Source organism: Falco biarmicus, chromosome Z, assembly GCF_023638135.1.
Source record: "Falco biarmicus isolate bFalBia1 chromosome Z, bFalBia1.pri, whole genome shotgun sequence".
Taxonomy (NCBI): Eukaryota; Metazoa; Chordata; class Aves; order Falconiformes; family Falconidae; genus Falco; species Falco biarmicus.
Window position 1 is genome coordinate 37,159,385 of NC_079311.1, and position 288,358 is coordinate 37,447,742.

Genomic DNA, 288,358 nt, shown 5'->3' on the forward strand with positions numbered 1-288,358 from the left:
TGTATTCAGTCTGTGCCTAAGCACATAAAATACTAGCCACTTAATATATATTTTTATTTTATTTTCACATAGCAATTGCTAGGTTCATTGCTCTTGATCTTAAGGATCTTGTATTCTTACATAGACAGATAACTTACACTGGGGTGTTTAAGTAGAAAAAATGTCATGATGAAACCTTTTTGACAAAAGGTAAGAGTCCTTAGCTTATGTAGATCCCAATTCATCTATTCTTGTATCCACGTGACATATACAGACTGTGATTATTTAACCTTTTGCTCTGTCCCGGATATTTGGGTCATGAGGTCGTTCAGATTCTTTGACATTAGAAGAGCTCTTATATATGACAAAATCAGCTGTCACTGAAAATGCTTATTCAGCTTATCAGACTGTCTCAATTGCATCAGTTTATAGAGAGTAAAGAATGCAGAAAAATACAGTTAAGGTTAGAATGTGAAAGATATTCTAGTCTAATGAAATTGAATAGAAGATCAAAAAAGCCCCCAGTGTTTTCCCCACAGGGTGTGAAAATGAATGCGAGGCATTTCTTAGAAAGAATGAAATATATGCAGTAGAACTCTGCACGACACACAGTTAATCATAAAAGACTAAAAAGGAAAAGCAATAAAAAAAAACATTTTACATCATAAAGCTTAAAATTTATCTTCAGAGTGATTTGTGCATAAGCCATCATATTTCTCAAGCAGTAACTATGCAATTGATTTTCTTCAATAATGCTGCAGCTTTTAGCAGAAAGGTAAACAATACCTTAAACTTCACATATTATCTATAGTATACCCAGTGTAAGTTCAGTTATTGTGTTTAGACATAAACCACCTAAAAAAAATTTAAATAAATAAATAGAAATCAGCTGAACAGAAGGGAAATGTAATTATGCCCTTTAGAAATGTAACATACATCTTAACTCCTGCCTTGCTCATGAACAGTAATAAAGAATTACATCTGAAAAAAACAGTCTGAAGTGTTGTTGATTTTTCTATAACATTTTATAACTTGAGCATAAAAGATGAGGTTTCTTGTAGCTCCTAGTAGGGACCTGGATTTAATGACAAATGTATTGCCTTTAAACAGTGCAGAGTTTCTTAGTAAGTTCTTTCCACTAGAAATCACATACATCAGGACAGAACCAGTAAAACATTTTTCAGCTCCTGATTGTAATAATAACAGTAATTTTTATTTTGTTTCATTAAGAGTTCTACTGAAATGTCCTTTTACTACTTTAATTCAAAAACTTTTAAACAAAACATTCAGATGAATTGCCCCTTTATTTCATCAAATGCTAGTTTGGATGGAAACTCCATTCTCTGCATTTAGATACTGTCTTTATTAGCAATTCTTTGTTCTAAAATGCTTCCTTCTCTGCACTCCTACCTAGTTCTATTTCATTCTTCCCGATAGCATAGATTTGAGAGGATTGTTTTACTGCATCCTTAGCAGCAGCCCCAGATAGCTTTTTACCACATATAAAGGCACCTTGATAAAATTGGGAAATCCATTTTCTACTAGAATTTCTTATCAATTCTATTACATCAAATGCCAATTACGTCAGTAGCCTTCTACCTGGTTTCTGTGCTTCTTGAGCAGCTTTCACTGAAGCCCCTACACCATATGAGAGCTTGCCTTCTTAGTTGGCAAAGCAATGACCCTCTAAGACACTGTTAACGTGTCTGGCGTTTTTCAAAAGGATACAAAGATGGAAGGTATTGCTCTATACAGAGGCTTGCCTAGAAGGCTGACCATGAAGAAAATAATTTATTTTAACAATATTTATAAATAGTTGAATAGTGTACATTCACTGTAAGTAAAGTATTCAATGATGTTGCAGTTCGATTGCAGTTTGCCTGAATGCATAGTTATTTCACTGAGTCAGTGAATGTCTGTTCTGCTGAGCTACTTAAAAAACACAAGAAAGGTTTTTAATAAGGAGACGTATTAGCATTCAAAGACTTGGAGTTGTAAATAGATACAAATATCTTAGTTTTTAGGGATCTCCACTGTTGGTCAACTCTCTATTTCCACTATCTTTGCTTGTATGTAGCCTCGTCGAAATAAATGCCTTTATTTCATGCCTTTTTGAGATAAACTGTGTGCCCTGTCCCAAAAGAAAACATTCCAGATTTTCTTTACTAAATATCTTCCCAGGTTCTGTTGTAAAGTAGCTATGGCCCTCTTTAGGCTCTGATTCCAGTATTACATGGTTGCAGCTTTGTGGTAATTTACCCATGCATGAGGCCTTGCACAGCAGCATGGTTATGTTCCTGTAAATGTTTCAGCATTCTGCCTTGTTTGTGATCTGCAGAGAATAGGCAGACAATTTGGTTGTTTCTACCCTCCGTGTTTGGGAAGTAGGCTTTTAAGAAGTCCTTTGTGTAATTGGCTCACACATGCCAGGCACTTGTCCGCTAAATCAATCCAATGTATTTCTCTCCATTTTCAAGATGCAAGAGTATATATACAAATAAATGGGGTTAACATGAATGCAAAGACAAAATCTGTCCTGTGCTCTGAGGCGAGTGACACACAGATACATTTTTCAACAATACATGTTGGAAACAAGTAACAAGTGCCTTGCAAGCAGATCTGTAAGCATACCCAAGTAGACTGACTTTAGTAAGAAAAATTTCTAAAGAGAAAAAGTAAGCTGTAAAAACATCATCTAGCTTAGCATTATAATCCTAAAGCTGCACTGAGCAGAAAGAAAATAGACAACTTAAGGAAACAGCTGCCTGCAAAACATATTAAATAGGCATGCTGCCAGAACGGGAACATGCTGTTTATACTACGTGGTTCTTAATAATAACTAAGGGACTTTTCTTCAGCAGTATCAGTGTGAAAAGATAAAAAAAAGACTTTAAAAAAAGTTAACAATCAAGATTTGAAATGCACATGTGCTAACTGGATAGCATAATAATAAGTAAAATTCTGCCATTAATAAAAAGCAAGTATGTGAAAGTTAGAAGAGAGAAAAGCTCCTGGAGGGTGGTGTGAAATTGAAACAAACTTTATAAATTAACTTAGAGAACAGGTAGCTTGTGGATCTCACTCTCAAATATCAGCAGTCATTTTACAGAGACAATTAATTTCCAACTTGCAAGAAACACAAGTGATTCAGCTCCAAAAGCCAAAACTGTGTGTTCTATTTCTACCCTAAAATGTGTTCCCTTTTCACCTTAGTTTTACACTGCCACTGATACACTCATCCAGGGAAAATGAAACTATTTGTTACACTTCATCTACATGTACAACGTAAGAAAAAACAACTTAGAACTAGGTGAGATTCCTTCTTGTCCTTATTCCTGCTTCACTGTACGTACTATCTGCACTTTCTCATTGTTACCTGTAAAGTCGCATGTTAGCATAAACACACATGCAATTATAATCTCATTTCACATGTTTTATTAGTATTTTTAAAAATATTAGAAGCCGAATGGAACATCCACAAGTACTTCCACACTCCGTGGTTTTAGGTCCCTAGAGGCCACACTTCCCCATTATACTTAACTGTGAGATTGTTCCTCTAGAAAGGGAATCATAGAAGGTGCCCTGCACTGAAGCATGTTGAATAATGTCGGGAAGAAAATCCTCTTCACTAACCACAGAGGTGGTCTCCCAGTTCTGCACCTGCACACTGTGCTGCCTAAGTTGCAACAGTACTGCATTAAAAACACAGAAAAAGAAAGAAGACCCCTCCACCTCAAGCCCCAAATTCCCCTCCCTTCTGACTATATTTTCAAACAAAAGCCTTGAAATGCTAAGGAATGTGATGCACATTTCCTTTTTCAGTTACAGTCCTGTACACTGCAAGAACCTGCAGCCTGATGTGAACGGGCTTTCCAGGGTAATTCCAAATGTAAAATTAACTACAGTGAAGGACCTTCAAGTTTTTTTATTGGATTAGATTATGATTGAGTGACCATATTAAAAGTTACAGCTGAGTGCAGAGAATTGCTGAGCTATTCTCCATGTACACTCATTCTATCTTCATTCATGTTAACATTGCTTCTCTGGGCATAAGGAAGGCTGAGTCAAGATTTATACAGTTGTGCTAAATCAATTTATTTTACCTATCACCAAGTATCAATATCTGGATTTTTGTGTGCGACAGCAAGCACGTTACCAAATGATGTCATATGTTATTTAAGGAGTTACTTAACAGTTTTGCTCCAGTTCCTCCATTATTTTTTCTTATTATGGTATATGTTTAAATAATAATCTGCATGTCAATATACTTTCCCTCTGTAACTAAATACTTTGACTTTAAAGCTCTGTTGTTAGAAGTAAACCACAGTGAAAAACCACAGGGAACAAAAGAACACGGAAAACTGCTTTCATTCAAGAGTCCTGATTCATGCTTGAACGTCAGTACAATGGGAGGAACTGAATATACAGTACTACAAAATGCACTGTAGTATTAAATTACCAAAATAAACGACACTTTTTATGAGTATCAGTTTTAAGTAATAATGGAGAGAAACAGTTCAAAGAACAGAATAAGCCACTATAGCAGGCATCTTTATGTCTTGTTGCCAAAAATCTGAAATTTCATTTTTAAACAAAACATTTACTCTGTAGACTGCAAAAAATCTCAAGACCTTTAACTTCATTATGTTACAATGATAGCTATGTTACCGCTCCTCACAAGCACCGTTTTCAAAAAACACTGAAGGGGTCATTGGAAATAAAACTTTTTATCTAGGTATAAACATGCCTTAGAAATGTAGATGTGGGAAACCGCAGAAAAAGTGAATAGAAATTATGCTACGAAAGTAAAATCAAACAGTGACAGTGTAAAAGAAAATTGTACTCCTAAAATTGCTTCAGCTTTGACCATGATTGTGGGTATTTGAGGCTGTTGGGCTTGATTCCATATGCTGACCTCTGCTCAGGAAAGTGTTCTCTAATCCTTGAGTCTGGGAACCATCGCAAATGACTACACATCTGCCTCCAGCTTCAAGGCAACATGATGGTATTGTAGTGAACCTAGCTTCAAATGTCTTTTTACCTTATCCTGTGTCTTCTAGAATAGTGCTCTCTCGGTGTTTCTATTGACATGATGTTTCAGAATTTGTTCTCATAAAACAAAATGTTCTTCAACTGTGAACAAAATTTCCAGGACAGGCATTCTTTATTCCTTTCTGCTAGAAAAGTCTTTAGCATACTACAGGCACTACTGGAACAGGTTGTTAATCACAAGCTATAGTCCTGTTTAAATAGTAAAACATAATAAATGCAAGGTGATAGTCTGCCTGTTCCTCCCCCAACATTTGCCCTTCATGGTGCTCTACAAGAACAAATAGAACATTATTTTTAGACTTTCATTTCTCCAGAAGGAAGGCAGTGGAGGAGCTGCTGAGCAACTGCATGAGGGAGAGGAAATGCAGTAGCTAGTTTTCCCAAACGACAACCAAAATGGCTCCATCTGAGCCTCTGCTTAGAAGTGGTACAGCTTTATCCCTCTGATTAAGTAACACTGAGGTTTGAAAGTGACAGGGAGGTGGGCGGGGGGCTCAGAGGCATGTTTTCTGTCCTCAAGGCCTAATTCTCTGGAGTAAATAAATCTGAAGCAGCCAAACTTCACAGCTTTAGGTGACTCACTACTATCCTGGATTAACTGCAGCTACAGCAACCTTTCCCAAGTCCTGTGTAAGAAATCAACTTAGTTATTTATATCTAATACATATATATCTATATATACATATATAGAGATATACAGTCTGGCCCAACTAAATGTTATGGTCTTGACACATGGATCAGTGAAATTTGACTGTCCTTTCGAAACAGGTCATAGTTGTAGTGCAACATGAGTTTGCAACTGAAGGCGGTAACTATCTCCCACCTGCCTTGTCGCTTATATCTTTTGACTGGCTTCATGCCGGTATGCCCGTCAGCGTGCATGGTGGGCAAACAGGCACCACATCAGTGCTGCTTACACAACTAAACCCAGGTCTGAATACCAAGTTGTATTAATTTGATCCTTACTTTTGTGAAGCAACGGCAATTCTGTGTGCCCCCTAAAGAGGAGGATGGGGGCAGAGCAAGAGGGGAAACCAGCGCCAGCAGCCTTCAGCCTCGGTGTGTGGAACCAGGCGCTACCCATGTTGTGCCGATGCCACCACCCGTGCCAATGCCACCAGCAGCACCAGGCATGGTTGCGCTTGAAAAGAAGCAAGCGCCCAAGGCTTGCCGCATGTTCATCCCGGTGCTGCCTCACACTGCGCAGCAAGGCCCGAGCACGTTGCCTTTAACGCGGCCTCCTGGCAACTTCACCACAAACACATGCACAGCGTAACCTCCCGCCACCAGGAACTCCCAGCGAGGCCCAATGGCGATGTTCATCGATGAAGAACCGCTTCCCGGCAGCGCGGGATTTCGGGCTGTGCACCGACCACCTCAGGCCCCTTCGGCTAACAGGTCCCCCCCCACCGCCGGGGCCGGCCCGCCCCACGCGGCTGCCACAGCGCTGCGGCCGGCGGCGCCCCAAGGGCGGGCGGAACACTGAGCGCCAGCGCGCAGGGTCCTCGCGCCTCGGCGGCGGCGGCGGCGGCAGCGGCAGCGGGGGGGGGTGGGGGGGCGGCGGCGCCCCGTGCGTGCCGCAGCCGGTCACGTGGGCCGCGGGACCGGGGCCGGCGGTCGCGAGAGGCTGAGGCGGCGCTGGCGGCGCAGGCAGCAGCATGGCGGCGGCGCTGGGCGGCCTGGGCCTCCTGCAAGGCCGAGTCAGGCTGGCAGCCGCAGCCGCCGCGACCTCCTCCCTTGGCCGGCCCGGCCGCCGGGCCCCGGTGTGGGGAGGCGGCGCCGCCGCTCTCCTCTCGGCCGGGAGGAGCTACGGTTCCGAGGCGAAGGAAGAGGAGGAGCTGCGGGTCCGGTACCTGGACGACGAGCACAAAGGTAACGCGGGGAAGGCGGCGGCGGGGCGGCCCTGCCCCGCGGCCCCGACCCCGCCTGGGCCGGCGGGCCGCGCTGACCCCTGCGCGCCGCCGCGGCACTGTGGGGTGGCTCCCACGGCGGCCCAGGGCGGGAGGTCCCGGGGGAGCTGCCTGGCGGCCGGGGGCGGGAAGCGAGTGGCGGCTCCTCCTCCTTGGCACCTCGGCCGGTGGCTTCGTCGCAGCGTGGAGGGGGCCGCCGGTGTGGCGGTGCGGAGCGGGGCCGGCCTGGCCTCTCTCGGCTTCTCTTTCCCAGCGTGCAACGCTGTGCGTACCGCCTGTGCGAGGTGCACCTCTGCGGGCTGGCATCTGTTGGCCACTTCGGTGGGAGAGAATGAAGTGTAGTGGCAAACTACTGCAGGCTGCTGCTTCCCACAGCTGTTATGTGCTTGTGTGCTGAGGCAGGCAAGGACGCAGAACTCTTATCTCTGTTCTCTGTTCGGGAAAGTGTGGCTTCAGCACACTTGCTCATCTCATGCTGCTTTCCTAGTAACCATCTCACCCTCCTCCTTGCTTGTAGTGCAGCCAGCTGCTGCTGACCTTGTTCTGCTCAGCTATACCAAGCGTATTGTTTTAACCCACCTGGTTAAATGAAAGGAAATCTATGCTCCAGAGTGATCTGGAGCCAGTGCATCATAACACAGGCAGTTTGTACTTCCTCTTATGGGGTCGTGCTCACCAGATTTTGGAGGTGTTCTTGCTCTGGAGGTGCTTCACCTCCTTTTGTGTCTGTCACTTCCATCCCATTTGGGTGCAGCCAGGCTAGGAATGGTGGAGAAACAGTAAGGGCAAGCTCCTTTCCTGAGGAATTATTTTTAGAGCCATTATGTTATACATATTTTCATGGAGGAGGCCGTAGTGCAGAGTTCTATTCATCTGCAGTGCATGAATGTCTTTATGTGGATTGTGTGTCCTGGAATAACCATATGTTGAGATGCACAAGTCTGTTTACATCATTTAGCATGTTACCTCAGTTATTTCAGACTTGTTGCAAATTCAGGCAAACACCTGTGGGTTGGGTATGCATATATATAGATTTGTATGCATATATAGAGCGGTAATTTTATTGTGAGCCTTAGAAAATGATTCTTTTTCAAAGGATTAACTGAGGCTCTGCTTTCATCTGAGGGCAGGTTTTTTGTCACCGTTGAGTGTCAGTAAAGTTGGTGATCCTGAAATCCACTTCTGTCTTGGTGACTTGTCTGTTCCCAACCCTTTCCAGTTCCTTTAAGATGTACTTCTTTAGTCCTGTTTTCTCAACCAACTGTGGAACTCAGAAGTAGTTTTAAACATCCATTTTAGCTTTTTAAGGTTGTTTGAAATTGAGGAAGAGGTTAGACAAGAGCAAAGGAGAGTTTGAGTTGTTGGAGGAGAGCTTTTGCTTGTTTGTTTTGTGCTTTTCCAACAAATGATAGAAGATACCTGAGTACTACTTAGCAGATATAAAAATCATGATCTTATTACACAGCAAGCAGTAAGATTAAGCGTTGTGTTGCAGCTGTTGAATCAGCTAGGAGTCTTTGTTTTTGTAATGTTCCAAAGGTTTTTAATACTGTGTGTCTATCCCAAGTTCATTGCTGAATGTTTTTGGTGCAGATACTCTTTTAAGTTTGATTGTGCAGAGAATTGAAGGAGGTTGTTGAAGAAAAGGTGCAGAGACAGTGAAAGTTTTGCATTTCAACAGCCCACTTGTTTTTATTTTTTCTGTTGAAAAAAGTCTTCTTGAAGTTGACTTTTCTTTCCTTCTCAGAATATACGTCTTTGTTAAATGTGGCATTAAAAATGCCCCAGAACATGGAGATAGCTTTTGCGGTGTTAAATCAACTGTGGCTATCATAAGGAAGGATTCAATCAATGTGTTTTTAATTCATGAATTCTCTTCAGGAGAAGGGTTTTTCTTTGGGATTGCCTTTCAGAAGGACACAGAAACAAGTAGTGGTTAATAAGTATAAGAACAAGAGTCTAGAAATAAACCAGAAGGAGACCTAAGCTTCATATGCCTCCTTCAGCAGCACAAAGAGCAGACCACGTTTCTGTAAAAGAAACATTTCTGCTTCCTCCTTGTGCTGCCACTGCATATCTTTCTTCTCGCTTTGTGTATCAAGTTGATCAATCTTTATCTGCTTACAGCATGTAATACCCCTGCCGCATTATGACACTAACTCCATGTAAGTCCCTGTGGTCTTTATTGCTCTTCTTTAACCTACCATTCCTTTTTCCATCAGTTCATGGTGGGACCCTCCTCATGCTGTTTCCTCACCATATTCTTCCATTACATGCTTCTTGGCTACATGCAGGGACAGACCTTGTCCCTCTGACAAGCTTTTACAGCGCACACGTGCTGGTTTGTGGTGTGGTTATGCTCTTGTCCATGCCCAGTCTTTCTGTGCTCCTTAGAGAAGGACGTGTTGTCTGAAGGGCTTTTACAGCTGAGGATGCTGGGGAGGCAGGGGCGCAGACTTAACTGCCTCACATACAGGCAGATAGCTTGTAGCTCTAGATGAATCTTTCCTTGCAGACAAAGTAGCAAACCATCCTGCTTCGTAACACTTCCAGGTGATTTGTATAGCATCATTTTTGGGAAGCTGTTAGACAAACTGAAATGAGACTATATTTGAAAGGGGCAGTTGCTGAAATGTTAACTCCCAACTTTGAACTGAACTACAATAGAAAAGATGTGAGATTTCTGAAGAAAGTGATTTGTAAAATGCCCATGTATTCTGAGCATGTTGCAACTGGTGAAGCTTTTAGTGTCAGCTTTCTATGAGTATAGGTGAATGCCAGTGCATTAGTATGTTTTAATTAAATAGATGTCTTTTACTTTGTATGAGATTCTACTTAGTTATTACTAGGGTTGAAATGTATTACAACTGTTGAGATTTCAGAACTTTAAGCCAAGTTGCGTTAGTGATCCTATTACAAATTTTAATGAACTTATGGCTTTTGCTCTTAAAGTTATGGATGGAATTAGGAGAAATATGTCTGTAGTCTTGAATCAAGTGTTACAGTGTCACTTGCTGGAATGAGATATAAATATTTGTAAAGTTTAGATTTTTACACTAGAACAACTCTTTGTGCTTCTATTTTCCAGCTGGTTTTAGTTGAGTTTCAGTATGTAAGACAGCTTTTTGTCCTCATAAATTAGAATTTTAACGTACATGAAATGTGCAGAATAAATGTGGTCTTAAAATTGTTTGTTCAGAGGTTTAAAAGTGATAGCTAGCTGATGAATCGGAAGCGTTCTCCCTTCTTTTGCTTTGTTTAAATAAAGCCGGACTGAGCAGATGAGATGTATTAATCAAAGAAGTGAAGGAAAGATTTTAAAGTGGTGTTTAGAGATAAAAAGTGTGCGGATACGGAATTTTGAAAATGTTTTGGTGTTTTTAAAAAATACCGCCTAGTACACATCTGTATGGTTTTGCACTTGAATACTTCTTGATAAGGTGATCAATGGAAACCACCAGAATTATGCATGATATGCTCACCATAGGTTCTTGTTTTGCTTAAGAAACTACTCTAGAATAATAAACACCTTAGTCAACTTGTGTGCTTTGGTTTATCTGAGTAGTTAAGTGAGGCAAGCTTAAAAATAACTTAGCTGTCATTGATCCTTCCTCCATTTTTCAGTGCATAATTCAGATATTTTTTTTTAACTATTAAAAAGTACGTTTGATCATTTGTATGTGTATGCTAATACAAATAAATGTCTTTCTATAAGTACTTTTTATACATATGTAGTGAATCTTCCTAACTCAGATAAAATTACTAATATAAGTGTAAAGACAGGATTTATTTCTAAGCAACTGTTAAATCTGTTCCTGCCAAACATGGAGGATGAATATTTTTGAAAACTAAAAAGCACAAGATAAACAGACAAACATCATTATTTAAAGTAACATTTCCTGTGTGCTGATATAAACTGCAGTTAAACCATGACCCAATAATTTCACTTAAATTGATCAACCTGTTTTGTGCAGTATAGAAGGAAATATGATCTTCTCCCAGCAGTTTTAAATAACGATAGCATCGTATATTTTATATATGACTTTCATAGAGTTTTCTTTTAAACATGAAGAATTATATCACAGGCAGCTTTCTAATTTGACAAAGGTAACTTGTAAGTAGAGAACATATTGTACATCTGGATATGTTTTTCCTCTGATGGTTAGCTAGGCAAGCAGTACACAGCGATATGACTGCTTACATTAGACAGCATCAGGAGTCATCGTAGTCCATTGGAGAGCCTAGCTAACAGGGTAGAAGTTAGTTTTTATTATGTGGATATAATTTTTAATAGATGCATATTATTTGCTGCAGAACATTCTGAAATAATGTAGAGATGACTCCCAGGAAAACCTGTAGAATTAATATTGAGTTTAGCATTATGTGAATGTTTATTCCTTCTTAGTTTATCTGCTGCCACTTTGACACCATATAGATACTGGAATTTTATTACTTTTATTATTTCTACTCATATTTGTTGATGAATGTAATGATGACTTCCAAGTTATTTTTTTCTTTTATGAATAGATTTTCAAACAATTTTTAGAAAAAAAAATGTTTTGGAAAGCACACCTAGAGGGTAAGTATGACATTGTAACAGGTATTTAAAAATAATCAGAATTTCTGCATGACTGACGATATTTGTCAGGATGTTTACCTGCATGGCAGTATTGTCTGAACATTTTGCTTTTTTTCTTCTTCTTTATAATTGGGTTGGTGGGGCTTTGCAGTGTTATATGAGCCTGATTATTCCTTTTCACCCTGGTTAGGGAAATTTATCCTGTCTAAAATTGATGTACCCATGTGGCCAGGGTTTTAAATCTTGCTGAATGTGCAAAATGGGGAAGACTTGTCTTAAATAGTTTTTGCCAGGAGCTCCTTAAGGGGTGGACTAGGAAAGGGAGAAGGATCAAGTTCTGAGCTGTAAATCAGGAATTCTGTTTTTCAATTTCTGTTTTGTGACTTTGAGCAGGGACTTAATCTGCCTGTCGTTTGGTCACTGATTAATACATAGGGAAAACTTCCCAAATCTTACTGCAGTATTAAAAAGCCTAAGCATTTGTTTTATAGATGCCCAGGTACTATAGTAGTGGCATATTAGAACAAAACTCACTCAAATGAGAATTCAAGGGATGTCTTTCTGTATACACCACTGCAATATATAATTTTCTCTTGTAGGTCTTTCATGCTTTTCCTGCTGCAGTTCTTGCTTTGTTATTTTTTTTTCTTAATTAACAAATAGAACAGCATTGTGGCTGTGATCTGTATTTACCTCTTATTTTTCTGGAGAGGCTGGCAGAAGTGGTAGGTTTATGACTTGGTAGACCACTAAGAAGAACCAACCTGTGTGATTTGTCTTCAAGGATCATCCCTTCATAGGAAAAAGTATTAAAAGAGCTTTAATGCTAAATTAAACTTCCTTCTAAAGACACTAATATTGGTGGTGAAGCTGCAGTCTTTAGGCTCTAATGAAGAGAAGAAAAATAGAAGTGCAATTCAAAAGTGTCATTGCTGTTGACAAAAAAATGTTTCTGGAAAGGACTTTATTTCTTAACTGAAGAACAGTTTGGGGTGATAGCATCTCTATTTCAGTCAAACATCAGATTTGCAGTGTGCCTTAGAATTCAAAATCAAAGCCTGGTCAAGTGTCTCTTTGCTGCTTTAACATGTGGTGCTGCTTTTGCCTTATGCCAAATCTACTTGCATTGAACGTGAAATATTTGTATTTGGAGTAATCTACCTGAAGAATGAGTTGTGACTGTAGAAGAAGCAGTACTCCCGTTTGCTTAACAAAATATAAACAGATTCCCTTGTAAGTGCTGAATAAAGGTCCTTGCAGGAGGTCCTAGGTGAATACCTCCAACCATGGGGATGAAAAAGTGGGAATGTAGGCTTACAGAAGAAGGGTGTGAAGGTCATTTGGGCTAGCCAGGCTCCTACCCACTTTTAGGAGGTGTCTATACATAGAAATTTATTGTACAGTGGAAACAAGCAAGAATAATGTATTCTCTGTTACTTGTGTTTAACCATTCTTATTTGAATCTTGAGTGGTAGCTGGTGAGTGGAGGACTTTGCAAATTGGTAACTACAGAAGGAGCAGGAGCTGTCTTTAATGTTGTCTTGTGTAAAGACATACATGCAGGAGGAAGAAGGGGAAAGGGAGTGGGCTCAAGCACAAATGGGTCAGTCCTTTGGGAGGATGCGTTTCCCTGAAATAGAAGAAGTACTATGCACTGAGATGACAAGACCAGCACCCTGTGGAGGCTACAAGAGCCTTATGTATAGATAACTGAGAGGACATAGCGAGGTAGGTGTCAGTATCTTTCCGCAAGCAGCAAGCAATAGGACAAGAGGAAATGGCCTGAAGTTGCACCAGGGGAGGTTTAGATTGGGTATCATAGAAAATTTCTTCACTGAAAGGATTGTCAAGTATTGGAACAGCTTGCCCAGGGAAGTGGTGGAGTCACCATCCCTGGAGGCATTTAAAAGATGTGTAGATGTGGTGCTTAGGGGCATAGTTTAGTGGTGGACTCAGCAGAGCTAGGTTTTGATTGGATTTGATGATCTTAAAAGTTTTTTTTCTAACTTAAATGATTTTATGATTATACGTGCAAAGATGAGTGGTGAGGAAATATCTGAGAAAATGCTATTTCTGGAATGTCTTTGTTAATCTTGTAGATTAATGGCAATACTGTGGGCATTTTTGTTTGAGATAGAAAGCTCCCATTTTGTCTTTCGTTCCTGGTTCCTGTCCTAGTCCTTTACCTTTCTCCCCTTACTCCTGCATTCTTCAAATAACAACAACAACAAAAAATAATCTTGATTGATAAAAGCTTACCAGGGCTTGGTCGATTAAATAGGAGTGTGTGCTAGTATTTAGAATTCAGGGAGTTGTGGTGTGTTCAAGAAGTGATTGTCTAAAACATTGCTTGGTAAACATAGGCATCCCTTTTGCTAATCATACCTGGTAAATGAGGGGGGTTGAAATAAGGACAAACAAATGCTGTTGCTGTTGCAAAGTTCAAACCCATGAACATGTAATCAGTCAATGAGACAACTGATCTCTAACTGGACTAAGAAAGCTGTGAATGTGTGACTGGAGCTGTGTACCAAGCACTAAGCATAGTTTTTGTGGGAGAATTTTTCTATTATTTTTTTCCTTTTTGAACAAAAAGTTCAGGTTTCCTGTTGGTAGCATTCTTTCTGTGTTTGTGACTTCCTTTTATCTATATCAGAGTTGCTAGTTTTAGCTGTTGTAGCACTTGCTTTAAGAAGTTTCGAAAGGCAGGCTGTCTAAATATGGAAACGTGCTTTATAATTAAGTATCTTTACTGGTTGCATGGCGGCACTTCACACGCAAACATGAAATTTGTGCATACAATTGTGTAATTGTACATCAGCCTTTGTAAGCACTATTTCCGCATGAAGGTGTTAGGGCCATATTTTAATTCTTAAAATAAATGTAATTACTGTTGAACATTGAAATGTTTAACATGGGAAACGATAAGTCAATTTATTTTCTTTCAAAAACTCACCAGGTAAGTGATTACACTAGTAGATTTTTGCAGTTCTCAGTGATGCTTTTCCTGTAATTTCAAAATGATAATTCACATAGATAGTATGTATTTCACTATATTGTAACAATGATATAATTTTTCTCCCCCTCCAGGAATTGTGGTGCTTGGATTAAACAGATCGCATGCCAAGAATGCACTTAACAAAAATCTTCTAAAAATGGTAAGTGAAAAGGATAGTTTTTAGTGTAAAGGTGAAGTATTAGAATTAAGCACTTTAAAAAGTATGTGGTTATTCCCCTTCCTCCTTTTCTCTGTAGATGTCAAAAGCTGTGGATGCTTTGAAATCTGATAAGAAAGTACGAACTGTTATATTCCGGAGTGAAGTCCCAGGGATATTCTGTGCTGGTATGCAAACTTAATTTTCCTGAGAAGCTGGAAATCTCTATCTCATATTGCACAACAAAAGCCCAGATTCCAAGGAAACATGTCTTTTGTATATATTCATCTCAGTAGCAAACAAAACATTTTAAAAATTATTTTCCTTAATTGCTAACAAGAACTTAATATTGGTTTTATTCTTTCTGTGTCATAAAGTATTTAAAAATATGTAAGTTTATTCACGGTGATGGAAAATCATTTAATTGAGCTCCTGGAAAGTCTTGCATGTGCTTCAGAATGAGGACCACATAATGCTAGAGGCCATGTAAAACGTTGTGTAGAAATCTGTATCAAACCCATATTTTCCATACATTAAAATTAACTTTTATTTAAAGAATCAAACTTAAAATTCATTATGAATGTGACTGTTACTGCAGGCTGAGTGTATTTGCAAATAAAAAAACCCCAAACGAAATAAAAAGCACACCCTCCAACCCACTTACCAAGCAGCACATGTGTCTTGCAAAAGTGCTCAGGAAAATGAAAGCTCTCAACTACCAAACACTGAGAAACAGAATTTGTCAACATGTCAAAATCAATTGAAGCAACCGTGTATTTTGTGGATATCAAGTGAATAGTCTCCTTATTTTCCTATGTCCCGTCCAGTTCTTTGTGCAAAATTAATTTAAGAACATTTGAAACTGAAAACAGAAGTTGTTTTCTGCTTTCTAATATACAAATTGAACTGTCAGGAAAGAGGAGGAGATTAGTTCTAAAATCTTTTCTGATCATTTATGCAGTCATGAAGCTTGCTAGCCACACATAACATAATTAATTCAGTTTAAAATGGAAAACAGTTTTCCCAGTTTTTTTTACCTAAGTGCTATTAGTTGAGTTTAAAATTTTTATGTGCTTTTAATGTCTGTTTACATCCAGATACAGTTTGTCACTGTAAGACTTATGAAAAGAATTGTCTTAAAAAAGAAAGTAATCAATTCAGCATTTAGTAATATATATAAATAGGTTAAATATGTGTGCATTAATTAGCATATTTAATTTAAATGTTGTACCTTGTTTTAAAACAAATTTTAAAGATCAGTTACTAATCTTAGGGGAAAAGTTTAAAAGCTGTGGTTTTTAAACTGATGAATAATGCAGCATTACAGCAACACATGCAAATGGAGTTTCAAGTTAGGTGTTATGTACTTCATATAAAAAGGTGGCCATTAGTTGAGATTTGTTAACTCTTTTGAGGTTTTTCAACTAATTTTTTAATCTAATAGACATGAATTTTGTGGTAGTGTTATACAGGAAATATGAGAGCAGAAATACTGAGATCCTCTCCCTCAAAATTAGGTATGCTATTAATACTGTATTTATGAGCTCCAAGTAATTCTCTGGTATTCTTTGCTCATTGACTTTGCAGAGCTGTTTTGGTACTAAGATTTAGTGTAGTCATTGTTGCCTGTGAGTATGTATACACAGCTGACTGTAGACAAGGTACAAGGATGTTTGTGTGTGGACATCAGGAAGGGCAATTAGCCCTGAGAAGAGGAGTGTGAAAGACTAGGCCTGGATAGCTATATCCAGGTCTTGAAGCCGGGAGTTAGGGGTAGAGTGTGGACTAGGTGTATGTAATTTTTTTAAAAAAAGTGGCTGGTAATATGAGAGTCCTAGAAAAGGAAACTCCTGCAGCTGAACGAGTGAAATAAATAGTGTTCCAACAGTGGCAACTGAATTTCAGGATGAATGAGAAAATGTGAGACAGTTTGTCAATGAAAATAGGCGTAAAGAGCTCAGTGGCTGGATGGGTTGCTTTTATAGATGACTTTAAGGGGTGTCTGTAAAGAGAATGAAACTAGACAAAGCATAGTTGGGACATGGAGGAAACAGGTAACAAAGCATTTTCTGAAGGGGACTTAGGAAATTCAGTAGAACAGAAGAAAGCGTTTTCAAACTTAAATGTCAAAGGACAATGTGCTGTTTCAAGGACAATTTCCTTAAAAAAATGCAAGTATCATCTTGTGAAATGTCACATTTTCTTATGTGTTATAGTGTAATTCAACTAGGCTAAAATTTGAATATTTGTTTTAGTTTTTCTATTTCCTCAATTATATTTTCTTGCTTGCATGCATGGGAATGTATGTTTCTAAAAATACATTTTTTATGATGATTTTTTGGACCACCATCTGATGTTTTACAGACCGCAGATTGAGAAACTTTGTCCTAGAATGTAATTCCCTTTTATGTGTGGAATGAAATCCAAGGTCTTTAAATCTTGCCATTCCTCAGCTATCAACAAAAATCTGTGAAAGCCACAAGCCAAGTGTCTTGTTTCCTTCTAAGGGCTGGTCCACAAAACATGACATCCAATTGTTATTCCCAAAATGACAGTGTGGGTGATTAAAAGATTTAAACTTTGTTGATGACTGATGTGGATTTGAGTATGATTCCAAATCATGGAATTTTCACATGGTGAAATGGGAAGGGGAAAACAAAGTATTTCACCATGTGAAAATTCCATAAAATACAGAGATTGTGCCAGGCAGTCATATCTTTTCATTTCTGCACAGAGATTCGCTTTGAATCTTTTACTACTGTTTTCTTTGTATCTTCTTTCTTATGATCTATACATCCATTAGTGCAGGAAGTTCCTCATTAATATTCTAGCATTGATCAAAAGGAACACCTGGAAGTCAAAGAGCAGCTTGTCTGGGGTTAAGGGTGCATTATGTCTAGGAGGCTTCCTTGTGCTTCCATCAGAAGTGCTCTGTCTCAGAGTTAGTTCCTGGCCCCTTTCTCTGTCTAAAGCCAAATAAATAAAATATTGGCCTTTCTGGATAGAACACGTATGACCAGTTCTGGCCTATGTAAGTCTACACTGTGTGCCTGCCCAGTTCTGTGGCCAAGACAGGCGAGTGTGCAGGATTCTTTTTATTTGCTGGCGGCAGTGTTCCATCCTTGAGGAGGGCACAGCCTGCAAGGAAGGTGTCAAAAGTTTGTGATCAAGTAATTAAGAGCTGTGGTGTGTTCACACAAGGGACTGAATTACGTTGACATAGGCAGTTCAAATAGCTAAATTTTGCATTATTAATGTAATATTAACATATATATATATTAGTAATATTGCTAAGGTAGTTTTGTGAGCAGATTTTCAGGATTTTTCATCTTCATAAAACTTCTGGAAGTGTAACTCTGTGCACAGTGTGAGGAAGGGAAAAAGGACTGTCCACAGCTTGTTGCAAAACCTTAATTTGGAGTGGCAGTGTATTCTGGAGGCAATCTTACAGCTTCTTCTGATCTTAACTACATGAGATCTGAAAGAAGATACAAATAAAATACATGACCCAAGATCTACTTTTTTTGTTTTCAGATAGCGTTTGATAATGTTTGTGGTCTGAAGAGTTGAACAACCTAATGTTGCACCTTAAGCTTTTGTTGTTCCGTTTCCTCAGGCTTTGAATAAAAGCCAAAATAATATTTGTAGAACTTTCAGTTATTACAGAATTTTGCATTTGGAAGTGTTGTTTTGGCAGACTAAAGCCTGTTGTGTGATTCCAAGTCTTCTCTCTTCCTTTTTTTGTTTTTTTCCCCTCTCTCCCACTCTTGTCTATGTGTTAGGTGATGTGAAATGGGGATTATGTTACATTTTGCAATTACAAACTATGGATATTTGAGATCAGGTAATGTAATTCTCTTTGTAAGCAGTTTTATTTGTTGATGGTTACAATAGTTAAAGAAACAGACTCCTTTAATGCTGTTTTCTTTCCTCCTGTCCACCTGCTATTTCATGTACTATTGGTTCCCATAGGACTGTCCTGTTCCTCCAGGCCTCCTTTCATCTCCTGTCAAGAAGGCACTTAGGCATTTAAAAAAAATTATTCTTTATGTGTTTGTCTCAGGCAGTAGCTTACTGGCCCATAGTCCATTGGTTCAGTTTACAGCTCATACAAATAAACAAAATGCCATGCTGCTGTTTTACAGTTCAGAGTGGTTACTGTTTTGTTTTCCTTTCTCTGGTGCCTGGCCAGCCAGGACAGTTGCTTAACCCTGACTGGCCTAGTACAATCAGAGATTGTTTCTTTCGTGAAGGTCCACATGTGAGGAGTTGTCAGTTTCCCTGCATCCATTCACCCTCTGTCGGTACACAGCAAAATTCTGATATTTCATATGGGGGGATAATGAAATGCCATGATTCCCTAGAGGAACTGACCACTTCTGGATTTCTTTTTGCATGGGAGAGTTAGGAGAGCTTTCAGGGTCAAGAACCTCTAGCTTCTTGAGATTTTTTTGGTGAGTGTGTTTAGAGTATAACTGTTAAAGAACAGGCTCTTCAGCACTGCTTCTGTAAAGTGAACTGCAATAAATGAAATAGAGATTGTGAGATGGGTGTGTTCTTTGCCTTCTGTATGTGTACACACATAGAAGGTGAGCTTTGAGGCAATTTTTAGTGGACAGATTTGAGAAAAAATTGTTCTTTGGAGACCTTATTTCAGAAATCTTTGAGACATATCAGAATACAGTAGATAATTAACTTATTTTTTGTTGTAACTGGTTTTCAGGATAATTTGAAATATTTGAGTATTGGAGCTTTTCAAACCACTTTGCCCTAAAAGTCACTGCAGCTTGGCCAAAAAATCCCCTTCTTGGAAAAGGAGAAGTAATCTTTCTGCCAGCAAAAATTCATAGTTTGGGTCTGTGGTGTGAGTAAAGCCAGCACAAATGCTTTTCCTGTTGGCATAACTTGTCTACATCAGAATTTTGTTTCCAGCACAGCTGAGTTGGCTGTATGGTGTGTGGTTCCCGGCTGCCATTTCCAGCTGGTGTAGTTTTTCTGGCAGAAGTTTATGAAGCAGACAAGCCTGGTAGAGCAGATCTTTGAAGTCTTCATTTATGGGTTTTTGATCTGGAGGAGGAGAGGAGTTCCATAATAGCTCTCAAATACTTGACCTACTCTTATTTTTGTTGAACTAGCAAGAGTAGTAGGGGAGTATTACGTGGATGTAGTCTCCTTTTTCCCTCCAGTCTGTGTTAAGTAAGCAAGAACAGAGGTTATATTTTTCCAGGTCATAATTTGGTGTTCCAGATTGCACCTCCTGCACAGGAATCGAGGAAAGAGTTTGTTTGTTAATCCAGTGTTCCCTATTGAGGCTTCAGATCATGCACGAAAATATTTCAGTGTCTTTTGAATATTTTTGTTGCTGTACATACATTTCATTCCCCAAAATAAATGCCTTCAGAGGTAGACTGTAGCAAGGTTCTTTTTTTTTTTTTTTTTTTTTTTTTTTTAATTTATTGCAGACTTTCACCAAAGTTCAGATTCAGACTGATGCTAGCTGCTTGTAGGCTGCTAGGCTCAATGACAGTTGTTTCCCCTACAGCAACGTGAGTTATGCAAAATCTGGCAGGTTCGTCAGCCATATGACAGCTGTGTCTTGTGAGTATGTGCGGAGTTATCTGTTGAGTTTGGAGGCCACAGCTTGCATTTGCCCAACATTGGTGATTTAACTTCTTAATTTTATTTCTGCTGTTGTTTTTCTGAAGGAACTAATAGACGTCATGATTTTCTGGAGCAAATGCTGAACAACGGAGCCAATAAAGAGTGCAGTCAGGATTGTGGTTTAATCCCCTATTCTATACACAAACCCCCAAAACCCAATAAGAAAAACTGGTTTAAATGTCTTTCTTTTGGAAATATCTCAGCCAAATAACTCCAATTGCTCCTCTACCTGCTACCCTGAGGAGCCATACTGCATTTCAGAAGAAATTAGAATGACTGGATTTTTGAGAGCTAGAAAAGTTCATCTTAAACAAAAGTTTGTTCTTGGCATTAAGTATGGCAGAGCTGCCATGTTCCTAATCGATCACTTACATGATTCTAGTATTGGAACGTAGTTCAGGTAGGTTCAGCATGTTACTTGATGCATGTTATTCTGCCCATGTTTACCTTAACCTTGTGCTAATTGTAGAACAAGGGAAATTAGAAAACAAAAATTGCTTGTAGTTAATGCAGCACATAGTGGCACAGTAAATAGCTGCATGCGTAGTTTAGGCTGAAAAAATAGATAAATGTGCATCCACCTTTTAGCTGCATAAAAAATGCAAATGGAAGGTTTCCAGGAAGTCTTTCAGTAAGAGTATGAGAATATGACCGTGTTAATTTTCTGGAATCCAGAAGAGTGATCCATTCCTATGAGGGGGCAGGCACAACAAATGGGGTAGGAAGCTGGATGGGACTGTCAGCAACAGTGCAGTCAGTTCTACTTATCTGTGAAACTTTCAGCTAAGTATCACTTGGCTGCCTTCTCATTAGTGATTACAGCGCCTGATTTGAGAAAATTACAGGAAATTTTTTTGTTTGTTCCTACCCCCGTGCCCCCCAGTCGCTTTACTTAAAGTTATTCTGTAGCTGGGAACAGAGCTTTTAAACCAGTGTATTGGGTTTACCTGGTGGTAGTCCCTGTGAGAACAGAGCAGGAGCTGTCCCTGTATTGGACACAGTGGGATCCACCCAGCTCCAAAACAGACCCATGGCTGCCCAAAGCTGAGCCTGCCAGAGGTGCTGGTGGCACTTCTGTGATAGCATATTTAAGAAATGGTAAAAAAACATTCGCAGGAGCTGTGACAGAGAGGAGTGAGGAAAACATGAGAGAAACAGCCCTGCAGACACAAAGGTTAGTAAGAAGGAAGTGAAGGAGTTGCTCCAAGCGCCAGAGCAGGGATTCCCTTGCAGCAAAAGTTGTCTTTTTTTTTTTTTTTTCAAAAAAAAGCTTTGCAAGTTGTCTCCTTGCAGCTCATGGAGTACCACTGTGGAGCAGATATCCACAGTACGGCCCATGGAGAACACAACTCTGGGTGCCCTGAAGGAAGCTGCAGCCCGTGAAGAGCCCTATCAGGAGCAGGTTCCTGGCTAGCCTGTGCAGGAGCATATTTACTGGCAGGTGCAACTCATGGGGGACCTACACTGGAGAAGTGTTTCTGAAATACTGTACCCTGAGGAAAGGACCCATGCTGAAGCAATTCTTGAAGAACTCTGGTCCATGGGAAGGATCCATGGTAAAGCAGTTTGTGTGGGAGGGACCCTATGCTGGAGCAGGGGAAAAGTGTGAGGAGAAAGGAGTGGCAGAGATGAAGTCTTATAGTCTTACTGTAACCCTCATCCCCCGTGTGCTGCTCAGTGGGGAAAGAGGTAGAAGAGTTAGTAGTGAAGTTGAACTAGGAAAGAAGGAAGGATAGGGGAAGGTGTTTTTACTTTTGTTTCTGTTTCTCACTATCCAAGATCTTTTTATTCTTGAGGAACTGTGAAATTGAGTATGGACTGGTCATACAAAGTCTCAGAGGAACTTGTGTAAAAAATGGGTTAAATAAAAGTAGTTGGGAAGCTTTCTCTCCAGTTGAAGTAGTGACCAGTACTCGGTAATCGGTACTGCACAGAAGCTAAGTGGATTAACCTCAAAAGAAGGGACTAAACCTGTGGCTGCTTTGTTCTTTCTGCCATCCCTTACTTGAGATGCAAGATTCTTTTCATCAGGATTCAGCAGGACATCTGTTTAGATGTCTGTCTTCCTACATTGTGTACTCTTCTGTATAAAACTTCTGTATAAAATGTTTTGTGTCCCTTTCCTCTAGTTTTAAAGTTCTCTAATGATAACTTTAGTTAGTTACTTAGTGCCAGGAGTCTTGAGAAAGACTATGTTCTTCCACTGATTGAAGACTATTTGAAATGAAAGTACTTTCAACCACAGTGTATCCGTCTCCAATATCAAAAGTTTTTCATAGGCTTTAGTGGAAGCAGAAACAACTTTATTCATTTATTACCACAGCATAAAACTTTCAAAAAAAGTTTCTGGTAATTGGGTGTATTCAGCTGGGATGCTAGTTGTGGATATTTCCATGCAATTTTTCTTCCTTTTTTGGTCTTGAATGAGCTGTAGACTATAGCTCACTGTGATTTGTGAGTACAAAGCTGATGAATAACAAATTTAAGACCAGGCCATTAGTGAAGGATAAATTACAAGAGACACCATTTTAGCAGTATTTTCCCTTGATTGATGTAATTTTGAGATTTGCCTTTTCAAGCTGATGAAACAGACCATCTGACCATTCCTTCTTTTCTGTGGATTGTGATATCTGATTAAAAAATGGAAATGTAAAATGTTTGTTTATACCAGTAATATAAGCATTCTTCTTTCTCCTTTCCCATTAGAATTGAAGCTATCTTGAATCTGAGATTTATGCTATTACTTGAGACTTACCTAAGTAAACGAATCTGTCTGATTTGGTCCTCTAGTTATGTGGTGATTCTTGCCAAGCAGAATCATAATTTTTGTGGACAATGACTTAATAGGAATGATCAAGCTAGTAGTGCTTTACTAGTGTAAGACTTATCTAAGGCTGGACTCTCTAACACAGTCACATGGAACTACAAACCAACACCTACTTCAGTTATTTAAAGTGTGGGATTATTTTACGTGATAGATATCTGTCTTTAAAACTAATTTTGAGCAACAGTGGTCTATACTAGGTGTCATTCAGCTGGCTTATGTGTGCTGTAAAGTATAAAACTGTATATTTAACTGTTGTAGAACGTGGTGAGGTTGGGGTAAGTTTTAATTGCTAGTAATCTTGATTTTTTTAGTTTACTCTGTTTAATGAATTGTCTTAGGCTTTTAATCCATTAGAACAAATGTATGCAAATAATGTGATTTTTTTCTGGAAGAAATTTTCTAATGAAAACCATCTAAAACTACTACATTCTAGGTAAAGGAAATATTTCTGAGAGAGTGGAATTTGGTTAGTTCTTTAGTTTAACCAGAGAAGGGTAACAGGAAACAGGACTGACTTCCCCAAAATCCTTTAAAAATATATATAAAAGCATGGGAAAAATGTATCAAATTGTATGTCTAAAATTATTAAAATGTTCTGGAGAAGTAGTCACAAAGCATAAATATGCTGATGGAAAGAGAAATTTATTTGTTTGGATTCTGAGTATGGCAGTCAGAGTTGTTGAGGTTATCCTGTCTTTTGAGTAGCTGTACAGAAAGCCCAGGGAGACAGATGTCCGAAGGATACACTTGGCTGTTTTGAGTTCCCTTAGTTCATGTAGTTTATACTAAGTTGAGTGAAAAAAAATGAGTGCAGCTTGTTTTTTTAAAGGAAAATAAAAGGTTTGACCCTAACTTTAGAGCTAAGACTATTACAAGCAAATGGCTGAATGCTGTTTCATTAATGAGAGTAAGTATAACCATATAGCTTGTGAATAAGTAAGTTAAATAGGATCCTGAAGAGCTGGAGAACTTCTACAGTTTTGTGAGACGTTTGAAACTGACACAATGCTCAAGATGTTTGTGTTGGTTACAGAAATGATACAGAAGTCTTCTGAGTAGAAATTCCTGGTGGCTTGGTGTGCAGACTTGACACAAGCAGGAGCTATGGAGAAGCATCTTCAAGTATGTCCTAGAATTTAAATGAAAGTGACATCTTGTCAAGATGATTATGAAGCAGTGAAAGACACCTCACTTGAGTACCTAGAACAGTGAAATGTGTATGCAGAGCTTAGCTGAAGTGCTTTAATTAATTTTAAAATAATGAAGTCTTCTCTGGAGTGGATTTTACTAGAACAGACTAAATTAAAATGGAAAAGATACCAGATGGATGCAGAACATTTTATATTGGGAAAACAATGTTCTGCAATGGATGTCCTTAGGTAATCGGACAATGTGTTTTCCCAGTTCCTTTTGTAAAGAGACTCTGCTTTCTGGATATAAAATATATCGTGTTTTTTATTTCAGTATTTAGAGAATTACCAGAAATAGTTTTGGTCTGTATTTGTCAGCTTTTTAAAATATGCTTCTCTAAGGTTTGATCCACAGATGTCTTTGGTGAAGTAACCGGCTTATTGCAGCTTGTGTGAACTGGAAATGCATGTTCAATAGCTATATTATGTATCTGTTGTAACTGTAATGCATTTAATTTTGGTTTTTAAAATGTGTTCTTTAGTATTTCTATCAGGTTTATACAAATCCACCTTTTCTAGGTTTACATGTATAGATGACTTCCTACATTCCATGTGCTTGTTATGGTGGGATTTGACTTTTGAAATATAGTCCTAGTGGCACTGCTTAGGACTGCTTAGAACTTGTGTTGAACTTTGTGTACAGGTATTTGCTTAAACGCATCACACCTTCTTTTCCTTTTCTATCCCATATCACTGAAACTTGCAGTTAGATGACTGTCCGTGTCCGTGACACCATGTAAGAAATTTTTATAGTTACCTATATATGTAATATAGAGATGTGCAGGTAAAGTTGACAGTAGTAAAAAAGTTCTAGCTGAAAACTTGCATGTTAGGGTTGGCAAAAGCAGGTGACTTTGGATTTTCTACTAAAGATGGCTTTCTGCAAAGTGGAGATCAGATGAACTGCCTTCTTGAAGTGTATTTCTGTCTGTTGACTGTCTGGAGCCCTAGAGTGATTTACATAGTTTAGCAGTGGACATAATAGCAGTGCTAGGTTAATGGTTGGACTTGATGATCTCAAAAGTCTTTTCCAACCTAAATGATTCTACGATTCAATAACCATCAGCAAAGCAGTTCTGGTGTCTCTTGTGTGTGTATCAAAGCCCGAGGGCTGCGAGATTCAGCACTGCTGAAGTCTTCAATTTGGTAGATGAGTGAAGAGGGTACAGAACTGCCTTTATTTCTGTGGAAGTGAGCAAAGTCTTCTTGGTATGCTTGAGATTCTCCTGTTCAGAAAAATACTTAATATGGTGTAATTTTTCATCTTTAATCAAACTGTAGCCTGTGCAGATTTCCTGCAGATATATTAGAGCTCAGTAACTGTTGATTTAATATCTAAAGCTACAGGAATATCTATGCAGTCTTCACTGGTATCTTTAGGCTCTTTGAAGTCACAAGGTGGTTCAGGTGAGTCCTCTGGTACTCTTGTATGGATTGGTTTTCTGTAGGTCTCTGCAGGTGTTTTGAAGTATTTGTGTTTCATCTGTCGTTGACCTATATGCTAACAAATTCTTGTTTGAGTACTAGTGGTCTTATCTTAAAAACTTGTACAGGCATGGCTGGGATGGGGTTAATTTTCTTTATAGCAGCCTTATGGTGCTCTGTGTTAGATTGATGACCAAAACAATGTCAACTGAGTGTGATGAGGGTGTGCAAGTGGCAGGGAGGGGACACAGCAGGCACAGCTGGCTTGAATTGAGCAGGGGAATATTCCGTAATATATGATGTCATGCTTAGCAGTAAAACTGGGGAGTTGTTTTTCCAAAGCAGACCTTGCTCAGGACTCACAAGGCATCGGTTGCTGGTCGTAGAGGGTTGCTTTTGCATAATTTTTTTTCTTCTTCCCTCCGCCCCCCTGTACTTATTAAACTGCCTTAATCTCAGTCCACAAACTGGGTGGTAGTGGTGGCTGTTGTGTGTCCCCCTGCTTTTGTTGTTGCATTTTACTTCTCCATCCGGCTGCTGGGGAGTGAGCAAGTGACTGGGTGGAGGCTTATCTGCTAGCTGGAGTCAAACCTAGTATAAAACTGTAGTTCTGTGTGGCCACAACGACGAAATCTTAAGTCACTAGCTGGGGTAGCCCCAGAAATGCCCTGTATGGTAACGAATACTAACATTACTATAATGTTACTATATTCCTTTTTAACTTTGCTAGTGGGATGCTTGAAGTCACTTTAAGCCTGTTCTAACAGGTGTTGCGGCTCTAGAGGGTGGTTCTTTTTTACTATTCTGTTTTCATAGTGCAGTGTTGAACTCTTGAGAACTTAGTATTTACGGAGTTGCTCTTTAGCTGGTTTTAATCCAAAAGTATCTTTAGCACTCTTCAGGTAGAAACGCAGGTTTTGGAAAAAGATTCTTTCGGTACTTCTAGCCTGTCATGGTTGGCAGTTTGCACAAACTTTCAGAGGTGCCTTATTGGGATTGTTATTCTCACTACTTTGCCTGTGGACAGTTGCAGTCTGGAATTGGAGCACCTTAGAGTATCAGGTATTAGATAAACAGTTTGAGATATATTCCTAAATTACAAAATGTTGTTTGGCTGTCTGTATTTATAGGCCTGCATCAGCAATATGCTTTTGCTTTAAGTCTTTCATTTCAAATCTTGGGATAGAGAAAAAGTTCTCTGTATGTAAGAGTGAAGACATTTAATTTATTATTTTTTTTAAATCTTTTGAAAGCTGGGTAAGTATCCTATCCTGCATTAAGACAATTCAGGAACTTCATCTGTTTCCAAGCTGCTTGTACATCCCTGTAATGAATACATTGTAGATAACTAAGACAGCTTTGCCTAATTTTGAAATGCAATTTTATTTATTGCACAGGAAACAGAGGAGTTTATTAGACAGAATTCTGTCTTTCAGTAATCCCAATTTGTTCATGGTTCAGTGATGATAACAGGTCAGTAGGGGTGTTGAGCAATTTGGTTGACTCTATGATACCAGACCCATTTTAACATGATTATCATAGAGGGTAGCTATTTTAGTTCGTGTAATTCTCACTGTTTTCATCATCTTTAAATCATGATTAAAAGAAAGCAATCAAATCTGTATTATGTGTGAATTCCATGTCATTTCATAGACTCTCCTACATCTTCTCAAAAGCTGCAAGCTTAGTTTCAGATGTTGGCTAGAGCCTTTGCTACAGTTTCAGGGCATGCATATGGATGCTCCACACCTGAAGTTACACTCTCTTGTCTATGTTCCATATAGAATGGTTAAAAACTGTGTGATTTTGAAGTGGCTAAAACCAGATGAAGACCACTTTGACAGAAAGATACAGATATACAGATTATTAATTAGGGCTGTTAACTTATCCTTATTGAATTAGTATTTTGGCTAGGCCCCTGCTATGTAGCATACCACTTGTAAATGTGTTTGTGCTTAGATGAGGACCTTAATTCTTTTTTACTTGTATTTTGTACCTCTGAGCATTTGACTTTTCTCTGTGGTGTCTGAGGTCCAGATCTCTTCCATAACTATTAAGTCAAATTGAATAGTTGCCATCATTTGAAATACTCATGTCACATCTATGGGTGTTTGACATCTTGATTTGTGAAGAAAGGCTGCTGGTTTTCTTTCCTGTTCTCTGAGGTAGGTTGCCACAGCGCACTGTATGAGCTAACTAACTCTGTATGAGCTTTACCCTGGTGTACTAAGTGCCTATGGCACCTGATTTCTTTATTGCTGAGGGAACTGAGCCTGCTTTGCCATTTATATCCTTAGCTGAGAAAACCTGCTGGCAAAAATAATCTGATCTCATGTGTTTGGTGGTAATGTGTGCTGGAAATAGAATACATGTGCGCAATACGTGGCAAAAATAGATATTGCATGGTAAAGAATGATTTTCCAGTTGCTTTTGAAAAGAATAAAATGATCATGTAGCAGAGGTATGTAGACATATCTGAATCTGTGGCATTTTCATCTTAAAACAATTTACAACAGTTAGTTTCTTATCTGTTTCCTTCTATAAATGACATAGAATAACACACAATGCAATTATGTATACATAATTGACACAAATATGAACAAAACCTTCTAATAATTAACATTTTTTACTTTTCTGTTGTCTTTGCCTGCCGCATACATTGGTTTTCTTTAAGGGCACCTTTGTTATAGGTTTAGTACAGTAAAAGATTGTTTTTTTGCAGCATCTAGATTGAATGTGCAGCTCTTGAAAGCCAGAGGAGAAAAAAATAACAAGAATCCACATAAATGTAGTATGGAGTTGTTTATATATTCACAGTTATAATATGTTCATGCAGTGATGTAGAAAAAGGTGGAGACCTGGCCATAGCAAAAATAGTATGAATCTTGTATGCAGTTTTTTCATACGCAGGCAGGAGAGATTTGTTTTGCGTCTTTCAAAGTGTTTTCCTTTGTAAAATTAATACAAGTAATATGAAAATGAAGAAATTCTGAAGTGTCTCTTTAGATCATTTTCTCTTTATATAGATTTTTCTTTTTTCCTGTTTAAATGCTGATCCCGTATCTGTGCTTTAATAAATGGAAATACACATGTGCTTCTGTTTATATAGATCAGGCAACTCTTTTATTGTCTTACATCGAAAGAAATTTAAAAGGTAAGTAGAAGAAATGCTGTAATTCTTTGTGTCAGATCCTGCCTGTTTTAGGCAAAAAACAAAAGCTACTTAATGATAAAAACTTGCAGATTTGTAGTTGTCTACGATGCCTATCAGTGTTTTCCAGCTTAATGTCAGTAGTTCATGTTAGTAGTGCAACAGCAGTTTTTTGTAGAATATGAGGAATTTAGGTCTAGAATAGTCTCTTGTTCATATTTTAACATTTCTTTGTGGAGTTCCTGTCACCAGCTGGAACTTCCTGACTGCATGTGGATGGGCTCAGATACCACTAATCTGTATGATTTCTGAAGCCCCTCCAGATGGCAGGTAATATTCCGATGTCAGACCTCCTTTCTTTTTCTGAAGCAATTTGGTGACAAATCTATTGAATGGTCTGTTAAAAATAGAAGAGATCAAATATCTCAGAAGTATTTTAAAATAACAAATCCTTAGGAAATAGAAATGAGTTTGCAACATTGATGCTGAAACATGTTCAATAGTTGGGAAACTTCGCTATTTGCAAAGCATTTAATTTATTTTTCTAAGTCTGAAGCCTTTTGGAACACTGGGAATAAGGGAAAGTACTGCTTGTGAGCTACTTAACTTGGTGTTTATGAGAAACGGAATTGCAGTTGCTGTTTTCCTGTCTGACTTCTGTGTGAACAAAGCATTATTAAGAGATGTTCCTGCTCATGACTCAAATGCTTGTCCTTACTTTCACACAGCATTGTGTGGAACGTCAAGACCTTGGCCTTGAGTGCTGGCCCAGTATTAATATGAGCCAGAGATGTTTGTACAGGAATGCCAGTGAATTTAATGCTTTTTTTAAATTTATTTTTTTTTTAAGTTCAAGATTTGAGCTTTCTGAGTAGATTTAAGATGGCCAAAGCTGAGCTCATATCTTTTACTTTGAAGGCTTTTCTTCTCGTTTTTGAGTTTTCTTACAGAAGTCCTTGTTCTTCTCACCTGCTATAGCTTGAAAAGACTCTCAGTCAACCTCAGTAACCTCTTCTAATCTTTCTAAGGCCATTACTTCAGAATCTGTACTCAAGTTTGTCTGTAGTCTGCTGTATGCAGAGAGTGATCATCTTGTAATTGGGAGGCAACAAGTCATGATTATTGTTACAGATATTTTTCACAAGGTGTGTTTATTTTCATATGCTACATGGATTATTTACCGGCTTCTTTAGATGTTCCACTGAAAGTATCACTTCCTGCATAGCAGCACAGAGTCCACTGTCATTGAATCTTGCTGGAAGTTTCCCATGAATATATCGATATGACTAATACTGATCATTGAAGAAAAGGGAGCTAGAGATACTGGGTGGTGCCTTTCACGTTAAGGGATGGGATGGAGGGTAATGAAAAAGCAGAAGGGGCTTTCACTGATGCCTTCAACTACATTCAGGTGATACAAGAGTTCAAATTGTGGTTTTTCTTAGGAAAAACTCTCCTTTCTTTAATAGTATTTATGCCTGAATACTGACTTCACGACTTCTTTAGAAGAGATTGTGACTTTCTCTTTTTTACCACATAACACACTTCCTCCTTTTTTATTTACAGCTCATGAAACTGGGTGTACAGTTAGGTAACTATTTTTGTAATTATTACTAATCAAAATAGGTAACCCAGCACTTTCAATTCCTTTTAACATAAAAAGCCCCATATGTGCAGTGGTCAGATATATGGTATATGCAAAAGTTTTGAGTCAGTCATCTGTAAAAGTGCAATGAAAGATGTCCCTTTTTTTCTGATTACTTAATTTATTAGAAATCAAAGTGGAACAAACATCTGGTTGCTCAAAATTCTGTGTGTTTGTATTTCTTTGAGTTGAAAGGCTTAGTACTATTTATTGAGATTGTTCAGTCTGAGTGTCACTATTCATTTAAGATTGAAGAAGAAGGATGAAGAATCTCACCACTAGCAAGTTTTAGGAATGCCTGCTTATTAATCAAAAGATAGAATATTGTGTATTACTTGTCATCATAGGGATTAGGTATTTGCAACAGCAAAGCTGTTGCACCTGATACAAATGAAATGTGATGCTACATTAATGCTATTTTTTTTTGGTAGTAGTGGTGTTAAAATAGGCATATGTTCTATTCTGTTGAAGTTACTTTTAGTTCTTTGTTTAAAAACCAAGACTCTGGTGCTGATCTCTTCAGAGGATATTCTTAATGAAAGATTTATAATGCATAGAAATCACAATTAATGATTCCACCATTAGTTTGGAGGTAAATAGTAGGGTAAAAAATGCCGCTTTTATGCTTGTCTCATTTGACCTTTGTTGTTCTATATAAGAATTCAGTCATGTGTCATTACCAGAAAGTAAATGCACATCATGTTATAGGCATGATGAGAAGTTCTCTTAGTGAAGGTTGAATTTGAAAATGGAAAGTGGTTTGAGGAAGTTGGATGTTCAGACTAGCAGAATGACTGGATTAAAGAAGTACTTCTGTAATGCTTATTGTGGAAATAACATAGAAATACAAGTGGTATAGGAAGTAGCATTACCTTTTTTTTTTGTTAAAACACCCCTCTGTATTGAATAATAATTGAAACATACATTGCTTTTTATTAAACTACAGTATTTATCATTACCGTGATGTGAGATGTAAACTTACAGTCTTGCCATGTTTAAGTAGTTGTGCTGTTGTATGGGCGAGTGTTTGAAGATCAGCACAAACAGGTTTGTCGTGGTTTGATTGCTCGACAAGTCTGTATTTGTGGTTCCTAGCCACTTACCAGGTGGCCTTCACTGCTGCCACCACCGTCTTTTGGATCTTCTCCACTAACTCTGTATCTGTCTGAGAGACGGGGATAATGTCTTTATGACTGTGTCCTCTGCTAGTCCTGATTTGTTAGCCTGGCAGAAGTCACTAGAAGTGAAGCATAGCACAGAATCAAAGTTAATACTGTCTTAACTTACTCTTCAGAAACACGTAGCTGTCCTGTTCTTGTTCTTTCACCAGTACTGGTGTTCTTTCATGTGCCATGGAGGAAACTAAAGGAAGCCCTGTTGTGATAAGTTTCCCAATATTTTGGCTTTGTAAGAGGCTAGGGGGTGACTAAGGCAGTTGTTGGATGGTGGAAGTGTCACAAAGAAAATCAGCTAGTGTTCGGGAAAAAATTGGCTTTGTTTTTAAGAGGTGAGATTAGGATCCTTATAATGATTCTTCCCCTCCCCGCCCCCTTCCGCAAGTGAAGATGAATTCAGGAAAGGCATGTAAGGTATAAGCTACCTTTTTTTTTTTTTTTGTTGGTGCAGAAAAGGTTAACAGGCGGAATATTGTTGGGTGTTAGACAATATTGTTGGTGTAGAGTTAGACAGGATGGCGAAAGAGTCAGCTGACTAATTTCTATCTGGTCTGAATTTGCGTAGGCATTGAAAAGGGATTGTAGAACTTTATATAATAAAGTTAGGGTTGTTTATATTCCGGGTTCCTGGGTTTGAGGAGGAACCTGTCTGAATTAGCACCTTAGACTTTAAGGAAGGCTTGAAATTTAAAAGCATAAAAGAGAAAAAAAGTTTAAAAAAAGCCCCAAAAGTTGTATTTTCTGAAATATCCCATTTATGGGAACTGATTCAGCAGCTAGTGCTTTAAATGTGCTGATCTGGGTGTAAATTATTGCAAGATATGAGATAACCTTTAGCAGTGGATCTACAAGACTGCCATCATTCCAGAGGGCATGCTCAGGACTGGCATCCTGCCAAAGGCTCAGATATACAGGTATTGCAGACATTTTGTTTGTTCTTCACAGTTTGAGGATTCTCAGGAACTTTTCTGTTCAGAGGGGATATACGCAAAAAGTGCTGATATCCAAGTCACGCTAATAAATTATGACAGCAAATCTTATATGGAAGAATATCAATATCATTTTTGACTTAATATATCCATATTTAGAGAACTTCAGGAATATAAAGTCTTACATAGAAATTAAATGATTTTATTCATTTTATTTACTTCCTTGTGTAGGGAACATACGTATCATCCTTCATGCAAAATTGTTTTTCCCTTGACTAAGACGACTGCAGCCAACATCCTTCTCATTTTGTTTTGAAATTTAGAATACACCTTGCTTTTTACCAAAGTTACATGTAAATAAATTTTTCTTAGTTCAGTTGGTGTGTGCAGAAATTTGTGTCTATACGAGTGTGCAGTAGGATTCATGGTTGCTGTTCAGTAAAGCAAATGATTAATAGAGAAAGTAGGTGACAACCCCTAAGTTATGAAAGGTGAATTATGAAGTCTGATGCTTTAAAAACCATGTAATAACCATATGTTGCTAACTAGTTTCTTAGACAAAATGTTATTTAACAGGCAATTATGAAAAATCTATCGTAACCTCCTTAATGTGTGTGTTTAACAGTACCAAAAACTGAGACAACCCAATTAGATAGGCACAGGGCCATGATCTGTGGTTTTAGCCCATGGCTGTTTATAGCTCTTCGGGACTTCAGAACCACCTTTTAAGTATATTCATTCACTCTTAAGGCTGGGTCCTATGGTAATGTACTGGTTTTACTCTTCTGGTTCCTTATACTTTATATATTAAAATTCTTCCTAATGATCATGAGCATATGTACCATTACATTCATTTCAGTTCAGTCCGGATCTTTATAGTGTACTGACTTTCCAAGAACTTTGTGCATGTGAAAAACATGAGTTCTGAACACTTACATATAACTTTTGGAGTTCTCTATTCCCTTTTATAAAAGAAAATTTTCAGCACTTGCTGAAAATATATTTTGTTATATGTTACTGACTTTACTGTTGTGTTTTTTGTTTACTACCTAATTTGTTTAAATTGCTGAAGTGCCATTATCTTTTTAAAAATCCCAGTATGAAATGCACTAAAATGTAGAGATCCAAGTTATACTTGCCATGTAAAAGTGGTGAATATGTCTATTTAATTTCAAATAAAAAAAAAAATATGAAGAAAAATTTAAGCATAAGAAGATAAGAGAGTTTGGATAAAACTGTGTGGAAACTGAAGCTAAATGTCGTGGGATTCCTTCCTCATTGAAAAGTTTGGAGGTACTTGACACCACAGGCAAAGTTAATGTGAATCTCAGATTTTTATCTATCCTTAAGGAGTAAGAAACAAAACAAAAAAAAGACTTTTATGTGAAGCCGTATTTTGCCAGCGATACATTGTTCTCTTAGAGATTAATCTTTGGAGAAATGATCTTTTAATTTAAATTTTACCTGTTACATGCACATACTTGATTAAAAGTTTAAAATATGAAATCTCAGGGAACAGAAAAGGCAGAGAGTAAGCTGTACTGCTTTTTGAGTAAGACCTTTCTTTTCAGTGGTACTCCATAATAGAAGCCTATCCTCAGAAGCAATTGCTAGTTCCTTGTTTAGTAGGTAGTAATGTTTTTTTCCATTTCTTGGTCCTTAACTTTCAGATCTGTCATACCTCAAGAGTCAAAACTATGATTCTTAATGAAATGATGTTTCATTTCTTAATGTTCTCAATTAGTAACTGCCTTGTAAGTATTGATATAGTCAGAATATTAAATCTCGAAAATATTTAGGAATACACTGGAGCATATTCAGTACATTTTATTTTGTGTGCTCTGTAGCTCTTAAACATTTAGATTTGAACATTCCCTTTCTTAAAAAAAAAAAAAAAAAAAAGCAGCAGCTTCTTTCTGTCTTTTGATCTCTCAAATATCCATTAATGTATTTTTGGGGGAGTTTTTTATTCACCTTACCCTTGAAAAATGCGACAGACTCCCAAAAAGTAATACAAAAATATTGCTCAGGTATGTTTTGGATGGAAGAAGCTCAGCTGAAGCTCAAACTAGCAAAAGGCGTCAAGAATAACAAGGAAACACCCTGTTGATATGTTACTACCAAGTAACAGTTCAAGGAAAATGTAGGTCTGCTACTGCATGGTACTGACAGCTTAGTTACGAATGACACAGAAAAGGCAGAAGTGCTCCCATTTTCTCTTTGCCTTGGTCTGCATGGGGAAGGTTAGCTCCCAAGTCTCTGTGCCATGAAGCAACAACAAAGTAAACAGCAAACCACGGAGAGTAAAGGAGGACTGTGCTAAAGTCCTTCCATACTAGTTGGACATATACATCCCATCAGATCCTGTTCATGTGTATCTGAGTTGGTGCAATGGAAAGCCACCATCTATCATGTTTGCAAGGTCATTAAAGACCTAAGCAACTGGAGAAGGGCAAATATACCCGTTTGCAAAAAGGAAGATTTGGGAATCTACAGACCAATCCGTCTCACTTCAGTCTCCAGGGAAATTATGGAACAAGTGTTTGTGGAAGTTGTTTCCAGGCAAATGAAAGACAAAAAAGTATCTGGGAAAACTCAGCCAAGGGTAGATTGCGCTTCACCAGCCTGGTTGCCTTCTGTGATGAAACGGCTTGGTCAGTGGATGACAGATGAGATGGATGCTGGGTACCTTGATTTTAACAAGGAATCTAATGTGTTTTCCACTAGCATCCTGGTAGAGAAGTTGGTAAAATACCTGGGCATACAGACCGTGAAAAGTGGCTCACCTGCCAAGGTCAAAGGATGATGTAATGTTAATAGTTTAAGTCAAAACTGTCAGCTAGTCACAACTGGAGTTCCTTGAGGGTTGATGCTGGGTCTGGTAGTGCTATTCAATACCTTTTAAAATACTCTAAAGGTATGATTGAACCCTCACTGAGTTTGCAGATGACTTCAAAGTGGAAAGATAGATAGGTATGTGGGAAGGAGGAGCCACCATTCAGAGACCTTAACAAGCTGCAAAATCAGGCCTAGAAGAACTGCATGAAGTTTAACAAAGATAAATATGAAGTCCTGGACCTGGAATGGTATAACTGAAGTGGCAGAACAGGCTGAGGACAGACTGGCAGGGGTATAGTTCTGCTGCAAAGGACCTGGGGGTTCTAGGGGACAGGAAGTTTAACATGAGCTAGCATTGTACTGAGGCAGTAAAGCAGGCAGACTGTGTCCTGCACTGCACCAGGAAGAGAACCATCAGTAGATCGAGATCGAGGCATGTGTTTATTCTACTCAGCACTTAGTACACCAGCAGAAGGTGATTAGAGGGTTGGACACTGCTGAACGGGGAGAGGTGACTGCCCTTCATGTGCCTGGTGGATACAGGAGAGATGTACTCATATTTGCAATGAGGTATATGGTGACAAAAGAAGAGGCAGTGGATGCAAGTTGCTTTAGGAGAATTCCATACAGATAAGATAAATAAGTTCTTCATTGTGTGAAGATTAATTAAGAATGAAACACAGGAGTGGTTTTCCTTGCCAGTAGTATTAAAAGGACCCTGGATAACTTAATCTAGGGACGTGCATTTGACAGAAGGTTAGACTGGGTGATCTCCAGAGATTTCTTCCAGTCCAGACTTTTCTATTATTTTTCTATTATTCTGACAGATATATAGTAATGATTTTTTTTTTTGCTTTATTAAAGGTGGTCCAGAATAGTTAATATTTATGAAGCATTCTGTCTGTTATTAATAGATCAGACTGGACACGTTTTTATTCAAGAATACAATCAGTAGTAGCTGTGATGAGTAGAGATTGATGATCTGGGTAGCCTGGGTCTAGCTCGGCTGGGAGGTGCAATGGGATTGTTACTGGAATGCCTGTGTATTTTGTCTGCAAAGCATAAAATATTTTTTCTTTCACACAACCAAGAGATTCAGTAGTGGTTGACTTTGTTTTGTACTGTGATTTTTCAAGCGTATGGCTTTAGACACAGAAAAATAGTAGTTGAAAGCAAAATAAAAATAATTAATCTATATCATGACATTATTATAATCAACTTTACATTATGCTTTTATGGTTTTTTAAGGATTTTTAAGGTTATGGAGATATATATGTGCTGGCAGAGTAATGTAACTTATTTATTACTGGGGTATATATATTTAGCAAACTCTAATTCTATTTCAAGAAAGTTTTGCTCACGTTAGACTTGTCACTATCTCTAAATAAATATAGTTGTTTCATGAGGTATGGCAGTTTCTGTTCAAGATTGGAAATTAAGTTGTCCTGAATAGACTTCAGGATGTAAAACCTTTGTTTCTGAAATTATTGGAGATTTGGAGAAAAAAAGTTAGTTGGCTGTAGTGTTGTCCACAAATATGTATGTACAGCTCCCTTTTGGGGTGTTCCTGGCTTCATAAAAGTTGATTGGGGTACTGCTAATGATTTCTGCTAAAATGGCTTTTCTTACAGTGGCTTCTCTAGGAGATCCACACATCTGCCTTTGAGGAAAGATATTTACATGTACCCTAATGGATGTTTTTTTTTTGTAGTAGTAGTTATAAATTAATCTGTAACATATGTTAAAATTGACCATTTGCCTCAGTATTGTAGTTCAGTATCTTAAGTGTCTTATTTTTGTGCATGAAGGAGGGATATTAATCCACAGTCTGCTTAATTACTTTCTGTGGGAATAAGTTATGGGTACATGGTAGTTCTTAACTTTTTAATTGGTGAGGTAGTGCATATTTTGTACTCCTAGTTGAAAGCCTTGTAAGTTTCCTTCATAAATTCCTTAACCTAATTCCTTGGGTTATTAAACATATTATAAGTGGTGCCTCTGTGCTTTGCAGTTCTCAGCGTTTCTAGTTCTTGCCAACAAGATACAGAGGAATTGAACAGAGCATGCAAAAGAGTGTCTTCTGAAACTCTCAGATGTCACTTCCTTACTAAAATTTTGGTGTGCTGACACAATTGGTCAACCTGTGCTCAGCAAGATCAAAGGGCAAGCTCAAAATAACATTGCTACTGTAAGAATGTAATGCTTTATTCTGCCTCAAATGCCTGTGCATGTGTCACTTCCTTTCCTCCTCAGAGAAAAGGCGCTTTGGGCACCTTTTGGCACTTGGTAAAATAACTTCACTGTTTAATTTTAGTGTGTCAGATTTTTAAAAGACTTATTTTTCAATAAAATTATTTATTGAGTAAAGTTAAAATTTTAAGTATAATGTATAAACCATTAAATTTTCTGCCTTTTTAGTTTACAGCTTTTGTGGTGTGTTTTTTAAGAATGTGTTAAAAGCATAGTATAGAACGGTACTGTACAAGAAAATTTCTAGGCATTTATGGTATTTGGAAAGTGAGGCTTAAATAAAGATATTGAAACAAATTTCTCAAATGCAACACTTAACTTTTCAATGATATATAAATCCTGTTTAGAAAGTGTGTGAAAATACCCAAATAGGGGAGGAGGCATGGAGTCAGAGTAATCACAGTAAAACTAGATTTGTTTTGGTGTGCTTTCTAAGATAAATAGCCATCCTTGTCGTATGGACATGTAGGTGGTAAAATTCTGGTGAATAACAGCAATACGCCTATCTTGTTAGACTGTCCTTGGCTTTCTCAAATAAACATTTTCTCTGGCATCATTGTGAAATGCTAGTTGGGCACATACGGCAAAAAACTCTCCAGACGGCTGACAGGATACAGTGGCTAAATGTTGAAAAAACATGCAAAGACAGTTAATTGGTTACATCAGAGTTTTTATGCCTATGGAAAGCAGTGTAAAAAATTTAACTAACTTTTCTGTATTCTTCTAGTATTGGAGGGGGGAAGTCAGAAAGTGATGGATCAGAATCAAAGAGGGATTTTCTTTTGGATTAACAAACCTCAGTAGAAGTGTAGGCAGTATTTAAAACAGCATGAATCTTCTTCAGGGTAGTTTCAAGGGTTGGTTTGTGAATACCGGTTTATGTACTTGCTGCTCAGCAGACCTCCAAAAGACCGCTGTTCGTACTGATACTTTGCAAATAGCACTGTTCATCGGAAGTGTACAGGGAAGTTCTTTCCTACCAGTTTGCTTTGTAACTTTGGAAATGATGCTTCTGTGAATTAAGTTGATTCAAGAAGAGTTTACGCACGGGTGGGGAGTACATGCCTTGATCCCAACGTAGCTATAGGAGGAAGTGGCCAATGCACTGGCAATGTAGTCTTCCATTGTTGCACCTCTCTTTTTGTCCTGTACCAACAGCTATTACTTTGAAAGTGGGACTCTGTGGTCTTTAAAAGGGAGTTCATAAAGTGCCAGGAGCAGAATTGGGTGAGAACTGGGGACCATGACCCCTGGAACCACAGTTAGTTTTGACTGGATTTTGCTATGTTTCTGAGTGGGTGAGAATCAATTAGCAGGACAAAGCACTGAGAAACCAGGCAGTGTAATATGGACAAAACAATGATTCATGCTTCAGTACAAACCAGATGGATGTGGGGACATAATTACAGTGTACAGTCAGATCTGCAGCAGTTAGTTTGCCTCAGCTCAGTATTAGCTCAGGTTCCCCCTTTCTCACACCCTGGGGTGGAAGGGCTTGGAGCGCCCCACATCCACTGTGGTGCGGGGTCACAGACCCGTCGTGCAGCCCCTGGGGCCAGCTGGATCTGGATGTGGGGAAGCAGAGAGGCCAAACCCGTCTGCAGATTTCAGCTGTGGCCCATGGGAAAGTTGCAGAGGGTCATTCTGTGAGAGGTTTTGTAGTTTGAAAAGCTTAACTACTGTGTTGCTCTCGGCAGTTGAGCAAATACTATTTTCAGATACTTTAAAGTAGGAAACTTAGGATGAGAGGAGGGATCTTTGATTTCAGTAGCTGAGAGAGCAGAAGTCTCTGGTTGAACCTGCAGTCCCCTTCATGGCTGTCTTCAGAAACTTAACCTTTCCTACTTTTGACTTGAGAACAGATTTTGAAGAAATGTGAATAGTTCTCTGCTATATGGGCCAAAGAATTCTTTGATCAGTGGTTGAATCTTATAACAGGAACAAAAGCACTAAGCTGGTGGCGGTTCCATCTCCTGTGAACCAGAGGATGCCAAGGTGCATGTTCTGTTAGGAGCACAGCGAATGGTTTCTGCCTAAAAGTCTTCTCTCTGAAGAAGTTTTCAGTTACTGTGATTATGCTTTGTAGGGCTAAAGTAGTAAAGGATTAGGAAAAGGAATTTTTTCATTTCCTTGACAGTTATGAGGGAGAAATGGTTTAAAAGGGAAATGTAAGATTACAGAAGTTGGTTAAGGAACCAAGATCAGCTATTGTACTAGAATTTTTTTACAGTACTAAGATAATTAATTTTAAATTGGCAGCTATCTTTTAATCCATTATTACAAAAGTTTTTCTTGAAAATTTAATAGGTTTCTCTAAGTATCTTTAAGGAAATGTATATTCTAAATGAAGGAAGAAGTCTGCAGTTTGTGTATTTTTGTTTTAGAAGGGTTGGGTTCTGTTGTGGTTTTTCTTTGTCGAGTTCATTTTTTAATGAGTTTGAATAAAATCAAAATCTAAAAATTGCTTTAGTGTTATCTTGACAGTAGATTTTCTTAGCAGTACTAGAGGTATTTTTTTAAGTTCAGTGTCTGTCTTTTGGAGTTTTCTCTGTATACTCTTCAAGGATATGCCCAGTGAGCAGGATTTCAGTGTGTGGAAGTTTTGACTCGGATTGCACAGCCACACAGTCTTCTTGTTCGTAAAGCACACCGTTTCTTCTTTTATTATATAGGCAATGACTTGGACAGAGTTGTAGAAGTTACACTTGGACATTAACTGGTATCAGAGAACTGATAGTTTTTAATTTGCACACCTGGAGATACAGCTTTTAAAGCAGGTTTTGTCTTTAAGTTTTATAAAGCTCACTTCAGCTACAGAAACCTATACATAAATGCATTTTGAAAGTTGCTTGCTGTTTTGTATAATTTAGAGTTCTGTCCAGATTTACAGATGCCAATTTTGTTTTCTTTTCAGGTTCCTGGCAAGGTTTCTGTGTGTATTGATTGTGAATTAGTAAGGCAGCAATGGCACTTTTGCTGCAGTGCAGCATTTAGTTACTGACCACAGTGACTCCTGTTTTGTACTGCCTGCTCAACTGCCCTGTCATACTCTCTTCAGTTAGGCATATCCTAGAAGGTTGTTTGGAAGCTTTTGGCAAGGTGTCTGATAGCGTAAATTAAACTTTACATTATTTAGTGGGAATCATGCAAATGCAATCAGAACTGATGCCTCATTGTTTTTATGTTTACATGCATAGAAGGAGAACAAAAGTCTTAGTAAAATGAGGAGTTTTGCTATGATGGAAGTAGGAGGAGAGATGTAGAGCGGCTTTATTGGGCGTGTTACCTTAAAACAGCAGCTGGATGTCTATCAGAAAATAGCACGTTGAGATACTGGTTTTCACAGATCTAGAGTTGTGAGTTTCAGCTAATGCCTTCAACAAAAGTATATCTAAAACTATGTTTGATGAGGAGGGACAAGAGGGTCTGTCGTGAATTAAGTCTAGAAAGGTAAAAGGGGGAGCCTATAATTGCCTATTTTAAAATTCAGAGTTACAATCTTAGCTTAACCCAAGTCCAATGCATTTTCCTGAACGCATAGTATTTATAAAACTTTTTTTTGCATTGATTATATACCTTATTTAGGCTTTTCAGACATATGCCAAGAGACTAACATAATAGGTTCATGTTTAGCAAATGGAAAAAAATACCCACGAAGTTGCAGTGGAAATGTTGCACTTTGGAGAATAAATGTGTATGTGCAGATTTTGTCGTCTTAATGTCTTTTTTATTTTAAGAATTACGGACTTTCTGTCTTACTCTGTACCTGGCTATTATTATTATTACTACTACTACTGCTGCTGCTATCTGTTTCTATTTTTCTTTACACATGAGAGAAAAATGTTGGTTTTGCATATCAGTGAATTTTTAAAAACACATTTTTGTAAGCATCTCTAGTTAGTGTGCTTTTGAAACGTAATTATTCTCGAGTATGCATGAAGAAATAGAATAAAATTGTTCTCCCCAAAAATGCTAAAATTTGACAAAAAATACGGTATGTAACATACTTAAAAATACATTTCAGTAAAGTGAGTAGAAAAATGGTACTAGGTCTACTGTAGAATTTTTTATTTAGATAACTATAGTTTGTTAATGAAAAAACATGCACTGTAGGTATTTTATGGTCTACCAATAAAAGAATAATAAGGGCACAATATGGAAAAAAACATATTTATCAGACTTTGTGACACAGTATCTGATGAAATAATAGCATAAATGTTATTGTTCATAAACTATTTTAATATGAGAAGAAGAAATGTCACTGGGAAGAATATATTTAGTGAAAATCTGGTGGTGGGTAATTTGATTTTTTGGTGTTGTTCATTTGGGTTTTTTTGTTTTAGTTTTTCCTTGATAAACAGTCCATGTTTTCCTTGAAATCTGTGGAAAATGAATATGACTAATTTGAACTGTCCTTGTCTCAAAGTAGACTTAATTTTTTTTTTGGAATGCAGGAATATTTTAGTTTTGAAAATGTATTTACAGTACTGTATACAGCTTGCTAACATGTGTGAAATGTGACTTACAGGTGCTGACCTTAAAGAAAGAGCAAAAATGCACTCAAGTGAAGTTAGTTCTTTTGTCTCAAAAGCAAGAGCAACTATTAATGAAATGGGTATGTAACCTCTCCTCTGGACAATGTTATTTTAACTGTAACCTGAGAAGGCTTAGATCAGAGGAATGACAATAAACATGTAGGGTTAATTCTTGACAGGTAGTAGGATATCTGTGATTTCTATTGATAAATATGAATCATGGTGCATTACTTCTTGTAAAATGTTCCTAATTGAGTTGGACTTTTTTTTTTAGAATGCTAGAAAAGGCTGAGTCTTAACTGAAATAAGAGATGATATGCCCAGCTGTTTTCATAAAGGATGGCTTGTTCAGTGACACCCAAGTACTTTAGAATTAAATTTTTAATTTTGCATTCCTGTGGTTCATATAATCAATGCAGTCTTTACTACATTTTGTAAACATGTTAAACATCGGCTGTTGATAGAAAGGTAGCTGCTAAGGCCTTCTGAAATTTTGTTTAGTATTGCACTTGTTCCGAAGTAGTAAAACCTGTTACTAGTTTGGGATTTTAATTGACTTATACCAGTTTTTAAGTATAGTTATTTCTCTAGAAATTTTACATTACGAGTTCATCATCAAATCATTATGTTTCTACATTCTGCTGATAAGTTTTAATGAAATTGGTTTTCAACAGGGTATTGCTGATACGTTTTGTCAGAAAGAGAAGTCAAGTGTGCCAAGTTTGAAGCAATTAACTTCATACATTTAATTTTATACGCAACATATTTTATCACTTGAAATTTTGTCACAAAACTTTGAAGAATAATTTTTTAGAGAATGTTTTTAGATGCATTTTCTTAAAAATACATTGGGTCAGATCTTGGTTTGGGCAGAATGTTGAGTGGAAACCAGTATGTTTTTGGACATAAATGACAGACTACTGAAGGATGGGTCTTTGATTAGGTACTTCATGGAGATGCCTGTGTCCTTGAATTAATGCCTTGTCTTTGAAGCGAAGCAGAGACTCAAGGCTCTTCAAGTGGATAAAATCAGGAACATACCTAGAAGTGCATAGATACTGAATTTCCTGCAGCTGATCCTGTTGTTCATGCTGGTGTTTGTCCTTCTATTGGAATGCCAAGCAAGAGGCAACAAGTTGTTTCAATTAGTTCATAAGCTTTTTGAGAGGCTTCCTTACCTCTAAGAGAAAATTTTTCAGCCTTAGACTGAAGTTACTGAAAATGCTTTCTGAGCTGCTTTTAACTTTTAAATAGGAGCAACTGGTTTTAAGATCTTCCTATGATCAGGAGATCTTTGTTTTTTTCAATTTTATTATTTTTATTTTTTTTAAGTGAAAAAATTCCTGAAGTAAAAAAAAAATATTTGAATTCAGCAGTCTGTACAGAATAGCTGGAAAATATACACAGTGGTTTGATGCTTTGGAAAATATACACAGTGGTTTGATGCTTTGATTTCCTTCAGAGTTGAAAAGAGTTTAAGACAAATGTTTGATTGTCTTGAACTTCATTAAGGCTCCTGTGAGAGTATTTAACTACTGAATATGTAAGCAAATTTTAAGTATTATCTGAAAGGTTTATAGTGGATCATTATGCTAATAGTGAATTACTTGCAGGTTAGGAAGCCAGTGTGAGTGCTTTCCTTCATTGATCTCTAGTCTCTTTCTTAAGAAAGAAGCATGAAATTGTGAGTAAGTGGAATTAATATTGGAGAATCTAGGTCACTGTCATGGTTTAACCCCAGCTGGCAACTGAGCACCACACAGCTGCTTGCTTACTCCCCCCACAGTGGGATAGAGGAGAGAATCAATCGGAAGGGTAAAAGTGAGAAAACTCAGGGGTTGGGATAAAGACAGTTTAATAGGTAAAGTAAAAGCTGCACACGCAAGCAAAGCAGAACAAGGAATTCATTCACCACTTCCCATGGGCAGGCAGGTGCTCAGCCATCCCCAGGAGAGCGGGGCTCCACCACACATAACGGTTACTTGGGAAGGCAAACACTATAATGCTGAATGTCCCCACCTTCCCTCTTCCTCCTCCAGTTTATGTACTCAGCGTAACACCCCATGGTATGGAATTTGGCTAGTTCGGGTCAGCTGTCCTGGCTGTGTCCCCTCCCAATGTCCTGTGCCCCTCCAGCCCTCTCGCTGGCACGGCCTGAGAAACTGAAAAGTCCTTGTCTCAGTATAAATATTACTTAGCCATAACTAAAAGCATCAGTATGTTATCAGCATTATTCTCAAACCAAATCCAAAACACGGCACTGTACCAGCTCCTAAGAGGAAAATTAACTCTGTTTTAGCTGAAACCAGAACAGTCACTGAAGTACCTTGATAGGAACGTTTGTCAGGGGATGCAATAATAGCAATTAAACATGCTGCAGGTTGGAAAAGAGAAAGAATTTGAATGTATGTAACCCTTACCCGATACTGTAACAAAACTTTTGCTTAGGTGGAATGAGTGTCTCTCTCCCCTCCCCCTTCTTTCTCTTTCTCTCCCCCTTCTCCCTCCTTCCTTACTCCCTCCCTGTCCCCATTTTGCCATTTCTGCTTTAAAACACTAAACAAAACAGTCACTAGAAGGTTCTTTAATGGTTACCTGATACTTGACCATCTCTCAGTTTAAAGGCTTTTTTTTTTTTTACAGGATTAGAGAATAATATTGAGATACCACTTCTAATATTATTGGTCAGTTTTCATATTGTGTATGTTTGGACATTTGAGATACTGGTTTTGAACACATTATGCTAACAGTACATGTATTTATAGGATGGATGTAACATTTTTCTGAAGGGTCTTTGCAGAGCAATCTAAAAGGTGGTTCCCTAAATCAGGAATCAGTAGAGAATATAAAACAGTGGATTTTATAAATGAGATTAGATTATATGGGTGAACATGATGTCATGTTGTGTGATACCTTATGAATAGAAGTGAACATTAATTTTGCAGCATCAGAAATTCTCAGTTCTTCTTTTTTTGTTCTGAAGAAATTATCTGGCATTCCAGAATGTAATTTTGTAGAACTTGTGGGACATTGTATTTGCATTTGATTATTGCAATGATTCTGTGTGTTGAAAATAATAATGATGTATTTCCTACCCAGCACAACCAGAATAGAATGTTCTGAGATCGTTAAAGAGAGGAAACAATTTTCAAATTATTATTTGCCACTGTAGAATGCTATATAGCCAGGGAACAACATTTCCAATCTTCCACTTTGTTTTTTCTTTTTTGTATCCAAGTTTAATGCTGTAATCTCATTTAAAATGTGTTCTACTTTTTGCTTTTCAGAAATAGGTCATGTTTTGATAATTGCGTTTGTGTTTGGGTGTGTGACCTAGTAAGGAGATGCTTCTTTTAAGCAATATTTTCAGAAAGAAGACCCATTAAATTATCTTTGTAGATAAAATACAAAAAAGGTTAATTAAATCTTGAACAACTGCATAAACTTATCTTTTTAGAATTGACATACTTCGGTTTTCTTTATTTCCTGTCAATTTCATTACATTTAAAACCCTTACACTAGTGGTTTGTGTAAAAAGCTGTAGTATCATTTTGGAATATGGCTACAGAAGAGAAATTTCTGGAAATTGAAAGCATACTGCATTTGTTTTTAAGAGATTAATTTACAACTTCTTGCTAAATTTGGGTGAAGTATTAAGACTGCAGTAAATACCACTTGGTATAAAAAGAAGGATTTAAAAAAGCTGAAAATTTGTACTGAGCCATTCGTTGCAATGCTTTGAGTTGGGGGGGCAGGGGATCAGAACAGTCTCTATTTTTAGCAGTGGTTGCTTCTTCTAAAATTACACCAGAAATGTGGGGGTTTGTTTACTTTTTTTTTGTTGGTTTTGTTGTTGTTTTGTGGTGTGGGGTTTTTTTGGTTTTTTTTTAGTAGTAAGAATTGTAAGACTGCCTGTCCATTACTGTGTTCTGCCTTGAGGCTTTTTGTTACTGATGTAAGGCTGGCTTTGTCCTCAAAAAAATAGGAGAGAAGGCATTAATAGATCTCTTGCAACCATGCAAAACAAAACAGGCCTGATGGAATGAAATCAAATGTTACTGACTCCCAGAAACCTTGTTTTTGATGCTTGGGGCAGGGGGGAAGCCATCATTGTGGGTCAGATCTTCAGCATGTATTTTATGATATGACTCCCATTAAGTCCATGTTGTTCTTTATACTGGCTGTGGGGTCTGGGCTGTGATATAATCATTGTACATAATCTGTGATTTCAGTTGCAAAACAAACTGAGGCTATATGTGGAGCTGAATGTAATAACCACTGCCCTCCAAAAAAACCACCTTGTTTAGCAGAAAGAGAAGGTGAAGCTGCAGCATTGGAACTGAGCAAATACCTGTAATTACTCAGTGATGTTTGGCCCCAACCCCTCATTAGTGAGAAACAAAATTGCAAAGCTTTTCCAAAGTATATATGTTTAAGTACCTAAAATCCACAATTGTGGAAAAAATATAATTTGGAGACTGGCTTTTTTGGTTACTTGTAAAAATCAAAATTAAGTGTAGTTAGGTTTGACTTTTATGTCACATTTGGAGACAAAACACCTTACTTGTGACCTGATGGAACCTAGTTCTCAACTAAGCTGAGGAAGAAATTCTTAATGAAATGCTAGTTGTACTTGTTTTCTAATGGGCATGTTCCATTATAACAAACCTTATAGTACTCTAAGACATCTGATTAGTTTCTGTGCATAAGTTTTGATATAACTTTAATAAGTAGTGATATTACTAAACCTTGTTTAGACATAATTTTCACAGATGTGATTAGTTTTGACATAGTCTGGTTTGAATGAGGTTATCCTGAATGAAAGCACCTTGCAGTCATTGCACTTTTTTTTTTTTATTGTGTGCTTTTTATTTTATTCAAAGCAGATACAACCATATATTTGAAGTTTTGGGTGTTTTCCTCCTTAGCAGTTTTCTGTCATTCTGGCTTGTCTCAGTCATCACCAAACATTTGATTTACCTAAAAGAGTGCTCTTGTTCATCCTTCAGGAGAAAAGTCTCTTCTCCCAAAAGTTCCTTTTTGACTATTTAAGGTCATACATCCTTGGGAACTCTTAGGTTGTGCTGCATTATACGCTACAGATTTATTTTGGATGCAAGCTGTCAAAACTTGATCACAGAGATCCCAAGAGTGGGATCAGGTTTATGTAAATTTTGCTTGATTTCTGGGCTGCTAACTGCCACCCCACCTTCCCATGGTGAAGTCTTAAAATAGCCAAAAATAGCCAAGAATGATCATTGATGAGGTCAGTACAGTGCTGTATTTTGCTGTTTGAGTTTCTGGTGCTTCTGTGGAGCTTTGTTTAACACTGTGGATTTCTCTCTTGGGGAAGAGCAGATACAGGCTATAACTTGAGAAAGCATTAACTGAGAAGCTGAATAAAATATTGCAGGTAGCTATCAAATTTGAAAAAGGACAAATGTATAGCTGGCAGTGCCACACTTAGCAGCCATCCTTAGGCATTGTGGTCTCTGTACATTGCTTACACTGTGAAAGGGAGATTTTGGCTTGCTGTGTTTTGTTGTTGCCTGTTAAGTGTAGAGCATAACCAATACAGTTCAGGACTGCTAGCATTCTGAATGTGTTGCTGAGCTCTTGGTTGTTTTCCAGTAATAGATTTACTGCTTCTCTTAACATTGAATTAATTTAAGATACCCTTTGACTAAGTATTGTCTGTTTCCTAAATAGACAGTACAGTCCTTGCAGAGCTGAAATTATGGCTTTGTAAAATTGCATTGGATTGTTTTTAATTAAAAAACACAATGCTAAACTCTGTACCATTATAGAGGCAATGAACGCAACATTAAACTTCTGTACCAAGATGCTTATTAACTATTTGTATGGCAGCATTGCTTCCATAATTGCTAATACACTTTTTCCCCCCATAATAATAACTCTCTAAAAACTCTTACAATAAAAGATGCAGAAGCAGAGGACTCAAATATTAGGATAAGGTGGTTGTAAGATCCGAAGATTAGGGAGGGAGGTGGGTTTGCATTGCTGATTCATTACTTTGATCTCTGGCACTGCTGTGCAGCCTTAACAAAAATTAACATAGCCTCAGCTGTAGTTCAGTTTTCCTTCTGTTAGTAATTCCAAATGCTGTTCTGTGAGGAAAAGTGCCTGTGCTCTGGCTGTGCCTCTTTAATTTTCCTCCCGCAGAAAGCCACTACCAAAACAAGCATGCTGCTTGCTCAAATAGTTTACTGAGATCAACATAGCCGGTTTGCACATTGACTGTTAATACAGGCCTGCAGTATGACTTGGTGTTGAAGGCTCCTGGAAGCCACATTGTGTATGTTTGATGCGTTGAGAAACTACCCTTTCCTCTTCCTGTTCAGGTTTGAAAATGCATGTTTCAATCCCTGAATGAGAAGGAATAGTTTGTTAGCTCTTTTGCTTTGCCTGTTTCAGTCTCTGGCTCTGTTCCTAGAACCAATTGGTATTCAAAGGGCAGCGATTCCTGGTATGGTACTGGAAGTATTATGTTGCTCTTCTATCGAAGAAATTGTAAGTGCACTGCTTGGGCCTAGTATTAGGCATTGACTTCAGAATATCATGTTCAAGTCTTGTATTGAACATGACTTTTGTGTAGGTATGTGGTGCTTTGAGGGTATTACTGAGCTAGTTTATATATATAAAAAAATATTTATGCATACTGTGAACATTAGAGTGTGTATCCTTTCTAGTGTTCAGTGAATAAGCTGACTGAAACTATTACTTAATATATTAAGCTAATTTAAAAATACAGATATTTTAGCACTAGAGTGGGGAATGTGGGTATACAGAATACTGCTGAAAATAGTACAGGAGAAGAATTATAGAAATGTTCATTTAAAATGGTCACAATCTGTAGGATTTTCTTTGTATCGTGCCAAACAAGAATGCTAGTGGACTAGAGTATATGTTGTCTTCATACTGTAAATCAAACAAGTAGACAATACAAAAAAATCTAGACTTGTCCCATTGGATTCTCTTAATTATTAGAGATTATAGTTGTGCAGCGGCTCAAGTTTTATTTTGTGTGCTAAGAAAGAAAAAAATGTACCTAGAATTAGAATGTAAAAATGTAACTGAAATCTTTTATCCTTAGCATTCTCCTTTTGTTTTGTAAAATCAGTGCTTGAATATGTGCTATGCTATTTGTGTAATAAGTTCTTAAATATACTTAGTAAGGATAAGAAATAATTTTCATTTTTCTTCTGCCCAAAACTTTTCTTCATTTGCACAGAAAGTAGATTCTGTCATCTGGGGTTTACTTCATTGTTATTTTGCTGAAGGCAGAATAAATCTACAAGAGGAAACAGTAAATATGAAGAAACTGAGGAATCTGTTTTTCAAACTGAAGTGCATCACTGAAGATGAATGACATATCCCAACTATTTTATGTAGTACAAAAAGAGAATCATGGGACAGTTGGCTGCAGAAGCCTTGTAGCTAAATGGTTTGATTGAAGTGCCTTGTCCTGGTGTCAGCTGGGATAAAGTTCCATTCTCATTAGTTTCCTAGCTTTTGCTCCTATTATAAAGAATAAGAAACCACACTGTCCCTATTAACTGTCCATAATAAAGTACCAAATAGAAGATTTTAAAATTAAGAACATAATATTCCTATATTAAGTAATTTTTTTGTCAATTCAAAAGTGGGTTTTTTTGTTCATTTATAAAAAAGAGCGATCACTGGAGGAAACTGGGAAATTAATGGGATTGGGGGAGATGCCTTAAGAAAACCCCTTAGCTACAGTCATAATAAAGGGAAGATAAACTTTACTAGTATTGTGTGCTTAATAAACGACTGTAAGTAATGTGCAGTGACCATTTTTATTAAAAAGCAAAATTTTTTTACAAGTACTGAGAAATAACTTTTTTCATGCAGCTCTGTCTTGCTGCAGATTGTCTGCCTGAAGTTTGAAGGTATTAAAGCAATGATAGTAATGTTCAAATAAAGCTTTCAACAGTAGCAGTCTATTAAGCTTCTTATCCAAAGCACAGGAATTAGAGGGTAGCTAAAAGCCTTTCACAGCTGTAGCTAGCATATGTGTGGACATGAATTGTGTGTATCCAAGTGCACATGTAGACTATTCAGACTAAGTGTGGTGATGTTTTTGCAGATGGAGATATTTTTAAAACATATGTAAATACGTAAGTTACTTTGAGTAACCACTTTTTCATTCTTTTTGCAATTATGACTGGTAAAGGCTTTGTAGCATTTAGATACTTGTCTTGCACAAAAATGATTTGACCAATCTTCTTTGCCTTCAAGTTCACACAGGAATATTTGACAGTCTCTCTTAGCCACTTTGTTGTGTTGCTACATACATTGGATGGTTTTCATAGTGTTATAGAATAGATGAACGTGCATGTTGAAATGTTTGGTTTCTGTTAGCTTTTTTCCTGTAGAAAGGCCTTTTTTTGATTGTAGTGCTTGCAATTGAAAATGCAAGCAAACTGCTGTAGTCGCTGATGTGATAGCAGATTTTACAACATGAGGTAAATGCCTGAAACACAAATGACAATGCAAAGCTCATATGCCATCTTAATGTTATTATTTTTCTTTAGGAAAAGATCCCAGTTGTTGAAATCAAGATACAGTACTGTGTTGCAATTATTTTTCTGATTTCCTGTGACAGAAATTAACCTACAGGAGAGTGTGATTTTGTGATTAAAATGTTCCAAATATTCTTTATATTAGGAACATTTTAATCACAATTGCCCATGGACTGCCTCTGCCTGCCACTCAGGATGCATAGTTTATGCCCTTTTATTTTTGAAGGGAAAAATCTTAACTTCATGCTCAAGAGCAGCATCACTGAGAGAGGTCAAAAATATGGGTAGTGAACAGGTGGAAGAGAAGTCTATTCTGAGTTACAAGATACAAATATTTAGGTATAAACTTAATTAAAACCAATTTTTAAAAATAAATTCCAAATTATTATAGCAAGCTAGTATGTAGTTTAAAATCATTACTAATGCTGATTCAAAATTCCTATTTACATCCGTGGCCTTTTGAAAATGCTGTCCTAACTTGTAACCAGAAAACCTGCAGATTTTGAATTATGAAAGAAATTCTGTAAACTAACAGGTCTTGAACCTTTCTTTCAACATTGTTGGTGTAGTAATTTGCCCATAGACTTCAAGTATTAAGTGGTTTTAAGCTATTGTTAGTTGTAATACTCATTGAAGATAAATAGGATGTAAATGAGCACTTTTTTCTGTAATAAAATATTTTCTTTATTTGACATTTTCACTCTATGATGTGACTTCTGTTGCTTTCCTAATGGCTGACCCATTAATTATGGAATCTACACATAAGTGTTTTGTTGTGTTTAGACATTTTTGGGGCATGTAACCATTCTTTTTATTAATTTGAAGGCTCCATTAATATTACTACTTCTAAATAAATGCACTAAGAAACAGAGAAAGAGCTTTCTTACCTGTAAATTGTAAAATTGTCCTTGGGAAGGTGCTGGAACAACTAATCCTGGAAACTACTTCTGGGCACATGAGGGACAAGAAAGTCATCAGTTGTAGTCAGCATGGTTTCACAAAAGGGAAGTTATGCTTCACCGGCCTTATAACTATGATGGAATGACTTGTTTGGTAAGTGAGGGAAGAGCAGTGGGTATTGTCCCTCTTGACTTCAGTAAGGTTTTTGACAAATGTCTCATATAAGATTCTCATAGAGTAACCGATGAGCATGGACTGGATTAACAGACATGGAATAGGATTGAAAATTGGCTGAATAGATGGCTTCAGAGGCTGGTCATCATCAGCATGAGGTCTACCTGGAGGCCTCTAGCCAGCAGTTTGTAGCCCAGGGGCCAATACTGGTTCAGTCTTATTCATTAACAATCTGGATGACGGGACAGAGTGTACCTTCAGCCATTTTGCTGATGATATAGAAGTAGAAGGAGTCGCTGATGCACCAGAGGGTTGTTCCGTCATTCAGAGGGAGCTCAGCAAGCTGGAGAAATAGGCTGACAGGAACCTCATTGTGTTCAACAAAGGAAAGTGCAAAATCCTGCACCTGGGTAGAAACAACCCCATGCAGCAGCATATGCTGGGGGCTGATCTGGAAAGCAGTTTTGCAGAAAAGGCCCTGCAGGTCCTGGTGGACACCAAGTTGAACATGAGACAGCACTGTGCCCTTGTGGCAAAGGAGGCTGATGGTAACCTGGTCTGCATTAGGAGAAGTGTTGTGAGTAGGTAGGGGGAGGTGATCCTTCCCCTCTCCTCAGCACTGGTGAGGCCACTGCTAGAGCACAGTTCTGGGCTCCCCAGTACGAGAAAGGTGGAGCTATTGGAAAGAGTCCAGCGAAGGGCCGTGAAGATGATGAATGGACTGGAGCATCTCTCCTATGAGGAAAGGTTGAGCAATCTAGGACTGTTTGGCCTGGAGAAGAGAAGGCTCAGGAGGTGACCTCATATCTATGTATCTATATATCTATATACCTGTCTATCTATATATAAACCAAAATATACCTATCTCTCTCTGAATGGGACGGTGTTAAGAAGATACAGCTAGGCTATCTCCAGTGGTGTCCAGTGACAGGACCAGAGACAATGGGCACAAAATGGAATATAAGAGGTTCCTCTTGAACATCAGGAAACACTTAATCTACTGTGAGGGTGATAGAACAGACACAGGTTACCCAAGGAGGTTGTGGAGTCTCCCTCCTTGGCGATCTTCGAGAGCCATGTGGATATGAGCTTGAGCAGCCTGTTCTAGGTGACACTGTTTGAGCAAAGGGTTTGGACAAAGTAACCTTCAGATGTCTTTTCCAGCCTCGACCGTTCTGTGATTTAAAGGTTTCTCATGTGCTGTAGGCATATGTAGGCAGATATTTGCCATGCTTTCTTAACCTGCTTGAGTTAGATAATGAATTGTGGAACTTTTTATATATCCCTCAATTTATAGCATACTTTCATTCAGTAATCCATATAATACAGTATGCAGGATTTTTTGAACAATTCAATCTCCTTGCTTCATGTTTTATGAAATCCATCATTGAAAAGCAAAAAAATGAGCTGCTGGAAATGCCCCCTGAAGTTGCTTGTCCTAGTAAGCTGTGCACTAACCAGCCTTATTTGTCAAATAATCAGAAATGCACATGTAGAATAAATAGGTTGGACTATCTATTTCTCCATTTTGTGGGAATTCAGTTGTGATGTCATGTAAATCTGAATTATCTTCCTCCTTCTGTCTTAGTTGGAGACCCACATTTTTTGAAGGAAGCAAGAGTACTCTCAGTACTTTCTTCTTAGTCAGTAGTGGGAAACAAGAATGCTTCTTAAACCATCGGCTGTCTGTTGATAGTTGAAGACAAGTCAGGCTTATGAATCTGGTTCAGTACATACTAGCGGTAGTGACTAGTTTCTGATTTACATCTGAGTAACTGTTCTTTCTGAAGATTGATTGCCAGAGGTCACTGAAGTAATAAGAGAGATGAACAATAAGGACTTTTTTTGACATTGTCCAGGTATAGGAGCACAACAGAGGAATAGCGGGGGAGTGAAGGTGACTGTCTTTCATTTTACTGTTTCTTATCAAATGCTTGAAAAAGCACACTTTAAAGTGGGGCTCTATTTGAATCTTCCTAAATACCAAGCTGACCGCCGTGGTTTGTTGAATTGAAAATACTTGTCCTAAGCTGTAAAAGAGTACATCAGAAATAGAAGCTAAGTACATCTAAGGATTTTATATATATATATCTATAAAATATATAATTTTGCCTTGTTAAGGACTTAATGGGCTTCCATGGTGTTTTCTGATTCATGGGAGTTGTGAACTACAACTGCTGCTGCAGTATCAGTGCAGACTTTTTACCTTAAAGTAAAAGAAACTGAAATCTAACTTTGTTGGACTAATTCTTTAATAATGACTCCTATATCCTAGCTATAGGAAGGAATATTGCAGGTGTTCTTCAGGGTTGATTGAACTGCTGTCAGGCAAATACATAGTTCTCATAGAAAGCTTGTTGACATGTGAACAGCCTAGATCTCAAAATTTTGTGCCTAGCTTGAAAATGTTTTTTCTTTTTCTGTATGTTGTACAGTTGCTAACAGAAAATACTACAGGTATAAATTTACTTAGCAAGCAAGGAAGCCACTCTTAGGAGGTCGGTCTTTTTGGTTTGATATGTTCTAAATCACTAACTTTTTTTTCTCTCTGAGTGTCATGTATTTTAAGTTAATCAATCTGGACAAGTTGATGTAGGTTGACCAGGAACACAAATCACAAAATCTGGAATTCTGGATGACTGTGTTATTCTTCCTCAGCCCATTTATTTCAGGAACTCTCAGTAAGGGACTAGTAATAGTGATAGGTCTTTTGACCCCTTGGACACTGTCTAAAGAATATGTTTATTGCCTGTTATGTAAAATCTACTGTATGTAATGTTTCATAAAGGCAAGGCTACTTCCATGTATAAATTGTTGCCATTTTGTTTTTACTGTATTTCTTTATTTGTTCTTCATACTTTTTCCTTCCTTTTTTCTCAATATCTATGGAAAGTAGATTTTTCCTAGTTGATCAGACCATTTCATTGTGAGTAGTGAGAAAGTGAGGTTTTGCAGGAATGGAAAAAGGCTGCTGCTTGGTAGTTACTAAGAAAATCTCAAGTGTAATTCAGTTTCCTGTCAGATGATATCTTACATTTCTGTAATTTTATAAGAACTTTTAAATTAGTCAGAGGACTAAATAGTCACACACAATTCAGGTTAATATAATCCAGGCAACTTTGACTTTCTATTTGGGGAATGTTGGTGTCCGCAGTATATGAATCAGCTGTGTGGACTTTGTGACACATCTGAGAAACTATTTTTGGTCATATCCTCCAGACCTGGTGCTTGTATTCTTACGCTGGTCTTTCATTCATCATATAATCATCTTTAAGCAGAAAGGAAATCCCTTGTTAGTCACTAGCTACTTTCATGTAGAAAGTCACTTAAAGATGAAATAACAATTACCAGCTTCAAAACAGTTCTGATTTTTTGAGATCACTTCCAACACATTACATGTGTTTTTATATGCTTAAATGCAATGTCCTCCTGTGACATTCTGTACTGATGACAAAATTGTGGGAGAGTTTAGCTTACTCTACTCTTCATGTCTTTAAGTAATGGAGAGTCACAGGTAAGCAGGAGTCATTCCAAGACTACAGAATGCATCCGATCAGCCTTTTCTAAAACTACATGTAACATATTTACCAGGAATGCACTTCTGAAGTTGAATTGAAGATCCACAGTTACGACAGAGTAGGAAACAAGCCCATTTCTTTATATTGTTGTATAACATATTTTCTAACTTTTGTTTGAGCTTTTTATGGGTTTATTTGACTTAATTAGCTGCATCGTGTTACTGTTTAGTTTCTCTTATTGAAGTTTTTGTATACCTTTATTTTCTTAGTTCTTCCATTTACCTGTTAGTCACTCCACCTGTATCATGTCTTGAATGGCCAATAAACATCCTTTTATACAGGTTGTTTTGCCTTCTGTTCCAGCAGGTTATTCCTCAAATAATACATACAAAATATTTTGATTTGCTTGTTCATGTTTTTTTGCTTCTTCAGCTAGTCCAAACTCTGTTTCTTCTGTGATCTCACATACAGAAATACATTTTTGTCTTGTATCTGGCTTTGTTGCTGATTTAGGACTAACATATGCTGAAATGGGCCCTTCTTTTTCTTTACTGTACTTGGAACCTTCCTGTTCTGTAATATCATTAAGCATTGATGCTATAGTAGGACATGAGTATTGACTTTTGCTTGGGACACTTGTTTTATATTCAGAATGGAAGTGTATCTACATGCTTTACTATAAAATAGATGTGTGAAGTAATTCTTTATGAATTCATTGCGTGAACTGGCTTATTATTTAGTGTCCTTCGTATTCCACACATTGATGTGCTACAAGAATTCAGTGCAGTTCTCTTGACTACAGTTCAATGCTGCTTATTACTTGGTCTTTCTTTAACTGCTTCTAACAACATGTATCTGTGTACATGGTCTACTCTTATCTGTATGTTGTACACTCTAGTTGAATTATTTTGTTTCTTATAGATCTATTTCCAGTTCTGTTTGGGGACTTCACTATGCAGCTCACAATTGCACATTGATAAACCCATACCAGATTTAGAATCTAGCACCAATGATTATTAGTACAATTGCTTGAAATTTATATCTTGTTATTTAGACCGTGACAAAAAATGTGAAATAGTAGAGAATAAAACCACTGGGCTTCTTGGCAAAGCTTTAAATGGTCCTTTTCTATCACTCACTGCAAATAAGCCTTGCCCTGTAGAATCATTGAGGAGGTTGACCTGTCAATTTACATAATTCATTGTTCCTAAAATCTGAGCGCATACAACTCAGTTAAGTTTACAGGGCGTAATTTGTCAAACATCATATCAGTTTTTGTTATGAGCTGAACAGTTTTGGAAGTTGTGTATTAGAACTATGCAGATAAACATGAACAAGTGTCTTTTGTACTACAAAACGTGAATATTCCAAGAAGTTTTACCCTTGGTAACAAGTTCTGGTAGCTTAGAAACTCAGCTTATGATCCAAAGCAATTGCCAGTTTATCTCTGTATTGCTTTTTCTGATGCTTCACAAGAACATATTAAAAGGATTAATTTCTTTAATTATTTTGATAGGTATGCACAGAGCTACTGTAAAGAATTTGTATTTTGCCTTTGATTCATTGTGAAGTTCCATGTCAAGTGATCCTTTAAAATTAATATCCTTTGGAAGTGATGATTCCTACACATGGTATCAAACTGCTTTTTCTCCCTTTGATTTTCAAAATTTAGTATTTCTTGATAGGAGTGCTGGCCGTAATTCTTGAAACCAAGCCATTTTGCAATACTCTCTCTGTAAGTTTTATTTCTGTGTGGAATAGTCTACTTGAATTGTACTATAGCTACATTTGGAAGTTACTTATCATAGGGAAAGTAGTCTGCCTTTGAGTACTGCAAAAGTTGTATAAGTAGTGCTCCAGATTCTGTTTGCTAACCTCTGAGAAATGGAACGTGCATGCAGGCAGTAACTGCTGGGAACTACAGCTGATAATGACCATGCCTTCATGTTCAGGCAAATTATTCTTCATTTTCCTATGTCAAAGTCACATTCTTTCAAGAGAAATGCTAGCTGTGTCAGCCTTGAACTTGGATTGCAAGACTGTTTGGCAAATTGATTATGGTGACAAGGTTATGAGTTTCGGTCAACAACCTGGCCCTGCTGGAAGTGAGAGTTGCCTTCCCTTCTTACCTTCCTATATAACTAAGAAAAAGTACATAGAGAAAGAGGATGCATTTTTCATCACACTTCTTTGAGTCTGTGGTGAAGGGGGAAGGAGAGAACATAAATTTGTTGGAGGTGAAGAGCAGTACTGTAAGCTGAATGTTTAAATCACTTCCCCATGTCAGAATGCTGATATTAAATTAAATACAAACCAGGCTACGGTCACACAGGGCTCTGACACTGCTACCTGTCATGTGTACTGGCAGCATGTGCATCTGTTTATCACACTGAAAACTTCCCCAGATTCCATGAAGCTGATAACTGCTGCTTTACAGGAGAAAAGGGGCGATAGTGGTGGCCACACGATGTCTGGGAATATTAAGACACAGCTTCCAGCTATGCTAGCATCACAGACGGTTATGATAAGACATCTGTATTTCAACTGGGGTTGTTTGTGTATGTGCCTTTTTTTAAGTATTCCTGGTTTATTCTTTACCTATCTCTGCTATGTATGTTTTTGGAGTTTACTATTCAGATTTTTGTCAGAAGTGAATGGAAGCTAGAGAAAAAGGCTTACAAACCTATTCAACCACAGTGTGATTAGAAGGAGGGTCAATGTTATTGTCAGTGTTGCTGAGCAACCAGTTTTTGTCCCAGCTTTGTTTTATGAAACTTGTTTCCCGTAGCATGATGGTACTTATAACAAAATGTAATGAAATGGTGTTTCAGAGGTGTTCTTTATGAGGCCAATATTAACTGGTACTTTCTTTTTCAGCAAATCTGCCTGTACCTACTATTGCTGCAATAGATGGAACTGCATTAGGTGGTGGCCTAGAACTTGCGTTAGCCTGTGATATAAGAGTGGCAGGTAGGTCTGAATCCTTTTTATAGAACATAGGATTATTAGTGTTGCAGATGGCTTGAATAATCCTTATGTTGGCAACAATCTTATACAACTTAATTTGTTTGACATTTTTATAACCAATTATTTTAAAGGGATTTAGCAGAAACCTGTCTAAGTACTTAATTTCAAACAACTTACCACTGATAGCTGGATTGTTTTTGTTACATGTTTTATATTCTTATGACCTTTGTTTTTATCAGTATTGTCAGAAGGGCCATCTGGTAGTTTGATATTTTATTTAGTAATAAAAGTATTCTCCTTATGTGTATTTGAAGTGTTCTAGATGGAGATCTGATTTTATTGAAACAGGTTGCAGGGAAAAAGCAAAAGTTGTTAGTGAGAGTATTATTACACAAGCAATTAAGCTGTTCTAAAAGAAAAGTGACAACAGCACTTGAAAAGAGGAACCTTGACCTATCCAGCTGTCAGAACTGTAAAGCCATTTGTTGGAAAGTAAGTGGAAACTTGGTCTTGAACAGTTGCCAGTAACTGAGGGTATATAAAGCTGTTTGACCCTTAGAGAATATTCTGTCATCTAAAGAATGCATAATAATCAGATACAGAATTCCACCCCATTTTAAAATGTTAAATAATAACAGTCTTTTAGTATTTTACGTTTTGCAGTTGAGTCTCTGTTACTCACTGTAATTGCTTGTTATGTGAAAATGAATAAGGTACAGGACTCGCTTTGATGGGAGTAGTTGAATCTTTTACTAAAGGCAGATCGGTTGAATCTAGATTTTCATAAACAGATGCTTTTTAAGAGATTTATTTATAAAGGAAATGTAATAAGTAAGCAATCTTGTAGGTCATAAGTACATATTTTGCAAAGTTTTTTTCCTATAGATTATAGCAAGAACTCATTTACATTCTGTTTTTTAGCTGCTTCTGCTAAAATGGGCCTAGTTGAAACAAAGTTGGCAATCATTCCAGGTGCAGGTATGAATGTTGTGCTTTCGTTACCATGGATAACTAAAAAAACCACATGCTCTTGGTGCTTGATTTTGGATTGTTGTTTATGAATTTCTGCTTATTTTTACATTTCAATTAAGAATTACAGCATGTTTTAAAGCTTATTGCTCATATTACTTACCAAAAATTAATAGAAAAGTAGATTTCTCATTTTTAGGCAGTGGCACTTGTATATGATGTTTTTAATCAAAGTCTTCACCAAGTCAGTATTGAGTGATTCTGTAAATGACATGTGATGTCTTGATCGGAAGACTGAATAATTTTGCAAAGGAACAGAGGTAGAGTGTTCTCTACTCTGGAAGTAGAGAAAGGAAAAAAGGTAGAGTGTACAAAAATGGTAATTTAAATAATGATCCACTTTTACATAATGTCTGGTACTTTAAGATTAAAATTCTGTTTTCATGCTGCCTGTAAATTGGTTGCAAAGAGTTTAAAAGCTGAAAGTGTAGCTGTGAATAGATCTTTTGTCTTACCAACAGATTTTGCAGGTTTTGGGGTCAAAAGCTTCTTTTCTGTTTGGAAGGCTAGTTGACTGGCTTTTTCTGGATTCAAGGTGAATGAAAGTTATATAATGAATAGCATTTAAGAAGACCTTTGTGTTATGAAACCTTTGTTTTTATTTTATGCATAAGTCATTGTTACCTGAATTAAGATGTCTGCCTTTCTGGGGAAAGGGCAGTAACTTGAAAACGAGTGCATCCCTGTGACCCCCACCTAGCTTTGACCTTCTTATCTGGAACTTCTGGGGAACTTTCTACCCTTTCTTTCCCCATATTTTATTTCTAATCGGTGGAACCTGTTTTGAAAGCACTGTATGCAGTTTTAGTGGGACACCATGGAAGCTTGTGTAGAGCGGATAGTAAAGATTACCATAATGGGAGCACTTGTATGAACTTTGTGTAAAGAAACTATCCGGTCTCATCACTAATCTATACAATTTCTGCACAGTTTCAAATGTTCTATTATTATGTTTATTGTTGAGTTGTGATTTCAGTCAATACTTTCTCCCAGTCTCTTTTTCTCTGTGGTTAGAGCTACATTTTACTTAAGGAAAACTGAGTTATGGTGACCGGTCTCTTTTTAGCAGTGGATAAAAATAACAATGTAGATGAATTTAAGGATATGTTTCCTTCTTGTGGTGTTGTAAATAATGACTTGACAATAAGTTCTAGTGAAGAAAAATACAGAAAATGATATTGTTTTTCTTGGCAATTTCCCCCCTTGATCTTCCCACTCCACCCTCTCCTAAGGAATTCTACAGGACAGTATGGGAGACATGATCTCCAGTTCAAGAAATTCAGGTCAAGTTCTCCATATGTTCTTAGTATTCAACTTGCTTAGGTTATCTCATGTCTGCTTGTCTTCATTTAATTATAGATGTTTCAAACTTCTAACACTTTCACCTTAAAATGCTAGGTGAATGATTCATTATGAGTTTAATTCAGAATATTTTATTCCTATTCAAAGACTGAGGTTTGAAAAATTTTTTTTTTTTTTTTTTTTTCCTGTCCTTAAACAACGATTTGGGTATATGTCTTCAGCTCCTTGAAAATACGACAGATTTCACCATCTTATAATGCCGTTTAAACTTAAAACATTTTGGTGTATGTTCAGTGATGAATTTTTTCCCTATTCTTACAGCCTTTCTGAGGACTCTTTGCTGAGTGTATTCAAGCTTATCACAACTTTTTCCTGATTAGCCTGTACTTGCACCAATCTGCTGAGCAATGATGTTTCAGCCCTTTTTGGCTCATAGTAACCGATCATGTGTTATGTCATCAGAGGGTGAAGAATGAGTGAAGAAATTTTGCATATGCCATTTAGACAGAGAAGCCAGATACGACTCCTGGAACCATAGGCTTCATGTGTTAATGGAGTATTTTCTTCTAGTGCTGACTTAAACCTGCTGTGAGCCAAAGCAGGACTGGGCAGTGGAGCTGAAAACAGCACTGTAGCCATCGAGAGGCTTCAATACGTTTCTGCGGCCATCTAATAAAACTGAAACACACTGACAAAATGTGTTGCTTCTTTGAAGGAAGTCCCTCCAGCATGGCAAGCTATTACTGTTTTTATTTCTGTTCCATCAGCTGCCACGAGTGTGTGGTAGATGTCCAGATCCTAACTTGGGTCATAATTAGCATGAGTGTTTGAGGCTGTATGAAAAACTATTTCCCGTTTTGCTTTTTTAACCCCCCAGGACGTTACTCTGAAGAGGTTATGTTAGAAGAATATTAGTAGAATTTAACAGTATTAAAATACAGATTCAGGGCAGATCAGCTATGAAATTTTGAACCTTGTTGTATGTTATGTTTTATTCCATCCTATTTTGAAATGTGGTCATCGAAAGACCCAGTCAGCTGCTGTCTAGTGACCAACGAGTTTTAAAATATATTTCCCAGGTGTGAGAAATTTTGCTTTTGAATATGCACATAAGTACTGTAACCTTCTAAAGGCTAAGGTCCAGCAGCAGTTAGTTGAATTCTGGTTAATAAACTAAAATCAATTGTTCCTTCTAAGCCTTTTGAGGGTCTCAGCCAAATAAGCATTTGGCTGTGTGCCTTAACTGTGAAAGCAGGGTGAGTATCCTCAGAAAATTCATCCATGGCAGACAGCAGAGCAAGACTAAGTGGGGTGACAACACTGCCTCCTTTTACACAATAGCTTTGTGCACAGACCAGCTGCTCAGGTTGTGAGGCAGAAGGATTGATTCTTCTGCCTTCAGAAATTTAAATCAAATTCTCTCTACTGTGAAAACAGCCTTAACTGGCAGACTGTGAGCTAGGGAAAGTAAAAAAATCTTTCCATTTTTCCTTTTCCAATACATCCCACTGTCTAGTAAAGAAATCAAGATTCAGAGAACTAAGGGAAATGTGTAACAGACAGAAAATGGCTTGGTAAAATCAGCGCTGGGAAAGTTACCTGAGGATTAATATTGACGATTTTTATTTTCTGAAGAAGGTCTGCCAATCCCTATTCATTGCACAAGTGCTCTTACGCCACCACAACAATCATTTATCATAGAATCATAAATTGTCTAGGTTGGAAAAGACCTTTAGGATTGTTGAATACAACTGTTAACCTAGCACTGCCAAGTCCACCACTTAAACCATGTCCTTAAAGCACCACACCTCCACATCTTTTAAATACCTCCAGGGATGGTGACTCCACTACCCTGGGCAGCATGTTCAATGCTTGACAAAACTTTTGGTGAAGAACTTTTTCCTAATATCCAATCTAAACCTCCCATGGTGCAACTTAAGGCTGTTGCCTGTTGTCCTATTGCTTCTTACTTGGGAGAAGAGACTGACAACCCTCCTTTCAGGTAGTTGTAGAAAGCAATAAGATCTCCACTGAGCCTCCTTTTCTCCAGACTGAACAATCCCAGTTTTCTCAGCCACTTCTCATAAGGCTTGTGCTCTAGACCCTTCACCAGGTTTTAGCCCTTCTCTGGACACGCTCCAGCACCTCAGTGTCTTGTAGTGAGTGGCCCAAAACTGAACACAGAATTTGAGGTGCAGCCTCACCAGTGCTGAGTATGGGAGGACCATCACTTCCCTAGTGATCTGCTGGCCACACTGTTTTGGATACAAGCCAGGATGCTACTGGCCACCTGGGCACACTGCTGGCTCACATTCATCTGGGTGTCAACCAACACCCCCAGGCCCTTTCCCACCAGGCAGCTTTCCAGCCACTCTGCCCCAGCCTGTAGCACTGTGTGGGGTTGCTGTGATCCAGGGGCAGGGCCTGGCACTTCATGTTGAACTTCATACTGTTGGCCTTGGCCCATCAGTCCACCCTGTCCAGACCCCTCTGCAGAGCCTGCCTGCCCTCAGGCAGATCAGCACTATGCCCCCACAACTTGGTGTCATCTGCAAACTTACCAAGGGTGCACTCGAACCCCTTGTCCAGGTCATTGATAAAGATGTTAAACAGGACAGACCTCGATACTGAGCCCTGGGGAACACCATTTGTGCCCGGCCACCAGCTGGGTGTAACTCCATTCACCACCACTCTTCAGGCTCAGCCCTCCAGCCAGCTTTTAACTCGGTGAAGGGTACACCCGTCCAAGCCATGAGCAGCCAGTTTCTCAGGAGAATGCTGTGGGAGATGATGTCAAAGGCTTTTGTCAAAGAAATCTAGGTAGACACCATCCATGGCCTTTCCCTCATCCCCTAACTGGGTCAGCTTGTCACAGAAGGAGATCATGTTAGTGAAGCAGGACCTGCCTTTCCTAAAACCGTGCTGGCTGGGCCTGATCACCTGGTTGTCCTGTATGTGCTGTGTGATGGCGCTCAGGATGATCTGCTCAATAACTTTCTGCAGCACTGAGGTCAAGGTGACAGGCCTGTAGTTCCCCAGATACTCCTTCTGTCCCTTCTTGTAGATGGGTTCCACTTTTGTTAACCTTTGGTTAACTGGGACCTCCCCAGTTAGCCAGGACTGCTGATAGATGATTAAAAGTGGCTGGATGAGCACTTCTGCCAGCTCCCTCAGTGCCCCTGGGAGGATACCATCCAGCTCCATAGACTTGCGTGTGTCTAAGTGCTGTAGCAGGTCACTGACTGTTTCCCCTTGGATTATGGGGATTTCATTCTGCTCCTTGTCCCTGTCTTCCAGCCTGGGGGCTGGCTACCAAGGACAGGTGGTCTTACTGTTAAAGACTGAGCTAAGGCAAAGAAGGCATGAAGTTCCTCATCCTTTGTCAGCATGTTTCCCCTTGCATCCAATAAAGGATGGATATTCTCCTTGGCCCTTCTTTTGTTGCTAATGTATTTATAGAAACGTTTTTTATTGTCTTTTATGGCAGTAGCCAGATTAAGTTCTAGCTGAGCTCTGGTACTTCTAATTTTCTTCCTGCATAACCTCACGACATCCTTGTAGTCCTTCTGAGTTGCCTGCCCCTTCTTCCAAAGGTCATAAACTCCCCTTTTTTTCCTGAGTTCCAGCCAAAGCGGTATGTTCAGCCAGGCTGATCTCCATCCCTGCTGGCTTGTCTTTTGGCACACAGGGACAGCCTGCTCCTGTGCCAGTAAGATTTCCTTCTTGAAGAACATTCAGCTTTTGTGGACACCTTTGCCCTTCAGGACTGCCTCCCATGGAAGTCTGTCAACCAGTCTCCTAAAGAGGCCCTCTGGAAGTCCCAAGTAGCAGTTCTGCTGACCCTTCTTAATTCTCCAAGAATCAAAACTCATTTAGTGATCACTATGCCCACAACAGCCTCCAACCGTCACGTCGCCCACATGTGCTTCTCTGTTCATAAACAGGTCCAGCAGGGTGCCTTCCCTAGCTGGGTCCCTCATCAGCTCGGTCAGGCAGTTATCTTCCACGCACTTCAGGAGCCTCCTAGGCTGGTTCCTCTCTGCTGTGTTGTATTTCAGCTCATTTGCTCATCCCCTCTCTCCCTCACTTTTTGTCCCCCTGTGAACCTGGGGTCTGTTGGCCAGTTGGGGTCTAGTTTGGCTACAGGGCAGTGGTTGCAAAAAAAAGACAGTCCTTAGAATTTTATTAGAATTAGGTGGCCAGATGAAGGGAAAATTTTATTGTCCTCAGATGAAAAGTTTCAGCACGAACTAACCTATTCTTGGACATGAAAGAATGGGCACAGGAGGGAGCTTTTGTGGATGTCTTAGTTTCGGTCTGTTTCAGTCAGGACATGCCTCTCACTGGACAGCAATGAGTTCATATGAGACAGGATTTCATGGGAAACCAGACTTGATTATCTCTCTAGTTTAATGAGATGCTCGTTATCAGCTACAGTTATTATAGTGGCTTTTCTCAAAGTTGTTCATTGCTAAAAGGAGTTGATTTTTCGGATCTCTTGGTCAAAAGGCTGTTTAAACAACTTATTTTCTGTGTCATCCTGTGTTCTGTACGGAACTCAGAATCATGTAGGAAGAGCCTTTTTACAGCAAAATCATGTTCCGTCTCTTTGTTGTTATTTCTGAAACTGAAGTAAAAGGAAAGCAAACCTCTCCAATTAATGTAGTTTTTGATGTCTCTGAACTTGCAAAGGAAGTGTTTCATAGTGACAAGTTTCTCCATTGCCGAAAATTGTCTTTTGGAGCATTTGTGTCTGAAGTCCTTTGTTTTTTTACTTTGTAACTTTTTAAAGCTATCGCTATGCATGTCTTCTGATGTTTATCTCTAGGTTTTCACAATGGATGTCATACTGGCCTGTAATTGATAGATGATGCCTTGCTGGCAGGTCTCCCTTTATTTGTTAGTACCTTATTTGTGTACTACTCAGTAGTAGATCTGTTACAAGATAAAAATTCTTGTAAACAACATACATAAGCTTTCTTATTCTTTAAGAGAAAGTTATAATTGGTTGGACAAGGGAAAATATTCTATGACAATAAGTAGGAAAGATGGGCACATATATAAAAAATAATTGAGTTTTCTTTATGCATTTTTTTCCATGGAAGTTTCATGTGTAAAGCTGAGATATTGGTATATATCAACAATTATGTTTCCACAAAAAAGGGAAAATAAAATAACAGAACATAACTGAAATTAATATACTAGTGTCAGCAGATAATTTGATCCAGCTAGATTAGAACTGTAGCTACTGGCATGCGTACTTACAGCTGTCCCTCCTTTTTTGTTTTTGTTTTGTTTATGGAGATATTTTAATTAGTAAGGCTTTATTCAACTAATTAAAATGAATGTTGCCTTTGTTCTTCCCTGCTCCTCCCCAAAATCACCATACTTCATTACAGATCTGTCTTCCACTGTTTAAAGGTAAAATAAAAACCCAGCACGTCATCCCTGGGATCACGCTATTCTTGACAGCATTCAGTTTAAAAGCATATTTTACCAAAAAGGCTTTAAAAAAAAAAAAGGAAGGATAAAAACTAAATCTCCATGAAATCTTTAAAAAAAGTCTTTGTAAATAAGCATATCTTCCTTCTGTATGTTAAAATTACTTTGAACATGTCTTTCCAAAGTGAAAGTTAAGCTTTGTTACATAGCAGGCTGGACTGCTCTGTCTTTAAAATATTATATAGCAAGAGAGCGCGGTAATGGCAGCATTTTTGTGTTTTCCTCTTTCCACTTTGGTAACAGTATTGTTTTGACTGTTTTTCTAAACTTTAAAATGTATTTGGGGAAGTTGTGGTACTTGTAGATTATAAGATTATAAAAGATGATGGAGGAACACACTGAAAAATTAGTTTTCTTGCATAGGAAGAAAACGAGCATAAACGTGAAAACTAGATTTAGGTAATTATTGTGTATTTTTGTTATCTTTTAAAGTATTTGTAATTCACTTTTGGAAACTACAGGATTTATTTTAAAGCTGAAAAACCCACACTGTTTTGGATGAGGAGTATGGGGAAAACTTGTACAGAATTTGGTCTTGCTAACAGCAATACTTACACAATTCCGCCAGGTGTGAAGGTTAAATAAAATGTCTGACATTTCAAGTTGAAATCTGATGCACCTTACATTATATTGTTAACATACTCTTTAAATTTCTATACATTAGTTTCAACAGTAATACGAATAACTGCATTTGACAGATAGTAAAGAAATTAAAGTGTCACCATTTGTGGTAGCATCTGAGGTAGGACTTAAAGAACTTAAAGTCTTCTGCATGTTTAGTGCAATTTTTCTGCATGTAGGTGCTACTTGATAGTTCATCATTACAGAAATATTTAGAAAGAAAAACCTGCTTATTTTGTGTAACTTTATACATCTTACTTGAGTAATTCTATACCTCTCTATTCCATCTTTATTCCTGCCCTCACTAGCCTACTCTTGTCTCCTACTCTTTTTCCATAAAGTCTCCCTAGTTCTTACATATACACTTTTTTCTCATTACGTAATGACAGCAACTGAGTGTTCTTAAATTTTTGAAGTTCAGTGCTTGGTCCTATGGCAGCTGACAGATTGGGAAAAAACCTCCAAGTGAAACAGATAGCTTTGAGCTGGTTTTTTTCCAGTTAGTCCATAAAATCTCTTGTGACTTCTCTTAATTCTTCTGTTTACTTATCCCAGTCTTGTGTCAGTTTTTTAATATTGTCAAGTTCCCAAATCAAACACTGGTAGAAGACAGTTTTAAATAAGCTCCTGAATCAGCATCTTCAGCATTTCATCAATATTGTATTTAAAAATTTATTTACTGTGGAAAAACCAAGATTAACTTCTTCCTCCATCCTCCCTCCTTCCCTCCCTCCTTCCCTCCCTCCCTCCCTCCTTCCCTCCCTCCCTCCCTCCTTCCCTCCCTCCCTCCCTCCTTTCCTCCCTCCCTCCTTTCCTCCCTCCCTCCTTCCCTCCCTCCCTCCTTCCCTCCCTCCTTCCTTCCCTCCCTCCTTCCTTAATTCTTTTTTTTTTTTAATGACATGACTGCTTGAGCATTTACAATCATTTACAATCCTATTATGATTTGGTACAGTAAAAACTCTAAATTAGTTACTATGAGAACATCTATCTACTTTTTCTTCAGTCATCTGAAGTCTAGATAGCTTTATTTGCATTTTAATATTTTGTAATGTTTACTTTATGTGTCGTGTTAAATAAATGGCCTGAAGTAAAAAATCACTAATAGTGTAGAAAACAGATGTTTGAACATCCACTCTTTTCTCAAAGTAATTAAACACAATATATAGATGTTACTAGAGGGGGCTAAATTGGTTCTGCTTCTGTAAGTTACGGAGAATTGTAGTTCTTACGTTTTCCTTCTCTTAAATAAAAATAAGCTGATTTTCATCAATTTTCTCTCTAGCTTTATGATCAGTTGTAATGGTGATGATGTTGAGGCAGACCTTCAACATGTCATGCAATAGTAACACCGCAAAAGCTCCATCCATAAAACTAATGTTTTGCAAACTTTATTTACAGTCTCTTATATAAATAGAATATTTTACAAGTAGTGGCAGTGTGCAGCAGAAGAGGACAGGAGAACTCCATGTCGTCAGAACTATCCCCTGTATCTACATGAAGCATACAGTACTTACCTTTGCAGACTGATGCACAGAATAACCTGTGCATTTCCCTTTACATGCCAGCCATAGAACACTTTCCAAAACACAGTTAGTACTTCCTACACAAAAAGGAGGAATCCAAAGTTATCATCACTGTCCCAAGTGACTGCAGTTTTATAGAATGTTGTTTTAAATGTCGAGTTCAGTGTAAGGGATACACCATTTCTGACATTCTAGTTGTTTCTGCTAGCACAGACTGCAGAACACTTCTTTCTGACCTAAATTTGAAGATGTCTTGTTTACAATTCAGGATTAACAATCATTTGAGAATTTTCTGTATCATAAGGAACAGCACTGCATTCCCAGCATATTGTGGCTAGTTAAAGTTAGTCCTTTGATACTGCGGAGGAAGGAGGAAATTAAGCTAGGACAAAAGAAAGCCCCAGAAGCCAAGTCAAGCATTAGAGGAAGTGTGAGAGAAAGGGAATTTTCTTGGTCTTGGAAAGCAAAGCATGAATGTTCTGAGATTGGTATAATATACCTATGGAGAAACCAAACCTTAGCAACAAACAATGATTAAATGGTCTTTAGACATTTGTCATGTCTTGGGTGTATAAAAACATTGTTCTTTATATCAAGATTGGATTTTGGAGTACTGTTTTTACTAGACTTCATTCTTACATCCTGAGCAATGTTATCAGTTCTTTTCCTCATTCGCATAGGTATATAAGTGTATTTGCTTTCATCAGTTTGAAAATTGTTTCATGAGATTGGTGGATTGCTCATTTTTGAATGACAGCCAGAAAAATGAAAAAATGTAACCAACGGTTTGTTTTCTTCCATACTCCTTAAATCATGTAGATTTAAGCTCTGTTCAGGTACTGTTTCAGTGAGCATGGGTTGTGCAATCACATTTGTGTCTTTTCCAGGCCATTTCTGTGCCATGGTAACTAAGGACTGAAGCTTTGAAAAGAAAGCAAACCTGAACTTTGCTTTTGCAACTTGGTTTTCTCACTGTAAATGGAATGGTATGACACTGAATAGAAACCACAGTTGAGCAGATTGTAACAATGTGAATGGAATTCACAGTAGATTTTATGTGTAGGTGCAAGGTAGGATATATTCACTTGGGTTTCTCAAGTGGAAAGGGCCTGGAGAGCATGAAGTAAATGGAGAAAAGAATGATCTAAAATGCTGCTAGGTAAAGAACCCTTTATTTTTTCAAAGTCAGTTAAAATTTAAAATTATCTGTATACATCCTTACAACTTATCAGGTAAATGAGTTTTGTATTCACTCCTGAGGACCCATCAGAGTTCATGAATGCCTTTGATGAAATTATTTTCCCCTTCATCAAAGTTTAGAATTAATGTTAAAAGTTATATGAAGTGTGATGTGTTTTGTGTAAGACCATTCTTTTTTACTTTGTAAAAGGACAGCCCTTTACATCCCCAAACATGTCCTGAAACCAGCACGTAGTGTCTATCTCAAGCTCTCTTGTCCACTCAAAATCATGATAAAAAACTTCCAACTGCACACTTTGGTGTAAAGTTTTTGTATTATTTTCTTTCACTTTCTCATTTTTAATCTTATGTGAAAACAAAAGGAAGACTAAGCAGTAAGAATCAATTTTTCTGAGGAAGAGTGGGGCATGAGGAAAATAAAACTCTTCTGGATATGGAAAATACAGTTGCATACAATTTTCTTTTAAAAATTGCCTTACTGAAGTTTGTTTTTTTTTTAATTAAAAAAATTACATTTTGGAAATAAGTATTAGACAAATTAAACTCAGTACCTACTGATTTGTCTTACCTTTTCTAGTGGACTAGAAGCTAAAACAAAAATCCTGAACTTCTATGTTTCAGCTTCTTCCACAGTCAGCACCTGAATTTTAAGGTTCTCTACCTTCTTGTCTGGTTACCTTTCCATGTTCCTCTATTGAGGAGACTCATTGCTACTTCAGCTCATTGTCAGAGATTAAGTATTGCCTCAGATAGTGCCCTTTCTTCCTGTAGCTTCACTTATGCTCTCTACTTGGCAAAATAATACAACTTTTTCTCTACTCTTCCTATCTCTATGGTAACACAAGTGGTAAGGAGAAAGAACTCCTTAGGGAGTGTTAGCAAAGGCAGAGAAAACAGGCAGGTGAAAGTAAGAGTCTAGTACAGAAAATTATTAAACTTAAAGAAACAGTGATAAATGAAGATGAAAATGCATGAGCCAGTCAATCTGGGTTGGGAATTTATTTTCTTATTTCTGGAGGTGGTGAGGGAAAAATCAAATTTTACCTTTTAGTGATAGAATCAAGCAGGAATGTATCATTACCAACCAGCAGTGTGTGTATGAAAAACATACTAGGGCAGTGTCAATGAAATAACAGGAATGAAGAAGATTATTCATACCATAAAGGCAATTTTGGAAGTCTTAGTTGCTGTGCGTCACTGCTGTCTCTTCAATGACAGCCCACGAAACATAAAATCCTTATTTTTGTTCTTGTTTTGTCCGTAAATAAGATGTGTGGAAAAGGTGGTGAAAATACTCCTTGTAGTGTTAAGAAGCTTGTTAATCTGCATAGTGATAGACACAATTTAATACAAGATGATGAAGCTGAGACATTGGACGCTGACATATGTAGCTGATCATATTACGTACCACTTGGTAGTTTTCAGTAGTTCTGTAGAGGTGGTAAGTGAATGTGGTTTTCAGTTGAGGAAGTTGAGATAAAAAGTATATGTAGAAGACCTGCATGATTCTCACAGTTGAGGAAAGCAACATTCATATATAGGAATCATACATCTCATAAACCACTTTGTAAGTGTTTTTAAGTGACTTAGCTTCTGTGGTGTATTCTCCCTCCCCACACCTGCCCTTTATTTTTTTTCAAGCCTACAGTTGACAGAACCTAGCTATCATACTGCTACTGTCTAGCCTGTACCTGTATTTGGGATGGAGTCTGCAAGAAACTGTAGTTCTCTACAGAGATTGCACAAAGAAGCAGAGACAAAAGGCACAAGAGAGAAAGATGAGAAAAGATATGCACACTGATAAGAGGTTACTGACAGAGGAACAAGACAGGTTGCAGGTACAAACCTGAGGATTTACTTTTAATAAATGAGGAAAAAGAAGTAAGATGCTGAAACTTTCCTGTTGATTCTCTTAAAGAAATAGTTTATTAAGAAAAAAGGAATCAGTATGAGTTTTAGAAACATATCCATTATCCTAGTTTTTTGTTCTGTTTGTTTTTTCCCAGATACTCCCACAGTATTTTTGAAACTTAATGATGGGTATGTCCTTCCAAAATTTAGTTACAAGTCTTTATGTCATTATTTGGTCAAAATTTCCATTTACATCAGTGTTTGTCAGAGTAAGACTACAAAAACCTATGATCATCTTTTAGGATTTGTTTCAGTAGTAATGAATCCTGAGGGAATCTGGAGGAAGAAAGAAAACCCAAAATTTTGAGGAGATTAAATGAGCAATATGTTTCAGTCTTGCAAATTCTGGACCTCTTGTCTAAGTCTGTGCAAGTGACCCTTACTGTGCATAGCACACAGAGCAGAGTTCCAGTTTAGTCATTGGCATGTGTTAGTAAGGACTTGTGTAAGCAGGGATTGCTGAGTGAAATTAATGAATTGCATTACTTATGTCATGTTCAAATCTGGTTTATGAAATAATGTTGTGGGATTTTTGGCAGTGCAAGAGTAGTTTTTGTACAGTATTTCAGTTTACCTTCTGCAGTTCACTTGATGAGCGCATGGAAAACAATTTACAGGAAGCAACAGGCTTTGGAAAGATGAGAAGAAGATGAAATATCTTGACTGTGTATTGTTATTAAGATTCCCCTCTTCAATATGTTTCCATCTTAATATAGATGTTACTGGGGGTGAAGAATTGGGAGTGGGGCTCTGGAGTACCAGCTGGAGTATATAAATGGGGGCTAGTATAGACGCAACAATGCTTGGTAAGTTCCTAAAAATTATGTTGACAGCTGTTGAGCTCATCCATACTCAGTGTGTTTTTGAAGAGAAGCCAAGGAATTTTTAATCAAGGAAGATTACTGAACAGATTACTGTGTGCTGAATATTTAAAAATAGACTTACTTTTATTAGTAAAAACTCTTTGTTTAAGCCTGAAGTGTTACATTTTTCACTGAAAATGCAAAAGCTGTTTTGATTTAAAACAGTATTAAATTATTATGAATGAGATAGAAAGAGATAATGAGATGGAAAGAAGATAACATTTATTCTGTTTAATCGGAATGTTCTATAGGAATCTCAGCATGAGTAATGTAAGAGCATTTTAACTTTAAACTTTAATGGATCTCAGACTGTGGCATTTTGGGGGGAGAGAGGGTTTTTAGAGACCAGTTAGACTGGAAAATGTATGATTTAAAGAAAATTTTCTACAGAATGTTTTGCGTGAAGTTATTTTGGTAATCTGCTCTCACAGGACCAGTTGCTAGTCTTTTCCCACCCTAATGAAACTAGGTCACTAGTTTTTGGCACCCATCCAAGTTGTGAGATTTATTTGGTGTTCAAGCATACTGTCTAGAAATAGTGATGCAATGTCAGCAAGGCCACTTTTCATTTCATGAACATAATTTCCACTGCCCTGGAATTAATTTAGTCACTGACCTGTTAATAACTGCAATCTGTCACTGGTTTACAGAGGCAGAGGAAGTTTCTGGAAATAGTCATGGTCACCCTACCAGGTGATTAGTTACAGGATTTCTGTTCAATGTAACATTTTTTGATTTTGATCATGCAGAAGAGTCAGGCTACTAATGAAAACAAATCAGCAACTTAATCAAAAGGAAAATACTTGCAATTAATGAATGTTTGAGAGAAAGAACTGATTTGAAGTGGTTGTTTTACACCACATTATACTGTAATATGTCTGAGAACCATTCTGGTTACCTTTGGAAAAGTATAGGTATTCATCTAGTGTAAATGGTATAAAATTATTTGAAAAAGCACATTCTAGTATTGCTGTTGTACTTGTTAAGTAAAAGGAATACAAGTAATTCAAATTTACTGGTGTTCCAGGTTTGTTATCACCCACACCCACACATACCCCTCCCTAAAAGCAGGATTGCCTTTTGGCACAGGCATGGCAAGCAGTCACTTGGGGCAGTAGATGGCTCTGGATAGCAAAATAACTATTAGCCCTTTTCTACTTTACACATGCCAGAGCCCTGGAGAGTCAGGCTTGCTGCTGCCATTGAGGAAGAAGAGTTCAGGGGTTAGGAAAGAGTTCTTACCGTGCAGTGTCACAGCTGGCTGCTCCTAGCAATGCTGCTGCTGTTGTTTTCAGTGTTTCTGTTTCTGCTGTAGAGAAGCAGAAGACTTAGCTCTAAAGGGATCCCTTCCCCTGTTCTGCATCCTAGCTCTGAGCCTTTTCCCTCACTTAAGATCTGAGTGGTTCTTCTTTTCCTCATTTACCATTCCCCATGGTACAAGCTGCACAGCATCCTGGCCCTTAATCCACTGTCTAGAAAAATTAAATTTTGCCCATAGCAGTAAGCTTTCTCTGATTAAAGTATCAGGCACCATCACTGCACGTAGTAAATCCTACTCTTGGGTATATCTGAGAAAAGGCTTTTTTAAGCTCATGCAGAACTGATGTTTGGGCACAGACTAAAGCTTAATAAGAAAAGTTTTCTTGGTCTGGTGGCTTTGGGTTTTTGGGCGATCTAATTTAATACACTTCAGGAGCTTCTGAGTTAGGATACTTCATGTAGTATTAGAGATACTAGAATTTCTGATGGAGCTTTCACCAGAGCTCAGTGCTAATCTACTATTTTTGCCATTGCAATCATGGAAAGAATTGCCACTTTTTTTGGTCTTGATCAGAAGCATTTTTCTTGAAGTTTTAGTTTCAGAAGGCAACATGTGGCCTGGATTTCCATGGCTGAGAAATGGTAGTTGAAAACATGTCCCTCCTTCATAATGGGTTCAGGTCAGTGTAAGTGAATGGCTGCCTCTGTTTCTAATGTGATTTTTTGGGAGTCTTGCTTAAATTTTTTCCAGTGTTTGAGGGTGGAAGAGCACTAGAAGCGTTTTTTAGCAGTAACTTGCTGATTGAAAGTGAATATTTTTGAAAATTCCAGCTTTATATAGTGTATCTGAACTCTTTAGAGGGGCCAAACACTATGTTGGGGTGAAGTTGTGATGTCCATAGCAGTATCATCCTGCACCTCTTCAGTGCTACAAGAGAATTTATGAAATTCAGTTCTAAGACTTGATGTTTTTTTGGTTTAAGATGTAATATGAAAAAAAGAATTTCTCAAAAAAAGGACAAAACAGGACAGAAAATAGCAACTTTCTCATTGACTCTTGCTAAAACCAGCATTTTCTAATGGAGGCTTCCGTAAAGGGCAGTAGCTATTGCATACTGCTCTGTTTAGTGATATTTATGTTATCAGACTGGTAGCTATATCATTTCCCTGTATGGAACAAGAAAATGGCTGGCTGTTTTGTACAATAGCCAGGCTTTCCAGCATATGGAATGCTAGCAAATTTTGATGACTTGGCCCATTGCATCTTCTGATGTCTCCTTTGTTTTCAAATTCTTTCAAGTGACACAGTAAATTAAGCTGTTCTCTGTTCACTGCATCTGCTGACTGTACCCCAAAGTCTTTGTAATAAAAAAGAGAATAAAATAAAGTAAATTCCTGGTGAGTCATTTTCTAATATGTGATAAAACAGAAAACTAAACCTGGGGATGAACAATTTAGAACAACATTCTGATCTAGCAAATTAATAGAAGCAGAACATACTTACTTTGGGTTTTGTGCCACGCAAACCAAATAAAAATTATTTGGATAAACCTTCCAGTGTTTCGGACATGAGTGGTTTTCTTTAAAACATACTATTGAAGTCTTTGTATTAATTTGTAAATTACTTATAAGGAAATCACATGAAAGTTTTACAGTGTTCTTATGTTATTCTGTTATCAGAAAGTAGTGTGATTATGATTCAGATGGTTGGTTTTGGGGAGATTTTTTTCTTCCCATTTGTATGTTTCAGCATGAAATAAAGAAACGTGTTAATGTTTGGTGGCTTTCTAAACTCATAGTTGCTTTGGGACATTTGAACTGACATGTTTGGAAAATCCCTCAGCCTGAATCACTAGTTCACCTATATTGTAGGAAGCATAAAACAGAGCAGTTTAATCATCTAAAAATGCATGTGAATGTTGTTCTTGAAAACTCCAGTGTTCTAGGGGTTCAATTTTTTTTGTTGTTATTGTGGCAGATTTTTTTTCATTTTGCTGAGCTTAACATCTGCTTTATTGACTGTTTCAAATGGATTTCTGTGACTTTTGCCAAAGGTTTGCACTTACCAAGAACATAAGCTAAGTGCAGTTTTCCTCTTCTGTTGTTAAGTCACTTTTTCCCCCTGTTTTTACTGGGGAAATTTCTTTGGAAAATATCTCTCTTGGCTCTGTGCTTTCTTGTAAAGGGTCAGCAGGTGATACTTCTCCCAGCAGAGCTGGAATGAAAGTAGGTCTTGTAGAAAGTAGATGAATGATGACCAATTAAAAATCTTCAAAGTGTTCATAGCTTTGAACATTTTATGTGTGGAATTTCCACTGTACACTATAGGACTTTGTAAGTCTAGCTTCCAAAATCAAGCCATTCTCAGTTGCCTTAATCTGAAAAACAGCGAAAAATTCAGTGGATTCATGTTTGCTGAACAGAAAAAAAAAATTAAACATCTGTCAATCCACTTGTTCTAGCATATATGAACACGTGAGGTGGCAGGTGGATATTAGCTGAGTCAGATGAAAAAATTTTGTGGTAAATTAATTTTAAAGTACAGACTTCCCCACCATTTTTCTGGTAGTGGAAGCCTCAGTGTAGCAATAAACATGGGAAAAGTTGTCCTTTTAGGAAATATCAGTGAAGGGTAGCTACTTTAATTAGAAAGCTGATACTTCTGTACATTTTCTACCACCCATTTTCTGGAAGAGTCTTAGAGTGCTGCCACACCTGGATTCAAACATAGGCAAGCTTAAATTCCAGTTTCTCTCCGTGTGCCCTGTGAACTGATGGGACAATTCTGAGTTCAAATATCCAGACACTAGGTATTCATCTTAATCATCAGAACAGAGGTGCACAGTAGCACAAGGACCCAAGTGTTTCTGAGTTGCCGTAACTTGAAGCAGGAGCCAGCCTTGCTCTTCCGACAGTTCCTAGAAGGCTGTTCTTGCAAGCAGAAGACAGCATATGGGATTCAGTTCCGTAGTCATGGTGGCCTGTGCCCTGCAGTGTCTGGCTGGGGCTCTGGTTACTTCTGTGCTCTCTTGTTCTCAGTGCAGTAGTTGTAGATACACTGTGACATACAAAATGCTTTTGATGCCTAGGTGAAGTGAGTTGAACGCCTTGCCTCATGTCAGTGTTGCCAGTTCAAGTGCAGGAGGTTTTACAGGCAGTTTTTTGTACTGTACAGAACATAAGAGCATAGTACAAGTAAGTTGCTGTTTTTATGTTCTTTCAGAGGGATCTGTCTGCGTTTTTTGTTTGGTTTTTTGTTTGGTTTGTTTGTTTGGTTTTTTTTGTTGTTTTGAACCAGAAGTTTTTTCTTCCTTTTTTTTTTTTTTTTACTTAGAAAGGGCAGACAATTTACAGTTATGTGTGTGTAATTTGTGCTGGTAACAAACTCATGCAGCTGTAACAACTGTGAACAAATAACAGCAAATGATTATGTGAACATTTGTGTAGGCAATATCAAAATTTCACAGACTGTCCTAACAGTAATGTGATAGAAATGTACAGAGGTACAACAGCTCTATACATAGACATCATAAATATGGCAAGGAAAATCTGAGAGAAAAAAGTGTTCTTCAGAAATAAAACTTAGTAAGTGTAAGTTGTATGGGCTTAGTCAGTAATTTCCATTGATTTTTGATATATAAAAGCTCACATGAAGGATTAGAACAACATTTTTGTAAAGTCGTAAATCATAAAATCAGAGTAGTTGGTCATTATTTTTTTTTTGTAGCATAAACTTCACTTTCCAGTTCAGTCTCCACTTTATACAAAATTTCAAAAAAGGTCAAAAGAAAAAAGTTGATGTAGAATTGACTGCTGTCAGTATGGAAGAGAAATATGATAATTTGAAGGCCAAATGCTCTTTGTTATAATAATTCTGCCTGAAAAGTAGCTGGTAGCTATTGATCTTTTATTGAAATTCCTACAGTTTGACACTAGATTCATGTACTAATTGCCCTGAGCTTTTGACACAGATGCATTGGACTGGACCCGTAGTAGTGAAAGGTTTCTCACTGCTTCACCAAGATTTGCTATTAGAGGCAGAAACAGAGTGACTGAATGTTGACGTTTTAGTTGTTCATGAGGATGTTATGCCTAGGCAGCTTTATAACTACTGCAGGTGATCAAAAGTCTTCATGCTGAGCACTTACTTAGAAGTTCCTGCTGTCTTTCTGGATATCATCTATTCAACAGACTAGGAGGTCACCCATAGCATAGCACTGTGACCATAAAAAACTTTACTTTCCTCAGTCTTCGAGTGAGAAATAGAGGGGAAGAAACTAACACTGGGAGTACACAAATAATAGTATGTGCAGCACAGGAAGCAACTGTTGTTGTCCTTGCTCATTGTTCCTGGAGAAACATAAGACCCTGAGAATTAAGAAGCACTTACTTTAGTCTTGGAAGTGTCAAAGATCCGAATAGTGGAAAAGGCAGACGCATTGTCTGTTCTGAGCTCAGCACACTTCTCCACTTTAAAATGAGTTAAACCCCAAGTAAATTCTTTCCCCTCTGTGTAAAAGATGTGTCCTAAATTAGAGTATGTAGTGCAACATTTTAACTACAGATTTTCTGATTCTCAATTCCCTGCAATAGGTATGTAATGCCTCTAAAACTGGTTGCTTTTGCTCCTGGTGAGACAACTCTTTATTATAACCTTTACTAGAAGTTCACATTTGCAATACCTTTCTTATTGGAAACCTAAATTTAGTTTGGTATGCTTCAGTGACTGTAAAGGCAACATTTTACATGTTTTCCTATTCCAAGAGAATAGATGATTATATATCATCTATTTAGGGAATAAACAATAGTCACAAAAACTCTCTATTTTTTTCCTTTTGGAGAAAAAACACTGCTATACCCCCCTAAAAAACCCCACCCAAACCCGAAAATATATTGCCGCAGGAAAATATATGTTTGTTTGAAAATAAGAAGAATGAAAGAAAAATCAGGTGAAGCTATGTTTTGCAGTTGAGGAGGCATTTCTCTTTCTGTTGGGCAGAATAAAGTAAATGTTAGACTTTTATCAATTTCACATTTGTCAGGTGACATACATTTTAGGAGGTGTGTGTAGATGTCCATTCACTCATCTTGTCATCTAGGAGCCAGCTACTGCATAAGAAAAAACTGGTCTTCAGAATTTCTTGATCTGGACTTGATCCTGGACAACCTTTTCTAGGTGACCCTCCTTGAGCAGGAATCGGACAAGATGATCTGCAGAGGTTACTTCCAACTCTTTTCATTCAGCAATTCTGTGATTTTGGCAGTGGATTGAAGTATCAAAACCCAGTGAAAACCGTGTTTTATTGTGTTGTGTTTTTTTTAATTCTCAGAATCAGGGTAAAGTGAGCCTGCACGTTGTAAGCACTAGTACTAGCACCACATAAAGAAACATGTTAAATGTGTGTGTGAGTCTAAATCTGGTTTGGTTTGTTTTTCCTTCTCCCCTGCTGCCTGCCTAGAAAAAGGAAGTAGTACTTTCAGAGTAGACCAACAAAACGACAGCTGGTGAAGTATGATCGGTCAATGGAAAAATTGTTGACTTTCCTGAAAACACTCTTTGTAGAACAAAATGTTATTGCAGTCTCATGCTATTTTTCTAATTTGTTATCTTTTCCAGTCTCGTTTCCCATGTTGTAGGACTTCAGATCATCACCTCTGACAAAACCTCTACTTCATAATTTTCATTATGTGTATGAGTTGTAGTTTAGTCTTTTAAAAAAGGGTGGTTTAGTCTTTTAAATACCGTTTTATGATTTCTGCTTTCTTCTTACTTTGTGTGGTGTGAATGGTAAATTTGCTTTCATGTTCTTTTATTGAAGGTGATAGGCTTCTTTCAGAACTTCAGTTGTATTCCTGCTTAACCAAGCATAAGGTATGCGAGATAAGTGTGGAGTTACAGGGTTGCTGCCAAGGGGAGGTTGCCTTAGGCTGCCACATAGGGAGCCAGCTTGACCAACAGAAAGTAGCATTATCCTTACAAGTAAGTGTAGAATAAATGATAGTACTGCTGTGGTTAAGATTGAGATGAATTTGCCTGTTCAGTTGCAGATTTTTCCCATGCTCCCATGCTCTAAATGCAAAATATGTTCTGAAATTATCTTGAAAGTGGCGGTTTCTTATTGAAAATGGGATTATTGTGAACTGCCACATTTAGAGAGCAAGAGAATCACAAGTTACAGTGATTCTTGGCTCAGAGGGTGGCAGGACAAGAGATACAAAAGGAATGAGGAGGCACTCTAGTACCATGTTCAGTTCTGATTTAGGGGTGTGTGAAGATTTAAGGTTTAAATTGTTCCAGTAGTTAATTTCAAAGTGTATCACCAAACTTTAGAGGGACTTCGGTAATGATAAGAACCATTCTGAGACTGATGGTGTATTTCTAAAGTCATAGCTTTTGCACGTGGCTGAGGAAGTGTGTGTCTGAGCTGAGCGTTAGTGTACACTTGCGTGTCTGACATCAGTGACTGGGTTGTATTGGGGTGTTTGTTCCAGGTTTTGCTGGGTCACATTGAGTTGTTTGTTTGAGGTTTTGTTCCTAAACAGGACTTAACACAGAGTAGGTATCTTGCTTTCAGTGTTCTTATGCATATGGCTAGTGCCTCTACAAATGCAAAAAATGTATGGGGTGATCCTGACTAAAAGGTTATCTTTTGAAAACAATATTGAAGAGTTTCTTTGGAGCTTAAGGGAAAAGTTTGGAGGCTTTTTTGGTTTTATTTGTTTGTTCTTATAGAGGGTGTAGTTTACTTGTTGCAGACTTTTCATCATTTTCTGAAGCGGCCATTGACAGAGGTAAAGTTCTGCATTGGCTGAACAATTATAACTGAAGTCCATGCAGAATGCCTAAGTAAACAGATATGAAAAAAACTCGTAACGCAAGTGTCACATTTTCTTTGATTAAAGGAATTGGGTTCTTTTATTTATATGCACATAGTCTAAATTTGTCAGGGACAGTGTTACCATTAGGGATTTTCATAAACACCTCAATAAGCATTTAGCTTAGGGGAGGTGCATTTGTGAAATCATAGATACGTAATTTCTGTGTTTGGTTATGTGGATTTTCCTTGCAGAGAGAAAGGAATGCTTATTATAATAAAGAATTCTAGTATCCCTATAACATCTTTATCAGATAACGTGTTTCTGAAGGGTAAATGTGGATAATACTTCACAAGGACTCTTTGGTGTACAGCTTAAGAAATTGTACAGTTTGACATCAAGGATACATTTTTAGTAGATTCAATATTAGAATTTTCAAGTATGGAGCAAGTGTAGAGTTTGGTTGGCTGACTCTACATGACCAAACATGACTTTTGACTTCTACTGAAAGAGGGGTCTGGCAGTTTCCTGGGCTGTACACACAGCACAGGGTCTTTCCTGTCCCTTTCATCTGCAAAATAGTGATGCCCACTAAAATTGAAGTGGTTTCTGTGTAAAAGTTGAGATGATGTTGATTTAACTTCCTGATACTTTCCTGATTTTTAGAGATTTGAGTAGGTGAGCATAGTATCTTTGAAGGATTTCAGCTGTGAGGTGTCAGCTTTAGCAAAGTATGGTGACATAGTTATTGTTTGAAATAATTATAGTTTACAATAAGTGTTTTATGTTGTTAAAGAATTTGAAAATTTGTTTCACATGGAAGATGTTACTGATTTATTTTCCATCTTCAGATAAACATGAAGTATGAGTAGGGATATTTTTGCCTATTTTGCAAATATAAAATAACTCCAGACTAATCTGCACTACTGCAGAAGTGGGGTATTGGGACATAAACTCTCTGCAGTGCAGCTCATTGATTTTTGAGTGTCTGATTAAAGTAAATTACATCAATCACTGGGGTGGCAGTGTAGAAATATGGAAGTGGTGTAATAGTAGTAATCATTTCCATAATGAAAAAGTCAGCTTTAAGAATGTGTGTAGGAGGAAAATGTTTTCCAAGAACTAAATACATTTGAATATCGTTTCATCTAAATAGAATACACCTCCATATGACTGATATTTTCATTCTTAGTAATCACTGACATTCTTTGTCAGAAGTTGGTTGTGATTCTGTCTTTTGAACATTGGCCTGCTTAGTTTTATTTCCATACACAAAAAAATAAAAATAATATGCTTTATTCTGCTTTTCATTTTATTCTATCATGAGTCCAATATTTTCAGAGCTTGTTTGTCACTTATTTTCATGGTCAGCCTGGCAATTATGTCTACATCATCTTTCACTGTGATTTACTAAGCTTTTTTAATGGTGAACAGGGCTGGTTTGCTTAATTCTTTTCCTCCCAATCAGTATGTGGCTGATAAATATAATAGTCAAAAGTAAAACCTTAAAATTTACTACATTTAAAGACAAATTAGAATTAAGCAAGGTACTAATTTCTTCAAAATAATTTTCTTGAGGTGTTAGGAAGATTATTTTTTTAATGACAAATTTATTGTATTAAAGACTTAGAGTAATTTGAAAAAGATACAAACCTCTCTACTTTAATAAGTCAGTCTTTTACAATGTGTGGTTAAGGAAAATCCAAATTGATTCAGTAACGCATCACGTTCTCTTCTGTGTATCTTTTGTGGGGAAATCAGGTGTTGAATATGAAACTAGTGGCATCTGGCTTGATACAGTTGGTAAACTTAATGTAGTGTTGTTGCAAAGGCTACTTTAGAATGCTCTACCATTGTACCTGTCAGTATAGAATCAGAAAGTAACCAGTGAAATAGTACATCAGTTTGAAAATCCTACGCCTTGGGGAAAATGCAGAAGCTTCTTAAAAGGCCTATGATTATTTGATTTTTTTGGCTCAAGTTCATGTTTACAAGAAATTAGGAATAGGTATCAGAAGTGTACTTTTAGTCTTCTACTTTCAGTCTTCTTAGTAAGCAGACATCTTAAGCCTTATTACAATTTGTCAATAGGACTTTGCAGGTAAGGTAATCAAGGATAAATACCCCTAATAGAAAGTCCATATTGTTTATCTGTGCTTGGTATCACTGATATTTTGATTGCTTAAACTTGCCCTGTGATAGTAGGCAAATATGAATGATTCCAAATAATTAGAAGGGAATTTCACACAACTAAAGACTCTACCATTTATCTGGAACTGAGATTTTAATGAGCTATGCAACTTAGGTTAAATTCGTAGAAGCTGATGGCATAGTTGTGAATATTATCCAACCAAATTTAGACTTAGGAGACAGCGTATGAAAGAAAACACATAATATAATAGTGAATCTAAATAATTTGATGGTTTGATACTTATGTCTACTATAACTTGAACTGTTCCCTAACGTAGGGTCATGCCCTAAGGTGCATGGCTTTTTCTGTTGACTGTTTCTTACTTTACTTGCTCTTTTGAATTCCTTTAAGTGGAGACAATGAACAGTAGTTCAGTTAATGCTTAGTGAAAGCATAAGAGAAATGTAATTACTTGACTGTATAAGGTTGTTTTGTGCAGGAAAGAAAATGTAATATATTGTGGTTTTGTTAGAGATAATATTCACTTTGAAGGAAGTGGAGTTTGTTGCAAAATCTTAGATAGTTTTCTTTGATATGGGAAAGTTTAAATTTATAATGCCTCTGGATAAAATTAGGTCTTGCTACTCCCTTGGACTTGGTATTCTGCAACAGGTCCTATAATGTTCTAAGTGTGAAAAAAGGATGGTGTTGAAAGGCTTGTTACTATACCCCAGACATTTTTATTAATCATAAGTGTAAGAATTAACACTTCACAGTAACTTATTTTCAGCTTGTGCAGAGTGTGGTATATATGTGCATGCGTGCATTCACTCATGTTTTTAGGTGAGTGATAATTCACTAGGTGCTTTAAAGAGATATTCTGTTTTTCTATCTTATCTTTTAACTTGCATTTTTCTGGGTGATATTGGCATAATTCTAACTTGAATTTTTTATTTTAGAAACAGTTTGTCAAACTGTGTTTTGAAAAGTCTATAAACATGGTGACACCAAAATTCTTATTAAGTATTTTGGAAAGCAGTAAATTAAATGAAGTATCAGGTTGCTAAGAAAGTAGAATTTATTGATCAAAGACCTGTAGCCACCAGGACCAGCTTCTATTTGACAATAAAGAATGTGAAATGATGATTTTTTTTTATTCTCAACAATTAAACATGCTAAAACACTAGAAAAGTGTCTATGTTTTGACTAGTGCGTTGTGATATATTTATTTTTTTAAACATTTACCTGTTAAAATTTCAAACAAAAATAGATGCAAAGGTGTTACTGATATTGGTTAAACATCCTTCTTTATCTTTCTACCTTTTCCTTTTTTTGGGACTACCAATTATAGTAAAAGTAATTGCTGTCATTGCATGCAGGATTTTAATAGCGGTATTTGCCACTGGTATAGCATATAGGTTGTTAGTTTTCGTTTGAACTGTAATAAATGCTCATGCTGCTGATCACTACTCTAAGCTGGTGATATTACTATTTCACACTAACTTCAGGATTGAGAAGTTTTATTCAATATTTGAGGATATAAGGGAGAAATGTTGACTGGTCCTAACAGATAGCACCACAGTTAGCTCACAACAGTTACCATGTTGAAAAGAAAATATGAATTTTTGAAGAGCATCAGTGAAGAAGCTCAAAAGGAATTATAGTCATGCCTGATAACAACAGAAAGTGTTTTCTCACATTCCAGAAGATCTAACAGGTGAAACCTTGTTTATTGAATTGGAGGAGCTGAAAAATTACTGTAAAGCTTCTGGAAAATGAAACATTGTCACTGTCGTGGACATCAGTGGAACATAGCCAATGCGATTGTGTAACCTGAATAGCTCTTACTTCAAACCCAGTTTCTTTTGATTTTCACATTCACTGTGGCAGAATGAGAAGTGAAAACACAGACTAGTTGGTAAGAAGAACTTCCTGTATGATAGCGAGATAGTTTCTAGCGTTGTATCTGCTGAAGCAATGTTAAGGTGTGATTAATTACCATGCTGGGACATCCTTCCAGGTACATTTGCTTTTGCATATATAGGCTTATTAAGCCAGAAGTAAAAAGCTGTAGGGAAGATCAAGGGAAAAAAAACACCATGGGCATGGATTGTGTTGAGTTGTTTGCAATTTTCAAACACTAGAAAATTAAGAAGGATTAACTGTTATTATAATATAAATAATTAAGAATTAGTATAAATCAGAGAGAAAAAATATATATTAAAATATTGCAAATGTTGTTTTCCATTCACTTATACACAACATTACTCAACCGTAGCCTGAGTTTTGTCTGCAGAAAAGGCCTGACTATATTATCAGAGGGCATGTGCACACAAATATGAAGAGATGAATGCAAAAGGAACCTTTCTTCTTTTGAGTTTGGTGTGTCCATGCAGGATCCAGCTGTTCTGGCAGTCTTTCATCCACAGGGGGGGTTACAGAAAGCAATGAGCAATTTTTAGGTTGTAATGGAATGACGTGTTAATTTTGAACATCTGACCCTGTTTAGGGTGACTAGAAGCTTTTAATGAAGGCTGGAATAGGGTAGAAATAACCAAATTGGTATTGTTTTGAACTGTGAAATGCAGAATTTAAAGAGAAACACAGAAGTGCACTGTGGCTGGAAAACAGCTGAATTAATAAATAAACTGTGAATTCAAAATTTATCATACCAATATAATTTCTCAAAATAGCACATCTTTTAGGAAACTTATTTCAGCACTTAAGTGTACAAATAAGGTGGTAACTTCAGAACTTCTGCTTAGATTTCTACTACCTTTTGTGTTAGAGCACTTTTTTGACCCTAACATGCCTCTGTATGTGAAACCTTCTGACTAGTTAAGGATTTGTATCATACTTTAATCCTTCCTTCATGGAGGAGTTCGTGTGGAATGTTTTCTCAGACGTTTAGAAAATGTCTATTACATGAATCACATTGTCTCAGTGGAATAAAAAGTGGTTGAACTGTGGTCTACATCAGCCTCTTGTTTTATAGTCATATGAATCAGTGTTAGGGTATTATATTATTCATACCGTGAAGCTGGTGCAGTCGAGTTAAGCTTTTATGTTACATATTGGAAAAAAAGTTACCTATTTGTACCTGGACAATTGATCTGCAATGTTGTAATGGAAGGCAGTCTGTAAGTTTGCCATTTACTTTAAAGTTCACTAACTTACTGCAGTTTTGAACTTGATTTAAAGGAAAAAAACACAACAAACCAAACCAAACCACCCCAAACCTAAAATATTTCTCTGTATGTATGGACAAAAAATATTAGTTCTTTATATCTGTGATATTTAAAGAAATTTCCAGTTGGTTTTGCATTTAAAAAAAAGACAGGCTTTCTTCTGATTCATAACTGCAAAGCTAACACACTAAGAATAGAACCAAACAATTGAGAGTATTTGCTAGAAGCCATAATAACCAGAATGTCATCTGTAAAGTATTTGGTATTATTCATTTCTACTATTGTAAACATAAATACTCTGGTTATTATGGACAAGAAACCTATTGTTTAGGCAAGGTGCCAATAGGAGCAAAGTGATTATCCCTGATGGAAAATACTTACAAATACAGGTATACGTATAAATGTAGAAGAGATGGAATATATGGTTTCAAAATACAAGGAAACCATGAGACCACATTATTTTGTGTGTTAGGTAATGGTTTTAGGTAAAGGCGTGGTGTCTTCAGTCTTTGTTGAGTGTCAGAATAAAAGAACATTCAAGGCTGGATTTGAAGAGGATAGTAAATGTCTGCAGAAGACTGCTTTCCAGTATGAGGTGTATCAGAAGAGGGTGCAAAGGTGCTTGTTCCAGAACACGACAAGTGTATGGTGGAGGCTGGCATTACTGCTGTAGTTCAAAGATCAGATTCAGTCTTTCAGTACTGAATGAGACTTCAGGGACAGGGTGAAACAAAAACCTGGTTTTGTTACATTACACTGTTCTGTTACATTACACTGGTATTCTTACTCAATAGAAGCAGACTAGAGTCAACGAAAGATGCAGAGAGGGATGGCAAGATCAGAAACAGGGTAGAGACACTGTCTTTGACAATTAGAGAATGAAGTCTTTGCTGAAGTTTCATCCTTATACTCTAATTGACAAAGGTGTGAAGGCTAATAGTATACACCATGATGTAAACCTGTTGTACCTTTTGGCAGGACTAACAAAGACTGCCATTGGCATTCTTAACATATTCTAGCAGCAGAAAAAATAACTTTATTCACTACTCTCACACCTTGCTTCTGATCTTTATGACAAACATTTGATTTGAAGAATGGTTGGTTGGTGCTGCATATGAAGCTGAATGGGGATACACTATGGAAATAAGATTCTGAACTGGCAAAGGATTGTAGGAAGCCCACAGACAAAATAAAAATACACTTGATAAAGTAAATGCATCTTGGATTGTGGATCTCTCATGCGTAGTTTCCACTGGTTGAGGTGACTGTACGAACCATTTCATGGCCTCCTTGTTTTTTCTGATTCCTTAATGATTCCCTTAAGCCACAGATGGAGGTATTATTAGAACTCTTCTGTTCCTGACACAGTCTTAGTTCACAATTTTATAGGATAGTCTTTTTTTCTCCATATTAAAACAAGAAAAAAAAATCACCAAAAATTTTAAAATGCATTGTTACTATCCATCTTCTGATGCTTACACAGTCTTAAAAATCCTCAGAAGTTGATTGGAACGCAGACAATTTTAAGGATTGATTGAAGTCTATAAGCTCAAATTTAAACCTTCTAGTACAAGAGTGAATAGAGACTGCAGTTTTCCACATACGATTCTCCAGCTTACAGATGGGGCTTACCTGAGCAAGTGAAACTTTAGAACCAAAGAGCTTGTATTGCCTACCCCAAAGGTCTGTCTATCCCTGTCTTGTCTCCCACAGGGCAAATGTATAAAACGATACCTTACCTTATTACTTTCCCAGTCTCTGGGCTTTTGATCAGGGATTTTCTGAGCTGGAGGTACTTTATATATTTTTAATAACTCCTGGTGGATTTTCCTGCCATGAATTTGTCTGGTCTTTCCTACCCTTAAGCCCCAGCATTGTTGCAAACTTTTTTCAGTACTTGTACCACTGAGTTATTTTGCACAGAGGGATCTGTAGATTCTCGTGTAACAGTGACCTGATAGTTAAGTGATGTTCACATGACCTAAGTACTGTTTTTGAAAAATGATCATTACAGCATTACCAATGTCTGCAACTGTGGATTCTCTGAGCAGTAAGGGAAGTGCTGAGAAAACTCAGGCATTTTCTTGATTTTCTGCTCCCTCAGACCTTTCTCCTTACCTCACACTAGCTAATTTCAGTCTCTGTGTTTCCTGACAAAGAACAGTCGCTTAGTTGAATGCAAGTTCTGGTGACCTAGTCATGATGCACTCTTTCCTGATGTGGTTGGTTAAACAATTTAAATAGTTACTTGGAAGGGTGTCAGCGTATTACAAGCAGCTGTGCTGAGAAGAGGTTACTGCTTACTAACCTACTCTCAGCTGCCTGTCTTGCCCTCCTGCCAGAAGTCATCACTCATTTAGATTTGCTTGTAGAACAGCTTGTGCAAACTCTTCTTTATTATAGTCAAAATAAAAGGACTAGCAAACCCCCACAATTTAAGCCATTCAGGATGCTTTTGACTAAAGGAAATCTGATTCTGAGTCCAGGGATCAGTTGGAGAAGCAATCTGAGTGGTGTTTAAAGAAGAGCAATAACCTTTTTTACTGGAACAGCTGGACCTGTCTGATTGACTAAAGCTAATGTCGTACAAGATGAACTTCTCTTGTGTGTTCGAGAATGTTATAGTAACTTAGGTTGGACAGGTGCTTTTGAGGTCATATGCTCCAGTCCCCTGCTGAAGTTAGATCAGATTGCTCAGGACCTTGTCCTGCCAAGTTTTGTGTATCTTCAAGGCTAGTTATTCCTCAGCCTGTCTGACCAACAGGGCCTATGTTTTGACCACCCTCTGTGGAAAGATTGCTTCCTTCTGTTTTATTAGGATTTCACAGGCTGCAACTTATGCCTTTTGCTTCCGAGTCTTTTGCTGTGCATCTCCAAGATGAGTTGATTGCCGTCGTTTCTATGTCCTTTAGCTAGTTGAAGATAACTACAAGCACACTGTGGTAGACTGTGAAGAACTTCCTAAATTTGTGATAATTTACAGTCTTTGCTCTTCCATCATCTCACCATCAGGTTGGTCATGCACTGCATCTCATGTGAATACAAATGACGGCCAGGAAGATTTGCACTGTAGTCTTAGCATAGGCTGGACGACTTGTAGTTTCCTGGATAGTCTTTCTTGAAGAGGGGTGTGACATTTGTCTTTTTCTAGTCTTCACATCAGGTACTTTACTTGATTGCTATGAGCTTCCAAAGAAGAGACTTGAATCACAGTGACATTAGCCAGCTTCCTTAGCACCTTCAGATGCCTATCATCTTGTCCCTTAAGACTTGGCAAGGTCCAGTTTGCCCATTTGGTCCCTGACCCAGTCATCCTCTACTGTGGGCAGCACTTCAGTCCTGCAGACACTACCATAAGGCTCAGGAACCCTGATGGGCCTGAGAGCAGACCTTGACGATAAAAAGCAAGGCAAAGATGGTATTGAATAATATTTTAGCCTTTCTATGTCCTTTGTCATACCTTTTCTGTGTTATTTGTCGCTTGGTCTCGTGCAGTATTGTCCAGGGACCCACATGCTTACCTTGGTTGATTTTTGGTGGTAACATACAGAAGCTCTTATTGTTCATCTCCACTTCCAGCTCCTACTTCCATTTGTGCTCAATTTTTTTTATTTGATGATGACTGCTGCTGGAATTTCATCTGCTTTCAGTAGGAGAAATCCTTGGCTTTAAGCAAATAGTTCAATAATCTGAAGTCTCTGCTGGTGAGTAATTTGACTGTTCCTAATTGCAGCCTCCTCTATGTCAAGCACGAATGCTGTACTAGAAATATGTTGTACCTGTTATATTATAAAATACTAGAGCTAGAGTACAGTCCAAAACTTTGTAATACTTATCTATATAGAAAAGTGTACAGTAAAATGAGATGAAGCTTTTTCTGATTTTATAATGATTCTTCCTGTTTGGTCTGTTCTTAAAATGCACAAAAGCAATTGTTAAGGCAAGTCTGAGCAGCATTCAAGTGTTTCAAGTGTGTATTTAAAGAGTTTTCCGTGTCTTTTCTTTTTTTCGTGATTTGAGACATTGCATTAAAAATAGGCAGTTCTGAATACCTGGTTTATAGCTAACTTTTCTTTTTTTTTATAATCAGTTACTCATTCTGTGACGAGTAAATTTATTTTTAACAGTAATTCAGAGAATATTTATAAAGGTTGCAGTTAATAACCTTGTTATAGTACCTTTATTAGCAAATGTGTATTTAATTTTATTTAATTGAAAGAAATTTATAAAATGTTGCAGTGTTCATGAAGAGTTATTTTATGGCAATAAAACCCAGAAAGCTTAATTACAGCAGCCTGTAGATGTAATGGATATGTGTTTAACACACTTCAGGCCTCACTAACCAGTTTAATGGGCTGATCAAAATTCTCTCATATGCAGCACTTATCATGTACAATAATTCTGTACTTTTCATTTCGTGTGGTGTATAGAAAAAGTACGGAGGTTTTTTTGCCAATGTCTTAAATTAGGCAACTCTAGTGGTTTTTAAATGACGAGTTTAACTGCATCCAAAGCCATTTAATCATACCCTTCCTAAAAAGAACTATTTTCCTAATATTGTCTTATGAGATGATGATTTGTCTGAAAAGGCAAATTGCTTTCTTGGTGTAAAGCAGTTTAGAAGGCACAGATATTAGCTTTCAAATGATTTTATATAATAGTTTACAGACATGTAGGATGTTCAGTGATAGTTTCAGGGTTTATGTGATGAAGTAAAATGAGCTTTAAACTGATGACTGTGTTGAACAAAGTGAAATTTTAGCTTTGATCTTCAGGGTAGAACTGAAGACGTGTATGATGATTCAGTTGTGGTTCAGGGTATGACGGTTTTAGTGACTTGTTGGATGGTGCTACGTGTTGAGAAGTCTGTAGGAATAAGTGAAACAACTTTTGTGTGGTAGCTGCAATTCAGGTAATTCATGTTTTAATTACTATCCTTACCTTTATAATCTGCCCAAATTGAGAAATATTGTATTTTTTATTAAAAGCAACATTATGTTTTGAGGCTTTTAAATTATGCATTCTTTCTGTAATCTAGTTAAAGCATATGTGTGTTAGACTAATTATTGAAATCCCTTCCCAGTGATCTTTAGGTAGTAAAGGAACAAAACATAGTCATGGTGTAATTATTGTAGCAAATTGTATTTGATGTGTGAGAAGAAAAAAAGAACAACCTCAGTACGCTGTTGTCATTCTGTGGCTTCTGGTTGAACCTAGAATGTATTTATTCATATTCCAGTCAAAATCCTCTTTTACTAGATTTTTTAAAGTACTGCAACAGTCTTTTTTTGGCAAGTTAACTTTAGAGATTAAATAGCAAGAGACTGGTGGCCAAAATTTTACTGTTCTGTTACCTGTCAGCGACTTTGGGATTAGGAGGTAAATGAATGATAAAATACTGACATGAACCTCTATGAAATTCCAATTTCAGCATTGGCAGTCCTGACACTTTTAAAAACCTATCCATTTTTAATACAGTTTCATCTGTGAGTTTTAAGAATAGTTTTAGAAATCACAGAGAGATCAAATATATTGCAGCAAGGATTGTAATGACCAGGAAAAAAATTTTGGACAGGTAGAGGATGCAAATAATATACAGCTATCTAAAACATCCTCTCAGTTGTTGATTTTCTGTAGAAACTACTTTTACGTATGTAATAGATGAATATATTCAGTATGTCTATTATAAATCTTAGAATTATGTGCAGTATCTCTGATGAAACTGATTCTGTTGGTATTTAAAAGATCTCATTGCAGTTATCTTGCAGAATATAAATTATTGGAAGTTCTTAAATGAGTTTGACATATTTTAATTAAAATTATTTAATTCAGTACACTGTGAGATAGCATTATCAAAAGCAGAAAGTGCTGTACTACCAGCCACTAAGAAAACTAATTTCATAAGTAGCACTAGTCAGAAGAGTATTTCTTCAGTGCAAGAATTTTGAAGTTGAATGGTTGTGGAGAGAGTCATGATGTTTCAGAATTAAAATTAGGATTTCACAAGTTATCTGTGGGAATGGAAAAACTGCAGCAAATTTAACAGAGAATTGAAAAATGGTACTGGATCAGATGCATCAAGCTTTTAGACTTCTCAATGCAACTCTTGAGTTCTGGGTCCTCAAGGCTGCTGCCCCACACATTGGCCCAGACGTTCTCAGGTGTGCAGCTTGAGCATCCTGAGCCACACTGTGCCTCGGAGGGGCTCCTTCCTGTGCAGCCAGCTCAGAGCTCTGAGACAAGCAATAATGTACCAGGCTGCTGTGAGTAAAGTAATGTGTTCCTGGCAGAATTGGACCGAAATGTAGCATACCATCAAAGGTGCTGGTCCATAGAGGGATTTTTTTGCTTTCTTTTTTTCTTCCCTTTTTTTTCTTCTTTTTTCTTGTTTCTCCCCGCGCCCCCCCCCCCCCCCCCCCCCCCCCCCCCCGAAAGCTGATACCCACCATTGTTTGTTTAGGTGCCCTAGCTGCTTGTGTAAAACTTTTCCTTCTAAAGACTACATGCTTCTTAAATTCATAGTAGAGCCTGTAAGATTTCTTAGCTCTGCAGCAGGGAGTTTGGATGAATTTGGCACCTTGGTCATGACAAACCTAAAAACGGTATGCCAAGGCTTTACAGAGGAATGGATTTTTGAGGCCTTATAATTCAGCCCAGTCATCAGTATATGACTTGATAGGAGACTAGGAAGGCTCCAGGATGCTTGCTGAATTGTCACTGGGGGCTTTTATGTTACTTGGGTGTACAAAACTAGACTTAGAACATGCAAGATAAACTTCATATCCAAAACCAAGAGAATTGTGAAAAGTGTTCCAGAGACTCTTTCAGAATGGATGTATTTCAAAACAAGAATTTTCAAAATGTTCTCTAATGAAGTGTCAACAGAAGCTAAAAATTTGAAGAGAAGGTGTTTGACGTGCAGGAGGGTATTGGAGCATTTAGAAGCATGCAGATGGATGACATTTTATGATCAAACTGTGTTACTGCAGATTGTACTGAATAGGAAAACGTACTTTGTATAACTTGTTCTGGAAGATATTTAGTATCTCCTGTTAACATGTGTCACTGCCTAAAGTTATCTTGAGCTTGCCCTTTTAAGTTTCCATTTCCATTCACTTCAATAATAAAATAACTGGAAAGCCCCCAGTGCCAACAAGTTCTATGACATATACAGAACTTAGGCATGAAAGGTCATCTTAACCAGCAGATACATCTTTTTAACATAAATACATGGCAAGATTGTACTAGTGGCTTGATATATTTAGGTGTGACGTTAACATATGTTATTTTTGTCTTGAATCAGAGTGCAAAGTCTTGGAGCATATCGTTACATCTCAGCTTCAGAAATGAAAGTGAAACACCTAGGTGGACACAAGTATATATATATTAAAGTGCAAACTTTTGTACATTAAGGTTTTTGAGGAAACTGTCTGAGGGACTGCTCTGCTCAGGAGAAGGGATTGCCTATTGTAGTCAGGATTTGCTGACATTTTTTCAGTTTTCCAGTTGGAATTTCCTTTTTTTTCATTTGACAACTTTTATGTTACTTGTGATCTGTAAAGCTTACATGTTGAAGCAGACTTATTCTCTGAACAAGACACATGGTGCTGTCAAGAAGAGGTCGTGACAAAAAGTTGGTCTTTATTGTTGTATTGTAACGCTTCAATTCAGCAAATTGCTAAGGCAAGTAACTGTTTTGAATGTAAAGTACCAACTGATTTCCTGGAGATGTAGATCCATACATCTGTTACATCTCATGTCATACACTGACGTACTTTGCAGATTCAAGGGATAATAGCCCTTAACAAGTACAAACATGATGTTACATTTCTCTGTGTAATATTCACTAATTTGCTTTAAACATAACCCACTGTTTGTGTATGAATAAGGACAGAAATTACAATTTCCTTTTGGCACAAAGATCTTCAGAAAGCCAGAAAGAGCTCTGTACAAACCTAATCATTAATGCTATCTTAAGGTTACTAAAATATGTGTATGTACATAATATGTGCATATATTCTATATTTGTTGCAGCTGTGGTTTTATAAGTTTGGAAATACAACGTCATATAGTTAGAAAACAAAGTTGATTTTGTAATGTTTAGATTCTGCTGGTGTTACAAAATATATTTTGAAAAGTACACTGCAAGTGAAATACTACTCTGTTTCACTTTTAATGAGTTAAAGAAATATTTATTATTCACTCTGTTTTAACTTTCTGTATCTGAAAGTATTAAAATGATAAAACAAAGTAATTCTAATTGAGTTGAGGTGTTTCACAGACTAGGCCATGACACTGGTTCTGCTTGCAGCGCTGTGTGTGATGAAGGGAGAATGGTGTGGTTCAGTTTCTCCACTGTGAAAAAGGAGGCAGGTTATTGCCAGAAGCAACAGTGTGTGTAGCAGTATGGTAGAGGACCACTATATAATGAGGGAAAAGCACAAAGTGCAGTTACAGTGGACTTTGTCTCACTCTGGATGCTGTGAGATACTCAGAGGAGGACAGGAGGTTCCTTGGGAAGCTTTGCACTTACTTATCTTCAATTACAAATTAATGCCATTCAAAGCCTTCTGTGTCACTTTCTATCCTCCAGAATTTTCCCATCCTGCAATTTCTTTTCTTAAAGGAGAAGAGGCCTTGGTTAGTTTCCCCCCCCAAAAAATCTTAAAAGTGATCAAACATGTTACAGACTGATTATATGTCAGATTTCAGTTTTTAGAAATAAGCTTGAATATCTTTTGTTCCAGTGTATATTGAGATCATTAGCTATATTAATAAAAAATATGCATTAGATGTAGAAATCAGTTTTCAGGTTTTACATAAAAAATGTAGTATAAGTAAATATTTACTGCTTATTTCCTATACCCTTGAAAGTACCAGATAGTAATGGAAATGCTGACAAAATTTCCTCCAGGTAATGAGGCTGATGTCACTGTAGAGGCTTTAAATCAGTGTAAGCCCATCTGCTGGGAATCAGTGCCATTCTTTTAAATATTTTATATAGCTTCCATTATGAACTAATTATTTGTATGTTAGTGTTTCTTCACATGCACCTTTTTTAGAACTAAAAATAAATACGAAATAATCTTATTGTAAATGTCTGATCAATACAAATAAAACTTAGCAGTTTAATTCAGAAGTTCCAAAAGAAAGCAGCAATCTGACAGTGGTTTTTGGGTAGTAAGCAAAAAAAAAGTCTTCAGGCAGGACTTGTTCAAAATTATATCCTGCTGCATTATAACATGCAGCAAATAAGAAGCTAAAGAAGATCACACAGAAAAAAAATTAAATAATAAAAAAAAGCAATAAGCAACAAACCAGTATAAAATGCTGAGAAGAATCACTAAGTTTCAGCAGAGCACTCTTAGTTAATAAGCCATCAATTAATTTCATCTAAATTTCATTCTTGTGGTTTCATTGACATAAAGTCTCTTTTGCTATCTGTCTTGAGATGCAAGACACAAGAGATGAGGGCATTGTTTTACTGGTTATTGTTTATAAAAGGTAATGTGATTACTATCTATTTATAAATAACAACATTTGGGAGCTATTCTGAGTTAGGAGGAAAAATATATGATAATATTTCACACACCATGTAATGTAAACTGTATTTCTTTTATGCAGCTTGGGGTTCTAACATTTCAAATAGATTTTAGTTAAGTAAAAATAAACAGCAGAAAATGTGGTTGTCAAGGTAAATTTGCATTGCAGTTCATACAAGGCAGTGATCAGTGATGTAAATGTAAAGATCTTCTATTTTAAAACCCCTCTATTGATTTTGTTTATGTCAGATTTCTTTTGTGTTGTGTTTTGTGTCTCTGTGGCCTTAAAGGTTAGCATGTGTAAGCTGATTTGAGGAAACAAAAGTTCAGGTGAGACAGCGGGATGTTAACAATACCGCTTTGACTAACAGGTATAGCAAAATTCAGCTGGAGCGAGCTTCATTTCAACACAATTGTGTGAGTGTTTTGGCATTCCTTGAAGCTCTGGAGTGGCTTTTGTTGTAGTACAGATAAGATTAACAGGTATTTTCTGTAGATAGTGTCGTGTATTGCAGGATATAGAGCCTGACCTCACAAAAAAGTGTACGGAGCATGGCTTTTCCTTTGTTTTTCTGGCATCTGAATAGTTTTCAGCGGTTTGATAACTCAGGATGTTCAACTTCTGGAGAAGTGGCTACTAAGTACATGTGACTAAATTGTACGTGAATGTTTGGTCCAGCACCAGCTGTGCTGCATTCATTCAGCATGGCCAGACTAACTCTACAGTGAAAGTGTACTGATTCTGAGGCACTGACTTTGCTGGACATGTGCAGAACTGTACATGTAAAATTCATCTGACCAGGTTTCTCATGGATTTCAGCATTTAAAATCAGCCAGGGCTGCATGTATCTGCGGCTTCATTTAATATGGTGCTTAACAATGGCTTAAGGGCTTAAGTGCAGTTTAATGGGAAAAGAATCTCTGCAGTGAGGTAGTTTTCATGCTGCCTACCAAAATGCTAGGGAACTGCTTTTTATACTTAACAGAAGATGTACTCCTAGATCTTTGTCTGTTTCTACCCTGTCTGTTAATCTTAGTTATACCTGTGTGCTGTGTTTAGAACATCTATTGAGTAGTATTAAGAGAAAAAAACTGTACCGAATTAGTCATCTTGTCTTCAATCACTGTAGCACTTTGAAACACATGAAGTGGTATTCCTAAGTAAGTGTATCTTGTGGAGGCTGTTATATGTTGAGGCCTGGAAGTATGTAAATAACATTATGGGAAAACTTGTGATAGTTAGTATTTCTATGAAGTAAGTGCAGAGATCCAGTGCTGTGAGTGTCTATAGATGTGTATACATCTCTATACGTACATGTATGTGCGTGTATATATGACTATTTCCATTCAGTGCATAGTGCCAGTATCTGCTTGTGAAAGCTCTTGCTTCTCTGAGGCTTCCCAAGAAGTTGGGCAAGGGTCCTCAAACTACGGCCGGCGGGCTGGATATGGCCCCCCAGGGTCCTCAATCCGGCCCCCGGTATTTACAGACCCCCCCGCCCCCCCCCCCCCGCCGGTGGTTGGGGGGGAAACCAAGCAGCCACAGATGGCTGCCTGCCACTGCATCCACGCCAGCCCCCTGGTTAAAAAAAGTTTGAGGACCCTTGGACAAGGGTTTCAGAATGGGTTTGTAGAAGTGACAAGTTCCAGTAAATTGGACTGAGATTTTTAATGCTAAGTGATTTTCTCAGGGTAATTTTAGTGGGAACTTAAATTACAATGTAGGCTATTAAAAAAACCAACCAAACAAAAACCAACCCCGAACAAAAATGACCCACCAGCTTTTTGGTCTGGGAAGGTTGCAGTACTTTACAGAGGGCCCTATATTTAAGGAGATACCTTTGGGTATCCAAAATTTGTCTAAGCATTGTCCTTGGAATCATAGAATAGTTCGTGTTGCAAGGGAGCTTTAAAGGTCATCTAGTCCAACTGCTCTGCAATAAGCAGGGACATCTTCAACTGGATCAGGTTGCTCAAAGCCCCGCCTAGTCTGACCTTGAACACTTCCAAAGACCAGGCATCAGCAACTTCACTGGGCAACCTGTTGCAGTGTCTCACCACCCTAATTGTAAATCTTTTTTTTCTTTCATGGAGTCCAAATCTACCCTCTTTTAGTTTAAAACCAATACCCTTTGTCCTGTCACAACAGATCCTGCTAAAAGTTTGTCCCCATCTTTCTCATGAGCCCCCTTTATATACTGAAAGGCTACAATAAAGTCTCCCCAGACCTTCTCTTCTCCAGGCTGAACAACCCCAACTCTCTCAGCCTTTCTTCATAGGAGAGGTGTTCCATCCGTCTGCTCATTTTTCCGGCCCTCCTCTGCACCCACTCCAACAGGTCCATGTCTTTCCTGTGCTGACTGCTCCAGAGCTGGGCACAGTACTCCAGGTGGGGTCTGACCGGACCAGAGTAGAGGGACAGAATCACCTCCCTTTACCTGCTGGCCACACTTCTTTTGATACAGCCCAGGCTGTGGATGGCTTTCTGGGCTGTGGGTGCACACTGTCGGCTCATGTCCAACTTTTCATCGAGCCCTACTCCCAAGTCCGTCTTGGCAGGGCTGCTCTCAGTCCCTTCATCTCCCAGCCTGTATTGATACCGGGGGTTGTGCTGACCCAGGTGCAGGACCTTGCACTTGGCCTTATTGAACCTCATGAGGTTCACATGGGCCCACTTCTCAGGTTTGTCCAGGTCCCTGTGGGTGGCATCCTATCCTTCAGGCATGGCAATTGCACCACTCAGCTTGGTGTCATCTGCAGACTTGCTGATGGTGCACTCAATCACACTGTCTGTGTCACTGATGATCTTACACAGTACTGGTCCTAGTATGGACCCCATGAGGGACACCATCTGTCACTGAAATCCATGTGGACATCGAGCCATTGTCCAGTACCCTCTGGATGTGACCATCCAGCCGATTCCTCATCTGCCAAACAGTTCATCCATCCAATCCATATCTCTCCAATTTAGAGAGAAGAATATCATTGGGGACCATGTCAAAGGCCTTACCAGAAGCCCAGGTAGATGACATCCGTAGCTCTTCCCTTGTCCACTGCTGGTAGTCATACCATCACAGAAGGCCAATAGGTTAGTCAGACAGGACTGTCCTCCATGTGCCTTGACATAGCTTCTAGGAGGATCTGCTCCATGATCTTCACAGGCAGAGAGATGAGGTCAGTAGTTCCCAGGATCCTCCTTTCTACCTTTTTTTTAAATGGGTGCAATGTTTCCTTATTTCCAGTCACTGGGGACTTCACCTGCCTGCCATGACTTTTCCAATACCATGGAGAGTGGCTTGGCAACTACATCAACCAGTTCCTTCAGGACTCTTGGATGCATCTCATAAGGTGCCATAGACTTTTGTGTGTTCAGGTTCCTCAGATCATCACAAATCTGATCTTTTCTTACAGTAGGAGGGACTTTGCTCCCCCAGTCCCTCTTACGGTCCATCCACTCAAGAGGTGTGAGAGGAGAGGTTGCCATTGAAGACTGAGGCAAAAAAGTTCTTGAGTCTTCCATGTACTGTGTGTAGATGTCTCTGGAGCTTCCTAATGACACTTACTTGTTTCAGGCCTAAGGAGTGTTTTCCTTGTATTGAGAGGCTGAAGTCAAGCTCCAGGGCAGAAATCTTAGGCTTTTTCCTCTGCTGTCAGCAACACTGCTGCAGTGCCCACCACATCACAGTGTGTCGACGGCTGTGGAGAACCCAAGCACCTAGTGGAGGTTCATGGCTCGTAGGGAGCATAAGGAAGGAAGACATAGCTCAGGACTTCTTCTGCAAGAAACTGGACTTCAGAAGGAAACAGAACTGGAGAGGAAATGGAGAATTGGAAGGAGTTGCATTAGTTTTTTAGGTGGAAAAAAATTGGTAGGTGATCCTGGAACTGAAAGAACAAGATGTAAAGTAACCAGTAGCTAACGAGGAAGTGAGGAAAGCCTGGTGAAGAGCCGTAATGCTGGGGAGAGGACCAGGGCTGACCAATCAACAAGCAAATGGGAACAAGGGCAGGGCACAGTGTGTATGTCCAGATGGAACATAAAAGATGATGTTTAGTTAGGGACATACCACAAATGACTGTGCCCACTAAAACACAGTCCCTTAGATCTGGGAATGGAGCCAATGTTTTTTAAAGGCTTATCTATGGTGGAAGACGGGGGTCATTTTAAAATTTGTTTACAGTGTTACTTAAGCTGTGTTAATTCCTGTGTAGATGCAAATAATTCTGAGTTGAAATGAAATTCACTTGATTTGTTATAATTCGTTTTGAAATTGAACTTTCCTACTTCAATATAAATCAGTCTAATATTTCAGAATGTTCCTGTACAGGCATCCTGCAAGTCACATTACTTTCCTGTCGTCAGCAGTCCCAACTGCAGCATGGTATTTGATGTTACCATAGGAAAATTTTACTGTTATATTTTAGCAGCAAAGAAACCCAGGACCTTGCAGCTGAAGTTAATATACCTTATATGGTTCCTCAAAAAGTATACTTTATGTGGCTCCTTATATGGATCCTCAAAAAAAAGAGCAGGGTCAACATCTAGGAGATTATACAGACATACGTAAAAAGTGTTTTGGAGGAACGTGACTGAGAACTAAAACACTGAAAAATTGGCTGTTATTGTATGGAGTGTGGCACAAAACTGCACAGTATAGCTTACAAAGTTTTAAGCCAGCTCTTTATGCATTATTCTGTATATTCTTTCATTTCATGGGCATGTATAGTAGTACTGTTTATATGAGTCTGCTTTAAAGACTGAAGCTTCCCCAAGTATACAAAACATTTTTCCATGGGAAGAGCAATCAAAAAACTTGAGTGATTATTCTCCCATATAAATAACACTTTATATTGGGAAATTTTATGTGATATTAATAAAGGTGGTACTACAAACACAGCCTGTAATTAGAAATATAAATGCATCACAGTGCTAAGATTTTTTAAATTAAGGATTAACTTTTAGATGGATTTTAACTTTTGTAGCCTTTGATTTACAAAAAAATAGGCCTGTGCCAATCCGCTTACCCTACTGTATCATACAAAGGAAATGAATAGAGATGTGAAATGAAAACTGAAAAAATGATTACACAGTAGTAAGTACAAGATTGTTAGATGATGCATAGAAAAATAAAAACTATAACACTATCATTCAGAGAAATGATGGAATGCCATGTTTGTTTTTGTATCCCTAATTTACAATAAAAAGATGACTTTGTACCTGAAGTAGCTAGATTAGATGGAACAGTCCATGTTACCTTCTTGACCAGAGGAGTCTGAGTGGTGAGGGTAACCTGATTTGGATGGGAGGAAGTGTGAAAACAAGGAAGACTATTAAGTATGATCCCAACATTAATAGTAGGTACTATGGTAATGTGAACAAGATACTATAATTTCTTGAAATTGAGGAGATGGGTGAAATACAGTCAGAGCTCCCTTTGGTATTCTCTTCACGCAGAAGCTTAGAAATATTTTATTAAATATTAATAACAACATAAAAGACCTTTGGTCTTATTTTCATTTTAATTAGGCAGGATATATATACCATTCACTTTGAAGCCAAATGCTCCTAACCTGCAGGGGGTACTCGAAAATTGAACCAAGTAGCATTTAGTGTTTCTCCTCCTGCCATGAGATAATTAACATCTATTCTTTTGTGGACTCTCTTAGCGTTACCTGATCGCCATATAGAGGTTTCATGTTGACTTCTAGAAGAGTTTGAGTGGTGTGGTGTGAAATGCTGCCTCAGCCTGTTTCTTACAAATCGCCAGAACTCAAGAAAATTATTAATCTTCAACTTAGACCTGCTGAACCTACAAGAGAAGCTTAATGCCATAATGAAGTCAGATTGGAGAGACAAAATGGACAATAATTTCAGGAGGGTAACAAAGCTATATATGGTATACCGAACCCATTTCTTTTTTGGTGAACAACAAAGGCAACTGAAAAAACTGAGAACTTAATGGTAGCTGGTATGGCTAAAAAGAATAGAAAGTTTTTTGACACATAAAGCTGAGGCAGGAATTAGTAAGAAACAAATGAAGACAAATTGAAAGAAATTGTATGAAGGCTGTGGGTTTCTAGACTTTTTGGCCAGATGTTTACCCAGCCTGCCTACTTCTTACGCAGGCTTCCCACTTCAGATCTAAAGCCTAAGAATCATCTTAAATGGGGCCTTGGAGCTTCTGATCTAGCAGCCAGGGATCCTGGGGCCTCTGTTAAGAGAACCTTGGAAGATCTGCCAGGCTCCTTGGCCAGCTTTTTCCTCTGGCTAATGGCCTTGGGCATCCACTTTGGCCAGAGCTTGGTATACTTTAGCCAACTGACCAGGTAGCCTGGTGTTTCGTTAAGTCTTAGACCTAATGTATTTCGCTTGGTCAGTCTATCACAGAGCTATAAGCTTGCCAGTCCTGCATCTGTGGGACTGGACACTCCTCATGGCTAAGCTTCCTTAAACTGAAGAGTCTGGTTGACTTAAATGAGTTATGCACACTTACCAACAGGAAACAGAGCTGCTTTCAGGGGAAACCCACCTGTGTTCACTCAGTGAAAACAAGTATTGTCATACTAAATACTTCACTTCGTGATGAATTCACATTTTTCATTGATTATCAGAAAAACTGTAACAAGTTTGACTGTCAGTGTGCCCCGTGACATGACTGTCTCCTCTCTACATATAAATTATGAAACATGATAAATTGCATTAAAACATTTTTTCATGGATACTCTCCTCCATGGAATAGATGGTTCTTCTTTAATTAGCTAGCACTCAACATTTTATATATTTAGATATATTTGTATATTCCTGTTGTGTTAAATTAACATAATTCCCTATGTCCTATACATTTTTTAGCCTTGCTATGGGGACATGATTATTCATTTTTCCATATAAGTGTATTTGAAGGTGATAACACTCCTGTAGGATGAAGCATTATGGAAATAAATTTCAGGAGTATTTATGAGACACCCATGGTGTGCTGATGTTAAAAAGCTGGGTTTTTTCCAAAACTGCTGTGAAGGGGTATAAAAAGCTTTGTTTAATCAATAAGGTAAAAATCCAGCGAACAACTTCCTTCATCTCCTGATTGTCCTTCATTTTTAGAGAAAATGTTAAGTGGTTAATCTCTGCCTTTCCCTTTTTTTCTTTTTTAAAGAAAATCACATATTCTGGTTGTGATATACTGAGATACTTTTCCTGTGTAGTTTGTAAATTGTAACAGGTGTAATCAGGTTTTAGTAAATTTAGAAACTTCCACTTTTGCTGTAGCACATTATCTTACCTTCCACCCTTCTGCTATTAGAAAAGCTAATTTAGCCTGTTACGTAGTGGTTACCAGGCTTGGGCTAGTAAGGACCACGGAAGTTACAAAACAGTTTCTACAGTATCTCACTTCCCTTGTTCTCAGATGTGCATATAATGAGTTAGAACTGACTGGAAATATTAAGCCTGTTTTGTACTGCTGGAGCAGTTGATCTGATGAGTTGGTGTGAATTTGAAAATGTTTATGTTCGATCAAAAGAAATCCCTGTCTTTGTACATGGGAAGCTGTAAAAGTATTAGCTGTTACTAAGCAGGAGGAAACAAGTAAAAGGAATGCTTTTGTTAGTGCATACAAGTTTTTGCCTTTTTTGTGTCAATAAATAAAACAGCAATCCCCACCAGCTACTCAGGTATGAATATTACAAGTGAACACTTTCTGTGTTTAAAAAGTTTTATTACTCAAAGGAGTTTTGAGGTATAAAAGATAAAAAATATTAGACTTAACTTGTGTTTCTGATAAATAAATGTAATTACTCAAGGGTTTTGAGGCATAGAAGATCAGAAATATTAGTCTTCTGTTTCTACTAAAAAGAATGAGCGAAGCCAATTGATTATGCCAATAAGATAATAAAACTCATTTCTTCCAGAGGTTCAGTAGCTGAATTTTGGATACTCATGTAAAATACAGTCATCGATCATTTATACTGTAATATATAAAAGACAAACTTCAATATTTGAATTATATTGTGTGGTTGCCATCATGGCACTATGGAACACTGATGGGTTTCTTGGAAAACACAACAAACTCAACTCCTGAATTCTGAATAAGGATAGTGTAAAGGATGAACAAAACATCAGAGACTTCTGTGAAACTGAAGCACAGCTTTATGATTTAATGTGGCCCCGTTTTTAGCTGCCACAGTGTTGAAGACCTTGAAGTAAGTAGGATCTAGGTATCAGGCCAAGGTATCCATATATCCATATATCCATGTATCAAATCCATTCTAAGTCATTAAAATTGAAGCAAAAGAACAATATATCCTTCATATGGGTATGAATAGTGTAACCCTGTTTTTAATTGCCTAGATTACCTGTTTTGAGATTCATCATTATTGAATTATAGTAGAGTCTGAATATTTCCATTTCATATATATTTATGACTGTATTATGTAAGAAAGAAAAATTGCTTCCAAACTCGTAATGAATTCACTGTACGTCTGGTATTTTTCTTCAGTTTCCAGAAAATTCAACAAATGAAATAGCAATTGTGTAGTCTGCCTTGAAAGAGCAGCTGCAGAAGTTAGTTCACCACATAATAAGTTGGACAAAATTATTTATGAAGTACTGTTTCCTTAATTATTTCACAGAACCTTTCTGGCTCTGGAGACTTATTTGAGCCAAGCATTACAAATCGCTGAATTTCAGAAATAGTAGATTCCTGTCCTTCCTCCTTTACCTCCATTTTTTAACATGTATTTTCAGTTTATGACCAAGAATGACTTTTTCCCCCTGATTCTCAGGCACAACTGAAAACAAGCCTGTAGGAAAAATTGCCCCCAAAACTACTAATCCTTTGTAGCTTCATACTAACGACTCTATATTATTGGTCTTTATATTTTAATACGAACTTGAGATCTAATAAACCAGTGTTAATCAGACGACTGAATTAATCTGAGTTTTCTCGTGACAGATAATTCTTACAGTAGAAGTTTTGCGAAATTTTAAAGAAAATAGGAACACAGGTGTGATGTACTTGACATAGACATGAGTATTTATAGCAAAAAAATACAGAATGCAGTCTCTCAGAGGCCTACCCAGATGCCTTTTCAAAATACTACTTTGCATCTGGGCATCAAGAAATATGAATGAATGTGCTGCAATTGAGATTACTAAAACTAAAAGAAGATGAAGTAAGTTAGTTTAATTTTGACCTTTTAGTTCAATATGCTAATATCATTAATACCTGCCAGAAGGAATGGCTATTTGTTATTTCATTATGAATACAGTGAAATTTTAGCTTGGGACTATGAGGTCCTCATAATAAGTTTCTTGCCTTTATTGATTATGCAGAATGATAAAACATATTTATTGGCCTGACAAAATTTGGATGGTCCTAAGAATTTTTTCTAGATGTTTCCAAAAAGAACCAAGCTAAAGGAAGCCTTCATTTGCCCTGTTGCTAGGAAATACAGTGATGATCTTGCCACAAAAGGAAGAAATTCAGGAGCTTTGTGCAGGGTCACTGGAAACACTGCTTCCAATTAGTCATCTGTTCCTGCTCCTTGCAACTGCAGGCTTACTCCCTACACTCAAGTTTCCCAGTGTTTTTTCCTTAAAAGATTTCGTTCTCCCCATACCCTGTCTTACTTTTTGTCTGCCTTCAGCATTAGCTATATGTAGTTTATACTTGCAGAAAATGTTTCTTTATTCTTTGGGGGAAAAGTAGTCGTCTCTGTCCCATCCAGCACGTTTGCATGAAACCACTATTGCTGTCATATTTAGGGAGCTAAAATGATCTAACACAGAATGTTGTGGGGAATCATGACTGTCTTTTGTCTAATAAGCAGGGGGAGGTTGTCTGTGGGATTTGAACCCACAGCTTGAGCTTGCAGGTGTGCACCTAGCCTTCTGTGCCGTTATGAACTAAGGAGAGGGTGTATGTATTGCTGGGGCTGGGGGATTATCAGTGCAAAACAGTTAAAGTTGCTGCTGCTGAAGAATACTCTGTGTGTACAGTGCAAGTAGCATATAAGCACTATCACATTAATGGTCACATTTTTATTGATTGTATTTTATTTTTATCAGTTGAAACAACCAGGGTTTTCTTTGCCACAAATTCTTAATGGTATGAAATAGTGTGTGGCTTGAGTATAAGCAGCAGACTGGAGAAGGAGGATAAATTATTTTCTTCAATAAGACATTTTTAGGTTGTAGGAAGGACTATTAAAAAAATTGAAGGTTCAGTGCAATGGCTGAACTAAATTATCAATCAAAATCAAGTGGTGAAACCAAAATGTTTTGTTTCATATTAAATACAGTACTTTGTTTCACCAGCAATTATACTTTAGACTCTTAAAAAACCACAAGGAAATAAGAGATGCATGAATAAGCAACCAAATGAGAGACACTGAGGCAGCAATGTAGGCTGTCTTAAATCATATTTAGGTTTTATAACTTAAAAAGCATAAGGGCCATGCTAACACATTGCAAGCTTATCCTGTTTTGGGTATTCCATTGGATGCATCCACAGAACACCCACAGCTTTGCTGTGGGGCCTGAAATTATACATGCATGCTAAGATATAGCCCTGTTTGGTTAGGGTTAACAACAGGGGTGTGATAAAGGCTCTAAATTTCTGAGTTGTTTCAGTGGTCCACTCACATGTAGAATAAATGTTACAACACAGGCTGGCTGGGAATGGGGCTGCCAGTTCTTAGGGTAAAACACATCTCAGGCTTAAAATGAAAAAGCGATGGGAATCCTGTTAAAAAATGCTATTTTTTTGTGAGAAAGGGAAAAGAGACTGGGACCAAAAGGTGATGCAGGTTTATGCCTGCTCATGAAATCCCTAGCCTTGCAGGCAAATGGAGTCTACAAAGGGTTTTGTTCAGCATGTCTATTCTTTTTCTAAAGATTCCATGATTCTCTTCAGATTTCAAGGGTAAAGTGTCCTTTATTAAAGAAATTAGTGTTTTTGGTTTCTTGCTTATATGCTGTGTATTCTGCCAGGACTTGTGCAAAAATAGGGCTTTTGAAGTCTCCAGGCTCCAGTAGAATGCTCCTAAACAGAGCTCTAGCACTGACTCTTTAATCAAGCAGGTAGGTTGCTGCCAGAGAAGGGTCAAAGGATCTGCATGTGGGAGTGCCTTGAGAGATCCAGGACTAGGACCAATCAGGCTGTAGCCGCACCTGGAAGCACAAAAGGTTCAGCAACCAGGTCTGCTCACATCAGAATGGTTCAGCTTGAAGAGCAGGATGAGGCCAGCTAGGGAGAAGTGAGTGGTGCACCCTCCCTTGTTGATCCTTAGCATTTTTTCTAAACTGTTCTTACGTAAATTAAAAGGTACTTTAAAAGTTTTTTAGTAAGTGCAGTGTTTCCAGTAACCTAGCTGTTCTACGGATAGAGATTACTTTCTTCATTACTTTCTGCATCTATAGCCCAAAATTTTCTCTTCCTGGAATTTGGATGTAGGATGTAAAGAAAATAAAATTAATATCTAATTTATTTGATCCTTAAAACTGTAAAGTTCTATGAAAGCCAATTTATATAGGTGGGATTAGGTGACAGAAGAATTTATTTAACACGAGATTCTCCATCTATGGGGAAGGACTTTCCATTGTATATAGCTATTTTGCATTGCATGCTATAAACAGTGACTCCTCTTCTGTATTGCTATGTCACAGCAGCACGTAAGAGGAATATGAAAGGTGTTTTTTTAATGTAGTTCCTTTCCTTAGTGTAGTAACATTCTGACAGCTACAACCTGAGAATAATCACTTATTTAATCTCTTTCTTTGTAGATATCCTGACAGTTATTTTGTGTTTTTTTTTTTTTTTTAAGAATTACAAATTGACTAGAAGGTGGTGGAAGAGCTGTAGTTTCCTGCTAAGGAAAACCACCTAAATAATCCCAAACGATATAATGTTAAAACCAGGTTGCGCTTACTGTAGATAGCTCCACTGTTGCACAGGAGCTGCCCTACTAGAAAATCTCTCTTACATGCATTTAAAGTTGTTATATATCTTTACACAAAATTATATGCATATTAAAGTGAAAATTTTAATGAGTTTGGACTGCAATGTCTTTTAAAACTCCGATTCTCAAAATGTTAGCAATGTGAATTAAACAAAATAGTATTTATCAGTGAGGGAAGAAGAGTCACCTTAAATGTACCATTTGTTGTCTGGCCTTCAAATAGCGCTAGTCCTACCTACCCTCTCTCAGTTGATCCCAAACAGCAATATATGGAACCAGGCAAGGGTCATTCGAAAGTAGTAAAGAGAGATGATTTCCTGTTAAGGACATAAACAAGCAAGCAGTTTGGATCTTCTTCTAATTGCTTTTGTTGATGTTGAATTTATAACCTTTCAGACTTTGAATACCCAATCTTTTGTATAGTGTGGAGGGTATTTCTGCTCTCAGTATAGCTGAATAGTGACTGATACATATTTCTGTACTGAATAGTTTTGTGTAGAGCCTGTAAAGGAGGATCCTGGCTTTGGAAAAGTAGCTTCTCTCCCAGCCCGTGTCATAGGCTTCTAACCTCATGTGTTCAGATCATTTAAGCTGCAGTTTCTTAAGTGTCAGTTCACTGGTTTTAGTGCTTTGATAGCCAGTCCAGAGGTGTTGAGCATGAGAACCTGAGGCTGAAGTCACTAATGCTGCCTGTGTCTCTGAAAAACCTGAGCATTTCATTGTTTCAAGCTAGGCATCCAGATATCCATGTGATGAAAATTAGCACATGGAGAATACCCTACAGAGTACCTACCATAGACAGAATGCATGTTTACATTTACACTTGTAATGAATTTATTTTAATTGTAAATTTCTAATATAAGTTTTAATTATTCTTGCAGATGGGTAATATACTTACAAGGAATAGTAAGTAATGTAACATTTAGAATATAAATGAATGTGTACAAATAAAAATAACATTTCAGTTATTCATGTGACAATTTTTAATAACAGCAATGATTATTTCTTCACATGTCAACTATTACTATAAAATAATAAATAGAAGGATCAGTCTGGGAGGTAAAAAAGAACAGAATGCCATTGTGGCACTGCTAGATAGGGCTACAAAATGTAACATCAAGCTGAAACTTTAGGAGTATTTCTGAGTATCAGACTTGGTATCTCAAAATAAAGTTCCTATTTACTGAAGAGTTTACTTTTTTGCATTGCAGATTGTTAAATTAATGTGTGGCAGCTCTGAATGATTTGGCCAGGTTTTTTGGTAAAGTCTGTGTTTTCAAAGCACTGTAAAATGTTACAGACATTTTGTTACAGCAGTGTCACTGTAGTGTGTGGCTGTCTTATCTGGGAGGACATCCTACTCAAGATGAAAAATATGCTTCCTATGTATGAGTTTGTTTTACATGTATTTATCAGTAGAGAGAGCGCTCTGGCTTCTTGGGATTTGACAGCTGAACCAGGCAAGGTTGTGTCCTTCTGCAGTCCCGTTGGCTCTGCTGTTTTCCCTGGGCTCCCATTCTGTTAGCCACTGATTCTCCTTTCTTTAGTGCTGCTCAGGTCAGAGAATTTCAGGGATGAATAATTTCAGAGATGAATTCTTAAAACTCCATTACTTTGGAACAGTTGAAAGCAGATTAATTTGATAGTAGTCGAGATGGGAGAAAGAACAGGGTTAGGAATAGGAATTGGTCTGGGGGGTTAGCAGAGTGATGGATTTCTTTGCTGTGTGGAGGAATAAAATGGTAGATTTCCACAAGGAGGGCACTGAAGTGAGGAAAACATTCGAGTCACTGCTCATAAGCAGTGAAGACTTCAGATTTAATAATCTGTTTTTTGCTTTGCTTGTTGTTTCTTTATTTCAGTTCTGTCCATTAAAAACTAAAGTAATTGTCCCAATTTGGGACTGTGATCTCATTCAAAATGTAAATAAAAATAGGATACTAGTATGGTAATTAATTTTTCTGTATTTCACTTGCTCTAAGTAATGATAGTAGTTTTCCTGATGTCTGGGCTTTTTTTGTCCTGATTTTCACATGAATTGAATTTTAGCTGTCATAGCCAATCCAAAACTGCAAGAACATGGACTATAAAATTATTTATTTAAAATAATAGGTAAATTAAATTTTTTACCTAATATTACTCATAAAGCCCACATCGTTTGTAGAGTATGATTATACAGAGCAGCACTGGTCTAAATCTCCTACCTGTTGTTACAGCTGAGTAATGACTTCATAAATGTGTGGGTGTAATTTTGTAACTGGAAAATGTCTTCTCTTAGGTCATTAATTTCTATCTTCAGCAATGAGTTATGTTTTAATGTGTATGTACTTTTGAATGTCATTTAAATTTATTTTCCAGCATTGCATTCTCAAACGACAATAAGACCAAGTTCCTATCTGGAGTAATAGGAAGGCATGTGGCCTTACCAAAATATCTATGTGCACTCATGCTTGTTGCATTAGTTTACATTTAAGTAAAACTTAATAAGTAGATTAATGGCCTTAGGCATTTCTTTTTTCTTCCTCAAATACTTCAATTTGAAAAAAAATAAGCCAGATTGTCAGTGTGTGCATTGCTGATGTCTTGGGAGTCCACAGGTGGTAATGCAGATCTGTGCTTGCCAGGCAGTGTTTAGTCTGACGGTGGAGTCCATGCAGTTGGTTGTACCATGCTTGTGATACCGAAAAACCAGCAGAAATATAACCCTCTAGAGTTCCTTTTGTTAGTTTAGAAGGCAGGCATTCTTCATTGCAGCACAGGGCGCACAGATTAGCATCTCAAATCATGGGTACCTATCTATCAGTGTTCCTCAATTTATTGCAACAAAACATACATATTCATCATACTTCCTTGAAGTTGAATACATATTATAACTACTTTCCCGAAATTATTTACATATGCATAAGGCACTTGTATATGCACACTTTAGTCCTGGGGATCTTTCTTGGGGTCTTTCGAGACCCCTGGTGGTTGACAAGTTGGGGAACTTCACCTGAACTTGGAGAACATATGCACTACTTGTTCTTGTGTAACTTGGTTTGTTCTCTGTGCTGCATGGTTTTGACTGCAGTGCTCCCTTACCCCACTTCTGTTGTCTATTGTTATATCCCAGCTGTCTCAGAAAGCTTGCTACATCTTAATGAGCGTATTTAATAGGTCGAGTTAACCACTGCTTTAGTTTCAGCCTGTTAGTGATTCTTTATACCTTAATTATATCACTTGTGAGAGAAATGTGGAGTAAGCTCCTTACACCGGATACAGAATCCCTTTTGAATTGGAGTTCATTTTATAAAAATCAGGTTCCCAATGCATTTTTTGGTTTCATTCATTTCATGTATGCAGCCGTCTGCTGGGAAACCATCTTCTGTCTTTCTCAGTCTACAAGAGGATTACTTATTTTGAAAATAAATTAGTTTTTCTAAATTACCAAAAGAGTTCATCTTTCTGTACAAAAGCTGTGATTATTTAACTGCTAGTGAATTCTGAAAGGGTATTTACACTTCCTGTCATGCATCTTAAGTGTTCATACATCTTCAGGCCAAGTACTACATTCTTCTCATTCAAGCTGCCACCTTCAAACTACCCACGCATGGTGGTTTGGTATATTCTTGGCGTTTTTCAAATAGGTTTTAAAATAAAGCAATCCACAGACACAGATGAGTGAAACTGAAAATTAAGGACTGATTTGCAAATTAAGTTGGCTGGGGTTTGCCACTGCCAGGCTGGCATAGGTAGCAGGTCACCCTGCCTCTGACCTTGGGCAGGGCTGTGTCTGATGTTCCTGCAGGGCGTTCTTCAGCTTGAATGGCAAGCCAAACTTCCATGAGGCCTTTTGGCAACTTGCTACTTGCTCAGACAGCTTACCCTCTCAGTCATCACAGACCCGGGGGCAACCTCTGAGTCAGCCTTAGGCCATTGTCTCAGGCTTTTCTTAGGTTTTTCTCAGGTCTCCAGTCTTCCTCCAAGCAACTACTTATATGGCCACACATGAGAATGGACTCGCCTACCACCTCCTATTTGTCATCTCAATGCTTTTTTCCCTTGTAGAGATAATGTTTTCTTTCATTTCTTCTCCATCCCATTTTCACCCCCTCACTTGCATCTTCATTAATATCTTGTCTGTTTTAAGCTGTTTTCCGTTGTTAGTCGATTGTCCAATTTGTGCTGGTGAAGGGCTCTTCCTGTTTTTCTCTCTGAAAGAATTTGGAATGTCTGAGCCCATAAAGGTTGGTACCTGAATTTAAGTCAGCTAAAACATGTACAACTTTGCAGGGTCAAGGGCTAATCTGGGAAATAATGTCTTGGAAACTTGGTGTTAAATGTTGTCTTGGTAGAGTGTTCAGTATTTTGAAAGATGCTTAACTTAGCGTTGGAAGGCAGGTACTTTAAAAGTGGAAAATACAGACTTTTGAAACATGACTTATGTGACTGAAAAGTATTACATTAAAATAATACCTTTATCCATGTTAGTTTATTTATGGGCTCATATTGTTAAGTGTTTGGTGTTACGAACAGCAGGTTTTTGCGTTCCGTATTTCTGTGAGTTTCAATGGCAAGGAGAAAATGTACTTCTTGTAGCTTTCTGCAAAGGCATCACAAGGATAAAGGATACATATGAGCCATTTCTTGACTGACTTGAGTCATTAGAAAGTTTGTGGCTGACAGGCTCTGATTTCACCATTGATTATTAATAAAACATTAGAAATGCACAGTAGTCTTTAAAAAAAGAAATCTAGAAACTTGTCAGTTAAATCAATCTAACGTGAATCAAACAAAACTCGTGATAGAAAGGGTAGGATAGAAGGGCTCATTTTTACTTGACTTGATAAACAGGATTATTACTGAATTAAAGTTTGGATTTTTTGTCAGAACAGGATTTTTTCCAGTATATTTTGACAGAGCCTTCAGCTATGAGAAACTACTGACTGTAGATATTCTCTGCCAGAATGATGAATCTATTTCCAGTAAGCTAGTTGCTTCATCTCGTTGGATATACTCTTGGGAATTTATCACGTAATTCCCTTAATCCAAACCAGTTGGGTACATATTTTGTAATTGATGAATTACTGACAGTAAGTGAATATTCATACAAAATCAACTAATTTTTAAATAAAAATAATGCTGTTTAACAGTTTTTGTACCAGGACTTAGCGGTCTTGTATTTACTCTTTTCACATGAACTAGTGTCATCTAAAACTGCTGTTCACAATTATTACAACATTGAATATGTGCCATCCCAGATAAGAACACATTTACATTGCAACTGTATGTCAAATACTTTTATCAACACAGTGAGTAATACCAGATCACTAGTCCTTGAAATAACATGTCATTAAATTTGCGGAGATGAAACAACTATTCTTCCATCAAATTCTGCTCTACATTTAGATGAAATGCCTTGGTTAAGTAATGTCTTTGAAGACTGGGTGTTACTTCCTTTAGCTCTGATTGTAGTTGGCAGGCATTATATGTTCTTTGTGTATTACCAAAACAGAACATCTATCTGCAGCATACTCTCTGTCTTTTCTTCATAAATGGATGTAACTTTGGTGCATTGGATGTATTTTAGTGTGTTGTTTGCATTTGATTAATTGAGTCTTACTGCTTTTCTGCGTGCATATATCTTATTCCTACTACTGAATATATGTGATTGATGCAGTGAACTGTTGGCTTCTGTTCTGTGAATATTAATCAAAGAATATGCTCCTCTGGTTAATGGCTTTGCAGTGTAGGAGGCAGCCAAACAACATAGACTATAGTCTGCTTTTTTTTTGCTCTTTAATCACTATTGTGTAAGACACTGGCAAGAACACTTTTTTCTCATCTATAAACACTGTTTCATGCTTAAACATATCCATTGTTTGGTCAAAGTTATGAAATATTGTTGCTCAATTAAATTTTGTTTTCAACATTTCCTGGTAAAAGCAGTAATGGAAGAGATAAAACAGTAAAGAGAGATAATTAAGAGGAAAAAAAAAAAATACTAGGCATAGCAAGGAAAGAAGAAGCAGATGATGTGGAGTCAGTAAATTCATCTTCATATGGTTTCAGGTCTTATGATTTGGATAAATAGTTTTCTTTAATCAGAAGCCAAACCTGATGCTTTCCTAGATTCCATTACTATGGTGAAAGGGATAATTTATGACTAAACTATTCTTAAAGAGATTCAGGGTACACATTGCTATATTCTGATGTACACTTAAAATGTGTATAAGGATAGATGTTGATTAGGGTGTGACACCTTCTTTGGGTGAGAAATTAAAAGACATGTTTAGTATTCAAAACAAAAAAGTCAGTAAATGTTTGTGCTGATGGCAGTACAGCTCAGTATCAGAAGCCACAAACTTCTTGAAAACACAGCTCACATTTTTATGACATGTATTTCTGATACGAAGGTTGATAGCTACAGCTTTGGTCATTCTCTGTGAATCTTACCAGTGAGGTAGTCAAGGCTAATAAGAAGACTTAGGCTTCAGGATTTCTAGTATTTTACAAAGGGTTTTCTTTTAATCTCCCCTCTCCCCGCCCCTTTCATGAAAATGCCCTAGAGTAGGGGCTTTCTTTAAATTTTTATCAAAATTTTCCTACTGTCACTGGCTTAGTTGTACAAGTAGCAGAACTGATTCAGCAGGAGTTCCTATTGCTGTTGCTTGTTGCCTTTGACCATTAGGACAGTGTTGCTAAAATCCTGTCAGAGTGGTTAGGACCGTAGACAATATCACATTATTTGTATGTACCAATGTTGTTCTACTGATTTTATTTTAACTGTTACAAGTGTAAGCATTTTTTTAATTCCTCCAGTTTCAGCCCAGAAAATGTATCTCGGCTTTGGTTATAGATCATGATTCTGTAATAGTCTAGAAAAGTGTAAGTCAGAAATCCCCTAAACCTTCTGCATTTTTGTATGATGTAATATGTTCAAAAGCAGGTTTTGGGGGGGAAAACAGTAGCACTGGAGATTGTGATTCATAAAAACCAATAGTTGAAAGCTGTATCATTGAATCATAAAATTTTAGTTCGTTTCCAGTGAGTTTATTTGTCTCAGAGATGTATTTAAAGTATCTTCAGGAAACATCGGTAAGAGAACTGAATGGTTTCAATGAAATACTGGCTTAGTATGCCATATCTAGTGGAAATTAATCTATTTCATATTGGTTAAAGACGTGTTTATCCAGTGTTGTACCACCTCCCTTTGAACACCTCCTATAAATATTCTTCTTGCTTATATACATATATTTGTATTCGAATTTATTATCATGCTCTTTCAGAAGCAGTAATTTGAAGGGGATTTTTACTTACAGATTGTCTATATAAATGAATGTCCTATATATAAATGAATGTCCTAAATGAATATTCGTTTCCTATCCATGTCAAAACGGTAGACCTTGTATATTTTCAAAGTCCTTTCTCCTGGATAAAGGCCATTTCCAGAGTTTTAATTCATAACAACATCTGCTTCTGTGATTTGAGTCTACTTCTTCAGTTTTGATAATGATTATTTCTACATTCTCGTCATTTGTCCGTTCTGGAAAGTTAATTGTTACTCCAACTAAGCATTTTTTTCATGCCTGGTTAACGTAGTTACTGCTTATTGACCTTCTGAAAGTGCTGATCTGCCAAAGAAATTTCTAACACAGTAAGACAAGCTACCTAAACTTAGGTGCCTTTCTCTGCTGATCCACACCTGCCATTGTCCTCTAGTTTTTGTAATCAAATTTTAAGATTTCAACAATAATATGGAAGTAAAAAAGGGCAAAGCCATGACTTTTTAAAGACGTCTTGTTTAGCTTACGTATAAATATTGTCCCTAATATATGCAAATTTTAGCAGGGATTACAGTCTTGTTAGAGCTGATTTTTGCTTTGTTATTTTTTTTGTAAAAAAAAAGTTCTTTAGAAGTGCTCATATTAAAGTGGTGATGAATATAATAAAAAAACCACTAATTTTTTTTAAAAAGAAGCTGAGTTTTTGAATATGGTAATTACTGGCAAGTGCCTTTCCTTCAGCTTTTAGCTGGTAGGAATAAGGCAACTTGTCTGTAATGGAAGAGAATATTAATATTGCTCTTTTCAGTTATTTACATGTCTTTCTAAAAAACAGCAATTTATTTGTTTAGTTTCAGAACTAAGGCAGGCATTTAGGAATGCCTTTGTATGATAGTTTAATTTCTGTATGTTCATACAATTGTTTATGGAATTAAAAATGAAAATATTTGAACTGAAGAGTGAAGGCAACTGCCTTTGTGATATAAATGGGTGGGAAACTAATACTTGCATTTTCTCCTTTTCCAAACTTTAGGGGGGACACAGAGATTACCTCGCACAATTGGAGTGTCTTTGGCAAAAGAACTCATTTTCTCTGCGCGTATTGTAGATGGTGAGGAGGCAAAATCAATAGGATTGATTAGTCATGTGGTAGAACAGAATGAAGCAGGGGATGCTGCATACAGAAGAGCATTAGCTCTGGCAAGAGAATTTTTACCTCAGGTAAAACAAATTATTTTATAGTTTTTTTCAAACATTAAAACTGAAAAAGAACCAGGTGTATCAAGAAAAACTGTCATTAAGTTATGTATTAAAAAGCCATTCTAGGTATGTGGAGAGCAATTAGAAGATTTCTCTGTCATGTATTGAGTGGTGTTATTTGGTAACTACTTCATAGTGAAGCAAAAAAATTCCTTCAGTCTTAGTATCATCATGATATGGTCTGTGTTTGTATTGCATATTATGGCTTTCAAGTTTTGAATGAAAAAACTGTGTATGTGGGTTTTTTTTAGTAAAGCAATTATCTCAATAGGTTATTCTGTTGCTGTTGAACACTTCAGAAGAGAGGCAAAAAGGTTCACATGAAAGCGGATGTATCTCAGTCTAACTCCTGTTTTGAAAACATAAAGCTAAATGTAACTTAAAGCAGAACCCATTTACTCATGGAAATTTTGCTTTGTGTCCTTTGTGTATAAGCTCGATGAAAGAATCATTCTCTTATTATCATTCATTCAAAGTGACATCCTCTCTCTGTCCTTTTTGAAAGAATTGAAATGGGATTTGCTGAATTCCTGTGCTTTAGAACATGAAAATTTTAGTAAGAAGTTTAAGTATGGCCCTTCCAGGAGTCTTTGTGTTAGCTGATTGCTGCCTGTTCCCCTGTTGTCGTAGGCTGCAAGCTGTTTATACAGAGTAGGAATGTGAATTTGGAGCTTTTGATAAACCTGCTTTTCAAGTGATTGATCCCAGATAGCAAATTCATAGGAGACAGAAGAAGAAAATAATTAATAAACCACTTTATTGGATCACACGTCTAACAGCTAGAATTTTTCATTGAAAATCAAAAATGCTACAGATTACATGTGGCATTTAACATTGGTTATTTGTGTCTAGAATACCCTTATAGAAAAGCAAGCATGAAAAATACAGTAAAAGATTTAGCATACAATGATTCTGGAAGGTTGATTTATAGTTAAAAATTTGCATTGAAACCAGCTCAGAAAGCATTCGGCTTTTCCCAGAGCAGCAAGCCACTTCCCTAAAGCAGTGTCTGAGCATTCGGAAGCTGATGCTGATGGATAAGCACAGAACTGAGACAGTTCTCAAAAACGTCTCACTGTTCTGCGACACATTGGAGGAGGAGGGTAGAAATCCCTCTTTTGGTTGGGTACCTCATCCCAACCAACAGAAGAGTGTCATCACTTGACCAGTGCAGGCTTTGCAGTACCATATTTTAGGTTTGAAGCTGCATCGGTTAGTTTTATTTCATTATCACATCTTTTGATGTGTCTCCATTGTGTGATAATAGGGACATAAGACCGACTTTGCAAAGGCCTATAATGATGTCTCTTAAGGTGGCTGTTCTGAGCCTGGTTTTGAAGTGAATTGAGCAAGCTTGACAAAAGTGGTCATGCTCAGCACCTTTGAAACATAAACCAAACACACTGCTTTAATTAGGTTCTTTTGAAAACAGTATACTTGCACTCAATATTGAAACTATTAGTTTGGAAGCAAATGTCTACTATAGGGATGTAATTTAGGATATTTGACCTGTTTACAATAAATTTAGTAAAATTTCAAAGTCTAGAGGATCCCAATACAAGAACATTGATGTGCAGGCTCTTCACTGCGTAGTTTGTAGATTTTGATTATATGTGAGCAAGCTTTTTCTTTCATTTTAGGGACCAGTAGCAATGAGAGTTGCAAAACTGGCCATCAATCAGGGAATGGAGGTAAGGATCTGTACTTCCTGTAAGAGTAAGCAGAAGTCTGGCTGGCAACAGGTCTACTGTTGTGATTTTTCTTCTTAGAACTGCTTTTAGTTTCTCATTATATAGTCTTTCAAAATCTATTTGGTCAAAACTTTCTAAAAGATGAAATGGAATTTTTTTTTATGCCTCAGACTCCTGAGACTAGTGTTGATGCTGATTTCTGTAACAAGGCTTAGTAACCTCATGTCTATCCAGGAGTAATGCACTCTGCTAATTATTAATACTAGAAAGTAAACATAAACTACTATGAACAAGTTGTATTTCAAATGCTGGGTGGAAAAAACCTTCAAAGTCATATTCTGTCAAGTCTGTCAGTGCTCTCAGTGTTTAGTAACTAATAAAGTTAAAGGCCAAAAGGCATGTAATTTATTTTTAATAGTTTAATAGAGGTGAGTGTTAAAATTATATCTGGAGTCTGATTTCATAGCTGATTCTGATTGCCACTCGTTGAACACTGTTGACCTAGCTCTGAAACCCTGAACACGTCTAGACACGTGTTATACTTGTGGCTTGTGAATTATCTTGCTGAGCTCAGCAGGACTATTTATATTTAAAGTTAAGCACATGCATAAGCTCTGCACCAGGACACCTTATAGCTCAACCTAGGAGAAGGCAAGGGGAGCACAGCACATGCAACATCTGAATCCAAGAAGGCAAATTTAAGAATGGTCCTTGTCTTCTTAAAGTCTCAGAAGCAACCACTGATATAACTTAGTTCAGCAAAGCATATGACCAGTAAATTTTGGCCTGAGAACCAAGCTCACATGCTGTTGTGCAAAGAGTGTATTTGTTAGGTTTCCACAGCAAGTAATGATGTAATTCAAGATCTCTTTTAGTGATACCCAAGGTTCAAAATGCTACAAACCACGTTATCTAGTGACCAGGTATAGTGGACTGAAAGTTTGAAATCACGATGTTTATAGAATTAGGGACAGTAGGATTAGAAAGCCTCTAAATGATCATGTCATTCAACCTTGAGGCCCCAAGGCAAGACCTACTGTATCAAAACTGATCAAGCAAAATGTTCATCTAAGCTGTTACAAACCTCCCGTGGCAGAGATTTCACAGCTTCCTTTGGTAATCTATCCTATAGCTTATCTCCCCTTGACAAATGACTTGTGGTGCATTGCCACAGTCCTTTCAGTGGCCATGTGGAGAGCTGTTAAGTTCAGTAGCAACTGATGCTCAAGACAGACAGAGTAGTAGTGAGTGGTACAATTCAGCCTTCTCAGCTGTTCCGACCAGCTCACAAAGGAAAAGCATGTTACTGAAATGAGGTAATGTTGCATGATGGCCATTGACTTCCTTTCTTCATTTTAAATCACTTTGAACTTGAATATATGTTTGTTTTACGGCATGGCATCGTGTTCTTATATGACATTTTGAAGATAACTTGTTTCAAAATGATTTTTAAATATCATGCAGTACATTAAATCTTTTCCCCAGTACTAAATGAAATTATTACAAATGTGCAAGTACCTAATGGGTTTTAGTCCAGATGATTTGTAGTGAAGAACATACATTGTTTTGACAGTGTATTACATACTAATTGTATTTCCAAATAAGGAAACTGTAACAGAAATACTAACCACTCTTACCCCATGGCAGTGTAACATTTCCCTGTTAAAGTAGTGTAGAAGAACTTTGCAAAAGTCTTTTAGTAGTGGTGTGTAGAAACACAGTATTTCAGTTGGCTCTCAGGAAATAATATATAATAAAGGTACAAAAATATGGTTTTAAGAAACACTGTATTCTTTTCCTCAGGTCGACTTGGTAACGGGTTTAGCAATTGAGGAAGCTTGTTACGCTCAGGTATGTAACTATGATTACAGCAAAAAACCCCAGAAAAGTTGGTGCCTGTTATGAAACATGCAGAAATTCAACTAGAAATTGCTCTGTGATTTAGACCTTCCTTCTACTTTTTCTGTTTTTGTAAGGAATTTAAGGAAGGTGGTGTAGTTTAGGACAAAAATATCTCCCTACCAAGACAGTTAGGATGAACATAGTGAAGCATCACCAGCCATACACTTAGCTGGTCATACGCTACCATGCATCTAATCCAAGAGCTACCTTGCTTTTGGTTTGTTTTGGTTTAATGTGAAATAATGTGAAGGGCACTTCACTAATGGCATATGTGCTAACCAACAGAAAACTGAGACAAACTCCTTTGCCAGAAAAACATGTGAATGATGTATTTGGATTTGTGTGTTCTTGGACTTTGAGACAAGTTTTTGATTGTGGAAGTAGAAGCATCAGCATTAGATGCTTATTTAAAATATGGTGATCTGATTAATAACCTACCTGTGCCACCCTCCTCCCCCCAAAAAAACCCCAAATCAACAAACAACCAAAACCCAAACAACCCAAAAAACTACAACCCAACCAAAAAAGACCACCCCACAAAACCCCAACACCAAAACCTCAGAAACAAACCCTAAAGACTTTCTTACAGTCATCTGCTTGGAGAAAAGATACTCCTTCTCCTGAATTGTTTCTCAACCTTACATTGTGCCATTGAAGTGTCTGGTACTTTCCTGTATCTGAGTAGGCATTTTAGTTTTCATTTCTCTGTTCTATTATATTTTGCATGTTGGATGCATTGAACAAATAGGGTTTGTGTGAAAATGTTTTTCTTGGTATTGTTTTTGGTATCAATAATGAATTGCTGCTCTGCTCATTGCAGACTATTCCAACAAAAGATAGAATTGAAGGTCTTCTTGCATTTAAGGAGAAGAGACCTCCTCGCTACAAGGGAGAATAAAAGAAGCTGATGCCTTTAAAATACAGGGGATAAAATTACTGCTGAGGACCATTAAGGTGCACTTTGCATCCGCACCTGGAGTATCACAACCACCAAAGTAAAAAGCAAATCATACTGATGTTACATCTTGAATGTGTCCACACTTGTACTGGGCCCCGATAGAAATATGTGACAACTCATGCTCATTACAGTTTCTGAAGGTTGATCTGTGTATTTGCAAGGTCATAGGTTCATGCAACATTTTAAAAATTTAATATGTATGAAACATAGCATTCCACAATTGAAAATGCTCTGTAAATTCTTTACATAGACAAAACCTGTATGTGATGTTAGGTATAAATCTGCTGTATCATTTTATCAAAACAAAAGCAGCTACTGAACACCAAAAATAGGAAGTTGTACCAAATATGCATTAAAATGGTTCTGTATATCAGTAAAGATTATATTTGAGTATTCTACCTGGATATGTACATTACTAATAAAGCTAAGGGAAATGAAAAGGATTATTGTTCGGAAAATGTTACGCTTTATTTATCTGACTTACACTATTCTAAGTAAAATGAAATGAACTTCAGTACATAATGGTGTCCTTTTGATGAAGTCATTGCCATTATATTCGTTTAATTGTTTTAAATGAAGATGTTTCCGAGGCCAGCCTTTCATTCTGCATTCTTGTATGTTACACCTGGCTTTGCCTAGCATTCTTCCAACATGTCATCTGATCAGCACTGTCTGATGAGAAGGAACTTTATTTCACTTGCCCCAGTTATTTTACATTTTTGATGATTGTATTAAAGATTGTTATGCAGGGGATGCAACTAATATGCTGTTAAAGAAACTAGAATTCTCTTAATCTCTAGAATATTCCTTTTGCAGGTCCTAATACTGTATATTTATATACAATGGGGATGATACTGAAATGTTCTTTAATTCTGTGGTGGCCTCAGGGTTCTTTTCATACATTGAAAGAAATATACAGTAAGTTATGAGGTGAGAAAGCTGTTGTGATTCCTACTGTACATTTGCTGTAGACATGGCATATTATAGCAAATGCCTGGAAATAACATCTTGGAAAGTATTTTTGTTAACTTGACTGGAAAATAAATGTGGCTTAGCAGTCAGAGGCTGTCTTTTTGTATGAAAACGAATTTCTTCGTGTTTGGTGCCCATTGGCTCACGAAACTTGTGCGTGCTCTGCTGTTTCTGCGACATTAGCTATGGTCACTGTCCATATCTATGATGATAAAGCAGCTGATCAACATGAAATGACAAGAACTCATTTAAATTCCTATTTAGACATATCATTACATGTAAATTGATTATAACTGGTAGAGCACACACTTTGTTGACTGGTAAACTTGCTGAGTCGATCATTTCATGCATGATAATTTGCAAATAAAGTACTGGTGCTTGTTTTGATAGTCATATAAAGCCTAGAGGGTCATTTTCTCATGTTTTTGAAATGCTAACATGTCATTTTCATTTTTACTGAGTAGGAAATAATTATGTTAATAGGAGAAAAAATATTGTTTATGCTGATGGGTTTCTGTTCCATAACTGATACACAGTCTGGTTATTGAGCTGTCTCTGTTTTTCAACAAGCACTGATTAAGTAGCTTCTGTGAATGTCTATTTAAAAAAATCTAATAACTTTAAATACTGTGGCATAACACTGTGTAGATTTGTGCCTTTAACTAGTAGTTTTGATCTCAGAATATAATTTTGCTGTCACAGTGGTCTCTCCATTCCTTTTCTCAGGAGAAGTTACTGTCATGTCATAGCAATTTGACTCCCTTTGAAGTCAACAATTTGAATATTATTACCAAGTGAGTACCAGTAGGACAATTTTTAAAGGTACTTTCTAGTGATGTTGAAGTAGTGCTAAAGGAACAATATTTTAGCAAAAGATCTGTCAGTCATGTACTGTCTTTGTTGTCAAGTGACATGTTACAGTGGCTGCAGTGCTTGTGATTAATAGCAATATTAGAATTCTGCTTCCACAAGAGGATGATTTGTAACAGAAATTGTCTTGTAAAGGCTGACTTTTCCTTACAAAAGTTATGATCTGGCAAATCCTCCTTCAAGTGCTTAGGCTCTGCTCTTTCAGTTCCTAGTAAAGCCATGCTTTTATTCACAGTACCTCATGGGTAGGTGAGCCCTGGTCCCTGCTGGTTTCCTGAAAGGTTATCTCATTGTCCCTAGGCATAAACAGTTTTTTCTCCTTCTCCTGCTGAGCTCAAGTGGATAGTGAGTTCTTCTGCACTCCTCCACTGAGTTGGATATTGAAAAGTTATACTACAGGTAGGTCCATTACCTTCAGCTGATTACCTCTCAACAATGTAAGTGCAAGTTTAAGTATACTAAATTGCCTAGAAATTCTCAGTTTCGTGCAGAAATTGAAGTGTGACCTTATATAACACGTAACATTTTAGCCTTTAATCTCTGAAAGCATTTCTGTTTTCTTTTCAGTATTATTGAAGTAACTCACGTTCTTACCAGTTTTACTCAAATTTCTGGATAAAGTTTTCAGAATTGTCTGAATGGCTTAAGTCAGTTCACTGCTTTTGAGTAGCTCACCTGCTATGAAGAAATACAGTGTTTTATGTAGTATAAGGTTGTGTAATGATACAGTTAAGAGCACTTGGAGGATGTTGTGCTGTGGAAGATTTTGATGTGATTTGCAGAGCCATTTGTGCCAAATTGTTGAAATGCTGTCAGTCTGTGCAATTACTCATAGTCCTACACCAGTGTTCATATCAATGCTCTTTTAGAACTGCTTTTAACCAGCTGCATTTAGAGTAAACATCAGGATGCATCAGTTGCATTGGTTTCATATTTTCCTCAGTCATTGCTCTTTGATGGATCTAACCATAATCAGATTTGTTGTACAGAACAAAAAACAACAGATCTCTGTAACACAGGAGAGGGCAGAATATCGTCCTACTTGGAATCTAGTTTTGGGAGACTTGGGGAGTAAAGTAAGGTGTTTGTTACTAGTGTCACTTCACATACCAAAATCAACCCATGGATGCAAAGTGAAGAGAATAATTGAAACCTACTAATTTGTCACCAACTTAGGTTTTGTATCGTTTTTTCATGCAAGCCAATCTCTGAAAAGTTGTCCACTGAGATTAGAGAATTTATTTACAATTAAAAAAAATGTAATTGAAAGCCACTGGTGTTTTGTGTGGTAGGCGTTGAACAAGATGTACTTTCATGTCTCATTTGTGTGATTTTAGCCTTCTTGCACCTAATGACACTGCTGAAAAGCCACAGAGCTTCTTTGTCTGGAGAGGCTGATATAGTCAGTGTACTCAAGGTGTGATAATGATCATGATGATGTGGTTATTTTAAGATGTTCTTTTTCTGCACACTTTTAGAAAGACAACCACCTCCAAAATGAGAAAAAGGAGCATAATTGCAAACAGATAAACCAAAAGGAGAGATGTGTTCAGCTAAAGGTAATGAAATTCCTCTTATGTATTTTGAGGGATTACAAAGAGTAGTTTTTCTGTTTGTGCCTTTTTTTCCTCTTGGTTTTTCTTTTCTCTGGGCCTGGAATTTGGACACCAGGGAAATGTAGGGAACATTTTTAAGAATTTGTACAAGTTGTTTTCACTTTAAGAAATTGATACTTTGTAAGCGAAGTTAGAAAAGTTTTTTAAAATTTGCTAAAAGGTTTTTGAAAGTTGTAATCAGAAATTATTGTGTTATCACCAAAGATTAAGTAGCATACCTTTTTTATTGTAGATTTAAATCATATTCAGTTTCAGCCTTGGAACAGAGTTAATAGAAGCTTCCTTAGTTATGCAGAATGTACTGCGTTTATCCAAATATTCATTATGCATTATAATATATATGTGTGTATACTGACATGTCATGTACATGCATATGTGTACATATAAATAAAATTCTTCATACTGTCAGGTGAGACCAAAACCCCTCAGGATGTGATAGTACTATTCTACTCCAGGAAGTTTTGCATTTGTTTGTGCAAGAGCACTTACAGGCAAAAATCTTGAACCTCACAGAGCATGTACCGTGACTGCTACAAGTGGCCATACTTAACCGTGTGGAAGAACACAGAAATTCTGCCACAGAAGCTTCAGTCAGGTAGTGAGGGTACACACGTATGTTATCATGTATCTGGTCAGGCACATCTGGTAGTTTGAGACTAGAATAAATGTAGCAGAAGTCAAAGTGAGTTCTAAGTTTCAACAGAGGTGTGGCATCCAGATAGCACATTCCTCCCAGTTCTATAGTCTTTTGCTTCTGCAGTTTGGACAGGCCTACAGCAATCATGAGCAGCTCATTAATCAACAACTGTTGTAGATCGTAAGATCAGTCTCCGCCCCCCTTAAATAAGTCTAGACTTAGGTTTCATCTTTACATTTTATCTAGTAGATAATTCTTCCAAGGACACTCATTCACATGGGAAGAAATATGCAAGTATGTCAAAAGAATTTATTACAGAGGGTGTGAATGTTCTGTGTCAAAGCTAAGTCCTAGTGCAGTACGTGAGTTCAAAATAGTACATTAACCCTCTAAGGCATAGTCTGTACGTGTGTGTGTAAACTTCAAAGTTCTGGCTAGTGGCTACTACTCTTTGATTCTAATTTCTGAAGCATATGCTCATAAAGCTTTTGTAACATTAAAGAGATGAGAATATGTTGCAGTTTTCTTGTTGCATAATATAACCACTTTCAGAAGAACATGAAAAGTTTGTTATTTTTTTAAGGAACTTACACATCAAATTGTTGCTTCTTTATTCTAGCAAGTGCTAATTGATTTAACATTTTCCCTTAAGCATAAGGAACTTTGTGATATCATCTTTGGCTCAATTCTTTTTAGCATGTTAAAAAATCTGATGCCAGTTGTACAAATTTTTAAAGAATGTGTCTTTTCCATGCAGCTTAGAAAAAGTTTGAAATTTAATTATAAGGATAGAGTTGTGGAAGTTGTATTTTCATTGCATATAAATGTTAATAATACATCTGCATGCTTGAAGCTGGTCTGTAACTGAACTATTTTTGTAAATATATCTAGGTATCCCCATTAGTGACCACTCAGGGTTCAATCTGTGGTTCATATTGTCCTGTAGTTGTCATCTCTTGGCCAGCCTCCTCTGCCAAGTAGTGGTGAAAGGAGGAGAGAGCCAGGGAACACACTTCTAAGAAGCAGTGGGTGTGGGAAGCATGGATAGGAGAGATGGTTTGTAAGTGTGTTTGGGCTGTGGGTTTTAAGTCACGGTCCACTTCAGCACGGTCATTTCTAATATCTTCACGAGCAGCTCCACAAAGTGGATTTTTCTGTATTGGTTGGTGACAGCAGCTGCGTTCTATACCGTAATAGAGTAGTAGAGATCATAACATCTGAACTTGATTCCTGGACTATCTGTGTAACATACAAAAGGAGGTAGGAGCCACAAAAATGGCATAATGAGAAGGGTTGCCAGTTCATAAATGAACACATCGACGTGTGGTTTTTTTTGACTTCGTGCAGAACGAATTTCCATTCTTCATTTTGGGTTCTTATGCTTTTTTACAAATCTTAGCTGAAATCAGTCCTCTTTTGAAAAAGTGAAGAGGATATGCTGCAGCCCCTCAACCTCTCTAATGCTCAGTAGTTGAAGGATTCATGAAATACCAGAGCAACTGAGTTTCTGCTCTGTCTTTTCACTTCATTGACCTCAACCAAACCCTCTTACCAGAGTGACCTGGTCACTGGACGCTCTCAGTCACTCCTGATGAAACTTTTCTACTTTCATTACTTATTCTGCAAGTTAATTTATTGAGATGGTGAGGTAGTGACTAATTGCCTGTTAGTTTAGAGAGAGAAGGCCTGTCTTGCAGTCCCTCACAGAGGAAGTATCACATTGTGGGTTTTTTAATAGATGCTGTAGCAAGGATGAGAATCCTGCTCACTCCTCTCATCCCCGGCTTCCTCTTTGTACTGTGTGGAGTCCTGTCGGCCAAGTGTGAAGATGCCTACTCAGACTCCTTAGGGTGTGGAAGGTTTAATTCATAAATCGGGAAAAGCCTTAGTTACAGCACTGTCTAATTGTCATTGCCTAATATCATCAGGACTGTGACTTCCTGCAGTAAAATCTCAACAGGAACATTGAGAATCTAAATTTTGGACTTGGGCACCAAAGTCCCTGCATCAATGTAGCCTGAGTTGTTTGCATTTGCGATTGTGCTTCTGTGCTGCTTTACTCTTGAGGTTTGTTACTTAAGCTTGAAAATACTTCCTTGAAGTAAGCAAGGGGTATCAAAAATCACTTTAGCCACCGGTGACGTATCATAGATCCCATGACAGAACTGAGTTGTTTTTAACAGGTGGTAATACTTAGAGAACCTGGCTGCCCCTCTCCGTACCAGCTCCCCGAAGTAGTCAGTCTGTCCTCAGTGAGGCAGAAGGAAACCCTAGCAAGCCAGGGAGGAGGTGATGTAAGAGCAGCAGTGGCAGAGCTATGCTGACAGGATGGTTGGCTGTGCTAAGGCACTTGTATGAATCTGGTTATTCCAGCTCTGCAGCCTGGTTCTGCCAACCGAGAAGCACAAAGTATCTGCATACGGGATGAAATTTTGACTACGCTTTGTGTGTGTATATGCATAATATATAAAATGTATGTCTATATGTCCACTCCACTTGCAGCACATAGTTTCAGGGTTGTTCATAGAAGCTTTTAAAGCATTGTTTCCATTTTTAAAATAGCTCATTAAAACCACATCTCCACAGGTGCGTGTGTTTAGAGTTACAAAAACATTTTGTCTTATACATGTTTTTATATTTCATATAATTACAGCATATTTATCTGAAGTGTTTCGCAAGTATACTTCTGTGTAATACTGGTAGGAGATTAAGTAATAGCTGCTTACTAGCACTATTGCACAAGAACTGCAAATGTTATTGTGATGTTCTGAGATTTGAGGTACCAAGCATGCTTTTGGCTGCTTTGTTCCTGTGACCTTTATGCTCTTCTGGATAATACAGCAGTCTGTAACGACGCACATGTTTTCCTTTACACAAATGCCAGTAACCACTTGAGCAGGGCACTTGATTCCAGTTTTGATGGGCGGTGCCTATAATGGACAACGGTAGTGTATCCAAGCCAAGTTGGCCATCTTTGTGCTTTACAGTGCCAGAAACTTCAAAGCTTCTTCCTTTTAGAACTCTAAAGCAATACAAGTTTGTGTTTCTTCATATCATCAAACTTAATTATTGGCAATAAGCAACTGCTGGCAGAAGTGGTGCATCACATGGCTCCATTTCTGCTTCAGAAAAGGTCAGCATATGGCATAAACACTTTGCTGTATTATGCAGCCTTGTACTCTGATCACATAACACATGCTTCAGAAAGCATTATGCAATGTTATACTCACTGATTAATGACTGCTTGCACAAGAAGTTTTTCATTACCCTGAACGCTAGCATCCTGGGAATGATTAACTTTGTGACATAACTCTCATCACATAAATATGGAAGATTCAAATATAGCCTCAAAATAACGTGTTTCAGAAATAACTGTACGCTTTCCTGCTTAGTACTGTGTACAGTACATGATTAACAACTGCTTTAAACCTTCAGAGTTGAATAGAAAAGCCTATTTGTGAGAACTGAAAACAAGGTTTATTTTTAGGGTTTAAAGTTTTACCCAAGCTGAATTTTTGCACACAGCAGCATCTCATTCGCTGTGTTTTTCCTCTGCTTGTGTAAGTTTGAATTTCCTGAGAAAAATCTGTGCCAACTATTTTCAGTGTTCAGCCAGTGAGTTAAACAGAACAAGTCAAATCTAGTCCTTTAGACCAGCAACTGCATGTGTGTAAAACGACTCAGTCCAGTGTGTTCATTGTTATAGTGCATATGGTTGTGAGCTTAAATCAGCATGGTTAGAGCAGAGTAAATTCCCAATAATTGCTGATTTTTCTGCAGGCAGAATAAGAAAGTGAAATGTGGTCCTGAATGAAGCGGCTTGCAAACTTACAATCTGAACGCTGCTACATATTCACATTTAACATTTTTGTATTTTATTGATTGATCATTCCATGTTCAAATTTTGCAGATTCTTATGCTAAAAAGTACGATAACAGTGCATCACAGATGTTATCATCTTAAGGATGTACGAAAGAGGAAAAACCCATAAATAGAAATGTTCTTCACCATATTCCTCCACATATGAAGATTCATCCTTGGTTTTGAAGTAATGTCAGTTGCTACAGTTATGTATGTTTCAGCAGCTTTGTTAAGGAGAAACTTGGTTTGCCTGTTTGGAAATTCAAGATCAGTTTTCACACGGAAATAACTGCCTTTAAATTACTAATTTGCCTTTAAATGTCAGACTAAAAAAAAAAAAAAAAAAAAAAAAAAAGACATCTGCTTTTTATGATTCTCTCTCTTCTGTAAGTAATCCTGCTCATGAACAGTCACATTAAATAAAGCTACTTAAAAGTCCTTGTAATAAGGGGGATGGTTTAGGATGTCACCACATTAATGCGTGTGTGCCATTTCTTCAGAATAACCTTCATTGAGAAAAACGAGAGGTGAACATTGACCTTCAGTATGTTCTCTTTAATTTTTGCCTTTTCCTGCATTCCAACTCCTACAAGCAGTAGCAAAGGCTAAAGGAAATGGCCTCTGACTAAGCATTAGCTACCAATGTGCTCTCATTATAGCTGAGGGCTCTTATTCTCACTTAGCCTACGTGCAGAGCCAGCTAGTCTTTCAGCTGTGATGATGAAATGCCATGCATTTCTTCCTGGAATAGTACACAGATAAGAGGCCACTTGTTATGCTGGGGTTTCAGATGAACTCCACTAAGGGTTTCAAAATGTTGTCAGAATTATATCAAGTTTCTTTAGCAACCAATTCATTTCAGACACACTTAATACAAAATGGGAAGAGATGTTAGTTTATTTTCCTGTGTTGTTTCACTTTTTAAATCTTTACAGGATATGACTGGATAGTTTATACATGGCCTGAACTTACTAATTTTAAATAAAACTAGCAGATCAAAAAAGATCTGTTCTTCTCTTGAAATTCACATTATTTATAGTATGTGTACCTATAACTTGAGAGAAGAAACAAAAATCTCATGTCTGTGACATGCTACTAGAAAAGTCCTGCTGTGCAAACTCAGTCACTGAGTGCCTTGAACTCATTCTGGGTCCAGCAAAAGCTGAGTTTTCAGAACCTTGTAGCACAAAAGGTTAATCCTTTATCCTGAGATTGAGTTCAGATGCTAGGACATACGTGCACAGTACGAGACCGGTTGACCTAAGTATTGCTTTGTGGTGGGAGAACCTGTTTGTGAGATCGTGTTGCAGATCTGAGGCTTGTTTAGGTGAATCTGTGCACTAACAAAAGCAACTTCAGTGGGATCAAACAAATCACAAAAGCATCCAGACTGTAAAAGAAAGAGGATTCTGTGGAGTGTTTGATTCAAACCAAGGAATAACCTTAGTAGCAGCAACAACCATACATTATTGTGAATAAAGAGATACATTGCCTGGAATAACCAACGGATCATGTGCAGGCTATATAGCTCTCTTTGCTCACCCTTAGTTACTAATTACACATTTAGAATCTGTGATATGCCCCATTTCTGTTCATTCATTAAGGATAACATCAAGTTAGTTGCAACTTGGCTTTCCCTTGGATCTGAATGCCACTTTAGACAGATGTAGTCAGTAGGATGGAGACGCTTATGACAATAAATCTGAGTAAATCACAGCCTAGGTAGGTATTTAATATGGGGGAAAGGACCCCAAACCACCCAACCCAAAGTGGCATCTGTCCTTGATCACTTCCCCTGCAATTCTCTTCATTTACTAGTATCTCATTAACTGGGAACTGAAAGTTAACTTCAGTTTTCTTTTAATATAGCAAAATTACTTTTTTTCGTTTACATAATGGAATTTGGATCTGGTCTTAAGTGTGTAACCTTATTCCTTTAATGCCATCCAAACAAAGGTGTAATTCCCAATGAGATCACTAGAAATCTTGGCTGTTCATAGTCTGTTCTTTCTTTATTTTCTGCAACTATTATGGAAGAGGGTTGTGAAGAGCACTTTCTTCGAAAAGGTTTGGAGAACACCAGAGTTGTCAAACCCACCATGTCCCTTAATTACTTCTCATTTTCCTTTCTTGAGCTAATTACTGACTACTGACTCAGAAAAAAAATGAGAACGTATTTCCCTTGTGAATAAATTATTTCGTAATTGTTCACTAGAGGTAGATAATTCTTGCATATTACTATGAAGAAGTCCTGTCCTTGCCAGAACAGGGTAGACCAACAAGCCTATGCTTCTCCATTATTTTTGTGCTCTCTTTTTGTCAAAATTTGAAAGTCAGCCTAAATACTGTTGCTTCAGTGGTCACTAGCAGGTATTTTAAATGTTAGACAATTAATTTTCACAAAAATTATGATCCACCAAGTATAAATATGAATTATGGGCATCTTCTTTTTTAAAATGCTGTTGTGAGCGTTCATTTTTATTAAATACCATGATGACAAGTTTGTTAGGAATGTAACTTGTTAGACACTACAGCTTTCAAAGCTGCTTTGTTTTGTAAACTTGGTTGTTTGTAAGCCATCTTACATGTTGTTTGAAGCATCTTGCCGTGTTTTATCTTACTTTTTGTCTTTAGAAAATTTGATCTTAATGTCTGAAAAATACATTGGTTTTCCATGGAGTATCATGGGGGAAAAAGTACTGCACAGTGCCCTTGTTGAAAATGATAACTGCTGTTCTGTGGTTCAAAACCTTGAAATGTTTGAAACTGAAATTACTACAATTCAAAATTTGTCATCTTTACTGGAATCACAGCACAAATGACCATAGTCCCAACCAGTGCTTGTGCTAGCAAACCCTGTTTTCTCCCCCTCTTTGGCCTTTGCCACCTTCTGCCCATCCTTCCATGCAACCCCTGCTCCTGCTGCCACCTGTTGAGAACAGGGCACATGTGACATCTAACTGTTCATGGATTCCAGCTGTTTGTCACTGGAGCCCTCAAAGAGAAAGCATGGTGACCATATTACGCAAGCATTCAAGTCCTGGGCTGTCTTGAATTGAATTTACGATTCATTATCAGTATCCACACTAGCTGGATGTGAACCAGCTCACATTTCTTTACATGCATTTTCAAAACTTAAGTGCAGAATAGCTGTAATGGATATTTTTAAATAAATAAATAAATAGATAAATAAATAAATAAATCCCTACAAGTCAGAATTCTTTCCCACCTTAACTAAATCCAGGTTAGTAAGGAAGAGGAGGAGTGTGCCTTGTACTCTTAATGTGAGCAGCTTTAGGCTATTCCAAATCAGAAAAGCAATAGTATAGTGATAGTACTTGCCAGTCAATTATTCTTAACTGAAATGTAAACAGTTTACGCTGGTAATTAACAACTGATAAATAGGTATATTGAACACTTACAGGGATTTTATGACCCTGCAGTGTTCACTATTGTTTTATGAAATATACAATGCTTAAAAGAAATACCTAACTGTGACTTTCAGTCTTGCTGTGGAGAATGTAAGAGTTGGCAGTGGGCTTTTTATGCCTATTATCTATTCTTCAGAGAATTATTTCATTGCTAGAAGCAGATGGTGATTTTTAAGCCCACTGCTATTTTGGTGTACTGTAAAAAAAAAAAAAAAAAAAGTCCTAAAAATAGACCCAAGTTACCATATCCAGCAAAAATATGTTGTCAGCTCTTTACTCCGCTGGGCTGAAAACAAATCTGTCAGCAATTTCTTTGGGTTAAAGTATCTGAACACTTGTGTGGGGGGTTTTTTGGTTGTGGGTTGTTTTTTTTTTCTGCTTGTTTTCTAAAGAAAGCATTTTAAGTGGTTTTGTAACAGAGTCCATTTAAAGCTTTAAGTATCAACAAATTACCATCTGTTGTTATAAAGACACTTTATCAAATTGATGAGACCTGCACTCTGGTTAATGTTGTGGATCAACTGCATGAATTAGACTTTAAAGTCTGAATGAGTCTGAAATCAACATCTTCAGCTCTGCTGGAACAGACGTTAAAAACCAGCCCATTTTCTGTAATTACGAAAACGAAAATGAGAGTGACAGTTATTCATGCAGGGAAAAAAGCACTGGTGATGCATCTTAGTCAAATAGGATTCTTATGTTTGCTTTAAAATAATTTCTTGGATTAGAAGTGTGGTTTGACAGAGTTACTGAATGAGAAAGGAAAAAGACTTTTGGATTCTCTATGTACCTACAAGTGATTGACATAAAAACAAACTGACGGTACAGTATTTTCAGAAGTATTTTCAGTATTAGATCATTTCGGCCTAACTGTTGGTATAAGGGTTCAGGTCAAAGAAAGTGGTTTTATCTATATAGTACATGGACATATCCTAGAATGATAAATGCAGAAAGCTGAAGAAGGAAAGGTCTCTAGGGCAGAGATTTCATTTTAATGATCTCAGTGCAGAATATGTTGTCTGGCAGCATTTGTGTATCTGAGGTACAGCTCCTTAGGGTCAAATCCTGTGAAGTATTAAGAATCCTCGTTGTTTGTTGGAGACTGTTGAGATCAATAATTCCCCAAATAAAGATGATTTTATTCATTAAACTGAGTGAATACTTACTTCCTATCTGGAGGTGCCCAGATAAGGGTGCTAAATCACGCTTGCTGGCAGCATCAGCCCCTTTCCATTGACTCTAGAGGTAACTTAGGCTCTGCAGTTTGGTCTTTCAATTTACACGTAAGTTACATGCTTACAGCGAGCAGCGTGGCACTTCTTCATCAGAGAGCTCAGCATATGCTCTGGAACAGACCTTTCTTCAAACCCCCTGAACTTAACTTGCAGTGCGCCATTGGAAAGGCTGTCTCTCTGTAAATACATTGTCAGTAGCATCGGCAGCCGTTGTGCTGCGAGGTAGAATCAGTTGGGCTTGAAACCAGATTGACTGAAGTGCGCCTGGAGATGAGCGCTAGAGCATATGAGCTGTCATGTCAGGGACAGGTGGGAGAGGAAACTGTCACATCTTCTGTTGTAGCATGCTGAAGAGTACACATGCCTCCTGTGCCAAAGACCCTGAACTCTGTGCTTAGACCTGCAACTTCAGCTGTCAGATCCAGCTCATGGTGACCAGCACTGAGCGTACAGTGTAGCGTGAGATCCTTCCCACAGGAGCCTGATGTCACTTGCTACAAGGGCAGGTAGGTTTTACCTGCATGATATGCGTAAATTGTGCCAGTCGTGGAAGCACTGCAGATTGCAGACCATTTCAAGGAATGGTCACTTTGGTGTGGTATACGTCTAGGTACTTCACTGGTGGTTTGTCGTTCCGTGTTTCAGATGTGTAACTATGTACTGACCAGTGCCAGCCACGTGTGTGTGTCCTTGCAGGAGAACCACACTGTGGCCTGTTCCAGGCCTGGCCCTGTGTAGTACCCCAGGACTGGGTGGGACAGGTTGTGAGTTGGAGGGAAAAAAGGAAACCACATGGAAACAATGTAATTCCTGTAACAATTTGGAGGTTTTAGAGTGGTGAACTAATGAAATTGTGTTTCAAGAAAACCCTTTTCCTCCTCTACCTTTTTGGCCTTGCATGGGCTTCACTTTGCTCGAGTACAATTCCCGTTATCCCAGCATTATCTTCTAAGTAAGACTGATGCTGAACCTTGTCATCTTCCTTATCCTCCAAACGCTGATCTTTCTGTTGTCTTTTCCCTTCAATAACAGATTAATTCCCCTCTCACACCAGCTTTATGGTGGGTATTAAAAGCATACCTTTCCTACATAGTTTTGCTATCCCAGAACCCTGAGATGAAATAATCTGTGGGATGATGGAAATTGTGAAAAAATGCCTACTTCTGCCAGGGCAGGCATGTGATTTACTGTGATGTTTGTGCTGAGGCCACCAGCAGTCTGATGTTTAACTCCACTGATGGTTAACTTCTCTAGGCACAACCACATGTCCACAGTGATTTTGAGATAAACTTTTGGTTACGCAAAGTCAGCCACTGTCTTTGTTGGAATTAAAGAAAGAGGAAGATGAAGTGAGAAACTGTTTTTCATGCGAATGTTATGTCATTCTCATCACCTTAACCCAATGATGACCTTACAGGAGAAGGAATAAAGTCACTAAGCAAATAAATTCTTATGTTCTTGGCAGTAGGATTTGCTTTGCAAACACAAATATTTGGCAAGTTTCTACATTTTCCTGATCAAAACTAAATTGAAAGCTGAGGAAAAAATAAAAATCAAAGTTGAGGATATTGAGTTGCAGTGACCCAAACACACACTAGCTGAAGTCAACAGGGTTTACATGGCTTAGCAGAAGCAAAGGCAGGAGATCAGATCTGCCTCTCTAAAAAGAGGCACAGTTTTCTTTTTTAAGGTTTACAAAGGGATCTTCATTTGAAGAGAACAGGAAATGAGCAGAAATTAAACTACAGAGACCTTATTGTACCTAGTATTTTCTTGTAAAAGGGTGTAGGTAGATGACAGGCACATTGTTTTATTTGTGTATTTATGCACATGTGTATATACATGCATACAGACATGCAAGTGCTTTTCCGCAGTAACAAGTTTCCAGCCTGTGTCAGTATCTCCAGGTGCACGTAAGCCGTCAGAACCCTAAAGCCTTAATTGCATAACACAGCCATATTACAAAATATTACCACACCAAGATCGTTTATATTATTTCATAACAAAAAGAAATACTCTTACAGAACATTTTTACCCTTAAGGGAAAATTACTAATTATTTAAAACATTGTCTCTGTGTGTGTTTGTATATGGTGTATAAGGGTATATGAACCTCATTACGGAAAAATGTAGGGGTGGATTAAAGCAGGATCTGTGGGATACAGCCCCAAGGTCAGAGGAGTTTCAACAGACAAGAATGTCAGAAGCTAAGCAGAAAATACCAGCATGGTTGATTATAATGAGCTTATTGGGGTGATGTGGTCCACTTAACTAGAGGGGAAAGTGGCTTTTTTGAAGGGGAAGCAGCTGTGTGGAAGACTGTCATAGGCCTGGTATAGGAGAGGTCACATCCAGAAGATGGCTTTGGGAGGCAATAGATGTTTGGGTCTCTGAGTGACATCCAGACACTGGTGTTAAAGTTCTGCATTCTTTAGACAGCAAGTGGATTACTGACTTCTGAGACAAATTAATTCAGTTATCTGTCTCCTCTGTTCAAATCCACATTTGTTTCTTGCTGCAAGGAAATAGTCCTATTACTGAGCTACTACCTATGCCCTTCTGCGGTAAGAATCTTTTTCAGTGTGTGAAGCTTTCTTTTGTTTTTTTGTGTTTTGTTTTTTGGGGTTTTTTTTCATGACTGGTAAGAAAAAAGACCTAGGTTTCACAGTCCTGCTCATACAATTGCTTCCGTACTTCATCTAGTGACCAAAATGGAGATCTCCCCACCCTCGGGTGGGTGCCTCAGTTTCCTGCCCACGGAGACTCACTGTTTTCTACATGTTTTTATGCATGCCCCATGTCCCTCTCAGTAATTTGCTGGTCAGTAGTTGAATTCCAGCAGTTTTGAAGATTTACCCCTCTAGGCTGAAGCACCCAGGATGCTTTCCTGTGACATGAAGAGTTACATCTCTTCAGGAAAAGAGGTGGTGACTTCTGATTGTCCCACATCCAGGGTAAAACTCGTATCAGCTCCAGCTATGCTGAAAAAGAAAGTGGTAGCTATTACTTTTTATATCAGCCAGACTCGGTGAGTGGAGTAGATGTACGCTGATGTACATGCATTACACATAGCTCCTCCAGGGGTAGGTGAGAGGAACACCTGGTTTCTATGTTTGAAGACTGGGGCCTGGGCCTGAATGAGGTGTCTAACCAGCTAGACCAAGAAAGTTTTATGTCATTCTGGAGTGCAACATTCAACACAATCCTGTAAGGGTTCAGGTGCCTTCACGGAAAGGCAAGGGCTGAGTGGGTTTTTGTTCTGAGGACCGTAATGTGGGTGCATATTTCTTCTTCTGTCTCCGAGAGTCAGAACTCGCTTGTGTTTAGGATTTGCAAAATGCTGGTTTTGATATATACTTAGTCCTAATTCTTTTCTAGAATAGGCCTTATTTCTCAGTATCCTAAAGGGTGGTGAAATGTGACACACAAAAGGCTGTCTGCAAAGTGCATGGAACACCGCTATGACAATGAAATCTGGTGTGACAGTGGGAGATGTAGCACCCTGTGGCAATGGCACCTCAAGACTTTTAAGTTAAAACATGCATCTGGTGTGAAATACAATTTCATGAAGTGCATTTTAGGGCTTTTTATTCATCTCCAGAATTCTAGATTAATACGGTGAAACTAAAAAAAAAAAAAAAAAAAAAATATCTCTACAGGCAGTGCCTGGGACCACAACACCTTCTCTCCCTCCCATGGAGCACTACCAGGAGGGAGTTCTCAGATGGCAAAGCAGGTTCTGGATGATGGACAAGCAGAAACTGTCTATAGCTCTTTCTCATGGTTCCACTGTCCTAAATTCTTGCCTGCTGACCTGGAACGAGGGTATTAGCTTGGTGGAGTGGAAACTTCAGTATTAGTTGGAGGAATTCCCCTCACACGTCAGGAAATCCCTTCTTGGGCAGGTGTAGTAAGGGGACTTGGGAGCAAATGTGTGCTCTGCTGCCATCTTTCTCCTCCAGCTGAACCATGTCTGTTGAGAAAGGGGTCTTTGTGATACGTCAGTGTGGCCTAGAGCTTAGCAAGTGACACTAGCAATCAGGGTACACAAGATGCTTCTGAGCTTGCTGTTGTATTGCATATGCAAAGAGGGCTAATACTTCACCCCAGAGGGATGACAGGACTTAATTTTTGTGTGTCATCTTGAGGCTTTCAAGCGCAAAGAAAAGCAGCAAATGCTGCTTTTGCAGGGCAGTGCTGGGAAATAGTCTGCGCTTGTGCTCATTCACCTGTTTCCTCATAACACAGGCTTCTTGTGAAATACATCAGAAGATACAAAGTGCACAACTGAAATTTGTCTGTGTTTTTGACAGATGCAACTTGTGTGGCAGCTAACACCATCCAAATATTTCCCATGTCTCTGATCCATATCCTGCAACCATTGCTAGCTAGTGAGTCCCCACGCTCCCTTTTTCTTCCTGCAGTCCCTTCCATGTGCCTCTCTGTCTCAGCTATCTGTAAGACAGTATATGACTGAACACTCAGAAGACAGGAGCTTACAGCGGTCTGACCATGCAGGACATATTTTCACTGGGCAGTGGTGGATCAAAACAGTAACTTGGTATATCATGCCTGGCCTGTTTGTTTTTCAGGCTTGGTGTACCACATCTTTCTTCTCTTCCCCTAAACACAAGCATACCTCTGCACATAGGAAAGAAGGCAGAGCTCCAAGGCTGGTCAGGCTACCCATAACTACTAGTAGAGAGTTTTTAATAAAGAACTTGCTTGCAATTGCAGCTGACAATCAGCTGAACTTAATTTGTGAGCGACTGAAGGGAGTTAAAGATGCAGCAGCTGAGAGAGGTCTTGCTTTTACAGCACATATGATGTGCTAGCATATCCCCCATTCATTACCATTTCCCTGAGTAGGCTTCTCTTACAGTGTTCTTTGAACTGACTTGTGGGGCTGCACTTGCCAATTATTTCAATAGTCAAATAGATGACACCTTCTGCTAACAACTATTTATATTATTAGGGTTTTCATCCTTGGAAATGAGAATAAAAGAGGTGTATATACTGAAAATTGTTACATAATTGCATATACCAGCTATCTGCAGAGGCAATGCACGCATGCTTATGTCTATTTAATAAGTATGTAAAATCAAAAATTGCGCTGACTGTTGATGTCCTCTTGTTCTCCAAGTCATTTTCTATTGGTAATATAATGAACTCACAGCTAAAGTTGCATCCAAAGATTACCAAATGGGTCAACATGTGCCAGGTTGTAGCTGTACGCTGCTAGATCGCTATTACCGGTTTAGGCTAGCACAGCAAAAAGTAGACCCATCTGTGCTCATGTTGTATGCTAAAATTAACAAATGCTCATTTTTGGGAGTCCAAGCAAAGCAAACACTGTTTCTTGGAAAAATTTTATTAAACTACAGATCGGTTCTCTGTTGTCATTGGTGCTCCGGTCAGCATGCAACCTCTCCCCACCAGAAGCAACTCCAGGTGGCATAGCATTGCTCAAGCTGATAGCAATACTCTGAAGAAGAGTATCCTGTGCAAAGCACTCATTTATACCTCTTCCCCATCAGACAAAAGGTCTGTTTGTACAGTAAATATTGTGTGTGACATAGTGTTTGGTAGTTTTAGCAGATGTTGCTGGCTTTAATGTCTGGAATGGCATAATTAACATTAAAAATGCAGTATACCTTAAATTTAGCACTAGTGTTTTCGAAGTAAATTTAGAAGAATTGGCAGAAGTACTTTTCAGGTGAGCAATAACTGTGTGTGTAGCTGAAGGGATGACTCCGGGGAGGAATGATGTGTAATTCTGAGAAGTATACATGAAAGTACTATATATATTTGTGTATCTTTAATATGTCTCTTATTAAATATAGACACAAATATATTCATAAATATTTAATTAATATATTCACATATATAGCAGTATGCCTATCATACCCTCATACATGAAGCATATTTTAAACACTCTTTATGAAAAGAAAACAGGCTTTGTATCTGGCTTTTCAGCAATCTCCTTGGGACCAGGAAGTGAATTTGGGCATCATGTGTGACTTGTCTGGTGCAGTCACTAAGCCTAGCATCTTCCATCAACACCAAGGCTGGCAGCACAGCAGTCATTCCAGCTTTCCTGAGCAGCTCTGCCAGTGTGGCACAGCCCTACCTCTGGGGCTGAAAGAATGGTTTAATGGCTGTTACTACTCTCTCAGGTTTGTCTGCTGGAGAAGGACACCCAGCAGTGATGGGTTTTGGTCAGGAACTGATTTGCCCTATCTGGCTGGACTAGAGCAGCACTGTGTCACGTATGGTCGGCACACATGTTCTTGGTCAAAAATCTTTATGTGCGTTACCGAGTTGCAGCTGTCTGGCTTCACTCAGTCCAACTGTCATTTTGCAGGGCTAGGGTATCTGTCTCCTGACTTTGGCCAACCAGTTAACATTTAGCACTTGTAACTACAATGTCAATCTATAAGTTACAGCCTCAGCAAAACCACAGCTCATAGTCTGGCAGCTGAACTATCATTTTCAGAGAAAGCACGCTTTTGTCCACTGTAAATACGTAAGACAAAATTTTGGGAGTCATTTCCAGTTTCCTTTTCAGTCAAGATTTCTTCTTTGCACTCACATAGTCTTGCAGTGTATAAAGTGATACTCTTGTTCTTTATCCTCCTGCTCAGAAGGAAGGAGGATCTGGAAGTTGTGGACAATTGGTGAAGAACACAGAGAAGAAACCCCTGCCTTCACCTTGAGTCAGTGGTGTAACTAGTCCATCTTGAATTAATAGATTCTTGCCTGCCCCTTAAAACAGAAACTGGGTGTGGTGGTGGTACTTTCTGAAAGTAGAGTCTGTACTTCCTAAAAATGAAGTTAATTTATCAGTGTAAGCACTATAGAGTACCAGCATGTAATCTTCTGCATCTCCAGTGGAATTCAGAGCTCCTTGTTGTTAGTCAGGATGAGGCCATGAAATCTGAGTAGGTATTTTTGACAGCTTTCAGTAAAACGGCTTCTTGTAAAACTGTATTTTGCCCTGCCTGAGAGGGCATATTGTCTTTGTCCCCTGTCATGTTGTTTGAAGGACAGAATGCAGGAAATAAACTGGTTTGTTAGCTTGGAGCTCTATTGAATGACAAAAGTTGAATGGAAATCCAGACTTAGTATAATAGTATTAATGGTATACGCAGAATATACTGGTTTGTATTAGTCATTCAAAACCATTCCTCCTCTGAAAAGGCAGACAAGGAAAAGTTTGCATTACATGCAGACTTACACATTATTGGACTTTAAGTAACTTGACTAACTGTGGAAATAACTACCCATATAAAACTTGGTAGGACTGGGACGTTTTTCTGCTTTATTTTATTCTTCAGGATAAAAAAGCATCTTCAGATCTTGAAGTTCGTTTATATGACTTCTAATGGGACAGAGTTTAAAGGTTAGATCTTAGATTTGTGTCTCATGGTTTCTTTCAGCTGCTCCTATGCCTTTCTCAACCACAGTATTGTTCATACTAGTCAAACTGAATTTATCTGCAATCAGGCACTTAAGTTTCATTAATGCACAGATGTTTTTCTGTGTTTTAGCTGACAAGGTTATATAATTTCCGGATGCTGTTTATGTGGCACAGTGCAGCACAAATAACCCACACAAAGCTCTGAGCTGTGGTGCTGGATGTTTCTGGTACCTGCAGCAATTTGCTTCTAAAGCGTGGTAAAGCAGTCAGCAGTGCGAACTGACCTTCACTGCGTTTCCTAGAATGGAACATTTTGCAGTGGTTTTTTGTTACGTGAAATTTCTGTTTCATCAGTATTTTACTGATAGAACTTTAGCAAAGACACTGTCTTTGTGTTGCTGCTGTCTAGCATGGTGACAGCTCAACCCTGTCTCCTGTACTGACTCAAAGTGTCCTGAAGTGGAGAGGAGATCCACGCAGCAGCTTGCTGTGTGTCACACCTGCAGGTCTTTTCTGAAACCAAACCTAGGCTAGTTTTCACTTTTGAAGGACTTTTTACCCTAATACCAGAAGCATTTTAGGAAAAGTGGAGGCTGTTGCTTGGAGTCTGTGAATGTAGCTTTGTTTAGGGTCATGAGTGCTAACTGAGATTAACTTGAAGGTGGTGGGACAGCTGCCTTGGGCTGTCTGCCAGAGCAGAACTGGTTCCTGAATGCTGTCCCCCTTGGTGTCTGAGGCAGGACTGTAGGCAGATTGCTGGGTTACCGGTGTGCACTAAACCTATATTTCAAAGCTGACATACTGTTGCGACGGAGGGAAGACACAGTCACTCAATAGAAGTGATCAGCAGACTTCGTTTATTGTCCCTTACAGTCACCTTTTATGCCTTGTTATAATTAGCTCATACATATTACAAAAGTTAAGCTCATTATTGGTTAGTTGCCTAAATACCAAGCCCGCCCCTTGTTTCTCTTCTGTAGTTACCTGTTCCCACCTGCAACATTCTTTTCCCACCGCGATCTTCCTGTTACTGTGTAACAAGGACAGCCAAAGACAGTGTATTTTGCTTTACTTCACATAAGCTGAGAGTGATGTGCATTTTTGTCCGGCCAGCTAGACTATGTGTATGTAAACTTTTTCAGCTAGCCAGTTATCCACAACATACTAACAACAGTTTAAAACTGAAGTCTTGGTTATCCATGAGCTTCCTGAAAATGAGTGCCACTTTGATTGGTCTTGTGACAGAGAGCAAGAATTTGTTTCCTATCACCTGCAGCACCAATTCTGTAGCTCAAAAACAATATTTTTATTTAAATAGAAAATGGTAATCTACGGCAACATAGAAAATTATATTTTTGTAAAGATAGCTTAGAGAACCATTGAGCTGCAGCTTGTGGCCTTACAGTCTAGGCTTTTATTTCCTCTAAATATACTCTATTCTGTTTTCTGTGTGTCTGTCATGTTGAATAAGCAACAGGCAGCGGGCACAGGACCAGGACCCTGTATCACATGAAACAAAACAGGCAGCTCTGAATTATGAAGCTAGAATGCCATCAGGGGCTGCTTTTGCAGTCACAAAGTCTTGGAATCCTGAGACAGAGTTGCAGCCTCTAACTCAAAATACGCTCAGGGTTTTCTTCTTGCATATAGTATGTGGCTTTCTAGTGCCTACTTGGTGACTTCTGTAAAACAGTCTCACCTTTCAAATTTCTTTTTGCCCTGCCTCAGGTTCCTTCTGAGCGATCCCCCAGAATCCTTCTGTTCACCTCTTTGCTGTCCTTTACCAGTGCAGCTTTCTCTGCTGTTCTGATGGCCATTCATCACAGCCAGAGTCCTCCTGGCTGCCTTGGCATTACTGCTCTGCTTGGCATCAGAGACACAGGCACTGGCAGCGATATACTCAGGTCTGCCACCTTTGCTCTCACTTCAGCATCAGAGCAGTCCCCAGCACTTGACATTCAGGCTCTCGCAGGATCCAATTGCTAATCAATCACATGCCATTTGTGTGCTGTGTGCTGTGAATGAGAGAGGGAGAATAGGATCCTGTGAGAGTAAGCAAGCTGACTCATATAATTTTCTGGCCTGATATTATCTCGTCAGCAGTAGATTTGAATAATTCACCGAAGTGATGCTACTACTGCAATTAAAAAAAAGGATTATTTGCAAACGCTCCCTTAAATTACTGTGTATCACACTTCTGAGAATACATTAGAAGGTTCATTTCGTGTTACACCTTCCTTAACTCAGGGCTTAATTTATCTAAATTCTGTGGCCTATCTGTTCAAAGGCATGGTTTGGCAGCTGTCAAGGTTGGTGTGCCAAATTGTTGATGTCTTTTCCAAATCCGAAGTCAAACAGATATTGCTGATGGGCTGATTGGTGATGGCTTGCGCCTGGGACAGATAACAGTTCGTGAGCCCACCAAACAGTGATGTATGGAGTTCCCCATCTGCTCGTGTCCCACCCATAGCATGCATGCTGTCAACTGCTGGCTCTGGCAGATACAAAAATACCCCTGCCCTTTAGCCAGAAAGATGGATTTTGTGTATGTCTAAAAAAACCAGCTGTATGATGTCATCTGCCAACAATTAATATGTCATGAATATAATTGCTAAGAAGAAATTCCACAAGATTTTTTAAAAAGGTTGAATTCTTTTCAGGTTGCATTGTCATAGTTACCTGCCAGTTGAACTGAAGATGTACAGGTGATTATTTTCTTCCTAGCCTGCCCTTGCTAAGTACTTAGAGGGTGCTGTTTCAGTGAGAATTAACCAAATTCTCTTTAAAACGTAGCTGTTGATCTCTCTGTTTTCAGTGTTATTTTGTCTGAAGTGAATTCCACTTCTCTGATGTTTTCTGTTTTGATTCTTAAATACTGTGATAAATGTTAGGGTCTATTAAGTTTCAACTTTCTATTTTTGTCCGTTAGTAAACACTACACCAGATGTGGGCATGAAGGTCCCTGAGAAGCTGAGGGAGTTCTGCTTTTATTCAACAATTTTAACTTTCATAACTGAGAATTTCAGCTCATTTTTTAGGGTAGTGTATGTGCTGTTTTGTTTTTTTTTTTAAGAGCTGAGCAGGCTTACGCAACTTAGTTTGCATAAGTGCAGTGAGTCATTCACATTTCTTTTTTGTGTGTGTCTCTGTATGTTGTATCACTTTATATAACCTTTTTTTTTTTTTTTTGAAAAAAGACTACTGTGAATGCTAAGAATATATTTTCCCTGTAAAACAAGAAAGAAGTGTGCCTATTAGGCAGATGGCTGCTTCTCCTGTGATGTCTCCTCATAGATGCTGTTTTCCAGGAAGGCATTTTGGTAATTCTTGTTAAGGCTCTGGTTCTTCAGTGGCAAAATTTATGCTGGTATGTGAAGGTGTAAGGGGAAGGCCAGGTAGCTCTGTCCTTTCCCCTTTGTGGGCAAAGCTGTGGATAACTCCACATGATAATACTGATTATGTATATGTACATATTTATATAGGGGTTTCAAATATGTAGTCCTTTCAGCATATTGTAGCTTCTGCTTTATCGCATTGCTTTCTACCGTCTAGGGAATCATGGTGCTTTTAGAACAGAGTACTTCTGGGCATTGTTGGAAGAAATTTGGGGCTTAAATCCTTCACATAGCTATCAGACACAGGTGGCAAGCATCCCCCTTAGGCACACTTTCAAAGAAGTCCTCTGGACTTTTTTGACACACTTCATAACTTTGTGATCAAATGTGCCATGAATGTCTGGCTGCTTGGAATTTATTGTTTTGAATACAATTACACGTATTAATTGCCAGTACAGTTAAAGTGCTAAAATTGCTGTGATGTTTTATATTTACATGTTTTGGGTGTGTTTTCCTTGACATGGTGCTATACAACTGTGGCAAGGAACTCACTGTTGATCTTCCCAGAAGGGGGGACTGTGGTTCCTGGTGCAGAGGTGTGTGCACAGGTCTCCTTGCCCCTGTGGCTGTTCTAGGGCTTACCACTTCATTTCTCTCCAGCTTTCTGCTGTACCATAATATTTTCTTATCTGATGTACATCCTCTCTGGCCATGCTACAAATCCTTCCCAGCATGTTCCCCACAACCGTTTCATACCAATTACTTCTGTTCACACTCAGAAATCCCTCCACTCTGCTCTACAGTTCTGTGTTTTACCAAATCAGATTCAGGGCCTCTTCCTTTCTATAACCCAATTTTTATTTCCTCTAAAATTCATTTTAGTTTTCATTTGATTTCAGTGGCATCCTACGTTTTATGCAAGAAACCATCCTCTTCCTTGTTCATTCTTGTGACAACATTTTGACAACTGTGGTAGTCACTAAAATAGAGATACTGTGTTTTCTATCTGATGCAGAGCAGATGTTTGCAGTTGCAAGATAAGGCAGTGTTCATCTATTGCCTAATTAGCAGATTAGCAGTATCTGGGGTCAGCAGAACTTCCATGAAATATTCAGGTACTGGATTTAATTATCTATGGTAGTGTCCTCAAATGGACATTAGACAGGAGTATAGGACTTTAATTCATCATTAAGAAATTGGATTCACATAGGGAATTGTAGTACCTGTCTAGCCTCAAAAACACGAGCAACTTTCGTGAATGTACTTACATGTGTAAAATGAGGCATAGACTTAAATTCCTTGCTGGATTGATGTTTGGAAGAGCAGCTTTACTGGTTTGGGCTCTAAATGCAATTAACATAGCCAGAGAAAAAAAATACTGAGTAGGAGTCACCTAGATGTAACTGTTTCTTCCAGCAGCTGTTGACCATAAGGCACCTCCTTGACTTAGCAGATAATAGTTGACATGACACCTGGAGATAAGAAAGATCCTGAACTTGTGGAACTCTGTACAAATAGGAAAATTTTCCTGCTCTCACACACAAAAACTACAATTGAGAATAACTCTTTATATCTAATTCCCTTAAAGAGACATTTTCCCATTGCACACAGTTGTGGTCAAGATCTGTATGGGCATAGTAGTTATTCTCACCAGCGTTTGATTGTGTCAAAGGACCCCTTTTGTGAGTGGGCAAATAACTAGGTTGCCTACTCTTTTATATTAATCATGACCCAAAATGTGGGATACGAGAAATGGGGGTCTCTTAACAATAAAATCATACAGCAAATTCTTTAACATTCACTCTCATGCTTTAAATACAATGAATAAATTTGCTGATTCTCAAAACAGCCCTTGAAACCCTCTGTTTCGAATCAGTCCTCTGTCCCTAAAGGGCATTCTCCTTGTGCTCATTTTTATGCCCATGCTGCATAAGGCTATTACATTACAGATGCCAATGATACAAGCCAGCCACTCAATGTACCACATATTGTAAGTGTATCAGGAATTAAAAAAGTCTCACTAGAAGGTGAATGTCCACTTGCATGAAAGGATGGCCCTTTAATGGTGCACTTCTGTGCACTCCAGACACAAAAATGGGTCTGAAGAAATGGGATGGACTGAGCACATAAGTGATTATATGGTTTATTCAGGGAAATACACCCTCTGTTCTTAAAAGTCATTGAAGCTTGAGTTGAAATGAAAGTTTCTCTTCCTGCTATTGCCATTTTGCAGATTTTTCACATAATTTAGTGCAGAATCAAAGCTTTTATTACTTACAGAAAGAAAGAAATAAGTAATTAACAGGCAGAGCATTAAAGGAAAGAACAAAAGCTTCACAAGTCTCAAATTAATCTTTCTCTGTTTTTCTGTTGCATTCTCATCTGACTGCTTGAGCACCACTCACTAGAGCTTTTCAATTTTTAACAACTGAGTTTTAGAAATTTCACAGGAGTTCAGCACAAAGCAAGTAACTTTCTATAACATGATAAAGTAGGAATAATTACACTTTAAGTGGCCCTTATGTTTCCAGCTGCCTGGAGTAGAAATCTGGGTCACTACTCCACTGAGCAATAATGTAAGACATCAGGGCACTGCTGTATTCCAGATAAATTGCCCTCTTCCTACTGAAGTCAAAGGAGTGATCCTTCTTATAGCCACAAGTTTGTTCTGAGCTTGTCTGAACTCTTATCAGTGGTATGTTTTTTATGCATAAACTAGAAGACTTGTTAAGATTTGCATTTTAATATGTTCTTTACTTACTGACTGGCCTTTGCCTCCTGTTCATTTTAATGGAACTTTTTTAAAGATTGCCTTCTATAAGGCAGGAAAACTGACTCAATCTATTTTGGGTATCAGTGACGTGAAATTTATATGAAAAACAGTATATCCTTCATCTTAACCTAGTAGCCTCACTGCTACTATTACTAAAAGCTTATGGCCAACAAGTTAACTCAGTAGCAGAATAGGTAACATGGTGGGTATCAGCTCCTTTCTAAAGTTTACTTATAAAGCTTCTGAAAAACTCCAGACTGCCATGGAGAATTTCCTCTCAGAAGGAACTGAGGAGTAGAGCATTGTTTTAGATATTCTTTGGGTTGATTCTTGGCACCAATTTAGCCTGGCATGTAGAAGTCACCCCATGCTAAGCTCCTGCAAGGGTATCATTTTACATTAACAACATATTGGGAAGCAAGTATTCAACATTACCAGCCCTGGTCTGGGTCACAGGCTTGAGATAATGCGTATGAAAACCCCTTTTTAGAGGTACATGGGAGGGGAAAAATAAACTTCAGCAACCTATTATTGGAGACTTTTTCTTGAACCATTTTTTATTTGTGAGCCAAATACTGCAGTAATTAAGCTGCAAAATTAAGGGAATGTGCTTTGCTTTTAGTGGAAATTAACATTGGTTTTCTCCAGGCATTCAATCACTTAACTCAGTTGTCTTTTTATATTATTCAAATGTGATACACATTAGTCAAACATAAGTGGTTGAAGAATCATGTTGCAGAATGCCTCTTGAGAGAGAAGTATGTTATAAACATTTCTACTAATGGAATATTTATGTTAATGTAAATTAACTCCATAAGGGTGGCAAATCCTTTGAAAGGTGATTGCAAAGTTCCTGCTGCCAAGTGGATGCTTTTATTATTTCGTTACTTGTACAGCACAAGGAATGGTGTACAGACTTCTTCTGTAGCCACCAAGGACTTTGCAAATGCAGTTTGGTGACCCTCAAGAATCAAGCCTGTCACACATTGAAAATACAATGCAGATTTATGTGACGCAGAAGACACAAAGGACATTTTGTGGAAAATATTGCAAGAACTGTGATCTAAGAAAAAATGCAAGATGAACTAAATCTGTAGGAGAGTAGAACAAAACAAAGTGCCATAGCTAGCAGGCAGCAGATACAATTATATTGCTAAGAGATAGTCATCATTTTGGAGTGGGTGATCAGTTGCCAAGAATATTGGGGATAAGGACCTAAAAATCAAAGGAAAGTCTACAGCTATTGTTGTTTCTGTTTCCTGTAATCCAGGCTGTGGACATTTGCTTAGAGGCATGAAATCTGACTAATGCTGGAGTGATGCAGGGGACTGGTGACAGACCTCGCCTGGAAAGCATTTTCATAGTTACAGTTGAATTCAAGGCCCAAGTGCTTTTCAGAGAGTGGTCTAATGCAAGCTTCACCACTGGAAGCAACTGCTTTGTAATCCCCTGCAGATAACCTGTCTGCAAACTCTGAACTTTTGTGTATGCACATGTACATATACATGTATGCGCATATATATATATATATGAAATATATATATAGTACACACTTGCATCCTGCCATGAGGAAGACGATCGGCACGACAGCTTCAGGGATGGCAAAATGAAAGACAGTTGCACCATCCTTGGGAAGACTGCAGCAGCTGACAGAGCCATTTCTGTTGTAATTGCTTCCAGCTCGCTCTCTGTGCTCTTGTGCATAAGGGGAAACAGAAGCCCTAGAGGTTAGGGACGGGCAAACACCAGTGAAGTTGTGTCCAGGGTTTCTAGGCAGGTGGGGATTTACCCAGCTGCCTGTTTTGAAGTCAGGGGTTTTGTTTGCTTGTTTGTTTTTGCAGCATGTAAATTTGTTATCAAAATTATTTATACTGCACAAAGCACTCTTTCAACTATGTTTTATTATTTCAGGAACAGCAATGATAAGATCTAGTTCTTTCCAAAGAATTTGGTATGCCACATCTCCCAGATGGGATCAGATTACAAAGACAATTCAACTCCCAGTTAGGCTTCTCAGTGAAGTGGTTAGGTTTTTGACAACACTCAGCATCCAGTGGGTCTGGTGTTCATTTTCAGGAATGGGAGCTGGTGAGCAATTCTGAAAATGTAACCTTTTGTTCTTAAATATTTGTGTGTCTTCTCCCAATCTCATTTTCCATGAAGTTATGTGATGTTTTTTCGGTTGTTATTTTCAGTTTGTTTCCTTCTTGATAAAAGAAAACTAAGAGTTCTGCAAGACTTCCACTGCATTTCTGTGCAGTGGGATTTTCATATTTTTGTGATTATTTTTTTCAGATTTTTTGTGATTTTCATTTTAAATGCAAGTGTTCATAAATACATGTGTACAAATCAAACTACAGATACCATGATGAGTTACACAGTAAAAAATACAAATACTAAATTTAAAATGTAAGTTTTTATTTGTATAGCCAATTAACATGAGTGTCTGATGAATCACAGTAAATCCACAAACACATGCTGAGCTGGGATTTTTGCACATGTAAATCCATTTGCCTTAGTGCCTTGTTTCTTGGATATATATGACAGCTTTTATGTGGCTTATATCTTTCCAAGAACTACAGGTGACTTTCTTCAAATGGAAATCAGTATCGTGGCCTAATGTGCCTTAAATATCCCTCTCTTACAGATTTTTCTTTAATTATAATTTTATCTCTTGGAAGATACTCCCATTTTCAAATGTTGTGGAAGTTGTTACGTTCTAATCTCCAATGGATATCTGTGAATACTTAAAAAAATACTCATCATCGAGACAGACTGGCATGCTGATGATGCCACATGATGAGTCCAAGACACCTCTAAATCATTGTGACCAATGTTAAATACAAACTTTTTTCCTTGCTAGCAACACCTTACTTATCAAATTATTTCTGTCACTGTCTTTCCCCAGAACTTATCTTCACCTGTCAGCTCTGCTTCCAATCTTCATGGTACACACCATGCCTTTGGCATTGACCCTGAGCATCTCTCCCAGCTTCTCTCTACATGGTGATGCCACTTGTGAGCTTCTCGTTCCAGTGCTTTGCAAAAACCTCCTTTCTTTACTGTGCCAAAAAGGCACTCATCTCTGCACGAAATGTCCTCAGCAAGAAAAGTCAGCTTTGGTCATGTTTTCTTTTGTCCCATTCTCCTTCCTCTCATCAGCTGTCTGATTCTTACCACATTACCTTTGTCCTCCCTCTCTTTGTCAAGTCGACCTCTGTAGTTTGGATGTGTTCCTGGACAGGCAGCAACTCCTTTTCATGCCACTGTAGCATGTCTGGCACATATCGGAGTATTAGCTCAGTGTATTAAGAAGTTTATTTTGATGCAGGCAGTGATTAATAGTCACAACAATTCATGAACTGTTACTGGTCTGTGTCAAATGTCTTGGTGTGGCCTCTTTCACCAAGAAGGCAGTAAGCATGGCTAACCTGCAAGTCAAAGCAAAGGCAAGCAAGGAGCTGTGACTTCTGCTTTTCACTAAATTTTCTTTAAGTGTTACCTCATCTTCCCATGCCACCCCCACACCCTTCATCTGTTCACATACTTGTTGCCTTCTTGGTCTGACTCTGAGCTCAGTGAGTCAGGGACTCTTCATGCTGGTGCTTATTGCTACACCACTTAGCACAGTGATCCGTATCTTGCCTCCTCCCAGAGTTCCTGAATGCCATGTTAATGCTTTGCTATTTAGGAGGTCATAACAGCAAAGGTGGTGAAGGTGGTGTAAGATGGAGAGGTATGGAGGCATTACGCTGATCTTTGTTCCCCAGAAGTGGTCTCTGGTGCAATGGATGAAAAAGGGTGGGTGGGATGGGAGTCTTCAGTTCCACACACACACACACACACACCGCCTCAGCTGAGCTCTGCCTGTTTTGCGGCCCTTCAAAGGGTTTCGTTCCTCAGAACAGACTGTCTGGCCCCTTTCACAAACACTCAGATCAGTTTCAGCACATGAAGAAAGAAAAGGTCTGGTTGCATGGTGCTGGAGGAGAGGTAGCATTGCATAGCTTCATCAGAAAGCTAACCTTTCCTTCCATGGTTCTGCTCTTTCCCCTCCTCCCACTGAGCCCTGCAAAGAGAGATTAGTGATCAAACTGTAAATCCCCCAAGTAAAGAAAGTAGTAAACCTCCCATCCCTTCCCCAAGAGGACGTGTATGCTGACAACAGCCTCATTCAATCTGACACCTGTTTCACTTTAAAACAGGCCCCTATAAATAGAGTGAATGTAACCCTAGGTGGCATTGCAAAATATTATGGAAAATGTGGCTTACAACCCTGTGAAGAAGGGGGAGTAGAGAGAGTGGGGGTGGGCAAAAAGACACTATCTACCATAAAAACCTGGCAGCTTCATGCAAGGGCTGTTGCTTTTAATTTAAATGCTCATTTCTTACTCTATTTTCAGATCCTCTCTGGGATTTTAGGAATGTTGAGACGTGCTGGTTATAAAGCCCTAAGTACAAAATGGTCACGGATGGCTGGAATGAGGCATGTTCTAATGGAAACAAATCACTTGTCAGTAAGCAGTCTTCAAACTTTTGAACAAAAGCTCAAAAGGGTCAGGGAAAAGACATGTTTGTTGACTTAAAATGGCTGGATGCAGGTCGTCAGGAAAGCACAGGCTTCTATATTGTTGAGGTAATTCTTTAGTTCTAAAACTGGGGTTTGAAATGAGGTTAAGTACTTTGATGGCAACCACAAATGAAAGGAACAACTCACATTAAACAGAAAGCTTACACATCTATAAACTGAAGTGTGCATGCTACCAAAATGTAAAGCATGTACACCACTGCAAAGCAGCCGCAGAGTGAAGCTCAGCTGTGGGAACTGCATTTAGGCGTACAGACATGAATGTTTGTGAGGAAGATGATGCTATATGTACTGAAATTTAGAATGATGACCAGTATTCCTGGACTAGTAATGTAAAAGTAGGTGTCTGTGATTGTGTAGCTTAGCTCTGTAGTGATTTGAGGATAAATACAAATCCTGAGTTGGTTTATTCAACTTTCTGTAGGTTTTAATGTTAAATGGAATTCTGCAATGCTATTGTTAATTTTTTTTCATTTGCTTGCAAGACCCATAAAATGAGGTTCATGACCCCTGGACCAACTATAATGAGGGATCAGCCTTTCTTTTTCCTGTGAAATATTTTGTGCTGCTGTGTGAAATGAATAAAGTTGCTCTATAGTAAGTTGTATAAGGTAGATGAATTATAATCTTTGTGGAACTTCGTGTTGAATCTCGTAATTCTATTGTAGGTTGGTTTCATAAGAAAATGAGGCTTATGCAATCTTTCTTTGTAATCAGTCTGTCTGTCTGCTAGTCCCCCTCATGAGCACTTCTGAGCTTCTTCAGTCCTGAGCTGGATTTGAAGAGGGTTTACAGATAACTACGTTTTGACTAGACTTACAAAAACTGTATTCTGACTAGAGGAAGAGAAGCAGAGACAGTGCCTCAGTGGAGGGGAAGGCAGGTAAAGCGCAGGGGTCAGCTAAACAGTCAGCACAGGGGTCCTTAGCCCAGCACACTGTTTTGTGCATACAAAACATGCACAAACCAGGGATACAGCAGGGACTGAAGAGTGGTTTAGGCAGAGTTGACTGGGGAAAGAAAGCTGATGGGACAAGGACTTGACCTCTGTAAGTAACCAGGTTTAATTTCAGTGTTCACGGAGTAATTTCTTTTTCATATGGAAAACAGCAGCAGAAGAAAAGGGAATGACTGTGTGTGGTAAAATGGTATGTGTGAGCTTCAAAGCACAGGGTAGGCATTTGGTGTTTCTGAGGTTTACTCCACAAAGTAAACATTATTGGGCTTTCAAAGGGAAGAAACCGAGACACTTTCTTCACAGAGATCTGACTTGCTCAAAGGCACCAAATGACTCAGCAGCAGCCAGGTACAGCATACAGATAGGTTTACGTAGCTTAGAATCATAGAATCATTTAAGAGGGAAAAGACCCATAAGATCATCAAGTCCCACTGTAAATCTAACACTATCAAGCCCACCACAAAACCATGTCCCTAAGGCGCCTCATCTTTTAAATACCTCCAGGGATGGTGACTCCACCACCTCCCTGGGCAGGCTGTTCCAATGCTTGATAACCTTTCAGTGAAGACATTCTTCTTAATATCCAGTATAAACCAGCCCTGGCGCAACTTGTGACCATCTCCTCTCATCGTATTGCTTGTTACTTGGGAAAAGAGTCTGACTTCCACCAGCCTACAGCCTCCTTTCAGGTACTTGTAGAGAGTGATAAGGTCCCCCCTGAGCCTCTTTCCTCAGGCTAAACCACTGCAGTTACCTCCGCTGCTCCTCACAGGACTTGTACTCCAGACCCTTCACCAGCTCCGTTGCCCTTCTTTAGACACACTCCAGCACCTCAGTGTCTTTCTTGTAGTGAGGGGCCCAAAACTGAACACAGAACTTGAGTTATGGTCTCACCGGTGCCGAGTACAAAGGGACAATCACGTGGTGGCTCCTGGCCAGCACCTTACACAGCTTCTCTCCGTGTAAACCTTCACCCACCACATGTCCTAGCCACCCCAAATATTCTCCTTCCTCAAGGCCTTGGGACTCAGCAGTGCTCCTCACTCCTGCCTTTTGGGTTGCTTTTTGGGTCCTTTACGTCTGCATCTGGTAGTACAGCAAGAGGAGAGCATTGCCTGTTTAAGCCCAGCAATTTCTTGACATCCACAAAGGCTGTTGTGTGTGTTGCCATGACAAGAAAAGCAGCTTCCCATTGCCACTGGTTGTTTTGCTTTTCTGCCAGAAACAAGGGGATGTTTCTGAAGGAGGATTGTGAAGTGGCAGAGTGGCCTGCAGAGAGCTCCAGGCAGCGTGGACAAAAGGGCTCTTGTTGGTACCTGAGTTGGCTAGTTTGACATTAACTTGGGTTTGTCCATAGTATCCTGCCCCACCCACCGGCCTTAGATTTGGCAGCTGATGGTCATTGCTGTTTCATACTGCTCTTCTTTCCTGACCTGTCTGTCACATGAAGGACACTTGGAGACTGTACAGAGGAGTAATCCTGAGAGGCACTCCATCTCTTCTCTTCAGATGCTACACTGCCTGGGAGAAAGCTTATTTAGTGGACTGAGCTTCTCAGCATTGGTGCAGATGGTTTAACAAACACATTGTATTTGCAGTAGGAATTGCATTGCCCTTATGGTACAGAGCATTGCTTCAGTCCTGCTGCACCCCTGAAGTGCTGTGCTGAGGCCAGGTGCTCCGTCATACACTAATCTGGGTGCTGGGGTAGAGGAGAGAGTAGGCAAGGAGTAAGGATTGCTTCCAGTACCACAGCTAGTTTGTATATAGAAGTGCAGCAGCACTAGGAAAGCAGTACAGGTTGCACGGAAGCATGGGGGGAGGTGAGGAGGGAGCAGGGAGCGGGGGACAAGCATACTACTGCAAATTGCTGCTTTTCTGCTGCATCTTCCAGTAAGACAAGCTGATTTCTCTTTGCCCAAATGAGCATCAGATGGGGAAAAACACTTTTAGAAAACTTAAGCCTTGATAGTACATTTATTTCTGGGACAGCGTTATGCCTGCTGCTCATGAGACTTGAATGTAATGTGCTTGCATGCGCACACACAGTTTTTGATTTTTATCACATGGCTGCCAAAAATAACATTGAAACATGTTAAGTTAAGCATGCCGTTATAACACAATAGCACTTCATTAGGGTTCAGGGCAGCTCAGGTTTCCTTCTGACCCTTTCACCAGCAGGAGAAGGACCCCACTCCTCTTGTGTGGGAGGAGTGCAGAGGGCAAGAGAAAGGAACAGTGCAGCCTCATGGCGTTTTATTCTAAATGTCAGCCATGGTCAGCGTCCCCTGGTGAGCTCCCCAGCATATGGATTTAGACATGTAATTGTCTCTCACAGTGCTGAATTTAACGTAAATATGGTAATAACAAATTGAATGCTTCTGATTTGTCTCTAATCACCTGAGTCTTTCCTCTGTAACTCTTATTCTAATCTTATTTTCATAACTTGCCACTTCTCTGACTTTCAGTTAACACTTCATTTACGTTCTTCACTTAGACTCAGTAGGTGTAGCCTTTTGAAATTCTTCCCTAATGTGATTTTAGTGCTGTCACTTCAGTTAGGGGCAAGGTAATGACTAATCTCTGTTCCCGTAGCTCTGTTGCAATGTTGCATAATGACTTTTCAAAAGTTCTAGATTAATGCAGGTCAGTTCATAATTTGGGGCCACATAGCAATACAATGCCTGGAAAAAATCCATTTCTAATCTGAAGGATCTTATGGGAGTGTTGCATAACTTGAGGAACATAGCTCATTAGCTAGAAGTCTGTAGAATGAGGATGGGCAAACAAAACCTGATTAGTATCACTGAGAAAAAAGAAAAAAAAAGTTTTGCTTCTTAAGTACCCTTCTCACAATACAACTTTGTAGTCACTCCAGGTAATGGTATATGTTGCAAGCAAACACTTCTGCTCTGGAGTCCTGTTTCTGGAGTCCTGTCATTTACCTAGACTCATCCTACATGTTGGTACAACACACCCTTTTCTTTGAATTTCCTTGCTAAATGTGCCAGGTATGGCACTGCCATAGGAAATCTTGCTGTGCCATTTGCTCCATTCTGGCCCGTCCTAGCCTGTCTGCCATCTGACAGCTGTCAACAGGCAAACAAAATAAACAGAAAGTGTAAATCCTGTGGTTTTCCTAGCACAGGATTTCCTAGGCTTTTTGATGAAGTTGATGGAGGAAAACACAGCAGCTAATATCTATAAATTGTGAGCACTCTTTCTGCTTAGAATATATTTGGTTTCACCCTGATGACAAGATAGGTTTTTTCTTCAGCTCATTATATAATGAGAATTCAAGATAAGATCTTGATAGCAAGACCCCAGCAGTTATCAGGGAGTCCCTGGCACGGTAGAGAGGGTTGTTATGAAATTGTTTTTAAAAATAATTCTGGAATCCTGCCCCTCTTTCTGCTTATTTTAAGGTTTGTATGCAATGTGTTGAATGTCTATGACCTGAATTATGTTGCTAGTGGATCCTCCCAGCTGGTCTGTCCAGTAACTGTTGACTAGTACGATCATGTTTCCGTGTTAAAAGTTCAAAAATAATTTAATGATAGCTATGTTTAGTGCCATCATTTTAGCACCCATATGACTTAACTCTCCCTTGCGCTTTGCCTAAGACTGTACAACAGCTGTGTTGTACCCATATATGTCCCATCACTTCAGGCACAGTCAAGTTTTTAGAAAGAGGGAATTACACTGTCACAGATCACTGCATCTTCCTCAGCTGTATAGGCTCTAGTTTCACTACAGAGATGTTTGTGCTTTCTTTAGTCTTCCTAAATCTTTGGGAGGGGAAAGTGAAAAGTTTCCTAAAGGAAAAGCTGTAGTGATTCTTTTTAATAACGTTATTCCTTTCAAGGTGAAAAACATTAATTTCAAGACAGAAGATTTCTTCTTAAAATGGTGTATTGCCTTTGTTATCACTTAAGTGATTCAGGGCAATATTGATCAGTTTATTCTAATAATAAAGAACAATGTTGTTGAATTAACAGTTGAAAGGCATACACCTTCCCATTAGAAAGCTTATGCACAGAGAACCTCAATTGTTCAGGGATAATTATTTCTGGAAAACCTCCTATCACCTGTCTTCCCTACCTAGCTGCTCTGCTATTTTAATGCAGCTGTGATTGGGTATCAGTTTGCATGTTAGCAGTTCTGTTTATAGTAATATAAAATGCACCATAGTTACTGGCCAAAGTTTGCTCTTAGCTACATTACTGACAATCAGGGTAAGTTGGCTAGTAACATCGACAGATGCAGAGCTGTGAATAGAATTTGTTTGCCTTTTTCTATCGGTCAGGTATCTCTTGTTCATTTAAGAATACATTCTTTTAATTTCCATACATAGTGAAATAGTGTTTCTTACGGCCAACATCAGAATATTTTTCCATCAAGTAAGAAATGCTCTTGATGCAGATGATGGTGTGATCTGCTGACATGAGTGGAAGGGCAGGCTGTAAAAGATGAGTATGGAGTGTGATGTCTCCTATGTGTCTCTAACTGGCATGTAATACAAAGCCCCCCCTGCTGTGCCTTGTGTTTGGATTTTACAGAACAGCTAGTTTAGGGGATTCTGTCAGACTCAATCTTTACCATGGGAGAGGCAGGAGAACCACTTTTCCCCACTCAAGTTCCAGTTCAGGTATAAAGCTGTCATATTTTAGCCTTCAAGTCTGTGTAGCAAAGATGTGTGAGTGAAGTCCACTCAGGGCCATGCATGGATTTAGCCATCCCTGGTGTCTCTGCTTTTGAAGTCCAGGCTGCAGACTGATCCTGTAGGTAAACCTGGCTGTGCTGACAATTTCACCTCAGAGAGGGTTATTTTTTTAACCTGACTCACATGACAGGCATGCTTCAAAACCCATCTTGAGGTGTGTAATCGATCATCTGCTCCTCAGAGCTGTGGTCTTCATCCTCAGAGGGAGGACCAGCCACTGGACTGCTAGGAAGGGTGTGTGGTCTGCCACAGCTGGCTGCTTGGCTACTGTTCCTGTCTAGTTATAAAATTCATTCTGGTTAATAATAAATTCAGTTAAAAACTAGCTAAATAAAACAGCCTGATGTGTCTTGTCAAACACAGTATTGTGTGGGGAAGCCAAAAGATGCTTTTGCTCCCAGTTTTCTCAGTCTTGTTTTGCAACACTAGGCAAACTGCCCCTGCCCCGGCTCAAAACAAATCCATTGTCAGTCCTGCTTGTTAGACAGACAGATTGCTTTGGGAAGAGCCTGTATTTCAGGATGTGCTTGTGTGGTGTCCAGACAGGCCTCAGCTGAGACAAGAACCTCTAATACTGTATGAGCATCTGTGCTAGGTGTCACCGTTACAGCATAAAATGAGCCAGTGTGTCCTTGGATGACGAGTACCCTGCTCGCTCTGTCTAACCTGCAGTAGGTTTGGAAGGCAGCATAGGAAAACTAGTTTTCGTAGAAGAAACCAGGTCTCCAGGGAAGAGATAATGAAATGAGAGGGGCAAGATGCTGTTGCCTTAGTTAAGAGGGTAAAATTCAGTAAGGCATTTGGGGTGTAGAGTAGAGCCTGGTTTGAGAGCCAAGGTGTGATGGTTGCAGCTGACACAATAGGAGACAGCAAATCAGTGAAGTGGCTCAAGTAAAGGTCCAGATTTTTCACCTGTCCTCTACAGCCATGGCAGGTCAAAACACAATTACCCAGGCTGAGCTTGCAGGGCTGAGGGGTCATCATCATGCTCAGGGCCTTTGCACTCTGCCCAAGCTATTACCGACCACAAATGCAGAAGTGATTTCCCCTCCTGCTGGAATTGAATGCTCCCTGCCTTGAGCTCAAGCCCCATGGGAAAAAATTGGAAATCAGATAATGAATCAGTTTATCTTCTTCTTTACTCAGTTGTAACTGTGAAGTAATTCAGCTGAAACTGGAGTTGGAAGATTGCAAAACATGTTAGTGTGAAGAAAATGAGGCCAATAACTTTTCGGTCTAAAAAAGAAGAAAAGCTGGGCAACTTTGTGAGGGCATTTGCTCAATCTATTGTAAAAATTTAAAGAAGAGTCAAGAGAAGAGTGCAGAAAATGTTTTAATAGTATTAACACTTTATTGTATTTCCTAGCTGCTTTGGTCTGTTCTTGGCCCTCCAAGTAAAACATTGGGAACTGACAGAGGGAACTGACAGAGTCCAGAAAGCAGCGCTGAAAATCATTAATGGGATGCTGTCATTTGCTTTACTGGGAAAGTGCTTGTGGCTAATAGAAGTGCTGTGAAAGGGCCAGTTAGCATTATGGATGGAAGTGAAATAGAGATTAAGATTATTTAATTGCCAGACAATACAAAAATTAGGCTATGCCACATAACAGAAGGTACAGTACAGAGGTAAAGACTGAGTTACATTTACTAATCTTTTCTCTAATACAAGCACTTAAGTACATACCATGAAATTTAAAGGCAATGTTTCTAAAATGGAGGAAAAAAAAATACAGTTTATACAGTACATAAAGATATAGGGCATCACAGTTAGCATACAGCACTTCAAAAAAAGGGTTAGACATGTGTCCAAACAAACTGAAGTAGGCACTTGAGTTCCATAAAGCAAATGGGCACTTGTGGGCATTTACCTGCATTTGTGATTTCCAGCCCCCTGAGGGCTGATGCTAAATGGGTGATTTCACCCAATAAGAAAAATCAGGTGCTGAAGTTATTCCACTTACTCATGTGGTTTGCCTGGGTGACTGTAGCTACATTGCCAGCTGGCTGAGCTGCAAATCTAGGTAGGGAACACTCAGAGCATTAACTCTTAAAAATGTAGCAGTGTGTGTAAAAATGAGTAAATGAAGGGGTAGAGCTGCTGTAGCTACACTAACCAAGCAAGCTTTCATACTTCTAGCTGTTCACCTCTGTCACATGTGAAGACAGATCACTTCATGAAATAGGATACTAGGGATTGCACATGTATCCAAAAGCAACATGAATCTATTACAGATTGGTTTTGCTTGCTGTTGTAGAAAGTATGGTCATGTACACAGTCTTGAAAGAAGGTAGGAGCGAAGCCAGCTTAGAATTAACCACACTGAATAACTTGCACATTTTCAATGAAGTCTTTCATGTATTCTCTGCTTTTCAAAAGTGAGCAGGGGCCAAAACCAGCCACATCACTTGTACTTACTATAATGAACTCCTGCTTCTCTGCAGTCTGAATCTGAGCCACTATCCTACACATACCACATCATAAGAAACCACTAAGCCTAACCATGACACCAGCACATTCATGTCTTTAGAATATGTTCATTACGCTCACATTAATAAATGAATATAGTGTTACAATGGCTGTGCCATTAAACAACACCTGTTTGATACAATGGAAACAAGGCACTCCATGATTAAATATATTATCTTCTTGACAAAGAACTGCACAACTGTTTGGCTAGAGCTCTGAAGCAAATGGTGTATTTACATAAGAAAAGGAATTTGTATACATTTGATGAATGACAGAATAATTGCTATATATGGCAAAGAAAAGGGATGTAAAATACTTCATATACTCATTCCTGCTACTACAAGTAAGTAGGAAGGGCCTTGACATAGTTGCAAAGGTACCTTTCTTAACTACTGCAGCTAGGCAAAGCATATACAGGCTGCTGGCAGCATTACAAGAGTAAATTTTAATCCTAGAAATTTTAGCTGGAAACGGTCTTGTACCATGTGTTCATATCACCCCCTGGGAGCACACACAAAATGAGTGTCTTGTCCCCTGGAGTTTCAAGGGTCTCAGATGTGGATCTTCTACCACTGCACTTGGTTGTTAGGTCCAGGTGTTAATAAATTCCTGACAGAGGTATCTTTTTTCCTCTTAATTCAGTGCACATTTTTCTTTTTTCTTGGTTTCATTCACATTAATCATTGTACCTTTCTAAACCACTCACAGATATGGGTCTCGGCCCTAGGTGGGCAACCCCAGCCCAAACCTCTGTGGAAGCAGTGGAGGAAAAGTTAGAGGCTGGAGCACACTGAGGTGGGCCCTGTACCTTCAGCAACAGGTTGCGGGACAGAAAAGAAGATGAGATCAGAGGGTTATAGACAAGATACCAGGTAAAGGCAAGGGGAAATGGTAATTTTCTACTTCAGTCACCACTGCTATACAGACATGCATGCACATACACAAACTGTGAGGGAGAGACTTTTCATTGCAAATTTCCCTGAAATTGCTTCCCTCAGCAGTTATCTGGAGCTGAAAACTAGACTCAAAAGTACATGCGCTGTCCCTCCCACAATCTGAATCTTGCTGCCCTGGTAGGAGGAGGGAGATGGCAGCTTTCGTGCGATACAGTCACTGAAAGGGTGAGAAATAGCAGGTGAAGAGAAGGATCCTGGATGGGTGGGGAAGCACAGCAGGTTCTTGATTTAGGAATATCCATGTTTAGAGGTGTTGATCTGATTTGCAGAAATACTAAACTCTCACAGCAGAAGCTGATGGCAGTGAGAACCATATTCAGCAAATACAGAGTGCTATCAAGTACTGAGAACTGTAGTTGGCATCTCAAACTTGCCCCCCAAATTAGCTTACAGTGTGGACAAATTTGACTTTATTCTCACTGAAACACAGCTTCTTGTGCATCTAAAAATGGTAATAATGACATCTCAGTTTTTGTAAATGTATTCAGGTTTATTGAAAGGAAAAAAACCAAACAGAAAACAATGTGAACATATTACAATGTAAAAGCCAGATAAAAGCCCAAGAAAAAGAAAATTATCTTTTGCTTGTAGGGTTGAAAGGCATGGAGCAAATGACACCTGAGATCCCGTGCTGAATGAGTCTGATAAACATAAGTGTCAGGTAACTAACTGCCCATTCACTGGAATAAGGCAAGGTTCCAGTAGAAGAATGTCTGACCATTTTTTAGATTATGTACCCGCCTGTGGGTATGAGATGTGTAACTGAACATGGCCACAGGAACCGAGCTTGGGGAGCATGGGAGAGGGGGGCTTAATTAAGAGGCAGTGGAAAACCTGAATCCTGCTGCTTAATTTGCTTATGTTCAAGGACTTCATTTTGTGAGTCTTGTTATTCTTTTCACACTTTTCTTCTCTGGTGCAGTTTATGGGTATGGAAAACAACAGCAGCACTTTCTGAAAGACAGCTGGCATGGCTGATTCTTCAGAGCACATGACCACAAACCAAAACTTGCACTGCCAGCCTACATTAATCTTCGCTATGTCTTGCATAGATCAGTGACCCATCAAAATGTGGCAGTGTAAAATGACTCTTCCTTCCATAAACACTTTCCCTCTCTTGTAGCTGATTTTTATATCTGGACAGTGTACTGCACTCTGCATTAGTAACAAGCTCCTCTTGGTTCATAAGCATGCCCAAGAAACAGTGATTGCCTGGTGAAGATTTTTCGGCTAGCAAGCAGGGATCTTAGTAATGAGATCTTGCACAACATTTGTTCACTGTTAGCAGATCAGAACATTCCTTCCCAAACCCTCAACCTTTAAGTGGAAAAAGGACACATCGCCCTTCCAAGAAGACACAGATAGAATGGTACAACTTTTCTGACGTAGACAAGGAGGCCTAAAAGAAGCAGGTCTTCTCATATACGAAGACAAGTAACCACAATTTTCCTCTTCTTAAAGACTTTTATCAGTAAGTTTGTGCATTTGTGTTTTGGAACATAATGCATAGCAACCATGTGTGGGCAAGCAAGATGATCTACAACTACTAGTGCTTTCATACCTGATGAATAGGACTAGAGCTCATAAAAATGTTATTTGATCTCATTTCAATTATTCCTAGCTTTATTTAGTAACTGAATATGATTTATCAAAATAACAATGATAACTACTATATTTACAAACACAGCATTTTATCAAAACTAGAAACTGTAGATATGCCAAACAAATATCCTAAATGTGGGGAGGGAAGGTTAAATGTTATTTCCATTCCCCCTTTTAATTACTAACTGGAATAAAAGGAGAAATGAGTGCACTTAATTATTTTTCTAATATGAATTTATTTCTTTTCAGTGTTTCATTTCTTTCCTCATTTAACTTTTCAAGGATATTGACATTGATAAAGCTGGTGGCAGCACAAAAGAGAAGGGCAGATATTGTTCCTTCTTTAGATTATCCTGAAATTCTGATCATCACACAATTTCTTGCATCAAATGACCGTAAGAAAACAGAGGGGGAGAGAAAGAAATTTCTGAAACTAAAAATTTTGAGAAAAAAAAATAAAAGTAGAAAAAAGTAATTCTTCAAATTGTCAAATGATAACAGCCAACTGGATTTTTTAAAAGTGCCTCAGATCTGTTCTTGAACAACTGAGGTTTAATTTATGGTCACACATTAAAGAATGTTGCATGCTGTTGAGTTTAGTATCAAACTCGGTATAATATGTATACTATTCTCCCAGTCTCATTTGTGAGCATTTGTCACTGCCAAGAATAAGCATATCTGTAAAAAAGGAAATATTCTGTAATAGTTTTAACTTGAAATCAGTGCCACTGCCAGGAAAAGTAACCAGGATAATAGAATTTTTCCTGCAAATGTTATTTTTCTGTTCTGGGTTCTAGTGAAAATATGTGGCTTCACTCCACTGAAAAGGTTTCAGGTATTTTGTTTAACAATAGAGGGCATTGTATTTATTTCAGTGATCGATGCAGAGATGAAATGTCAGAGTAAGCAAACTTGCTGTGCTCTGGTGTCTTTGGCCTGTTCTGCCTTGAGCACACAGTTGTTGGTAGATGAGGTAACTCTGTTAGTAAACAAATTAACAGAAAGAATGTTAATACTAAGATGAGCCAAGGAGGGCAACTAGAGGGCAGAAAAGGCACTTTTCTCCAATTTCTTGTTAGGCCAGTCAAAGCTGAAATCCCAAGGTTTGCATGATGTGATATCAGATATGCTCAGTGCATAGGAAAAAAGTGTGGTCATAGTACAGTAAGACAGCAGATGTTATGACAGACAGCCTTCAGCTGAGGTTGTCAGAAATTTATGTGGCATCAAAGCATTCCCATCTTACCAGATGTCCTACTCCATGAGCCAGATAGGCACCTACAAGCTGGCTCCCTGGCTGACTTTTTCTCTGAGGCCCTGAGCGAAAGAGAAAGCTGATTAGCTTGAGATCCAAGCAGACTGCAGTACTAAACACTACTGATAAATTAAACTAATTTGCATTCTGCTCATAAAGATTCTTTCTTGAAAAGAAAAAGTTTCAGATGTATTGTCTACTCCAGATATATTACATACTCTCCCCTGCCCCAGTTCAGGTTTTTAATTGAAAAAGAGTTACGTAGCTGGAAAAAGCTAGATCTGGACTTTAAACTACAGTGCATAATGCTGCTTTCTCAAGTAATAAAGACTGGGCACACCAAATTTGGAACAGAAACACAGAGAGTTTCCACCCCTTAGAAAACTTACCCAGCAACAGCCCACATACTAGGCTGGCACAAGGGAGCACAGCATATGACTGCTATGGAGCAGCATAGACGCATCCATCACTTGTAGGAAGTTATGTGTCTTATGTGACACTGTCATGTACTATATTTTACAGTCTTTCTCCCCTATCATTTTTAGATTTGAAAAGGCAGAAGACTGTTGACTTCATCTTTTCCATTGGGCAGATGTTCTTTCTTTTCCCCTCCCATGTTTCTCAAAATCATTTAAATTAGATTTTAGTGATTTTAACAGACATGAGAGGTGTCATATTGAAAACCCTGACAACAAAGTCCTAAATTAGTTTAATTTACGCAGATGATCACACAGCAGTGTCACACACTGGCTTCAGCCAGCAGACCTTGGCCATATTCTGAACATGTAAAGGGCAAGTTCTATGCATATGAAACTAATTTGGGGGTTTTAGTTTATTTCCTTTTGAGCTCTCTTCTAATGCAGCAAATGATGGCACCATTTGTATTACCCTTATACCACAAGCATGTCTTTGTAGGGCATATGTTGTACTCTGTCTAGCGGTTGTAATGTCAGTTGCTAGTGACCTAAGGTAGCCTAGTGCACTAGCAAGTACCTTTAAAAGTATGTTAATTAGATTAATCAGGTAATTTCCTAAAAAAACAAACAAAATTGTAAATACATAAAAATTTCTATAGCCCCACATATACTTATGTATGGATATGTACTTCTGTATTCATACAGTTCCTAGTGATGTGATTCTTCCAGTGGACACAGTTCTGGGATAATTGCATAGAAATTCAACTTCAGTTCCAGTAAGTGACTGTCTATCTCTTTAAGTATAGTAAGTAAACAGTTTTGCAAGATTTTTATCCATGTTTTTGAAGAATAATCTCTTAGGTTTTACAACTTAGGAATTAGAAATCTTGACTATTTTAATGTCAGTTTAAAAAGGGTTAGAAAAGCTGCAAATAGTGTGCACAGTAAATCTGTGCCATGGCAGAAACAATCAGAAGGTAAAGAGTAATGATTAAACATTTAATCAGAAGCATTATACTTTGTTGTGTTCTCATTGTAGCTGCAGGAAAAGATGCTGTAACAGATCTTTAAATAGAAAACCTGAGGCTAAATTCTACTTCATCCATCAAAAGCAGCTGCTAGGAGATGACCTAATTTTAGTGGCTTATCAATTCCTTAGTGCTTGTTAGTTGATGTAACTTTGATCCTCTGATGCTAGATGACTTTTGTGCTGAATATAGCTAGAATTTAATGTGAATCTTTTGGATGGCTGCCCAGCCAAGCTGCATAATCCAAACAAAGAGAGCGAGCAGTACATGATTCAAGCTACTCACGTGTACAATAATACAAATATATGTATCCTGATTCCTTTGGGCAATCAGCTCCATGTCACCAAGCACATATTTCAAATACAATGTCCTTGTGGATTTTTTTGGTGGATTTTTTTTTTCCTCCCAAACAATGCTTTGCTTTTCATTGGAAAAACAACACAAGATACAGTGAGACTCAGCTGCTGCCAAGAAATAATGATAGAGTCAATAATTGCAGGACGTTTTTAATGAATGTTTTCCAAGCAAATCATTGCCATTTCAAAGGGCTGTTATTTCTATTTGTGTAGAGATTAGCCTACATGTTATCAAGGAGAGGGAATGGTTCTATGTTTTTTTATTATTAGTTTTTGTAGCATTTTTAAGGGAATTTTTTTAATACTAGAAAATATCTTTGTCTCTCATTCTATCTTACTTTTTATCTGGACTGTAACTTGTTTTCCTTTTCCTTTCTCTTTTTCTCTTTTTGGCTCTTCACTAAAACCATCTGTGACACACATGCAAGTTTGCTGGGTGTGTGAGCAATGCTTCACACGTATTTACTTGCCCTACTTGGCATTATTTGCTAGTCATTAAATATTATGCAGGAGTTTTTCATGTCCCATTTTTTTTATTCCCTTAGCAAGCTAAGGTAGGAAGGAGAGAGTGGTCAGGCTGTTGTACAGTGCAGGTTTTGCCTTTTTTTTTTTTTTTTTTTTTTTAATTCCTGGGAGAGTAGCTGTGTCTAGAGTTTAGACTGGGGAGGATTTAGACTGGGAGGATTAAACTGGAAGGATTTCTGGGTTTTCTTGCTGGCACCGACAATCACGCATTGTGTGAGCTTGGGCCAGTCACTTAGGGCTTGTTTTTCACACTCCAGTTGAAATAAATTGGAACTGCGTGTGCTCAGCACCTCTGCAAACCAGGTCATTTATCTCTTCTTCTTTCATTTGTGCACTGATAAATACAACAATCTTTTCCTTTGCGTATGCAAACTGGGTAGAAGGTTACAAATAAGGGCAGTTAAATATGCAAATCCCTCATTTTGATACACAACCGTCCATTTCATGCTATCAGGGATTTCTACATTTGTGAGCCTTGGGTTCTTTTTGGGAAAATGGGCCATAAATAACAAAATCTATACAGACTTGTCAGGGAGGCACAGCTGAAATCAATATGTTTGTGTAGCTTCTTTTTTACAGTTTCACTTCTAAGATACTATTAGCTATAACAATCATTTTAGCCTACTTTATTACTGGATTAAACCATGTTGTCAATGTGCAAATGCCTTGGGCTTTACATGCTAATTGTAGGTTATTACAAGACCCAGTGTTAGCTGTTTGACACACTTTTGGATTCTTAGGTGGACTTAATTATCCTTTCATGGTACCTGTATTTCTTCAGTGACAGGAAGTGTCCAAAGTCACTAGCCTGCAATTTGAGATTGCCCCAGTGAAATGCCTAAGCTGAGGCAGTTACAGGCATTTCACTATGCCCTATGGACACAGAGAAAGGGCCAGATCTGGTTAGAAAAGCAGGAGAAAGAAAACATTTGTAATAAGCGGTCAGATTGATGTTTGGTTTTACTTTGCCTACCTCTGCTCAAAAAAACCCAACCCAGTAATAAGAACAGATTTCTTCAATAAAAATGAGCGTGACCATTTAAATGCTACTGTTCTTGATATAAAAACGTCAGTGGCTCCTGGCTCCTGTGTCCTGCTTGTGTAGGAACTTGCTGGAAATCAAAAGCACTGAGGGTCTTGCGGTCACAAGATACTGTCCACCAGCTTCATTGCTGTTCTGCTGCTTTAAAATGATCAACTCTTGGTGAACATCCCAGTTAAAAAAAAAAAAAAAAAAAAAAAAATTATGTTCAGTAGCTTTGTTGCGGAAAATTTTAAATGCTTGTGTTTTGCCCAAAGTCCTGCCCCCTTCTTTGCCACTGTCCCTAGGCCTGCAGAATGTCCCTTTTCTCATGGGACAGGCAAGCCCTTCACACAAATGAAATGCAGAGCGGTGTCCGTACGTGCTAGAGGAAGTCTTTATTCCCAAGACCATGTGCTTTCACATGTCTCCGGCACATGTATCAGTCATGGGCTGGGCAAATGCTTACCTTTTCCTTGCATGAGGTACACACCTCTAGTGATGCAATGGGAAGATTCACAGCGTGTGTACAACCCCTGGCTGTGTTTCAGGCTACTGGAATTTCCCTAACCAGAAGATCAGTCACTTTTGTGGCAGAACAAAGAGCTGGGGCTCTTATGCTATTGCCCCAGCTTCCCAAACTGAACCTGATAATTACAGTGTTGTGTGTAACCCTGAGCTTACCATGAGTTTTCAGTGAAACTGTACCAGATTAAACACTTATGTCCCAATTTTGTTCCCACTGGACTGGACAGTTTATTATCATCAATGGAAATAATCTTAGATGCTTTATAAGCGCCAGAGAACAAACAAACAGCTGCTGCCTCTAGAAAGGGGCAATGTATTTTGAGAATGGGGACTTCTCTTGCTGGCCCTGGGCAGATCCCATATTCTTGCTGCCTCGTAGTCCCTGTGCAGCACAGATAGCATTGTTTTGCCCTCCTTCATTGTGGCTGTGTATGAAGGTTAAATAAATCACTTGAAAATTACAAGCATTAAAGTTATTATTATTCCATAAAATCACCAGGAGCCTCTTGCTTCTACTCAATCCCCTGGCTTCTGATGTTTCAGTTAAAAATTCATACTGGTGGGATAGTTTTTGCTACATTTATGGCTCCATATTTTGAAGGTTTTGTGATTCTTTTTGCTAGTGAAGAAAGTTCCTACCTTATGTGATATTCTGAAGATTAATTTCATACTTCACGGTAGTGAGTCAATATTGCAAAATGCTAGGCCTTACTACTGTCGAGATCGTATTAAGTAGTTAGGGCTGATGGGAGTGAAAGTGCCCTGCTTGCAGGGTGAACTACTAAGCAGCATCACCAACTGGCCTAGTTGCCTGATTTACAAAGGAAGCCAGCTGAGTCAAGGATGGGCTGAGAACCCAGATGCATCTCATTGACCTGGATGTGGCAGCTGTACTCTTCTACCTGTACTTAACCCATATTCTGGATATCTCTGGATGTGGGTTAACCTAGATGCTGAATATTCCTGTGTGTTTTTCAGCGTACTTGTTATGTTTGTGAATGCAACGTAAATGAGGCTATGGTGCAGGAAAGTATGATATTACCTGCATGAAAACAGGCTTTTAAATCCAGCAGTTCCTAACAGTTACAAGAGCAAATGTGGTCAAACATGTGAAATGACCCTGAAATGTTTTTGAGGTCCTACTTGTTCTTCCAGCAGCCTTGAACTTTTCAGTGGTGTGAAAACCAGTTTAGACATGGATTACTTGTTATAGAGACATTAGCACTGAACATTGCTAAATGATCACAAATAAGCAGTTAGCAATTTGAAAGCACTCAAATTCTGAAATATTTCTTTAATGGAACCAATATCCTACCTAATGTTTGCTACAGGTCAAGTGAAAAAATGTGGATACAAAATCAGATAAAATACTTACCAAATTCTACCCTGCTTTCTGATTTGTATGCTTCTTTGCACTTTATCTATGAAGTGCCATGTATAAAAGCTTATCTTTATAAATTCTTATGCTTTGCGCCAAGTTACATGCCCCTGTAGTTACTCCGGATTGACAGGGCTAAAACTGAAAACTGAGGTTTCCCTGTCCAAAATACTACTATTTGTTCCTGCAGTCAGACATCTGTGCATGGAAGAACAGCACAAAATACCATTTTTTGCCTTTCAGTGAGTGAACAGAGACTTTTGGGCATTTTTGGGCACTTTCTGAGGAAAAGATCTCATATATGCATGGTTAAAGTACCAAACACTGATCACAAGCATGCAATCCCTTTGCTAGTAGTCCATAAAGATCCACCTGTCTAACTAGGCCTTTGGAAAATACTCTGAATAAAAAAATGTGTTTGTTAGTCGAGGAAGAGACTGAAAAATACCCTATTTTGGCATGCATCAGCATGTAAGACCCATGGTGCTGGAAACAGTGTCAGCTGTGACCTTCACTGAAACTTTAGAAGCAACCTCGTTCAAGATTTTTGCTGTAAAAAGTGTAACAACCACCATCAGCACTGGTTTTGGGCAAAAGTCTGGAAGCCTGTGGTCTTTCCTGGGTCAGTAGGGTAAAGTCAATGAGGGGCAGCTGTGCTCAGTAAGTGCCTACAGAGCTCTGGAGGCACCTGAGCAAGGCTGGGAGGCCTCTGGTCAGGCATATTGCAGTTTTGCCTCAGTACATTATTGGGAGTAGCTCTGTTTGACTTGTCCATGATCACATGTGATAACCATGGGTAAGCAGGGGATGAAGCCAGGTCTTCTGCATCCTTGGCTAGGACCTCAGGTAATGCACCATCTTTCTTACCTTTTTCTGATGTTTTAACTGACAGAAGAAACTGGCATTGAAGAAACAGTGAGACTGCTACAGCCAGAGTGACTCAGACAGCTATGAATTTCTTTGCTGTGTTGGTGATTTGTTATATAAAAAACATAATAAAAATTAACAGTGCTGCAATTATGAGGGTTGCAACAGAGTTAGTTGCCAGGCCTAGGTTTTCAAAAGCAGTTTCCTTAGTTTATCTTATGTTTTTTTATTTTCTTACAGCTTGAGAAAATTCAGGAAATAAGACTTGTGTTGTTTAAGAATGTTCAGTGTCTTTTTTGGAAGGAAGACCCAGGCTGTGCTACATTGCCATTAATGGAAATGAGAGTTAAGAGACTAATCCTTTTGCAGCAGGGGAGATTAGAGCATATTGTGAATATGATTTCAGTATATATACTAAGTTCCCCAAGGGTATCTCATCAACAGCAACTTCAAAAGTTACTTTTATGCCACTTCCACTCAGCTGACAAGAACACTTGACATTTTGAGAAGGTTTAGAATAGAAAACATTAGCAGTTCGTGTTGATCATGTAACTCATTGGCAAAAACACTACTGTTTAAATATCATGTTCAGTCATCGCTGGATTGCAATCTAATGAGCGTAAAAGATGAGTACTTCTCAAAAGTGACTTGTTTTGTAACTTTTACGGTTACAAACTTGCAAAATGAAAAACATGGACATTTACTTCCCCCCAAATATCATTTTCAAGGACAATGTCCTTTTGTGCTTTGGAAAGACACTCCAAACAGTTGTAAATAAATAGTCATGGTTCTGTACTTTCTGCCTGGTGAAATCTCTATAGGAAATTTTCATTGTTATGAACAGGATGAGTAATCTTGCTAATGTCATAGTTACCAAGCATGTTCTAGCTTTTCTTTGAACACTTCCAGCTTTATGGATGTATTTAGACATTATCAAGGTAGTGTTCCAGGTAATCCTCAAGTAAATGGAAATATAATGTCCTTTTCCCTCCAACTGACATAATCACTGCTTGACTTTTCCTCTAATCGAAATGACCAACTTTTAGAATTCACTTGGGCATGGGTTAAGGAGTAGGATCGCTGATGTCTTTAACTCACTTGTTTATTTAACTTCTTCCGAGTATATAAGTTGTTGAATAAAAATGACCTTCCCCTAAATATATTTGAGTGGCTATGCTATATTATACTAATGACTGCAACATGCAGAAAGCCAAAACAAGCATTTTGCCGGTATCAACAGAAATGACGAAAACACAGTTTGCAGCAATGTACAAATTATTGCTGCCAGCTTGCAGTTCCCAAGTTAACTCTTGATGAAGTTATAAATCGTGACAATGAATACTGTTTCTGTCTTGAGTCACACTGTGGGCCAATTTCTGCTGTCATAAATTAAGACTAAAACCATTACAATTAGATAGTTCTATTTCTGGCCAACTAAAATAAGGATTTGCCTTCCAAAAATCAAATGATGATGGTGAGAGATGGAAAAAGGCATACATGGTAATTTCTGTCGCACGGCTTCAACAAGTTCAGGTACAGAGGTGGAAGATAACTCAATGACTCAGTCTGGGCGTTAACTTAGGCCAAGATGTGTGGTTCAGAGCCTTGTTTGCAACAAGGAAGTAAAAGAAATCTAATTTCAAGCTCCATTGGAAATTGAGAGGAAGCAAACAATATCTGAGAGATAGAAAGCAAGGAAGGGATAGGATAAAAATTCATGAGAGATATAAGGGGGGGGGTGGGGGAGAGGAATGGAATTTTTTATCTGAATCCTCCCTAAATGTCTTCAGAGACTTCATTCCAGACCATTCTAGTTTTAACTTTTTAAAAACAAATCCTCCCTCTTGTTTTAAATAGGGGTATGCTAGATTTAGAAGCACTTATCCAAACCACCCAGGCTTTAACTTTCAGGGTTCAGAAAAAATGGGACCTGGAACTGAAACAGCTTTGGTTTGGCTTTTGCAAAACCCAAGCCATGGTTTGTTTTTTTTTGGTTTGTTTGGTTTTTTTTTTTATTTTATTTTTCCATAGCCAGGCTAAAGCCCAACCAGAGAACTAGCAGTGAATATGTAAGAACAGCACACACTGAAAAGAACAACTGCAATTCAGCTGCCTCACTCTATGCAGTACTGACTTACGGGATACTGGAAAGATAGTAGAAATGTTTCCGCCCAGGAGTAGCTATGGAAGGAAGCTGGATCATTTTGAGAGCATGGAGCTGTATTGACGTAATAGTGAAGCTGTCTCCACAGACTTCCACTGATGTTACATCCCAAATCTATCTGTGCTAGATAGCTTGCGTCTTGGCTGAGAATAGCAGAAAGTCTGAAACCTTTTCAAGTATAGTGTGTGTACCCTGTTTCACTTCATTGCTTTGCTTCATTACTGTGGTAATCTCCTTCACTGCGAGTGTTTATAAAAAGCTTGTTCTCCAAGTTAGAAAACCAGAATTGCTTTCATTGTTGGACTTCTTCCGAGCTCCATCATTAATTAGAAACATATTTTCTTCAAATCTTTTTTCACAACCTTTTGTTTGGAAACTTCACTATGTAAAGACCTGAGTAACAACACATTTGCCAAAGGCTGTATTGTCCAAGGGAAGAGTATCTATGCTTCTCTCCTTTTTCCTTTTGTACAATAATGCCTCATTACTGTTGTTGTTTGAAATTTTCTATTATCAGCGTATCTCCTGTACTGCACTTTCAATGTTCAATAGCTGATAAAAGAAATAAATTTTAAACACGTTTTCCTAAAGATAAGGTTTTGAATTAACTCCCTCTCAACCTCTGAAATCTTGGTGATTTTTTTTTAACAGTAATTTGCCAAGACTTTTCTTAAAGTTTCCAGAGCAGAGCAAGCTTAGAAATTCTAATCATAATGTAAGCATTTTCAAATGAGAGTATTCCTTCTGAAAACATGTTCACTAACAAACAGATATGTGGAAAAAATTAAAAATATCTCAGAAAAATTCCAGGCAATCTTAGTGCATTTATCATGAGATTCATCTCCATTTTATGAGCATTCCACTGATCCTTTAAATTTTTTTTCATCCTCTTTTCTGTAATGTTTTGTTAGAGAATAGTCACAAACTATTTTGTCTTTTCCAGGCAGAATACGGAAGGATTGTTGCATGTATCCCTGGAGTGTCTTGGTCAGAGTTTTTCTGGAAAGAAGCCACATGTACTTCAAATACTTCCCTGCACAGGGTCAGTGGGATGCTCTGGGACATGTTTTGAAATAAAAATGTAGCATAAAATTTTAAACCCTAACAACGAATTTCTTACTGTGGAAAACTTCTGTACAGACTGATGATGTGTACAGAACAGTGATTCAGTATTAGTGTAATTTCCTGGAATAGAGAGCCAATTTTTAGGACACTGCATAGAAGAAAAACATCTGCTGACTCACCCTCATCTTGCTCCATCTTTGTATATTACAGTTACGTCTGGTCAGTATCAGCCTTGGGTTGATGCTGCTGCTGACACCTATGTCCTGTTTTAATTCTCTTCTATGGAAGGTTCATAGGCCCAATGTAAGTGTGATATGAGAACAGGTGAAATTCCCACATGCTATTTTATACTCTTTTTTTTTTTTTTCCTGTGCAGGAAAGGCTGGGGTTTGGGTTGGGTTGGGTTGTGTTGGGTTGGGTGGTTCTGTTTTTTTTATAGTTTGAGCTAACATCACAGATAGACTCATGGGTGGGTGTATATCCAATACACATATTGCTCTAAGAACAGGTGGGAATAGCTGTAGAGACTCATTAGTTTTATAGTTCCACTGTTGTTGCCAGAAAATTACATGCTGCTTTTCCCCAGCCCATTTTGAACTGGAAGAGCTGCCAGAAACTTACCCACCATTTTCACATAAGCAGTATATGATCAGAGAGGTGGGAGTTTTGGAGTGGTACATCATCTACTGGCTCTCTTTGAGGGAGAACTAGAGTCATTTGATCTAACCTGGAGGGAGAGGCTGTTCAAACCACTGGCAAAGGTAAAAAACTTGAGTCCTGTTCTTTTTGGATACAGCTACGCACATTTGCTGGAGCCTGGTGGATGGGCCCATTCGTTTTTGGTGGTGGAAACAAGGACAATGCGCAAACTAATGTGATAATGCTTGGAAAATGCTGTATGAAACTACACAGCAACAGTGGTGGCAGGAGCTGGACAGTAAGTGTAAGATCACCTGGTGGCTTACCTTCTTGAGAAACCAGGGACATCCACTAGAACTGAAAACCAGTTACTCCAATCTGTGACAGAAGTGGCATAGAGAAGAATTGTGACATTTTTGATATTCCAAACAGAAGCAAAGGGAGGGACCTCAGACATCTCTGCTCTTTCTGCCTATCCTCTTCTCCTGCTGTAAATGTAGGAGCATGCTGCCCTTCTGGCTCACAATAAAATTTCCTCTCAAGTGAAACATCTAAATCTACAGTGGTCTGAGGGGACAGAATATCTTCTGGGAGCTCAGTGTCACCCTAAGTGAAAAGAGTGGAGGTGCTGGATTTGGGGGCAGGTGTTTGATGCTTCTACAGTTGCTGATAGGTTTTGGAGACTGGAAAACAGTCAGGCCTGGCCATTCCCAAGGAATGCAGCACATCATCCTGCTGGGGGTGGCACATACCATCCTCTGCTGTCCCCTGTTGCCTGCAGAGAGGCTAGGAGTACTGTCTTAGTACACCAGCCATGGACCTGGTTTGCTCCTAGAAATGGGAACACTTTGCTGAGGAAAGATACAAGAGTTTTTGGAAGGCTCCAGCATTATCCTGGGGGATGAGACTGCATATCAGAGGGTTTGGAGAGGAGAGAGGAAATGCAAGATGCTGTTGAGTGTAGCAACATTAAATGTAGTTTGTGTCTGATAATTTAGAGAATTAGAAACTGCACTTGTGAATAAACAAATCAGAGCATTGCTGTGATGTGGAGAGCACAATATAGTAAGTAGCACAATGATGTCTTCATGATATCGGGGCTACATGCTTTGCACGGAGGACTTAAACATTTACTAGCAGTAAAATCCATCAGGAAGGCAATTGTTTCCTCATATCAGCTTCCTCCAAAGCCAGCACATTGAAAATAGGCTGTTTCCTTCTTCAGACATTCTTTCTGAGATGATAGAAACTCCCCCAGCTGCAGCCTTAGCACAGGAACATGTTGACTTAATGCTTTCTGTTCACTAATGATTTTGTATTTCAGATTTCATTGATGTACTTCTGCAGATTCTAATTTGATCTTGAATTTAAGGAATAGAAGATCCTGATAAACATCTGTGCTGTCATCCGGGCTGTCATGAATGCAAAGGACAAAGCCTTTGTAGTAAAATGTCTCCGACATACACCCATGAGAAGTGTTTGATGTGTTGTAACAGGCATCTGTCTAAAAAAAATGTTTTTCCTCTTTGGCTTTGTTGAGTAGACTGTAGAAGTAAATGACACAAAGTAACCCTTCTTTCCCTGTCCTACTGCCCTTTTCTTTTCGTTTGATCTTGCAGTGATGTGATAATGGTGAGTCTGTTAACTTGAAAGCAATTTCTGTAATGACTTATAGCACGAACAGAGGGAGGTTTATTTTCTGCTGCTAAAGGGACGTCTAAGTATGAGCTAGAGGTTAGACCTGTTTTGAGAGAGAAAACTGAGCAGCCTATTTCTACCTCTGTCACTGAATTGCTCTGTCAAACTGGGCAAGTCACTTCTTTCTGCCTTGGGCCTTTGCTGTGCACTATACATTCAGCTCTTGCACTACTAGCAAACGTTTTTCATGGCTTAATCATAAATGACTGCCTGCATGCTAATCAGCCTCAGCCAGTGCAAAGTTTATTATCCTTATTTTCAACCTTTACATCATTTCAGGGGACATGATACTGATTTTGATTTAGGTTTGGTCACAGCTTGCAGAAGGGAAAGGAAGAAATTGCAGAGGTCTGCAGAGGAGGTGCAGGCAATGGCGTGGACTGTAGGCTGATGGGAATTTCTGGGCTCAGGTCTGGACTGAACCAAAGACACTGGCATCAGAGAAGCATTATTACAGCATTTTGGCTGGGCCTGGATTAGTTTAAAGAACCAGCTGAGCTACTAGCAGCAATATACACAGAGCAGGCCAGCCTTCCAAATAAGTCCTGTGTCTCACATTGGCTGCACTTGACTTCTGGTCACCAGGTTTTTACTGTGCTGCTGCTTGAACTGGTTCAAGTAACACTAGCTGAGGTGTGCTGGCCACCTCTTGCAGCTGTAGGTTGGAGGTAGTGTGTGCTTGTGAGCTCAGAGTGGCAAATGAAAAAGTTGGATCTGTCAGTCTGCCAGCGTGCTGCATCTGCACGAATGCACAATCCATTGAAAAGCAATTGACTGGCCAAGCCCTCCAAATACCAGGGCAAAGCTGTGCCAAGAGTTGTCTCCCTGACAACCACGTGAGAACTCTTATATTTGGAAAAATTTGGTCACAACCAGTCTAGAAGGGAAAAACTTGTGGAAATCCTTCTGCACTAGACAGGACTGCAGTTTTGCCATCTGTAAAGGGAGAAAGATGGCAGGAGCATCCCATTCTGTGGCAATACTGGAAATCTAATCTGTAAGTACATGCAAAGACAACAGGATGAAGTCAGAAGTAAGGGAACAATACAATGTGTGTGAAAGTAGACTCACATAATTTCTGCATTTTGTACACAGGCAGCCTAACAGAAGAGACTCCCTGCTGCAAAATGTCTGCTGTCTGCATCCCTGGAGAATCAGTAGGAGTTGAAAAAAAACTTCCAAATGTTGCATGCATCTGTGAGGGAAACAAGGAAGCTGCCTTTTCCCAAGTTATCAACAGGGAAACTTGGAAATAAAGAGATTAACAGGCTTTGTGTGTAGTGCAATGTGTTGGTTTTTTCATTTTGATGCACCTGAAAAAGAAGTAAATCCCCCAAATTTCCCAGTATGACACGGCAAAGCAAACCCTATGAAACCCTGCAGCAGTTGAAAGAGTGTCTTCTTGCCCTCTGCCCTTTGTCCTTTTGAGGGGAAATGTTGGGTGGCACACAACATATAAAGGGCTAACGATAGGCTAGCTGCTAAAAGGTAATGCTTGTGGCTTTGAGTTTCAGGAGCAGAGGAACAGGAGGGCAGCCTGTTCATACCACATGTCTGAGGGTACCTTACTCACGGGAAGCACTGGCAGACTATAAAGTGCTCTGTTAATTACTGTTGACATTGCATAGAGAGCTTCATGCTGTTCTTTCTCTGCCTGCTTCAGTGTAATTTGTTTGAGAAAGTACTTTTTCTGTGCTGCAGATATGTAAATTCATATACTCTACTGCACTGACAGATGTGTCTTTGTTTTAGAAGAAGCCATTATTTTTTTCAGTGCTGAATGTGAATGGAGCATTTCACATTGGTAGCTTCCAAAAATATTTATAAAGCAAAGCTGAGCAGCTCAAGATATTTTGCCCTCCTACACTGACATTCACAGGCCTTTATAACAGCATTATCAAAAGCATTTGCAGTGGAACGTGCATGAGTTGGCCACAAAGACTGGGTTAGTCAACAAATGACTGAAGGCACACATTTTAGTCAACTCTACACAACGTGTAGCAGAACCCATTTAACACAGCTGTAGCTAACGGGGCAGATATGCTATATTGTGGGTCGAAGACTACCTTATAATGATCCTTAGCTCTCATAACTCCTGCTTATCTGAGGAAACAGAGGATCAAGAAGTAGAAAGGGACTAAAATTTGCCTTTCTTCCTCTTTCTGCTGGTATAGTTTCACTCTTCACTGATCTCCACAGGCAGTGTTTGCTTTGAGGCATGCCATGATGCTGGTAATCTGGCTGTGAATGGTGGTATTGTTTGCCTTCCACATTTCACTGCTGATGATTACCAAGGTGTCCTTTAGCTCACTCTCCTGTTCATTGATTCTTCCTGAACATGCTGCTAAGAAAAGAAGCATCCTGCATCCACTTGAGCAGAGAGAAAGGCTCCCTATAAACACATAAATGCATCAAACTAACTCTTAGGTTTCATTATAAATTAAAATGACCTGTCTGCCAATTGATTGTAATAATTTCCACAGTCTTCACTGCTGTATTGAAATCCAGGGCTTCCCATGTATTTCTTCCCACAAGCAGTCATCCAAATGAGCTACATCTGCAATCAGTGCCCTCCAGTTGCAAGCAGAAGAGCGTGGCTGACTGCCCTTGTTAGTATAGTGATGATAATTGACACTGATTGGGTGCTAAAACTGTATGTATCCCATGTCCATCCTCAGCTTTGTGCATTTTCATCTTTAAAGTCATAAAGGGTTGTATAGTAGATAGCAGCAGCTCCAAGGAAAACTACTTATAAACTCACTAAATAACGTATGTCTCCATTGGCTTTGATGAGTCCATCCCTGCCCAAAGAGATTAAGGACAGAGGGAGGGGCTTAGCACCATGCTGAAACACTCTGATTCTCCTCGATGGGCAAATTTTAAACAGTAGAAACTTCCCCCTTGCTGAATAGTACAGCAGGAATAGGCAGGGTCTGTCCTTCTACACTGTCTTGCCTTCCTAAATATGAGTTTGTGATGATGGAAAAAAGGTGGCCAGCTTTGCTCAACAATGAACAGGAACTCAGCCTAATCCCTCTTCTTCATTATTTAAGAGGAAAAAATATTACTGTAATATACACAATGCCTGCACCCTGGGTAAGATGACATTTCTCTTAAACAAGTGTAGAAGTTTCTTTCCTCATAATACTTTTGCTGTTTGGACACTGTCTTTTTCTGTATACTTGCATTTTTCTGTTACTAGATGATTTAAAAAAAAAAAAATTGCTGGTGAGTGTGTGACCCTTTTGTCATCTGTATGCAGTGTTAATTATGTGGTATTGAAGCTTGTCAAAATGAAAAGTTCCTCAGCTGAAGATCGTTTTCAGTGGAGATCAGTGATTGATTTCCCTTTTTTGTAAAAAGGCACTTATTTTGATTTTGTGCATTTTGGAGGCTTGTGGTTTGAAGTTACTTTTAAAACTTTGAAACAGGTAGTAACAGCACCCTTTCAAGCATGTGTTGCAATGTATTTGCTACCCTTTTGCTTATAGCTTGCAGAAGGTGAAAAAGCAGTAACCCAAAGGTGACCCAAAATGCAATTAAAGAAATAAATATGGGTAAAAGTAACAGCAGACACATGTGGTCTTTTGTACCTTATGAAGTGCTAATTCCCTTTAATTAAAAAACAAACAAACCAACTCAATTTTCCCATTTGGTCAGTATGAAGTAAGAGAATACTAAACATTTTGATTAAAATGTTATTGAAGAAGCTACTCCTTTAGTATTTTGTGGACTGGGCTTCAACAGAAATGAGATACAGGCTTTGCCTCTAATGTAACCATGCCAAGGGAAGTGGGAATGGATATGACGGATCATCTCAGAATATCTGAAGAATCGGGTTAAAAGATGAAGGTTGACAGGGATGTTCTTCTGGCATGGGGTAGCCCCCCAGACGAAGGATGACCTGTATCTGTGTGGAAAGCATTTGTTTTTGATGGCCAAGCCATGACTGTGAAGTAAGCTTCATTTCCTCCGGGAGCTTATCTCAGATTTCACCAGCTCCTACTGCAAGTGAAGAGCACCTTTCTTTGACCTTGACATTTCTGGCATAAAGGTTTAGGGGTGTGCAAAACCCCCAGACAAACACTCCTCTCCTTGAGGAAAGGATAAGTGAACAAAGACTTGATAGGTGACAGTGATGTTACCTAATGCATGACTGATTTGCACATTTATTCTGCTCTCACTGCAGTTGGAAGTGGCCACAGAAATAAAACAGTGCACGTTGTGACACCAGTGTGCCTGGATTAGTGAGCTGGTATATAGGCGTATGCCTAGACATAGGCACAAGGCTGGAAGGTTCTTGATTTCCCAAGGAAGCCTTGAACTTGCCTGCAGAAGTCTTGCTAGATCTTTTGAACTTTGTAAAAATGCAGTTTCAAAATTAACCTCTTGCCCCAAAAGTACAAATGGGGTTTTGCAACCAGCTCATGAGATGCTCATCTTCCCATTGCAACATGGTATCTCTGCCTTAAGAAAGCTTTTTTTTTGGCAGATGTCCATGAGATACTTGGGCTTGCCTGCTTATGCTTGGTAGGTGTACAACGCAGTACCCTTATGTGAAGCACCTTCCACTGAGAACAGGATTGCCACTGTACCGGATGGTGGCACCAGATACTGAGCAGCAGTGGAAGGCAGGTAACGCATGCTAAGATGTCCAACTGCGTGGAAAGATAGGAGAAACAAGAACTGCCCAAACTGGTTATAGAGGCCCAGTTAGGGGCTCCCTGATACTGGGTCTTGTTCAGGCAGGCTATGAAACCTGCTGTGGCAGGGTGGCTTCCTTTGGAAACAGCCCTGAACTCCCCTTTTTTCATGCTCTCCCACTCCCATTTTTGTCCTAATTCCTTCTCCCCTTTTTATAGCGTTTTGATTGAAAGAATACACTGGCAAGGCTGAGCGCTGCATTGGAGGGAGGCCCCATGTAAACTGGTTCCAGATGTGCTGGAACTGGCCCGGCTGTGTGCACTGAAGAGGAAAGTGTGCCTCTCCTGTTAGGAGAAGGCACCCATGTGCCAGGCGATGCACGTGGCTGACTGCCACAATTACTAACGTAGTATTAACTGCATTAATTGTGGACATAAACAGTGTTCGGTGCCAAGCATGTCACAAGCTGATTATAAAAGCTGTGGTGTAGGCAGTTTCGAATTATGCTTCACTTTTAATTTTAAACGCCTTTCCCTCCCCCCTCCCCCTCCGAAGTTCCTTGAATGTGTCTGTGTATTTACAAAAACACAAATCTGTGTCGAGCGGGAATGCTATCAGGTTGTAAATACTCTAAGACTACCTGATAACGGCTGGGAGCAAATTGCCATCGGACGCCTGGGGTCGAGGCCGGAGGGGCTGCAGCCCCCGGAGAGGGAGACCCCCCGCGCCGCCGCGCCCCCCCCATCCGTCTATCCGTGAACCCCCTCCCCCCCCCGCGCTCCCCCCCCCCCCCCCCCCCCCAGCACGCCGCTGGGCGCAGCTGACCTACTTTTTCTGCATTTCTCCCCATACTGCCCGGACCCCTCCCACGCACGGGGCTCAGAGGCGTTTAACCCTTGGGAGAGCAGCCGCCGCCGCCGCCACCTCATCCCGCGCCCGTCCCCCGAGGTGGGCGCCCGCTGCCCGCGCAGGGGGGAGGCGGCCGCGGAGCGGGGCGCTGGCTGGCCGCGCAGGACCACAAGCCAGCCTGTCTCCGCAGCACCATCTCTTGGAGAGTTGATAGCCGCTGCCTTCATCTGAAGCAGGCTTTCTGTTTATCTGGTTATTGCACTGCGCTTCCCCGGGATTGGTGTCCGACCTGGCCGTTCGGTGCCAGTAATTAATCTTTAACAACGCTAATGATACTCATATTAAAATGAGAAGTAAATAAAATTGCCTGTATGCAAAGAAATGGTGCTGATGGCATTTCTGTACCAAGCGGCCCCACCTTCCTGCAAGGGGACAGACAGGTCATCACAGTGATTTGGAAAGGTGCTGCCCTTCGTCACTCGTGCTCCACGCTTTGTCTGGGAAAGGCTCTGTGATTGCTGTGACAAACTGCGTCTGGCACAGCGTATGCTGAATACTGGCTTGGTGTGAAAAGCACATGTAGGTGCTTTGTGGCAGACTGTGCTTAGCATGGTGAAATAGTGCTCAGTATGATTTTTGGCTGATGAATTGTAATTCACTTATGGATCGCAGTTTGCTTTCCTCTGTTTCTGCTAAAACAGTGGGTCGTTTTTTGCTGTTTCTAGAAGAATGCTGAAGGAAAAGCCCTTTAGTTGCATAAAAGTTTGGAAAGAAGGAAGACGATGCTCTCCCATTTTTAAACATAAAACTCTTTCTACACAGGCCAGACTTAAAATGTTCTGAAATTGAAAATCTGGCTTGGGCACACACCTTTTGGAGTACAATAATCTTTGCTTGTTTTGAAAAGTGTGTGCTGGGTTTTAATAAAGATTATTGGATTATTGAAAAACTGTATGGAACTTGTCAGCAAAGCATTTTCTCAAGTATATAAACACCACTGAGTATACAAACAAAGTGCACGCAAGTACATGCAGGTAACGAAATGGGCACTTTGTCTGAAGAAGTTAAAGCGTCCCTGGTGAGCTAGTATAACATGGAACTGAGGCAAAACTGCTGGGAAAGGAGTTTCCTGGCGGCATATGTATCTTAGGTTCAGGACCAGTGGGTGCCCATGGAGTAATCAAGCTCTGTGGTGCTGTGACCCTGGAGTGGTGGCTGTGGGTCACTCTTTTGGCTGTCGTGTTGTTGAAGGGTGGTGGGGATGGGCCCTGTTTGTGTGCCAAAGGAAGGCAGGTGCTTCTGTGTTTTGAGAGGACGGTCTATCTTGTGTGCTTGGCTGTGCTCCATTGCTTTAAGACATTTCCCATGTTCTTGGCTGCTAGTGGCTGCTGACTTATTTGTAAACTGCATTTCGCAGAAGTTTTGAGTGAAGTAAGTGGAGAGTTGCAGGGACATCTGGGCTTGATCTTCCCCCTCCCGCAAAGGAGACACCTTCGGTCAAGCTTTGGGCTATCTAATGGTATTGGATTAGCCTTAGCTAATGTAATAGTGTCCTGCTGTTAAGGGTAATAAACAAATTCTCTACTGACTGTCAGATCTTTCAGCAGCTTTGATAGGAATAACATTCAGGTGTCAGTGATACAGCTGTAGTCCTTGGCAAGACTTTAGGGTACTATGCATGTGATACTGGGGTAATTCCTGGAAAACAAGGGTTCTATAGAGGGTTTATAGGTATTTGTTCATCTATATGGGTTAAGGTGCTGCTGTTTCCTATGTAAACATTTTCTTTCTCAAAACACAGCATGAATATTAGGTTGCAGATGGCAGTGACCCAGAAGTATAAATTAGAAGGACTACTGGGTACAGCCAAGTACAACTGTCTACCTCCTTTGCATTTGTCACTTTCTCAGTAGCTATTGTGATTACCAAATAATTCAGTCAGGCTTTATTTCTTTTTGTTTGTTTGTTTTCTAATAGCTGTATGCAAGTTGCAGGGAATGGTGATGTGCAGGGACAAAGAATTTGCACATTATACAGGGAGTACATTTTAGGTACCCATCCAAGCAGAAATGTGAAGATTTTGCAGAATAATTGGTAGGTAAAAAATCTCAGCTCAAATTTAGTGATCAGTTTACTATCATAAACTGATCTTTAGTTTTCTTTTACACAAAGTGACATTTTTCACTTTGTTAACAATTAAGTCAAAACTGAGTAGTCGCTGCAGGAGTTGGTCTTAGTGATAGAGTTCATGGGATAATCTTATTAAAGGGAATATTTCATATGTTTAGGTTAACCCAGAGATCTGTGGTATGGGAAGCAAAAATGATGTTGAATGAGTGCCACCAAGTGTCCTCCTGCTGTATATGAAAGCCCAGGTCTTAAGTGGGAGAAACATAACATTCCTGCTCTGTTTTACTATCTCACTATAAACTAACCTGAAAGAGTCAGGTTTACCACTGGTTGAGCATGCTGGGAAAGTCGTCACTTTTGAAACAGTGTATAACTTGTCTTTGCACGATGAAGGGTGGGACTGGGAAATACAGAAAGAGGAATCAATGTAGTGGCCTTGAGCTATTTGGAAGGACTTTCACTTTTTCTATGGGTGATGCATATTTTGTGGGACCTATGGTATCCAAAGGAGGTGATGCTCAAGCCATTCAGTCACAACATGTAAAATACATGCCATTGATTTGGTATTTACCAATATGCAGGGCTTTTTCCAAGCACCATTGTGTAGTGTGGTAAATAACAAGCTGCCTTCCGCATGTGGGTTGATAAGGCAAGGTGCTAGAAGTATATCATCAAGGTGAGAAGTACTTTTGTAGATTCAGATAAATGCCTAGGCTTTTGGTTTAGATAAAATTAACCTTCTACACAGAACAGTAAGGAAGTAGCTGTCCTTTTCTTCTTGTGTCTTTGCCAAGCACAATAGATACAGTTATCAGTATTCTTGCTACTAATTCACCTATTATGTCAGTTTAAAAGTGTTTTATTGTTTCAAGGATGTTTTTTAATATACTGGAGAATATTCCTATCAGGCTATGTTATCTGGGCACAATCTCACCATTCATACAAGAGGAAAAATAATAGCTTCTTCTTTGAAATGGCTAACCTTACTACAGCTTTAGAAGTGCTCTTTGGGGAGCTGAATAGAAGGAAATGGAAAACTGAAGAGGGTTGCTAAGAAACAATTTCAGATACTTCAGATTTTATGAAAAAAAGGACACACCCACAAAACCGGACTAATCATTTCCAAAAGGAAATGATCCGATAGCTATTCTTTTATTAGCCAACAATTCTAGTTTACTAAATAAGGAAATAATAAGGAAATAAGAGCTTTGGGACCCAGTATAATTAATAAACACAAATAGAGAGGCACTCCTTAGGAAAAGCCTTGCACGGGGCCTGAACTTCCAGTAAAGCTTCCACTTTAATAGCCTCAGTGGAGAATCACTTTAACAAGTTGCACAGTTGATTGGCCATGTTGCATCGGTATCAGGTGGAAAACCCACAGTAATGTTCTGTTATGATGCAAGGAGAGTTCGTGCTGTCGTGACAACTGGTGTATGATATGTACAGACACGCCCTGCAAGGCAGTCCCAGGCTCCCAGTCACTTATCCATAGCAAAAGATGTTCTCAGCTTCCACGTTTCAGCTATTAAATGAGTGCAAGAGAACAACTTCACAGCTGTAGCTGGTCCTAGATACATTTTTCCTTAATGCACACAGCTTCAGGTGTTTATTTTTCTGTTACCTAACAGCATTTCTTCATGTTTCTACTCAGCTTAGCTGGCTGTTGAATTACGGGTTTGCTGATGGTTTGGTTTTTCTTTGTTAGATTTTTAACGATGTGGGTTTACTTATCCTGTGTATGAAGGACTATGTTAATATATCTTAATATCTGGTTACAAAAGATCAGAAATGATACAAACCAGTTCATTAATAGCTGATGCCCAAGTAAACCTTTTTTTCTTTTTTTTTTTTAATATGAAATTTTGCACTTATCACAACTTGCTACAGGAAACATTACCTGTGAACACGTAAATGAACCAAAATGCAGATCAGTGGGCACAATTTAGCAGACTAGAAAGTCACAGAATACCTCTAAACATTAAATGGCTGGTATGGTTTTGGATCCAGAACAAACTGTGGTTACTTTAGATTTTATTTAATTAATCAACACAGGAATACATTGATATTGTGACTCTGTTCTCCCATGTTCTTCTTAATGCAATTATACCTTTATACATTTTTGACATATCTTTTCATTTTTACAAAACAAAGTTGTATATGTTTTTTTATTACACAGAATTATGTTAATATGTAAAAATAATCTTAAATAATTATGTGAGGCAGAGTTTCCCTCCTTCAACAAGTAAAAAATGTCAAGTTTTAACTAATAGCAACAACATAAAACTGTGTAAAATGGTTTGTTTGGCTGAGGACAGCTTTACTAACCCCTTGCTAACTGATGTTTAAAACAACTTGTCTGAACTATTTAAGTTAAAGGCATTTAGAATGGACTCTGAAATACTAGTTCACATGTAGGAAGATAGTTGTTTTGACTTCTTTTTATTCTAAGGTTGATTCGACCTGCCTTTCACTGTAAAGTAAAAAAAAATGGCATCCTTTAAAGAGCAGTTTCTTTCTATTAAAATTTTCTGCAGTCAGAGAAACATAGCTTTCATTGTGATGTATTCAGTCTGAGTCATCTGCTCAGTGGATGATTGATCAATGCCTAGTCAAGCCTGGATACAGTAAACTACAAAAGCAACATAATGAATGGAAGCTAAAATATGTTTCAAAATATAGTTCCTTCCTTATGATCAGTATTCCACTGGGATTTCAAATCCAGGATAGAACTACCAAGTTAAACATGACAAAGTTGAATTTAAGGTTATATTCTGACTGCTGTGGAGACATTGAAGAGAAAAGTCAAACAGAAACAAGAGATCTCCAAGTCAACAGCGTTACACTCAAGTAGCAGCTGAGCCTTTTGGATCTCAAAATTACTCAAACATCTTGGAAAATCAAAAGACAAGAGACAGTATTTGACCACATTCCTGTACTAAACTGACTCTCCTCCCACCATCTGCCTCAGTCCGAAGGGTCAGTGTCCAGAATGAAGAAGGGATTTCTGTCTCCTTGAATGACAAATTCTTGACAGCTGTGATTTCCTCCTGTCTTCAGCCTTCTGCTTTAATTACCTTTTCCTTTAATTTTTAAGAAAGCCACCAGGAGATATGGCCATATTTTTCTTCCTTTAGATGTGAGGTTTTTTCAGCTACTCACTTCATATCTCATACTCCTCCACAAGATGAGTACCTGCATTTACATGTAGAAATGGGATCAGTTTATGGTGGCCACACTTCTATAATTCATTGTCTTTCCTTTCCTTCAGTCCTATGTGTGTCCTTGTAGTTTTGGATTATAGCTTCTCTGGGATAATTTCTTTCCCAGAAAGATAGACAACATGATATTGACTAGGTTGTTAAACATAATGACACAATAAATAATGAATAATTAGTTGCTTTATCTCTATAGCAGCAAAGGTGGATTTCAGTGCTAATGATTACTTGAAGTAGGGACAACAGTATTTTATGAAGTTTCTACCAAAGAGCTATCAGTAAGCAGCTGCCTGATAGTAACACTTTGTGATCAATGTCCCCAGGAGCAGGTGGTTTCAAAGGTACCCAAGGTAGAAACTCAATGTTTTCTTTCAATGTTTTCTTTAAAATATTTTGTCTAGTTGATGAATGCTGATGGCCTAGCACTGAGATGCGTGCTTCCTAGCATCCATCATGTACGACCTGGAAGTGCTTCTTGTTCGTTTATGTGATCAATTATGTGTGACTCTTCAGCCTGACAGAAGAGCCCAGCATACTGCTGGAAGGGTGGAGACCCCCAACAACCCCATGAGATCTGAGCCCCTGCCCCGTCTCCTCTGGGCTGCTCCAGGAGCCAGCTAGTGGAAAGATCCATATCATGCATGTATATGTATATATTTGCCTCTATCAGCCAGTCTTCCTGACCCGCCAGCGAGGGTCAGGATGAGGCTGGTGGTAGGGTTTGTGTCTGCATGAGAGCTGAGCATGCCTGTATGTGTGGTTGGCCATCTAGGCATATACCTATGCTCAGCCCTGCTACTGGCTGGACTGGGGAACACAGAGTGGTGACAGCCTGACTTTTACCAGGCCACCAGGTCTGTCAATCCCTGACTGTCATAAATCCTTTACATGTCATCATGTTGCTGGTGACAGGGAAAGTGACACAATAAAGCAATTCCAAGGTATTTCAGATGTTTTTAAAACAACATGTCTGAAAGCTTAAAAAGCAAATCACATCTTTTTATACCTTTGATTAGAAATTGTATTTTAGTTTGCATGCATACAGTTTCTGGAAGTATACTCTTGTATCTTGATTAATAATAACTTTTTAAATAAGTGTGGTTTTAAATGAATGGCAATTGTTTCCCTTGGTGTTAACTCACAGGAGGCTTGTCAGAGTTTGCACAGGCTAACTTACCTTTCCTATATCCCAAGAAGATGCATTTTCATGTAAGGAAATCCTTTGGTAGAGTTGAGAAGCACATTTTGTTTGGTGGATACTGTTGCCCCCTGGAGGCCATTTCTCAATTATCACAATATTAGATTGGAACTTAAATTAAAACTTAGAAATGTTTGCTATTATAAACAAAATATTCCCTTTAGCAATTAAAAATATTGTGATTTTAATTAAAAGGGTTTATGAGCTTATCAGAGAAATAACTGATTTCTTACTATGCTAATTATTTTTCTACAGTTGCTGTTTAGATTTGCCAATTACTAGACAGTAAAATTTAATTGCTTTTTAAGGAAGATGAATATTTAATTTGAATACAGTACTTGGGAAAAATAAGGTTTTAGTCAATGTGTGCGTGTGTGTTTTAAGCAGTGTAGATTATCAAACTAGGGAGTGCGAGTGTCTCCACATGCACTGTAGACATGGTTCTACACAGTGCTACTATTCCTCATGAAAGTGTAAGAAAAAACACAGTGCAAGGCTGAGAAAAGAGGCACCCTGGACCTCATGCATGCTTTGCAGCTGCTGTATTGCCCCTGGCTGGAAAAAATGCTAAAGTCAAAGGCAGCTCACGGAGCCAAGATGTTTGCTTGGCTATTGATAACAAAGGATAACAAAATGGCCAAGCGGGCAGTTACTCAGACCCAACATTCAGCTCCTTCTCCATTGCATGGCCTGCTGGCAAGGGAGCCCTGCTTGGGCTCTATGCAAGGGACACACAGCAAGGGTCACAACCCCAGGGTGTCCCCCAACCCTCCTGAAATGGAAGCTAGATTTCTGCATTTGTTTAAAAAAAGCGCCCTCTTTTTCTTTCATTTCTGAGTTTACTAGATACTTTGAGCTCATTACAACAATTTGATGGATGACTGTTCACAACCGACATCCAGGCTAGATAGCAATGGCTGTTGGTCCTTGGCTATTGGAGTCAAATCTGAGCTACTGGGCTGATGGCATTGGTAATAATTAATTGGGCAGCCCATGTAGGAAGACTTTTCTCTATGTGAGTAAAAGTCTGTTTCTAAATATTTCGTTCTTATAGGCGTTGCTAATCACTATCACTTGTGGTATGAATTAAGCATTAATTTATACATGTCTAATTATTTAGCTTTTGCAATTAGTCTCTTGTCTACACTTGTAATTAGACTCTTTTTTCTTCATAACTGCTGTACCTCCCAGCCTTTTTGCTTTGGTGGTGCTCTGATTTTTGCTGCCTCCCCAGCGCCATGGGGTGCTGGAGTTAGGTCCTGCTATTCTTTGCTGGGCTTCCTGTCCCAGCAAGTACCAATGTTTCAGGAGACAGCTATGCTGGCAAAGAAGCAACACTGTACTAATGAATGGAGGAACAGGGCTATCTGTGGTGGTAACAGACAAGGGAATGCTTGGTACTGCTTCTGGTATGTATTGCCTAACCCCAGTGAGGCCAATGTTGCTGGTGGTTAGTGAGTCATGCACTGTGACAGATACACTGTTCTGGACCCCTTCTTGGGATTCGGCTGTTGCTTTCCATCCTCACACCAATCCTGTGATGCAGGCAGGCCAGCAGCTTTCTGGATAGGCATACAGAGAGCATTTGTTTATTCTTGGAAACTCTTCTTTGTCTGAAGGCTGTAAGTGTCACTCCTTCTCCAGCTCTTCATTTTCTTCCTCTCCTCACTGCAGGTTCAGTACTCCCTTTCTGTGCGCAATTCACATCATGCTTTGTGACCTTTATGCAAAATGTAATCCAGGCTGTTTCACATTAGTACTTCAGGTAAGTTGCAATGACAGACTTAAAACTGCTGAAAAACATAGGAAGGATGCCTCTTAAGGAGTCCAAGAACTGTCTTTGGCTTGCACTAGTTATTTTCTATCAGTAATATCAGTACCACATGTGGTATGTTCAAGTATTTTAAAATAGCAGGGTAATACCAATTGAAGTTATTGATTTTTCTGGGCTTAGGCATGAATAAAGATTTCATACAAGCCAAAATGCCAAGAATTCATAGTTGAGGCTCTCTTGATATGCTCCTTAACTAATTAAAAGGATTAAGCTTTCCTCCAGTGAAAATATTCATCATGCTATCCGTGACATAGCTCAGCAGTGTTGGTATACCAAAAAATATTTAAATTTTGAGGACAAGCTGATGGTTTTAGTCTTATTATATGAGACTACATGCATATGCTTTCACCTTGTTTTCACGTATCTCCTGCATACATTAATGATAAAGTTTAAACAGTTACAAACCAACAGGAACAGGTTATTATTATTCCTTCCACAATTCTAGCTTTAGAAATAAAGACATACACAGGTGGAAAATCATTGAGGATGCCCGTAACAGCAAATGGAAAAGTCCTTACTCTTCTGACTCTCTGCAGGTTCCCTCTGTTTCTTCCTGACAACTCCCAACCTGCCATATGTAATCCTCCAGCTGGGCTCCTTTGTACATTACTTTCAGTAAAGATATGGTTTTATTTTTTTTTTCTTATTCCACTGTATCCAGCTCCTGAGTGACCATACTTGTCAAGCAAATGGGGTTATCCTCCGCAGCCATGTCTTGCACTCCCACTGCAGAGGTGCTGGCACAGCTTGGGCAGATGGTTGTCCTGGCTGAGCCCTCAGCCAGACAGAGCTGCCAGCTCTGGGCAGCTGCTTTCCAGGCAGATGCTGGGAAGGAGACTGGTGGAGTAGGAGGACATGGCAGGGAGGAAGGAAGGCACTGCAGAGACTTGCATCCTATACACAAGTCGGATCAGAGGCAGGTGGGATGTGCAGGTCATCCTTCAGGAAAGATCTGGCACAAACCTGACAAAATTGTCTGAGTAGGTCTAGTCGGTGGACTTTAGATTGGGATGAAAAGGGGCTTTCAGGGAGGCAAGTTTCACTAGGTTGAAAATGGGTGAGATATCTATATGCTATCCTTTTGGTAAGGAAACAAAACAAAACAAACAAAAATCTGTGCAACATTCAAAGGCAGGAGACTTAAAAGGGTGAGGGAAATTTTTTTTGCTTTCAAAATGTAATTTTTTCCCTTGGTATGCTTGAAACTTTGTTCATAAAAACACTTGAGAAATAAAGCATGCATATGAAATAAAGTGTCCTGTGAAAGGAAAAGGGCTCAAGCTTAGGACCGAAGCTGGAGGAGGGTACCTAAGGTCAAGGCAGATCAACAGCACTGTCTGCCAGATAAGGCTGCTCAGATCACTCTCCAGTGAACATGACTGGAGAGCCTTTTCCATAATGTTTTACACACAGAGAGCACCTTCCCATGAAAGTTTTTGAGAAAACTAAACAGCCGTTATGGGGAGACTGAGGCACAGAAGAAAAATGAGGTGTCTCTCCACAAGGCAAAGACTGTCTCAGAGATAAATAATCCAGGTGTACTTATCTCTAATATATATTACTCCTCTTGGTTAAAAAAGTGGGGGGAAAGGTAGATCTTAAAGCCATATTGCTTTGGAGAGGAGAGGAAATTAAAAGACTTTAAAATATACCTCTTTTTCCTGTTGGAACCTCCAGTTTTAGGAATGGGGCTTTAATGGCGACCACAGGGAGAGTTTAAGCTAACCATGGTAACACTGACAGCTAATCTCACCCTCTGTTTCTGCTCTGACCACAAAATGCAAACTCTGACAGGCCCAAAGGCAATGATGAGGTGAGAGCTGCCCAGCACACATGCTGGGTGGTATTTACAGTTACAGGAATATGAATAAAGCGTGCTCCAGAAAGGCGTTAATTGCTGTCAGTTACAAATACCACGGCAGGAAGGAGAACTAAAACTGGTGCGCAGTTTCTAGCATTGGTGATGGAGGGCAAGTATAGCCACAAACGGAAGATCTGAGAGAGAAAAAGGTATTTGTAAATAACAGCGAGGAGGAATTCTAAATTGGAGTAACCACACACCAACCACAGCATGGCCCCAGGGCCATCCACACCACCAGCAGGGCCAGAGCTTGGCTTTGTCTGGTGCTGCAAACAGGTGGATGGATGGAGGATGTCAGTGCTGTGTGTGTGCTCACAAAGCAGCTGGCCTGTTGGCAGGACTTCCAGCACTTTTCTCCAAAGTGAAAAGGAAGGGGAAAAAATTAAAAATCAAAAGGACTTGCCGAGACAAAAAGGTCATGCACTGTCATGCACCAATAATTCCACCCTTAAAATCCCTGAGAATCACTGGCTTAGTTCAGGAGTATTGCTGCTGCTGGGCCTAACTTACTCAGCCCAGTAACCCCCAGACCTCTACTAACTGGGGGAGAAAACCACACAAGACCTTTGGAAGGTCCCTTCCCATAAATTCCAATGAATTATTTACAGTTTGCATTAGAAGCCACACTCTACACAATATCATTGACCTTTATAAGGGTTTGAATGAACAGCTGCATCTCACACAGTATTTTTCATCTTTACTTATAAGACACTGGTTCTTTCAAGGCTGTTCACTAGGCAAGTAACATTTTTTTTATTCAGCCATAGGGCAAACTGCCATTACCTGCTTGAAAAATTGTACCTCTCTTTATAGTGGAGAATTAACAGTGCTTCTTAAAAGCTGGCTTACTTTGGCCTTACAGGTAAGGGTGTGTGTGTGAGGAAACTTGCTTTCACAATAATTTAGAAAATTACTTTATTTCAGAGTTATAGTTACAGCTACACTGCTAATGACTCATGGCTTAGAAATCTTTTGGGTGATAACCTGTGGTGGAGAAAGCTCCCTACCTTCATTTTCGTGTTAACATGGGGACTTCGGCTCCTATTAAGCCAAAGGCTCTAGGAGCTGCTCCTGCTTAGAGAATGGAGATGCTTTAAGCTTGGGCAAATTCAGTCTGGTGGGGATATGGTGTGGACGCCAGGTTTTGCTTACATGCAAGCTGACACAACCCAAGAAGAGTTGGTACCTGGGGTACCAGGACTTACAGGGCTTTGTGTATAGGACCTAAGGTAGGCAAGGTATTCTACAAGGGGCTTGGAAGGAGTCCTGTATCCCATTGCCACAGCTGGGTGAATGTAAAGACCAGCGAGGACAAAAGTAACATCAGATTTTCCTGCAATACAAAGTGTGAGGATGTTAACCTGGATCCATATGCCTGGGTACCAATGACTGGATGAAGATGACATGGCAGGTGTACCTGGAGCAGCTGCGTAGCAGCCACACACGGGCATCTGCCAGGCTCTTAACCTCTCTCAACTTTCAAACCAAGAGACGGAACCTGGCAGATCCTTCATGTTTGAAACCAGCTTCACAGCAGGTGGAGATATGCCTGTGCTTCCTGTATTGGGCCCCTCCTTCTCCTTGAAGAGACCTAAGTAAGGATTTCCAGACCAGAGGCTGGATCAAAAAAAAGGCAGTGATTCATTTGGGAGTGAGCCTGATCAACAGGGAGAGACGGTGTCACAAGCCACCTACACCCAGCACTGGGGCACTGTTAGATGGCTTTTCCTAAACAGACTTGTGCATTCATTGTTTGTTTTTTTCCTGATTTATACAAAGGAGCAGCATCCAAGTGTGTTTTGTGAAGTGACAAATGACAAGAAATTAGGTGGCTGCTTTTCTGATTTTTGCTTCTTATAAGCAAGGCCTCCCCTTACCCCTGCTGCTCAGCAGAAGTAAACGATATTCCCTGGGCCAAGTCTAGTTCTTCATAGCATTTATCTCATGGCAGTTAATGCCATTAGTCAGAGATTTCCAATTTAAGTGTCATAAAATACTAATTATAATAAGGTGCTTGATGTCTCTCCCCAGGTGTACCAGCTCAGGATGCTGCTGAAGTTCTATTGGGCAGGAGTTACTGGGACAGAACAAGAACGGTGTTTTGTCATGCTACAGAGGAGGTTAATTAGAAAACTGCTCACATTATTGGTGAACCTAATTAATTTCGTTACTTTCAAAGAGAGTCCTGATTACATCTGGAAAATAGCTGATAACCCCAATAGCAGATTATGGGTAATTTGATACAAGACCACTCAAGTTTATGATTACATGGCAACAGAGCATTTTGGTGACTTTTGAGTAAGAGTAATGACTAAGACCTGGGCAGAGAGAGCAGCACAGCACATCCACAGGGCAGCAAGTGCCTTGTTCTGGTTTTCTGGTGGAAGTCCTGATACTTTCAGGGAGTAAAGAGGATGTTGCCTTGGAAGGAGACTTACTGGTTGTTCCTCGTTTCCACTGAGCAAATTACATCTGAAGATCACCAAGGATACTATTTTTCAAAGCTTACTTGCTTGCCCTATGTTTAAACTCCACTGCACAGTACTAATGGCCTGCATTCTTTATTCCTCTTACAGGTTTATAAATAAATAGTTCTTGTCAGAGATGTTATGCACATAGACTTACACGAACTCTAAATTAATGTGGCTTTCAGCCACCCTTTACACCTGCCCTTTGTGAAGATGTATTTCAAAAGCCATTTTCTCACCAGCTGCTGAGCTGGTGAAAGATGTGATTTCATTAGTAAAGCAGATAGATACAAGCTGACATCCTGGCTGAGTCGGTTATTGGAGCTAAGGGTTACAGAAAATCATTGGGGATGCATGTACTATGTAAAACCACCAAGAAAAAGCAATGTAAAGAAAGTCTTTATCTTTGTAACTGCTCAGAGCTGTGACAGCTCTCCCAAAGGTTAGGCTGGCTTTGGAACTAATGGCTGAATGTAGCAGAGAAGCCCTTCTGAGCCAAATACATGCCTGTTATTTCACTGTATCTCCCTCCTTATAGCACATTTATGAAAGCTTGCATATTAACATAATAAAGACACTACTACATCTGGCTTGCTACAGCCTGTTGCTAAGAGTGACTGGGAGGCTGGCAGAGCTTTCCAGGGATTTGCCAGTGGTGGAAAGTCCCACTGAGGTTTACTGGGTGTTCCTTCCCTCAGCTGCCAAGCCTGGTCTGGGTTCTGGTAGCACAAGGTCAGGGAGCAGAGCCTCCTGGGCATGTGCTGCCCCACGTTCCTGGGGCATACAGCAGGGTGGTGGGCAGAAGAGCTGGGGTGCCCCATGTAGCTGTGAACCTCACAGCTCTGTGTATGAAATTCTAGTCATACAGTGGCCCTGTAATGAAAGGAAGGAAAAATGAAGGTGAAATCCAGCCTATACTCTACTGGGGAGAGTTTGCTAGCACAGATTTCCAAGGGACCTCTGTTAAAACAACAGGGGAATTTTTAATGTAAAGTAGTTGCTTTTGGCTGCATTGGCAATTCTGACATTTTTGCCAAATGGATCTTACATCTAGAGCTTTTGCCATTGTAAGCTTGTCAGGCAGGGAACGAAAAAGAAATCATAGCTGCGCTGACAGTACCTTTCAACGCAGATGAGGAATGACTATGATCACACACAGAGATGGGAGATGAGTAACAGACTCAAGGCCACATACTGCTCCAGCTATGCAGAGATGCTGAAGAACAATAAAGTGGAGCAGTTTGCTTAGCAAAGTCTCTCAGGGCTGTGGGATGTTGGATACGTGCCCCTATTCTTTCGAAAAGTAATAGCATTAAGTCATGGAGAAGAGAAAGGAAGACACGTACTCTTCTGAAAAATGGCCTATTACATCTTTGATTTTTCCCCTTTCATCCAGGGAAAATATTGTGCAATGCAGGTGACGGATATGTTGCATTTACAAAATCAAAAGATGAAAAGTCAGTTCTTGCAAAACTCAAACTCAGGATGGGTAGTTTAAGAGAACAGACCTGGCACTGCACAGAATCTGATCATGAATCGAAAGTTGTACATGTGCTTCCATGTTTCTATAGATCAGGGGTTTGTAGCAGATTGTGTCCTGTCCCATGGAACTTTCATGCCATTAGTAGCGTTAGGTGGTATGAGACAAGTTCTGTCAGGAAGATTCGGCAAGCAGAGTGTCTAGCTGCTCTGGGCCCTGCAGCATCAGCCTGAATGTTTGTCATAGGCAGAATTTTGACCTACAAAATAGGAAGCATTCAGGTTTGTGCACAGACCACATCTACTTGGAGTTTCTCATGCCCTTTCTCACCAAAATCTGAAAATTCTGATACTGCAATTTTGCTCATTATTACCTTGCTGATAGAAGTATTTTTGTTTGCTTTGTCAGTGCAGATACTTGAAGAAAACACTATTTTTCTTTTCAGAAGAGGCTTAGTATGTGACTTATTTTCATTTAAGCCATTGTAATCAGTTTATGTCTGGGTATGATTTTTTTTTTCTTCCACATAAATAAACCAGCTTGCAGTCTTTATCTTTATGCCATAGTTTAGATCTTGTCAGTAGAATCTCAATGAAAGACAAATGACAAACCTTTTAATAAATATTATTACTGTTTTCTGGTTATGTAATGTACTGAAGTCTGAAAAGGTTCTTCCCACTATCCTATCAAATGCATTCCTGTGAGAGAACTTATGGCACACTGACTATCTACTTGTAATAGCTGTCCCACATAAACTGCAGTTATGCCATCTTAAATATGTTCTTTTCAATGCAGAACTAACACGATTGTAAAGCATAGTTTTTTTTAATTTAATTTCTAAAATTCTGGCTGTTCTGTACCTACTAGCAAGTACTGAATTGTTTATAATCACACTGAGCTTTCACAATCATAGTAAGTTCACAAACATATCCAGAAGGAGCTGAGATCAACCTGCATATGGAGGGTTGGCTTTCCCTTTGATGTGTAGCCAGTGGAGAGCATTTCTGTAAAGACAAAAGGGAGCCAAGCATGTAGATGTTATCGATTTATGGAAATCACTGCTACCCAGTAGAAGTCAGTGAAGCTACAACAGCTTGTTCCCTGCAGTGGGTCTGCCCTTTGGCTTCTGCAAATACATGTTTGTGTGGGTAATGTGGGATAAGCTGAATCTGGCCATCCACGCTGACTAATGTCCTTCCATGGGAATAGGACACCACTCTCAAAAACATTACTTCTGCAAACTGTGCTGTGTAGGAACTGGTTTCTTTCTGATAATACAGTCATTTCTTCCCAGTTATTAAAAGCTCTCAAATTACCTCAGTGATAAGACTGCTGTTGCCTGAAAGGAACTATCTGGCCAGATGGGAACAATTCTAAAAACTTCAGTGTATATTCTTACAGGTAAAAATATCAAAACTACTTTTCTAGGTATCAGGACTGAAGATCCAGGTCTCCAGGTCTTGCTGATTCATACCTATAACAGAGGCACTATTAAGTAGCTTCAGGAAAGATTCCAGTATTCCTGCCCATCTCCACAGCTTCGCAGGGATTTATGGTTACTGGTGGTCTTTCAGCAGCAGCCCATTTTGCCAGCAGATGCATGTGGAAATGAATTTATCCCTAAAAAAAGAAAAAGAAAATTAAAAAAATTCTGTAATTGTAAGCCAGAACAACTTATGATGAACTTGTAAAGAAAAAGCATCCTTCAAAACACAGGATAATTTCAACAAATGCTAGTCATTTTCTTGTCCCTAGTCAATACAACAAGAAGAAACAGACTCAAAGTAAGGGAAGAAAGACTCAGGGCAAGGCATTAAAAAAAGAAATAGCGAAGTACTGGGACAGGTTGCCTGGAGAGGCCATGGAATTCCCATTGCTGGTGTTTGATGCTTGTCTTATCTCATCTAATAAGACAAGCATTTGTAGGGAATGACAGAGATAGTAATTTTGCCCTAAGAAAAAGAGTGGATGGTCTCAAGAATTCTCTTCCAGATTCCTGCCATCCTCCTCTCTCCTTTCCCTATGATTTGTGTTTGCTTGAGGTTTTTGCCTGCCCGCTCCTACTTTCTTAACCCTGTATTATGGCAGACTTGCATAGATAATTACTGGGTATTTGAGTGTAATAAGCTATTTTTCATTTTCTTGGATTTTCCAACTACATTTTGTTTGTTACATATCTGAAATAGCATATGACCTTGTTAAACCACAATTCAGTAAACCGTAGTTTGGAACAAAGAAGGCAGTTTTGGATTTGGAGTTCGGCAAGGAACAAACCAATCTCATGCTAATGTTCTGCTAAAGAAAGATGTGGAATGCTTGAGCTTATGGTCCTCAGAGGCCACTGAGAGGCCAGTGAGCCATCTCCTCAACCACAAAGTGTACAGGTTAAATCACAGGGAGGGTATTAACTATCGGATCATATGGGTGGTCTTCATCCCTCAGCCTAGCTGGTTTGCAAACTATGCAAATCTCCATTTGGCAGATGAGCAAGGGAAAAGATGGAAGAGTGTTTCTTTCCACAGTATGTAAACCATACATTTCACTCTGCCCTTCAATCATGTTGCTTGAAACAAAGCTTCTGTTGGGTCATGAAACCAAAGGGACCACTGCATTCCCCTGTGATGTTAAAAATGTAAGACCCATTCTCCAAAAAAAATATTTTGAGTGGACACATTAAGATGCCTTTGCAAACCCTCCAGAGTAGAATTTGAAGGTTATTCTCTTTTTAATGCCTGCGTGCATACATATATAGGAATATGTCCATGGGTAAGTAAGCTTTACAGACCAGGGCTGTGTGCTGCGGCTCTTACACAGGTAGTCCCCTAACTTTGTATTGAATATTTGTCACAGACAAGGCAAGAAGGCCTCAGGAAGACTTATAAATCTTGACCCCGGTCTACCTTCTCATAGCTTTAAACAAAACTCTTCTGAATATAAAACATCTGCGTGTTTTATGTTGCTGCAGGTACAAGTGACTCTTCTGCAAGCAGAAGAGTGATCAGTCAGTGAGAAGGTTTTTCTTCTCTCAGAAAAGGAAGAGTGGGACAGCCTAAAATACCTTCTACTACTTGACCACCTACCCTTTGTGCCTGGAACACCCATTGATGCTGATAGATACTGGTTTAACAGTATGGGTACCAGGGTTTAAGACAGCAGATGGCCCTAAGTATTGGATTTCATATCACAAAATTGACCTTAAAAATCAGCTGTGGAAATAATACAAGGGGTAAAGTGAAAGGGTGGAAAAAAAAAGAGACTTTGGGACCATCAAATTCTATATTTATATCTTGTTGCCATGAGGGAACCAGTGCCTGAAATTAGAGGCTGAACGGTTGTATTCAATGAGAGTGAGTGTGAATGTGTGTGCGTGGGGTGTGTGTTTTTCTGTTAATACAGACCAGGACTCCCCTATAATTAGAGATGGCAGGTGGTGAGGTCCTGCCACAGCCATGCGTTCACTCTGGCTCCTCGCTCAGAAATAGGATCTGGGGAAGCGGGCAGGCATGAGGGGCGGATGTCATAGGCTCTTGGGTTTTGTACAAGGCGTACATAACATGGTAACAGCAAGCATGATGGTATCAGTTTGAAGCAAGCTTCTTTTTTTTTTTTTTTTTTTTTTTTTTTCCTCCCTTTAACCAAACCTGAAAAGCAGTCCTAGGCTGTGGCTTCAGCAGCCGGTGGCATGAGGCCAGCTGAGCTGTGTAGACTCCCACAAAGGGTGTCTTGCTTCTGGCAGATGTCCCAGATACCAAGCCATTTGATCTCAGTACAAAAATAGTGGCATAAAATACTGTGCATTGGCTTTGCCCTGACAGCAGTGGGACTGTTGCTCTTCGCTGGATGGGTGGAAACGTCCTGCTGGGGCTGGAGCTTGTGTCCTGTGAGCCTTCTCCCCCCATGGGGCAGCAAGGTGCCTCTGTGCCAGGATGAGAAAGGGAAGAGATAATGGGGAGTTTTCCCTTAGCTTTAGAGTCATGCTTTTAAAAACTGACACACACTTTCCTGACAGACTGCTGGCTCCTAGCTTTGCTGCCGGGAAGGACGGAAGAGGGAAAACAGCGGGGCTTAAGGCTTCTGACACATTTTGGGAGTGTTGCTGTGCCTTCAGGCGAGTAAAGCCTCAGCTGGTGTCAACTGGTGGAGATGGGTGACCAAACTGCTGAGAAACTGATGAACACCTGCTAGGGATCTGACCCAAGAGAAGAAGCACGAAGGAAGCAGAGTGTTTTTGCATGGAACAACATGAGATGGTGAGGAGCCCACAAGCTCAGGAGCATCATTAGTGTGAAGACTACCGTTGTTTGTTTCAATGCCACTTTATCTTTTCACTTTTGCATGCTTTCCCACCATGGCCTTTCCTAGCCTTGCCAGGGTAGAGCTATATTGCTACAGAATTTTAAACTGGTAACTGCTACTGACTGCTGCATACCTATTTTTTTTCAGAAAATCATACCATAAATATTGTGCCATAAATTATCCCCATTCCACAAAACAGTCCCATGTGGATTGGTCAGGGAAAAAGTGCAAGAATGCTCAGTTTGAAAACAAAATGTTCTTAGCCAGAAGAGGTGTTCTGTTTTGTTCAGTGGGTTTCAGATGTGACTGAAAGCTGGCCCTGCCCCCCTTATCCTTCCTCCTGGTTTTATGGGATGTGTACTTTTAAACTGAGCTGTGCAAATGGGTTAGGCACCACACCCAGAGAAGCAATAACCTGGTACTGTCATCAGTAAAGTGACAGCAGCCCAGCCCAGTGGCCTCAGTACTTCTCCCAGGCCACTGCGTGTGACAAAGTCTGCACTGCCTGACTTGCAGGTACAGTGAACTCAGTTAATTGCCCTTGGGAAGTTCAAATGTGTTGGAGGCACATGTGTAGCCCCAATTCTCTGCCTCCATCGCTTGCACCACTTGAGTAATGCAGAGTGTGCAAAACAGGTGTCAGGTCTTCTGAGGCAGTTCTGATGCTCTTGCTTAAGTCAAATGTAAGTTATTTTACAAGCTGTAAAACAGTGAAAAATGAGCACTTACACTCTCCTGCTTTTCGTGAACTGATGAACTGTCCTCTCAGTTTCTGGTGTCCAAGACTCTGGTAATCATCTTCAGTGTATTTGCAAGTGTGAACTTCTCTGGCTTCCATCCACAGCACACATGGTTTTTGCAACCTTCCCAGCATAAAAAAAGACAGTATTTTGTGGTGCGCTGGCAGTTTGTTGGTTTATTTGTTTTAGAAGAATCTCCAACCAAAGCAGATTTTTCCATTTTCTAGGAGAAGCACTATAGGCCAAAAGTGGAAGAATGAGAACTAAGGGAAAATATAATAGGTTAAGAGAATCATAGAATCATAGAATTATTTAGGTTGGAAAAGACCTTTAAGATCATTGAGTCAAACTGTTAACCTAGCACTTCCAAGTCTACCACTAAACCATGTCCCTAAGCACCACATCTCCACATCTTTTAAATACCTCCAGGGGTGGTGACTCAACCACTTCTCTGGGCAGCCTGTTCCAGTGCTTGACAAAACCTTTAGTGAAGAAATTTTTCCTAATATCCAACCTAAACCTCCCCTGGTGCAACTTGAGGTCATTTCCTCTTGCCCCATCACCTGTTATCTGGGAGAAGAGACAGACCCCCACCTGCCCACAGCCTCCTGTCAGGCAGCTGCAGAGAGCAGTAAGGTCCCCCCTGAGCCTCCTCCTCTCCAGACTAAACAACCCCAGTTCCCTCAGCTGCTTCTCACAGACTTGTTCTCTAGACCCTTCACCAGCTTCGTTGCTCTTCTCTGGACACGTTCCAGCATCTCAATGTCTTTCTTGTAGTGAGTGGCCCAAAACTAAACACAGAATTTGAGGTGCAGCCTCACCAGTGCTGAGTATGGGAGGAAAATCACTTCCCCAGTCCTGCTGGCCACACTGTTTTGGATACAAGCCAGGATGCTGTTGGGCTTCTTGGCCCCCTGGGCACACTGCTGGCTCATGTTCAGCTGGGTGTCGACCAGCACCCCCAGGTCCTTTCCCACCAGGCACTTTCCAGCCACTGTTCCCCGAGCCTGTAGCATTGCGTGGGTTGTTGTGACCCAAGGGCAGGACCCAGCACTGAGCCTTGTTGAACCTCATACAATTGCCCTGGGCCCATATGTCCAGCCTGCCCAGATCCCTCTGCAGAGCCTCCTGCCGTCAGTCAGATTGACCGCCACCCATCCCCACCCTGCAACTTGGTGTCATCTGCAAATTTACCAAGGATGCACTCAAACCCCTTGTCCAGATCATTGATACAGATATTAAACAGGACTGGCCCCAATACTGAGCCCTGGGGAACTTGTGCCCGGCCACCATCTGTATGTAACTCCATTCACCACCACTCTTCAGGCTCGGCCCTCCAGCCAGCTTTTAACTCAGTGTAAAATACACCCTTTTACACCAAGTCCAAGCCATGGGCAGCCAGTTTCTCAGGAGAATGATGTGGAAAAAGGTGTCAAAGGCTTTACCGAAGTCTAAGTAGACAACATTCACAGCTTTTCCCTCATCCCCCGAGTCAACTTGTCATAGAAGGGGTTCAGATTTGTCAGGCAGGACCTGCCTTTCATAAACCCATGCTGGTTGTTGTATTCTACATGCCATGTGATGGTACTCAAGACTTTGCTCCATAACTTTCCCTGGCACCAAGTCCAGACTGACAATGTCGCTGAAATTGGGACTAAGAAAACTCCTTAACACCAATGTAGCATTAAGAAGCAGACATTCCCTTATTGCAGCGCTGGATGCACAAGGGATTATGCCAGCTAATGTGCATGCCATATGTTACATTCAGGCAAGATTATATAGATCATACATATGTTTATGCATTACATTTCTCAGAAAAATCATACGTACTCATTCAATAGGTGGTACTATATTAATTAAGCATTGCACGTGCTCCTTACAGATATTTTAGAATACTTCTGGGTGTCTCAAACAGTAGTTGGACCCTCTAGTTATAGCTGACTGAGAATTGAACTTTAATTACCTTTCCCTATACAGACTTGTCTTGACCACAGTTCAACTTCTTTTGGTAAGTTTGGTTTCAGATCTGGCTTTGCAAGATCTTTTGTTTTAGCTCCTTCTTGGAATTATTGATAAACTTTCCCTTAACAATATAGTGTCGCACAACTACTCTTTGATGTTAGCTATCCATTATACTGAAGCAAACAGTACAAGGTGACAACAGGCCTCTATTTCCCCAGATTCTCCTTCTGGCCCTTCATATAGATGGGTGTCACATTTGCTAATTTCCATGCAACAGGGACCTCCCCAGTTAGCCAGGACTGCTCATAAATGATTAAAAGTGGCTGGATGAGCCCTTCTGCCAGCTCCCTCAGTGCCCCTGGGAGGATACCATCCAGCTCCATAGACTCGTGCATGTCTAAGTGCTGTAGCAGGTCACTGACCATTTCCCCTTGGATTATGGGGATTTCATTCTGCTCCTTGTCCCTGTCTTCCAGCTAAGGGCCTGTGTACCTGGAGAGCAACTGCTCTTACTATTAAAGACTGAGGCAAAGAAGGCATGAAGTTCCTCAGTTCCTCAGCCTTTTTCTCATCCTTTGTCAGCATGTTTCCCCTTGCATCCAATAAAGGATGGAGATTCTCCTTGGCCCTCCGTTTGTTGCTAATGTATTTATAGAAACATTTTTTTATTGTCCTTTATGGCAGCAGACAGATTAAGTTCTAGTTGGGCTTTGGCTCTTTCAGTTTTCTCCTAAAATGTTTCCCTAGGTCTAGAAAGCATGAAAACTAGATTGACTGTCAGTATGAAAACAACCATATAAGATCTGAAGAAAAGTTCATCCACCTACATGCCCTGTCTGTGGCATGTGCTTAGACCAGAACAAGTATGTGCTCCTAGAGCATCCTCCAGTATAAAACTTCCTGGCTACCAGTCAGGTTCAGAGACTTGCCATGCTGGAGGTTGTTGCCTCTCTGTCTTTAGTGGCCCTTTTAAAGACCTCCCCTCCCTGGCTTTTGCCAATTGCTTTTTGAACTTCTTTATATTTCTGTTACAGAAAGCATCTCATGGTGGTGAGTTCCACCGTTCATTTCACACTATGAGGACAGAGTGAGTGGCTGTCATTTCTCAGCCGGCTGCAAGACCACTGAAGCACAGAAAGAACAGGAAAACAGGAATCCCACTGGACTGTGTCAGCACCCAGCACTGATGTATCAGAAATGCCAGGTGGAGTGGGATTTGTCTGTGCCATGGAGCAGCAATATCTAGTACTAGATAAATGTTCTTGCTAGCCTCCATCCAGGTTAGAGTAATACAGAGTGCTGGTGCCAGGTCCTGGTCTAGCTAGGTGAGTCCCTGACTGCTAGGATATGATTGCTATTGCAGCAGTACCCAAAGATCCTAACTTGGATCTGATCTGCATTTTCAAGATGCTGTGAACATGCAGGAAAAAGACAGCTCAACTCTTGGGAGCTAGCCACTGAAATACTTGGTGAGCAGGAGTAGATGGATTCAAGTAAGCACACAAGGGTGTAGATAGACATTACCTTTCTTTTGCCATTCCTAGATTTGCTGTGTGTCTGAGCTGGTGCTAGACAGTGTAGATTTAGAGAACACCTGTCAGATCATCACTGGAAAAATAAGAAGATCCAATTGGTTTCTTGGCTCCCTATGATGCTTTCTAAGGAGCACACTCTGCCCTGAGGCAAGGTGCAGGGCTGTGTCTGACACATCCACCAAATTAATCTCTGCTTTTGATATGCCTGGAAGGTGTTAAATCAGTCAAAACTGAAACTGTTGTCTTGTCAGCACTAGCCACTCTGAAAGGCAACAGAAGTGTGTATCTGCATGTTAGCTCTTCCTTTGCAAGCTGCAGTGGGACTTCAAATAGGTTGTCAATTTCCTTAAGTAGTGACAAAAATGTAACCTCTATTTTAATTTTTTCATTGATAGACCAGAGTAGGAACAGGTCTGTAGCTTTAGAAGTCTGGTGTCCCAGACCACCCTTACTCTTGCACTTTACAACCTGCGGTAAACACAGCAATTCTATTTACTAAACAGGATGCAGGAAAACTAAGCAATCAAGCAGGAAGCCCTAAAACAAAATGTAAATCCTCTTGTGTTGTTTAAGTCTGGTTGTGTTCAGTGCTTTTAGCTGGGGTACGTTGCATATGTGATTTCTTTGGTGGAAGGCAAGGTAGAAGAGAAGATATAGGGCAAAGACAGTGTAATACTAAGAATGCAGCTTGTGAAACTGGCCATTGTATGGCTTAGTATGTCAGCAAATAAGGTAAAATATGTGTTTTTAAATATCAGTTAAGCCATGGTCTTTATGGACAGATAATGAAGAAGATAGCTTTTTGATAGAATAAGGCATAGAAATAATGTTGATAATTAGTTGTTAGTATTTTTTCTTCTTTTGTTTGAAACTCATTTTTAAATGCTTGAAATAGAACTCTAGTTGAAACAGGTCTGTGCACCTGGTCAGAAAAGGACAGAAAAGTTGAGCTGTCATAGAAAAATAATGGGCCAACATCAGCTATGGTATAAATGAGAATATCTCAAGAAGCTCATTGAATTTTTTCACAAAGGTGTTAAGTGATAAATGATGAGGAAGTCTGCTTGTCCTATTTGTATTTGATGCATGCCAGCATCTGAGACTTCTGTTGGTCTGAATGACAGCACACAACTGATGGATTGCAAACACCTTTCTATAAGGATCAAAGCAGTTTTGGAGCTTGTTACAGTAGATATCTAGAGGCGTGTTTCTTACAAGCATCTAAAATTTAATCTCTGACATATATATATATATATATGTATATTTAAAAGCATATAATACACTTGCTTTTTGTATGGAAGTATATTAGCTCTAGAAAATGCTTTAACTTAATATTTCTTGTATGTCCCCCTGCTACAGAATGCTTTGACGTGCTGTGCAAAAAAATCATCAGCAACAACTCTGTACAGTATGTACACACAAATAATCTGTACCTTTTCAGATGAACTTCTAGATCAGAGTTGAGGAACTGCCAAATGACTGCTGCAGGCAGAAGGATGTTGTTGGAACGGTGTGCAAATGGATCAACTTGTTGAAACAAGACAAAACGAGATCATTTATTCCTAGATAATTGCATCAAGACAAGTTTGAGGTAAATGCAATTTTGCCTATGGAGGGAGATAATATAATGTAGTTAATATGGAATAGGAAAACAGACTTCAGGAGCAACATTAGTTTCTAACATAGCTTCAGTGGAATCAGTAGATGTTACACTGGCACTGGATGTGATCCACATTATCATATAGAAGTGATATGTATGAATATGACCTTTTCAATATTTTAGTAATAACTTTCATTAATGCAATCATTAAATGCCGTATTTCCTAATGAGTTAGCTAGAGTGTTGTAAAAGCATTTATCTAAGGCTTTTTTCTTAAGTCTTGGGAGAGGTTTAGCAAAGTGGCACACCTGCTTAGTACTCCAGCATTTTCAATGCCATGGGCCAATGTCTGCTCTCACTTATGCCAAGAAACTCCATTGTAATAGGAAAGCAGGACTTCTGGCCAACGTGAACACATATTTTTCCTAGATGAATTAATTTGAAAGAGGATGGTTATACTGTCAATATTCCTATAACAAACAATAGCTTTAAAATGCAACTGTAGTATCCCTAAAATTAAGTTTTGTGTTCTGATCATAATACATTGACTAGTCTTAACATCTGATTTTCCTCTAAGGTTAACATCTTTAACCCCACCCCCACCCCCCGCCCCCTTTTTTTTTTTGCTGTGACTGATTCTTGAAATAAACTGACGATTGTGGAAAATGCATGCTTACAAATTTTCATGAAAAGAAGTGAACAAAGTGGAAAACTGCTCAATGCTAAAGCAACAAACTTCTTTGTAGAGGTTACAGTCATGAGGTGCATCTAGAACATCAGAAGATTCCACACTGTTTTTACTGTCTAAAGGAAAAGCAAAGGAGGGACACATGTGAAGAGGGAGGGCTGTGCCAGAGCCTTCATGTGGGAATGGTACTTGAGGAGCAAAACTTCTTCAGCTCTCTGGCTAAAATCAGTTCCAACCAACACTGATCCAAAAGGCATGCAAGGAGAGAAGAAAGCTGTGGCTGAAACTTCCTAAGAGAACTGGCTTAACCTTCAGTTTATTTGTTCATGTATTTTTTTCACTTCACATCCTCCTACACACAGCTTGAGGAAGACATTGAAGTTAAACTATATAATGACATTTGTATAATATAAGGAACTGTATGAAGCTCTGAAGGGCAGTGCTGACACAGGTTATATTTACCATATGTCTGTACCAAGCACTGACCGTGATCTTGCTTAGTGCCTCCATGAGCTGCCACACCTGCAGTATGACTACTAGACTAACTAGCAGCAGCACTGAGAGTAAATGAAAAATGTTTTAAGTACTCACAATTTGAAGGAGGGTAGTGAAAACTAGTTATTGTTTCATTTCTGCCTCAGCCCCCTTTAAACACATAAAGATAGCAGAGAGTATGTGGGGTTTCTGTTGGGGAGATAATAATAGATGTGAAGCATAGAAAAAAATGCAGTCCTATGCTGCTTCGTGCTCACTGTAATCACTCTTCCCCCCTGCAAGGCTGCTCGGCACAGCTCAGCTTTCAGGCTCAGTTTACCTCCTTGGGACAGCCAAGGGATGCTGGGGTCAGCAGCCACAGTGGCAACCTGCGCCAACTCTTTGTGTGGCAGGTATTTTCCCACATGTTTCCCGGGCATCAGTGCGGTGGGTTTTCATGCCTGCCCTCTGTCATCCATCCTGCCACTGCTGTGGGACACCTTGGCTCCTCTCACACCAGTACCTGGCTCAGACAGGACCAGGCGTCTCCCATTGCAATGACTGCAGAGCATCACACACCATAGACAAATTCCCATGAGAAGGACTGTTCCATGGGTGTCCCCCTAAAGAAGATTCAGATTGACCACAGGTGAAAAGAGAAATCATAAACTCTTCCTGCGTTCGGTATCTGAAATGAGAAGCAGGTGATTTCCACAGACAGAGAGGAAATCTGTTTTTCTGTACTTATTCATTTTTGCTAGAGGAATATGCTCAGTAAAGTCAGTGGTTCAGCACAGTGTTAAGGGTACATTATTTCTTTATTTTTTTTCTGTGGGCTCACTGTGGGGTTTATGGCTCACCAGAGACACCAGGACAATACAGAAACATAGTTTTCCACATATCAGTTTTCAAGTAAAGGAGGAGACCCTTGAGTTCAGGTGGGCTAGACTGACGCATAAAGATCACTTCAGTGCAGGATTATTGAACTTGCCCTAATTTAATCCTTTGAATAAGTTTGATCTACATGTCCATAAGAGGTTTCCTGATTGTGTATGTGTGTGTATGCCTGACATAAACAAAAGGTGCACTGAAGAACTGAAGGTATTAAAAAGAAATCCTACAAAATACTTTTACACAGAACAACTGCATGTCTGGAGTCTTTAGTTTTGTGTTAATTTCTGACAAGCATCTTCACATTTTTTTCAGTTCAAGAATCTTGTTCTTTCAGCTTTTCTGTAAAACCCTTTCAAGTCCAAGCACCAACATGGTGCTCTCTTTTCTCACCTTCCCCTATACATCTGCATCAGAAAGATTATATTTGTTCAGCAAGACAGCTGAAGTCACTGCCTTTCAAACTTCTGCTATGTATTACATTCTCCTACTTGACTCTTATTTTAAATCAAACTTGGTTCTTCATCTACTCAGAGACCAGGAAAGGGACAATTTGGTTGCAAGAGGACATGCTCTGCAATCAAACTGGGGGGCTTGTGGAATAGGTACAGCTCCACATCTGAGTTTTGATTCATCTTCATCCTCCATCGTTTTGGGTTTTCTGGGTCTAGCAGTAATCCCAGCAGCTCGTTTCGACAGATTTAGAGTGTTTCATACAGTAATTGGACCCTCACTGCTTTAATGTCTTCATTCAAACAGTTTCTCTGATCATGACACTGAAAGTGAAATCTTATGCTATACATAGCTTTATGTGAAAAAGGAGGTTTATGTGATTATGGTAATAGTTCGTAAAATCTAGCAGACAAAGAATAATTTAGAATTCATTTATTCATAACAGCAGCACTTAATATTCTTCTTGCCTACAAAAGATTTTCCAACATTAATCTTTTCTCTTGGATTTCCGCTATTCTGCAGAGCTAGTTTGGATTGCTTCAGTATTACGGTTGCCCCAACTTCTTTGTTTGTCCCTTTTAGTCTATTCAAAATACTGTTTTTCCTTAAATAAATAATTCTGATTCCATGAAGATGGTATCAAAGCTGTCTTCCAACTTTCATGCAGATTTATGTAAGTATTTAAACAGAAGAGCGAATTCTGGTCTCTGTTTTGCAGCTAAGCATCTTACTGATACATAATAAATCACTTCCCTACAACTGAAGATTTAAGCAACTTAGCATATCCTTTCATAATCTGAGAATTTCTTGTTAATGGTGCATTTGCTTCAGGAACAGGGGAATAGTATGTGTGCATGTCTGCTTATATATGTTGTTTATATTATTTCAGTAGGATACTGCTATTTCCCCCCCCCTCCCCCCTTCTTTTTTCCCCTCTCTCTTTTTTCCCCTAATGATCCTTTTATATTTCTTCAGCATCTGTATTATTGAAGATGCTACAAAACTCCCTAAATGTAATTTTAAACTGAGCTCATAAAAGGCTGGAAACAGCTTCAGATATTTAACTAGTTACTTGGGAACAAATTGTGTACTCCCTTGGTCTGACTTTGTCAAAAGCCTTGCAGTTGAAAGAAGAAAAATTCTGGCATATAGTCATGAGAGAATTGAAGAGTGGAGACCATAGGCACAGTGATTCAGATTAATCTCTGTACTAACGTCACTGACACAATACATCTGGAACATATTAAAACAATTTTGCTGTGTGATCTGTCAGTCGCGTGCTATCATTCTAGAGAGCAGCTTTTTAAAGCCCTGTCCTCAAGGTTAAATGCATTTAGTGACGGCAAACTGACAGATCACAGGAGATGCTTTTCCTTAGAGGTGTCTGTGGGGGTGCTAGGCCCAATGGCTTTTCATGATTTTATCAGGGAGCTGAAAGTACAGAAACATTGCTGTTAATAAAATCTGTGGATGACAACAGGAACAGAGATGTGCTAGAGAAAGAACAATGTAAGGAAGGCAGGAAATTTCAAAAGAACAGCAATCTGGTCATTTGCCTTTTACTTAATAAGGCATGTTGGTTAACAAGAATCCCTGACCGTACATGCTTCTGAGTATTCGTGCACACAAGGATGGAAATAACATAGTGTTTTTTGTTTGTTAAACATTGATAACCTCTGGTGAGCTTATTGCATGCTCACTCTACCTGTGAGTGCACAGCTAGAGAGGGGGCTTTGCCCTTTGGGGCAGATGGAGGTTAGATAAGACCACCCATTCAGGCCATCCAGATCCACAGGTGCATGACCCACCTTTCCTGGCAGTCTCTGCAGTTCTGGAGCCTTGGTTGGTTTGAGCTTTTTTTATTTACAGCTTTGTTGATTTTATGACTGGGGAGCATTGCCCTGAAAGCTTTAAGGGAAGTGACCTTTTGGTTTATTTATTGTCATATGCAGACTGTGAGGAGCAGAAACAAATAAGCTGTTGGCATCACAGAACCATTCTGAAGTGCTTTTTTGAAGTTAGAGGCAAAAACTCCCCAAGAGGTGAACTCCTGACCTTGAAATTTATGGGCACGTGGCTACTCTCTCTAAGAGAGAGTAGCCTTCTTTCTGGGTCTTTCAAGCTTCACCTAATCACCGAAAGCTAGGTAAATATTTTTCCATTTTAAAAAAAAGTCATAGGCTTTAACTAAAAGGGGAAAAAAAGTTCAGTTCCAAAAATACATCCTGCCACAGAAAAGAGACACCTTAACAGAATATAAGAAAAATCCCCACCAACATGCACATCTGCCCTGCACGTCATCATTCCTGTGATGACACCTAGTGTCTCATTTCTTCCCTGCTTTCCTTGCACAGGTAGGGAGACTGGCATTCCTGCTGGGAGAGCCCCAAAACAGGCTGCTTGCAACAAGGGAAGAGGAAATAACTCAAAGGGGTGATCGGCACTTGTCTAAAAGGCAGAAACAGCACTGCTACCAATCGTTTGTCTGAGGTTTACATTGGCATTGTCAGTCTCTGCCCCTGCCTCACCAGCGGCAAGTGGTGCTGCAGCACCGGTGTGCTGCATGGCTGTGATGCTGCAGTCACCCTGGTGGGGTTGGCCTGGCTGTGTTCCCCAGCGGTGACAGGAGGTGGCACCGGGCACATTTTTGCCATTTCACTCTCATCTGGACCACCCCAGTCTGCAGAAGCCTCTCAAGGCTGACAGCTGTCCAGTGACCTTTGCATAAGACCTGCCAAGGGGCAAATGACCTTCTCTGGGGGGCAGTGGAATTGGTGACGAATTATGGTTAGCCCAGTGGGAAGGCTGAAGGCTGTACAGAAGTGCAAAGGCAGTGATCATGCAGCAGTATCTGCAAGGTTTTCCTCCTGGAATGGGAAGAGCTTGGCCAAGCTCACCCCACTTGCTGTGGGCTTACTGTAACCAACAGTAAGACTGGAAAGTACATTGCCTGTTAATTCGTGGTGAGAATAAAATAATTCTGAAATAAGGCTTGGTTCCATGTTGCTAAGCACAGCTCAAGGAAAATAAATAAATCAACCAATGAAGCCACATTAATTTAATTTTACATGGTCCACAAAGATGAAATGCTTTTTTTGACAGTGTGCTATCACATTGTCGCTTACAAACATGGCAAAACTGCTAGGGTGCAAGCTGGGCCTTATTGCTGGCCAAGAACATCCCAGATCCAATTTCCAGTTACTTTAAGTTGTTTAGCCTGAGTGGAAAATGGTGTTTCTCAAAGTTTTTTCACAGGTGATGTGCTTTGTGTCTCTCCCCCTTCCCACCCCACCCCACCTTTTGGAGTTATTGGTTTCCTAGTGACCTCCAAAGATGTGTGGGCACATCCTTCAGCCAAGGCATGAGCACACTGTTGGCAGATCAGCTTGTCAAGGAAGGAGGAGCAAAGACTGGCTGCATTTACTACTTATAGGGATAAATGTCCCTTTCCTTTGGAGTACATGCCCCAGCATGGATGGCATTTCCAGTGTGTGATGCTTATGTAAGGTGAAGAGGGCGAGGCATTTGTTTATTTGTCCCACAGTGAGCTGAAGGTCTAATACCCTCCCCCTGGCTCCGCCCCCTGCCCCCAAGGGGTTTGGACCACCACATCTCTGGTGGCACAGAGTTGTGTCCCACCTTTCTCCTTCCCAGCCCCACCTCTCCCTGTGCTGGGCCTTCTGAGGATTGTGACATGCATGGGTGCTGAGGTGACAAATGTCCAGCAAGGCACAAGGGGTGGCTTCAAGTACCCACAGCCTCCAGGACAGTGGGAAACTTGCCAGCACCATCACAATCACCACCAGCTCACACAGGTTAGCTGGGTCCACACCTCCCAAGAAAGGAGGGAAGGTCCTGGGAGACCCCCAGCAAGGCCACCTGGAGCCCTCTGCTACTCCCTTCACATAGCACACAGCCTCCCTGGGACAAGCCTGCCTGATTTTTCGCTCTAGAAGTGCAGACCCATGCAGGATTTATGTTAAATTGCAGCTTGCAAACAGCCTGGAGACCAGAGTCCCTAGGTGAAGCGCAAGGCTGTAGGAAAGGCTGATTATTTCAAAAGAGTTCAAGGGTGTCTCACAAGCAGCAGGAGTCAGCTGCTGAAGTAACGATCATGAGCAATAGCTTTTATGTTCTCAGAGATCCCCGATATCTGGTTGTAGTGATCTAAGTTGATCAGTACTGGAAAATTTACTGGTGTGGGGAGGACAACCTAATTCAGGGGATGAAGTGTGATGGAGAAAGATGGGGACAACTGCATGGTGACTACTTGCAAGAAGGTCTGTGAGATTAAGGCACTTATCTAGGGCCTGGAAGACAAATCAGGACTCATCATCAAATAACAGGCAAAGCATTAATAAGCTTACAAATGCAAGCATTTGTTATTGAGACAGTCTAACTGAAGCTTGCATTTCAGAAAGGTTCAGAAGCTTTGGATGCCTCATTCTTTCACATGCAGCAGTCATTAATTCACCCTAGAGCCCCACCTCCACCCCTCCTTTGCCTTGCCTCAGGTCCCAACCCACCACTGCCCTGATCCTCCCTGGATCCCGGATGTTCTGTGTTTACCTGTGTGGTCATCATGGTTGTCCCATGGTGAAGAGATACCTGTGGGTGATGCCCCTTGCTCTGCTGGAGACGAAGTGCATGCAACGTAAGTGTGTGTCCAGCGGCTGCAGATGGTCCTCACCTCCTTCCCTGCTAACTTCTTTTCTCCACAGCAGCAAGATGTCAGAGGTAGAAACCACTTTCTGTAAATTAATAATATATGGTGACATCTGCTAGTGGCAGCAACATGACAGGGAAAAACTTCAAGCTGTGCAAAGGTTGTAGGGTGATGGATGGGAAAGCCATGACCAGCACTGACATTGACATCATATTCAACAAAGCTGAGTGTGGTAGGGAGTCATGGTGGCAGCACAGCTGGGCAGGAGTAGACAATGGCAGGAGTCAGGCAGGGTCTTGTGCAAGGGGCAGCCCTGGGGCTTTCTCATCCCACTGTCAACCAGCAATGAGGTAACTTTCCTCTCGGTCTACTGACACCACAGGACCAAAGGTGCTTGTGCCATCACCTTTGCTGAGTTCCAGCAGGCCATAAGGGAGCTTTGCAGCAAGCACTTCAAGGGAAAACCACCAGAGGAAGCTCTGCAGGTTGTTTATGGCCTCATCAAGGGAAAGGATCCCAGCAGAGTGGGTGCTACAGTGAGTATGAGTTTCCTCACCAATCCTGCATCTAGAGCTGCCCTGGAACCATTTGTCCTTGCTGTAGGGACACATGCTGTCCTCAAACATAAGGAAAAGCTTGTCTGTGAGCTGTTTCCAAACTCTTGCCTGCTGACCTCTTTTCTTGCACAAAGCCACCAAGGTTGGTGGGGTAAAAGGCTGACAGACACTAGCAACTACACTGACAGCCACAAAGAGTGTTTTGATGAGAGTGGCAAAAAGAACGGTCTTGTTGGCCACCAGGATCTGACGGACAATGGTGGCTATGCAGTTGGAGCCTACACAGGAGCTGGCTTTATGACCAGATGCAGTAGGACTGAGACTGCGTAAGGAAACAAAGGCTGTTCCTCTATAACACGGGAGGAGGGGCAAATAAACATCCCAAGCAACCAACCTTCTGTGTGCATCCCAAGTCCTACAGGGTGAAAATGCATGGAATGGACACTCAACGATGCTGAGGAGCGACTCAGGTTCCCCAGCCAACTACATTTTGACTGCTGTGTGGTGGCATTAAACCCATAGATAAGCTAGCCTTCTGGAAGAAATTCTATGGGCCAGCTAGCACTGCTATCACACTGCTTTGCATTTCCAGTCACGTGAACAGCAGGTTAGTCTGAATAGTCACTCATTATTTTGTCTCCCCTCCCAACATGCTACACTTTTTACTGTGATTTTTGACTTGGGGAGAAGCATGTGCGTTTTTTTGTACATCTACACTAAGTTACGTTTGAGGTGATGGTTTCTGGTGGCAGACAGCCTACCAGTGGTGCCTGACCACACCTGGAAGAGCACTCTTACAGGGTATAGGATGCAACACATACTACACTGTGGAAAGGGGAGGGGTATCAATCACACCGGTTCATGCTTTTTTCTTTTTCCTTCCCCTAGCTTAAACTGTTTCACCCATTCCTAGCACCTGGCATGGTCACTCATTACTATTCCCCCAGGCTTCAGGATGTGGGCTGCTGTGGAAGAGTTTGTGAGTCTGTGGCTCTATTGTCCTGTTGCTTTTGAGATCCTCTTGCAAAAAACATGGCTGAGAAGCTGCAGAACTCTATGACAGTGCCCCAGATCCAGTCACAGCTGTTTAACTGTTTTCTGTGCTTTGGTGTGTAAGTCATAGTCCCTTGGTCTTCCCAGGATGAAGGGCTGACTGATTTCTTCCCCACAACACAGTACTGCGTGGGAAGCATAGCTGGTGCATGTTACAGTGTAATCAAAGAGATGGGTTTGAGGTTCTTCCAGTATTTTCCACACCCCCTCACTCCCAAAGACTTACTACCACATGATGGATAGTAGTCAGCAGGGTCCTGCTGATGCTTGGTGGCCAAGCAGAAAGGCTTACCAGCTTCATTGGCCTAGCAGTGTGCTACCACCAAATAATGCAGTTTTCAAGCAAAATATGCAGGCACCAGCAGCCTCCGCCACTGTATCATTGTCCAGGTTTGCTGTGGCATCTCATGTGTCCATTTCTTCTTGCTGCCCTTCAAACACCTTTGGACATTTTCAGTTTGGGGGCCAGGAAGAAAAGGACTGCCCTCAACAACCAAGCAAACCTTGAGTATATTTCTGTGTTCAGGCCTCATCTTCCTTGTAATTAAATGACTCAAGAAATTGCCCACATACAGTTCTGCAAACCAACACAGGAATGTGTTATTAGTTGGTTGTGTTTGGTTTTGTTTTTTGTTTAAATATGTAGCTGGCATGGAAAATGCTGTGGGAACTTTGGGAACAAACCGAGAGCTTTGTACTTGTGCTTGTGTAGTGTGAGCTCTGGTTTGCATTAACTCGGGTATAATGTGACACTGGAGGGTGAATTTCTGAGACATGATTCAATCTGTACTTTATCCTCTAATCTAACTTTTGTAGTACTCCAGCACCAACAAGAATCACTACTTGTCCTGCCTATTCCTTATAAGTAGAAACCACAAAAAGATGAGGAATGCCACGCTCACTCCCTATGGCAGCTACAGAGAGGACAGATAAAAAGGAAGTGATGGTGGACTGAAGACTTTAAAAATAGTACCTGATTACTGCATGCCCCTGGGGAAGCAGTAATACTGTCAGATGTGATTTTAAAATAGACAAAGACATGCATATGTCAATGACAGAGTCAACAACACATTTGCAAAGGAAAAATAAAAAGAAAAAAAAAGAAAAAAAAAAGAAAAAAAAAGAGTTTTTGCTCTTGTGGGTTGGGAGCCTACAAAAACTGAAGTGGCTCCTCAGTGCAAGGTGTGTGTGTGTGTCCTGTTACACCAGTGCCATCTGATACTAGATATCTGTACCATTTGCTATTTGCTTTCTTAAAGAGACCATATCATCTAGAAAATCAGCCATGCTGGGAGAAAGAGGTTAGTTAGGAGCCTTCCTCTTGGCAGTGGCTGAAGTTTATTGCGCATCATTTCTTTGTGCTGTCCTGTGACCATCAGAGGGAGCATGAGGGCTTTGGGAGAGGGCTGAGTGCGGTTGCTCCTCTTGCAACTGAAGAATGTGTTTGCATAGTAGTCAGAAGAAGGAGGCACGTGGAAGCTGCTAGAAGAGAAATGTAGTTGCACACATACAGATGGCCCAGTTTGGAGGATTTACTGGTAAAAGTGGAAGTCTTGGTGAAACAAAATTATGTTGGTAATGTAGGTGTTTATACCCAGATATGGCTAATAGGTGTCATTACTGAGGAAAACAGGGAAGATTGGCTCCAAATTACACATTTGTTGGAAAAAGAGTCATCCAACCAAGCCAAACAGTCCATTTACAACTGCTTCAAAGTAAAGTGAAAAAACACCCCCAAGTCCTGTTCTTTGGCAAGCTTGGTGAGCTTGTTTCTCTGGTGTATCTCTTGATATATCCCTGTCCCCTGCAGCTGTTCTCTTCCATGCAGTTTCCTTGCTGTCTTCTAGAAATATGACTCAAGACCAATATCAGCAGTTCTTTTCCAGCTGGTCATTGCTTCAGGGTACTGGAAGTGGGATCTGATACACTAGTCAGCTATAGAAAAATTTTGGTAACATTGATGAAATCTGTACTTAAATTGAAACAAGATCTGAAGATACAGCTACAGTGGCTATGTATTAAGAACTGAGGCAGTAGGACAGGGTGTCATTGAACACAGGTAGGAAAGAATCACAAGAAACTATGCACACGTGCATGCGTTTGTGTAATGTTTTTAAAGCAAAGTCTTCAAACTGTGCAAAAGACAGCTATAAAAGCCTTCTGCTACCTGTTCTGCTGCATAGGCATGCAGTTACAGCCTTGGCCCTCTTGCTGTTCCCAAAACCAGCACAATTTCACTTTAACAAAGCAGGAAGAAGAAAGAACAGATGTTAAAGTCAATCCAACCACTGCCTGGTGGAAATGTGGCAGGACAGGCAAGTGAGTAGCTATGCAAAGCTGTGCTTGTGCTGCAGTGTGGGCTGATGGCTCACGCTACTTTTTGTGGTATTGAACCCTTCTTTGAGAAGTTCCTTTTTTTTTTTTTTTTTGTTGCATGACAAACAGCATGGGCAGCCTGGCACTCAGCCGTACTGACTCACTGTGGCTCGTGGCGTGCCAGGTGGGCAGCTGTGGCTGCCTCTGTGTGGCAGTGGGTTTCTTCCAGAAGCACTTTGTTACAAGGGTTTAGCAAGGAGAGGGCCTAAAATGCTCTTACCCTGCCAGTTTAAGGCACTTGTGATGTTAGGCAGACATGAGGAGCTGATAATTTGTGCATGTTTATATTGAACTGGTCATCCAGGTGCTATTTACATTGAGTTATGAATTTTAATGGACAGCAGTGCAATGCTTTCCCCAACTGCCTCTTGTTTCCGCTGCTTCTCTGGTTATTGAGAAATGTGCACATCTCCACTGCCCCAGGGAAGCAGTGATTCTACTTGGTGCAGAGTTAATTATATGCCAAGGAACCCAGTGGGTATTCACCTGAAATAACACATATATGACAGAAAAGAAAAAATACCTACTTGGAGATTGATACACCGTGCTAGCCTGGCTTCAGAGAGCTCTGGGTAGTTGGAAGACTGTTGTTTTCAGCTGGATTTCTGCTGCATCACTCTGGCTATTGTTTCACAGGAATCTGTGGTGTAATACAAGCCTGAAGGAAGATGTGTATGCCATTGGCTTGTCTGTTTTCCTCCATACTATTCATCAACCTAATAGGAGACAATTTCTTTCCCTACACACTTAGTCTTTCTGATAGTTGCTGCATGCTCCGCCCTCATTCCTCCCCTCCTTTCCAGCTGCAATACCTGGCTGCCCCAGTAAAAGGGTCTGCGTCTCAGCCCCCAGCTGTCCTCAGTTACAGCAGGGGTTAGTTGGCTGTTGCTCATCAGCCCTACAACCACTGCCTGCCTCCACTGGACCCGTAAGCTGCCCCAGCAGGGCCAGCTGGGGCCCAGATGTGGTTTTACATCACACGGTGGCATGTAGCACTGGGACATGCTGATGGGGAATGGTGATGCTGGCTCTTGAACTGGCTTTTTTCCATCTGAGTCTGGAATCGCTTTAAGTCTGATACTGTTTTTGTTTTCCTTCACCACTGTTTCTCTTCACTGTCAAGAATCAGATGGTGATGGGTTTTTTTGGTTTTGTTCCCCGCCCCCCCCCCCCCCCCCCCCCCTTTCTTTTTCTGCATGACTTACAAGCTTTCTGTCCTCACTAAACTTAGGGCTAGTAATTACAATGTCTGGCTTAATGTTCCCCTGTACTATTCAGTCCAGATGCCACACTCACTCCCTTCTATGCATGCGTGGGACATACTTTGTACCTTTCTGCCTGCAGTTCCCCGCTACTGGTATAATTTAAAAGACAAGGGGATACAGTCTCAGAATTCTTTATTAATCATCCACAGCTAACCATTCACGATAGAAATCACTGACAATTTGTTTTCACATGGACCTTTGCTTCACAGCAAGCAGCAAATGGCTGAACAAGTTCCCCTGTACTGCAGAGGCACAGCAGCTGCTGGGCAGGAGGCAGAGTGCCAGAAACACTCCGACAAGGGCATCAGTCCAGCCACGTTTGGGCATTGCCACCTCCTGGCAGGGTCGGGCTGCACAGCCCCACAGCCCACTCTCCCAAGGGCTCTTCATCAAACCTGCCATTTCGATTGTGACTATTTCAGGTGTGACAGCTACGGCTACTTTCCATGGTCTGATTAAAAGTCTCCTTTCTGCATAGTGTTTGAAGCAGGTGGAGATTGCGCCAGTGTTTTCCAGAAGTTTGGGTGGGTCTTCTCCATAAAGGTGCATGGCCTCCCATGCTCTGGAAATACTCCACGGTTTTGTAGGTTTGAATCCTAACCAAAGTTGTAGTCATGCTGTGTTTTCCTCCACTGGAAAACCCTTCATACATGTTATCATCTGCTTCTTCTCCAGGTTACTCACACCAGCCCTCCATCCTCCATGCTGCAGTTCGCTACCCCCAAACTCTGCTGTGACAATTACTTGTGGGGCTACACTGCTGAATGGCACACTTGACATGAGTCGATCTAAAAATAAAAAGACACCCAAACCCAGACTGCCAAAAGACAAAAGCCCCTTCGTATCAGTTGATGGTGCAGTCCCCCAAGTGGGAAGGTAGAACAGTTAGGCCAGAGTTTCTACGCACTTGAAAAGGCTTATGTGTAATAACAACATGCATATTTTTAGGAGATTTTCCTGCTAGCCCTGAATAGCTTCAAAGGCAGCCCAGGCTTCAGTGGGCTTATCTGTTGTGTCAGGTACCTTTCAGTGTCAATAGGGGAATCTTAATTTTTCACAACAATCACAATAACTTAGTAAATATACATGCTCTGCCCAGCATCAGCATTTTTTAGAAAGCACTTAAATATTAAAGGATTCTTGTTAAAACAATGTATTTTGTAAAACAGTGTCTTTAATTTCAATTGAAAACCTAATCAATTTCTTTCACAATACTTTATCTTCTCATTGTAAACTTTTATTACATAACAGTAAAGCTAAAAATAATCAAGTAACACCAGAAAATGACATTCACTCAGAAGAGAGGGGAAAAAAAAATATTCCTCCAGCCTTTTTGCATCAGATAAAACTTTTAAAGATATATATATTTTAAAGATAGATAGATAGATAGATAGATAGACAGACAGACAGATAGACTGATTTCTCAGGGAAACTGAGCATTGCCACTCACTGACTAGCAGAGATTTGTGCAATTTGTTTATAAGTAATATCCCCATGAACATACTAATTGCACATGTAGAGCTAACAATTTCTCTGTAACAGGACTGAAGTGACAAAACACCTACATATAACTATGGCTAACTTCTTCACAAGCTGTTCTTGTAGAAAAATGTTTCTTAAAAACAACAACAAAAAAATCATCTTGGTCACATTTGTGGTGGTGGTCTATTGCACTCAATATCTTTCAGTAGCATGAAGTGTCTTGTACTGGACACCCAAGATTAAATTACCAAAAGTCACCAGATTTTTTTGCAAAATAGACCAGAAATCTAGTAAAAAGAAAAAAAAAAAAAACAAAACCAAAAACACAGCAGTAACTCCTACATTTGTTTATACTGATCTCTTTCATGAAAATTATTTCACACTTTCTTACTGTAATTGCCCAACCAGTTTCCTTGCTAGAGAAAAAAATATCACTGCACCTCTAAGAATACCCTCTTCACATAATTAAACACATATGTTCTAACCAGTCATATGCAATAAATATATCTAACTCTAAATCTTATTCTTCATATTCTTCTAAAATCTCTATATCTAGTAAATACAATGCATGTAGACTCCTAAGGTAATGTAAATGCCAGTAAAGTAGCTAGCTGCTAGTGAGTAATAAATGATAGAAATTTTTGATATCTGTAATACTTAAAATGCGATTGGACAAACAAAGCATAAAGGGGAAAACAGAATCAGAAGTTGATTACATTATTTGTTATTACTATTGCTATACTTGCACATTAATGGAGATGTATGGTGCACTACAAAAGAGTGGTAAGACAAAAACCTTCTCCTGAGATGCTCACAGAAGTTAATAACAGGACAAATACTAACATTTAGGAGTGGACAAAAGTAAACTTGATGTCCACACACCTGTTTTAAAACATTTGAGCTAGGAGTGAAATTTAGCTTTAGATATGATAAGGTGTGGTGAATTGTTACAACGCTTTGCAATAAAGGTTTGAAAAAAGAAAGGAATTATTGCTGTCTAAAACACAACACAAGCAGCTTTGTTATAACCAAAGAGATATATGGAAAAGATGAAGCTATGTGGAGAAGGCTGAAACAGCACAGAGAAAGTAAGCTGCTGCTCTGTCATCTTTCACTGTACAGCTATCTTTTCAGGAATACAGTGATGGAGATTACGTTAAAACCACAATCATTGTCTTAGGTGCCAATATGTTTTGTTCCAAGGGAAGAGGAAGCCCCTGAGTTCCCAGGTTTCACCAAAAAAAAGATAAATCCTTGAGGGGCAGCTGGGCTTCCACATGAGATAAGGAACAGAACTTAGTCACATTTAAAAGAGGTGATGATGTTAGAAATTCATATCTCCCAGTTCCCCTCTGCCTACATTACTACTGAAAAGAACACAATTGGTTTTAAAGGGGCGTGGGGGTAAAATCAAATCCGCTATCAGTCAAAGCAACAGACACACTTTCACAGTAAATTTCTTGCACAGTGAGAAACATTTATGGTATTCCTCATTGGGGAGCTGGAAAGCTGGAAACAACTCTTAATGCATTTGAGGGCTAAAAATATTAATAACAAGAATCTAAATTCCTATCCACATTCAAGTACAGGAGAGGAAGAGGTCTGAAAGACATTAAATAGTTTTTACATGACAACAAAATATAATGTCAATAAAAGTGTAAATAAAATTAAATGGAACGTAGCAAAAGTATAAGCATCTGCTCTGACATCCTTGCTCCCTGCTTTGGGGCGTCTGCACTTTCAACACTATTCCAGGGCTGGATGTTGTACAGAAGGCAAGAAAAGGCAAGCCTGCAGACAGAGGGTTTAGCTCTGAGCTTTGCAGGGTGAAAGTGGCAGTACAAAAATCTAAGTCATTTGGTTCAGAAACTGAACTGCTTATCAGAGCATGTTGGCTGGAGGCAAGGAAGCTGCTGTTCTTCATGCTGTTAGTGGGAAATGTCGTAATAGTAGTTACGTAATCTCAGCTCGACTGCAACAAATCCTGGTCGGTCCTCAACACTGTGGAAAGACAAAAAGCTTCACTATGTAGGAAGGAGAAAGCTTTAAAAGTGCATGGGCCTTTTGTAATGCTTGGGATGTTATCTCAGTGATAACTCATCCAAAGGTGCCCACAATATTTTAAGGCTACCAAAATGATGCTACAAAATGAACAACAAGTGGCAAATGTCACTGCAGAGCATCCAGTCAGTGGATTTACTATCATGCCTGGTACTCTGTGGTCAGTGAAGATACTACAAGAAAGAAATGGTAAATCAACTCAATTTCATTTTCTACTTTATTTACTTCAGTAATAATCTAAAGAAAAGAGTATTTACAGTGTATTACCTGCCTTATAATGGGTACTACAGTCATACAGAGTGGCTTAGCATCACTGAAAGAAGCCTAGACATACATTATATGGCTGTACTGTCTGTCTTTCCTCTATCTGCAACTCTTTGTTGATTTAGGAGAACACAATTAAACTGACAAGTCCTTACAATAATGCATTACATATTGAGATCCACCACCTGACTTGAGCTATCTTTTTAAATTTATTTCTTTTTCTTTCCAATATTAAATATATTTCAGTACAAACATTAAAAGCATCATGCTTTATGATATGGTTATTAATCACAACAAAAAATGATCCCTTTCACTCTAGAACTGTTGCAACATTCTTTGAGTCAAACTAAAATGCAGAAATTATTTTATGGCTCCATATTCTTTCTTGAGTACTAGATGCAATAAAACTAACGAATGAGCAAGGAACCTAAAAGTGAAATACTGCAGTTCCTTACATGGAATGCAGAGACCTTTACTGGACACAAATATTCTCCATATGTTGAACTGGAAGAATAAGTGACATTACAGTAGACTTTGGATGCTTTATGGAGACCTTCCCCCAGCTAAAAATAAGTTTTAACAAAATAATTTAAAAAGATAAATAATAAAATATTTTAAATATTTTTTACAATATACTAATTAACATAATATGTAGGCTTTCTTTTTTATATCCCTCTACATTTCATAATTCTTTCTAAATTGTTATCAATCAGAAAAAGTGTTTCTGACATATTAGGTATGATCTGAAAAAATGTTTTGCCTCTCACTAATAGGAAGTCAATGTGGGATTCAATATGATTATATTCAGAAATGAAAAAAGAGAAAAATAGGTCAAAACAATTAATTATTGAGGAAGGAATGAATAATTTGGCAATACGACTTTGACATTTCAGTAAAAATAAGTCTTGGAAATGAAAATTAAACAAAATACAATCCAAAATGAAACAAAAATCTTTGCTCAATTTCAAACTTTCAAATATATCAGACTGATCATTTTGTGGATTTTCTTGTTTATGATGATACCCTATTTTTTGTATATAACTGTTTCAGCAAAACCAGCTGTGTCAGATCAGCTTCTTGTCGTACACTCAGTAACGCAAATAATTTTCACTTCAAGGTGCAACTGACATCTTAGTTTAGAGGTTGTAAGTTAAATACCAGTTGAAAGGATGTACTTTGAAATACCCTCCCCTCCCCCACCTCCTCCTGGCTGTTAACTAAGTAGATTACAATATATTTCTATTAAAGGAGAGAGTTTTACATTACACTCACTTGTATGTCCAACACAATTTCATTAGATCATAGACTTCTGTTGGACAGACTTCAGGACGTTCCATTCGTTCTCCTCTTTCAATCATCTGCGCAACGTCACCACCCTTCATTCCCTGGAACAGGGTGACCAGAACAGTCACTTGACTTGCAAAAGACTACAGTACACATGCTAGTATGAAACAGAGGCCTGGAATTGATTTTTTTGGGGCTATCCTTTGATTCATTTGTTGCAACAGATGGGGTGCTAAGGCCTGCTTTGGCCTGCAATAACCCTTTTTAGGTAGGAAAAGGCACTGGTTCAAATTTGCTCTTAATTTTTTACGGAAAAAAAATTGCCAGATAGAACTACTCACCTTATATGGCTTTTGCCCATAAGAGAAAGCTTCCCACATTAAAACCCCAAAGCTCCAGACATCACTTTTGCTAGAAAATTTGTAGAAATTCATGCATTCTGGAGCATACCACTTGACTGGCCATTTTCCATGACTCTGTGCCTAAAATAAGTCATAACAGAGAGGAAAAAAAGCAGGTTAGAGACAGTGATAATAGTAAACTACATTAGAATTCATATAAGCCAGGTTAACTTATACTTGAACACATTTGTACTAAGTACCATAACATTTCTGATGCAGTTCACATTTGAGAGAATGGGTAGCAGCTTCTTCAAAACTGTTACAAAATTGTTCCTGATCTTCCATGTTCAAAATAATGTACTGAAATTAAATCTACGGCAAAGCAAAGCTTAGCTAAATGACCTGGAGTCATGTTTTTAGTGGCATTTAATTTAAAGTTGCTCTTTAAAAGTAAGATTTTTCATCTAGGCTCTCTGCAGAGGGTAGGAGATATGCACTCAGTTACACCGAGTCTCATTACTTGAAGTTGATGCTCCGTTTCAAAGCACAGTGACTGCCTTGTGGCAAACTGCAGTTTGATTAAATTATGCTGTAACACTGTGTTATGACAATACTAATGTCAAGCTATTCCAGCACAGTGCTAGAGCTAGTGAAAGAACCCCACTGCATTATGTGGAGTTGTAAAGGGAATGGGCCTTTGATACCTATTCTCAAACCTCTGACAAGCAGCTCTGGCTAGGCTAGTGGCAGTGATTTAAGATGTTACAGCCCTTTTCTGACAGCAGTTACTATTCCCATACGAAGGTCATCAGAAGAGAGTATATGCTTGCTCCTCCTCAGCACCGTTTCATGGTTGGGCCGTTAGTTTTAAACAGCTGATGAAAGGGAACAGGCAGAAGGAAGAAATAATTTGAACTGCAAAAGCAATGTATCAGAAAAAAAGATGGAGACACTTAGAGCCTTTGTCTCCCATGATGTTTTACCTTATTAAATATGGCAGTTATTTCAGTCCCTTTAGCTGTACAGAGATCCAACAAATTTAAACCCAAGTTAAACAAATTCTACTTAGATCAAATTACTATTTACCAATGGTAGTCTTCCAAAAACCTCCCCAGATTCATTTCTGTTAGACAATAATACAGTGTACTAGCCTAAATTTTCCTTGGACACGGTGAAAACTGTAAGTGTACAAAAGTTCATCTCTGCAACAAAGAGATTTTCCTCCTTTTGTATAAGGAGGTATCTCATTTCCACCATATATTTCAACTTTCTGATGACAAGTTTACCAAAACTAAAGTAAAGGAATAAGCAAATAAAAGAAGGGACTGGCTTTTTTCGTCCCTACACATCTCTTAGTGTTGAACACACTTTGAAAGTCAGTGACCTTTTATCAGGCTATAAAATAATACACATTATTTCTGATTTTTGACTTTTAAAAAGAACTGCACTTCAACTGAAGATAACCTCATTAAGCTATGCTACTACCAGCTTTCAGGTCTGTGCAAACCTTACCTTATAATAATTTTCATCAGCACTAAGAGCTTTAGAAAGTCCAAAGTCACTAATTTTGGCATAATGTTGGGTGACTAGTAGTACATTCCTTGCAGCCAGATCCCTATGAACAAAGTTATTCTCCTCCAGGTATTTCATTCCCATGGAAACCTGATGAACCAGCTCTGTTATATTCTTCTCCGTGACATGTCTGAAAATCATAATTGATTTTTTAAGAGGTCAGGAGTTCATTTTCATAACTTTTCATGGAGTTCAAATATAAATCTTTACTATGAACTTCCCCATATCACACCAGGAACTTGATCTACTTATGTTAGCTAAGCTTTAATTAGAACAGGCAGCATAAGAATGTCCCGAGGAAGATGATGTGTGATCATATTAATAAATGAGCAATTGAAGGACATGGGAAAATGTTTTCATTTATTCAAAATGCACTATTTTACCAGAAATATTTGACAGTTAGGAGATGTGTACAAGATAATCGTATCCTAGTGAAGAGTAACTGGAATCATTAATTATTACATTAACAACATACCAATTTAAAATTGCCCTTAAAAGGGGGTGGGTGGGGGTGGGGAGGTGGGGGTGGTGGTGCGGCAGGGGGAAACAGACCTGTATCTTTTTCCCCTTTGGATAAATCCTATGAAATGGAATCAAAGCTTACGTACCTATTTTTTTGCAAAAATTTGTTCAATGGCCCAAGTTCAGCCATTTCCATTACTAACATCCAGGCCTCAGCTTCACATATGCCTATCATTCGGACAATATACGGATTATCCAGTTGCTGCATAACATTTGCTTCTCTCAGTAATTCATCCTTTACGGCTGGATCATTACTCTCATTCTTAAGAATTTTTACAGCCACTGGCTTGGCACCCCTACAAAAAAGAATCCATTTCTGGGATTAGTTGCTGAAAAATCTGCCTGCAAATGCACACAATCTTCATCTGATGTGACTGTGCGCATAGTACTAACTGTGACGAAAGACAGAATTGACATTCAGAGGGGATAAGACCCAACTATAACAGGAACATCTCTCTATCAAATAGTCAGAAGACACCTAAGCATAAGAGAGGGAATGAAAAGAACCTGTGAAAATTATAGATTATCATAAAAATATCTTCACAAACCTGAAAACAAATGTACCAGACAAAAATCTTCTTGTCCATTCTGGCAAGAATGCCATAAAGCTTTTCTGGCAAGAACAGTTATAAAGGCCTTTCTAAGCACTGAGGTGTTTTGGGGGTGAGACTAGAACACGCAGCACTGCAAGGCCTCAAGGCAGTGCTCTGAAACCTGGAGAAACTAAGTCTACGTCTGCGATCCTCAGCTCATACAACTAAATGAAAGAGTAACTGATGAGATCAACAGAGCTCAAGTGTGAAACAAGATTTGCAAATGCACAAGCTGGGGCTGGAGCCCTTCAAATCCCCTCAGACTGTAGAAGGTAAAGAAAAATCCTTCCTGGCCCTGAAAACCTTGGTTAAAGAAATGCCTCCACCTTCAAGTGGTGCAAGTGTATATATAATCAGCCCATGCATAATATACTGATAACATTTTACTATGAAAATGCATAACAGTCAAGTGCTCCCACTTCTGCCAGTATAAAAAGGGTCTGTTCCTACTGCAATTACATGATAAAAGAGGTGACATATTCTGTCTTCTTTAAAATCAACATTCCAGCTTCATGAAACAGGTATTTATTACACTTATTTTAGGTGAAAATCTCTTTGCTGTCCATGGCACACTACACCGTTTCTCAAAGAGAGGTTGTGCAGGTGGGAAATACTGGGTAGCATGACTGCCCATACAAACTAGGGAGGAAGGCAGCAAACTGCACACTCTGCTATCCCTGACAGGAGAGAAAATAGTCATAAGGGGCACTTCACTTTACAGACAAAAATAATGTCTAGGAGGTGAGTATGCTGCAGGCAAAGAGGTGTCTGCAGAGGAAAAGAAAATGAGTGTATAGAAAATAGGTGAACGAGTGTATGTACAAAGACAGCATCTGGTGATCTCCACCAAATTACTTAGGTACAGTCTGTCATCTCAAATGACATGCAAAGATTACTGCTGCTCTGAAAAATAAAGGCTACAGATTTTACATACTAGACTCCATGAAAATAGAAGTAAATGCTTACTTTTTCATTTTATAGAACCCTTTCTTTACAGTACCAAAGTTGCCAGAGCCAAGTTCTCCTTCCTCCAAGGTTAACAATTTCCTGTCAAGAGTGACATTTTTTGGTTTCATTTCATCTGGATCAGCATATGGACTTTCATAGACCTCAGTATCCATGGGTAAGGCCTCTCTCTGATCACCTGCAGTTCAATCAATGAAAAAGTTAGACATTATGTGAGACACTTTTGCTGCCACAGCTACTATATTCACTTTTTCTATGTTTAGGATCATCAGTGTGTTTGACTTATGAGGGCATTATAAAGAAAACATAGGCAGTCCAGATACAAGCACTTTAGAACACCCCAAAAGAGAGTGACTTCCAACTGGTGACAAGCCTTAACTACTGAGAATCTACGTAATGTGAAGCCAGGAGTCTCCTCTACAGCAGGAGTGTTAAAGGCTGACCTTTCTCCTTAGTACTTCCAATTAGTTGCCTCAGACGATTCACTCAGAATGGTGCCTTATATGTAGTTCATTCTTAGGTACCTATCTTTAATTACATTTTACAGAAAGCATGAGCACCAGCTTGGCACTGTGTATGCAACAGGGCACAATTATTTTTGTGAAGTGCAAGGATGCAGCTTTTAGAGTCAAGGAAGTAATAATATTTCACTTCAACATGGAAAAAATGATTTCTGCTAAATGATATTTGTTACAGATGGTAACATCTGGCAGTTTCAGCTACCAGGCTTCAGCTATGATAGTGGCTATAACCAATACACAACACGATGTGAAATATATGCAAGAAAAATGAAGTATGGGTTGAGGAGAGATCTCTGGCATAAAGAAGGAAATTTGATTAATGACATAAATTACTCTGCCTACCTTTTCCTGCTCCTGTAAGACCTCTCTTCCTTTGCAGCACATAAGGATTAAAAGGTGCTTCATCAGGCAGGTGACCAATAGCTGTCTGAAGCTGTAGCACACAAATAGAGGTTTTATGTTTAGCAATGAATAGGTAAGTTAAAAGCCTTTTTCTCCCCCAAGGATTATGGCATAATGATTGCAAGACACACATAGATGAGAATCAGAAAGTAAGAAAATAATCCAACAAAATTTATTTCATTCTGGAGGTTATTGCTTGAGTAAATATGCAGGCCAAATGAAACATACATTGCTAAAGCATAAAAAGTTATTGCAAATATTTCAGAGCATTTGATCTGAGAGAATTAACTGGAATGGGTCATGCACAAATCTTATTCTGCAGACATTAAAATTACGTGCTTTTTTCAAATCTGCCTTGTAACACAAGTAGTCATAAGGATTTCTCTTTAATCTGTCCTTCCTCCCTCTCCAAGTTCTGTCTTTTCATATCTAGGCCAAAGAGAATTTCCTAGCACAAACGAGAACAAATAATACTTCCCTGTTTCTCTTGTGGATGTTATAGAGTGACTCCACTTGGAAGAAACTGGGGTAAAATATAATTATTTTAATAGGCTTGTGTAACATCATGGACAAACATCATGGACCAGACAGTCTGCTCTAAGGGGGTTGAAAATGACCTAATTCTTACTGTAGCTGAACATCTGGTTCAAATATAATCCCTCTGCCTTTACTGTTTGTCAGAGGAATACTATGGACCACCCAAAGCATGTCAGCAGAAATATGGTGTGTTCTGGAGCTCCTTGGCTGAAGGACAAGTCTGGCACAATAAACTATTGACGAGGTAACCTGCTTACAATCTATAGAAATTTTACTATGTTCATGAGTGACTTCAGCCTCCTAAGACTGCATTTAAACCCAGAAACTCAAATACCAACACAAGTTTGATGAGTTCGAATAGGAAACAAACATACATTGTACTTCCAAAACACTGGATAGGGCCATTTTGCAAATATTTATTTCTTTTTAATAACTGAAGCTTGCAGTGGCATAAGTTCCTGCCTGAAACCATTGTGGTTTTCATGTAAAGAGAAATAAAAGCTTGAGTGTCCAGGAGTGAATTATTGGGTGCATCAGAAGTTCTATAACTTGGAAATTGCAGTTTGCAGGGAAAATGCCTGAGCCGGGTGGTACCTTTAATCATAAGGTTAAGACCTTTGATCATAAGGTTAAGACCTAATCATAAGACCTTTAAATCATAATGAAGTGATTCACCCAGCTGGATGAAGCAGAAAAGATTTCACTACAGCAAATCCTGAGAAGGATGCCAACACTCAGCAAGATTCTGGCCTGGTGGGACGATAAGCATGGTGGCATCAGGGATAGTAAGGGTAATGTTTCTGACTTGAATCATTCAGTCTTGTGAAACAGTGTTGAAAGGCCATTTGCTGTCAGGGCAAGCCCCAAGAGCCCTGAGATGGCTCTGAGATAGGTCAGGGACCAAAATGACCTGCCAGACTCAAGATCAAGGAGGCAATTGAATGGTATAAAACAAGATCCTCAGCTCTGGTTTTGTTTTTCTAGCCTGGTATTCCTTGCCAGGTCTGCAAGTTAAAAACTATTTCCAAGACCTGTATAATTTTATTTCACACACAGGCCATTCACTAACCCCACCTCACCCCCCACTAATATTGGAATGCAATCCCAAACCTCTCAAGTAATGGGCTGGCAGTTTCAGTGTGAACAGTTAGGACAGTCTTTCCCTGCACTGTCAGGATGTACATAGGAAATGATTATGTTCAGTCCAAAATATTAACCATCTTTTGCAAAGCAAAACCTCATCAGAGTGAATTATACTGATTTTAGTTTGTGCATATCATACATTCTATGTTGCTTCAGAACACATCAAGAATACTTAGGGGTTTTTATCTTATTGCTAGTTACTATGACCCATTCAGTATTACTACTAAGAAGTGATTACAGTTCCACTGGATAGCTTCCTAGATGTATTCTTGCTTCCTATGTTAACTATATATATACTTTAAAAGGGAGATAATTTTACATTTCAAAAGGTAATTGGAATCAATTAACTGAGTGGATACAGAGCAGTATGGACTGACATTAATACCTGTTGCTAAACAGATACAAGTACAAATAAAGCAGGTGCTGATTGCCACATTGCACAGATTTTATGGAAGCCTCTGGTTAACACTTCTTGGGCAAGGTGTCCAAAAGCACAGTGGGAAAAAAACAATAAAAATATGGTGACCTCTTAAGAAAGGGAGTAAGATGCTGATTCTTCAGTGGCAGTTCCCAGGATACTGGAACTGGAAGGAAAGTTCTGAAATATTTAGGAATGATAGAATCACAGTTTCAAAGGGTACGTTTTGTGTACTTTACCCTTAAAATAATCTTCCTGATAGAAACGCAAAGTGTTCAGAAAATGACATCTAGAAGAGACTGCATCACTCTAGGACTCCTTTGCTTTTTGAAAGCTTTGACAGGACTATCAATTGTCCTCTGTTCACTGTGGGGAGTACCTCAACTATGCACCAAAAAGTGTGATGGGAATATCTGAACCCAAGCTTTGATATGTTCCACAGCACACCCCTCACTTAAAACACTGGAACCTTCTCTGTAGTCACAATTACGTGAAGTCACACAGGCGTAGCTGTAGCTCTGAGCTAACCAATGAAGCATGGCAGCTCCATCATCTTTCCTTCCACGGTCAAGTGATGGATAGAGCTTGTGTAGTTGCTGTTACATAACAAGGAATATAAATTCAGTCCAAAGACATGTACAACTTCAGCAGATCTTCTTCATTTTTAGGTAAGTAAAGAGATTGTGTGCCACTTTTCCTCATCAAAAGCCAAGCTTATGAGGAATGAGACACAAGCACTTTGTGAACAGCCTTTGAAAATTATAAACTCAACATTTCAAACAGACTTGAACCTAGTGCTTGAGGAAGGGCTGCTCTTTTGATAGCAATATAACACTGCAGGCTGAATCATAATGATGGATAGTGCAAATTTCACTGCAACACCTTGTATAGGTCTGAGAAGTAAGCTTCATCTGGCTGCTGCACAGGGCAGAAACACTTAAGAAGTACTCAGCAAGTAATGGATAGCCCCACAAATTTTAAAAAACTTGGAGGGCATAAGGTCACATGTGATTGGTAATAGTTGCAGACTGGAAAGGTAGTTAAATATTCTTGACCCTAGGTCTCAGCATATGAACCAGCATACTTTGGACTACCCAAACAGAATTCATGTATACCAAATGCATACACCTCAAGAATCCATTCACCACTGCACAACAGCCGGTAAAAATATAACTCTAGCCATGACATAGCTGACTCCTCAAAAAGGATGTACAGAGGAATTTCTGCTCTTTGCAATTCAAGAACAGGAACTGCATTAAAAAAAGATGAGTGCATCACTCCTGTGCTTGTGAGTAAAACTCTGCAGCTGTGAACTGGAAATGACACAGTGACACCAAATCTAACAAAGCGGTTCTCGGAGAGTTGCTCATGTTTAAGAAGAGTGATAATGTCTTGCATATTATTAGTGCTGGCTTAGTTAACTAATGTAAGTGTGGAATTATATTCCCTATCGTTGCAATTCAATTAAACAGCTTAACAATGTCTTTTTGATTAATATTTCTGGTTGAACCTTTTCAGCTCATACTACTAACTTGGGAATATTGTGCAGCACTCAGAAAACCTCAGATATTTTTCTTTAGTTCTGCCAGTTATGTATTTGCTGCGTGTAGCAACCCACATACCTCTGAATAGGATTTTCTAGCAGGAAGGTTGGAATTTTTCTGTTGAAGTCAAGTGAGGCTGACTAGAAATGGTGCAGGAGGTATTTATCATTGCACATGCACTGGTCTGGGTAATAGTACAGTAAAATTTCCTTTTTACTTAACTGTCACCTAAATCCAGAGTCCTTACACTGCCCTACACTTTAAAAACAGCAAGTTTAATTCTGCAAATCTTTTTCTGACAAAGGGAGCTTTGCCTTAAAACAACCAAGGTATAGAGTAGGAGACTACTCCCTGTATTCTTACAAGCACCACAAAATGACCATGGAATTGCTCATTCAGTAAAAAGGAATACAAGAAAAGAGTCCACTAGAGAAGCCTGTTAAAATTGGCACATACTATGCGACACCTTGTGGTTTGTACACTTGTAAACTATGGGCCAGGCTGTCATTTTACGCTCTCATACTAGAAAGCTGTTTTGAGCCTGTCTTATTTTCACATAAAAATATTTTTTTTCTTCTGCTAGGGTTTAATTTTAGTTGATTAAACTTCTCAGGTACCCTCAGTTAAGCTAATCTACATGTGGCATTCTTCCCATTATTAGGGACTGGCTATACTAGAGTTGCACTTTTATAGTAATATAGCCACAACCACAATGAGAGGAAAGCAGCAGGCAGAGTTTGCATTGACCGAAAGATACCTTTCTAGCAAAAGGAATACCACCCTCTATGCATGGATAAGGCCTTCAGGTTTGATAGCATCTAGTTGATAATGTGAACAAGACCGACTTACTATTTACTTTAGCATATGAATGGACAGCTCTAATTTCTCTGATTCTTATAGTAAAGATGGTAATTTTATAGTAAAGAATATTTCTGAAGGCAATCAGTACAGCAAGTGCTATTTCTTCTCAGGTTATAATTCTGATTTGCAAAAATGAAAACGTATAGGTAGGACTAATAAAGTCGTTTTACTTTGCTAAACCAAACTGAACAGCAAAATACTGCACGACAAAGACCTTAGCCATATCCTGGGCTTTGGCAGAAACATCTAAATTTCCAGTAGGTGGCATGAGTTCATTTCAATTGTCACTAAACCGCCAATTCTACATTACTGAGTAGAAGAGCTTGAAAATTTTTGATGAGTCCTAAAATTATATACAAATGACCAGTTTGTGAAACTCAAAAGAACCCATAAGTTCCAAGACAAAATAAATACAGCAGTGTAAATTTTCCGTTTAATGTCTGAAATTTTTTGACATAAGGGAAGTGCCTAATTAATCACGTAAACTCTGCATATTGGGGTTAAGGGATGGTAAATCTTGCAAACATTCAGAGCAGGACTTTTGTTTAGAGTCCAAAATTTGGCAGTATGATGAAATACATGGGTTTGGATATTCAAGGTTAAGTACACAGAAATTATAATCAAATCAGAATTCTTAAATTATTTTCTTAAACAATTGGTCTTTCTCTGCAAATATACTTCAGTCTGTACTCTGTGCATCTTCTCCAGAAGTCAGGAAATAGGTATTTGACTGCAGAAAGAAACCAGAGAGAAGCACAGATTTTACCAGGTGAACAGACAGCAGAGTGACCAAAGCCATGTCTAGAGGATTCAGACACCACACTCACTTTTTCGAACAGACCCAAAATACTTCTTTAGTCTAATGTGTGGTAGTATGGCAATATTTTTCAGGTGGCTTTAGAACATGTCCTGAGCCTATATATGCATTTGTACAAGATGACAGCACATTAAAAATGAGACGTGGGTCCTGTAAGTGTATACAGATGACAACAGCTATTGGTACTTCAGTATAAAAGTGAAGTTATAAAAAAGGAGTAATTGTTATTTAGCAGGATTATAAAATACAGTATATGTCAAATGTAGTTTTTAACTCTGAAGAACAGCATACCTCTAGTGCCTTTTATGGCGTCTCATTTTTGTTGAGGAGCAACTGGAAATAAGTAAATAAACAAGAAAAGAGACTCATGGGTGGCACAGGGACACACATGTTATTCTCAGCATGAAAACAAAGCTCATTAACCACATGCTTTACAACTACATCAACTACTGGACAGCCATGCAACAGCATTTTCATTAGCACAGGGCTGGGTTCCCCTTGACTCCTGGACATCACCTTTCCCATTCTGCTTGGTCTTGTGACATCTCACATTTGTCCAAATGTAATTAATGTCAATGCATAACAAGATTTGTGCACACAGGTCCTGTAAGAACATATTTTGAGGTTGTTATTAACAAATTGTTCCCTAAATGTGCTTAATAGTAGCATTATTGTGTAAGCAAGCCAATTTTCTCATTAGGAATGATAGTTCAGAGTAGAAATACCATTTTGTTCTGATGTAAGTAACTGGCTTTTGAAAAACATTTTATCACATTTTATTTGCAGACATGTTGAGATCTGCACTAATATTTTGGGATGTGAGAAATAAATTAAAAATAGTTCCTCTGTTTTTAAAATTTCTTCAAAACCATTATTTAATTATAAAAACTAGGCCATAATTATGCAGATTGTTAGGAAAGAAGCAGAAAATTTACAAAATCTCACAATCTGATTGTTAGTAGCTAAGACACACATTTAGTAATTGCAAGCCAAAAGGGTGGTTGAGGGGAAAGAGTGAAATTAGTCAAGTGTAAGTCCTTTTAACTCAGTCAAAAACCTGGAAAGACTATATGAGGCACCTTTTTGCTGCCAGCCTTTGGAAAGGTGTACGATTTGAGTCTTGAGATAATTCCACCTCCTGCCCAAGTCTAGAAACCACAATGTCAAAGAGGAACAGTAAATGTGTCAGGAAAATAGCTAAAGGCATCTTACAAAACAGAAGTATATAAGAACAAAACACTCCTAACCTTTCTCTTGTGTGTGCCTGCAAGTACAGATATGATGCATCAAAAAATGTACTACAGGAAATCTTAGTACTAACTTTTCTTTCAACTATATTACTCTCAAACCATCTTGAATCTGTAGATACACCTTTTTAAAATTTAAGCACATCACCCTTTCCCCAGATCTTTTACACAGTATGTTTTCCCTACCTCTGTTCCTGAACTTTAGCCACTCCCCGCATATTTAGTCGTGTAAATCAGTTGATAACTTTAGTGTCTGGAAGTATGAGCAATGTATCAAACAAGACTTGAGACATACCGTAGCCTTAGGACAACATGGTTATTGAAGGAAAAAGCACAGAAACAGATACTAATTCCAAATGAAAATTAACAGGCTTTACATCTTACATGTGCACTTATGTTCTGTATAAAGATACTTCTAAAAGAAATGCAAATATGCTTTACAATAATACATAAATGTAATTAAATGTGACTTAACTAACATTTCTAGGGGTCACTGAGAGATCATGCCTACCTAATTAAAATTGTGATGCAGTAGTTATTGACCAAACATTTAGGCTTATGCTGAGGTTGAGATCATAATGAACCACATACACAGCCACTTGAAACAGCCCTTGAACTCTTACGTTAGATGTGCTGAAGTTTTAAATAACCCAGTTGGATTCCTCCCCCCGCCCCCGAAAAGGCAGCTTTTCTAATGGATCAGATTGGTATTTTTCCTAGTTGCTTTTTATTTTTTTAAATAAGTTTGATTTCACATTAAAAAAAGGTATATTTTGTTTCAAAAGTCGAAGGATAGCCATGCAGTCCCTACTCCTGCTTGAAAAGTAACTTTCTTGATGCTTGACAGTCCTCATAGCGACGATAGATAAAAAGTCAGTTACTGCATATTGAGAAAGCTTATTGAATCCACTATTTTCTTTTACCTCAGAAAACTCTTTCTATATTGTGAATAAATGAAACCCAAAGCACTTCTTAGCTACAGATTTGCAGCAGATAAATTCTCAAAGAAGTATGAGTGCTCTTTTGAACATGGTAAGCGTGGTTCCCTATACTCTTGTCAGAAGAGTTTAGGAAGTAGCTCCCTGTCTCCATCCATCCTGTGTTCTATATCTCTGCATATACTACCTTGATGGCAATCCTGCTTAACTCAAATGTTCGTATTAGAAATACAAATGCATGCTAAGAGAAATTACTCAGGGACAGCAACAGTACTAGTCTGAAGTTATGCTGTAGTCATAAGGTGTAGGCCTGTTCTTACTATCTGATAAACTGTGGCTAAAAATATACTGGAAGAGGTTCAATGGAGATTTGGTAACTGGCCAGCAGTTGGCAGCTTCACTGTAATGTCAACAGCTGATTTTAGGCTCATAACAAAATCTCCTCTGCAGGTTTAAATACGTATTGGGATGGTGTGCATGGAGAAAAAAGTAATTTACAAAGTCAAAAGGGATCAAAATCACCTTAAATCTAGCTATGGAGTTTCTGGTGCAAGGCAAGAAAAGTATCGGTCCATACACGTGCTGAGAGAAGTAAGAAGGAGAAAGCCTCCATATTCCGCACGGAGAAATTACATCCAATACAGACTCAGCAGAAAGTCTTTCCTTTTGCGGAGGAAGCATATTAGTATCATTAAAAAGCAGATGTCCAGATTACAGAAAAAGGGACAAGAAACAGTAACATCTTATTATTTACATTTGTTCTTGGAGCATTAGCAAGCTACACAGATCCCTTCCCTAATGTTGTAGGTTTTACTCCAAGCCCTTACACACCAACAGTCTGCAGTGAAATTAGCTGGACAGCCTGCCTTGTACATCATCCAGCAGATCTTTCTACAGTGGTCATACTCTCTCTTAGCTTCAAAGCAACTTTATATTTGGGCATGCTTTCCACTAAGGTTTTGGAATCTCATCTGTGTATTTCAGGCATTACTATATATGAAAATAAAAATATATTGAAAAAGTGGTCTGGTTGGGAACACCAGTATTAGATTGTCCCTCAGAACAGGCCATTGTCCTCCTTTCCTCAGCTGTTAATCATGTTGTGTCCCTCTACTGTCCTTCTTTTTCTTCTTTATTCTAATCAATCTTTTCTCACATGTCATGATCATTCCTATTGCCTGGCTCTGGATTATCTCCTGTTGGACAACATTCTTTGGTGCAGCACCAAAACCTGGTGAAAGTAATCAAGCTGAGACCCTACCAGTGTTGAACAAGCTGGAAACACTCTTGATGTTTCCCTTTCTTCTACCAGCATGATGGTTGCTGGTCCTTGTTCCCATTCTGACCCACTATAGGCAACCTCTGAAAAACTGTCACTGCTCCTTCATCCATCCTGTGTTCTACAGCTGACTACTAGAAGTGCAATATTTTTCATCAGTTTCTTTCACCCTGTTTCTCCAGGAAATTTCTCCAATTAATCTCAATAATGTTGAGTCCCAATTCAAACATTAACAATCCCAATTCACATATTTTGGCAATCCATTTTGTAAAATAAAAAAGATGCAGTACTTCAGAAATGTCAGAAACTCTTAATTCTTAATTAAGATGGTGGAAATAATGTGAAGATAGATTGCACATTCTCTACATAAGTCTTCATGATTGTATTTGTTCTTTTCAGTATGCATTTTTGCTTTTGCAATCCAAATTCATTGTATTTCAGGCTCTGTGTATAAAAAAAGCTACAAGTGGTCTTCAGTGAGTTACTACTTTTGCATAATGATATTAATGTATGAGAACCTGTCAATATTAACTGAAGTCTTTGAGCTCCATAAATAGTAATATTCATTTTAAATTTTCCACTTTCTATTTATATATTATAGAAAAGTAACTTAGCAGGCTTGTTTTATCTAAAGAAAACACAAAATTCATATTTCTGTTATAAGAAGTTCAGAATGTCAAACATATTGTAACTTTAAGAAATATTTTAAGACAATATTTGCAAAATGTGCACTCAACACATCTCACTCATATCTTTGGTGCTCTTCCTTCTATCCATCATGCACAAGACTTAAATGTAATTACTACCAATCAGTCCTGAAAACATTAATGGTTGTACGTAAAACATGCAAGTGACCAAGCATATTTAAGTCAGCTACTTGCAAGAAAAGCACATGTTCAAGGGTGGAATTAATCTCACCTAAAAGCAAGGCATATACTCTTGGCTAATCGCCTGGGCTCCTTCTGAGTGGAAAGACATAGGCACATATTAGTGGAAAGTAGTTCTACCACTTCTAGGCTGAAGTGACATGTGGACAGATATGTCTCTTGTTTCAAAATTCCTCAAAAGCGAGCCTTTGTTATTTGCTGAATGAACAGCTCTTCATTTGAGTTCATTAACCTCAGGACAGATTAATCACATCCTGTTAGCGTGACTGAGTCTTTTACCTGTAAAGCATCATGAACAACTGGGGTAGCATTACTGCAATGCACTCATGAAAAGTGAAGAGGTTGGCCCATTTACTTTCACTGCACGGTCTCAAACACGAGTTAGCTTAGTCAGGTATACTTTTTATTTTGTTGTTACTACTTCTTTGATAAGTTAAATAGCTAAAATACGATTTCTTGAATTTACTGTCATACACATTTAAACTGCAAAATTTTCTATGGATAATTCCCGCACTGAAGGTGCTTGATCCACCTCTATAACTGTTGTACACCAGATGATATACATGTGGTCTCATGTGCTTAAACTTCATGGTCATCTTTGTAAATTGCACAGATCCAAACCTTCAGGCAACATTAAAAAAAAAAAAAAAGGCACCAATTCCAGTTGCATAATTTCCAGTGAGAATGTTTGTTCACAGGGACTCAACAGTACTGAACTAAATGTAATTGCCTACATTAACAAAACTATTTTTTTTCTATAATGCATCAAGATAATGACCTACCTGATTAGGTTCTCCGAGGAGTGGTAAAACAACTAAATTAAACTTCCTATTTCAGATGAGATCAAGTACAGTTGAATGAAATGGTGTTATGTATCACACCTCAGGTGGCTTCTCTAATCAATGGACTCTGAGAACTTAGGCAATTATAATCACAGTTGGCCTTGCTCACTATTCTTCAAGTCGATAAAACAGCTTTGCCTAATTTCACTGCACAAGGAATCAAACCCTTGTGCAAAGTCTGATCTTTACTGCACCAAATATGAAAGCAAATTGAACCTCCATTTCTGCTTCAGTCAACAGATTCTTGACATGGACAATGTAAACAAAGCAGTAACTCTCCTACTGTTGATATAGTCACTTTGATAAACATTGATAAAACATGACCATCAACAAGGCATTGTATATATGAAAAAAAAACATTTTTCCTATACATTATACGTATAAAAGAAGTTAACATAATTAAATGATGAATAGCTCGTGCAAAACACTGATGAAAGCAATAATTGTGCTAGAATATGTTACGATTATTCTTTTCAGCTTACTGCTTATATCCCTAGAAAAACAAAATTACTGCTGCAATAATACCCAAGCATTAGGATTCCTAGAGCAGTATGTGACTATAAGCCTTCTCAAATGAATACTGCTGCTATATCACCACCTACTCTTACCTTAGAAGGAGTTCCAGGAAGAGGAGGGCAAGTGTTAAAAACGATGTTATCTGTAAAAGAATCAAATGTAGAAGGATACTGAGTAAGGTGAGAAACGTACTGTAAGAACAAAAAATTTTACAAAGGGGACCAACTTTGTTTTTTAAATCACATTACAGTGCTTCTCCTGGCCTATCTTTGCCTTTGTCTGAAATGTGCAGCAGACTCCAGTACTTGCTGCCACAGAGGCAAAAGTATGTGCAATGCCTCAATGATTCAAAGGAGCAGAAAAAGTACAGTCATATCCTTTCACCATGGCACTTGTATCCAGTTGGAATGACAGAAAAAGTCCTTAGAGAAAGAACATCACTTCTGGAATAGCATGAGTTAGAAAAGGATCAGGCAGAAGCACCTTTTTTCCCTTGGCCATCAGGGCAAGAGAGAGGACAGGGTTTTATTAACACGACATTAAAGAAGAAACAGGCCAGAGAGCATACCAGACCTCAGGACACCCCCACACTCCTTCCCCTCCTTTCTGCCAAGTTATCAGGGAATGCCTCTCTGACCCTATTTTCAGCATCGGGTGCAGCGAATCCTTTGCTCTGCCTGGCTCTCACCAGCATGGGAAGCAACTCCACATCCACAAGCCGCTCGCCTGTTGCGTGAACCTCTCGCTACACCCAACCTGAATGCCCATAGCAATTCTGCTGGCGTGCTGGTCTTAGCTTTGAGCAAAGACCATTGGAAGAGTGCTGGGATGACCGCCTTGTTAGTGCGTGTGGGCCAAGTAGCACACACTGCCACTTTGAGCAGCAAAGCACATTTTGGATCTGACATTAATTTAAAGCAGCAATAACTGGAGCTGGTAGCCTCCTTTAAGCTATAAGCTACAGGTCTGACAGTTCTTGACTCTTTTGAAAAATTGGAAATTTAACATTTACATTTCTTTTAATCAAACTTTAATCTACTATAATCTGCACCCACCTACATAGCAAGTGGAAAAAAATGCACACATCTTCATCATCATTAACATGGCTGTTTATGCATACCAAAATAATAGGAATAACTCACCATTTTCTGAGCCGAGCTGTGGACAGGGAATGGTAAGAACCCTTAACAATCCATCTGGTTTGTATGAATAATGCTCAACTAACTACCAGAATGAGAGGAGAAAAAAAAAAAAAAAAAAGGAGAGAAAAAGATATTAAAAGATAAGGGAGCTATAATTAAATACATTGCCTCTTTAAAATTGCATGCATCTGTACAATAATTGGTATATTTTACAGCAAATGAACTGGGCCTACAGCAGATCTTTACTGCAAATGTCCCTACCCCATCTTTACTTCTGTTTAGCAGGGGTGCATGTTTCTGAAGTAACCTTGTGGATGAATCTGGAACTTGACCCAGGAACTGGATTTTTAAGAGTCAGCATTCTGCACCTGGTTCTGTTACTCACCAGCTTTGTAATTCTGAGCAAATAACTTCTTCTTATACCCCTGAGGTCCTGGCCTCTTTTTTTTAATTACTTTTTTTTTTTTTCCAGGATGGGTACAACTACAACACAGGAATTTTCCTAATATGCAAATGCTTTCTTTGGACCTTGAAGTCACAATGGGATGTAAGCAGTTAATAAATGTACAGCACGAACAGTTATAGCCACTTTTGCTCCTGGACTGTCCTCTCCATGCCATTTTATTACAGGCTCATTACTGCTACTCTGGCTTTGGTGCAATTAGGTACAAAGGAGGCCGGGGCGAGAGTGAAAAAGTTGCAGGTGTATTCAAAAAACTTGTAAGATACCATAGTTGCTTTTAAATTTCCAGTGACTCTAGGAAAGAAATACACAGGACATTTACAGGAAAGGCTAAGAATTAATATATGCAAATAAAGATTCATGGTTTAGATTTATGAGTCACTTTACTTGTTTTAATAGAATTTTAAGCAAGAGGACATAAGAGATTTCTGCAGGGGTTTCAATTCCCCTAGCATTTTCAATTTAAGTACTCATTTCCCCAGTATTCAATTTCCTTATCAACTATAGCATAATCAACTATGCTTTCCTTAATTGCCTAATCCTTACCAGGCTTCAGACATATTTTCGTGGTAACCCTTAGCAAACTATGCTTTTTCCGCATTGAAGGTAGAGAATTTCAAAGCTAGAGGATGCAGTATGTGTACAGCATCCTAAAGCATCCCTTTTGTGCTTCCTGGAATTCTGTTTATTGCTGTTGTAGAGGGCATCAGCAAGACTACACCTAGTATAGCCATTATTGAATATGGTCACTTGCAAATGTAAATTGCCTTAGATTCTAGAGAATGTTCAGCTAACAATAATAATTGCAGCAATTTTGAACTCGACCAAGCTGCAACATCACATTGAAAATTTATTAAACTCTCTACACTTACATAGCTTTCTACATTAAGATATATTTTCTTCATGTATAGAAACAATGTAAAGTTGGTAACATGACAAATAACCCGCCCAAACACGTTGCTGTTTAGCTAAAGACTATTGTCACTCAACAAAGTAAAACAAGCTGCCTTAGTCAGCTGACAGATAACCAAGTGATTCAAATCTAACAGACCTGCCAGAGGGTGTCAAATCTTTTTCCATCCGGTATGGAGAGCTTTCCTGTTTTATCTCTGTCAATACGGTAATGCAGTACTTTTCCATCATTCAGCAGGCACAGGGCATAGGAACCATTGCTGTCCCTTTCTCGGATACTGTAGGAATAAGAGAGATTCTTGAAGGTTCCACTTTACTAGGAACGAGCATCTGTGTTGAAAATTATTTTTTAAATCACCCTTTCCTTTAAGTTTTGAATTAAAAAGAAAGCAAAATCAGCACTGCAAAATCTGAAGGCATTTTGTTAAGCCTTTCATTTATTTCATAGTGTCATTTGTTTCCAGATAGAATGCTCTAAAATTTAAATTTCTTCTGCCTGCCGCAGCAACCGATGACAACAGAAAATCCACAGTGTGGAGCTCTTTGCTAGGCAGCTACAGAACACTGTGCAATGCACAAATAGCTCTCCAAGCAAGGAAGCATTTGAAGGCTTGTGTACAAGTTGTAAACCTTTTGTCGTCTGCCCTTACTGTCATCTCTTCATTTCAAAATAAAAGAGATAAGAGAGAAAACCCTTACTTTAATGAAGGCACTTATCTGCTGTTTTTAATTTTAGGTCAGCTGTAGAGGAGATTAAGGTGTAGCTGCTTGTAAGTGCTGGATCTTGGCCTCAGACTTCCATGGGCTTTGTAAACAAGCAGCTACACCTCAATCTCCTCTACAGCTGACCTAAAATTAAAAACAGCAGAAAAACGCCTTCATTAAAGTAAGGGTTTTCTCTCTTATCTCTTTTATTTTGAAATAAAGAGATGACAGCAAGGGCAGAAGACAAAACAGTAAAATAATATAACATGAAATACAAATAAAGGGAAAATCTTTGTGCACTGAAACAGCTTGTCTGACTAGGGATTTAAAGAAAATCACACATTTCTGTATTCATCTATTCTTATAATTTCTTTAAAGACATTAAAGCTTTGTTGCAGATTTTACATAAAAATTCACATGAAATTTCACACGGTATATATATCTGGTCTCAACTTCACCAGGGAGACATCATGGAATGCAATATAAAAACATTATCTAAAATTCAGAGGTAACCAGGATGTTCTCCTTCTTCCAGGAGGTCTGCAAGCAACATCTAAGATGCCTGTAAAGCGTTGCAGAGCTGTTTTATGCATATTCAAGGCTAGCTCACACAGAGACCAGCATCTTCTCATGACTGGACCCAGAGTAGATAGGAATTTGCTACTAGCTCCATCATCGTTGGTTTCTGAGTTTAGAAAGTATGTTTTTTCATTTTAGTTTGAATTGCCCATGTTCACTTGCTGCTGACAGTGAGATGGCAGTAGAGATAGATTAAATTTTTCTTGAGTAATTTATTTTTGTAAGAAAATTCAGGTTCAGCAACACTGAAATGTTTCTTGTTCCAGTGTGCACAGAAATCTGCTCGCTCTCCCTTCAATTTTTCAAAAGCCCTGAAAAGAAACACAGCAGAAATACTCTCACTTAAGGTGTTGGAAAGCTTTGCTGTGCAACATGTGTGCTTGTGTCATATCTCAGAAGACTGCAGAGCATTAAATTCTCCTCATCAGCTGACTCACTCAAGGTTGAACTAAAACTGTGTTTTGCTGAACTATTCATGCAACTATTTTTTCAAGCAGAGTGATTCTTGTTGCCTAAGATGTGAACAGGATGCTGGATAAAATAAAAAGCAAGTAGGTTTAGGTTTTTTTCTGAAACCAAAGTAACTTGCCTAGTGTCTCTAAAGAAACTTGAAACACATCGTGGTTTTTCATGACATGCAGGTATTTTCTCAGTATGCTGATTTCCTCTGCGCTGACTGACCAGCGGAGAGCAACAGGTTCTGCTAAAAGAATGACTCTTACTTGCTCTTAGCAACAAAGGCTTGGAAAAATATTATCAGAAAAGAGGGCACTGTTTCTAAACCACAATGAATGGCATTTCATTGCATTCAGACTTCTGTTCAGAATACAGCACAAGTAAGATTATAAAAATGCAATGCATTGTTTCCCAGTAACAGTAAAATGTCCTTCATGTTTCACATGAGGAAACAGTGGCTCCGATACAGTTAGCTCTAGTGAAGCTGGTTCTCATTGCAAGAGTTGTTACTATGTTACTATGTTACTAACATTTCTCAAAAGCACAGGCATCAAATGCGAGTAGTGAGTCCTGACTTCTCTTGGCACAGATCCCAACAGCCCTATCAGCACTCAGTGCAGGATTTAAGTAGAGTTCAGGATTATTAGGTTGTAGTTGCATTTCTGAGCTCTTCCTTCCCCCCAAACCTAACGCTATGTTAACTCTGACAACATCTGCAGTTCATGGTCACGGCAGCTTCTGTCAGACAGCTCTATCGCTGCAACATCCAAAGAATCTCCATTCTAATGCTCTTATGATTTGAGTAGTGTCCAAAAGGAGCCTTGTTCTGTTGGGGCTATGGCCCAGGTGGTTTTTTGTATACTGTAGCCAGTCCAACACAATTTGAATCCCTACAAAAGACAACAGGAGGTACTACTATTTTCCAAAACATTTCGGAAAGCATTCTGTTCTGAATGTTCTGAAAGTTCTGAAAGTAACAAAAGCATTGAAGCTACAGCCAAACGATGGCCTAAGTCTTAATTTTGGCAAGGAAATCCTTTACTGGTCCAAAAAGTGCTCTCACAGAACTTACCATCACAGTCCAAACAAAAAATATTTTTGCCTCTGGTGACAAGGATTGTCACAGGCCATACTTCACAGTTTTATTTTGGTTTTGTAAACTGTGATAATGGCTGTCTAGGTTAGGCTAAGCCTCAAGACTTCTGGCTGGGTACACAGTACCCAGTACCTTACAGTTATGATAAAAAACAGAATCAAAAAAGCTGCTCAAACTGAAAAGTTATAAACTGACCTCTTCACATGGAAATCAAGGTTATAACATCTTTTTGATGGTGCTGCCTGTACTACTCAGGGTCATCACATCAGATTTGGAGACTCTCTTTATATATAGAACTTCCCTTCTATGAAAAGTACACAATTAGAAAGTTTAGAAAAAAATCCAAAATTCCAAATGTATTATCTGTTTTAATGTGCTCTGAAATTACACACAATATTTACCATTCTTCAATACAAACTGATAACAAAAAAATCTTCACTATAAAAAGCTATTTTTTTAAAAAAAAGCACTTTGGAAAGGAAGAAAGCCAGCAGTGAAATATCACCTGGTCTTGCATTTCATGCCATTGCAGAGAATTACAGATCTACAGAACAAAAACATAAAGATAATAAACACCTGCAAATAAACATTATTTCTCTGTCATCCACTGATATTAACCAGAAACATGAACAACTTCACTGAGAGCAAATTTGAATTCATAGATTGATAGAGAAGCATCAAGGTATCTAGCTTTTCTATGACATACATTTTAAAACAGCAATTATAGAAGGAACTGAGATACTCGAATTGCTACGTGATGCAATGCAAAGAAGGTTTAGTTATTGATTTTAATTTTCATGCAATCTATGTGTGAATATTTTTACATTATTGTGAATGTAACCTAAATAGCAACGAAAAACTATTGGAGTATCATTGCAGACTGTTTGAATAGCTATCCATTCTCTCCTTTGGTAAAGGCTCTACTTTTGCTTGGAAGCAAAAAGAACAATGTCCCAATTTTTTCTGCTTCCAAGTGAACCAAGTGAAAAGCCAAATGATCCCTTTCTTCCTAAAGAAAAAAAAATCCCTGAGGGTAAAAAAAAAATAAAAATTGCTATTACAACATGCCTCATTGACTGTGTAGAAAAAAAGAAGTCACAGCATTCTACAGTGGAAAATAATGAAGGAAATAAACTAGCAAAATGCTTGCTTTAGGAATGGTGTGAAATTATTCTCACTCCTGAATCAAGGGCATGCTAAAGTTTGTTCTCGGCCTTGCTTTGCCTTCTCAGCAATAACAGCTTCCTTGATGCCACAGTCCCGCTGCTTATCAAGCTCCAGCCATTTCCTGCTTGTCTGCCCTAATGACCCTATCTCCTGTAATGTTATTAACAACACATCTATTTATTATCACTTCAATATCTGTAGCACACTGCACATTTTCCAAGTTTGAGGGCAATAAGGAATTAACTTGATGCCTTCTGTGAAAGGATCACACACAGGAAAAAAGAATTGACTGCAGTCTTCATTTACATAATTTCTTCTCCCATATTTAGTAACACAATCAAAGCTGTTTCAGGAATGCCAGCACAGTACAGAATTTAGGGGCTAGCTCAGCCACATGCTATTGCTATCTACGATGGAACCTAAAACTTCATCTCCTGATAAGACTATTGTGGTGTACTGTGCAGTAATGAAGCACCTTTGCGAGAATGATTGCATCACTGTATTCTATTTTGCTGGCATTGCCCCACCAAAATAGCAAAATACACCATGCGCCACCAAAACCTTTACAAATAGCTCTGCTGTATAACTGCACCTGCAACAGGGGATCTTGTCAGTACAGCTGTCTCTGTCAGGGATTGCATCTGTTCTTCACACCTCTGACTGATGAAGCACACAGTGTAGAGCTGGACTTGAGAAGCCACAGTGCTGCTGCAGTGGTCTGTGAGTGGCACCTAACTATGTACCTAACTGAAAATCAGTAACAGCTGTCCCAAAGAGCTGTAGGCATCATCCGGGTGGCTGTGGGGGGGAATACAGCACCTCCAGAAACATGATTCAGTGTCTGTATTTTAACATTTACCTTGGAAATTTTTTATGGTCATCTAAGCCTAGCAACTGCTTGGCACTTTGAAGAGGAACTTAATAATTAATTAACATCCCTGAATTAAGGTCATGTTTAGTAGGATTGTTTTCACCTTGTCTGATGTCAACAATGTCCAGTTTCATTTATGGATACAAACATAATACTGATAGATTTATTTAAAGAATACAAGGTCAGGTAAATCATCTAGCTCAGTATGCACTCCAGTAGTGGTAAATTCCTAGAGAAAAACAGTAAAATTAATGTAAATATAGACAGCTATATACATTGGAAACATACATTTTTGGTTAGATAGAAGACAAGAAAACTTTTATGGACAGCTTCACTTCAAAACTCGTTATTTTGAAACGGTGTTGCTCGTGCTAACTATAGGGACATATAAGAGACAGTTTAGTCTCCAGAAGTCACGAGATGCCATGATGAGTAGTGCTGTGAGTCATTCTAATAGTCTAAACTAGTTTTGTCCTCTTTAGTATATCTCACCGCATATTGAAGACATTCTTATGATAATGAAGTTATTTTTCACTTCACATTTACACAACTGTTCACATTTTATGTGAACTACATACAGCTATGAACCCATACAAAGGGTTTATAGAGACTAAACTGCTACTTATGCAATGCCTTTACTCACAATTTCCTTAATGTCGAATTTCGAAGTTTAACAGTAGCTCTGACTATTATGTCCCTTCATCTTCAGAATTTCCTGTTCTTAACACGTATGCAAGATCACTTGTTTATATAAATGAAGTGGTCATTACCAATGACAAACCAAGATGTGCCAAGAGCTATCACACACTTACCAGAGTTTCTTATGTGAAAATGAAAAAAATACTTAACATTTCTTATACTGCTGCTTTGTCACTGTTAGCATATCGTTTACTTATTTTCCGACTGATCTACACATGCATGCACTCACATAGATAATATTAACAATATTATCAATTATATTATTATATATTATGAATGCAAATATTATTATCATGTTAACTGTACTAATAATATTGATAATATTATCTATTATACCTGTATAATATTGATCATAATATTCAGCTTTTATACCCCCTACCAGGCAAAGTCTAATGAAAAATTATGTCTGGTAAGAACCAGCGTCCTACACAGCATGCAAAGTAGCCTTAATGAAGCTCACAGTGGCTTGAAATGTAAATAAAGTTCTCTATTTTCAGATGCTCTTCAGATCATTTTAGAGATACCAGATTTTCCTTCTATTCAACCACCATAGTTTTTTCCCAAAATTTTGTGGCTAGAGTGGCAATCTTTCATGAGCATTCTTCCCAGAAAAGGTGGGCACTGCTTTACATTTCATGTCATTTCATGACATTGTTTCTATACTCTGCTTTGAAAACAACCTTTGTAGCACCCACATATACACTTGTTTCACTAACTTATCAGTCATGACAAAAACTTTAAGACGACCTTTGAAAATTCCCTAGCAAAACACCCACAGTTAGCTCAGAACTTTTCCAGCAGCATGGATGAGTCGCAGTGTTATATTTCTGATGCTATCCATGACACCTTGAACTGCGACCAGGAAGCTTTATTTCCATAATTATTATATTAAAAAAATTAGATTTTATAATCTTGTAGTGCTGCAAAGCAGCACTAAAGAAATCTAGGCTTTGGGTGTGTTCTCACAGAAGCCACTGTACTGGATTTTGTTTCAATATAGGTAGGCCAGACAGCAGATTTCTGGTGCAATTACATTTTAGAATGTAAAAGAATATATGGAAATACTCTAGCCTTCTAAAATTTATTATTATTTTCATAATAAACAAAATTATTTTTGTCATATACCAGCACTTGCTTGTGGACTTGTTGAATTATCTTGGAATACCTCATCTCATTGAAAATCTAGCTTCCCTCTATGTTCCCAGGCTCCAGTTCCTACCTCAACAAGTGGTTGCCTGAAACGTAAAACAACGCACCTCTCTAGCACTCAACAATTTTGCTGCTACTGTTCAGTTAGCTAACAAATGAGTGGTTTATTTCTCAACAGCTGCTGAGCAAGCCCATGTTAGGCAAACCACTGCAGAAAATAGAAAACTTCTCTGAAGCAGACAGTTCTTTTGTTATTTACCATAAGCCTCGATCTGAGAGCTGGAAGAGCTCTGGAATTAACTGATTTCTGATACAAATGAACACCACACTACTTGTCTTGCTGCTCTGGCTGCTGAATTATGGGGCAGATGAAGATCTCACCTTGTTCTTCCCTGGGGGCATAAGAGTAAACAGCAGCTGAGTGGTTATTGAACTCTAAACCTGCCAGATAGGCAGTCCATGCAAGAACAATTGATGCATCTGAAAGAACCCTACAGACGCAGAAGTAAACAGTGCTGTCCTCAATAAGAGGGACCCAAGCTCAACTATGACTATCAGTCATATTTTCGTATTCTTTAAGCTCCGGTGGCACCTGTCATGTTTTAAACAGAGCTAAAGTTAACATTTCCCCCTCTATGGGTTTATCTAACTGATGTGAAAGCAGCCACCAGAGTTCCAGCAGAACTACGTAAGAAATGCACCCACTGACATAACCAGTCCCACAGGAGAAGGTCTGTCTGCTCCCTCCGCAGCTCAAGGAGCATGTCACTGCAAACAGCACCAGAAATGCCTCCTAGACCATCTCGAGGGGAAACAGGAAAATGCTGGGGAAGTACTTTTATTTAAAGCTGTAGGAACGCGTACAGAAGATTAAAAAGATACCAGGGTCTGCAACAGAGGCTGAAAATGTCAGGTGTGCTAAATCACTCCAAAGCCCATCCCTGTTAGATAAGGGGTCCATTTCTTTGAAGAAAAATTATCTTCCTTTTTTCCCCCAAAAGAGAAACCTTTGACCACATAGAAACCAAGAAGTGCTAAAGGTAAACTGCAGAAGTTGCGAGTTTTAATACATAACCAACATAATGACTCAGCAGAAAGCAGCAGTATTTTTAGAAACAAAAGTCATTAAAAGAAAGGGTTGTTACTTTGTTTCAGATTACAGCTCCACTTGCCCCTATGTTTAAAAAGTAGGAAAACTATCAAAATCACAGGGCAATGAAAAGGAAGGGTGGTGTGATAATGCTTGCTGCTGATCTACAACAGTGACTGTGTACATCAAATCGATGAAACTTCTGTGCTATAGGAAGACACATTCAGGAAAAATGATCTACGATTGTAACATTTTTTTTGGTAAAAAATGTAACAAAATTTGTAACAAATGGATAACTTTTTTTGTTACAAATGGAAACAAAAGGAACAGGGTAAATTACCCTCTAAGTGTGATTCCAAGAAACAGGGAGTATGAGACCGAAAATGTGAAGATGCATGGCAACTTGGGTGAGGGTGACTGTGAAACACAAAAAAAATCAAGGAGGGAAGGAAAGAGGTTTCAAGATTATGAGATGTCAGTACACTCAAAGCATTTGTAGACCTGACAGAAATTAACTCAACTGTAAATAAACATTTAGAGGAATTACTGGTTCCTGACGATTAAGATTGAAACATGGAAACATTTGATGGTTGCACCCACATTAGCAATTAGTGTGGCACAATACAGTAAATTACTAAAGTGAAAGAGTTAGTGCTGCAGAAGCACGTCCATTCTGCACTCGCTCCTGGGGCTTTACTTTGGACTAGCTTTAAAAACACCAAAGGTAGTTGAGTGCTGAAGGAGCCTAGGTAGGTAGGTGATGAAATTTCTCTCAGGAATTATACAGCTCCAAGTTATCCTTCCATTGGGGGGGGGGGAAGTTGGGCATAGCAAATGGCTTGGTGAAAACACTGCTTTTTTCAACTGAGAAATTTCCAAAAGAAAAACTTTTGTTAGAAGATTTCAACTGTCTAATACTCATGAGATGTTGGCTGTTAGTCACTATACCAAATGACACATTTGCACTCAGAAAACAAAAGATCATGAGGTCAAGCAAATGCAGGCAGGGCAGACCACGAATGGCAATACCAATGTAAAAGCAACTCCTTCTGTTGCTTAACTACAAAGCAAAGCACCATCACTGCCCCCTGGAACGCTGACAGTTACAGATCCCAACAGTTGTTAACTGTTAGCAGTTTCTTTGTACTGTTACCACTTTGGTAAAACAGCATATCAGTCTATCAGGTGCTGGTGGCCAGGCTTTGGCAGCAGGGCCGCAGAGGCTCTGTGAGGAGGTCAGGACCTGCCCTGGGCTAGTCACGGGTGGTTCCAGCTGGCCCAAATGGACACTCTGCAGGCCACTGCAGTGCCACTCAGCTGAGTATGTGGCATCCAGCTCTGTGAAAACATCCTTAAGAAAGGGCAGAACAGAGAGGAAAAAAGCCAAACACGAAAGAGAAGCAGCGGTGCAAACACCAAGGGCAGAGGATGGGGTGTGGAATGAGGACCTCCAGCTGCTGGTGCAGAGAGTCCCCTGCAGTCTGTGAGAGAGGCCACGGTGCAGCAGGTGTTCACAATGCAGCCCTCCAAGCAGGTGGATGCTTCCTGAAGGATATTTCCTGTGTTGAGCCCATGTTGCAGCAGGGAACAGCATGGAGGGAGTGACAGAGAGAAGCTGTTATGGGCTCACATAAGGCCCCATTCCCACTCCCAACCTCCCTCACACTGCTTGGTGGGGAGGGAAGTTGAGTGTGAAGGAGTGAAGCTGAGTCTGTGAAAATCGGGGGTGTGGGGGAATGAGCTGCAAGTGAGGGTTTTGATGTTTCTATCTTTGTTTCTTACTGTCCAACTCAATTTTAATTGACAATAAATTAAATTACTTTTCCCCAAGAGGAGTCTGTTTTGCTCATGAGGGTTAGTGGCACAGGATCTCCCCATCTTCATCTTGACCCATGAGCTTTTCCAGCCTGTTTTCTCCCCCTGTCCTGTTGACGAGGGGGAGTGTGACAGCGTCGTGGTGAGCCATCATTAACCTACCACAGTCACTTAGTACTGCTTATCACACAAAATAAAGTTCAATTATTTTTTCTTGGTATTGAGTTTCTCTGATGCCCCCTTCAGAATTAAACCTAGTATTTGACTAAAACCCAATGATGCATGCCTTTGCTATAGTTTCCCACCTCCAGTTAAGTGGAAACCTAATCTTGGAGACACGTGCTTAGTACTGGAATGATTATGTCATGTGTATAATGCTGCACTGTGCTGCCTCACTGTGAATGCATGACATTTTAGGGCATATTTCATTTGAGATTCATTCAAGGGAACTGTGTAGTAACATTGGTGGCAAACAGCAATACTACAGAAAAAAGTAGTATTTTTTCTCACAGAAAACTCACAGAAATTTTCCATTGTTTCTTGACCCAATGAGGATACGGTGTTCTGATTCTTCCCGAGAGATCCTCCCATGGAACCATGGCATCTTCTCATGGGCTGTTGTGGCAATCAGCTTCTCCAGCTGAGGCTTTTGACTAATGATAGCTTGTTCAAGAGCATGCCCCTACAGAATGGTAAAAACACAGCTGGACAATCAAACTGTCTTCCGTAATAAAAACATGACAGATAGACTCCCAATATCAGCACATATTTGTTGTACGTGAAGAGAAGACCTAGTCACTATAAAGATATTAAAACAGAGACTAACTTATGATAATCCAAACACCACAAAGTTGGTATTCTTCCTTAACCTTGGAGAAACAGAAGCAAAAATAATCAATAAATAAAACCTTTAATAAATCAGTATTTCAACTGAAAATTGCATCGTATTTTTATGCTAATAAGACATAGGTAAATACACTTAGTGTCACTCTTAGATGTCATAACATATGTCCATATTACATATCTCATGGCAGTTTACTGAAATAAACTGAACATGCTTTGCATTGTTGCAGCATGTCTGTGTTAAAGACTTTAATGCAAATTTCCCCAAAGCAGACAGGACAGTCCCAATTTTAGAGTAAACTATGTTAACATTCTGGTATAACCTACACACTTCTCTACCGCTTCTAAATTTGGTCCAGAATCTGTGAGCAAAACCCCCTAGTTTTGAGTTCATGAACTTTCTAGATTGGGCTCAGGCTCATCAGAAAAACCTGTAAGCCTCAGCACTTGTAGCAAATGTAGTATAAGTTTCAGCCTTTTCCAGTTTCAGCATTGCTCCACATATTTTACAGAGCAGAACACATTGGGTTACTTGCCAGTTCCAAAAAGGATGAAAAAACTAGCATACATCCATGAGTTCACAATGGTAACTCATGGCTTCCCAAGGTGAAACAGCATACCTGTTGCAGCCTGCTACTAGTGTTTCCATGTTAAGACTGGCTTCTTCACAGTCATTCTAAGGAAAAAATGCAGCCTGTCTCCCTCATTCTTGCCTGACACATGCAGTACCAAAGGAATACAGGTAGTGCTCTGCAAGAAACCAAGTTCTGTTTTGGACATAATCTAAATAAGCATCATAGAAACAAGGCCAGCTAATAGGGGAGGAGATTAAACAAGTCACCATGTCGTCATGCCTGTCTGAACAACAATACATAAAAATTCAGAATCAGAAGCAATCACAGAATCACAGGATGTTCAGGGTTCGGAGGGGCCTCTGGAGATCATCTACTCTAACCCCCTGTTAAAGAAGTTTCACCTAGAGCAGGCTGCACAGAATTGCATCCAGACAGGTTTTGAATATGTCTAGAGGAGACTCCACAACCTCTTTGGGCAGCCTGGTCCAGTGCTCTGCCACCCTCAAAATAAAATACATTTTTCCTTATATTCAGATGTAATTTCCTGTATTTCAGTTGTGCCCATTGCCCCTTGTCCTGTCAGTGGGCACTGCTGACTGATAAGTAGTATCATACTGGGCACTGTCATACCATATCATATCAATATTGGGCACTACTATTGATAAGATCCCTTCTCAGTCTTCTCCAGGCTACACAGGTCCAGCTCTCTCAGCCTTCCCTCATCAGGGAGATGCTCCAGTCCCCACATCATCTTTGTAGTCCTCCAATGGACCCTCTCCAGTACTTCCCTGTTTCTCTTGAACTGGGGAGCCCAGCACTGGTCACAGCACTCCAGATGTGGCCTCACCAGGGCAGAGTAGAGGGGCAGGATCACCTCCCTCAACCTGCTGGCCACACTATTCCTAAAATGCACCCCAGGACCCCACTGTCCTTGCCCACAGGGTCACACTGCTGGCTCATGGTCCACTTGCTGTCCACCAGGACTTCCAGGTCCTTCTCTGCAGAGCTGGCTTTCAGCAGGTCAACACCTGTACTGATGCACGGGGTTGTTCATCCCTAGGTGCAGGACTTTACATTTGCCTTTATTGAACTTCATGAGATTCCTCTCCACCCAGCTCTCTGGCCTGTCCAGGTCCTGCTGAATGGCAGCGCAGCCTGCTGGTGTATCAACCATTCCTCCCAGTTTCGTGTCATCAGCAAACTTGCTGAGGGTGTGCTCTGTCCCTTCATCCAGGTCATTCTGAACTAGACCCAGTGCTGACCCCTGTACAGCTACAGGCCTCCAGCTGGACTGTGCTGCTGGTCACAGCCCTCTGAGCTCTGCCATCCAGCCAGCTCTGAATCCACCTCACTGTCCGCTCATCCAACCCACATGGCCTGAGCTTACCTGTGAGGATGTTATGTGAGTGTCAAAAGCCTTGCTGAGGTCAAGGTAGACAACATCCACCATTCTCCCCTCATCTACTCAGCCAGTCATCCCACCACAGAAAGCTGTTAGATTGGTCAGGTATGATTTCCCCTCAATGAATCCACATAGACTACTCCTGACAACATTCTTTTCCTCCACATGCTTAAAGATGACCTCCAGGATGAGCCTGTTCCTTCACCTTTCCAGGGATGGAGGTGAGGCTGACCGGCCTGTAGTCTCCTGGGTCCTCCTTCTTGCCCTTTTTGAAACTGGAGTGACACTGGCTTTCCTCCAGTCCTCAGGCACCTCTCCTGTTCTCCACGTGAGAACCAAACAAACCATTTCTTTACTTTCTTCTTTACCTCTATTAATTTTTGGTGCATGTGGGAATCTGATGACAAAGGTGAGTGCAGTGGCACATAAGGCTATGCTAGCCTAAGACATCATAAAAGTCCTAAGCTTTGTAAAATGCTGGGAAAACTACACTTATGGCCAATTTACTGCATGTATTTGGGGTAAAACACCCAGTGTTCAAAACTCAAACAGCTATGATTCCATTATGAAAAAATACTACATAACAGCAGCAATAGCTGGAAACAAACGCGGCAATCTCTTTTTCTCCCCAAACTCAAAAGACCACTTTATGGCAAAATCAGCCTGGATTTACCTGCAAATTCCAAGTTTGCTTGACATACTCTCTGATGAGATTCTCTTTCAAATCTTCAAAGGGTCCAGTTTTGGGTTGAACGCCTGGTGGTCTGCTGAAAGGTTTTCTCAGGAGACAGATAAGGCCATCTGCTTCCTCTGAGTGATAGTTAACGAGTTCAGCAGGACTGGCGTGTGACTTGCCTCCTGCAATAGCATATGAGCCACTCAGCTCCCTCTCAATTGTGTAATGATGAACCTTCCTTCCATGGGCCAAGGATAAGGCAAAGCCTCCCAGGTAATTTCGACTTTGGCGGAGCAAGTATAGTCCATCACTCATGCCTCCTTGCATCAGATACTCCTCGGCTTCTTCACGTGTAATGTTCCCAAAGAAGTACGGCAAATGGTTAGCAGGGTTCGTTGTGTTGGAAGCCATGTTTTCTCTTTTCCAAGTAGCAAATTTACTACCCTGTACTTGAAAAACAAAGACAGAGACATGAGCATCTGTTGAAAATAAAGGATAAACCAGTAACATGGCAGTTCACACATGGCACGTCGGTAACAGATTTTTTGAAAGGCTTTGGGAGGAAGATAACATTTTTGTTATCTTGTTAGAAGTTGTCTTCCTAAATCCCAATAGAAAGTTTTTCCCTGTTTGTATAGTAACAATGTGCAGATGGCCAAAGTGTACAACCGAGCTATATGAGCACAGGTAGAGAGGACTTCATGGAATACCATGTAAAAAGGGACGGTCCATAGTGCAAAACTGCAACTGAGGAATGAGCATCTTAACGCAGGGCCTTTTGGCACACGGTGCTTCAGGCTGACACCTTCCCTGGCCACTGCAGACAGGCAGAGCTGTGGTGTGCCCACTGCTTAGTTCAGATTTGGCCCATCAGCGGACCATAGCTGATCTGTTGTGTCTTGTGCTTGGGTCAAGAAACAGAAGAGAAATACCTGTACTGGTCTGTAATATGTGAAGAAAGGAGGTGTGGTAGGAAGGAACAGACAAGTTAAATGAACAAGGCTCACACAGTATGGAAAAGTAGTCAAGACACAGTCAGGCAGTGTTGCGCAGATCTTCTCGTCTGCTCCCTTCTCAAAGAAGGGAGATATCAAAGCTGCAGAGCTAGTGCAGCCCTACAAAATGGAGCTGTGTGCAGCATGTTATTTATTACTCATCTGGTTTGTAATAAAAGGTTTAAGATCACATACTAATCCACTAATATATCTTCTGTTTATTAATTGTAAAAGAAAGCTGTAACTGAAGAGGAAGAAGGCAGTCTTCATCAGTAAGTCACCACCAAGCACTGATTCTGCATAAACCACTATGTAAAATGACAATTTTGACTTCAACAGATGAAGACAAATGCAGCTTTCCTTAAACAAAATACATTATTTCAGTAACATAATGCAGGGTCAGAGAACTGTAATCAATAGTACAAGGTCCAGTTGGAGGCTAGTTAACTCGGGGTCAGTACTGGGGCCAATATTGTTTAAGACCTTCATTAAGGGGGTAGACAATGGCACCCTCAGCAAATTCACAGATTAGAAATATGGAGTAGTGGCTGAAACACCATACGGTTGTGATGCCATTCAAAGGGACCTGGAAAATCTGAAGAACTGGGCTGACAGGAATTTAATGAAGTTCAGCAAGAGGAAACATCATGCGGAGCAGGCTTTCCCCCTTTGGGGCATCTGCCTTCCTGGCTTGGCAGCCATTCGGGGCAGCCCCAGACAGCCCTGTAATGTCACTGGGGAACAGCTGTGACAGCTCCTGACCTCATTGCTTTTCAGCACCTGCAGGCTCTGTCCCTGCACATTTTGCCCAGGGCTCATGTGGGCGCACACACAAGGCATGCAGGCTCCAGCAGGACTGTCAGTTTGTTCTACCTGTTTTGGCATGGGGGAAAAAGCAGCTCTGGACACTGTGCAAAGGCAGCCCCTTCCAGCACTCCTCTCCCCTCTGCCTGGCTGCACAGCGCTGTGGATGCCCTTGGCACCTGTCCCAGGACTGTGGGTGTGAGGAGGGTGCCAGGGACATCAGCAGTGGTGAAGACTCCCACTAAGTTCCTCTGTCTTCCCTGACCACCCCCTGCAGGTACCCTGTGCTACTCTGGCGGTGTCTGGGGGGGAAAGCATGGGGGGTCAGGGTTTTGGGTATATCAGCTCTTCCCCCAGGGCTCCCCAACAGCTCAACAGGGCCCATCCAATTCTCCCTGCCCATCCTGGCTTGAGCACTGGGGCGTGTGAAGGAGATCAATGCCTTCAGTCCTGCTCTCCATCCCAAGGGGGTGCACAAATAGAGGCACAGCCTGGCACAGCCCCGCATCTCTGTCCTGACCCAGGGCTGTGGCTACTGCTTTCCAGCCTGCAAGGAAAGCCCTTGGGAAGCTCTTCCCTCCCCTCTCCCACAGCCTTTTGGGGCTTCCTTGGGTTTTCTACTCCTAGCACCAGACACACTCCAGCACTTTGCACATCTCTCTTAGCAGGACATGGCATCAGGTGCTGAGGAAGCCATAGGGAAGAGCAGCTCTGCTATAAGGTATGGTGGCACGAGCCAGCTGCCACAGACAGGGCAGAAGTCAGTCTCTTCCCAGGTGTGATAGGATGAGAGGAAATGGCGTCAAGTTGTGCCAGGGTAGGTTTAGATCAGATAACAGGAAAAACTTCTTCACCAAAAGGTTACCAAGCACTGGAACAGGCTTGTAAACAAGTCACCATCCCTGGAGGTATTTAAAATGTACACGTGGCACTTAGGGAAGTAGTTTCATGGTGGGCGTGGCAGTGTTAGGATTATGGCTGGACTCAATGATCTCGAGGGTCTTTCCAACCTCAGTGTTTCTATCATTCTATTAATCTGAAAGTCATTACAAACATGGAGGCTTTGCCCTAGTTCCCGTTTTCTTCATTCCTGCTTACTTGTTTCCCTCAGACACCCCATGTCACCGTGTCATTCATTTTACTCCACTCTGCACCACAGATACTGCTGGTTAGGAGATGAATGTACATCTTCCCACCTCTGACAAAGTGTTCCTTGAAGGCAGGCTCCAAGTCTTCAATCTCACTGTCACAATGCATGGAGAAAAACAGATTTGCTGATAGGTTTTCCATAAGAAAAGAGCTGAAATCATGTTTCACCGTAATTAAAACAAAAGAACAATTGCTATAATTTCTATTCTATATGAATCTTTGATGTCCTCAACAGCAGAGGTAGCTGGAACACAACATCACAGCTGCCAAATGTTAATCCTAAGACTGCAGAAGGTTTCCATTGACATATTGGTAGGTAGGTTAGCCTGGACACAAACATACTGGATGCATGGATGGATGAATGATCCATGCTGGCTTTTCACTGGCACTGTACAGCTAATTTGGAGAAAAGGCCAAAATAATTTCATACAATTCTCATACCAAAAATGGTACTACACTGCAGTACCTGTTCAAAACACCTCAGTAATGCTGCAGTGAACAAAATTCCAACAGAAAAATGCCACCACACTCTATCTGTGGGAACTTATTTTCATGGAAGTTCCTTTTCTCCATACCTTTAATTTCAGCAGTCTTGAAAAAAAATATTAGGACCTTCATATCTAAAAAGGACAAAGAACTTTAGAATGAAATTAAGAGCTAATAACATAAAAGTGGGGGCGTGGGGACGTGGGAGGGGAAACTCACATTCCCTGGCTACAAAAGATCCCGAGATGGCTACTGAAATTAAAATTCATTTTGATATTGATGTATTTCATATCAGGGTACTCCTCAGAGCATTGTTTAGTCTCAGTATTCACTATACACTCTTCAGAATGAGCTGCCCAGACAGAAGTTCTCTTTGGTGGCATGCTTTTTGTATAGTCTGTAACACCAGGTTGTTCCACTGTTGTCAATTCAGCATATTAATGAGTATTAATATAAATGCTGAAAAACTCGTATCTGCTCATTAAGAAGTCACAGAACACACACAAAACAGAAGTGATAAGTATGCATAGCAATAGACTAACACCTCCGAGTAAAAATTTCTCCACTCTTTTCTAAAAGATGTTCCAAAGCACTGTCCAAAGGGGAAGCATGTACAGGCATACCAAGTTAAACTGAACTACTCATCTCATGAAAGCAGAGAAGGTGGTATGACAGGGCATTCATTGGGGTTTAAATGTTGACCTGGAAATCTGACTAAATGCTCAAAAAACTGGACAGTGCAGAGCTTCATGCTGCTGTTCTGGCAGTGCTGTTGTTATCAAACTATTAGATTTGAAAACAGTTCAAGTATAACTACACACCCTGGGGTCACCTGTGGATTGACACGGCAGTAAGGGTGAAGCTGGAATCTGTCCAGTCAGAACTGAGATACAGCATGTTGCTGGAGGCTCCTTACCTGCATGTTCATCATTCAGACTGTGTGACTGGAACCGGTCCTTGTTACTTCTTGCTGGAGCTTGAATTTTAATGACCCTCAACTGTCTGACCTGTTAAGATGTCATGGTGTTGGCCTGTACTCTCCTACTATCTACTGGCTGCACTTCTACACACAGTTCTTCAATTTCCTTTAAAGCCCATTACGACACATCTTATGCTAGAAGGAAGTAATCTGTTATCCTGGACAGTCACGTTAACTCTGCAAGTGAAAGTTTTGACAAATTTAGTCTTTATACATTCTTTTCTACCAGACAAGTTATGGATATTATGCCTAGATTCAATAGTTAGCTTTGTTAATGCAATTAGAGTTTGTGGGTTTGAATCAGAACTTAACTAAAACAAGGCACTCGGAAATGCCATCTCTGCACACAAGTATAGTGCTGCTGAAATAAAATACATAAATTTAACTGCTGCTAAAGACCTTTCTTTTAAGGGCTTTTTGCTTCTTATTGAGTGACCTAGTTTTAAGTAGTTAAAGTTGTATTTAAATGTGGCAAAGAAATAGAAATAAGAGATTTTTTAAAAGGGTTTAATTAATATTCCCCAAAGATATTGACTGCTGTGAAAGCCATTGAGATGAAATCTGTATAGTTATCTAAAGAAAGATTGAGTTCTGTCCACTTCTTCACACTCTCTGACATAAAACCAAACTCCTTCATCCTGAAAAAGTATCAGCCCTGTTGGCAAATATGCAAGGCACAGTTACTCAGCTCCATGTCAGCACAGGGGTAGACACCTTGGCCAAGTGGTTCAACCATTCTTTGCTGATAAGTTGCACTGCTCCATCAGACCCAGTTTTTGGAAGAAGGCTCTGTCTAGAATCTTGCAGAAAAAGAAAAACTATTTTTCCTTTCAATCCCCTTTTTCTTTTCATCTTGAACTCCAACTAACAAACAGTGTGCAGGGCTCTCCTTAAAACAGCAAATTGTTTCATGAACAAGGCCTGGCTTCCTATGAATTCATACACTACAGCCTTCAAGCAATAACCCAGACTCCTCCTTTTAGACTTACACTTGCTCCATCTTCCAAAATTCTCATAAGCGCCAACTCAAGTACCCTCAACTTCCTCCTTGTACATTAACTACTGGGTATCAGGGAAACACATGCTGCAGCTACATATTTAGATTGCAGGCTTAGAAAAAATGGGCACATTTTGAGCTCATGCTTTCATGCAGTGGAGGTGCTGTGCTGGCTTGTTCTCCTTTGGGCACATTTATTTATTCATTCCTGTAAATGATTGATAAGACTATCCATCAGACTGTCTCCTCCGAGAAGTTAGGCCAAACTTAAAAAGCTGTCAGGGAGAGCATGACAGGATGGTGACTGAATGAGCCCTTTTCTTTAGAAAAACAGGCAAAAATAGTTTAAATGTTATCTAGCAGTTCACAACAAATTCAGAATTCTCTCAAGCCCAAGAAATACCACAAAAGCCAAAGCAGACTCTGGTCCCCAGCAGGACAATGGCACAGATGGGCAGATAAAAACATTCTGAATGAATGATACATATGGTAGAGTCTTGAGCAGTAAGAAGTAGGTGTCTGTGACTGGTCTGTATTTAGACATCTTGGATTCCTTATTGACAGTATGACCTCTGCTAGCAGCAGCCATGGGCAATACACACCACTTCCTCCAGTTTGTGAAAAGACTTCATTCCAGCAGAGATAATTACTTGGCCGCAGCAACTTGCATAGCTGCAGAATCAAATTGCCTACGATATCCCCTGAATTGCCCAGAACATTTGTTCAAGAAGTCATCATTCTTTTGTAAAATTCAGACACAACAAAGCATCAAAATACATCTCCTTTTTATGGTGCTTGATGCTCTGAGCTAAGGGAATCATAAAGACTTTTTTCTGAGATGAAGACTGTGGCCAATAATGCACTTTTGGCACAACAGACCTCTCTATAAGGAGATTAAAGTTTTCCTGGTAGAAACTTTAACCAACACTGTGAATGAAAGAGCAGTAAAAAGGAGTTTTCCGGTGCAAGACTGATTTCTTTGATTTGGCATATCATACCTACAAACTGACCTCTCAAAAGGTAAACACATAAAAGTACAGTCACTCCAGCTCCCAGAAGCCTATCAACATGTGCTGTGTGGTTCTCAGTTGGGGCAAAATGTGGGAGAAAAAGTAACACTTTGTATGTTTAGTCATGCTTCCTGTGCCCTAAATTAGAGTTACTCACATATCATTGTAATGAGAACAACATAAACGTGGTCTCTGGATTCTGGCTGCTCTAAGCATCTATCTGATGGTAACCAAGAAGACAGTCTCTTAGGTATGCTACATGTCTATTTCCAAGACTCAGAGTACAGGCAAATGTTCTATTGTCCTAAATAATGCTCTTGAGATACAGCATTCACTCCGTTTCACTGGTATTTGTTGAAGACTCATTTGGAGCTTGAATTTATACAGATGAGAAAGTCCATGCTATAAAAAGTTTATAAAATATGGACAATGTATCTCAGTTATCACTGGAAGAACAGCAGCAGGATCCTTATGATCTCTTAGATTTCACACACAATTTATTTATAAAAGTTTCAGACAACAAAGAGTTGATTTACTTTTGAAAAACAGGTTAATGTTGATGGATTTTGGACAAGGTTTCTCCACCACATCTAATATATGAATATTCAGTACGCAGCAACATTAGGATATGGTCAGACTGATGTAGTGTCCCATCAATACACAAGGAGTTAATATACCTGTAGAACATTAGATGATGGTTAAAAACTTCTCTATTTTGGAAGAATTTCTGAGTTTGAGATGGCTGTTCTCTTTGGTTGGACTTTCAAAATCTTGCTTTCCTTTCAGGAGTTTTATACCCTTCTAGAATCAATAACAGAGTAGAAGAAAATGTATTTGGAGTCACACTTTTCTCCTCTCAATTCCTCCAGGGGACAAATAACGCTCGGCTTGTCAAGTCAGCACAGTTACAAATGTGAGGCTGTAAGATGGAGATTAGGTCCCCAAAGGGCTGAATGTAAGGCTTTACCCTTGAGATGGCTGGAGGAAGTGTGGCTGGTTACCTGAGACAGGCACTTGAGTATAACAGTAAAATAAAGTCTAAAGTGCAACTCTCCCCATAGCCATTAAATTTGACTTTTAAGGAAGCTACAAATGCAATCAAATATCATGGTTATCTTACATGAAAGGAAAAAAACCTATGCAAATGCATAGGAAAATTAGGTACACACTTCCCCTCAGGTAGCTTCCTCATCAGTGTTGCAGACAGTGAGTACTCCAGACATAATTCAAAAGTTTAGTATCTCACACATTTTATGCATGCAGGGAAGCGTAACATTCTTACAAAACAGAGGAGAAAAACTTGGGAAAAGTAACCTGGAAAGAATCTATGCTGATCATACTGCTACCCTTAGCTAGCTCCTCTTTCATCTCTTATATTTAGACAAGGATAAAGGTAGAATAATTGTTTTATTGAAAGGTTTCATATGCTCAAAAGTGAGCATAGTGTTACTGAGGTACTGATCTTGACTAACAGAAGAAATTATAAAGAGGAGTATGAATCTTCCTTCAAAGATGAAACAGGAATGTGGAAGAAGACCCAAGGGCAGCTGATTGATTAGTTTACTTGTCCAACTATTTAATAAGTAAAAGGACTGAAGTGTGGCGAAAGATCAAAACGCAGGTAGTGGTGAAACAGTGGTCAACATAAGCTCTTTATTCGAACAACTATTTTTTCCCTTTCTCTTGTTTTTCAAAGTAGTAGTCTCTGAGCAATGTATGAAAGTAAAGAAAATTTTAGAGCAAGTGTCTTTTGCATGCAAAAAGCATAAGAAAGGCTCACTGCACAGCACAGAATTCTGAAAATACACACACAACTTGTGACTTCAACACTTCTCTGGTCATAAACAGGAAAAAAAAATATTAGAACGATCTGAATATGCATTTTTTCCCTAAAATTCCTGATAATTAGAACTCTTGGAATCAAGTGTGCTAATGTGAATAGCACCACAATTTTTCATTTTAATATTATTTTCTACATATTCACCTTGTGTAACACAGCTAAAAGCTGAAAGGAGTTAAGCATGCACAGAATTAGACCTATAAATTTGACAGTGACTTCATGTAGTATTCATGTAAATATTCTGGTACTTTCCAGATTTAGTACAATCTAATTGGTATACTCTGAGCTGATGTAAAATCTGATATAATTACCATCGAGTTATTATAAAACTATAGTTATTGTCTCACATATAAAACAGATATTTAGAATTTTATAGTAATTGAACAAACAAAATGGATTTAAGCACTTGCTCTATTCTAATTTCTTCACCTTTAAAATAACCTTTAAAATCACCTGAATGGTGGTCTTAATTTGATTCATCAGATTGCCTTTAAATGTCTTCTTTAGCTTCCTGAATAAACATGAAGATTTAATTTCTATCCAGACTTTAGGAGAGGAATTTTTATGAGAAAAGTATGCAGAAATAAAGGAAGAACATAGTATACGTTTAAAAGTAAGTCATTAGGGAAGGAAATGAAGCAGAATACCATTTTCTCAAGTTGTTCCAACAAACTAGATTTTGATTGGGACACTACGGTGAACTTTCCGACCTACTGAAAGAATCTGAAATCTTACTTAATTCAATCTTACTTAATTCAACTGGTAGCACTCATGATTTTTACAACTTTTGTAGACAGTGACATCTCCAAACAGTGTCCTGTTCATTATACTGAAAGGGAAGTGTGTAGTCCTGTCTTAGAGGGAAAGGTATTACACAGGGGATCACCAACATGTCTCTTCCTCAGGGAAGTGCCCTGGCTGTATACTGATGCCTAAGGCAGAATGTCTCAGCCTTCACCTACTGCATCTCTAACCAACTTACAGCCTACCACAACCTTTCCATCACTCATGCTTGGGCCTCCTTCTCCATGTGTTTCCTCCCACTTCATGAGAAGTTTTCCTCACGCGATCATCAAATGGCCATCTCTGATCTCTGCATCCTTTTACTGATGATCCAGGCGTTATGCTGCACTATTTTTTCCCAGTACTTCACTCTAAGACATGCCTTATTTCATCTCCAAAGGCTCACCGGTTGTTCCACACACACTCCTGGCCAGTGCTGATGGATACACAAAGCATATCTGTTAGTTTTTAAGCAAATTGTTTTTTCACTATTTCTTCAACATTAACCTCTCTCTTGTTAGCACTTTTAACAGGCATACCTGTCTCGGGTGCCAGGTTCCATATTTTACTTTGCAGCAGTCCAGTTTCAGAAGCATTTTCTTTTAGATATTTCTTATTTCTTGCACTGCTTTTAGGATAACTAGAGTGTTCCTGCTAGGGTATGCTGATGAGTACTTTAACACAACTGTAGCTTAATTAAGGCCTGTCTGGGTACAAATAGGGAATGTGGTAGCTTTGGGATCAGAAGATATTCTGATGGGGAGTTCACAGCCCAGACCTATTAACACTGCAACACCTGTGGAGTTGTCTAATCTCTTGCAGGTTTTGCGTGTTCTCATGATTCTGAAAGTTTGTGGCCTTGCTAGCACCTTTCTCAGCTTAAGACAAAACTATGGTTGCCCTTGTTCATGTAAATCATCAGAATTTTGGCCATGTTAGAACTAAAAAATGCCTGCTGAACAGGTAGTATTGGTGCTTCAACTACTAGATTTAGGGAACCTAAACCCTTTATTTTTTTTATCTCCCCTCTTGTATCAAAGAGTTATTCATCCAAAGAACTGGGAAAAAAACCAAAATCACAAGCACACCTGAAATTATTATTAGCTTAAAAAAAAAGTTATTTCAGAAATATTGTTCTTGGGATTTGGTTCCCAGAGTAATTTTTATCTGTTCCGAAGACAATTAGACATATGTTTTTATCTTCACTGAAATGTGCTAGAAATGCTCTTACTTAAATTGCATCTGATATTCTGATATCATCAGACTGCTGAAGGCACTCTAGCTATTGAAATATTTCCAGAGGAAATACTACTTTACCTGGCAATACTATTACTGACTATTATAAGGCAAACAGATGCTTAGAAAAAACAGCACAGTGTTCATGTTATTCAGTGGTTTCCTATATAAGTTTCTGTACTGAGATCATGGAGGAGCACTGAGCACTAAAAAAAACCATTCTTCACTGATGCTAGGAATCTATTGTTTCCCGCAACACCTTCCTTTTGGGACTCTCCTGCCTTTGGTAATCTTTTCACATGTCATAGTTTTCCACTAAAAAGGTTCTTCTGCTTTGAGCTTTTGAAAAGCTTAGAAGGCTACTGGGGGTAGGGGTGAAAAGAAAAAAAAAAAGCCAAAAAAAAAAAAAAGCCAGGCATATATGGATTAGAGTTATTCTTTCCCTGGGAGTAGCAACCCTATGACTTTCACATTTTTTAAGAAAAACGGGGAGAAAAAAAAAAGAGATTACACCAACACAGTAGTATCAACACTTCCTTCCACATCCTCACCCTCTACTAGTCCCTGCCTTGCCTTCTTTTCCAGGCAACTCTTATACTGTCACATATGCAACTATTGCCCCTGGCTAAAGATGTCTCTTGTCAAAGCAAACATTTCTGTCTTAAAACAGATGGCATTGTTTCTGTGGAAGTCTGCTGCCTTTTTGGCAAAGTGCTGCACTGCGATCAGTACCTACCGTACAAAACAGTGGAAGCACTGTGGATAGGCGAGCATCTGAAGGAAAGCACTCAAGTTATTCCAGGCAGACCCATCCCTACTCTCCCATTTTCCCACTGTGACAAGGTTGAACCAAGTTCTTTGAGCAGAGACAGACCTTCAACACCAGCTGTGGGCTCTGCAGTGACAACCGAGTACAGAGATAACTGATTCTTCCTAATGCAGACTAAAAAAAAAAAAAAAAAGTTTGGGTTGGGGTGCACATACAGAAGTCTTTCTCAAGGAGCCCACAGCTACCTCTGAATACTTCAGGAATTACTGAGCTGAGTTACATAACATTTCTTCCTGGTTTTATTCCAAGTTTAGTGCCTTTCCAGAAATACAGTAAAAAGTAAAACTCTTCTATGTACTGCAGAGACTCTACTATGAAAGTCAGTGAAAACATGTGAAGACCAAACCAAAACCACTATCAGCCTACCTGCAAGGACAATCACTAAAAATAGATGGAACTGCCTACACAGTAGCCTGGTTTTTTCAGGTTCAAAGATACAATGACTTTAAGCATATCAGTACAGCCTGTTTCCAGGTGGGATATAATCTTATTTTTACAGAAGACTTTACAGACATAGCTATAACAAAATGCTTATGGACAAGATAGCTCAGTAAAAAAAAGACACACCAAACTATCACTAAACTTTCACAAAAAAATGCCCAAAATCTTTTTCTCAAGGTTCATTACTGTCAATTGTTTTTCACACCTCAGAAAGAAGTTGACAGAAGAAGGAGATCTACCAGAATGACATACCAACACCAAAGTTGAACCAAAATGTTCTTTTCCAGGAAAGCAAAACCTGGAACATCTGCCCAATTTCCAAACACACAAAAAACAAAAAAATGCAGCCCTGACTACCACAGTTGGATACTGTGGATTTTTATTACCATGAGAACTGAGAAAGATCTAGAAAGATCGGGCCCAAAGTGTGGACAGATGCACAATCCATAACTTTGTTGTTCATTCCTTGTGAGATTTTTAGCAAAATCTCTGGTAAACAAGACATCTCTCAGAACTAAAGCACTATCAGTTCTAGAAGTCACTACTATCAAACAAAAGATGAAAGAAAAGTAATAGCTCCAGCTTGAAAATAAAAGATATCCCAGCAGAAACTGAACATTATTGCAGCAGTATCAAAGTTTGAAAGCCATCACAGGACTAAAATAAATATTTCATTCAAAATTCAGGATAAACACCACTCTGGTTTTACTAGCGGGCAGACTCAAAAGACATGCTTGCCTTTTTGGTTCAAATAAGTATCTTTCTTTTAACTTTTCTTTTTATTTTAAACTAGTTGTTTAGTTGTTGCAGGATGACATTTCCAAAGCTATTACAAAGGTATGAACTTCCCTTCTTTCTGCAGCTTTGTCTGTCTCTACTTAGTTCCTGGTCTGGACACTACAACTGTAGATAACAACCTCAGGTTTTCAGCCATGAATGTCAGCAATTGCATACTGTTAAGTGAACAACAAATCAAGACTATTTGGATCCCATTAGACGTCATTAATTTCTCTGAAATGTATTGATTGCTCTGTCTCCAGGATCACTAAAACCCGTTAGTGGATGGATGCCTCAATGGACTGGCCTCATTGTGAGCTGGAGTGGCAATATTAGGCAGGTTCCCCTTTCAGACCAAGATTACCTGTCATCTCAAGTAGTCTACAGTACCCTCCTTTACATAAAGCAGAGAAGTTATTGCAGGAACAAAAATAATTTGATTTTTGTACTTCTAGAACAGGCAAGTTTCTACAAAACTGATCGAGAGTTCTCAGTGCCATTTTCTAGAGTCTATAAAAACCCTGGCATGTTACTTCTTTCTTTGAAAAGCTCCTGGTAGGGGCATATAGCAGGGTTAATGTTCTGCTACAGAGGTACTGTAACTGACAATGGCTCATCTCTTACTGGTAGTTACACTCAGAAAAAGTTCACAGCCACAGAAGTATGAAAGAAAGGACAAGCATTTTTATTTTATTTTTTTGAAAGGAAGATGTGATACTAGTTCATACAGCCAGACTGCCAACATTAAGGACTAGTTCCCTAAAATCTGCATAATAGTTTTGTTAATTAGGAGCCAGATCAAAGGAAGACTTCTCTCCAAAAATATTATCCTCCAGCAGTATAGTTAGCTCTTCCTGACTAGCTTTGGTGAGGACATGTACATCAGAAAGGCAGACTGCATAGCAAAAAACCTCCTCATACCAATTAATACATCAGTGAATCAGCAGTCCAGAAAAGATTGAGTCTGCATCCTCTCCCCATACCACCCTATACCCTCAGAACAAGCAGCACAGCTAAAGCTTACTTTTCACTGCCATAAAGAGTGAATCAAATAGTCTTAGCAAGCAGCAACCCCTTTTAGCCAGCAAATGACCACTTACACTAACTCTAACCTCACCTCTCACGTAAAGCATGAGAATGTTCAAGAAATGCTATGCAGAGAGAGGCATGACCCTTTTCCTCCCCTCCTGCAGAGGAAGCCTATTTGCAACACCTGGACCAGTGAAATATTCTTGATAAGGCCCGTTTATCACTCTGGGCAGAGAGAGGATGCACCTGGCTTCAGCACGTTCTGGGCCAATAGGCAGAATTTCCCTAGCTCTTGCATGACAAACTGCCAGGCTGGAAAAAAAAATAGCTTTTTTTTTGGTTTTTTTTTTTTTTCTTTCTCATGTTGTGCTGTTCTTTGCATAGCATCAACAGTTACATTGCTAAATTGTCCATTGGTAATTGTTGCTACAGATAGTTGCTACACCAGGATATCAACAAGCTGCCTACATTTGATGAAACTTGTGAGTCAGAGGCAACAGGATTTCATACTAGCAACATCACTCCCTCAGTACACCACTGCTTCCACGTGAATGCAGCTCTGCACCCTTTGCAGAAAACATGTCCAGTGGGTTTGAGTTCACTCGTCCCTTACTGGATTTTTTCCTGAGCTTCTATGCATAGGAGTGCCTGATCTTTGTTATATCCACTGGATGAAGACTGTCATGCAGCCATTCAGCTCACCTGGGGCAGCAGATTTCTTACCAACTGCACATAACTGAGGACAGAATAGTTACTTGGAGCCTCTGCTGATGCCCACTTTGATTCTGGGGTTTCCGGCTGCATGCATGACCAGAACGGTTCAGAGCAGCCTCTTGATACTCATTTTAAATAAGTCATCGTTCTCAGAAACTTGCAAGATGGTTCACTGGTTCAAAAGATAGCTAATCCCATTTATCTGATTTACAAAAATAATCCTTATTTAAGCATCCTGCTTGCTTTACTAACTTTTGAGCAAAATACTCTGGAATTCATATATATTCTTTGAAATGCAGTAGTGAAATTTAACACCTTATGTCAAAGATTACTACATTAATGCTACTTCCTTTACTTACATTCGCCATATTTCAGATATTGGAGATTTTCACCTTTTCAAAATCTTAGTTTTGTTTTTTTGCATAAACTGAACTTGCTTTCATGATTCAAGTTATCAAATTTGGCCTGAGTTTCCCAGAGTAGTAATTTATCCATGAACAACTGCTTAGTACACTTACTAGCTTCCTTTTCTGTGTTCTGTCTAAACAAAATGACAAAAAGGATTTTTCAGTTTAAGTTTTTCTCATTTTAAAGGAGTTTGGGAGGAAAAAACCCTTCCTTTACAGAAGGTTTCTAGCCTCAGTTTTCAAATCTAGATTAAGTAATCCACTTTTCAGGCAACCCTACCAAAAAATCAATAAAACTAGTTTTTAAAAAACAATAAGACTTTGTTGTAAACTGAGCTTTGTTCCTTTGAAATTTGTAAAGCCAATTTTGAAATGGGCACTAGAATTTGTAAAAGCAAAACTGCACACTCAGTGGTCAGCAGCAGCACGCATCTTAGCATTTTAGCTCTAGCATCCCACAGATGCTCTCAGTCACACTGGCTTTAGCTAAGAGACAGTACACTCTGGCTTCTATGTGTTCTAGACTCCACGGTCTCAGAAAGTTTTAAGTTTTTCTCCTTTTCTCACTTACATAATTACTTTATTCCAAGGCGGGGGGGGGGGGGGGGGGGGGGGGGGGGAGGGGGGGGCGGGGAAGCAAGAGAAAGACTATCCCAGATGGTAGGGGTGGGCTGTGGCTAATGTATTAACTAATATTAACTGATGAACCCTGGTTCTTTTACTCATTTTACTGAATCTGTTGCTTACGATAAAGATTTTTAAGTACTTAAAAAAAAAGTGCTTTTTTAAAAAAAAACTTTATGATATTAAAATATTTAGGCAAATGTATGCCCATTTCTTTAGTACACATTCTACTCTAACACTTCCTGCCTGTGTTTTCTCTGTATTTTCTCCCTTTCTTTCCTTTTTACAACAACCGTGTTTAAAGAAGTGGCCATTTAGTCATCGTATCTACAGGAAGTTTTGACCTAATTTTAACTTTGCAATGTAAAGACAAACTACAAATTTTTATTTTATTTCTTTGAGGCAGGTAATATTTTCTGTCAAACATTATGAATATTTATGAATTATTCTTACCCACAATAAACGCTGGAATGCTGGAATCATTTCTTTTGATGCAGGAGCATACAAGCTCCTTCACACTTCTTGCACTTGCAATGCTGATGTTTTCCCATTACTCACTCTGACAAACAATGCAGAAGTCAGTGGCAAAAGGTTTTCTTCTGCCTAGCTGTATGCCTCTACATTACCCTGTGTCATGAAATTTAATGCTATATCAACTATACAGCCTTGCTCCTGAAACCTTAAAGGAGGAAAATGCAAACACTAACCGACAACTTTGTGTTCAAATTATTTTTTACTATGCCCAAAACTAATATTAGTAATTGTGTGTTGTACTATTTTCTACTGTATACAAAAATAGGGAAAAATCTTGCAAAGCTCACAGCTTCTTTTTCTCACAGAGTGATCAAAGGGCTTAAACTAAACTACAGAAATTAATAATGTTTCTTTGTAAAGTGGTGCAAATATTAGGGAGGAAAAAAGAAGTGTAATTTGCAAAAAAGTGTTATGACTGTGAGACCATGACCTCTGAATACAATATACATTTCAGAAGTGACCTCTCCCACATCCAGTGCCTCTGGCACAACAGAACCAAAAGAAAGGATGGGAGACTGAGGAAAAGTCCCTACCTTTTTTTTTTTTTTTTTTGTCATCAGTATCTTCAGAGGTGCTCAAGTCCGGTTTATAATTTTATCATTGGTCTTCAGAAATGTTATTTTGCACTCAACATAACCCACTAGCTGCTTCTAAAAATAAATTCAGTTTTTGTCTTCCTGTGACTTCAAATTCTGCTCTTGCATCACATGCAAATGGGTGAGCTGCACAGTTCACCTTTGCTTACACAGAGTGTTAATATTTTCTTTAACAGAAACAAAACCAGAACACTTCAACCACATTTCTCTGGGATTTTGCCGTCACCCCAACTGAATGTGAAGATGGAAGCAATTACTTACTTTTATCTATTTCCGCCATTTTTGAGCATCCTAGCTGATTACAAAACCTTTAATTCAAACTATTTTGTTTTCACCACACTATAATCTTTCTCCCCCACAGGATAACTGTCAGAATATAAAGAACATTCAAACTTCCTTATTTGTCTGTTTATCACTCAATGCTCAACAGAGGGATGAAGAAAAAAAAAAAAAAAGAAGTCGCAGTTCCTCTAAGTGGACTGCCTGAATATATTCTACGCTGCTATAGTTTATGGCCTTCAAGACTGCAAAAATACACAGCACTGCAAGCCGATACTAGCTCAGTACCGGATGGCTGTGCCCATGGATTAGGCTGCAGATTCAACCCAAGGGCTCAGGGGACCAAAGCTTCTGTGGGAAAAAAACAACAGCGTGAAAGAAGCCTAACAGAAAAGAACATTAAAAAAAAATAAATTATGAACAGTGAATTCCCTTAAAAGGAATTATTTTGTTTTAAAATTGAAGTACTTTACAATGTATCATGTAATGTGGACAGACTGGGACTCTGCTTGCAGCTCTTCTACCGGAGTCAGTATCACCTAACAAAAGCATTTATTACCTTTGTCCAAGATAACATCCCTTCACACTAATCCGGCCAACTACAACACAAGGCTTGTGCAGTACCGCGCTGAAGAAGAAAACTGAATATGCTGGCAGAACACATGAAATTAAGAGCAATTGACTCTGGCGTCAGGCTCGTAGTGTTCAACTAGTCTCAGCACTTCTGGTTAACACACTACAGTTGTTTTCTTGGAAACAAAATAGGGAAGTTTGATAAGCAAGAAACATATTTTTAAAGACACTTTGACAGGCATCAAATCCTTGACAGACTATGCACCATTCAGACAGAAGCTCCACTTTCGTGTACGCTTGGCTTTGTTCAAAAGCGACCACGACAATGATGTATAAAGACATAACGAAATGTGCATTTTAGTATCCAAGTTCCAGATTTAGGTTTCTCAGACGCTGGGCCAGTGGTATTTATGTTCAGAAACACTGTAATACGGGACGGTTTCACGCTCGCTTTCAAGCGGGTGCGTTCCTAGCCTGGCGCTGCTGCCGCGACACGCGAGCCCCGCCGCGACACGCGAGCCCCGCCGCGACACGCGCGCCGCCGCTCTGCCACCGCTCCGTACGGCGCTCCCGCCGCCCCGCGCCTCTCCACCCTTCCCTCCGGAGATGCCGAGCGCTCCGCAGCGCCGGTGACCCTGCGGATTCCGCCGTCCGCCCCGCGCCGCCCGACCCCGGCCCCGCCGCCGCACGGCGCAGCGCGGCCGAGGACGGGGCGGCGGCGACGGGCCAGCGGTCGGCGGGGCCCCCGTGCCGGCGGCCGAGCGCCGCTACTCACCGCTCCCCGCGGGTCGCTCCGCACCGCGCCGCTGCCACTCGCCGCCCGGCGGCTCCTGCCGCTGCAGCCCGGAGGGAACCGGGGGGGCGTCGGCCCTCGGGCGCCCGGGCCGGGCCGGGCCGGGTCAGGGTACGGCCGGGAGCGGGGCGGGACCCGCGCGTAGCGCCCGCCGGTGCCGCCGCTTCCTCGTTTTCTCTCGCAGCGGCGGCCACTTCCTCAACGGGGTGTCGGCGCGCTCCCGCCTCCGCAGCGGGCGCAGCCACCGCGCCCCCGACCCGTCCCTCGGGCGGCGGGAGAGCGCCCGGCCGCAGCCCGCGGCCCCTCCCGTGTCGCTTCTCCCGGCGGCGAGGAGGGCCCGTCTCCGCCGGGCCCCGGGGCGTGGGGCTGCTCGGGACCGTGTGGCGCGGCCGTCCTTGGCGCCCTGCCGCGGGTCCCCCGTGCAAGCGGCGTTGCCCAGCGGGCAGCCGTGTAAGGTGGACGCTTGGGAAGGGGGGTCAAAATGTGTCGGGTGTGGGCTTCCCTTCAGGAGTATGTGCGCTCTCGGTGTCTACTGGAAGTTCTGTCTGTCGGTACTTCATACTTTGGTCAGAAAACGACCCTTTAGGGGGTTTCCTTCTGGAGCAACACAGGGGCCTACCACACCACAGTATCTCCCAGTTACTTTTCACTCGACACTCCCCCCCCCCCCCCCCATCTCAATCAAAAATCCTTTTGTAGCAGTTCCAGGTGTGGAGGAGACTCCACTGTGCCCAGACACTGAGCTGAAGGAAAGACCCTCTCCAAGGCCTCCTCAGCACACGGTGTGACAGGGAATTAAATCCCGCCACAGATGCCCCCAAACAGCCAAAAGGTGGCAACCACCCTTTGGCAGGTACCACACCGCAACGCGCTGCTCTTGCCAGTGGCCACGCTGTGCTCGTGGCTGATGAGTGGCACGAGGCGCCTCAGCCGAGGCAGGTCTCCTGCAGCTGTGGCTGTGCTGCATGACATGACATCGTGTCCCGTGATGGGCAGTGCTAGCTGGAGGTAAAGTCCACTTCCTTCTTCCCCGTAATAACTCAGTGTTAGCACTAATGTGCGGTACAGCTGCTGTTTTCAATGGTAAAAACCTGGTTCTCTTTCCTCATGGCAGAATGGACCGCACACCCCTTAGAGTTAATAGAGCCACCGAGGTACAAAACTCTCATTATTTCATACCAGGTAAAAAGGGCTCTGGTTCTGGTCCATTTCAGTGAGAGTTTTGGTAATTGCTGAGTTTTGGTAATTGCTGTAGTGGCCATGCATTTCTTATTGGCACTGACTACGTGTTAGGGAAAAAAAAAAAGTTAGAAAACCTAATTATTTGACGTCTTTTGATGGCACAGTTCTTTTCGTATCAATATACAAGTGTGAACAGAGCATAATCTATAGGAAATAGCTTTTGGAAAATCATTATTGGACTATGAACTGGTTTTTAAGGAGAATTCTTATCTTCAATTGGTGAAAAAATCATCAGTACTGCATGGCTTTAAATTGTACATGAGCAATTGTGCTGGACCTGCCTGGGGTGGAATTAACTTTCTTCATAGCAGACAGTGTGGTGCTGTGTCTTTGATTTTGGCTGAAACAATATTGTTAACATACTAGTAATTTGTCTATTCCTGGATACTGCTTGCACAATGTTGAGGCTTTCTCTGTCTCCCACTCTGTTCCTGTCCCCAGCACGTAAGCTAGAGGTGGACAAGAAAATGGGAAAGGACAGAGCCAGGATAGCTGCCCCCAGCTGACCGAAGGGATATCCCGTACCATCCTCAGCAGTCAAACTGGGGGTAGATGAAGCAGGACAGAGGAGTGGGGCTGTCTTCCAAGGTGGCCACTGCTCAGAGATTTGCTGGGCATCTCTATGCTTGTGGGAGGTGGTGAGTGAACATTGCTTGGTTTGGTTCGTTTTATTCCTTTTCTTCACCCATTAAACTGGTTTTATCTTGATACATGACTTTTCTGGCTTTTGATCTTCCTACTCAGTCTTCAGTCCTTGTTATGCAGGGGGACCTGAGCAACTGGCTGCATGGATGTTTGGCTGCTGGTCTGGATCAACCCATAACAGCAGCAGAAGGGAAATGCAGTAAGGGAATTAAATGTTTTTTGATGCCACCCACAGTTTACTTTTTCTTTCATTTCATGTGAGATCTAATAAAAATAATTGAGTTCTGCTATACTGATATTTGTTAAGGGACTTAAAACAGTGGAATATATTATTTAATATTTTGCATGTAATGTTATGTATTATCATATCTTAACATATATTTTATCATTCTGAAGCTTTTCTGTGTTGTGTGGCTTACTCTATAGAAGGCTAGTAATCAGTAAAATTAACTCTTCTTTTTGTCTAGCAAAATTTGGTCAGAATATATCTGGGGTTACTGGAAGGATTCTTCGGATTTGTGGAATCTCCTGCCCAATATTAATACATACAGCACAAACCAACAGTTTGCTCATAACCTCCGAGTAGTTGTGCTTTATTAAAACTAAAATAATTAACTTCATACTCCTCTGTGCTTTTGGAGAAAATCTGAGGGAATTTCAATACTTTCATTGTTGCAATATGATTTGGAAGATCTCTGCTTTCAGGAGCCATGACAGTTTGCTTAAGGCCAGGGTACATGTATAGTGATGGGAGGCTTTACAACTGCATGACCATGTGCCATGCCAATCAATGACTGTAGGAGAGCAGAGAGATGGAGCCTGGGTGAAATACCATGTCTCCTTCTGGTAAAATTCAGCCGTGAAGTCGGACTTACCTGTTACTGTAGACAAAGATCTCTCACAACGTAAAAAAACTGAATAATTTCTCACATACCATGGCACTGTTAAGCTGCTCTGGTGGTTCCACATGTGATCTGCCAGTTTTTTCTGCATAGTGAAAGGTGTTGTGGTTTAACCCTGGCTGGCAACCAAGCCCCACACAGCTGCTTGCTCACTCCCTCTCACCCAGAGGGATGGGAAGGAGGATTGGAAAGGAATGTAAAACTCAGGGGTTGAGATAAGAACAATTTAATAGGTAAAGCAAAAGCTGCGCATGCAAGCAAAGCAGAACAAGGAATTCATTCTCCACTTCCCATGGGCAGGCAGGTGCTCAGCCAGCCCCAGGAAAGCCGGGCTCCATCACACTTAACGGTTACTCGAGAGGACAAACGCCATAATGCCAAATGTGACCTCCTTCCTTCTTCTTCCCCCAGTTTATACACTCAGCATGACGTCATATGGTATGGGATACCTCTTTGGCTAGTTTGGGTCACCTGTCCTGGCTGTGTCCCCTCCCAATGTCCCATGCCCCTCCAGCCCTCTGGCTGGCAGGGCGCAAGGAACTGAAAAGTCCTTTTCTTAGTATAAACATCACCCAGCAACAACTAAAACCATCAGTGTCCTATCAATGTTGTTCTCACATCATAGCCAAAACACAGCACTGTACTAGCTACTAAGAAGAAAATTAACTCTGTTCCAGGTGAAACCAGGACAAAAGGAATTTGGATGACCCCTTGAACTCAGAGGACCTAACAGGTGGAAACAGAGGGTTATAGCTGTTGGTAATGATGAAATTTACACCACAGGCTTGTTTCAAATCTATTTCTTATCCTATCATGAATCACAATCGATTAGATCAATTGATTTAAAAGAATATTCCCAAATCTAATTTCTTTTCTATACTGGCTCTAGTATCAATATGATTTATAAGAAGTAGTTGTGTAACTGAGCCTCTCCAAAGTTCAGAAATTCTGAGTTATGAAGCATCTGTTCTGTTGCCTTCCCACTATCTGTCTTCATTGTTGCAGGGAATAGATGCTTAACAGAAAATACAAGTAGGTATGTTGAAATAGACCTTTCTTCCACTAGGCTACCATAGTGAAGCATTATTATTTATTTCATATACCAGAGGGAGTTTTTATGTTGGTTTGTGGCTTACAGGTATAGTGGAATTTGCAGATGTACTTTTGCAGATGTATTTTACACTGGTGGAATTCTACTCCAGTGCAAAGGGTACCACTGCGGCCTACTGTCAAAGTAATTACAGGGTGAAGCTTAGCATTTTTTAAAATGCTGTCTGTGTCTATAGTAGGAAACGCTAAGTAAGCTAAGCTGACGCTTTTTTGTCTGATTGAATGTTAAATTCTCTAAATTACATAGCAATAAAATATATACCACCACAGACAGACAATCTCATTTGAGGTTCAAGTTCTTGATACTTGACTATACCTATAACTAAAATTCAAGAGTCTCTGATAGGAGCAATTAATGTCAGTAAGATGGGACTCTACATCTATACAAAGAGAAGAAAGCAGAAGTGACTCACTTTGCCTAAGGAATATAAAATTTCTGCACAGTTCATTGAATTCAGTCATGGTCGGAACAAAAATGCATGCTATTTGGGAGTTATTTATTATCTACTTCATTTTAATTTTGATGGAAGCAGTGATTCAGTGTTAGTACAATAACAGTAAACAACATTTAGAGAAAATAAAAAACCAATAGTCCGAAAGCAGTGTTGTGACACAAAAGCAAATGTCCTGTCAGCAAGTACCAAGCTGGATCAGAAACTTCAAAAAGCAAGGACTATAATCTCATTTCCTTTAGCCTCTTTCTGTTACTGAAGGAGCAGCAAAGATCCCCCTTTTATACAAGAGCCAGGTATTTCATATATTGTAAATACCAGCTATTTATTTCCTTAAGGATTTCACTTATTTATAACTGAAATTAAGCGGAAAACAGTAGTACCAATCTTTAAGGAAAAAAGAGTACAGTTACACAGAAATAAACGGGGGAGGGTGTGCAGCAAATTAATTGACCTGCTAGCTTCACTGTGAGAATCTATAAATTATGACTGTTTTGGTTATGTACTAATTTATTGCTTTGACTAGAAATGCCAGTAGCAGTATTCTATGTTATATGAATGTAAGAGTAATACTCAGAAAATTCAGGGCAATCAAGGTATTTTATTTGCCAACTTACACTAAATGTAATATCTGCATTATTTTATGTCCATATAACAATTTAATTGCCAAAGTTTTGCATGTAATAGCCACATTTCTCACCTTTCCCTCTATTTTTACCTTAAACCAAAAAATAGATCACACTTACTATGTATGTCTGTTACAAAATCATTGATGGTTTTGCTCACTAGTGATTAAGAGTAGTCTCAGTGTGTATTCATAACACGTGAAAGATCACAATGCGAGGAGGTGTGATATCTACATTTTTAAATATATCTGGGACAATGCAGGTGCAGTCTAAGATTGTAGATTAACTGAGAAAAGTTGTTTCCTGAATTTATATGACTTTACAAAATACGTAGTTATGTTAAAGTGAAGATGTAGGCTTGGCAAGTCCAGTCTTTATGACTTCAAATACCAGACACCCATGGCTAGTTATGGGTACTAGCTTTTGTTTTTATAGCAATGATGTGTCTGTTTAAACCAGTATTAAAGAATGGTACATTGAGAACACTGGCTGAAAGAAGAAAAAGCATATACAATAGCAGGTTACGATAGAACAAAAAGCAGGTTTGTTTTTTGTTTTTTTATAAAGTAAATTGTTCTTTAAAATACTTGCCTAACTGTAACACAGAAAATTACCAAGGCAGTGGGTAATAAAGAGCAGATAATAACATTTTTAATAAGTCTTGAGCAAAACCCTTAAGAAGAATTTATTCACAAAAGAATGGATAAGCTCTGCTTTGGATGAGAACTAGCATAAATAAATTTTACACACACACACACACACACACATATATATATATAAAATCACCTTATACCTGTCAGAATATTGAGTAGCTATGGGGGAAGATTCTGTTTCAGCATCCTTTCCACAAGCAGTTCAGTCTGTAAAATGCTGGATCTATGCCTTCCGTGAGCCATCTTAGACTGCCTCAATCAACAAACAGGAACAGTGTTGGAAGCCAGTATGACAGAGCTGAGGATTGCATTGAGAAGTCATACTGTCTGCAGAAGCCTTTTGTTTTTCCATCCTTGGTTGTGTTCTGATATGCTAGAGCATGGAGACCACATTCTCTTGGTCTTGTGCATTTGGGATTCCCATTGATTAAGCGGTAAGTTAACAGATGGGGTAATCCACCTCTTGCATATTGTAACGAATAATGCCTAGATTCCTGTGTGGACATGCTAAGAATATGAGAGCAGAGCCCTACTGGATGGAAACATACTGGTAAGGGGGACTGCCCAACGTGAGACATGGAGTATTATTAGCAGGCATGCCTCCTGGTCCTATGCGTTGGTATCTAAAACTAATATATGTTCATGAAAATAGTAGAAGCAGCTACACTTCTGCTGAACCTAGAACATCAATGAATAGAGACAAATGGACAAGAAATACAGATCCTGGAGAATATGTGGAAATGGAAATGGAATAAAATGTTCCCAGTGTAAGCCTACTGATGGCCCTCAAAATTCCTAATTTTTTATTTTCCAATGTAATGTTGGACTTAGTATAACCTGTAAATAAACAGTACAAAATACTTAAACAGTATTATTTACATATTTATATAGATAATTCAAAAGAGCGTGACGTTAATTCAGGATAAGCCAAGCTTATGTGACTTTTCTACAGTATTTCTCCCAAATTCTATGCTTCAGAGAGACTTCTATTAGTTGGGTGTCTTATGTCATGTCTTTGTTAATGAGCACTTCTCTAACCTCAAGGACTGGGAAGCAGACATGAGAGAGACACACAAAGAGAAACCGCAGGGTCAGCTTGGATCCAGCTGTGGTTTTATTCTGTATGTAACATGTCAGCTATTTCCTACAAAGCCAGCCACTATCTTTGCACTGTCTGGTCTAGAACCTCCTATTTGCTTAGACGCAGTGCTGACACAGTCTGCATCTGAGTATTGATGCTTAATCTATTAAACCTTTCTAGAAACCGAATTAGCCGTCATCCATAGTGCTCAGAGCTAATAATGTAAGCTGGACCCACATTGCTTCCTGAGGAAGCAGAAAGAGTGTTCCCAGTAGCAAGAAGTAGTCCTCTGTGAGAACAGGCTGGGGAGACACCCAGTATGTCTCTTCATGAAGCCAGTTTATAATTGTTACAGATTCTGACTGAGGCACAAAGAGCAGATGTACTATTTCTGGATTAGTGCTAGCCCTGGAAGAGGTACTGTGCATTTCCACATCACTGCACTTGAACTAACGAGTCCTGTCAGATCTGAGCTGACCTTGTATCCTGGTCATAGTTATTCTTCCAACCAAACAGCACAGGCATGTCTAATTCAGGGTTCACTGTAAATGAATCAGGCTATAAAATATTATAAAATAATTTTTGCAATGCAAAATATTAACTATCTGTTCTCATAACCTACTTTCCTGCCTTTACAGTCAGACCAAACACATCCTTAATATCAGAGTCCTCATGCAGAATTTAGTTTTAGTTTGCTTGCTGCTGCAAGGTAGCTGGGGCATTCATACTGAAGCAATATACCTGAGATGTTGTAACCGAAAGAATGTCTCGAAGTTGCACAAATAGCACTTTTCATTTTTCCATCATATTTTTTTTTCTGAAACTTGACTTAGCATTGACCTAACTTTCCCACAGTCCACCTCTGAATAAGATCTACACGAAAGTTAAAAAAGACAAACCAAAACAAAATTTGCAACTGTTTCAAGTGCTTTGAAAAATTCTGTGGCAGAATTGATTAGGGAATTCCTCCCTCATTGGATTACAAGAACGTTATCATGCCTCCCAGCCTATAGAAGGAGCAGAGGTATGGCTGTTCAAACAAATATGCCATTTATACTGGTACTTATGTCCTAATTTTGTATGTACAATAGGATTTTACCAGAAAGAAACTGTCATTCTAAAAGCTATAAAAATGCATGTTATCAGGAAGAGAGATTTTCTACCAAAAAGCAGGATTTCACAATCAGAGGTTACTAACCCTGAAGTTTTAGGTTGATTGTCTTCTTTTTCTTTAATCTGTACTGTGAGAAAGATACAAAATAAACCCAAAATTTGCTAGGCTCTAAGAACATGTTTTTCTCTCTACGGGTACATGTATACACACAAGTACATATTTTAAAACAATCTTTAATGGTCTATCTTGAACTCAATTGGTTTGAACTTAAACATGCCTTTAAAAACATACTTGCCTTTAGAATTGTGCAAAGCCACGAGAAAGAATTAGATCAGTGTGATAATAGTGTTTTTTTCCTCTGTGCCACTACAGATAAGGTCCAGCTGTTCTGTGCAAGAACTGAAGCAGCATATGGCCGTAGAAAACCTTCAGAGCTCTAGGAGACAACCCAGAAGAAACATCCATCTTAACTTAAAAATGAAGTTCCAGAATGCAAAATAATGAAAAAATGTTTAGAATGAATCATGAATATGGGGCAGCTGAAATCTCTCTTTTATCTTTCCTTCAGAATGTGAACATGGGAAAAAGTGTCTCAACCAAGTTTCTGTCAAAGACAACACAAATGCACATGAAAAAACATTTGTAATTTCTTGAGAACTGAAACTGTCGGGGATCTCACAGCTTTAAAACAGAAAGCAGAAGTTAGCTTGATTTTAATCTTATTTACATTGATTTTATACAATGACTGTATGTCTAGTAGAGGGCTTGATTAATGCTGTCAAAATTATCCTTTATGTCTATAATAACTTTTCTCTAGCCATGTTCATGGTGAAACAAAACTCTTCAGATGCTGCACTGAGAAGCTGAATGAACAAGCTTTATGTGAAAAAGAAATATTTATCTAGATTATTTTTAAAAAGTAGACATTATGCTTGAGTCAAAACCAAAAAGGATAGTTAGGGTATCACTGTGAGGTCTTAGTCAGACACTGTACTGCAAGGCAGCCCTCATTGGGAGTGGAAGTCAAAGCACTTAACTATGTCCAGCAGCCTTAACCACACATGAATGATGTCCTTGCAGATGTGTCATGACGACAGCACTTATACTAACTAGCATGTGAGGGGGAAAGAACCAAGGCATGCTATATGTTAACTATCAAAAGGTGTTGTTTTGTTGTTAGTCTCTTTTTTCTTCTTCTTTTTTTTTTTTTAATTTCTAAATCTGTGATACAGCACGCATCAAAAATTAAACTAAACTAGTTTGAAATTCATAGTTTTTTAAAAGGACCAGGTTCCTTCAGCCTTTCCTGTGTACCAAGATGTTTTTTTTTTTTTTATGAGGTATTGAGCGTAAAACACTTTTCTGTATTTAGCAGTTTTCAAGCGCAAATCTTGAAGGACCATGTGTGCATGCTGTACTTACTATCTTCACGTTATAAAGCAGAAACCAACCTCTGAGGCTGGAGACAGCTATGTAACAGAAAAAAAGTTGAAGATGTTGGTTACAGTGTGGAGTCTCACTGAAACACCTGGAGCGCTGATGCTTGGTCCCTAGTCCCTAGTCTGATTCATCTCTTGCAAGTCATACAGCAGTGTAGAGCCCAGGCTGCCAAAGCAAAGTCTGCATCTGACCTCTAAATGACGTGGCTGCAAGCCTGGAAGACATGGACCATGGAAAACAGAAATCATTGAATCCCGCCAGTTTTTTAAAAAAACCACTATAAATGGATACCATTGCCCTAGATTGCATTCAAATATTCTTCCATCTTGCAGATTTTCAAAGAAAGTAAAGGTGTTTCATGGTGTTTGCTCTTTTTATTAGCCTCACCAGTCAGACAAGAAAAGGTTTATAAAGACATATTGATGGGTGAAGGAGATTGTAATTGCAAGATTACAGGTTAAAGAAAGATTTACGCTGTATCAGCTGGCCTTGGACTCTTATTTTAAAGAGACCATATTTCCACTGTGTTTGTGAGATGCACTGTATTCCCACTCGGGGTTGTAACTTTATTCAGACCTCACCTTCAAGCCTTTCAAGAATTCAGCTAGAAGAAATTCTGGTTACATTTTCCCTCACTTTTTTTTTTTTTTTTTTTTTACAATTACTTTATTTAATCTTAGTGAATTATTCTTCTCTCTACATGGGCTGCTGCAGCAGTTACAGCCAAACAGCTGTTGCTTTCCCAACTCAATTCATGCACCTTTTAAAGCTTGAAAAATGAATCGGTAGCAAACTGAGAGTGATGCTCCTAGTTGGCCTGTGGAGCTAAGAAACCACACAGGTTGCTGAGACCACTAGTTGGGTATTTCAGGAGGATACCAGGCAACTGATCAGGAAAGACAATGGGACATCAGGATTCAGGACATCCCGAAGATATCTCCAGGTTTCTTCATAAAATGTGTTAAAAGGAACAGTGGACTTTTGTGGTTACTCTGATTGCATGGAGTCAGAATTTTTAATGTCAGATTTTAGTCAGCTTTGAGGCTAACCCTGTGTTGTTTTTAAATTCTGCATGTGCCTTGTTTTTTGACATGAATATAATCACAAATTCCTTTTTCTGTGTTTCCATTAACTCATCTTGGCTCACCCATATTTAAACACTTAGAAACCTGTGATGAGCCCTGTTTGATCATACTAGGAGTTCATCTGTGTGTCTCTATATTGCTGTAAGGCAATGGTAGACCCCATGCCTCTAGGGACAGCTGACTTACTTTTTATAACTTTCTACAACCTCACATGCACATGTGGACATTTGGAGTTCCCGCCGTTCTCCTGCTTTTGCTCTCACTCTCTCTCTCCCCGCTCCACTCCCTCCCCACAATATATATATTATTATTCTGTCATATCTGTAACTCTTGCAAGAGGAGTAAATGGGGTTTCATCTCTTTCAGTACATGTCAGTGGAAGGTCGGCATGGGTTTTAACACTGTGCACTCTGTTAATACATGCTGTAAGTGTTACTACTTTTGAGCTTCTGTCTCCTCAGTAGCACCATCTGCTGCATTCAACCAAGTAAGGAAAATAATTTATTTTTTATTGAATATAATAAAGTATGGGAAAATGTTATGATGAAGCATCAAATTTATTCTTTTATTGTACCAAATCTATAAACATCTCATTCAGAAGTTCTGCAAAACATCATGATGTGAATGCACAAAATAAGCTTCCAATTTTTTTTCCAATGTATAACCCATGAGGTTTATGACATTTCAGGACTTTATAAGGCATATCCCCAGCCCAATGGGTGTAAACCCAAGTATGACAAATAGTAATGCTGAGGTGTATGAATAGGAACAAGGTAAAAATAAAAACCAAAAAGAGAAAAAGCAAGAGACCTTATCTAAGGAAACAATATGTAAGAAAATGTACCTGGTATGCATTGACACACATATAAACATAATACAATAAAGACCACTGAGGTCACAAAGTTAAATAATTTGAGTAAAGAAATGCCTGAATTTAAGGTCATGTGCAGAGTTTTAAGTCACCCTGCTTGATTGCAGAAGACATCTTCTGAAATGACATGGCCCATAAGCAATCTTTTCCAGGAACCCTGGCTCACGGCATAGACAGGGTAGACTTGCTCTGGCAGTGAATCAGGTTGGGTAGAGATTAATTCTGCTGATGGGATTCCTGTGTTATTTTTAGCTTGACTGGACATTATTTGGTGAATGAGGGTTTGCCTGTGAAAGGAATGCAATACCTTACATACACATAGAAGTTTAAACGGCAGTAATTCTGCACTGAGCCTCCTCTGTGAATACTCTCCACTACAGCTGACAATGCCTTTCTGTGTGTTAGCTTACCACACTTTCAGCGAGGAATGCCCTTCCTCCCATCTCCCTGTCCTTCTCCTCCCTATACATGGAGGGTGGCTGTGACTGCCTGCACAGGATGGTTGGGAGGACAACTGATGCCGTGCCAGCCCAGATTACAGCTTACTGCCCTGCACGTTTTGGCTGTTGGCAGGCATTAAGAGAAAATGAAATGTTGACAAGTCACTTACTAAGTAACTGCTAATCCCCTTATGAACTGAATGAAGCAGGGGCCTTGTGGATAATTAGTTTCTGTTTGTAACATTAGTGATTGTGTACTGTACAGCATGAACATAGCTTAGTGTATTATGGTTACACACGTGACCAGTCCTAACGTTTAAATTTTGGGAGCCTAACTTTGCAACTCTTATACAGAACTTAGCCAAAGACAAGAAAACAAATATTTTTCTCACAGAATACTCCATGCCATAAATCAAATTCTTGTTTCACTGCACAGAGACACTAGAATTCATCACTGAATGGCTTAAAATTATTTTAACATAGGCAAAAAATATCTTTATTATGGCATTTTGGGGGGAAAAGACAAGCTGTTTCTGATGAAATTTAGAACTAAAATTATGAAAGATTCAGTTTTACACAGACAATGGAGCCTGCAAAAAATCACTCTTAGAGGTCACAGTCTGATGAAGTTATAAGCAACTGACATCAGGGCCTCCTGGAAATGTCATGAACCTCAGCTCCATGTAGTGCTACAAATCTATCTACAGCACTTGCCTTGTTCTATTTTTTGTTTACATTTCTGTTTCACAAAGGCTAAAAATATTCAGAGATTTTTTCAGGACTAGGAAGTGAGAAAGGGGAAAAGCTAAATAACTGTTTGATATGATTTTCTTTTATTCTGATGTTCTTTCCTGTTTTAGAAACATTCTTGAAAGCTTCCCTTGTCAGTTTAAGGGTCTACAGGAAAACTTGTGAACCATGTGATGATCAGCGGTTTCATCCCAAGAGCTCAAAATAGAGAGAGGCAATAGATATATACATCAGGTAAATATGAGTAACATGAAATGGATGGCTGGTGACTGGTGGTTTATACCTGAAAAAAAATGAAATATCACATAATGAAAATCATTACCTCCACAAAGGTATTTAACTGATAGCCCAGGTGGTAATCTTGGAGAAAACAGAATGATGGGCACCGGCATCTACATACACTGGACACTAAAAGCAATGGAGTTGGGTTATCTGAGACACATTATTTGAATAGTTGAAACTATGATTGTTCTGTAAGTCAATTAAAAATCATCTTTCCCCTGCACTGCCAGTCCAGTACTAGTAATTACTGCCATGTCCATCCACACTTTCTCTCCTTTTGATTTACTTTCTTAATGGATGACAGTGCTAGATTACCTAATAGATAGTTAGCTGGAGTATGCCAAAAGTAGTGGATTAACCAGACCGTGGGGTCTAAAGTTACTTTTAAAATCTGCACTTCAGTCAATCTGAGACAGCAGCGTATAATATTTAGTTATGCAAATATTTGTTAATTTAGAACAAGCAAACATCAATGACAAAAATCAGCTGCTGTGACAAGGAGGACTTCCCATATGTCATTCTGACCTCACCAGAACTGTTACTCAGTCACAGTAACAGGCAGTAACAGCAAACTGCCTTCTCACTGCAACACACAGTTCCTTAGTTCCTTAACTAAGCTCTGGTGTGAGAAAAAGGTTGCCTTGAGAGTGCCAGTTAGGCAGAGGGCTGTATGACACAACAGTACAATTCACCACAGTAAACCTGTCTGGTGCTGTTTCATCCTAAAATGATGCAGCTCAGATAAAGAAGTAGTTTGCATTAAAAAAAAAGAACATAAAAAGCCATAGGATGGTCCAAACTTCCCTAACAGCAGCGGAACAACTTCTAGTCCTGACCTCATAGGCTCAGAGAAGTGTGCTTGAGTACATAGTTGCATGAAACTGCACGAAATGACTAAGTAGTCATGGAGCAATGACACATACAGCTTATGGTACTGTCAGTTTTCTGCACAGGGTATTTACCCATTTATGCCTGAATACAAAGTGTGCTTAACAAAACTGTGGGTGGAATGAAACTGAGAGGCATTGCAGGTTGGAAAACAGTATTAGAATTCAACATGGAAAAAAAAATATGGAACAATGTTCAGGAAAATTAACCCAAAAATTAACAGGAACAAATACAAGAAACTACAGGTAGGAAGGATTATCAGTGGCATGAATGAGGGAGAAGATTCAGCTGGAGATAACAGTTCTTTCAAAAGTGATTTAAAGGTTATATTTTATAACAAGCTTCATGTGAATTAACAACATAATGATACTACAAAACACCCTAAATGTTGTACTGGAATTTACAAGGAGAACAGTCAGAGAAACCCTCCTTCTGCTCCAGGCAGCATTACTAAAGCTGTGTGTGGCTGGAGTGTTTTTTTCTGCACAATTTTCAGTAGTGGGCACATGCATTGCCAGGAACATGTAGGCAAACTGTCTAGAGTGAGATACTTGGAGACAGTTCAGTCCCAGTCCACAGAACTGCTGAGAGGTCCAGGAACCTGTAGGGCTGTTATTAGGGAGAAGCCTGAACAAAAGGTACGATGGTGACCTTTATGTTTAAAAAAAAAAAAAAAGGGGGGGAGGGCTATAGAGAAAGAAAAATAATCTGTATTCTCTGCAAAAAGAAATAATCTGTATACTCTGCAAAAAGTAACTATGACAAGAAGTAATATACTTAAGCTGCAACCAAAGATGTCCAGTATAGAAATGAGGAAAAGTATTCAATAAAGAGGGCAGTGAGTAACTGGAATAAATAGCGTAGGCAGGTTGTATAATCACTGCCTTTCAAAGTTTTCAGAAACAAGTCTCTGCCATATACCTCATACAGTCCTGTGCTGGAAAAGAAGCCTGACATGGAAGCTCTCTCGCTGTTCCTTCCAGGTCTAGTTTTCTGCAAGTCTGTCCAAGGGAATGTACAAAATTTTACTTCTACACTTAATCTGAAGTTAATAACAATCCATGCTAGTTTGCTTTATGTTCCCAGCAGGCAGCTTGCGGCACTGTGGGAGCTCCTAGCCCCAGCCACAGGCAAATGTTCACAATCCCAAGTTGTTTCCTGATTGCACATGAGTAAGCTTTTGGCTTTCCTGGGTTTAAAGTCCAAATGAAAATCTTGTTTCACTGGAAAGATATAACCTAGAAAATTCTCTCAAGATAATATTTTGTTAACTGTTGTTCAGGAAGTTATAAATTGCATGAAATAAAGATCTCTACCACTATACACTCAGAACATGTCACTTTTTGCACATTTTTTCTATTATCATCATATCTTCCAACAATAGTTGTTCTGACATCCTTAGCTGAATCTCTGTAAAGAAAAGAGATTTGAAAGATGAAGCTGCACTTACACAGATTGTCAGCTGTTAAGCTATTAGGCTGACATTATTCAATGTATCATCTAATGCTTTCAGTTTGCTTTAGTTTATTAGGATATATAACATATAAAGATATTAAAGATCAAGGCTACAGGCGATGGACTTTTGTTGCAGCAGAAGCAAGCTGGCAAGCTGCAACAAAGCTTTTAGCATTGGTCAGGTTCTACTGTCCGTACTGTTTCTCCTTCCTCCAAAGGCCAGGCCACACTACTCCTCCTCCACTCAGCCCCCACTTCCCACACTCCTCAGGGCTATTTAGCCACTTTGCAGGAGTGAGCTACAGCAGCACATCATCCATGTCAATCAACCCACTGCCTCTGAGGCAAGGCCACAGCTGCATGTTATCAGTGTTAATCAACCCACTGCCTTCATTCCTCTACAGACTTCAATGGCTGATTTTCATTAAAAGGTACTATACTAGGATATTTAATATTTTTAAAATTATAGAGAAGAAGGAGGGGGCTCAAGGGTCTAACTAATTGGTTTAAAATAATCCTGGGAGAGTCCACAGGTAAATTCAGCGAGAAGGATTTCAAGGGTAATGTTGTACTGTGTGGCTCTTTGGCTCTGGGACAGATATTCTCTTGTGGGTTTGCCCTCCCCAGCTAGCTAGCACAACCCTTGCTGACTGTTCTCACAGCCAGAATTTTTGACTGCCTGATCACTGTGATATCACTGACGTTTTTTGCATTGGTTCCTTCCAAGTTACTCAGTGTAGTAATCCAAAGACAACAGTTTATACATAGCTTGTTTGGCAAACATGGATTTAAATGTGAATGCAGAATTTCAACAATACATTTGAGAGACTTATATGAACCAGCTTACTTCAAGCAGAAACAACAGGATTACTTTGCTGCCTAACAGCATTCAGTTCTCGTCCATTCTGGAGGCACCGGTGATGCCTGATGTGACAAAAAATAAAACAGTTTACACACCTGCCCATTGACAGTTATACTGAAAACACCCCCTCATTTCACACAAACCATTAATAAGTCAGTAGAAGATAACTATTTGATGTTGAACAAGGTTGAAGATTGCATGGTGATGCTCTGGTGACCCATTTGTTATGAATTCATGAGGCATTTAGTTTCCTCAGTTTTCACTCACACCTCACTTATTTATTATATCGTCTGTTCACACAAGAGTGAATCCCATTGCCTGCAAAGTGCCTAAACTGAGATAATGCATGGCTCAATCTTTTGAAGTAAAAAGCCTGAGTGAAAAGGTGAATCTGCAGGGACATAATTCCAGGTGATAGATTGAGTCGTGCTTGGAGGTAGCCTACTTGAGGAAAATAGTTTGTGACGTGTTAGGATGCAAATTTACACTATACAATTCACACTCTGCATGAAGAATTTATGTTAATCCACAACTCTTAGAAAGGGTCAGATCCATCCCATTTAATTTTAGACATAACTTATTGTCTGAATGGTATGTATATTTTGTATAGGCCAGTAATCTAGAATCCAACAATGGAGACTGTTGAAAGATGATTAATTATATAGCAAGGTAAGTGTCTAATGTAAGGGAACAACTCAACTTCTGTGTTTTTTCACTCTTTCTCTCTTTAGACTGTAGAGACAGTTTAGGCTAGATGTCTAGCTTCTGAATGGCTGATGTTATATGAGCGGGATGCCACCTGAGAGCTGTGACTCCTTGCAAGTGTCTGAATGAAAGCTTATCTGCAGGTCTACATGTGGAGCCATCTCAGTTACAGGGTTAGTAACATATACCCATAGATTACACTCTTGGAAGAATACCAAACTAAAGTTATTGGACAT

The 288,358-nt window shown here is 39.2% G+C and overlaps 3 protein-coding genes and 1 long non-coding RNA gene across 12 annotated transcripts; 2 read left to right on the plus strand and 2 right to left on the minus strand.

Annotated features, from left to right (window-relative positions):
* Positions 1-6,620: 6,620 nt before the first annotated feature.
* On the plus strand, positions 6,621-121,407 carry AUH (AU RNA binding methylglutaconyl-CoA hydratase). Of its 6 annotated transcripts, XM_056324136.1 has the most exons (10): positions 6,626-6,903; positions 14,611-14,678; positions 14,776-14,863; positions 42,295-42,381; positions 58,338-58,430; positions 59,349-59,405; positions 115,569-115,756; positions 117,436-117,486; positions 119,290-119,337; positions 120,209-121,407. In XM_056324136.1, the coding sequence occupies exons 1-10, from the start codon at positions 6,690-6,692 to the stop codon at positions 120,284-120,286; spliced, it is 972 nt and encodes a 323-aa protein (XP_056180111.1). In that variant the 5' UTR covers positions 6,626-6,689; the 3' UTR covers positions 120,287-121,407. The 6 variants fall into 6 exon arrangements, with proteins under 6 accessions (XP_056180115.1, XP_056180116.1, XP_056180113.1 ...); XM_056324138.1 differs by lacking the exon at positions 59,349-59,405 and having other exon boundaries at positions 6,623-6,903; XM_056324137.1 differs by lacking the exon at positions 117,436-117,486 and having other exon boundaries at positions 6,624-6,903.
* A 68,119-nt stretch (positions 121,408-189,526) lies between these two features.
* Positions 189,527-201,023, minus strand: LOC130143114 (uncharacterized). The gene is made up of 3 exons (XR_008819643.1): positions 199,437-201,023; positions 195,832-196,031; positions 189,527-195,415 (listed from the first exon to the last, which is right to left on the minus strand). It is a non-coding gene; the product is annotated as an uncharacterized LOC130143114 (long non-coding RNA).
* Positions 201,024-211,559: 10,536 nt separating this feature from the next.
* LOC130142761 (tubulin polymerization-promoting protein family member 2-like) lies at positions 211,560-214,324 on the plus strand. Its single transcript, XM_056325115.1, is given in 3 exon segments — positions 211,560-211,825; positions 211,827-211,943; positions 212,099-214,324. Coding segments are annotated over 3 exon segments (843 nt in total). The 5' UTR covers positions 211,560-211,604; the 3' UTR covers positions 212,604-214,324.
* A 2,760-nt stretch (positions 214,325-217,084) lies between these two features.
* On the minus strand, positions 217,085-271,830 carry SYK (spleen associated tyrosine kinase). 4 transcript variants are annotated; one of them, XM_056324635.1, is made up of 15 exons: positions 271,502-271,830; positions 264,660-264,866; positions 253,642-254,088; positions 250,670-250,830; positions 240,661-240,799; positions 239,147-239,228; positions 238,097-238,146; positions 233,375-233,443; positions 226,916-227,006; positions 226,053-226,230; positions 224,580-224,789; positions 223,912-224,101; positions 222,400-222,540; positions 222,047-222,159; positions 217,085-220,450 (listed from the first exon to the last, which is right to left on the minus strand). In XM_056324635.1, exons 3-15 carry the CDS (start codon positions 254,053-254,055, stop codon positions 220,378-220,380), a joined length of 1,911 nt encoding a protein of 636 aa, XP_056180610.1. In that variant the 5' UTR covers positions 254,056-254,088; positions 264,660-264,866; positions 271,502-271,830; the 3' UTR covers positions 217,085-220,377. The 4 variants fall into 4 exon arrangements, with proteins under 4 accessions (XP_056180610.1, XP_056180609.1, XP_056180608.1 ...); XM_056324634.1 differs by lacking the exon at positions 264,660-264,866 and having other exon boundaries at positions 253,642-254,093; XM_056324633.1 differs by lacking the exon at positions 264,660-264,866 and having other exon boundaries at positions 271,502-271,829.
* Positions 271,831-288,358: the final 16,528 nt, after the last annotated feature.

Bases quoted from the DNA above. Each gene is read 5' to 3' on its own strand.
- SYK (XM_056324634.1), bottom strand. From the start codon at position 254,055: ATGGCTTCCAACACAACGAACCCTGCTAACCATTTGCCGTACTTCTTT. The intron at 240,800-250,669 runs GTGAGTTTTCTG...TTATTCCTACAG, and splicing joins AGAAACAATGGAAAATTTCT to TATCCGAGAAAGGGACAGCA. The intron at 238,147-239,146 runs GTGAGTTATTCC...ATTCTTTTACAG, and splicing joins ACAGCTCGGCTCAGAAAATG to ATAACATCGTTTTTAACACT.
- AUH (XM_056324136.1), top strand. From the start codon at position 6,690: ATGGCGGCGGCGCTGGGCGGCCTGGGCCTCCTGCAAGGCCGAGTCAGG. The intron at 14,679-14,775 runs GTAAGTGAAAAG...TTTTCTCTGTAG, and splicing joins ACAAAAATCTTCTAAAAATG to ATGTCAAAAGCTGTGGATGC. The intron at 119,338-120,208 runs GTATGTAACTAT...TGCTCATTGCAG, and splicing joins AGGAAGCTTGTTACGCTCAG to ACTATTCCAACAAAAGATAG.